The sequence below is a fragment of the Syngnathus acus genome, chromosome 9 (assembly GCF_901709675.1).
Source record: "Syngnathus acus chromosome 9, fSynAcu1.2, whole genome shotgun sequence".
NCBI lineage: Eukaryota > Metazoa > Chordata > Actinopteri > Syngnathiformes > Syngnathidae > Syngnathus > Syngnathus acus.
Genome location: NC_051094.1, coordinates 1 through 235,607, shown reverse-complemented (window position 1 = coordinate 235,607; position 235,607 = coordinate 1). Strand labels below are relative to the sequence as shown.

General features: G+C 53.3%; 37 protein-coding genes and 2 long non-coding RNA genes across 90 annotated transcripts; 29 read left to right on the top strand and 10 right to left on the bottom strand.

The window, feature by feature from the left end:
- Nucleotides 1-774: 774 nt before the first annotated feature.
- On the top strand, nucleotides 775-5,560 carry lipg (lipase, endothelial). Its single transcript, XM_037257980.1, has 10 exons — nucleotides 775-1,156; nucleotides 1,962-2,128; nucleotides 2,212-2,391; nucleotides 2,697-2,808; nucleotides 2,912-3,130; nucleotides 3,241-3,483; nucleotides 4,081-4,201; nucleotides 4,284-4,511; nucleotides 4,586-4,690; nucleotides 4,858-5,560. Exons 1-10 carry the CDS (start codon nucleotides 1,087-1,089, stop codon nucleotides 4,868-4,870), a joined length of 1,458 nt encoding a protein of 485 aa, XP_037113875.1. The 5' UTR covers nucleotides 775-1,086; the 3' UTR covers nucleotides 4,871-5,560.
- Nucleotides 5,561-26,238: 20,678 nt separating this feature from the next.
- si:dkey-193c22.1 (uncharacterized protein LOC567837 homolog) lies at nucleotides 26,239-27,987 on the top strand. The gene is given in 6 exon segments (XM_037259341.1): nucleotides 26,239-26,372; nucleotides 27,242-27,307; nucleotides 27,309-27,387; nucleotides 27,515-27,670; nucleotides 27,748-27,890; nucleotides 27,892-27,987. Coding segments are annotated over 6 exon segments (624 nt in total). The 5' UTR covers nucleotides 26,239-26,288.
- Nucleotides 27,988-28,774: 787 nt separating this feature from the next.
- Nucleotides 28,775-45,022, top strand: cspg4b (chondroitin sulfate proteoglycan 4b). Of its 2 annotated transcripts, none has more exons than XM_037257908.1 (10): nucleotides 28,775-29,070; nucleotides 32,110-32,273; nucleotides 33,194-36,733; nucleotides 36,827-37,300; nucleotides 37,404-37,580; nucleotides 40,262-40,460; nucleotides 40,705-40,836; nucleotides 41,627-41,742; nucleotides 41,892-42,075; nucleotides 42,157-45,022. In XM_037257908.1, the coding sequence occupies exons 1-10, from the start codon at nucleotides 28,974-28,976 to the stop codon at nucleotides 44,163-44,165; spliced, it is 7,092 nt and encodes a 2,363-aa protein (XP_037113803.1). In that variant the 5' UTR covers nucleotides 28,775-28,973; the 3' UTR covers nucleotides 44,166-45,022. The 2 variants fall into 2 exon arrangements, with proteins under 2 accessions (XP_037113803.1, XP_037113802.1); XM_037257907.1 differs by having other exon boundaries at nucleotides 41,627-41,799.
- A 1,028-nt stretch (nucleotides 45,023-46,050) lies between these two features.
- LOC119126690 (septin-5) lies at nucleotides 46,051-56,003 on the top strand. Of its 3 annotated transcripts, XM_037258006.1 has the most exons (13): nucleotides 46,051-46,166; nucleotides 46,298-46,311; nucleotides 50,626-50,716; nucleotides 50,789-50,875; nucleotides 50,966-51,089; nucleotides 51,165-51,299; nucleotides 51,525-51,642; nucleotides 51,749-51,850; nucleotides 52,101-52,197; nucleotides 52,273-52,408; nucleotides 52,561-52,663; nucleotides 52,797-53,127; nucleotides 55,969-56,003. In XM_037258006.1, exons 1-12 carry the CDS (start codon nucleotides 46,121-46,123, stop codon nucleotides 52,854-52,856), a joined length of 1,113 nt encoding a protein of 370 aa, XP_037113901.1. In that variant the 5' UTR covers nucleotides 46,051-46,120; the 3' UTR covers nucleotides 52,857-53,127; nucleotides 55,969-56,003. The 3 variants fall into 3 exon arrangements, with proteins under 3 accessions (XP_037113901.1, XP_037113899.1, XP_037113900.1); XM_037258004.1 differs by lacking the exons at nucleotides 46,051-46,166; nucleotides 46,298-46,311 and adding an exon at nucleotides 49,867-50,189; XM_037258005.1 differs by lacking the exons at nucleotides 46,051-46,166; nucleotides 46,298-46,311; nucleotides 55,969-56,003 and adding an exon at nucleotides 49,957-50,189 and having other exon boundaries at nucleotides 52,797-53,577.
- On the top strand, nucleotides 49,353-63,064 carry suds3 (SDS3 homolog, SIN3A corepressor complex component). 6 transcript variants are annotated; one of them, XM_037258020.1, is made up of 13 exons: nucleotides 49,353-49,367; nucleotides 60,030-60,149; nucleotides 60,945-61,014; nucleotides 61,116-61,171; nucleotides 61,278-61,349; nucleotides 61,694-61,713; nucleotides 61,781-61,937; nucleotides 61,996-62,091; nucleotides 62,180-62,241; nucleotides 62,325-62,346; nucleotides 62,515-62,620; nucleotides 62,683-62,767; nucleotides 62,839-63,064. In XM_037258020.1, exons 2-13 carry the CDS (start codon nucleotides 60,134-60,136, stop codon nucleotides 62,935-62,937), a joined length of 861 nt encoding a protein of 286 aa, XP_037113915.1. In that variant the 5' UTR covers nucleotides 49,353-49,367; nucleotides 60,030-60,133; the 3' UTR covers nucleotides 62,938-63,064. The 6 variants fall into 6 exon arrangements, with proteins under 6 accessions (XP_037113915.1, XP_037113912.1, XP_037113916.1 ...); XM_037258022.1 differs by lacking the exons at nucleotides 49,353-49,367; nucleotides 60,030-60,149 and adding exons at nucleotides 59,426-59,567; nucleotides 59,658-59,815; XM_037258017.1 differs by lacking the exons at nucleotides 49,353-49,367; nucleotides 60,030-60,149 and adding an exon at nucleotides 59,312-59,567.
- Nucleotides 53,857-58,870, bottom strand: LOC119126676 (hippocampus abundant transcript 1 protein-like). Of its 2 annotated transcripts, XM_037257975.1 has the most exons (12): nucleotides 58,519-58,867; nucleotides 57,589-57,681; nucleotides 57,438-57,500; nucleotides 57,232-57,359; nucleotides 55,662-55,776; nucleotides 55,382-55,600; nucleotides 55,176-55,289; nucleotides 55,030-55,101; nucleotides 54,842-54,954; nucleotides 54,668-54,765; nucleotides 54,449-54,591; nucleotides 53,857-54,304 (listed from the first exon to the last, which is right to left on the bottom strand). In XM_037257975.1, the coding sequence occupies exons 1-12, from the start codon at nucleotides 58,681-58,683 to the stop codon at nucleotides 54,092-54,094; spliced, it is 1,536 nt and encodes a 511-aa protein (XP_037113870.1). In that variant the 5' UTR covers nucleotides 58,684-58,867; the 3' UTR covers nucleotides 53,857-54,091. The 2 variants fall into 2 exon arrangements, with proteins under 2 accessions (XP_037113870.1, XP_037113871.1); XM_037257976.1 differs by lacking the exons at nucleotides 57,438-57,500; nucleotides 57,589-57,681 and having other exon boundaries at nucleotides 58,519-58,870.
- Nucleotides 63,065-64,092: 1,028 nt separating the features above from the next.
- On the top strand, nucleotides 64,093-67,299 carry hspb8 (heat shock protein b8). 2 transcript variants are annotated; one of them, XM_037258044.1, is made up of 5 exons: nucleotides 64,094-64,367; nucleotides 64,494-64,587; nucleotides 65,766-65,829; nucleotides 66,697-66,906; nucleotides 67,089-67,299. In XM_037258044.1, exons 1-4 carry the CDS (start codon nucleotides 64,203-64,205, stop codon nucleotides 66,863-66,865), a joined length of 492 nt encoding a protein of 163 aa, XP_037113939.1. In that variant the 5' UTR covers nucleotides 64,094-64,202; the 3' UTR covers nucleotides 66,866-66,906; nucleotides 67,089-67,299. The 2 variants fall into 2 exon arrangements, with proteins under 2 accessions (XP_037113938.1, XP_037113939.1); XM_037258043.1 differs by having other exon boundaries at nucleotides 64,093-64,587.
- Nucleotides 67,300-68,209: 910 nt separating this feature from the next.
- nudt18 (nudix (nucleoside diphosphate linked moiety X)-type motif 18) lies at nucleotides 68,210-70,699 on the bottom strand. Of its 2 annotated transcripts, XM_037258000.1 has the most exons (8): nucleotides 70,517-70,699; nucleotides 70,355-70,416; nucleotides 69,918-70,144; nucleotides 69,737-69,847; nucleotides 69,568-69,670; nucleotides 69,245-69,368; nucleotides 68,997-69,118; nucleotides 68,210-68,916 (listed from the first exon to the last, which is right to left on the bottom strand). In XM_037258000.1, exons 1-8 carry the CDS (start codon nucleotides 70,567-70,569, stop codon nucleotides 68,531-68,533), a joined length of 1,188 nt encoding a protein of 395 aa, XP_037113895.1. In that variant the 5' UTR covers nucleotides 70,570-70,699; the 3' UTR covers nucleotides 68,210-68,530. The 2 variants fall into 2 exon arrangements, with proteins under 2 accessions (XP_037113895.1, XP_037113896.1); XM_037258001.1 differs by lacking the exon at nucleotides 70,355-70,416 and having other exon boundaries at nucleotides 70,517-70,648.
- An 18-nt stretch (nucleotides 70,700-70,717) lies between these two features.
- On the top strand, nucleotides 70,718-72,116 carry sdhaf1 (succinate dehydrogenase complex assembly factor 1). Its single transcript, XM_037258051.1, has 2 exons — nucleotides 70,718-70,931; nucleotides 71,408-72,116. The coding sequence occupies exon 2, from the start codon at nucleotides 71,553-71,555 to the stop codon at nucleotides 71,799-71,801; it is 249 nt and encodes an 82-aa protein (XP_037113946.1). The 5' UTR covers nucleotides 70,718-70,931; nucleotides 71,408-71,552; the 3' UTR covers nucleotides 71,802-72,116.
- A 4,978-nt stretch (nucleotides 72,117-77,094) lies between these two features.
- Nucleotides 77,095-80,371, bottom strand: LOC119126670 (bile salt-activated lipase-like). The gene is given in 13 exon segments (XM_037257961.1): nucleotides 77,095-77,308; nucleotides 77,388-77,495; nucleotides 77,596-77,793; nucleotides 77,860-78,025; nucleotides 78,028-78,062; nucleotides 78,136-78,322; nucleotides 78,406-78,529; nucleotides 78,593-78,700; nucleotides 78,801-78,931; nucleotides 79,035-79,232; nucleotides 79,731-79,850; nucleotides 79,988-80,135; nucleotides 80,204-80,371. Coding segments are annotated over 13 exon segments (1,686 nt in total). The 5' UTR covers nucleotides 80,291-80,371; the 3' UTR covers nucleotides 77,095-77,232.
- Nucleotides 80,372-81,100: 729 nt separating this feature from the next.
- Nucleotides 81,101-87,074, top strand: LOC119126659 (hamartin-like). Of its 4 annotated transcripts, XM_037257932.1 has the most exons (22): nucleotides 81,101-81,200; nucleotides 81,685-81,794; nucleotides 81,999-82,105; nucleotides 82,194-82,346; nucleotides 82,580-82,724; nucleotides 82,809-82,963; nucleotides 83,038-83,111; nucleotides 83,189-83,325; nucleotides 83,388-83,470; nucleotides 83,550-83,658; nucleotides 83,734-83,813; nucleotides 83,878-83,938; nucleotides 84,153-84,367; nucleotides 84,433-84,584; nucleotides 84,647-84,690; nucleotides 84,788-84,966; nucleotides 85,038-85,220; nucleotides 85,280-85,390; nucleotides 85,456-85,556; nucleotides 85,638-85,853; nucleotides 86,012-86,119; nucleotides 86,285-87,074. In XM_037257932.1, exons 2-22 carry the CDS (start codon nucleotides 81,686-81,688, stop codon nucleotides 86,745-86,747), a joined length of 2,985 nt encoding a protein of 994 aa, XP_037113827.1. In that variant the 5' UTR covers nucleotides 81,101-81,200; nucleotide 81,685; the 3' UTR covers nucleotides 86,748-87,074. The 4 variants fall into 4 exon arrangements, with proteins under 4 accessions (XP_037113827.1, XP_037113825.1, XP_037113826.1 ...); XM_037257930.1 differs by lacking the exons at nucleotides 86,012-86,119; nucleotides 86,285-87,074 and having other exon boundaries at nucleotides 84,156-84,367; nucleotides 85,456-85,589; nucleotides 85,666-85,815; XM_037257931.1 differs by lacking the exons at nucleotides 86,012-86,119; nucleotides 86,285-87,074 and having other exon boundaries at nucleotides 84,797-84,966; nucleotides 85,456-85,589; nucleotides 85,666-85,815.
- Nucleotides 87,075-87,316: 242 nt separating this feature from the next.
- On the top strand, nucleotides 87,317-90,470 carry ak8 (adenylate kinase 8). Of its 6 annotated transcripts, none has more exons than XR_005098680.1 (15): nucleotides 87,317-87,414; nucleotides 87,790-87,914; nucleotides 88,005-88,089; nucleotides 88,190-88,239; nucleotides 88,295-88,405; nucleotides 88,483-88,551; nucleotides 88,627-88,708; nucleotides 88,798-88,869; nucleotides 88,935-89,132; nucleotides 89,225-89,347; nucleotides 89,412-89,501; nucleotides 89,567-89,708; nucleotides 89,843-89,963; nucleotides 90,061-90,160; nucleotides 90,241-90,470. XR_005098680.1 is itself a non-coding variant. In XM_037257985.1 (15 exons), exons 2-15 carry the CDS (start codon nucleotides 87,810-87,812, stop codon nucleotides 90,340-90,342), a joined length of 1,332 nt encoding a protein of 443 aa, XP_037113880.1. In that variant the 5' UTR covers nucleotides 87,317-87,414; nucleotides 87,790-87,809; the 3' UTR covers nucleotides 90,343-90,470. The 6 variants fall into 6 exon arrangements, 4 of the variants coding, with proteins under 4 accessions (XP_037113880.1, XP_037113879.1, XP_037113882.1 ...); XM_037257985.1 differs by having other exon boundaries at nucleotides 89,268-89,347; nucleotides 89,412-89,478; nucleotides 89,843-89,911; XM_037257984.1 differs by having other exon boundaries at nucleotides 89,843-89,911.
- Nucleotides 90,471-90,857: 387 nt separating this feature from the next.
- Nucleotides 90,858-94,464, top strand: tti2 (TELO2 interacting protein 2). 7 transcript variants are annotated; one of them, XM_037257973.1, is made up of 10 exons: nucleotides 90,858-91,236; nucleotides 91,659-92,105; nucleotides 92,187-92,359; nucleotides 92,430-92,496; nucleotides 92,579-92,707; nucleotides 92,790-92,882; nucleotides 92,956-93,137; nucleotides 93,206-93,349; nucleotides 93,760-93,936; nucleotides 94,031-94,464. In XM_037257973.1, the coding sequence occupies exons 1-10, from the start codon at nucleotides 91,225-91,227 to the stop codon at nucleotides 94,086-94,088; spliced, it is 1,482 nt and encodes a 493-aa protein (XP_037113868.1). In that variant the 5' UTR covers nucleotides 90,858-91,224; the 3' UTR covers nucleotides 94,089-94,464. The 7 variants fall into 7 exon arrangements, with proteins under 7 accessions (XP_037113868.1, XP_037113867.1, XP_037113864.1 ...); XM_037257972.1 differs by having other exon boundaries at nucleotides 90,860-91,124; nucleotides 93,768-93,936; XM_037257969.1 differs by having other exon boundaries at nucleotides 90,860-91,124; nucleotides 91,499-92,105; nucleotides 93,768-93,936.
- Nucleotide 94,465: 1 nt separating this feature from the next.
- Nucleotides 94,466-105,373, bottom strand: c5 (complement component 5). 2 transcript variants are annotated; one of them, XM_037257912.1, is made up of 42 exons: nucleotides 105,175-105,373; nucleotides 103,023-103,152; nucleotides 102,882-102,947; nucleotides 102,596-102,749; nucleotides 102,427-102,497; nucleotides 102,248-102,345; nucleotides 102,100-102,182; nucleotides 101,838-101,928; nucleotides 101,653-101,761; nucleotides 101,441-101,573; nucleotides 101,258-101,373; nucleotides 100,991-101,179; nucleotides 100,713-100,910; nucleotides 100,427-100,642; nucleotides 100,137-100,286; nucleotides 99,952-100,078; nucleotides 99,806-99,871; nucleotides 99,544-99,744; nucleotides 99,379-99,463; nucleotides 99,096-99,318; nucleotides 98,741-98,977; nucleotides 98,610-98,670; nucleotides 98,457-98,546; nucleotides 98,116-98,328; nucleotides 97,959-98,034; nucleotides 97,714-97,873; nucleotides 97,523-97,627; nucleotides 97,263-97,434; nucleotides 97,046-97,170; nucleotides 96,882-96,962; nucleotides 96,667-96,819; nucleotides 96,523-96,585; nucleotides 96,384-96,468; nucleotides 96,269-96,308; nucleotides 96,060-96,162; nucleotides 95,915-95,989; nucleotides 95,736-95,841; nucleotides 95,455-95,538; nucleotides 95,283-95,372; nucleotides 95,051-95,143; nucleotides 94,748-94,886; nucleotides 94,466-94,691 (listed from the first exon to the last, which is right to left on the bottom strand). In XM_037257912.1, the coding sequence occupies exons 1-42, from the start codon at nucleotides 105,243-105,245 to the stop codon at nucleotides 94,553-94,555; spliced, it is 5,067 nt and encodes a 1,688-aa protein (XP_037113807.1). In that variant the 5' UTR covers nucleotides 105,246-105,373; the 3' UTR covers nucleotides 94,466-94,552. The 2 variants fall into 2 exon arrangements, with proteins under 2 accessions (XP_037113807.1, XP_037113808.1); XM_037257913.1 differs by having other exon boundaries at nucleotides 99,955-100,078.
- Nucleotides 105,374-107,114: 1,741 nt separating this feature from the next.
- Nucleotides 107,115-107,870, top strand: LOC119126709 (myosin light polypeptide 6-like). The gene has a single exon (XM_037258045.1). The coding sequence runs from the start codon at nucleotides 107,166-107,168 to the stop codon at nucleotides 107,775-107,777; it is 612 nt and encodes a 203-aa protein (XP_037113940.1). The 5' UTR covers nucleotides 107,115-107,165; the 3' UTR covers nucleotides 107,778-107,870.
- On the bottom strand, nucleotides 107,851-109,945 carry LOC119127406 (regulator of G-protein signaling 4-like). The gene is made up of 7 exons (XM_037259338.1): nucleotides 109,903-109,945; nucleotides 109,542-109,733; nucleotides 109,280-109,467; nucleotides 108,929-109,128; nucleotides 108,703-108,764; nucleotides 108,460-108,626; nucleotides 107,851-108,363 (listed from the first exon to the last, which is right to left on the bottom strand). Exons 1-7 carry the CDS (start codon nucleotides 109,943-109,945, stop codon nucleotides 108,130-108,132), a joined length of 1,086 nt encoding a protein of 361 aa, XP_037115233.1. The 3' UTR covers nucleotides 107,851-108,129.
- Nucleotides 109,946-110,017: 72 nt separating this feature from the next.
- On the bottom strand, nucleotides 110,018-113,451 carry LOC119126683 (regulator of G-protein signaling 3-like). 2 transcript variants are annotated; one of them, XM_037257990.1, is made up of 7 exons: nucleotides 113,097-113,451; nucleotides 111,696-111,777; nucleotides 111,529-111,634; nucleotides 111,298-111,394; nucleotides 110,990-111,217; nucleotides 110,428-110,467; nucleotides 110,018-110,361 (listed from the first exon to the last, which is right to left on the bottom strand). In XM_037257990.1, exons 1-7 carry the CDS (start codon nucleotides 113,442-113,444, stop codon nucleotides 110,060-110,062), a joined length of 1,203 nt encoding a protein of 400 aa, XP_037113885.1. In that variant the 5' UTR covers nucleotides 113,445-113,451; the 3' UTR covers nucleotides 110,018-110,059. The 2 variants fall into 2 exon arrangements, with proteins under 2 accessions (XP_037113885.1, XP_037113884.1); XM_037257989.1 differs by having other exon boundaries at nucleotides 110,018-110,467.
- Nucleotides 113,452-114,051: 600 nt separating this feature from the next.
- LOC119126680 (fibrinogen C domain containing 1) lies at nucleotides 114,052-117,643 on the top strand. The gene is made up of 9 exons (XM_037257981.1): nucleotides 114,052-114,178; nucleotides 114,343-114,421; nucleotides 114,900-115,012; nucleotides 115,197-115,566; nucleotides 115,930-116,047; nucleotides 116,145-116,281; nucleotides 116,448-116,544; nucleotides 116,779-116,958; nucleotides 117,063-117,643. The coding sequence occupies exons 1-9, from the start codon at nucleotides 114,102-114,104 to the stop codon at nucleotides 117,323-117,325; spliced, it is 1,434 nt and encodes a 477-aa protein (XP_037113876.1). The 5' UTR covers nucleotides 114,052-114,101; the 3' UTR covers nucleotides 117,326-117,643.
- A 437-nt stretch (nucleotides 117,644-118,080) lies between these two features.
- phf19 (PHD finger protein 19) lies at nucleotides 118,081-122,042 on the top strand. Of its 2 annotated transcripts, none has more exons than XM_037257963.1 (14): nucleotides 118,081-118,225; nucleotides 118,593-118,880; nucleotides 119,075-119,156; nucleotides 119,270-119,362; nucleotides 119,444-119,538; nucleotides 119,623-119,771; nucleotides 119,849-119,944; nucleotides 120,116-120,305; nucleotides 120,387-120,454; nucleotides 120,774-120,920; nucleotides 121,011-121,071; nucleotides 121,148-121,212; nucleotides 121,286-121,369; nucleotides 121,471-122,042. In XM_037257963.1, exons 2-14 carry the CDS (start codon nucleotides 118,599-118,601, stop codon nucleotides 121,736-121,738), a joined length of 1,680 nt encoding a protein of 559 aa, XP_037113858.1. In that variant the 5' UTR covers nucleotides 118,081-118,225; nucleotides 118,593-118,598; the 3' UTR covers nucleotides 121,739-122,042. The 2 variants fall into 2 exon arrangements, with proteins under 2 accessions (XP_037113858.1, XP_037113857.1); XM_037257962.1 differs by having other exon boundaries at nucleotides 118,581-118,880.
- A 1,494-nt stretch (nucleotides 122,043-123,536) lies between these two features.
- On the top strand, nucleotides 123,537-131,026 carry LOC119126654 (disabled homolog 2-interacting protein-like). The gene is made up of 18 exons (XM_037257923.1): nucleotides 123,537-123,829; nucleotides 124,611-124,755; nucleotides 124,835-125,007; nucleotides 125,311-125,582; nucleotides 125,685-125,893; nucleotides 125,959-126,103; nucleotides 126,323-126,467; nucleotides 126,622-126,858; nucleotides 126,936-127,128; nucleotides 127,414-127,643; nucleotides 128,026-128,117; nucleotides 128,191-128,637; nucleotides 128,740-128,984; nucleotides 129,061-129,174; nucleotides 129,386-129,508; nucleotides 129,713-129,792; nucleotides 129,870-129,957; nucleotides 130,070-131,026. The coding sequence occupies exons 2-18, from the start codon at nucleotides 124,618-124,620 to the stop codon at nucleotides 130,238-130,240; spliced, it is 3,102 nt and encodes a 1,033-aa protein (XP_037113818.1). The 5' UTR covers nucleotides 123,537-123,829; nucleotides 124,611-124,617; the 3' UTR covers nucleotides 130,241-131,026.
- A 385-nt stretch (nucleotides 131,027-131,411) lies between these two features.
- LOC119126703 (cip1-interacting zinc finger protein-like) lies at nucleotides 131,412-133,869 on the top strand. Of its 4 annotated transcripts, none has more exons than XM_037258034.1 (7): nucleotides 131,412-132,001; nucleotides 132,086-132,214; nucleotides 132,289-132,383; nucleotides 132,450-132,528; nucleotides 132,583-132,681; nucleotides 132,756-132,907; nucleotides 133,001-133,869. In XM_037258034.1, exons 1-7 carry the CDS (start codon nucleotides 131,816-131,818, stop codon nucleotides 133,011-133,013), a joined length of 753 nt encoding a protein of 250 aa, XP_037113929.1. In that variant the 5' UTR covers nucleotides 131,412-131,815; the 3' UTR covers nucleotides 133,014-133,869. The 4 variants fall into 4 exon arrangements, with proteins under 4 accessions (XP_037113929.1, XP_037113928.1, XP_037113927.1 ...); XM_037258033.1 differs by having other exon boundaries at nucleotides 132,753-132,907; XM_037258032.1 differs by having other exon boundaries at nucleotides 132,583-132,687.
- A 1,879-nt stretch (nucleotides 133,870-135,748) lies between these two features.
- On the top strand, nucleotides 135,749-144,610 carry LOC119126714. The gene is made up of 2 exons (XR_005098686.1): nucleotides 135,749-136,817; nucleotides 143,890-144,610. It is a non-coding gene; the product is annotated as an uncharacterized LOC119126714 (long non-coding RNA).
- Nucleotides 138,209-144,610, top strand: LOC119126672 (far upstream element-binding protein 3-like). 2 transcript variants are annotated; one of them, XM_037257966.1, is made up of 18 exons: nucleotides 138,209-138,687; nucleotides 139,742-139,832; nucleotides 139,964-139,994; nucleotides 140,058-140,104; nucleotides 140,183-140,254; nucleotides 140,397-140,454; nucleotides 140,584-140,746; nucleotides 140,813-140,911; nucleotides 140,991-141,092; nucleotides 141,183-141,285; nucleotides 141,352-141,452; nucleotides 141,576-141,714; nucleotides 141,771-141,931; nucleotides 142,002-142,069; nucleotides 142,146-142,231; nucleotides 142,300-142,371; nucleotides 142,488-142,585; nucleotides 142,845-144,610. In XM_037257966.1, exons 1-18 carry the CDS (start codon nucleotides 138,592-138,594, stop codon nucleotides 142,851-142,853), a joined length of 1,596 nt encoding a protein of 531 aa, XP_037113861.1. In that variant the 5' UTR covers nucleotides 138,209-138,591; the 3' UTR covers nucleotides 142,854-144,610. The 2 variants fall into 2 exon arrangements, with proteins under 2 accessions (XP_037113861.1, XP_037113860.1); XM_037257965.1 differs by having other exon boundaries at nucleotides 138,213-138,687; nucleotides 140,991-141,107.
- Nucleotides 144,611-146,394: 1,784 nt separating this feature from the next.
- On the top strand, nucleotides 146,395-151,099 carry LOC119126689 (PR domain zinc finger protein 12-like). The gene is made up of 6 exons (XM_037258002.1): nucleotides 146,395-146,900; nucleotides 147,917-147,982; nucleotides 149,441-149,565; nucleotides 149,655-149,810; nucleotides 149,925-150,039; nucleotides 150,190-151,099. The coding sequence occupies exons 1-6, from the start codon at nucleotides 146,666-146,668 to the stop codon at nucleotides 150,645-150,647; spliced, it is 1,155 nt and encodes a 384-aa protein (XP_037113897.1). The 5' UTR covers nucleotides 146,395-146,665; the 3' UTR covers nucleotides 150,648-151,099.
- Nucleotides 151,100-152,227: 1,128 nt separating this feature from the next.
- On the top strand, nucleotides 152,228-155,559 carry LOC119127084 (transcription termination factor 1-like). 2 transcript variants are annotated; one of them, XM_037258800.1, is made up of 11 exons: nucleotides 152,228-152,449; nucleotides 152,701-153,278; nucleotides 153,374-153,498; nucleotides 153,595-153,780; nucleotides 153,944-154,019; nucleotides 154,090-154,214; nucleotides 154,303-154,498; nucleotides 154,619-154,709; nucleotides 154,786-154,851; nucleotides 154,926-155,011; nucleotides 155,085-155,559. In XM_037258800.1, exons 2-11 carry the CDS (start codon nucleotides 152,845-152,847, stop codon nucleotides 155,257-155,259), a joined length of 1,560 nt encoding a protein of 519 aa, XP_037114695.1. In that variant the 5' UTR covers nucleotides 152,228-152,449; nucleotides 152,701-152,844; the 3' UTR covers nucleotides 155,260-155,559. The 2 variants fall into 2 exon arrangements, with proteins under 2 accessions (XP_037114695.1, XP_037114694.1); XM_037258799.1 differs by having other exon boundaries at nucleotides 152,229-152,449; nucleotides 154,619-154,705.
- A 154-nt stretch (nucleotides 155,560-155,713) lies between these two features.
- On the bottom strand, nucleotides 155,714-157,804 carry endog (endonuclease G). Of its 2 annotated transcripts, none has more exons than XM_037258801.1 (6): nucleotides 157,626-157,804; nucleotides 157,072-157,265; nucleotides 156,860-157,001; nucleotides 156,670-156,779; nucleotides 156,496-156,577; nucleotides 155,714-156,277 (listed from the first exon to the last, which is right to left on the bottom strand). In XM_037258801.1, exons 1-6 carry the CDS (start codon nucleotides 157,779-157,781, stop codon nucleotides 155,792-155,794), a joined length of 1,170 nt encoding a protein of 389 aa, XP_037114696.1. In that variant the 5' UTR covers nucleotides 157,782-157,804; the 3' UTR covers nucleotides 155,714-155,791. The 2 variants fall into 2 exon arrangements, with proteins under 2 accessions (XP_037114696.1, XP_037114697.1); XM_037258802.1 differs by having other exon boundaries at nucleotides 155,714-155,983.
- Nucleotides 157,805-157,932: 128 nt separating this feature from the next.
- Nucleotides 157,933-165,311, bottom strand: ntng2a (netrin g2a). Of its 2 annotated transcripts, XM_037258797.1 has the most exons (14): nucleotides 165,009-165,311; nucleotides 164,359-164,668; nucleotides 163,998-164,256; nucleotides 163,752-163,897; nucleotides 163,342-163,580; nucleotides 163,085-163,257; nucleotides 162,951-162,971; nucleotides 160,876-162,825; nucleotides 160,686-160,802; nucleotides 160,507-160,581; nucleotides 160,027-160,194; nucleotides 159,777-159,920; nucleotides 159,621-159,707; nucleotides 157,933-158,294 (listed from the first exon to the last, which is right to left on the bottom strand). In XM_037258797.1, exons 2-14 carry the CDS (start codon nucleotides 164,563-164,565, stop codon nucleotides 158,161-158,163), a joined length of 3,720 nt encoding a protein of 1,239 aa, XP_037114692.1. In that variant the 5' UTR covers nucleotides 164,566-164,668; nucleotides 165,009-165,311; the 3' UTR covers nucleotides 157,933-158,160. The 2 variants fall into 2 exon arrangements, with proteins under 2 accessions (XP_037114692.1, XP_037114693.1); XM_037258798.1 differs by lacking the exons at nucleotides 160,507-160,581; nucleotides 160,686-160,802; nucleotides 160,876-162,825.
- A 430-nt stretch (nucleotides 165,312-165,741) lies between these two features.
- med27 (mediator complex subunit 27) lies at nucleotides 165,742-167,824 on the top strand. The gene is made up of 8 exons (XM_037259729.1): nucleotides 165,742-165,984; nucleotides 166,517-166,661; nucleotides 166,819-166,949; nucleotides 167,039-167,132; nucleotides 167,201-167,308; nucleotides 167,410-167,451; nucleotides 167,528-167,605; nucleotides 167,684-167,824. Exons 1-8 carry the CDS (start codon nucleotides 165,782-165,784, stop codon nucleotides 167,816-167,818), a joined length of 936 nt encoding a protein of 311 aa, XP_037115624.1. The 5' UTR covers nucleotides 165,742-165,781; the 3' UTR covers nucleotides 167,819-167,824.
- Nucleotides 167,825-168,678: 854 nt separating this feature from the next.
- Nucleotides 168,679-175,233, top strand: LOC119127688 (formin-binding protein 1-like). 3 transcript variants are annotated; one of them, XM_037259723.1, is made up of 17 exons: nucleotides 168,680-168,904; nucleotides 169,318-169,433; nucleotides 169,520-169,570; nucleotides 169,633-169,780; nucleotides 169,870-169,932; nucleotides 170,011-170,106; nucleotides 170,252-170,266; nucleotides 170,350-170,478; nucleotides 170,620-170,766; nucleotides 170,940-171,122; nucleotides 171,204-171,614; nucleotides 171,695-171,804; nucleotides 172,078-172,210; nucleotides 174,163-174,275; nucleotides 174,382-174,521; nucleotides 174,601-174,753; nucleotides 174,826-175,233. In XM_037259723.1, the coding sequence occupies exons 1-17, from the start codon at nucleotides 168,875-168,877 to the stop codon at nucleotides 174,852-174,854; spliced, it is 2,067 nt and encodes a 688-aa protein (XP_037115618.1). In that variant the 5' UTR covers nucleotides 168,680-168,874; the 3' UTR covers nucleotides 174,855-175,233. The 3 variants fall into 3 exon arrangements, with proteins under 3 accessions (XP_037115617.1, XP_037115618.1, XP_037115619.1); XM_037259724.1 differs by having other exon boundaries at nucleotides 168,681-168,904; nucleotides 171,204-171,395; nucleotides 171,600-171,614; nucleotides 174,601-175,233; XM_037259722.1 differs by having other exon boundaries at nucleotides 168,679-168,904; nucleotides 174,601-175,233.
- A 133-nt stretch (nucleotides 175,234-175,366) lies between these two features.
- Nucleotides 175,367-178,700, top strand: LOC119127690 (noelin-like). The gene is made up of 6 exons (XM_037259728.1): nucleotides 175,367-176,408; nucleotides 176,645-176,821; nucleotides 176,905-177,060; nucleotides 177,187-177,406; nucleotides 177,502-177,608; nucleotides 177,678-178,700. Exons 1-6 carry the CDS (start codon nucleotides 176,340-176,342, stop codon nucleotides 178,338-178,340), a joined length of 1,392 nt encoding a protein of 463 aa, XP_037115623.1. The 5' UTR covers nucleotides 175,367-176,339; the 3' UTR covers nucleotides 178,341-178,700.
- On the top strand, nucleotides 178,557-183,574 carry ddx31 (DEAD (Asp-Glu-Ala-Asp) box polypeptide 31). 2 transcript variants are annotated; one of them, XM_037259726.1, is made up of 20 exons: nucleotides 178,558-179,202; nucleotides 179,952-180,026; nucleotides 180,124-180,281; nucleotides 180,388-180,463; nucleotides 180,531-180,574; nucleotides 180,656-180,726; nucleotides 180,793-180,902; nucleotides 180,980-181,021; nucleotides 181,092-181,156; nucleotides 181,247-181,366; nucleotides 181,436-181,542; nucleotides 181,606-181,829; nucleotides 181,899-182,030; nucleotides 182,098-182,157; nucleotides 182,229-182,279; nucleotides 182,351-182,490; nucleotides 182,563-182,647; nucleotides 182,732-182,843; nucleotides 182,904-183,096; nucleotides 183,244-183,574. In XM_037259726.1, exons 1-20 carry the CDS (start codon nucleotides 179,068-179,070, stop codon nucleotides 183,353-183,355), a joined length of 2,112 nt encoding a protein of 703 aa, XP_037115621.1. In that variant the 5' UTR covers nucleotides 178,558-179,067; the 3' UTR covers nucleotides 183,356-183,574. The 2 variants fall into 2 exon arrangements, with proteins under 2 accessions (XP_037115622.1, XP_037115621.1); XM_037259727.1 differs by lacking the exon at nucleotides 179,952-180,026 and having other exon boundaries at nucleotides 178,557-179,202.
- Nucleotides 183,575-183,810: 236 nt separating this feature from the next.
- On the bottom strand, nucleotides 183,811-186,268 carry cfap77 (cilia and flagella associated protein 77). 2 transcript variants are annotated; one of them, XM_037259720.1, is made up of 7 exons: nucleotides 186,134-186,268; nucleotides 184,985-185,058; nucleotides 184,782-184,836; nucleotides 184,450-184,690; nucleotides 184,208-184,307; nucleotides 184,035-184,139; nucleotides 183,811-183,979 (listed from the first exon to the last, which is right to left on the bottom strand). In XM_037259720.1, exons 2-7 carry the CDS (start codon nucleotides 185,042-185,044, stop codon nucleotides 183,908-183,910), a joined length of 633 nt encoding a protein of 210 aa, XP_037115615.1. In that variant the 5' UTR covers nucleotides 185,045-185,058; nucleotides 186,134-186,268; the 3' UTR covers nucleotides 183,811-183,907. The 2 variants fall into 2 exon arrangements, with proteins under 2 accessions (XP_037115615.1, XP_037115614.1); XM_037259719.1 differs by lacking the exon at nucleotides 186,134-186,268 and adding an exon at nucleotides 185,593-185,873.
- On the top strand, nucleotides 186,262-190,665 carry LOC119127685 (nucleus accumbens-associated protein 2-like). Of its 5 annotated transcripts, none has more exons than XM_037259717.1 (9): nucleotides 186,510-187,418; nucleotides 188,103-188,198; nucleotides 188,286-188,603; nucleotides 188,796-188,980; nucleotides 189,096-189,310; nucleotides 189,401-189,565; nucleotides 189,695-189,800; nucleotides 189,878-189,975; nucleotides 190,103-190,665. In XM_037259717.1, the coding sequence occupies exons 2-9, from the start codon at nucleotides 188,172-188,174 to the stop codon at nucleotides 190,468-190,470; spliced, it is 1,482 nt and encodes a 493-aa protein (XP_037115612.1). In that variant the 5' UTR covers nucleotides 186,510-187,418; nucleotides 188,103-188,171; the 3' UTR covers nucleotides 190,471-190,665. The 5 variants fall into 5 exon arrangements, with proteins under 5 accessions (XP_037115609.1, XP_037115612.1, XP_037115610.1 ...); XM_037259715.1 differs by having other exon boundaries at nucleotides 188,103-188,392; nucleotides 188,480-188,603; XM_037259714.1 differs by lacking the exon at nucleotides 186,510-187,418 and adding an exon at nucleotides 186,262-186,350 and having other exon boundaries at nucleotides 188,103-188,603.
- An 815-nt stretch (nucleotides 190,666-191,480) lies between these two features.
- Nucleotides 191,481-197,676, top strand: LOC119127684 (bromodomain-containing protein 3-like). Its single transcript, XM_037259712.1, is given in 12 exon segments — nucleotides 191,481-191,628; nucleotides 193,041-193,317; nucleotides 193,503-193,614; nucleotides 193,825-193,962; nucleotides 194,056-194,206; nucleotides 194,372-194,526; nucleotides 194,613-195,002; nucleotides 195,084-195,212; nucleotides 195,430-195,660; nucleotides 195,662-195,948; nucleotides 196,292-196,602; nucleotides 196,771-197,676. Coding segments are annotated over 11 exon segments (2,115 nt in total). The 5' UTR covers nucleotides 191,481-191,628; nucleotides 193,041-193,225; the 3' UTR covers nucleotides 196,890-197,676.
- Nucleotides 197,677-198,011: 335 nt separating this feature from the next.
- On the bottom strand, nucleotides 198,012-199,018 carry LOC119127687 (putative uncharacterized protein BRD3OS). Its single transcript, XM_037259721.1, has one exon. It carries the CDS (start codon nucleotides 198,481-198,483, stop codon nucleotides 198,178-198,180), a length of 306 nt encoding a protein of 101 aa, XP_037115616.1. The 5' UTR covers nucleotides 198,484-199,018; the 3' UTR covers nucleotides 198,012-198,177.
- Nucleotides 199,019-201,715: 2,697 nt separating this feature from the next.
- grin1b (glutamate receptor, ionotropic, N-methyl D-aspartate 1b) lies at nucleotides 201,716-212,972 on the top strand. 2 transcript variants are annotated; one of them, XM_037258495.1, is made up of 21 exons: nucleotides 201,716-202,148; nucleotides 203,160-203,416; nucleotides 203,477-203,611; nucleotides 203,672-203,848; nucleotides 205,670-205,732; nucleotides 206,278-206,375; nucleotides 207,177-207,298; nucleotides 209,678-209,852; nucleotides 210,031-210,181; nucleotides 210,257-210,343; nucleotides 210,454-210,589; nucleotides 210,663-210,790; nucleotides 210,873-211,037; nucleotides 211,153-211,271; nucleotides 211,345-211,457; nucleotides 211,531-211,679; nucleotides 211,847-212,004; nucleotides 212,086-212,247; nucleotides 212,313-212,422; nucleotides 212,488-212,633; nucleotides 212,735-212,972. In XM_037258495.1, coding segments are annotated over exons 1-21 (2,718 nt in total). In that variant the 5' UTR covers nucleotides 201,716-202,147; the 3' UTR covers nucleotides 212,801-212,972. The 2 variants fall into 2 exon arrangements, with proteins under 2 accessions (XP_037114390.1, XP_037114391.1); XM_037258496.1 differs by lacking the exon at nucleotides 205,670-205,732 and having other exon boundaries at nucleotides 201,717-202,148.
- chek2 (checkpoint kinase 2) lies at nucleotides 206,054-227,324 on the top strand. Of its 8 annotated transcripts, XM_037258502.1 has the most exons (16): nucleotides 223,492-223,608; nucleotides 223,760-223,804; nucleotides 224,318-224,591; nucleotides 224,773-224,897; nucleotides 224,994-225,126; nucleotides 225,225-225,315; nucleotides 225,532-225,628; nucleotides 225,709-225,762; nucleotides 225,857-225,921; nucleotides 225,980-226,079; nucleotides 226,151-226,237; nucleotides 226,312-226,475; nucleotides 226,545-226,710; nucleotides 226,784-226,930; nucleotides 227,012-227,062; nucleotides 227,204-227,324. In XM_037258502.1, exons 3-16 carry the CDS (start codon nucleotides 224,324-224,326, stop codon nucleotides 227,297-227,299), a joined length of 1,644 nt encoding a protein of 547 aa, XP_037114397.1. In that variant the 5' UTR covers nucleotides 223,492-223,608; nucleotides 223,760-223,804; nucleotides 224,318-224,323; the 3' UTR covers nucleotides 227,300-227,324. The 8 variants fall into 8 exon arrangements, 6 of the variants coding, with proteins under 6 accessions (XP_037114396.1, XP_037114395.1, XP_037114393.1 ...); XM_037258501.1 differs by lacking the exons at nucleotides 223,492-223,608; nucleotides 223,760-223,804 and adding an exon at nucleotides 206,054-206,066 and having other exon boundaries at nucleotides 224,179-224,591; XR_005098729.1 differs by lacking the exon at nucleotides 223,760-223,804 and having other exon boundaries at nucleotides 223,216-223,608; nucleotides 226,072-226,079; nucleotides 226,545-226,660; nucleotides 226,845-226,930; nucleotides 227,204-227,293.
- LOC119126935 (coiled-coil domain-containing protein 180-like) lies at nucleotides 213,249-222,997 on the top strand. Its single transcript, XM_037258504.1, is given in 37 exon segments — nucleotides 213,249-215,333; nucleotides 215,833-215,930; nucleotides 216,060-216,148; nucleotides 216,212-216,321; nucleotides 216,559-216,678; nucleotides 216,749-216,859; nucleotides 216,943-217,038; nucleotides 217,101-217,264; nucleotides 217,358-217,477; nucleotides 217,543-217,622; nucleotides 217,695-217,783; nucleotides 217,856-217,975; nucleotides 218,071-218,244; nucleotides 218,304-218,419; nucleotides 218,484-218,559; nucleotides 218,561-218,611; nucleotides 218,693-218,753; nucleotides 218,840-218,934; nucleotides 218,998-219,185; nucleotides 219,254-219,423; nucleotides 219,498-219,678; nucleotides 219,740-219,886; nucleotides 219,987-220,131; nucleotides 220,246-220,362; nucleotides 220,428-220,505; nucleotides 220,587-220,804; nucleotides 220,867-220,877; nucleotides 221,013-221,067; nucleotides 221,137-221,202; nucleotides 221,273-221,339; nucleotides 221,431-221,566; nucleotides 221,640-221,800; nucleotides 222,103-222,228; nucleotides 222,294-222,387; nucleotides 222,480-222,546; nucleotides 222,609-222,750; nucleotides 222,812-222,997. Coding segments are annotated over 37 exon segments (4,122 nt in total). The 5' UTR covers nucleotides 213,249-215,273; the 3' UTR covers nucleotides 222,935-222,997.
- A 2,507-nt stretch (nucleotides 227,325-229,831) lies between the features above and the next one.
- On the top strand, nucleotides 229,832-233,756 carry LOC119127692. Its single transcript, XR_005098894.1, has 2 exons — nucleotides 229,832-229,983; nucleotides 233,721-233,756. It is a non-coding gene; the product is annotated as an uncharacterized LOC119127692 (long non-coding RNA).
- Nucleotides 233,757-235,607: the final 1,851 nt, after the last annotated feature.

Here is a 235,607-nt window from a genome sequence, read left to right as displayed (position 1 = left end):
GATCCTCACTTGGCCCACTACAAATTGGATGAACAATTAGGCTGTATTAAGAAGCGTGGGCCGCCATGGTGGCAGGTGACACTTCCTGGCTGGTGACTGATGATGCCTGCACACACACACACACACACACACACACACACACACACACTCAAAGAGTACTATTGTTATTGTAGCGCCCATTCTGGGCTTCATCACTTGAAAGTGCACTAAGCTGATGGTTTGGCGGAGAGCCAAGCAAAGAAAGGAGCAAGATGGTGGTGGAGAAGGGAGGGGGCGCTTTCATGGGAGGGGTGCCTGCCCCAGGATGCACACCCCATCCCCATCCCATCCACAAGCTCCAGCAGCAGCAGCAGCAGCAGCAGCAGTAGTCAGTCCCCCCTTTGCTTCCACATGAGTCTTTGAAGACATTCCAGTGAAGGTGCACGCTCCTGTTGTAGGCATTTTGACGCAAGTCATTTGATCATTGTACACATTGTGTGAATTTGACAATGACGAGACGAAGTTTGCCTCATCGCGCTTGCCCCTCCCTTTCTCCCTTCGTGTTTGTGTGTGCGCGCGTGTTATGGTTGTACACACTTACTTTGTGTGTGTGTGTGTGTGTGTGTGTGTGTGTGTGTGTGTGTGTGTGTGTGTGCGTGTGTGTGTGAGAAGCACGTCTTTTTCTTTTTCTTTTCTTTTTCTTTTACTACGGCTTCATTGAATATAGGCCACGCCCCCCAACGTAAACAAACGGGGGCTTGACCAATCAGACGCGCGGCAGATCAGCCCATGATCAGATGACTGAAGGACCGGAGGAAACCATTTAAAACGCTAATGAGCGAGCGAGCGAGTTCATACATTTTTTGGGGCACCGGAGTGACTTGGGGAGGGAGTAAGTGAGTGAGTGAGTGAGTTAGGGAGCACCGCGGCGACGTACCGAGCGAGCGAGCGAGCGAGCGAGCCACCAGCACCACCGACCGACTGACTGAACGCGCAACCCGCACCAGAGCTGGCCGGCTTTACGTGCTCTTTTGTCACTCCAGAACGCCGGACCGGACCGACACACAAAAGGCACTTTTAAAACAACAATCCAGAATCCTCCTTCAGATGAATCCTAAAACACACTTGCTGTGGATTCTTCTGCTGTGCGCGGCTGCCTTTACGCACGGACAAAATGGTAAGAAATCTTCGCTTTCTTTGGCGCAAAGCGCACTTCCATTCATTTGAGTGCGTGCATTTGATGTCGCTATTAAGCGTGCTGCGCGTCACAACAGCTCGTTTCCTTCCGCCTTTGTTAAGGTTGAATCATCCCTTCAAAGCGGAGCAAGTGCGCTGAGCAGAGTCAAATGAGAATAGATTCATTTACACGCAAAGAGAGAGAGAGAGAGAGAGAGATGTGTGCCACGTTTGATCCACCACAAGAGGAAATAAGATGAACTCACGTTTTACCTTGAGCTCACTTTCTCTTTTTTTATGGCCCATTTCCAGGAGCCGGGCCGTCGGGTTCATTCGTCCAATTTCAAGCACACAAATATACAAATAAGCTTCAAATGGCATCATCCAGCCAGCAGCCTGTAATACTTATTTGCACAACATTTGAATTGAATGTATTTGAATAGTGAGTGACTCATTTCTTTGTTTTTCCGTTGCTTCTATTTTGCCTTTCTCTATCATGCACACTCCCATTGGAGTTATGTTGTGCAGATATGCGCATGTCATAATGATGCCCAAAATATGGCTCCTGCAGCTGTGTGGAAGACAGGAACCCTAAGAAATAGGATTCATTCCAAGTGGCTTTGGAGTCATGGGTGGGAAACGTAGACAGCCTAGCCTGCTCACGGACGGGGCATTTGATCGCGCAAAGCAGTGGGCTACTCCTTGAAATCGCCGTCCAACTTCCCCACGTGATGCTCTGGACCAAATTAGACGCTGTATGAGAAACCGAAAAGATCCGGTCTTAACGTTGAGCTTCTTCCGCTCAGGTGGAGACGAGCTGTCGACTGTCGACGTCTCCGTCAAGTACAACATGAGGAAGAGTTTGGATCTGGACCAGAAGGGCTGCTATCTGAATGCTGGTAACAAGGATTGTCTCCAGCGGTGCGGCTTCAACGCCACGGCCAAGACCATCTTCATCATCCACGGCTGGACGGTGCGTTGTTGTGCTTAACGTGTGTGTGTGTGTGTGTGTGAGACGGAGGGCAGTGGATGAAAGGCAGCTATTTGTTCATCTAGATGAGTGGCATGTTTGAAAGCTGGATGCAAAAGCTGGTGGCCGCCGTCATGAGGCGTGAGAGCGAGGCCAACGTGGTTGTGGTGGACTGGATCTCCATGGCCCAGCAGCTGTACCCGGACGCCGTCAACTACACGCACGCCGTCGGCCGGGACATCGCCGCCATGCTGGACTGGCTTCAGGTACTTGGAGAAGCTCTCCCAAATGCCCATCTGGCAAATATGTGCTCGCCTGATGGACTGGAACCTTCCATCATATCAGTGGCCTGAAATGTCTGCTTTGTTGCCGTCATGGGACCGGCCGGACAAAGAGTCTTGGGCTTAGACAGATGGCCCAGGCGGGCGGGCGGACGGACGGACGGCCTAGCGTGGGAGGAAAGCCTTATCCCAGTCAACCGAGCGTGGCCAGCTCACAACCGCCATTTGTTCCTGTAGCAGCTGCCGATGTCGTCATTTTTTTCCCTCTCTCTCTCTCTCTCTCGCAACAGGATGAGCTGAATTTGCCTCTGGAGAAGGTGCACCTGATCGGCTACAGCTTAGGGGCTCACGTCGCGGGCTACGCGGGGACGCACGTGCGCGGAACCCTCGGGAGAATCACCGGTACGTCGCTCCTCTCTTAAAGCCCACAATCGACTGTAGCGCCATCGTAAATATTGAACGGCGTTTGCCATCGTCACGGGTACGATGCGGTCCCTCCCGCTAGGCTTGGACCCGGCGGGGCCGATGTTTGAGGGTGTGGAGGAGGAGAGGCGCCTTTCTCCCGACGACGCCGACTTTGTGGACGTCCTCCACACGTACACGCGGGAAGCCTTAGGAGTGAGCATCGGGATCCAACAGCCCATCGGCGACGTGGACATCTACCCCAACGGAGGCGAAATCCAACCCGGGTGCTCGCTGGGCGACGTGCTGGCCGTGGCCGGAAGTAAGTGGCGCCGCCCCCTGGTGGAGCCTGCCGCTTTGAACGACGTCGTCCGTCCTCCCTGGCGCAGCCGCTTGGAATGACGCTGTCCGTCCGTCCGCCTTTTGCTCCAGACTTTATGGAGGTGATGAAGTGCGAGCACGAGCGAGCCGTGCACCTGTTTGTGGACTCGCTGATGAACCGGGAGCACGTGAGCTTCGCCTACCAGTGCAGCGACCCGGAGCGCTTCAAGAAAGGCATCTGTCTGAGCTGCCGCAAAAACCGCTGCAACAACATCGGCTACGAGGCCCGCAAGATGCGCAAGAGACGCAACAGCAAGATGTACCTGAAGACGCGGGCCGACACTCCCTTTGGAGGTGAGGGAGGGAGGGAGGGAGGTGAGGGAGGGTGGGAGGGAGGTGAGGGAGGGAAGTCACCGCCTGCTGAAGATACCGTGTTGGAACTCGATTGCTTCTCGCTCAAACGGACTGGGGTTGCTTCCACTTCCTCCTCCTTTTTTAAAAAGCATTCTATTCTTTTTGCAACTTAGCTTTGATGTCTTTTTTTCTAACAGACTCAACTTGTCTTTGAGACAGACGACTCAAATTTCCTCTCTTTCTCTTTCTTTTTTTTTTTTTGTAACTTGGCTTTGAATTGTTTTGCTAGCAAAGACTTGACTTTGACATTGCTTCAACGTAGCTTTGACTTTATTGCTTCTAACCTAATCTGGCCAGGTTAGCGTGTCAGCATCTGCTTCTTTTGCCAACATTGCCGATTTCTGTCTTAGCAGTATAGCTTCTATGTCCTGCTTTGGCTGCTTCAAAGGAGTGGAAGCTTTCTCCAAAATTTCCATCAACATCCTGAGACTTGGCGTCGCCCCGCATCTGCTTTATTGCTTCTTGTTGTTGTTAATTAACCTCAAGTCTCGTGATGACTCACAAATGAATCATTAAGCCAACGTTGTTATGTTCAAGGTTACCACTACCAGATGAAGATGCACGTGTTCGACAGAAAGCAGGCGGACAACGCAGACCCGACCTTCCACGTCAAGCTGAGCGGAGAGCATAACGACACGGAGGACATCTTCGTCGACGTGTGAGTACCACGTCGGACGTATTTGAAAAAGTTGCTCGCTAGCGGACCCGGTCCAATCTGCTCCTGTCTTTTCATGGCGTAGGCACGAAAACTCCATCGGCCTGAACCTGACCAACACCTTCTTGGTGTTCACTGAGGAAGACATTGGCGACCTGCTGAGGATCCAACTGAGTTGGGAAGGTGACGGCGAGTCGTTATATTCCGTGTGGAAGAACATCAAGAAGAGTTTCTGGGCCTGGAACGCCCAGCCTTCCGTACCTGTGCTGCAAATCCGACGGATTCGCGTGAAAGCCGGAGAAACGCAGAAGAAGTGAGTGGTGACGGATGAAAAGACACCTGGTGGTAAATATGTTTGCTAAATGCTAACGGAGTCCTGTTTTACAGGTTCACCTTCTGTGCCCAAGACCCGTCTAAAACGGAAATTTCTCCCGGCGAATCGCTAACGTTTGTCAAGTGTCGCGATGGCTGGGAAGTGAAAGCAAGAAAACGGTACGAAGCCGATGAGCACGAGCCTTAGCCAAAAGCAGGTTTTGAATGAAAGATTAGCTTCTGCTTCTCTAGCGTTGATTCTTGTTAGTCTTTTGCTAACAGTACTTGGGATTTCTAGCAAATATTGATTGTAAAAAGATTGGACTACTCCACTCCTTCATCCACAGGCTGCCCATGTAAAGCCCTGACCACTTGATGCACCACCACCACCACCACGGGGACCCAACACGGCTAAAGCGAAGGAGCACCGCCTTCGCGTTAACTGAGCACTTTTTCAGAAGGAAGGAAGGAAGGAAGGAAGGAAGGAAGGAACAACGCACAGCGGGCGGAGTTTGAGGTGTCGGACATTTGAAAGTTCACCCCAATGGTTGGTTCCCGGAAACTCCGAGCGCTTGCTCGCTCCTGCGCTGAGAGGCCGGCCGGCCGAGCTGGGACTGAGGTCAAGGGCGGGCGGGCGGTCTTAAAAGATCACTCGAGAGAGTTACGGAGGAATGTGAGCTTGAATATCAGTGGGTGGAAATACACCGGCTATTGTAGTCTCTGTACTGTATATTTTAAACATTTTGTTTTTTAATTTATGGAGAACAAAATTGAAGCACTGCAAGACCAATGTTATTTATCATAGCACATCCCATAATAGTGTCTGTCGTCGACTGGATTCCTGGATGCAGTAATTGTGTGTGATTGCGAGTGTGCCTTTCTGCTGCTGAGTGAGATTAGCCATACACTGTACATTTGGAAGAGATCCCCATCTCATTGCACACGGTGGCGACTTTGTGCAATGCTTTGTGTTACTGTACGTTCTGTGGGCTGGTGCCTTGATGTACAAAATGTAAATAACCTTTTGAAAAATAAAACCAATTCACCCATTATTTCGATTAGATTGCCTCCTCTTGAGATGGAGAGATTAGGGTTGCAAGCGTTTTGAAAGTTGGGAAGGTTCTACGGCAGGGGTCTCAAACTCCGGTCCTGGGGGGAATCAATGGAAATGATCCAGCAGCAATCATTCAATTCAATGAACCCGACAATTGTGTTTTTGAAATAGGCTAGGAAAGCCTCTGGGAAACCCAAATAAGCACTGCTGCGGATCATGTAACCATGTTTACACAGGAAGGCCAAATTTGAGTAGCTCTCAGAAGTGCGAGGCAGAGACATTAACCACTGCACGCTCTTCCGAGCATATTTGGTGAATAAGCTCAGCTGACAGACAAAATGACAACACCATTTCCCAATAAAGCAAATCAAGTCAATCAAGTGAACCAACATAAAACGTTCCATCTGAACTGTGACGATGCACAGTCCAAGTTGCACACTATCATGGGTTCTGACCAAAATTCAAATGTATTCAATCATGTACGGACAAAAAGAAATCAAGTAGTGTCCCGCCCGACTCCTCCAAATCAGCTTTGTAGCAAGCGGCAAGGCCATTCCCAGTAATTGGATGCCTTGCATGTTTGCGCTTGTGTGGTGGCCGGCCGCCGCCATTGTAATTCAACACGCACGCGCGCACACATAAATATAAACAAAGCGCTGTGATGGACTTTGCGTGCTAATTAACAACATTCCTGCGTGCTTGTAACGCATTTTTCAGTGCCAGAAAATTTGCCTCATAATCCCCCCCCCCCGACCTTTAACAACACTATCCTTTGACCTGTCAAACAGTGCTAAAATAGTGAAAAGGACAGGATGCTTCACATTATGCAACACTTAGTATATCAACAGATGTCCATTCCTGCTTCTTGTGTACATACTGTTTGGATTGGCACAGCAAAATGATGTGGTTTTTTGGGGGGGGGGTTTCCCTGTGTGTTCTGATTTCTACGGAAGAGGATTAGGGCCAGTGAAGAAAAAAAAAACGAGGGGTGACAGGATTCTGACTTTTTTCTCCGAATTCTCAGAATTCTGACTTTATTCTCCGAATTCTGACTTTAAAGTCAGAATTCCCCATTTCTGACTTTATTCTCAGAATTCTGACTTTATTCTCAGAATTCTGACTTTAAAGTGAGAATAAAGTCAGAAATGGGGAATTCCCACTTTAAAGTCAGAATTCTGAGAATAAAGTCAGAATTCTGACTTTAAAGTCAGAAATGGGGAATTCTGACTTTAAAGTCAGAATTCTGAGAATAAAGTCAGAATTCTGAGAATTCGGAGAAAAAAGTCAGAATCCTGTCACCCCTCGTTTTTTTTTTCTTCACTGGCCCTAATCCTCTTCCGTAGGATTTCTCTATTCGGGTCAGTTAAGTTTTGAATGTGCGAGGCCTTGAAATCAGGCCGGTATCGATACCGGGTATCGGTACCGCTGCTCAGCCATCCCTAAAAAGAAGGTCCATTGGACTCTTGAGTTTTGAATCAAGTAAGTGTGAAATGAAAGCAAAGCAATCGGATGAGTTCTCGATCCTTTCCGATGCGTATTTCATTCTCCTTCGATTAAGTCCATCCCATTGACGGCGCAGCTAGGGCAGCAGAGTCGTCCATTTCTTTTTTCCAAGACTGCTATGCATGCGTCTGTTAACAGTGCAAGCTCAAAACAAAAGGTGCCAATCAAAGGAAGGAAGAAGAAACCTTTGAAAAGCTTCCAAAAACATTTGATTTGACTCGTGCTCAATTATAAAGGGGGTTGTCGAGAAGAGAAATGTCATTGTCTTCAATCCGGAATATAAATTCCAAAGAAATGGCAACATTTGCGCTGGCTGACGCGCTTTGCGTCAGTCAGTCGTCACATGAAGTCCAGCGCTAATTCCTCCTTGCTATTCTGGTGTCCAGACTACTTGAGGGACACCGGCCGGGCCTTTCCACAAACGCTATTATTAAGGCTGTCTTTATCCCCTCACCACTCACCATGTGACCCATTTTCACTAAGCTGGAGCAACCTCAAGTCGTGGAAGCGAGGACACAGACGTTTGATGTTGCGCCTCGTTGCGATGGTGATTTGGTAGGCCGTCTGCCTCTCGCACGCGCCGACTCAGCGACTGCATTTGAAATGGAAATGGTCTTTCAAATGCGTCACGCTTTTTGTCAATAGACATAGCGCTGCTTTGACCCACTCGGATAACAATGTGGCGTGCTTTGTTGTGATTTTCAGTTTTGCGGCGTAGTCGTTTCCCATACACAATTTCTTGGATTTATTTTCATTGCGAGGGAGGTTGGCAGGCGGTTAGGGTTAGCAGCAGATGTATCACCAATCTTGCACTTCATTTATTTGGGTACTTGAAATAAGATAACGTGTCATGTTTTCAGAACATCCCCTGACTGGATATCACGTAACAATCTTTTCAGATCCAGCGGATGACATTGGATGGATCAAAACATGCATGCCACACAATGATAGCAGGGGAAGGAACGTGCGTCATTGCTGAACGGCAGATTGCTGGTCCCAACTGAGACGACAACAACAAATCTCTCTCAGCCAACACCATGTACATTTGGGAGCATTAGCCCGCTGGGCAGATTTTGGCACATGTTGGATGAGACCAGCTGCTGCCTGCCACCTGGGTGGCAGCGGCACCATGCACACGCTCATGGAAGTCCTCCATGTCGGTGAGAGGCCGCTCGGAGCAGCTTCCCCAAATAGTTCTTAACGTGACAACGGCGGTGGAAAGTGCCTGGATGACCTCAAAGGACCCACCTGAGCGAGCGGTCCTGGTATGCCAGAGCGTCGGAAGCCAGAGTTGAAAACTCGGCTCACGTGGATTGTCTGGCTGGCTGGCTGGCTGGCTTTCCGAGTAAGAGGTCCTGCACATTTTCTAGGAAAATCAAGGTGAAAAAGGGGGCTGCCGTGTCTTGAACAAACAAACCATCCGATGTGAAATTGTGAAGATGTCTGGCCGCCTTTGCACCGACCGGTCAAGCTTGAGCAAGCAAACGCCTAGTTTGTACTCACAGTATGTCATCTTGACATGGCAGTCCTTAATGATGAGGATGATGATAACTAAGTGACAGCTTGGTAGTCAACATATCGATAGCATCTACGACTGGCAGTCCTTCGTTTGCGATCATCCTAGTTTACCAATGTCAAGCTTTCATGCTGTATGTGCTACGTATCCATACTATGACGTGAACCAGCGAGCTTTCTGGACAGTGGAGGCCTTGAAAATCAACGTGGGAGATGTGGACAGTGACCATCAAAAAACAATGTTGTGTGCAATTTTTCCTTGTCACCAAGCCATTGTCTGGCATCCTAAACATCAAGTCAACAATTGCTCGGTTTTACTTTTGCCTCCAAATGCATCACATGTGAAATTGACGACATTAGAACATGACCTGAAGCTTTGCCACGATGTCACCTCAGTCACATTGTTTACTGGAAACAGTCAGTGCTCACGTGCTCGTCATATTCAACGCGATGATGCCCTTGCTCCTCACGACCTGAGAGCCGCGACGCTACGAGAACACAGAACAGCACCGAGTGTGACTATTATTACGAAGCAATAATCGAGCGGTCCAATCAGGAGGTCCGGCGGCCTTAGCGTTTCAGGCTTGTTTGTTTACGGGGGGGCGGGGGGGGCTCATGTTACACCCGTGACATTGACGTCAGTGTTACAGTGTCACCGTGTCACGTTGATTTGCTTTTGTTTTTATGGCTACCGCTCCAAGTGCAGTCAATAGAAAGGGCTGAGCAGCCACGTCTTAGCCCCCTATGGAAATAAACAGCGTTATGTATTTGACTACATGACATAAGAGGAGTTACTGCTATTTTAGAATCACTGAAGCATTTCCTTTTTTGCTACTTTCAAGAAAACAAAAATAGAATAGAATAGAATAGAGCTTTATTGTCATTGTCACATATGTACAACGGACATTTAACTTGACAACATTGGGCTTTGACAATAATGCCATGACAGCAGATTGCAATCCAGAATGATTTGAAGCAGTTTACATTTGATGAAACAAATATTAGGCCCGGCCCGTATCTACCTGTAATGATTGTAATGGCCGTCACCTGCCCCTCGTTACCCGTCTTGTATTTAAGTCCTGTCCGTGTGTCACTCCCTGTCGGATGGTCTTGTTAGTCAGTCCTGTTGTTAGTCACTACTCGGCTTGTTTGTTAGTCCTGCTATGCCTGCTTGTTCCCCTCATCCTCTCCTCTAGCACCCTTTTCCCTGGTCCAAGCTGCATTTGGTGGCCCTGCTCCACTCCGCACGTGGAGCTATTAGGTATTTTGCAAAAAAAGGTCATGGGTGTGCAGCCAAGTGCTTTCGCACATCCGCCATCTTGATGACTCGGAGAGACTTTTGTAGTCCAAACAACTCAAGAATGCCGATCAAAATGTTCCGTTGTCGGATGCAACTCATGACCGCCGCATCAAAACCTCAAAGAAGTGCCCGGTTAAATCTCATTTTTCAGGACACCCTGCTCGTCTGAATCTCTTGTCAGCGTTTGGCGAAATACTTGGTTTCATTGAGGCTTCCTTCAACCGATGGAAACGACGGACACAGTAAAGTGGTAAGCTTGAGATGACGTCAAAATAATCAACTCTTTTTACTTTCATTTTATTCGACGATGCCCTCGTTCTCATAGCATTAGCGGGAGTCTTTCTGCTGATTTTAGCTTTGTGCGCGCGATGTTTTCACTTCTTGTGAGTCATTTTATCAGATGAATTTTCTTCTCCTTTTTTATTCTTGGGGAACATAATCATGTGTTAAATGCATTTGTTAGCTTCTCGCTAATGCTGGCATTAGTTTACTGCTTAACTTGACTGCAGTGCAGCGCTTGTTTGCAAGATGTGTTCATAAATATTGTGAGGGGAGGGTGTGAAGTATCTCGTTTGCATTTCGAGAGACGGCACCAAAACGGCTTGCACCTCAGAACAAGTGGGACCTGTGATGCCATCAAAACAAGGAATTCAGGCAAAAGCATTGCTCTTCTCACTTACGTATACATAGACCGCAAGTGAATGAATCAAATGTAAAAAGGAAGGATTTACAAGCATATGTCCACTTTGAAGATTAAAATACTACTAGCATGGCCTACTTTCACAACACCAATTTGTGGCTGAACACTGCAATTTGAAATCTGTTATATCGGATTTATTTTCACAGTATACGACCGTGTCTTTTTTTCCGCCCGCTGACACTTCCCTGACTCCAACCCTTGAGTCAGCTTTGACAGACAGACAGACAGACAGACAGACAGACAGACAGACAGACAGACAGACAGACAGACAGACAGACAGACAGACAGACAGACAGACAGACAGACAGACAGACAGACAGACAGACAGACAGACAGACAGACAGACAGACAGACAGACAGACAGACAGACAGACAGACAGACAGACAGACAGACAGACAGACAGACAGACAGACAGACAGACAGACAGACAGACAGACAGACAGACAGACAGACAGACAGACAGACAGACAGACAGACAGACAGACAGACAGACAGACAGACAGACAGACAGACAGACAGACAGACAGACAGACAGACAGACAGACAGACAGACAGACAGACAGACAGACAGACAGACAGACAGACAGACAGACAGACAGACAGACAGACAGACAGACAGACAGACAGACAGACAGACAGACAGACAGACAGACAGACAGACAGACAGACAGACAGACAGACAGACAGACAGACAGACAGACAGACAGACAGACAGACAGACAGACAGACAGACAGACAGACAGACAGACAGACAGACAGACAGACAGACAGACAGACAGACAGACAGACAGACAGACAGACAGACAGACAGACAGACAGACAGACAGACAGACAGACAGACAGACAGACAGACAGACAGACAGACAGACAGACAGACAGACAGACAGACAGACAGACAGACAGACAGACAGACAGACAGACAGACAGACAGACAGACAGACAGACAGACAGACAGACAGACAGACAGACAGACAGACAGACAGACAGACAGACAGACAGACAGACAGACAGACAGACAGACAGACAGACAGACAGACAGACAGACAGACAGACAGACAGACAGACAGACAGACAGACAGACAGACAGACAGACAGACAGACAGACAGACAGACAGACAGACAGACAGACAGACAGACAGACAGACAGACAGACAGACAGACAGACAGACAGACAGACAGACAGACAGACAGACAGACAGACAGACAGACAGACAGACAGACAGACAGACAGACAGACAGACAGACAGACAGACAGACAGACAGACAGACAGACAGACAGACAGACAGACAGACAGACAGACAGACAGACAGACAGACAGACAGACAGACAGACAGACAGACAGACAGACAGACAGACAGACAGACAGACAGACAGACAGACAGACAGACAGACAGACAGACAGACAGACAGACAGCAGCAGCAGCATACAAGAAGGAATGAAAAGTGTTTCAAATGAATTTCTAGAATGTCCTTATTCACTGGAGATTGATCACCTTTCCATTCGCTGCTCTGAGTCAGTCGCATCTCAACTCACATTTGTTTCCAAATGGTAGCTAATGTGAAAGAAATCACTTTGTTTCTGCGCTTTAGCTGAGGAGGAAAAAAAATGTTCATTTGAGCTGAGTTATTCGAATAGAATTGAAGGTGATTCACACAGCCACTTGATCTGCACACAAAAGAAGCAAAAGGGCAACTCTGGCAAATGCTTGGACTCCCTCCCCACTCACTTGTCTTGGATTACGCCAACTATCCAGTCATGTGGTACAGTGCACACTGCGCAGACATTTTTGGGCTGAGAAATGGCAACCAAAAAAAAAGGAATAACAAGCCAATAAATGAAATCTCTTGTTCACATGAGCAGAACACAACTAAATCCTTACTGATAAGAGGGTGTGCAACTAACTACATTGTCTCGGTTCTATAGTTTACTTTCCCAGTTTCAAATGTTTTATTTCATGCCTCTCCAGTATCTCGGCATCCAAATAAAAAAGAAACGAGGCACATTTTCATGTATTTTCACACATTTTGACGGACGTCATTTATTTAAATTTAGGGTTAGGCTTAGGGTTAGTCAATGAAACAATGCTTTATTCAAAGAGGCATGCGCACGCGCACGCACACACACACACTGATGCTGGCTGCAGCATTACCTTTTTGCAACATTTTGGTTCTGAGAAGAGAAGGCTGGGACTTTCTCATGGGAACAAATGAGGAATGCAAAGAAAAGTGGGAAGGAGGGGGGGATAAAAACGCTCTCATTCATGTACAGTAATTCTCATTTGACAAGGAGGTGTGTTGAAATGGTTTTGTTTTTGTCGGCTTGAAATGAGCTTAAAGTCACAGCTAGAAACGAGAACCTTTGGGTACAGGAATGCGGTTGGCTTTATGAATTGAAATACTTTTGGGAATTGGAAGCCTTAATCTAAACAATAAGGGTTCATCTGATGCTAGAAATGAGCTCCCCCTGCAGCAGCGTGTTTCTAATTGAATCTCCGCCCGCTTAATTGTTGACTGCTTCTGTCAACAGGGCCGCTGGGCATTTTAATGGTGTGGATTCAGGTCAGGCCAGGCCAGGCCAGGCCAGGTCAGGCCAGGCCAGGCCAGGCCAGGCCAGGCCAGGCCAGGCCAGGCCAGGCCAGGCCAGGCCAGGCCAGGCCAGCGCCACGCTGTGCGATTTTCCCATCCCATCTATACTACAGTAGAAGAGATTTGAGCTGCAAAGTCACATGGGCGATGTGAAGATCAAAAACACGGTAGCGTGTCAGCGGAGGACAGATCCCACCTCAAAGCAAACATCATCCCTCATCAGGACTACAGTGCCTCGAGGATTTGCTGTTAATCTCTTAATGCCAACACATGTTGCGCGTGAGCGAGACAGCGGCCGGCCGGCCGGCCGGCTCAAGTGCAGCCAGGTCACTCAATGACCGATGATGACCTTTACAGTGGTGTGGCAGCGACAACGGACCACTGTTCATATTTGGAAAGTCATGGAAACAGGATCGTCAGAGGCAAAGTGAATGGTGCCATTTTATGCCTCATTAGGCTCTTTGCTTGGAAGACTTTAGTCAAGTCCAGTTGATTTGTATAGCCCTAAATCACAAGCAGTCTCAAAGGGCTTCACATAGACAAAAATGGACAATTATTCTCAAAGCATCCCCTGATCTTAAGCTCCCAAAACTTTGAAGTTCTCCATCAATCACACGGTGTGGTTTCATTCGTTTTCAAGTGTTCCTAGTTGTTGGCAAAGACATCTTAACAGTGAGACGAGACGCACGTACCTGCTAAGCAGCAGTCGACTGACGTCGGAGCGAGCGTGCAGCAACAGGCTTTGTGAGACACAACAACAAAAAGAAAGAAAGAAAGAAAGAGAAAGAACGAACGAACGAACGAACGCCATTGAGTCTAAGTCATTACATTAACCACCAATGAAAGACTCACTGTCCTCTGATTTTGCCCAGTTCCTCAAAACATTCTTTGGTTTGGATTAAAAGAGTGAAGAAGCAATGGTTTTCTGGAGAAGGAGCATCACAACTTGCCGTGCGAGGAAAGTGGCGGATGGAGAAGTGGAACAGATGTTTTGTCTGTTCAATGTGGCCTTCTTCTCCTGCTTTTCTGGATGAGATACAGGAAAAGCTGGAGCGCTATTATCGTTGACAGGTCATGGCAGGTGAAAAGCTGCAACGGTATTATCATTGCAGCAGCAGGTTTGGCTGCTGCTTCACTTCTGCTCTTCTCTTCTCTTCTCTTGTATTTGACCTTGTTGATTCGGAGCAACTCATAACCAAAAATGTTGCCTTTCCGAACGGTTGAAAGGCCACAACCTTGACACTGTGAGAGCAACGTGCTAAGCCCGAGCTGAGTGTGCCTTGGCCTACCGTCAAGTCAAACCAATTGGAATCACCTCTGCTTTCCTTCCCATCACCACCTTTGTTAGGATGAACAAGGCACTGTCGTTTTCTGTTACGTTCCTGCTCGCCCGCCCGCAAAAGACTCCAAATCAAACAATGAATGTTTTGACGAGCTGATCTCTCAACCTTTCCATCTCGCTCACGTATGGGAACGGACGGACGGACGGACAGACGGACAGACGGACCACCTGAGTCCTGACCCCGTGTTATGGGATTCTGTGGGAATGCGAGTCGAGGACCAAACAGAGACGGTCGGTCCTGTCTTAGCTTGACGCCGATTATGCAAGCTTCGTCCGCAGATGTTAGCGTTCCCAACCTCAAATTACACTGCGCTCATGCGCCATCTAAGTATACATGTCGGCGGCATGCGACGACTGTTTTTTCCGACGTGCTCATGAATGGCCTTTGGTGCTAAAGCGCACGCACGCACGCACGCACATAGGGAATGGCGTGGGAGAGCAGCTTCGAAGAGATACAAGGACAAAAGACAAGTGGGTGCGACGTCACGCCAACAGTAACCTCACTTCCGCCCGCCTGCCTGCCTGGCTGCGGGCGGAGAATGTGAGAGCGGATTTCGTAAAGCAGCCGCAAAAACTGAAAAAAGGGCAAGGGAGCAAGGGGGAAAAAAATGACAAGGGAGGTGATTGGCTCTGAGCGTACTGCCTGATTCTTGCTCCGTTGTGATTGGTTGAGAGATATGGCCTCACCTTAACTGAGGGTTACTACGGTTCAGTGACGTGGAGATTTCCTTCTCGGTAAGCGTGCGTGCGTGAGTGACTCGGTTACTCGTGTGTGTTTTTCAAATTAGCGACAGACAAGTCAGCATGTTCAGACACTCTGCACATTCCACGTCTTTCAGTCACTCGCTTCCCTCCCTCCCTCACTGTCGTATCGCTACCACTGATCTGCTTCCGGTGGGCAGAATGTGCAGGTTCCGGCCAGATGATTCCGGGATATGAAAAGAAAATATGAATCATGGCTTGAGTTATATTCGTAGCGTGCCAACCAATGTATTACTGTTCTCTGCCAAAGTGAAAATCATAGGGTGACTCGAACCCTAACCTAAACCGTTGGCCAAACCTGAAGCCCCTTTTTGAAAGGGGAGGATTATCATGTCCAACGTGCATCCGTCCGTCTTCCATGGGAATTGGTCTCACCCATGAAAAAAGGTTAGTCGGGATTTTCCGCGCATCTTGGTTCCTTGAAGTTAGCCTGCATCCATCCATCCATCCATCCATCCATCCATCCGTCCATCCATCCACCCACCCATTCATCCACCCACCCATCCATCCATCCATCCATCCATCCATCCATCCATCCATCCATCCATCCATCCATCCATCCATCCATCCATCCATCCATCCATCCAATCCGTCTTCACAGTCATTGAATTGAATGATTCAATCGAGCCTAATTTGAAGTCATTGCCTCACCAACCTTAACCCTGACCCCCCTGGTCCTCAATTTTCCCCAACGCGGGTGACCCTAATCCCTGTGTGGTGACCCCCCCCCGTGCTCCCTTTGAATATCAGCCAATGAATGCGTGGCACCGGGCCAAACAAAAGGGACTTTGTCTCACATCGGTGGGAACGTGCTCATGATGAGTTACTTGAAGCTGAGCGTGCTTTCGTTTGATTTTCTTTTTTTTTTTTTTTTTTTTTCTCTTTCCAACTGCTGTATCACAGCTTCCTGTTGAAGCTGATAGTTGAGGACATGAATTTAAGGTTGCCTTAAATTCCATTCAGGGATTGAAATGGATCAAAGCCACCAAAAACGGAGTTTTATTGTACAAAACAAAACATTTTAATGGCGTTAGGATTTGTGGTATAACCTTAGCACTCCTCTACTTTTAGGACTCGCTGTTTTCAACTGTGCCCTGATTTTTTGGGGAAGAAGTTGAAAAGGAATATGAGCAATTTCAAAACTGCATGATGTTGAAATGTAACTGTCGCAAAGAACTGTTGTCTAGACTGCTAGACTGCTGCTTTGCCCATTAGCTGTTCCAATAATTCCTGATGGTGCTGTGCTCTCCCCCCTTGTTTTAATCGTTGATCAATTCACACTAGGCTAATAGAAGTACTTCGATACATGTTCAATAAATCTGATATCATATCTTTGAATGCACAAATTGTGCTGTCATTGAATCCAATTGATTCCGCTCTCAAAATAAGCGCCATATGTGGCGGTGACGCCTACCCGGCAAGTCAAAATGGCGTGCCGGCACCTTGGCAACAATGTCAAGTAAAGGTCGTTAACATTCCTTGCTCGTAGTGGACAAAAGAAGCTCGAAAGGACAATGGCAAGCAACGGCTTGCCACAACGGCTTGCCAGAACGGCAGGCAAGCCCTTCCGATGGAAAAATGAACGTCAGCTAGTTTCATGCTAACGCTGGAGACAGGCTTTCGCTGCACTCTTGACATTTTGCTGGCAATTTTTGCGCGTATTCACTTCAGTTTGGCGCGGCGGCGGCGGCAGCGGCGGCCGGGCGGCGGCTGGCGACGGGCGGCTGGGCAGCTGGGCAGCGGCTGGGCCGTCATGAGTCAGAGACACATTTACCAAAATGACTACATAGCAAGCAACTTCTCGTCGTAAAGGAGCAACGTCAGTGCTGGATGATGGGAGGGAGAAATCCAGTCCCTTTAGCTCAGACATCAAATTTCCTTGTCTTTTCCTGCCGAGACACAGCACAAACAACATACGAAGAGAAAAGCCAAGCGACCACGAAACCTGTTTGGTGCCACTATGGGGCAATGGAAGAAAGGGGATCTGATCTTTCAATACGGAGAGATTTGATGGGTGTCAGTAGAGTTTGCAACTTGCATTGAGTGCAGCAGTAACAAGTGCCTTATTTTGGTGCTTATATAACAAAGGAAACATGTGCAGCGGAAGGAAGGGAATGTTCTCATCGCATCACGCAAAAATTTGTGGCAGGCCCAAAGGCTTTGGCTACAGAAAGAAGTTCCCATCACTTGTTAATGTGTGCAGCCATCTGCAAGACACACTCGCTTCATCTGGGCACCGCTTCATTTTGCACACCCCAACAACCACACGGATTTGCCCGACGAGACCGTATTATTTGTGACGAGCTTTGAAAATAATGGAACTAGGTTTTGCACACATCCATCGATAGATACACTGGGCGGTGTCCACGTTTTCAGTCGATTTTTAGTACACAAATGACGACTGATAGAATCGGCCTTCGAAAAAGTATCAGTGTCAATGTCAATTTCCCAATTTCACTCACGCTAACGTCAATGTAATACTGAACGTTTGACGTTTCCCTCCCTGAAGGACATTTACACCTCCCATCTCACCCGCAAGGCGACCACGATTGTGAGTGATGTGAGTCACCCCGCTCACTCTTTGTTCGATCTTCTGCCCTCTGGGAAGAGGTACAGGAGCCTGCGCTCCCTCCCGCACCACCACACTCACCAACAGCTTCATTCTCCAGGCTGTTCGGATCCTGAACTCTCCCCCCCCTCGGCTGCGTAGCGTCCTGTACTTTTGCGCTCTATTCTGACTGTCTGCTGTATGCACACTTGCTCCGTTTTTGCTCCTCTTATTTATTGTGTTATTTGTTTATTTATTATTTATTCACCGCTCTTATTTATTCATTGTTTGTGCCTTCTTGGTTTTATTTTTTTGTGTTGTTTACTTGTATGTGTATTGTGTACTATGTCTTGTCACCGTGGGATAGTGGGAACGTTATTTCAATTTCTTTGTGTGTCTTGGCATGTGAAGAAATTGACAATAAAGCAGACTTTGGCTTTGAACACATAAAAGAGAAGCGGCAGCGAGCCAGTTGACTCAAAGTCAAAGTGCCCGTGCCATTGCACCCGCCGCCGCCGCCGCCGCCGCACGTTGACACAAACACATAGAGTGAGTGACACAAACTCCAGTCACCTCTTGCACATCCCACCATTTCTCACCAATCAGACGTCTGGTTAGGAGTAAACCACATGCATGGCTAGACAAATGGAATAGCAGACGGACGGACGGACGGACGGACGGACGGACGGACGGACGGACCGACCGACAGACCGACAGACAGACAGAGTTGTTATTGCGAATATAGCCAATATTGAAAGTTTTTGAGTCCCAAGTCAACATCAGGCAGGAAAGGGTGTGGTGTGTGTGTGTGTGTGTGTGTGTGTGGGTGTGTGTGTGTGTGTGTGTGTGCGCGTGTCCGTTGTGGTGTGTGTGGTGTGTGTCACTCCTCTTAAAAGTCTTTTTAATTCCACGGATCTCGCTCACAAATACGAACGTTCCAAGTGAACGTTTACATTGCTTGAGTCAATGTTGAACACGTACATAAGCGAGCGAGTGTCATGTTGGCAATGTGACAGAAAGCGGATAGCGGAATGTCATACCTGCGTCAGAAAGAAAGAAAGAAAGAAAGAAAGAAAGAAAGAAAGAAAGAAAGAAAGAAAGAAACGCTGCTGATATCAAGTCCCCACTCTGAACAAAAGTGTTATGCTTCCACTAAGTGGACATATAATTAACAGTGAGCGGCCAGGCCAGGGTAAATACGGATAATGGAAGGTCACGGCGGCCACAAGTATATTTAACTGCCCCCCCAACCCCGCAATGTTTTGTTGAAAGAAACACAATTGCTCTAATTCAACACACGTGCGTCTTGTGCCTGTAGGATACAATTACACATATTTGAGATTGTTTTATAAAGGAATCCAGATTGTAATTATTGTGTAAAGGGGGGAAAAAGTCTTCTGTACATGACATTGCCAATCATCCTTTTTTCTGTAGGACTCTATCCCAGATGACTTTGGATGGGAGTGCTCGCAAATTGCAGGGTCGATATAAACCACCTATTCACATTGATAAACCTAATATGCATGTTTTTGGTTTTGATTCTGTCTGATCAAATCATGGAACTGGATGTGGACAAAACGTTGTACAAATAATCTGGATTTAGTATCATTTAACCACAAATGACAGTTAGCAGAACTGCACAGCAAATGAAAAAAGAAAGAAATACATAAATCTGACCCGGTACTTTTGTGTTATCATGCAAACATGATAGAACCTGTAACCTCCTTGGCAAAGGGAATCATTACGCAACATTGTTTGTTCAATAGTGGAACGTAAACAGAGATGCAGAGGCGTAGCCAGGAATTTTTCCAGTAGGGGCGCACGCCCACAGGAAAAAAAATCGAACATCAACCACGCCGTTCGCTCATCGCTAAAACAACATCCGGGTCCGGGAGGCAAACGGTGAATGGATAACATCGCGCACATAGAATAGCGCAAGCACATTCGCGCAAGACCGAAAGAAAAAAACGGCATGAAAATGAAGAATCGAAAAAGCTCGATTTTCTTTTTTTTTTTTTTTTTCAACCGGGGCGCAGGGAGTCCTAACCGGGGCGCCGCCCCGGCTCGCCCCGGCTTGGCTACGCCTCTGCAGAGATGGTAACTTCAGGTCCAGAAATTGAAAAACATTTGCCACAGATGCAGGAGCTCCAGCATGGTACCTGCTGCTCGAGTAAAAGTGAAAGTAGAACAAATCACATCAAACGTCTGGCCGGCCAGCCGTGGAGATACGTCGAATGTTGGGGTTTCTATCCAATTACAAAGAATGTTGCATGAGACCCGAGGCGTTTGTGTCATGAGGGCATTTGGCTGATGAAACAGGTGCCGTGCGTCTTCCCCATCAAGGTGTGCAGGGAGCAACAAGGAACCCGAGTGCACCCCGAGGTTGCTGGACATGTAACCATTCATGTTTTGGAAATGTGAAAACCCAAAGCTTCAAATTCCGGATTGTGCAGGTGCAACCACTGTTGTGGTAAGTGAGCGAGCGGTGCATGTTTGGCTTGTTCATAATGTCACAAGTGGTCCCCCCACCCACTTGCTATCTGATCTGACATTTGACACCTGTGCCACAGCACACCAGTAGCATGAGACTTTTTGAAAATGGGTGGTGGTCTTTCAAATAGAAAGCCACGTCTTTCTGTCTCAGCCCCATGAGTTCAAGGTCTTCCATTGAAAGGCATGGCCCACAGCCGCCACCTCCGATGAATAAAGTTAAGCTCTTCAAGTCGGATTTTGCACTAATGCTGACTGGTATTTGGAGCTCTTGCGTGATTTGAACTGTGATCAAACCAAAGTGTGTTTTGTGCTCCATTCAATTCTTGAAAATGAATTTGTAGCCTTCTCCTGAGTGGCACCTTTGAACAATGATGCCGTGCTAGCTCTCCGCTAACGGTAAAATGTGAGCGCAAAAGTGTCAGGATAAGCCTCCTAGAACATCTGAACTTTGCTTGGGCTGAAAATTTGAATACGGATCACGACACTTTTGCACTTTCCGTCTCCACGGCTCCGTATGGTTGCTACCGTTAGATTAGTACGCAGTCAGGTGATGTGACGACTGTACAATGGTCTTGTGCAAACGTGTTGATGACATTCCAAAGCAGTGAGGGGAAATGATGCGTCATAATGAGCTGGATCGGAAGCTTTTGCAACATTCTTACACTGGATTGTGTTCATCCGAGGCATACTGGCGCTCAGCATTTATCAAAAATGACGGCTGAGGTTGCTAAGCATAAAAATAAGTACATTTTTCGGATTGAAAATGCAATGAGTAAAAGGGCCAAGCACGCCCACTCGACTCTTGGAGCTAACGTGCTCTGTCGCTAAAACGAACATTTTGGACATGGACATCAATCGTTGAAACGAATGTTTTTGCCTTTGAATGTCGTGTCCTTATGGTATATGTCACCTGAGCTTGACACCCAATGGGGTGCACACCTGTTTACACGCTAGCCCGGCCTCTTTCTGACCCCTCCAACTCACCCTGATGTCTCTAAATCAGACCTGTTCCAGCAGCCCCCTGAACAAAAAAAAAACAACACCTACTTGTAAATGTCATCGGAGGCACAACCAAAGCCCCCCCCCCCATTGTTTGCCTTTTCAGCGTATATCAAAGTGCGCAGTGCGGGAATCGTGATCACTCACTCCTGTCTCTTCACCAAGTAGCCATGGAGTGTTGTGAAGAATCTGGGCAGCGGACAAAGTTAAGAGTCAGCAAAGAAGTCCAAGCCAGACTAGTTAGGTGAACATTTTGGGAGAAAAAAAAAGAATGAACGTTTATGTAAGCTAGATATAGAGCATTTGAACTGTGGAAAGAATGTTAGCTGTGGACACTGCACGCTCAGAGCTACAAAAGGGTGCTGAATTGAAAAAAAAGCACTGGAGTGTAACAGTGGTGAGGAAGCGTGCCATGCCTTTCCAAATATATTCGGTTGCTTTGGGATGGACAGATGTGTTCTTGAATTCATTTTCTCAACCTTCATTTGAGTGTGTTGGTCACACATCATGTGGTCGGTCCAAAACATCAAAAGCTATCATGCGTGTTTTTTTGGGATGTCCCAGAAAAGCGACACATTGCAAAAGGCTAACATGCAAATTGAAAGTTTGACTTGAAAATACTTTTACTTTTAAATGGTAACTCTCAGTGGAAAGCCCTAATTTGAAATCCTGTAACTGAATTGCGAGCGAGCGAGCTTCCGATCAGTGTGAAACTCAAAAGCCGGCAGACCTAATGTGATTGCTCATCTTGCTGCTGCTGCTGCTGCTGCTGCTGTTTCACTGCAATGAATTGATGTTCCGCTTTGGTGCCACGAGAGCACATTTCCAGACGGATATTAAATGATGCCAATTTGTTGCGGGGCCTTCCTTTTACAGCTGCCGCATCTTCATCAAATCTGCCGTCCCATCTGCTTATTATGCCTTGGCCTCAAAGTGAATGAACAAATAGAAAGTTCAAGGGGATGTGTCCATTTTCTTGATGTCTGTATTTCCATCATGACTAACAAGGATATTTCCAGCGTGGCTCCCCAACAAGGATGGAGGCCTCTTGTGTTGAACATTCATAGACATACCAACTCGTTCCTCTATGTCAGAGTAAAGTCAAGTGTTCTGCTGAGGTAACCAGTGGTGATCTTGGACACGTGATATCCACAGAAGAAGCCTCACTTTTATTCTATTAATACACTCTTACATGAGGCTAGGCTCTCCGTGCCAAAAAAGGTGCAACAAGCTGAGGACAAGGGCTTGTTGCACCTTTTTTTTTTTTTTAATGCATGGCCAGTATGTTTGAATTGTGTGGCACAGCTGTTATCTTGCTCCATCTATGTTTTTTTTTTTTTTTTTTGAAAGGACGGCAGCCCATTGGGCAGAAAACGTGTGTTGAGTCACTGGAAAGAGAAATGACGCACTGCAACTCGACGCCTCGCTTCACGCAAAAGAGCTCAGACTAAATTAAGACTGGCGGCGGCAGCGGCGGTGGCGGCAGCGGCGGTGGCGGCAGCGGCGGTGGCGGCAGCGGCGGGGCAGCAGAGGGTGCGAGGGCATCACCCCACCTCTGACGGTGGCGGCGAGCACCGCATTATTTTCCTTGAATAACAATCATGGAAAAAAAAAGCTTTCTTTCTAATGTGCATGACAACTCACTCAGGTGTCAAAGTGCCGCAGTGTAGCACCAACTACTGGCGAGGAAGACTTATTTGATATCTGTTTATTTTTTTGTTCCAATTCTTAGCGCTGCTAGCAGAAGCCTTCCCGATCCATTGAAAGAAGGCCAGTATCATGATTTTTTTTTTTTTTTCATTTTTCATTCATCTGTGTTGTCTGGTCTCCTGACATATTTGCAGCCTATGAACTCTTTTAGCTAGCTCCTCTTCAATGCTCAAGGTGGGTGGCGCATTTTAACAGTCGGCGCCAGCCGACGTCTCATCTTGGCTCGGGAACTCCGGCCGAACCCGGGGGAGCCGTGAGCAACAGCCAACTTTGATAATATTTACTTGCGACTCTCAAGAGTATCTACATTTGCCCCGTCCCCGTCCTCTCCTGCATGCTTGAATGGATTTCCATCCATCCATCCATCCATCCATCCATCCATCCATCCATCCATCCATCCATCCATCCATCCATCCATCCATCCATCCATGCATGCATCCATGCATCCATGCATGCATCCATCCATCCATCCATCCATCCATCCATCCATCCATGCATCCATTCATGCATCCATCCATCCATCCATCCATCCATCCATCCATCCATCCATCCATCCATCCATCCATCCATCCATCCATCCATCCATCCATCCATCCATCCATCCATCCATCCATCCATCCATCCACACTGGCTTGTTGGTATTCCTGCAGTATATCTCAATGGCATCTCTGTGTTGTTGGAATCAATCTCAGGGCCCCCCATGAAAAAGCGCATTACCCTCCGAACTCCTCGGTTTGGGTGTGATTCTGGACATTGGGATGCCTAGAAAGCGGGCCAATGCCAGTTTCCATGGTACCCCCCCCGAATCAAAGGGAGTCTTCTCTGAGCCCGGTGTGTGTTTGTGAAGCCGGTGTGAAAAGATGGCTCTGTACGCCGGAGGTCCCGGCCAGGTCCGGGAAAGACAGAAGCCACGTTTCCCAGTGCTGGCGAGGCGCCACACACTGTTGGGGTTTACAAGAGGAAGTAAACAGAGCATTGTGCACGGTCATCAAAGCTTCATGACATGAGCAGGCCTCAGAAATGGTCATATTTTTGCATAACATGGGAGAACATATTTGATAGTAGAGCTGTCTTACTCACAGAATACATTTCTTCTGCAAATGTTGACAAATGACTCACGTCTTTGCAACTGGCACGCCTTATCATTTCTTTGCCTGGACGTATCTGACGGCTCTTGGTGGAAGCTTCTGTTCAACGCCCACGGGGACTCACCGGCTGGTAAAGAGGAGCTCACGCCTGGAGACATCCTGAAAGGATTCCCCAAGAATGCGAGTTGACCGATAAGACGCTTGAGTCTGACTTGGGAAACAAAAGGTTCACCAAAGTCGAGTCGTTCCTCCTTTTTAGATGGCTTGTCTTCATCAAGGTCATGGATGAGATGGAGCCTGATTGTTAGATGCAGACAAAGCTGAGTGTTTGCTGACCTGACATTTTGAAGCTTCAAATGGCAGCACACTCGAAGGGGATATTTCGGTACAACCGGTACCACCAGCCTTTCCGGTTATCTCGAATCGAGTTCTCGGACGCCTCGAGAATGTCAAGTTAAAGTTCAAGGAGTTCCCGTCAGTGTCGAATTGATGCACCCGCCATGATTGAACTCTCTCCCCCCTTGGCTGCGTGGCGTCCTGTACTTTTGCGCTTTGTTCTGACTGTCTGCTGGGCACTCTTGCTCCGTTTTGCTCCTCTTAGTTACTGTGTTATTTGTTTATTTATTATTTATTCATCACTCTTATTGTTCATTGTTTGTGCCTTCTTGTTTTTTATTTTGCGTTGTTTACTTGTATGTTTATCGTGTACTGTGTCTCGTCACCGTGGGATAGGGGAAACGTCATTTCGATTTCTTTGTGTGTCTTGGCATGAAGAGATTGACAATAAAGCAGACTTTGACTTTGACAATTGACACTACCAACTGTGTTGTGATGTGTTATTGAACGTTTTCCACTATTTCATGTTTCAAGGGCTCCCCGTGTAGCGACACACAAGGTAGGTTTGTTCACAGTTATTATCTTAGCACCACTGTGAATACAATAATTCCGCTAAGGATCATATCATTCCTAAACAAGCACGGGGCAACTTTTACCACGGAATTGAAAAGGGGCTGACTCGGCTTCGAAGCTGTCAGACCAAAGCCTGACTTTGCACTCTACATATATACATAGCAGCTTCATTTCTATTGTGGCATGTGAAAAAAGCACCTGGGACTCCCCACATCGTGGCAGATGGAAGAGCAACCACACACCCACTCAGGTTTGGAGGCTTCGCTCCAAGGGGCCAAACATAATAATAACCTTTGGATCGTCAATCTGCACGCAGAGGTTCCATGTTACACGGCCAACGAAAGCAGAACATAACCACATTATGAATGGTGGAAGTTGAGAGAGTCATTTGTTCATCATCTAATTCGAGGGGGGGGGTCAAAGAAATGTGACCCAGTCGTACATTGACTTTTGATTGACAACTTGCCGCTCTGTTCTCAACACACGTAAAACAAAGCGCAAACCGCATTCTGAAGTCAGCATTCTTTATCTTCACACCTTGAATCACTATTTCTTTTTTTTTTTTTTCCATTTGTTGTGCCAATACACACAGCTCATTCCTTGTCAAATAGTAAGGGGCACGGTCAAATACAACCTTTTGGCTCTCTCTGCTGGATATAGTGCTCCACTGCAGCTTTTTGTGTCAAAGATATTACAATGTCATTTTTGGGACGTGGCGTAGTGCAGTTAGAATCAACCACATGTATTTTCACCCCCCGAAAAAATGCAACGTTTGAAATATGAATAATACGATGACAAATGTAGTTTGTGTAATTCTAGCACTTCCGGGTTATTTCCAAAGCAAATACATCGGAACAAGATGGTAATCCTCGTCACAGTTCATTTATTAAAAATGGCAAATGTGCCAATATGATGACTTTAATAAGATAACTATAATTCATGAACTGATAGAAAAAACTCCGCATTGTCAAGTTCTTCGAAATGTGGCGTTCCAATGTTAAACCCGGAAATGTCTTGCTCTCGTCTCATCACGCTTATCTTTGTTCATGTCTACGACTGACTACCCGAATGGGATGGGATGGCAGCCATCTCGAGGACAAAGCTATCGCTACATAGCAACCTGCTTAATTAACTCAGCGCTTTTACGTTCATTCGGAGGTTGACTGGGAAACTGTAAATGTACGTTCTCGATTTGTTGTCTTTCACGTTTTTTTGTTTTTTTTTTACTATTGACCGTGACTGACGACCGATATTTTCTGATTGCCAGATGAACGTTTTAGGGATGGTACAAGATATCGCAGACTGCCTGATTTGGGCTCAAGAGAATGCACCACAATTCAACTTTGACAAAGTAAGGAATTTTCTTGTTCCCTGTCACGATAAGCAGATTGACCTTTTTTTTTTTTTTTTTTTAACTCCGTGAGTTTACTTCTGCAGCTACGGTACGTTTTGCCTAGCTCTAGACAGCCATCAGGGGACACTGCAGTTCTATTGAAAGCGCATGAAAGTACAATAAGCACTGTTGCGCCACCGAGCGTTGAAGTTGATAAATGACCTTTTTGAAGAAAAAAAACCCCAGACCATGACAAATGACTGTTTTGTCAACATTTTTGAAGACAAAACCCCAGACCATGCTTTCCCCCAGGAAATCATGCAATTAAGTCCCGTATTAAGTGTACAACCATGAACACCATGTCTGACATGCTTCCAAAATGCCCTTCGGATGGAGATGTATAAGATACTTTACGTGCCCTATTTCTTCGAATGCGTGCGTCTGACAATACTTCATGAAGCTTTACTTCCCTTTTGCCTACACCCATGGGGGACCGAGACAGGACGGGACGGGGGTCTTCTTGCACTTGTAAGTGGCTCTGAATCTTCAAGCTGCGTTCCAAAATGTCGCAAAGGAAACTGGAGCTTGCGTTGTGCACACAAAATCCAAGACATTCCACAATGCAGCAATGCATTTTGTATTCATGGCGGTTGTTAATGAATGTCTCAAGGGGGTTCCCAGTTGCCGTCTCATCCAACTCTATTAGTTGTACACTTGTGACTCGCCCATCCACTGTCAAAGCAAATCAACATGAGCTTGCTAAATTGGGCTGCTTTTCAGACTTGCTTTTAGCATAACTCGTTTCTCCAAAGAAGGAGCATTATTAAGGCTGTGTTTTGTTTATGATTGACATTTGTTGAAGAAGCCCATCTTTAGTTCTTTTGCAGGACAATATCGTTTTAATCGGGCATTCGGCGGGTGCGCATTTGTGCGCGCCGACCACGCTTTTTCCTCATCGATGCGAGGGAAGAAGAGCTTTTCATTGAGGCCAGCAAGCAGCGGGACCTCGCGTCCACCATCAAAGGAGTCGTCGGTAAGCTCTCGTCGCCTTGTTGTTCAAAATGTCTTCAATGTGTACGTATTTTCAACATTGGAAAAGATGCCATTTGGTCATCACCGTTGAATACTCTGAAGCAAACTGTGAGGGAATTTTTCAACAGGTCTCAGTGAGGTGTATAACATCATGGAGCATGATGAGCACGAGCAGAAGCGAGGAGTGGAATATGTCTCGGCCGTGCACAAAGCCATGAACGGAGTGGAGAACTTCACGTATTTACTCGCCCACGCACTTGCTGGGCACCTTCGACCGGGAAAAAGTGTGCAGGTAAGATGCCAAGGAACAGCAGCAAATACGTCCTTCCCATGTGGCAACCCTGGGTTCTCGTCTTTTCAGAGTGCCGGCCGCCGGCCGGTTACTTTGATCCACGGGACACGGTGGTTCGGGCGCAAGCTTCCGCCAAGTTCTCGGAGCTCCTCACCTCGCTGTCCGTGAAGACGTCGCTCTATTTGTTGCCCGCTGTGGACCACACGGAGATAGATGATGGCTGACCTCACGGTGGCCGAGCGACGCTTCTACCACGCCATCTTCAGCTGTATTTAACACGAGTACAGGAAACTTGTCAAAGTCAGCTGACCTCCCTCCCCTCAGAAGACTGAAAGAAAGTTTATTTTTGTCAAATTCTATATTACCTCTTGTGATTTGTGGCTTTTTAATCTGGATTTCAATCAAATATAAACTTACTATGCGTGTTGAGCTATTCAAATATGGTGATTTTATGTGCCTTCATTTAATTGAGGCGGTCTTGCTCTTACTCGAATGTTACATTGCAGTTTCTGTGATGATGGACTAAAACATAATGGTTCTGTTTGTAGAGCTACTGTAATTTGTAATAGATTGATCTGTAAATTATTGATCATTGACAAGTGCTGCAGTCTTTTTTTTTTTCTTACAGAATGTGAAATTAGTGTAGGTAAATAACATCAATGTGTCATTTGTTGAATTTCTTCCGTTTATTTATTCTCCTCAGGATTGTGAGTGCTGTGACCAAGCCGGCCTGCCTGAATGGGCAATTTTAAATGCACTGTCACTTATTATTGTTCGAGTTATTAACCATTGTAGCCTAATGGGAAGTTTAGTGCTTGTCTAACTATCTTCTTTTTATGTCCTGTTTTATAGAATTGGCTATGGGGCACATATAATTGAGCCCGCTAAATTCTGCCTGACAACAGGTGACCATGCAGTGAACGTGCCGAGAGCAATCAATTGGAGTCCTTTTTTTTTTATTATGACTGTTGTATTATATCAAAAGCCGCTGTTCGTTATTCGAACTGGTTAAATGGAGAAATAAATCACCTGGCAGTGGCAGGCACCACGCGTGTCTTGTGCTGTTATTTTGGAACGCGCGTTCACGAGAGCACCCGCTCGCTCGCTCGCTCACGAGGCGGAGTTTCTCGAGTCGTGTGTCGCGAGCCGGTTGGTGGGGTCGGCGCTCCGGTCCACTCTTTTCTCGTGCAGAACCCAATCACATTGCCAAGGCGTCTCGTCTCGGACTACGCGCCTAAGAAGACAAAAAAGAGAAAAGTGTCTGCCGTGTGCGAGCGAGCATGTGAAATGTGAAGATGTTCTCCTCTGGGAAAAAAGCCCCGAAGAAGTTGCTGTTGCTGTGGATCTGCGGACTGCTTTGGGGCTCGCTCCCGGTCGATCGAGCGTCGGCAGGTAAGTGCTACTTTCCAACTTTTCGACACAAATGACGATCGATCGATCGAACGAACGAACGAACGAACGAACTTCTCCTAAAGCTGCACGTGTGCTTTGTAAAGCCACTTTTGGTCCGAGGGAGAAGGCAGGCAGGCAGGCAGGCAGGCGACCCCGACCAATAAAAGTGTTGTTAGCTGTTGCTAGCTGTTCTTTCCAATTGCTGAAATGCTGTCACTCCAATGCCGTGATTTGTCATCATGTCCGCGTCTCGACCATCTTCCATTCGGGGCAGCTCCACATGACTGTCTGTTGGCATCCAATGCAAAAGGTGCAACAATAAAAATGCGTTCTTTTTCACCGTGATAATGCACCTACAACACAGTGGGACTCGCTCGCTCGCTCGGGCGGGCGGGCGTTGCAGTCCAATTGAATAGGCGCGCGTGTGCGCAGATTATCTATTCAACGTATTTTGAATCTAGAATTATAATCCCCCAAAGTGGACTCTTTCTTTATGTTGTTGACTTTCATTAGCGTCATACCAAAGTCATTTTGCACTCACTGTCTCAGTATAAAATCATGCTAATGTACTTTCTAGATTTCGTTGAAGCTCATTCAGAAGAGTCTGGTGATGACAAGAACACACTCAAGCGACCACAGGCTCTTTTCAAGACGAAGGGCTCAGGCTGCGTGCGTGCGTGCGCATGTGTTCTTTTGATGGTTATATACATTGTTTACACTCGTATGCCTTTTCATTAGCCTGGTGTGCTTGATTTCATCCCCCCGTGTAGGGCTGTGCCAGTGGGCATAATCAGGAATCATTTCACTCTGACTCACTCCATCATACATTGAAAATATCAGCAGCAGTGGACTCGATGTGTTTTGTGACAATAGCCCTCAAGCTACAATCCCCCCCTCCACACACAATCACACACATATCCTCTGTTGACATGTCTCACCATGTGTCCGATGTATTTTGTGATTGGTATCGGCAGCATCCGCGAGTATATGATAAATGTCCCAAATGATCTCCCAATCTTACGAGCATTCTGTTAGCGGCATCCTTTTGTGCCCAGTGATGAGTGGAGTCTTCCCTAAGAAGCCGTGTAGGGCTTTGACAAACAAAAAGAGACACTTGAGTCAAGTTGCATTTGTTGGCTAAGCTTTGGCACACAAGCAGTGACAAGCTCTGGTCTTGACTCTCTAATTAACACTAAAGACTGACTGGCTTTGCTGTGCGCTCAAGTGACAGAACATGCTTCCTTGGACTCGTGGCTATCGCACCTCTCCTCTCTCTCTCTCTCTCTCTCTCTCATTGCGGCTGTTCCCAAAATGTCCGTCCATCCGTGTTTGTTTGGAGAATTTCTGTGACAAAACGGCTTCTTGGTGTCTTTGTTTTGACCCTGCACTCTTGAAGAATGCAGCTCTGCACAGCCAAGTGCATTTGGAGGGGAGACCGGTGGTTTAAAGCTAACATGACAGTCAGTCAGTCAGTCTGACATCATCGTGGCAGCAAAATGAATCCGAGAGTGCATGTTCATCCTTGTCACGACAGTAAAGGGCAAAAATGTCACTGTCTTATTTGAAATTGTCTCCACTGAGAGCGGGCAACGAAATCAAAGCAAAGAATTCTGAATTTGCCGTCAATGATGTCACTGACTGACTGACTGACTGACTGACTGACTGACTGACTGACTGACTGACTGACTGACTGACTGACTGACTGACTGACTGACTGACTGACCGGGAGTTTGAATCCGGGACAGTCAGGTAATAAGTGCGAATTAAACGTCACCACCACAAATAGGAGCAACGCAGAAGAAACTGCAATGGAGCCAGTGGAGCAAACACACCAAGGCTGAACAATCGAACCTAGTTTGCGTGACTAACAAATTGTTAACTTTCATAGCTACTCATTATGGATTTTTTTCTCTATTGTGAAGACTCAAATAGTCCCACTGGTCAGTCACACGTGTTGAAGGTCCTAGCCTCATTCACTGTGGATGACTGAATAGCATCATTGCCGTAGGCTCAATTCACACGCTTGATTGCGTTGGTTTGCCTTGAGAGACAAAAGGGTAAGAAATCATCGACTGTCATTCATTTTTAGATGATCTTTGCTCCAGCTTTACCATCGTCTTTACCACAACCGAAGCAAAGAGACGACGGAAAAGCACGCTGCCTCGGACGGCTCGACTTCAGAGCGAATCGGTCCAGATTACAGGCTGGCAAGGAAACCGGCGAGAAGAAACAGATGGATCCGTGCGGCTGTGGGAACCTTTTATGTTCGGCTTGAAGGACGGGTCCAAACTTGCCCACCTCTCTTTCTTCACTGGCATTCAAATCAAATCTTTGCTAAATTCACACGGCCTGCTGAAATTTAAAAGCCGCTTTTCTTCAAGCCTGTCTGCTATAACTTTTTAAAGGCACTAGTGTGACTGTGCTGCTGCTGCTGCTGCTGCTGTTGTTGTGGTGGTTGAGTGTAAATATTTTGGGACAGCCGGTCCATGCGCCGTAAAGCAAAATGATCATGTTCGCTGTCAGCAGGCTTGCTTTCCTTTGGTGCATGTAAAGCGACTCTGCATAATGTTAAATGTTTTCAGGCAAAAGCTTGCTGAAGGTTCAGGAAAGTTTAGGTGAAGGTTACTTTAAGAGCCTCTGGAAACAAATGTAATGCGTTGTGAAGTGTGTGTGTGTGTGCGTGTGTGTGTGTTCGTGCGTGCGTGCGTGGACGCTACCCTGGTAAGAACAAGCAGAATGCTAATTAGCCGGGTGCTTTTCTAGCTAAATGTCAGATGTGTGCTATATTAAGAAGAGCACAATACTTTACTGGCTCTTGTTTTATCTGTATTGTTTTTTTCCTTGCCATTGCCATACTTTGTTGTCAAAACTGCAAAAAGAGTCATATATATATATATATATATATATATATATATGTAAAAGTATATATATATATATATATATATATATATATATATATATATATATATACACTTTTTTTTTTTTTTTGGTCCTTTTTTACAAATGTGCCTCTTTGCCCTTTTGGCTATTTTTCTCCAGCGTCCTTTTATGGCGATGGCTTTGTACAGCTGAAGGCTACAGAATCGTCCGACCATAACAGGCTCCGCTTTCGCTTCCGAACTTCCAGTACCGACGGGCTGCTGTTTCTGGCCGCCGGCCAGAGCGTCTACTTTCTGCTGGAGCTCAACGCCGGTCGCCTGCAGGTGGGTACATCCAGCATATGTGCTCAAGCATACATTGCACGCATGGCTAGAAAAAAAAAGTCCCACTCGCAACATGGCTGAGCGTCCCGAAGCCATGACTCCGGCTCCCCTGACGGTCGGTGTCAGTCTCTCCGGCCGGTAACGCAAGCGGACAAGTTTGCGCGCCGCCAGTTGAGTGCCAACGCCATACCAGTGACTTCATGTCACAGCTGCGTACGTATTCCGAAGGCTTTGGTCCTCATCGGGATTCATATTAAAAACAGCCGCTTGTTTAACACACTCGTTGGACTTGTTTGTGACTTTACTGACTGAAATGCTTTTTGTGTTTCCAACCTCAATGGCAAGTAAGTTCCATGCTAAAAAAAACAACAACAAATTGACATGGTAACGTCTGACATAGTTGGCAGGTTGGCCTTTTTTTTGCTGGAAGTGAAATGTGTTTGTACCTTTCTGATTGCTGACTGGAATCAGCTCTGCCAGACTAAACCTGCATAAAAAACAAACATACAGTATGCGCTGAGAGGAATACGTATGTACGAGGACGTCAAACTCGAGTATTGCGTTGAGCACAGAGTGAGTCATTGTGTTTCATGGCACGACGACGGGGGGGGGGGGGGGGGGCTGGCTCACCCCCTTCTTCCTTCAACAGGCTACCAAATAATTGTGCTCACTGGCACAAGTGAACAATTGTGAGTCAGGCTCCAGCGTGTCTCGCTGGAAGCCGGCGCTCGCTTAGCGGCCACTCCACAGCGGCCTTTGACAAGCACGTCACGACAATTATTTTGACAAGGTGACACGATGCGCTCGCTCGGGGTATGGCTCAAGGCGGAGAGCTAACGGTGCTCTTCCAACGCCACCGTTGTAACCACAGGTGACGGACGTCCTTTAACGTGAGGCCTCTCGTGTGTTCTTTTCCCCAGCTGAAAGTCGACTTGGGATCTGGGGAGCAACTACTGCGATCCGAGAGAGGCGCGCAGCTCAATGACCTGGCCTGGCATTTTGTGGAGGTCGACCATTCCAAGGGCAATGTCACTCTGACAGTAAACAAGAACTCTCACACGAGCGCCAAGATTCCCGGGCCCCGTCATGTTCTCCACATTTCCGACGGTATCTACGTAGGAGGCTCCTTTGGCCTGGACAGATTTTACCTCCCCAGAGACCTCGTGGGCTTTCGAGGCTGCGTGGAGGATGCGGTCTTCAACCGACACGACTTGCTGTCGTCGCTGAGGCCGTATACCGGATTCAAGATGGTCCACGAGGTGTCGCTGGGTTGCAGTCCCCAGTTTTTTGCCACGGAAGAGGACCCCGTTAGCTTCTTTAGCTCCAGGGCCTACGTTTCTCTCCCCCCCTGGTATGGCCAGCAAGAAGCCGTCTTGGAGTGTGCTGCGCGTACTTCGGCCCGAGATGGCCTACTCGCGTACATCTCGGCCAAAGAGGGGGGCTTTGCGGCGCTGGAGCTCCGACAAGGCCGGCTCGCAGCCACGGTCGGCAAAGGCGGCAGCAAAACGGAGCTTCGTTCGCTTACTTTGATCAATGACGGGAAATGGCACGCTATCAAGATGCGCTTGGATTCTCAGACGCTCCAATTAGCCGTTGATGGGCAAATGGTGAAAAGCAGTTTGGGCTCTCGCCCAAAGGGGCTGCACTTCAAAGGCTCCCTTTTCATCGGCGGCGTCGACGCCGCCGCCAGAGCGGAAGTGCGAAAGGCCGACTTGACGTCCGTGTCAGGAAAAGCGATGCGCGGAGGCTCCTTCAAAGGCTGCCTGAAGAATATCCAAGTGAACAGAGTCAAGACGGGGCTCGCTCACGCGCTCGTCACCAAGGATATCTCGGTCGGCTGCCAACCCGAGAAAGAACCGGCGCCGTCGACCGGTCCCACCGGTGCGCCGGAGTCGCTGTTCTTCTTGGTGACCCCGACGCCGACCCTCGCAAGAGGTTTGGACAGAAGGTACGGTGCTAATTTTGTGCAGCTGAAGCCTCTGATCGTCGACGAAGGCGGCCGAGCCTCTCTGGAAGCCAAGCACATCAAAGTTCTGTTGGATTTCAAGATGCTCGGCATTCGGCAGTCTCAAATCGTATTTGAAATTCGAGAGCAGCCCACGCGCGGTCAGATCAGGCTGGATGTCGATCAGGACCGAGCCGAGAATACCTTCGGCATGTTGGACCTTTGGCACCAACGGGTAATGTACATCCACGGAGGTTCCGAGGATCCCGACGACTTCTTCTTGTTTTCGATCGCTTCCAGCAGTCGCAAAGAAGTTCCCCGTTATCTTGGAGCGGACCGATTGTATCGCTTCAACATCACAGTCACAGCCACCAATGACGCTCCAGAGTTGAGTCTCCCCGAAGGAAATCTTTTTGTCTTGTTGGAAAACTCCAAGAAACGTCTGAGCGCGGATGTTCTGAAAGCCACCGACGTCGACAGCGACGCCGCCCGTCTTGTTTTTAGCGTGCTGGGGAACCTGAATGCAGACGCAGGCTATTTGGAAATTGAGAAGGACCCGGGAACGGCGGTGAGCTCATTCACTCACTCGGACTTGCGAGAATCGCGAGTGTATTACGTTCACGTAGGTGTTCCAAACTCCAGGATCGTGCTTCGGGTCAGCGACGGGGAGAAGGTCAGCAACACCGTCGTGCTGAGGGTGATGGCTGTCCAACTTGAGTTTGAAATTGCCAACAACACGGGTCTGAATGTCAATCAAGGAGAAACGGCTGCAATCGGTTCGCCGCAACTGTCGGTAGAAACCAACGCCGTCGACCAAGCGGTCGACATCCGATACGATGTCGTGGAAGGACCGCGGTACGGCGCGCTCCAGAGACTTCACTCCAGCGGCGAATGGAGGCCCGCCGACTCCTTTTCCCAAAGGCTTTTGGAAAAAGGGCGCCTGAGGTATGTCAGCACCTACCGCGAGATTCAGACGTCCAACGCCAGCGATTCTTTTAAATGTCAAGTCGTCGTGGCCGCGAGGGCGAGCGCCGAATTGCTTTTCCCCATCACCGTCAAATGGGTGGCGTACAACTTGGTCAGGAACCGAACGATCCGCTTGGATAAAGTCAGGAAAGTAACACTGAACTCTGAATATCTGTTTGCCGAAGCCACGGGCGTCGTCGTCTCTGAGGAGAATCTTTATTTTCGAGTTCTCACCACCCCAAAGAAAGGAAACCTGCTTCTCCGCACGACGGTCCTGACAAAGAACTCCACTTTTAGTCAAAGAAACGTCACGGATCTTCATGTCCACTATCAACTCGTCGAGCGGCCTCACGAGGACACTCATGACAGATTCAAGTTCCACCTGTTCTCCAAGCACGCTCAGTCCCAGAACTACGATTTTCAGTTTGCCATCAAAGCAGACGTGAATCATGTTTTCATCCAAAATACCGGACTGGTTCTTCGGGAGGGCCAAAGTAAGCTGATCACAAAAAAGGAGCTGTTTGCAGAAACGTTACTTACGCAGGATATGCACTACACGGTGATAAGTGGTCCCAAACACGGAAGGCTGGCTCGTATCACGCGCTCCAGCGACGACAGCATCCTCACCTTCAGCAATCGGGATCTCTCGGACCGACGCGTGGTCTACGTTCACGACGACAGCGAAACGAGTCACGACGACTTCACCTTCGTCGTTTCCACCGCCCGAGGTTTCAAATCGTTGGTTGCGGATGAGGAAATTGGCTCCGAAGAAGGAACGTTCAACATATCCGTTCAACTCGTCAACGATCAGAAACCGCTGCGCCTCATCGATCGAGTTTTCCACGTGGTGAGAGAAGGACAGAGGCTGCTCACCCTCGACGATTTACGTTACCACGATCCCGATTCGGATTTTGACGACGGCCAGTTGATTTATAGCCGTCGCGGCATTCCCGTGGGAGAGTTGGTGCTGGCCAACGACACCGCTCGTCCGCTGTTTGAGTTCCGACAAAAGGATTTAGACGACAAGAAAGTCTTGTTCGTTCATAAAGGCCCAAGCCTCGGCAGGTTTGTGCTCTTTGTCTCGGACGGCAAGAACTTTGTATCCGGTCTTTTAGACGTCAGCGCGCAGGAGCCTTTCCTGAACGTTGTCAATAACACCGGCCTGCTGGTACGGAAGGGACACTCGGCGACGTTGTCCACCGCTAATTTCAGCACGGCGTCCAATCTGGATATTCGCCATGACGGAGAAGTGGCCTTGGAGTTGAACGCCGCGCCTCGGCACGGACGACTCTACCGAGAAGAAATAGCGGCCGAGTCCTTCACGCTGTCGGACCTCAAGAGCGGATTCATCTCTTATCGACACGACGATAGCAAACATCTGGCAGATCATTTCAACTTGACCGTAAGGGCGAAGGACGTCCGGCTGGCGGTGAGGATCGACGTCAAGGTTTACCTGGAAAGTCATCAGAGGCCGCCCATTTTGCAGCATCACAAACATTTACTGGTCGAGGAGGGCGAATCGGTCGAGATTGACCAGACTGGACTCCAGGTGAGCGAGCGAGCGAGCGCCGCACATGTTTTATTTGTCTCGTCGTCTTGAAAATGTAACTGCAGGCGTGGTTTCCGACTGGCACGCGCGCAGGTCACGCACGAGGACAACGTGCCATCTGAGATCGTCTTCACCGTCAAGGCGGGTCCCCGCCACGGCTTCCTGCGACATTCTGCCCAAGCGGACCCACGTCGCGTGGGAAGCCGGGACTCTCCTGTCCGGACGTTCACTCAAAAGGACGTCAACGGCGGAAAGGTCCAGTACGTGCAGGTGGAGCCCAATAAAGTCAACGACACCTTTGTGCTGGAGGCCACCAATGGCGTCAGCCGCGTCGCTGACATTCGCATGTGGGTGGATATCGTACCCCGCCTCATCCCGCTTGGGGTCTCCAATTTCACCGTGGAAGAGGGCGGCTACAAGGCCCTGAGCAATCAGCAACTGCGAGTCGACAACGGACACTTTGCCGGAACCGACCTCTTGTTTCACCTGAGCGAGCCCCCGCGTCACGGCCACGTCGAGCACTCCCGCCAGCCCGGCGTGCCCCTGACGGCGTTCAGCAGGAGGCAGGTACGATGCGAGCGCTGACAACTTGTATTCATTTCAATGCGCCCGCTAATCTCTTCAAGGAGTCGGCGTACGAGCGAGCTGATGGTTTCCAAACGTTGACCAGGTGGAGCATGAATTCATCTACTACGTCCACGACGGCAGCGAAACCTCAGCGGACAATTTCACGGTGGTCGCCAACGACACGGGCCAGAGGAAGCGGAGCGAGGCTCGCACGCTCTTCGTCCGAGTCACGGCCGTCAACGACGAGCCCCCCGTTATCACCGCCAACAGGGTCCTCAGGGTGAGTGAGGCAGTGAGTGAGTGAGGCAGTGAGTGAGTGAGGCAGTGAGGCAGTGAGTGAGTGAGTGAGTGAGTGAGTGAGTGAGTGAGTGAGTGAGTGAGTGAGTGAGTGAGTGAGTGAGTGAGTCTGCTACCCTGCTGCTTTGATTTTCAACGCTTCGTCTAGCACGGCTCTTCTTGATGCATCCTTGTTCCTGGCTCTTTTTCTATCTGGGCAGACATAGAAGTGATGATGGATCATTGCATTTTGGACAGTCTCAAGAGATGTGCGCAAGACTTTGCCGTCCTCTGTTGGACGTCAATTGTTTGGGCAATGGAAACAAAATATTTGAAACAATCAGGAGCTTTGACAATATTATTTAACCTATTTGCTCAAACTGCAAAATAAACATTTGAGCTCTAACCATGCAAATTCACAATCAACACTTCTTGTCTAAATTCAGTACATATCGGGGCAAATGTATATTTAACTGAGAATGATTACAGCAAATGAAAAGCCACAATTCACATCTCAAGTAGTTCCAATGACATTTATATTGAAATGAGGTTGACCTTTCTTAATCTTCTAGAAATGATTGGATTCTTTATTTCATGAGTTTCATACTTTCATTTACTGCAGCCCCTGAAATGGATTTGGCGCTGACACAAAATGTACAGTCCTGTGGTCGTGTGCGTGTGTTCTGTATACGAGGGTGAAAAGTGTCGCTCCGGCGCTAAACCTTAACGACCTGTCGGAACTCTGTTGAGATCCTGAGATTTGACGCGGGCTTAATTGATCTCGTGTGTCTTTGAATTTGGTGACGCCGCTTGTCGGTCGGGCCGAACCCCGCTGCGCTGCCGCTTGCTGCGCTGCCGCTTGCTGCGCTGCCGCTTGCTGCGCTGCCGCTTGCTGCGCTGCCGCTTGCTGCGCTGCCGCTTGCTGCGCTGCCGCTTGCTGCGCTGCCGCTTGCTGCGCTGCCGCTTGCTGCGCTGCCGCTTGCTGCTAAGTTGGCTGGCTGCTGCTAATTGAGAAAGAACCCACAGTCATTTGAGCGCCGTTTCATCTCCCCAAATCACGAGGATCCGGGAGGAAAAAAAATAAAAATCAATAAAATGCCACTTAGTTGCGAGAATGACAAGATGAGTCTTCCCCTTGATTTGGAGCGAGGTGACAACCATTCCGTGCCCCTCGTAATGTCCAACGAGACCTAACCGACACTGGCAAAGTACTGTACTGTCTGTCCTAGTCTGGATCTGCCTTTGGGAATGACGACCTGCGTTACGCAAGAGCTGCTCTGGCGCAGCGCCGTAGACGCTCATCCTTTGTTGTCAACTCACGAGGGAATCAAAGTTGCTGGACTGGTGGCCAGCCAATCACCGGGCAAGAAAAGCACGTCAATGAAATTAGGAGGTGAAATTTGACATTTTGACGTTGAAAAGAGAGTGAGTGGGAGGGAGGGCAGATTGAAATGGTTTCAGTCATTTCTTTCAATCAAATCAAGCTATATTTGATTGTAAATGCCTCACCATCTAAAATGTCACTCATGCTGTCCTTTCGTGCTTCATCCGGAAGACTTTTTTTTCTTTTTATACACACACATCAGTTCTGCTCCATCGGATGATGTGCAATGGAAAACGGCTAAAGGAGATAAAAGAGCAGTATGAGAAAATCGCCTTGGAGCTGCACTATTGCAGCTCGCGTCCGTCCACTGTGTGTCATTTGGAAGTAAAGGGCGCGCGCGCGCACACACACACACACACACACACACACACACAGCTGCCTCCCTCCACTGGCCTTCAGCTGCGTAACAGCCTCCTCCGTGTTATTCAGAGTCAGAGTCAGCTTTATTGTCAATTCCTTCATGCTAAGACACACAAAGAAACCGAAATTTCGTTCCCCCTATCCCACGGTGACGAGACACAGCACACGATCAACACACAAGTAAAACAACGGGGGAGAGAGTTCAGGACCCCAACAGCCTGGAGATCACAAACTTCGCCAGTGCTGCAGTGCTGGCATCCCACAACAGAGTCCCGGCACCATTCGTCACGGACGTAGACGCACAGTCCACCTCCTCGCGATGTTCCCCCTCGTACAATGGCCCGGTCCGCCCGATAGCACGCCATCCGCTCCAGATGCACAGCAGTCACGCACTGTCCGGTCCGTAGAACTCAGCAGGCATGTTGATGTCCAGCGATCGAACGTTCGCCAGAAGAATGGAAGGCACGGCCGGGGCGAGCTGGGTTGGCCGCCAGCCTGGCCCGGACGCCCAACCGGGGGAGGAATAGCAGGCGAGTCCGGCGACGCTCCAGGACGGAGCAGACCGAGCGCCTTTAACGTCCCCGCTTCAAAGTCCAGATCGCCACAAAACTCGCTTTCGCCGATGTCGAGCAGAACCAGCCCGCCGCACATGTAGCACAACCCGGTACGACGAGACGAACACACAAACCCACATTAAACGACAAAACAAAACACCGTTCGGGACAGAGAGAGGCCGCAGCGTGTTATTGCAGCAGTTTTTTGTGCTACTTAGCATTTATCCTTTTCTGTCATTGAATCTTACTTCCCAGTCAAAATGGGTTGATTGTAAAGTGCTTTTTTGAAAGGAATGTACTCTTCAAAGGTGCAATAAAGACATTTAGATGGTGAGAAAATGAGGACCAGTTTTAGTCTGGCTCTTGCCTTATTTTGTCTATGTCCAGGTTTGGGTGTCGTCAGTGACAGAGATCAGCGTGGAGGACTTGAGGGCGCAGGACCTGGACACCCCCCCGGAGGAGCTCCGCTTCACGGTGACCCCAGCCAGCAACGGCCACCTGGCGCTAAAGAGTGCCCCCACCACAGCCGTGCTCAACTTCACTCAGGCCCACATCGACCACGGACACTTGCTCTTTGTGCATAAAGGTAGAAAGTCCATTGGGAAGCGGCGGGAAGTAGCTGTTTCTTTTGCATCGGCTAGGAGGCGCTGCGCTGTTGACGTCAACACAACCCGTGCAGTTGAACCCAAATTGGTTTCAGTTCCAATATGTGTTTCATTTGTAATCGTGTCACTGAACAAAACATATTTGCACAAGTTTCATGTAGCTGTCATGAGCCATCCAATTGTTCATGGTTTTGTTTTGGAATGCGTTTCTTCTCTTTCTTTCAGGCCCCATGTCTGGTGGCTTGAACTTCCAAGTCAACGACGGCGTGCATTTTACTCCCCGGCAGATCTTTAGCATCACCGCAAGATCCTTGGTCCTCAGTTTGGCGCAGAATCGCCCCCTAAAGGTCTTTCCAGGTAAATCGAACCGTGACGTAAGCCGCCGCCGCTAATAATTAGCCGCTAATAATTAGCCGCTAATTCATCTCGATGACGCAATGTCGAATCGATGCTTTTCGTAACCAAGAGAAAACAATTTTCAACGATTTGGACTGTGGTCTTCCCAATGTGCACTCCATTTTTCCTCAATCATTTTCCCCCAACTGATGTGAGGTCAAAGCCCAAGTCATCCGAGTTGCCGTTCATGATGTTTTATGGTAGCGACCTCTGCTATTTTGATACACTTGAGCTCCAAGTAGGCTGCTCCTGCTGTTGCTGCTGCTGCTGCAGCTGCAAGCTTTTCTGGGATTTCCAGCCGTCTGGATTGCCAGGCAAAGGAGATTAGCAACCATTTGGCGTACTGGGCTCACTTTCCAGAGTATTTGAAGCGCTCGACACGGTCTTGTCTGAGGAAGCAGGCTGTGTTTTTTTTGCAAACGGCAATTAACGGACACCTAAAGATGCTAGGAGGGGTACAATGATTCACTGTCACGAGTGCCTTTTCATCTTTGCCAATGCCTTGGCTCGCCCGGCCGGCCTCTTTGCTAAATGCTTGCATGTGCCTCACATTGGTGGGCTCGTGGAATGGCTTCACAATGTTTCCGACAAAGACCAGGACACTGCTACTCCAAAAAGTTGTCATCCATCAAGTGTATGTGTTATTGACTCTTCGAAAGACAAAGGGCTTTTGGTCGAGATTTGGACGCACCTAAAAAGGTTTTCGTTCCAGCTAGTCAGAAAAACGAAGCGGTCGTTTTCCTTTGCGCAGGATCTTGGAGGGCAATTTCAAATGCGGAATTGCAAGTGGTAACCAACGACGTCAGCGATACCTCCAAGCGCACCGTTACGTTCGACGTCATCCGACATCCCGCACTGGGGCGCCTGGTGAGGAAGCAGGCGGATAATTCCTCCGTTGACATTTCCACCTTCACGCAAGATATGGTTAGCCGGCAGGAGACGATTTCAATGCCCACGGTGGGCTCCGGAGCCAGACCCGTTCAGACGGCGCCGTGCCTTTGTTCTTTGTGCGTCAGGTGGATCGGAAAGAGGTCCTATACGTCCAAAGCGCCATCGAGTCGGTGGGTTGGGAAGCGGCGGACCGGCTGACTTTCTCTGTGAGCTCACCGCCTTCGTCTCTGGAGAATGTGACCTTCGAGATCCATATCTCCTATGAGAACCGACGACCCGATGGCAACACGGTCCTTCTGGCCAACACGGGTAACAACGAGAGTTGATTGCGAAGACGCACGCAGCCAATGTTCCAATGGTACGAATGAACCGTACTTTTCCTTACGTCAGGTGCTGAAGTCACAGAAGGAGGGAGCGTCATGATTGACAAGTCCAAGCTGGACGCCACCAACCTGATGTCCAAGCTGCCGACGCCCGAGCGAAGCGCCCACCAAGTCTGGTTCCAGGTGACCTCGTTGCCGCAGCACGGCGTGCTGGTGGTGGGCGAGAGAAACCTCACCAAAGAGAAACCCAACTTCTCTCAATTCATCATCGACAAATACGGCATCACGTACGCGCACGACAACTCCGAGAGCAGGCGCGATGCCTTCGCCTTCAGCGCCTGGGTCAACCCCAAAGGCAAAGCGGCTCAAAGGCCTTTCGATGACACCGACGTGGTCGAGGAGTCGTTCCGCATTACCGTCTCTGCCGTCAACGACCAGCCACCCGTGTTGAAGACTCGAGCGCCCGGTCTGACGCTGGTGCAAGGAGACACGGTCGCCATTAAGCCGGAGAACCTCAACGTTGAAGATTTGGACAACCCCCCCGATGAGATTGCCTTCTCTGTGATTAGCAAGCCCAATAACGGATACCTGGCTCTTGGCGGAAGATTAAACCGATCGATCGAAACCTTCACCCAAGCCCAGATCAATGACGGACGTGTTCATTTTGTCCATGACGGGAGCCCCGCTTCAGGGGTGTTTTACTTCAGCGTGACGGACGGCCACCATAAGCCCATTTACAAACTCTTCAACCTGGACGTGACAAACATCACCATCTCTCTGGTCAACCATACGGGCTTGACACTCCAGCAAGGTGGCGCTGTGGTTTTTCTCAACGGAGACAACCTCGGCGCCAAGACCAACGGCAGGAACGCCACCGTTCGCTACCGGGTTTCCAGACCGCCAAAGTTTGGCAAACTTCTACTGGACACCCGGGAGGTGTCCGACTTTGATCAGGAAGACGTGCAGGCGGGACGGCTGGCTTACCGCATGAGCGATCTTTCGTCCGCCCAAGATAGCTTCGAGTTCACAGCCTTCACCTCGGAGGCCAATCTGAGCGCGCAAGTGCTAAACGTCACCGTGGCTCCTCTGATCCGGGTTGGCCAAAGTGTGAAGGCTCCCAGCGGGAGTGTCCTCAAACTGAGCCCGGCCTACCTGGATGCTTCCGAACTGGCTGAAATGTGTAGCTGCGACCCGGTCTTTGAAATCGTCTCACACCCCAATCACGGGAAAGTGGTTCGGCCAAAGCCGCAAACGTGGCGGCAATCGGAAGCGCTGGAGTCTTTCACCTTCCGGGATGTTACGCAAGAGAAAGTAGCCTTGGAAGTCAACGCCAACATGAGCGGCGCAGTTCAACAATTCAACGACTCTGTGGGCTTCTTACTAAAAGCCGATAACGTCCAACCCGCCAAAGGGGACTTCCATTTCACCGTCGTGCCATCGGACGCTCCGACCACCAAAGATCCCGCTGCTGTGACATCTCATTCTCAGACAACAATCCAGACTCCGAGAAAGGCGGCGACTTCCACAGCTGTCGTCGACACCCGGCAGTCGAGCGAAAACCAACACGAGTTCAAAGGACGCCAGCGCTGGGGGAAGGGAACCAGCATTTTCGGGACGACTCCGGGGAAGCCGACCACAGGAACGGATCGTTTTCCATCCTTCATGAACACGTCCTACCCGCAAAAAAGCTCCGGTCCTCTTCTGGTCGTCTTGCCTCTGCTCGCTCTGCTTCTGCTGGTGATCATTTTGGTGGTGCTGGTTGTTTTTCTTCGACACCACCACCACCGACGACGGAAGCGCAGGACCGACGCGCCAAAGGAGCCGCCGCCGGGCCCGTCATACCAGAGCCAGAGGAGCGCCGCCGTCCCTACGGTCACCGTCACCCCATTAAGCCCCGCCGGCACGGGTAGCCCCGCTCTCAGTCACCTCCTGGTACGGAACCAGCGGCGGTACAATCGTGACACGGTTGAGGCCAACGTTCTTGTAAGCTCTTGGAGTCGTGATTCTTCCACCGCGTTGTCGCAAACGATCCGGACTGCCACTCCTTCGCTTCAGAGGAATCAGTATTGGGTTTGACTTGTTGTCATGGGGAAATGAATCTTCAAGCGCAGCAAAGGGATTTAGACCAACAGTTTTTTCTTTTTTTTTCTTTTTTATTAACAGAGATCGCTCAAGACCTTTTGTCCATATTAAGTCAAGGTAGCGACACTGATTTTGATTCAACTCTGTAAGATTCTGTTCAAAAGATCATACGGAAACTTTTCAGATAGATCTAGCTAAAAATGGCCGTCATGTATCTCACATTAAGATGGGACGAGAAGACGTAACCATTGTGCCATCAAAGAGGTGCCGTCACAGAAAACCCATCTAATTGGGTCAAGTCCATCCTGCTACCGCCACCGCAACTGTGAAGACCACCAGAGGGTGCTGTTGCTAAACGTTACATACGGAGTGACACCACTGTCATGACTGATGTAAATTAAAAAAAAAAAAAAAGAAAAACTGTCAAATCATTCAACGCAGGATACAAGTTTTGATGACTGGACAATGGAAATTTCTGCCATTGATACTGCCCAAGATTTCACCACATGCTTTTCTCAATAGATTACTGATTAGATTTTTTCCCCCTAAACTCAGGTTTATATATTTTATTCATTTGTTTATTTGTATGTGTTGCAAGTTGGCTGCTCTGGAATGCAATGTTTGTAAGTCCAATCACTGATTAAAAACGGTTTATTTCAATGAATACATATATTTTATTGCCTAATGTTAATACTACGAGCATGCGTAAACAACAAATGCTGTTTTTAAAGTTAACACTGTATAATGCTCGTTTTTTGTGATAAGAATGCTACGTTAACATTTGTTGCCATCACTTAAGCAGGGGAAAAAAAGGACTGAAATCTTTCTTTGTATTTATGATATGGAATGTTGAAAAAAAAAAAGTAGATGGGTTAAATGCAGAGGACAACTTTCACCACACCCAGGTGTGTGTGTGTGTGTGTGTGTGTGTGTGTGTGTGTGTGTGTGTGTGTGTGTGTGTGTGTGTGTGTGTGTGTGTGTGTGTGTGTGTGTGTGTGTGTGTGTGTGTGTGTGTGTGTGTGTGTGTGTGTGTGTGTGTGTGTGTGTGTGTGTGTGTGTGTGTGTGTGTGTGTGTGTGTGTGTGTGTGTGTGTGTGTGTGTGTGTGACGATCATTGGGACTTGAACTGGAAACATTATTTTATTCTGAACTGATCAGGATCCAATGTACATGATTCAAATCTCTAAATGATGTAACCTACATGATGTAGAATGCCATATTTTATTCATCACACGTTTTTATTAAACCACTTTAAATTATTGTATGGTCTCCCCAACGGGCTTAAAAGTTTCCTTGAATTCTTCTTTGGAAGGTTTTAGGCTCACGCTCATAACAAGAAGTACTATTTGATATCCTTTGTACTAAAATGACATTACAACTAAAAGTTAGAAGCGTATTCATGACTACGTATTATTACTGTTCTTATCTAAGACAATTTAATGATGCCTGCCCCTTGATGGCACCTGCTCAGCACTACTCGCTATTAGCTTAGCTTGCTCTTCGCGCTGGATACAGTTTGATAGCTCACAGTCTTGACTTTGCTTTGGTGGTGAAGTGGGACAAACAGCAAGATGGACATATTCTCGGAGGTTAGAGCGTGCGTGCGTGCGTGCGTGCGTGCGTGCGTGCACGGAGCAAGCCCCGATGTTGTGTCCATGTATTATGTTTGAGGCAGTCCAACGCAATCCCGGACGATTTTTGTAACGAGATAACGATTCTATTTGTTGTCTTTCAGTCTGTAAAAAGCGTCAGTGTCGGTGAATAAGCTCTCGCTACACTTTCTGCTTGCGAGCTGATTGGCTGAGCCTTAATGGGCGTGGCTTGCATCCTTCGCGGCTCGGTTCGGCTCAGCTCGGCCTCTTTTTTTTTTCTTCTTCTTCTTCCTCCTGCCTCTTGCTGCTTGTGAGCGTGTGTGGCAGCCGAGCGAGGCGCATCGCATCGCATCTCAACATGACGGCCAGCATCCGATACAAAAGCCGGATTCCGGTCAAGACGGGTGAGCCAGCCTCATTTGTCGTTTCTTGTCTTGTTTGGAAGCCCTTTGATTCAATCGAAGCGCTTGGTTTCGTTGTGTGTGTCCTTGCACCTGCTCCTCCTGCTCCTCCTGTTTCATCCTCGAATCCACAGAGGAAACCGCCGAGGTAAGATGTCTTTTTTTCCATTCTTTCGATGGAATTTAATCTCTGTTTTTGAGAATCATTTTCATTATGAATGCATTGTGAAGGATGCTGGAGGGAGGGAGCGAGCGAGCGAGCGAGCGAGCGAGGGGGCATTGTGCTGGTAGATTCGGTTTCATTTTTAGAAGTGGAGCAGCATCCATTATGGCCAGCCATCCTCTCCTCCTTCAGCCATTATCATTTACCCTACATCCATTTTGAAAAGAAAGCTACATGGCCTTCAGGACCCCCATCCCCCTCATCTCACCTCTGCCCCATGTTTGCATGTGCTGGGTCCTGAATGGCTGATCCTGCATTCATAATATGCCTTTATTCGGTTGCACTGTGAGCCCAAGAGTGGCACATTTGTAACAGGATGTATTCATTGTCAAAATGGGTCAAGTCAAAAAAAAAATGGAAAGAAAAATGATATAATTGGATTGTCAATGATGTTGGATAGTTGTGGTATATTTTTAAATTTTATATTTCTATTATTCATCCTTTTAATTTTTAGTATTTCATTTTGTGTTTTGTGTCATTATATCCCTCATTTTCGTTTCGTTTCGCTTATTTCAAACGTGGAAAAAATAAGACTACTGTACACAAATGAAAAGACAAGACAAAATACATGCATATACATATATACACATACAGACATATATACATATACACATACACATACATATTCACACATACATACACACAAACTAAGAGTAGCAATGAAGATATAACCACAAAGAAACCATAAATCATATTCACATGCCTGAAAAGTTTTATTATGTTTTTATTTCTTATTTCATACTTGACATTTTTTTATTTTACAGTTTGTATTTTTAATGATTTATTATTGTGCTTTATTTTATTTAAAATTGGATGGATGGACGGACTGATGGACGGACTGATGGACGGACGTGGATGGACGGACGTGGATGGATGGATGGATGGATGGATGGATGGATGGATGGATGGATGGATGGATGGATGGATGGATGGATGGATGGATGGATGGATGGATGGATGGATGGATGGATGGATCACGAGTCACAATTGACGCTAATGTGGTGTTAGTGCATTGAGCTCATGTGACTCTCGCAAAGAGCCTCAACTTTTTGCATTACAAATCGTATCAAAGATGTCATTTTCTAATATTGCACTTGAATTAAATAATGTTGAAAGTTCAAATCAATGTAATTTCTTGAAAACATAAATTTGATGTTCCCAGATATCAATGTTATTATTGTAGTTTGTAGTGCTATACTTCTGTATCTTTTTCCTGAAACAAGTGTGACTTTGCTTCTGCTTATGAGAATAAGCAACATGAAGCTGCTGTGTGTACAGATGATCACGAGATTATGGGGGTGGACGGCTAAGAAGGGTGATGTAAGGCCACAATGCTATTAAGCGTTTAATGACCCTCTCACAGTGGCAATTTACTCCAGTCCGCACTCATTTAAATACTCAAAAATGTGGATTTCTAAAACTATTGTTGTACTTACACATCTGATAAGATATTACATTTAGGGAAAAAAATCATTATTGGATTATACATATCCACATATATATATATATATATATATATATATACGTATATATATATGAATGCACTTTGTGGATTGGAATCATGTGCTTCTACTGCCTTATAGGCATCTCCGCTACCTGAAGGTACCACTTGTTCTTGCCTTCCAAACACCACAAGCCACATCCACAATGTGCACTCTCATGTGTAGGTCATGTGACCAGAGGGGTTTGCAATGATGTGAAAATGGGACATATCACAGTAATGCCATATGTGGGGGCGGGCAGGCGTGGTGATTAGTGCATCAGAGTGCAAGGTGACTTCCCATTTAATCTGGAAGCATGCAATGTCCATAGCCAAAGGTCTTCTTGATGCTTCTTCAGTATCTTCAGAGCCCAGGTGTGAGTTCCCATCCTGTTGTTTGTTGGCTTCTGTTTAGTCTTCGGATTGAATGATGACCTCCTGTAAGGCCTTTCCTGGCAGATAAGCCGGACAGACACATTTTCTCTCTCACACAAACTCACTTGGAGCAAATCCGGTTCATACACAAATCATTTTGCAGTCACATGCTATCAGCTCACACACACAAGCTTATGACTTTTGCTGGAAAACTGGGATTAGGATGACGGCTACAAGCATTAAACTCCCGCTTCATGCGGTAACGTGTTGCCAGGCAACAGTGTGTGTGTGTGGGGGGGGGTTCTGACGATTTGAAATATTGCGGTGACCCGTCCACAAGCTTGTGCGTGGGTTCCTGGGCTCATTGGTTGGATTGGATTTTGATGTTGGACTACTCAAGTGGGCTTTTGAAGAGATGGGCGTGTGTGCGCGCGTGCGTGTGCGTGCGCGTGCGTGTGCGTGCGCGTGCGTGTGCGTGCGCGTGCGTGTGTATGACAGCTGGCCTCTGAGACAAAGGCGCTTGAGGCTTTGTCTGCTGTGCTGTGCTGTGCATCTGCTTTTTTTCTTTAATGAAGACGAAATATACACGAGCACACATGTTACACTCCCTCCACCATCACCTAAACCAGAAATAATTCAAGCAACAAAGAACACAATTAACTTGTGCTGATTGAACTGTATGAACTATTTTGGTCCAACTCGGTTATAATGTGTGTGAGTCAACTATCGACCACGAGATGGCAGCACACTTATTTAGTTTTGAGAACGTTTGAAAAGTCACTAAATCGGACGTCGTGTATTTCTTCTGCACAACCTAATTATTGATAAATGGTTGGTGGAAATGGTTCAAACGGTTGGCTAGGGCGGAAAAAACAATGACAACTTTTGTCCAACATCTCATCTCCTTGTGGCGTGTGCAACTCACTGGACTTAACAGGGTGCGCCTGCCTAGCTGCTACTTGCATGGTGGGAAAGAAAAAGATCGAGCTCATTTCTTCAAAGACGCTGCCCACATGATATGTGCCACGGACACGCCACACACACACACACACACACACACACACACACACACACACACACACACACACACACACACACACACACACACACACACACACACACACACATGCCCACGACTCTGTCACATCTGGAAAAAATCGCCTGCAACTCTCGTTGGCGCAAAAAGCCCCTCCTCAATCCATAGATTGAAAACAGTGCTTTAGCCTCAAATTGAATGTGTTTTGTTCGAATGATAACGGCAGCTGCTTGGCTGGCTGGTGCTAAAGCTAAGCGAGCTATTTCAGATGAAATTGCGACACCGATGAGCATGTGGACGGACTGACTGACTGACGGGTTGGCTTTCCTTATAGCTTAATCATTGTTGTGAGAGCAGGTCCACACTTGCCGTTTTAGTGGCCTCACGTGTTGTTTCTACGAGGGCCTCTGTGCCCCGCCTCCTGCTCAGACAGGTTCTGCGTGCGTGCGTGCGTGCGTGCGTGCGTCTCTCTCGCTGGAGCTCAGGAAAGCGAAGACTCTTTCTGAAGGGGGGGGAGTGAGCACGCGTCAAATGAATGAATTTCTATGAGGCCTTCCTTCCTTTCCCTGGTTTCCTCCCTCCCAGCCAGCCAGCCACCGCTTCGCCTGGCTTTCCGTTTTCCTCGGCTCGGCTCGGCTCGACTCGACGCGACTCGACGCGGCGCGATGTGAATTCCTGCGTACCTGTCTGAACAAGGGCGGACGCCGCGGCTGGCGGCCGGCGGGCGGGCGGGCAAGGAAAAAACGTTGCTTTTGTGGCTGTGCGTGTGTTGAAGCGTTCCGTCTCTTCTGTCCCGATCCCGTTGGATTCTTCTTTGACTGGGTGGACACTTGTAGCATGGATGCCATCATGCTACAGGAGAAACTCGTGGAACGACTCCTGTGCCCGCGTGTGAGAACGGCTAGACAGAAGGTAAAATGGAAGATACTGTATTGGGTGGCTTTTTGGATGGAAACGATTGAGGTTACGCATCAGAATAGTACAGTAAGCACTCGCAGCGGAAATTTGGATGGAACAGTACTGGTACGGCGCCATTTTTCGACCCTTTTCTTATTATTTTTTCAAATTCTTATTGTCACTATGCAGTATTCTTTTATTTGGCAGAAGGGGGGGGGGGGTCTCAAGTCACGTGACTTGGAGTCGAGTCGACTGTATTGGGTCATTGGCTCCACGCTTTGAACTGTTAAATAGAGTGCCGAGAAATCTAGCGCAGTACGGTGGGTGAGATGTTTGCTCCTCCATCCGTTTGCGAGTGCTTGAAATGCATCCAAACGAGTCGTCTTCTCTTGTCCTCCCTGCTGCTTTCTACCCGTCTACCTGTGTTTCCATGCACACGTGTGTTTTCTAGGAGAAGCAGTATGTGGGCTTTGCCACCCTTCCCAACCAAGTCCACCGGAAGTCGGTGAAGAAAGGCTTTGATTTCACTCTTATGGTGGCAGGTGTGTTTGCTTTCTCTGTCGCTTCTCAAAGGTCAAATGAGAACCGTGGGGGGTTTGTTGGGATCTGATCAGGTGAATCTGGAATGGGCAAGTCCACTCTGGTCAACAGCTTGTTCCTCACCGACCTCTACAAGGACAGGAAGCTGCTGAACGCCGAGGGTGAGTGGCGTCGCCATGTCGCCATGCGCTGCTATTTATCTCACGGGCATTTTCTGCTCTTCTATTTTTTCATGTGGTCACGGTGACCAGAACGCATCAATCAGACAGTGGAGATCATCAAACACACCGTGGACATCGAGGAGAAAGGAGTCAAGCTGAAGCTCACCATCGTCGACACGCCGGGCTTCGGAGACGCCGTCAACAACAACGAATGGTGAGCTGGCCGCTTGCTTGCTTGCCTGCTTGCTTGGAAGAAGCTCGCACTCAATGTGCTGACCTGCATGCGCAGCTGGAAGGCCATCACAGACTACATCGAGCAGCAGTTTGAGCAGTACTTCCGAGACGAGAGCGGGCTCAATAGGAAGAACATCCAGGACAACAGGGTCCACTGCTGCCTCTACTTCATCCCTCCCTTTGGTCATGGGTAATAACATACACTACATGCCCACACACCAGAGGTTGGCCATCAAGGTGGACAAGGGCCTTCCTTCTCTGACACGGTTTGGCGCAGTTGTGTATTTGTAAAGCCGCGATGCTTTGAAATATTGTGGTAGCAAACGCACAGCAGCCAGCCCGCCAGCCAGCCAGCCAGCCAGCCAGCCAGCCAGCCCATTGACACACATACGTACGCACGCACGTCTGGGCTCAGGTTGCGCCCGGTGGACGTGGAGTTCATGAAAGCTCTGCACGAAAAGGTCAACATCATCCCGCTCATCGCCAAAGCCGACTGCCTCACCCCCAGCGAGATCAAGAAGTTGAAGGACCGAGTGAGTGCGAGCGAGCGAGCATTTCTGTCTTCCTGCTGCCACGCACACGTATACAGTATATACGTACACACGTATTCTGATAGAAATGTCGCTCGCGTGTGCGCAGATACGAGAAGAAATTGACAAGTTTGCCATCAAAGTCTACCAGTTCCCCGAATGTGACTCGGATGAGGACGAGGAGTTCAAGCAATTGGATAAAGAGCTGAAGGTGTGACTTTCCTTTCCTTTCCTTTCCATTTCCGTCTGTGTGTGCAGCTTGGAAAACAGCAGCGGCTAGCTGGCTGGCTGGCTGGCTGGCTGGCTGGCCGGCTGGCTGGCTGGCTGGCTGGCTGGCTGGCTGGCTGGCCGGCCGGCTGGCTGGCCGGCTGGCTGGCCGGCTGGCTGGCTGGCTGGCTGGCCGGCCGGCTGGATGGATGTGGCTATTCTCTGGAGAGAGAACATGCTATTGCTAATTGCAGGAGTGCACGCCATTCGCCGTGATTGGCAGTAACACGGTGGTGGAAGCTCGAGGCCAGCGAGTGCGAGGGCGACTGTACCCCTGGGGAATCGTGGAAGGTGATGATGTCATCATTGTCAACGTGCTACTTTTCAAAGGCCAATTGAGGAACGTAAAGCGTTTGCTCCGTGCAGTGGAAAACCAATCGCACTGCGACTTTGTGAAGCTGAGGAACATGCTGATCCGCTCGCACATGCACGACCTGAAAGACGTCACCTGCGATGTCCACTATGAGAACTACAGAGCGCAGTGCATACAGGAGATGACCAGGTGAAGTCCGCTCATAGGGAGGAATTATGATCAAAAAGATGTATGGTGTGAGAGCTCGGCTGCGTTCCCCTCGTCCAGGTGCATCTTTTGAATTGTGTTGATGTGTGCCCGTCCGCCCGCCCGCCCGCTTCACCTCTTTCTTCTTCTCCCAGTAAACTGACACAAGATAACCATATGGAGAGTCCCATCCCCATCCTGCCGCTGGCCACCCCCGATGCGGACACAGAAAAGCTGATTAAAATGAAAGATGAGGAGGTAAGAGGACAAGCTAACGTTTGTTAGCTGCTAGCATGTTCAGAATGTTTTCCCAATCTTGCGGTGGAATGAAATCATGATGTGATGTGATGGGCTTGATTTGCTGCTGAAAGCTTCCTTCTTCCTTGTTCAGCTGAAGAGGATGCAAGAGATGCTGACAAAAATGCAACAGCAGATGCACGACAAAGACTAGCAACACCAATAAGGCCGCATTTGCTTTTGTGCTTGAGTGGCGGCGGCAGTACATTGCCGTTGGTTCAGTGTGGTGGTGCTTTTGTAAAGTTGCTTCTTGAGTCCAAGTCACCCAAACTATGAGTCCCTCCCCCAAGTGTGATTCAACAATAGAAAAGCCTTCTTGAAATCAGTGCACCTAATTTATAAACACAGTGCTTTGGGGCTATTTTGTCAGGGCATGACAATGTGTGGCATTTCCATTGGAATGCTCTTTTTTATTCCGTGTGTGTGTGAATCCTCTCCTATTGGTCTTTGCGCAGTTGCTTCCCGTTGATCTCAATTCATCTGACGAGCGAGGAATGCATTATTTATAGTGGTTGAGGATCCAGAGTAGATCCTTTTGATTTGTTGTCATTGGTCGGCTGCACTTCTTGTTGACGTCAAATGTTAAGTGTGAACGCGCACCTACTGCTAGTCATGATGATCTGACAGGGTTCTCGCCGCGTAAGCATACTGCAGCTACTCGTAGAATCTGCTTGACACTCTCCGCTGCTTCACAGCTGACACTTGTGTCCAAACCTGTTGGGACATTTTTTCTTGCTTTTGTGGAGGAGCAAATACTGCAAAGTTGACACCTGTTGTTGGTTTTTTTGGGAAAGTCTGAATTGTGCCAATGAAGATGAGCAGTGTGTGTGTGTGAGAATGAACCCCAGTAGAAGGAAAAGTGTATCTTCCTTCTGTCCAACTTGACAAATAATAAATGTGGTTTCTTGCCATTCTGTTCATAGTTGTCCGCTTGTTCAAGTGGGACCATTTTCTCCATCATTTCTCGCAAGCAAGCCATTCTTCCTTTGTCCCGACACATTACATTGGCATCTGTAATATCTGGAAGCATTTCGCTTTCAATCGAAACACATACTACATTGGCGACCTCCACTATTGATTTCATTTATGATCCTAGGAGAGACAGAAAATATTAGTATTGTATTTAGATCAGTGGTAAAAGAATTACTCTTGGGAAAAAAACGGTTTGTTGTTTTATTATTTTCACTATATTACAAATGTTAGTTGTGCATTTTGCAGTTTTGTGCCAGCCTTATATTTTCATTTTAAGGCATTAGAATAAACAGAGTTGCCAACGGTAACCACGATGCTCAGATCTCTCAGACGTGTAAAAAAAAAACAACAACATTGCTGATAAAGAGAATTGGCACATTTTGGTCAGCTCCCGACTGGCCGAGGGCGGCCTGTCAATCACACGCCGCTGTCCCGCAAGAGCGGCTCGATGTCGTCGGCGTGGCCGGGAGGCGTGGCGGGGGGGCCGGCGGCGGGCCCGCCCGCGCTGCCGTCCGTGCACGTCCGGATGGCGGCGGCCGGCGCCCGCTCCTCGATGAAGGCGGCCACAATCAGCGCCAGGACCACGGCGCAGGCGCCAAACAGGAAGGGGGGCCCCGGAACGCTGGACTTCTGCAGACGCAGCAAAATCTTTGCATTTGTCAACATCATCTGCCAATCGACCAATTTGGCGACTTGATGGCCTTTCGGATTCCTTGATTGGCCGGAGGTATGCGAGCGCTATGTGTGTCGCACGTCTGGTCCGTGCATGCGTACCTTAATGTGTTGCGCGTCCCGTCCTTCTGCAGTCTGCATGTCGCTGAGCTCCACATTGAAGAGGAAGAAGATGAATCCGTACAGAGCGGGCCCCAAACCGTTGCACAGACCCCGGATGCCTGTGATCATGCCCTGGACCACGCCTGTGCATACACGCATGTAGGTTACAAACACCCACACACACACACACATATACCCCCTAACCCACGCCACAGAGACCTTGCCGGTCCGGGGCGGCGCTGTGCGAGACCAACGCCGAGACGGCCGGGAAAGTGATGGAGGACATGGCGGCCACCGTGCCCGCCGCCCACACCATCCTGGAAGATGAAAAGGTCTGGCACGGTTACCACGGCGACACTGCAACATGGTGGACCCATTCCCCAAATGACTCACCAGGGCTCTGAGCCAAATGCGTACCAGGCCAGCTGCAGGAGCTGGAAGGTCAGACCCAGCAAAACCGTCTTCTTGTTGCCCAACGTACGCATCAGCACGCCCAGGAGAAGCGTCTTCAACAAACACACACACACACACTTGCGGTTGCCTTTCAACTTCCGGTTCCAACAATGTGAACGGGGACACACCTGCGCAATGATGGACAAGATGCCCACCATGGCGATGAAGGCGGCGATGGCGGCGGGGGAAAAGTCGATGACCTGCAAAGGTGCGTTACTCATGAGAAGCGCACGTCGTCCTCGTGTTTTGTGGAGTAGCGCGTGCGTCTTTGGACCTGTCTGAGGTAGAGGAAGAAGCTGGAGTACTGGCCGGCCTCCGGCAGGTACGACAGGAAGACGGCCACGCAGATGAGCATGACGGTGGAGTCTTTGCCCACGCGGCGCAGCGACTAGACAAAGGACAACGGCAGCTCCCAGTCAAGGTCCCGCAAGGAGAGAGAGAACGCTGCTGCCGCCGCCGCCATCGCTGCCGCCGACTCACGGCAAAGGGGTCCGCCTGCTCCCAGGAGAGCGGGAAGCCCCAGGTGGCCGGCCGCATCTTGTCGGGCAGCGACTCAGGCACCGCCAAGAAGACAAAGGCGATGTCGGCCACCGAGATCACCGTGGCGATCAGGACCACCAGGCTGTCGCCGTAGCGCGCCGAGAGGTAGGCCCCGATGGCGGGGCTCGTCACCAGGCTGGCGGCGAACGTCGCCGACACCTGAGAGCCGGGCACACGCGTGAGGGTGGGTCCGGCCGGGCCCAGGCGGAGGATGCCTTACCAGGCCGTACGCTGTGCTCCTCTGACGCTCGTCGGTGATGTCGGCCACGTAGGCGAAGATGACGGAGAAGGTCACGGCGAAGACTCCCGACACGGCGATCAGGGCAAAGTACCACCTGGGGACACGCAAGGACGACTTTGTCACGCCGACGTGGACGGCTTATGTGGAACCGGGGTTCCAATCCCCCAATTTGGCCTGACTGGTGGTTTTTTTCCCCCCACACTTCCAGCGGTACCTGAAGGCACCGAATTCCAATCACCCATTGGAACCTCAGCTGGCCGCTATATAAGCCGCCTTGGCTCTTTAGTTGTGTGTGTGTGTGTGTGTGTGTGTGTGTGTGTGTGTGTGTGTGTGTGTGTGTGTGTGTGTGTGTGTGTGTGTGTGTGTGTGTGTGTGTGTGTGTGTGTGTGTGTGTGTGTGTGTGTGTGTGTGTGTGTGTGTGTGTGTGTGTGTGTGTGTGTGTGTGTGTGTGTGTGTGTGTGTGTGTGTGCGTGTGTGCGTGTGTGCGTGTGTGCGTGTGTGCGTGTGTGCGTGTGTGCGTGTGTGCGTGTGTGCGTGTGTGCGTGTGTGCGTGTGTGCGTGTGTGCGTGTGTGCGTGTGTGCGTGTGTGCGTGTGTGCGTGTGTGCGTGTGTGCGTGTGTGCGTGTGTGCGTGTGTGCGTGTGTGCGTGTGTGCGTGTGCGTGTGTGTGCGTGTGTGTGCGTGTGTGTGCGTGTGTGTGCGTGTGTGTGTGTGCGTGTGTGTGCGTGCGCGTGTGTGCGCGCGCGCGCGCGCGCGCGCGCAGACAAAGAGCAGCCGCGGCCCCGTTTGGTCAAGTCCGGTTTCAAATGGCAACTGGCCAGTCCAAGTGTTTGAGCTACTCTTTGGCAAGCAGACCTTTCTCTTTGCAGGAGACCTCTTGGCTGCATTTGTTTGTCCAAAATCCACCAAACTGCTAAGTTTGAAATCACTTGTTAGTCAAACTGCTAACTTCTGCTAATACTTAGTGTCGAGGGCTTTGAGTTTGTCATGTATTCAATTGCTAGCATGCTAACATGATCTTGTGCTTTAAAGGGGAAAATCTGAAGGTTATGGATGTGAATGTTGCGATGCTAATGCTAGCCTATTGCTTGAGATTGATGGTGCTGCAGTATTTTTGGTGCAGGCAGGCAGGCAGTGCAGGTGCCTGGCGTTGGGACAGCCAGCCAGCCGGTCGGTCGGTCCACTGTTGAACCCGAGCCCATGATTCGGTAAGAGACTCGGCAGGCCCTTCTCTCCTGCTTCCGCACACGTGAGAAGAACGAGTGACTTTTTGCTGCACCACTGTGGATGGGCTCTTCTCGTTTCTCTCGTTGTAGCTCCTCCAGTTGCATGCTAGCACATTCCCTTCAGGAGCGAGGGGGGGTCCAAATGTTTTGGGGCAATCAAACGATGGGAGACTCCACTAAGCACGACGTTGCAAATTCCAAGCACCCGCTTGCTTTTTTTTCTACTGGCGCCCGCCGCCGCCCGGGGATCAGGCTCCCACATGATGGCCGCGTGAGGATCACGTGACCCTCTGCAGACTGGGCTCGCCGGCCCGGCAAACTCACCGGGGGCTGATCCTCATGAAGGGGATGGGCGCGCACGTGAAGAACACCGTCATCAGGAGGAAACGCTTCCTGCCCCAGACGTCGGACAGGGCGCCGATCACGGGAGCCGACAGGAATGACAGAAAGCCCTGAGATAGGCACAAATACTTGCGTCAACGCACGCACGCACGCACGAGTTCATCTCAGCAAACCGGACCGGCGCTCACTTTGACACCTTGCACCAGTCCGTTCATGAGGAACGTGTGCTGCGGGAAGGTTTCATGAAGAACCTGAAAGCATAAGCGCCAGCAGCAACATCGAGTTACCACCATAGCCTAGCCTAGCCTAGACGCTGCCACGAGTAGGAGAGTGTCTCACAGTCAGCATGGGCGTGGTCAGCAGTCCCCAGGCAAAGAACTCCAAGAAGATGACAATGACGGCGTGCGTCACCTTGGCTCGGCCTCGCCCGTGCTGCCACCCGAAAAACAAGACAAATCCTTTCACTTCCTCCCCATTGTTGTGAACCACTTCCCATTGACATCTATCATCTCTCCTGGTGGGACAATATTTGTTTTTGCTACTAGCGGTCTATGGGCAGTCAGTTCAATGCGCTTCCAACACAAAGAGAATCGTTTCAAACAACCACAGGACCTTCTGCGAGCGACATGCCAACGCACAGAACAAAATGCCGGAAGCGGAAAGCATCAATAGTTGCTATGTTTTCAGGCATTTTTGGAAGAATAACAGTGCAGCAGCGGCCCTGACCACACATAGCAACAACCTGAATAATTGATGCTGAATCACTGTTTTTTTTTTTGTTTTTGGTTTTAAACCTCCTTGAAAAACGTTAATAAACACATGATTGGGTCCAAAAACGGGGGGGGGGGGGGGGGGGGGGGGGGGGGCTCACTAAGCTGGAGTTTTGCCGAATAGGTCCCAACCAGCCCCAAATGCAGCAATAGGTATGCCGAATCAATAGGACAGCTCTCGTCACGACAATGACGTATGCGGTTAGCTTCACCTTGCGCAACTTTACAATGACGTAGGAAAAAAAAAAAGAAAAAAAAAAAAACTTTGCAATGACGTCACCGACGACGGAAAAGACAGGAAGTTGGTTTGTTTACATTGTTGGCGTCCCAAATGTGTCAAAGATGCTCGCAGGTCGCCCTTTGACGCAAACGAGAGAGGAAACCCTCAACTTGATGTATTTTCCTGTAGTCGGCTTGATTAGCCGCCATTGTTGCTGGCCCCTTCCCGCCCGCCCGCCGACATAAAGGTTAGCCGTCGAAATTGAGCTAAAGGGTTTACCGAGCTCCGGACCAGCATGACGTCGATATGGTTCGACTCGTCGGCAGCGACCTTGCCCGCGATCATCTCACATGTTGGAGCATCGCCGCCTCGGGGTGTCCGCGTCTCTTCCAGCGCGTCAGCTCGTCGGAGGTTTTGCGTGGCGTGCCGTCCGTTCCATTCCATCAACCAATCGCTGCCCCTACCGACCGAGTGCAGCGTGCCACCGGAAGTGCGGTGCCAGTTGCCCCGCGAGACTCTGCTCGAGCTAATCACGCGTTGAGGCTTAACGCCGACCACGCTCGGAAGAATTACGATCAACTTTCCTTGTGTGACTTAACAATACAAGACGACGTTGATACGACGCTCTCGCTCCCGCCAGCCTGTCAGACGTTAGCCGTCGTCGCGTCATCACGAGCAACAAAACGAACGCACTTTCCAACTGGTCCCAGATCAGCCCGTGCTGTTTGTTGCCGGAGCGGCCGGGCACATCGAAATCACCAGCGTCGAGAAAGAAAATAGAATCCATATTTTTAAATGGTCTTTATTTTGTTCTCTTCTGATTTTGTCATCAATGGCAACGCCAGTAACGCGAGCGAAATCAACATGTTTTGAGGGTGTCCAAAGATACGCCTGTTTTAATGTTGAGTTGCGAAAGTGAAACCATGTCTTTTGAATGCGATCATACCAACGAAAATGGCTTACTCAACACAAAATAACGAGTTTCTATTGAAAGCAATATCACATTTTCCACGTCTGCCACAAAAGGGCTCCGTTTTCAAACAGGCTTTTAAGTGAACCGCTCGTCGCTTGAGGGTCCGCTCTGCTTCGGAGGCGCTGAACGGCGTCGCACACAAGTCATCAGCGCCTAAAACGCGAGTTTGCTTTTGAAGGCGTTCTTCTTTTGTTTACGTTCAGACGCACAGCTAGGGGGTCAAAGGAGCCATTTCCCATGGCTTCTACCGCCGCTTTGCTCTCGACCGCGGTGGATTACTACAACGACGAAGAGGAGCTCGACAGCGTTGACGACGACGACGAGCGCAGCTTTCGAGGGAGAGACTCCGAAGAAGGTAAAAAAAAGAAAAAAAGAAAACGGACTGACATATTGGGAGGAAAACGACAGCAACGACAACGGCACCCTTCTCTGTCTCGCTCGCCAGGATCACACGCTTTGCCCCATTTGCTGCTCAACTATTGCCCCCTCGACTCCGATTCATGGTTTAAGCAATGCCGATGACGGTGTGTGTTTGGAAATGTATTGGACGGCGGGATTCCTGTCGAGGTGTAGCGCCATCAGCTGGCTTATGCTAACAGTCGGGTATGCCTTTCATTTCTAATTGTGGTGATTAGGCCAAAGTGGCTAGCTAACCTTGTTACATAACATCGCGTCCGCGTGTCTTGTTTTAATTCTGTTTATTGATAACATAACAATTGCTCAATGATCCGTGAAGTCAAACTAAAGTAGGCGTTAGCGGTTAGCCCCACAACCGGCTAGTAGAGTACCCCCCCCCCCTCCCCACACAGCTATATACACTCACTACCCACCCACTTACACCACAACACTCATTGATTCCAAAGAGACGCGAGGACATTGCGGTGAAAGGCAAACTAAAGAGACGGGACGACGTCAAGGACGATGAGCGCCAAGCCAGGTTCGCTCTCACAACTTCACGCACACACACTTTTGCTTTGGGTGGCCCGTCGAGCCGCTTTCGTGTTGAAATGGAAATGCTATGCCACCCCCACAGCCGTCCTTAAAACAGCTGACCGAGCTAACTCGAGCTAGCACTACGAAGCACTACGAGCTCGTGTCATCTTCAGGCGTCATTAAAATGTCGTGCAAAGCGAGTGCAAAATTGTTTTGTCGAACTTGACTGATATCAGTTGGCTTTCGTAGACAGACAGGCGAAAAAGAAAAAGCCGGCCGACCGACCGACCGACCGGCCGGCCGGCCGGCCTGCCTGCCTGCCTGCCTGCCTGCCTCTCCTTGCTTGCGGCAAAAACACGGAGCTTCCTTGTCACTTGCCATTTCAAATGACGGCCGAACCGAGCCGCAAACCCCCTAGCTCCGTGACTGGACTCCCGTTTGGTTTCGAGTGCCAGGCGCAAGCCTTCTTGTCTGCAGACATGAAAGTAACGATTGATTCTGCACAAGGGGTGTCAAATTAATTTGAATTTGGCCGTGGTTGAATTTGGCGCTCAAGCTTGCAGGGGGGGGGGGAAGCAAAGAATGCCGGCCGTGGCTTGTTAAAACACATACAGTTAAGTGGCATTTGTAGCACGTGTCAAAATAGCATCGGAGCTAACGTAAATTTCCAGCCATTGTCAAGGCTTAGCTTTGGGACAACCATCTGTTTTTTGCGCTCAATTCCTAGCAATTAGTCCGCTGCGAGCCACCTTCACAAGATTCCCCCCTCTTCTTCTCCTCTTGTCGACGTCCGTCGCAGACACAGAAGACGCCAGCGAAACGGACCTCGCCAAGCACGACGAAGACGACTATGTGGAAATCAAAGAGCAGTACGTCTTGGGCCGGAGCTCCTGGCAAGGTGTTTGCGTTGGACGGGTTAGAGGTCCTCCCTCACCTGCTGTGTGTGTGCGTGTCCGTCCATCCTCTACAGAATGTATCAGGACAAGCTGGCTTCTCTGAAAAGACAACTGCAGCAATTGCAAGAAGGTGCTTGTTTGTCCAGCCTCTTTTAAATGTTGATTACTAACTGAAGCAGACAAAACCACTGCTAAAAAAATCACCTATCCTTTTTTTTTTTTTTTTTTTTTTGCAGGCACTTTGCAGGAGTATCAGAAGAGAATGAAGAAGTTAGATCAGCAATACAAAGAGAGGCTGCGCAATGCAGGTGAGCCACGAGCCGTTCCGAGGGAGGCCTCCTCGCTGATTCTTCGTTTTGTTTTCAATGTCCCTTGGCCATCCGCTACCAAAAATACTCTAGTATCCAGTCGTATATTTTCCAAATTCGACAGCCTTAAAATGCCACCCACACTTAAGCACAGGTGTCAAACTCACGGGCTGGGAGTCAAATCCGGCCCCTGACATAATTTCATGCGGCCCGTGAGGGAGAATCACCTGCGTCGACGTCACATTTCTTGCAAATTGCCTTGACTTTTAACAGCACCGAGCTGAGATATTGGGAGATTTTTTGGGGGGGTCATGACAACGACGTTGCTGTTTTGTGCTTTGCAGATCTCTTTCTGCAGCTGGAGGTGAGTTTGCCCGCTCATAGGTCAAGGCCCTTTGTACCCCGTGGTGACCCACCCGCATGGCGTTCAGACGGACCAGGTGGAGCGAAACTACATCAAAGAGAAGGAGGCGGCCGTGAAGGAGTTTGATGACAAGAAGGTGGAGCTGAAGGAGAACCTCGTGGCCGAGCTGGAGGAGAAGAAGAAGTTGATTGAGAACGAGAAGTTAACCATGGAGCTGACTGGCGGTGAGGTGAAGATTTCCAGCTGGTCTTTGCAGCATTTCATCTTCATCTCCTCCTTCAGATTCCATGGAGGTCAAGCCTATCATGACGCGCAAGCTGAGGAGAAGACCCAACGACCCCGTGCCCATTCCGGACAAGAGACGCAAGCCGGCGCCTGATATCCTTTGCCTGCCTCGTGCGGCGGACTCGCGCCACTACAGTTAGCCTTTTTTCAGCTCGGCTCAGCTCACCTTAACTGTCGCCACCGCAGCTCAATTATTTGCTCACAGACGACCAGATCATGGAAGATCTCCGAACATTGAATAAGGTGGTCGTCATCCCCGAGCTACGTAACCCTTTTGGCCTTTGGCCTTCATAGCTCAACGTCTCGCCGCCGTTTTTGTCTTGCAGCTCAAGTCGCCGAAACGAGCAGGTACGGGCCGACTCGCAGCGGGACCCGCGTCAGCTTGGGGGGAGGGGCAGCATCGGGCAATTTTCACTTGAAACCATTTTGATACCAGTAGAAAGCCCAAATCTCCGCGAGTGAGCCACCCACCCCATTCCACTTCTCTCTCTCTCTCTCTCTCTCTCTGCCATGCAGCGTCGCCGTCGTCTCCGGAGCGCATGCCCTCGGCGCCCGCCGAGTACCCGGCGCAGCGCTTCGAGGCTCGCATCGAGGACGGCAAACTGTACTACGACAAAAGATGGTGAGTCCGCTGCCCGGAACATCCCCCGGAGGCTCAACAGTCTTTGCGTTTGCTTTCCCCAGGTACCACAAGAGCCAGGCCATCTACCTGGAGTCCAAAGACAACACCAAGATCAGTTGTGTCATTAGCTCAGTGGCCACCAATGAGGTGGGTGCTCCCTTCTATTTAAAAAAAAAAATAATAATTACGCTCATGTGTATTTTTGTGGTTGTGTGTAGATTTGGGTGAGGAAGACCAGCGACAGCACAAAGATGAGGATCTACCTTGGACAGCTGCAGAGGGGAGCCTTCGTCATCCGGCGGCGGTCGGCAGCTTGAAAAGAGCCCCCCCCCCCCCCCAACCAAGTGTCAATTGTACATTCGCCCAAACAAACGTTGGTTGTGTTTATGTAGGCCGTCCATCTGATTTTTATTCCCTTTTGACAAATAAACGAGCTCAAGCCAAGCAGCGTTTTCCTCATTGAAGGCTTAGGGTTGTTCTGGGATTTCTCCATTCAATTGCAATGGCGTCACCTTTTTTTAGTCGATTTTTTTCAAATCAAAAAATGTCAAATGTTTTTACACCTTTAAGAACATCAATTGAGAACGATATTTTGATGTCATTTTTTTCCAAATTCATTTTGATGCTGTAAAAAGGGGAAAAATTGTCGAAACAAAACAACGGCCTGAGTTGATCAAAAATACGTTCAAACCCTGAAAGAACCTGTTAGGAGAAAACGAATGTTTTGAAAAGTCCTAGAGGGAATTATTGCTAGAAATTGTAGTAGTAGTAAAGAGAAAAACCTCAAAACAAAAATGATGCTAAAATAGAACACAACTTGATTTCACATGAGCTGCAACTGTAGCAAGGCACCTTAAACAGCTCGTATTCAAAAGAACTGTACTGGCCAAATCGTGGTGCTCTAGGTGCGGAGCTGCGGGCAAGTGGGGCTCCAGTGTATTGGGCACCATCCATCCACCCATCCATCCATCCATCCATTTTCTGTACCGCTTAGTCCCCACAGGGGTTGCGGGTGTGCTGGAGCCTATCCCAGCCGTTGTTTTTTAAATCCACCCAAAGAAGTTTTGTGGTACGCCAAGAAAAGGTGCTTCTTTTCTTTCATTTCACCAAAGTAAATTTCGAGTTTTGCAAAGAAAATGGATGATGGGGGTTTTTGACGGTGACCCTGATTTTCTTGTATTCGTTCCGCTGACGTGAAATGGGCGTGCGTCACCCGCCAAGATGCGCGCTGACTTGATCGTCTTGACATGGTCTTCTATTCTGGCCGGCGTGACTCATTTCCGCCAAAGGGCCAACGCTGTAAAAACCAGCTTGTTGCCCGCATGGCTGATCTGAGATCGGCGTCGAAGGGGATGGGAGGGTGAGCGCAAGTGGGCCAAGTTGACGGCCAAGGCGTTCTCGGCGAGGTTCGAGGGCTTTGGAGAACGCCTGCTGGGTGGGTGGAGCGGAGCCCCTATAAAAATGGCGCAGCCAGCGGGGCTGGCCATTGGCTCCTCCTTTTTGTCGGCTTCTCCGGACTTGGATGGCGATGCGCCCGCAAGCGCTCGACAAGTCGCCGAACTTCTCTTGACTTGCATCGGACATGTCGGAGGGAGACTTTTACGCCGTGGGCGGGCGCCAGAGGTTTCCGCGCGACCCTTTCGGAGACGCGATGACCTCGCGCTTCCTGGCGGAGGACGACTTCGGCATGCCGCCCTTCCCGGACGACCTGTCCATGGACTGGCCAGACTGGGCCAGGCCGGGCCGGCTGGGCTCCCGCCTGGGCGGCGGTGGCGGCGGCGGCTTGCGGGCGGCCTTCCCCGAACGCCGTCGGCCCCAGTCCGGGCCGTCGCTCTTCGAGCCCTCGTCCGCCGCCGCCGCCGCCGCTGCCGCCGCGGGGGACCCGTGGAAAGTGTGCGTGAACGTGCACAGCTTCAAGTCGCACGAGCTCAACATCAAAACTAGGGAGGGATTCGTCGAAGTGTCAGGTGAGCAACATCTTAGTCCGTAGTTGTTGCTTTTGCTGGACTTTGGCCACGCCTTTCTCGTCAAAGTGCACCATGGCTGCGCTGCGTCATCATCCGTCTACAAGTGTATTCTTTTTGTCTTTCTTTTTTTTTTTTTTTTTACATTCGCTCTCATCGGAAACCATTTTTAACTCGTGAAGAAGAAAAAATCGTGCCTTATTGGCTTGACCTTTTTGGAAGTTTTACGAACGACGAAAGAAGTCATTTAAGGGAATTTTCCCATTTATTCTTGCCGTCTTTTCTACATCATCAGTTAGAGTTTTGTCATTTGACTTTCCAGATTGTCATACATTTTCTCGTTCTCACAACATATTGTCATTTTCGCTCATTTGTTGGACTTGCCATTTCATTGAATGAATAGTTTGTGTGAGTTTGGTTCCACGGGCCTGCCTGCGGCGGGCGGGCGGGCCGGCACCACGTGAGATGACTCATTGCAAGCTGGCATTGTTTTGCACGACTACAATTTCGCAACCGGTCACAGCGAGCATGTCGGCTCGCCGAACGACTTCTCGGTGGCGGCGGTGACTGCATGTCCAGCGTTCTCTTCGGCTGGAACTCGGACACCTGTTGCGTTGCATTCCTCGAGCGTTGATGTCGCTCCCCCGGCGGCGAGCCGGATTTAGCTCCGAGCTGAGCCGAGCCGAGTCGAGTCAGACAAACAGCCCGCTGCCATCAAAGCGCCGGACAGAATGTTCCGGAAGTTACCAGTCGTTGACGTTGCGCTCATGGAGTTCAGGCGCACGGCGGTTAGAAATGGGCAAAGTTGAATGCTTTGGCCAATTCCAGGGACCGTGTCATATCCAAGACCCGCCCCGCCCCCTTCCATGATTGTGCGAGCGGTCGGCTGGGTCAGTCAGCAGCTGTCGCTTGGGTGGGGGGTGGGGGGGGAGTGCATGGCAGCCCGCTTAGAAACGGAAGGCCCGATCGATCCTGATCGATTGGAGCAGCATCGGTCAGGAAACCTTAGCCTAGTCTGTGATTCTACTTGATTCAGGTCAAGTCATGCCTGAAAAGAAAGTCAGCCATTTTGTCTTTCCAGGGCTCCTTCCAAAACAAAACAAAATACGGACCCCATCCTGAAATTTGCACCTTCAGTGTTCTGTGTTCTCTGAGCACTGCGCTTGTCTTTTTCCCTGCAGGAAAACATGAAGAGAAGCAGGAGGAAGGCGGCATCGTCACCAAGAATTTCACCAAGAAGATCCAGTGAGTCGCGTTTTGTGTGGGTGCATGGCGTCAAACACATGCAGCTGAGTAGCGCGCGCATAAGACCAAACAAACAAACAAACAAACAAACAAACAAACAAACAAACAGCTATGTGTCAATAGGGCCTGCCTGGACGGGCTGCTAAAATTCCCCTTTGTCACTCGTGGCAGCGTCAACAAACGACTTTCAACCGCGCAATTGTTGACTTTTGTCCCCAAGTGGCTCGCCTGATGTGCAATGCGCACAATGTGCACGTCGCAACGCTGGAACCCGCGTTGGCACGTTCGCCTTGCCAAGTGAGAAACGGCTCATTGTGCCATTTGGCTTTCAACTCGAGGCGCGTACAAAGCGCTCGCTCGCTCGCTCGCGTGGAGAAAATGAAAAGAAAAAGAGCAAAGACAGCAAACAAATTGTTGCGCTTGGAGGTTGTGCCATTTTCCATGTGTTCTGTTCGGCTTGGCGGTCAAGCCCATCTCAGGGAAGATTCATCCAGCCTCAGCTGTCGCTTGAATGGCCCCCAATTCGCGACTATAAATAGGCGAGTGAGGTGATGTTCCCAGCGGAGCGTCTGGCGCCCCTTTCTCCGTCCTCTCCACTCCTCTGCTCTCCTCACTCTCGTGATGGCCTTATTTGGCAAAACCTTTTGCGCGGATCTCCCGCTCTAACTTTTTCAAGCCCGTTTTGGGAATGCGGACAACTTTGTCGCCATACAATCAAAGCGCCGCCAGGTGCTCAAGTTTGGAGTAGATGAGAAACAAAGTCCATTTTAGAAGGACAACAACATTTTGCGATGTTTCCGTGCTAAACTCAAGCGCGTTCTGTGTGTGTGTGTGCGCGCGTGCCCCCCCCCCCCCCCACACACACAGGATCCCGACGGACGTGGACCCCCTAACGGTGTTCGCCTCGCTGTCGCCCGAGGGCGTGCTCATCATCGAAGCGCGCCAGACGCCGCCCTACTCCCTCTTCAGCGACAACGCGCCGCCTGAGGAGGACGCAGACTCGGCCCTTACGCTCCAGGAGGCGTCGGTGCACTAACGCCAAATTGACGCACCCCGCGCGACCTTCTTCACCTTCAGCCGATTTGAGCGTATATAGCAGATTTTTGTTGTTGTTGTCGTTGTTTTTTTAATGTTGTTTGCATGCGATGATAAACGTGTGAGGTCCCGGTGGTGCGCAATACCGGACATGGCATCACGCAACGGATGAAGTCACACGTGATTGCGCAATATCGTGACATCACGCAACAGATGAAGTCACACGTGGTTGCGCAATACCGTAACGTATCTCTTGACGCGCTGATCAGGGGCAGCTTTTCAACCAAAACGAGAACTTAGTATATTTTGGTTGTCGTTTGACCGGCGCTCCACCCAAGCAGTCGGACACGTTGGCAAATCGTCATGAATGCTCTCTGTTCACATTATATATATATATTTTTTTTTTTCAATAAAAGTGGATGTATTAAAAGTATACTCGAGGTATCTGCCATCATCATCGCTCAGTACTGAAAAGGAAAATAGAGCGTGAAGAAGCCACGCCCAGAATCGAGCAGGAAGTCAGCACACGGGCAGCGCAGGTGAACTTTTTGTTGTTGTTTTTTAAGTCACAAACATGCACACCGTCATATGTGGGAATCGAACTCATGGTGCCTGCACACAAGACAGGCAGGCGCGTGTCGCCATCCCCACAGCGCAGGTGAGTTCATTCCTTCATCTGCCTTTTTTCCCCCCCCCGCTCCTTTACCATGCGGCGCAAACGGAACGTAAGTAGCCGTGCTCGATGGGACAAACAAGGCAGTTGTGTTTGAGGAAAGCTTCCTCTGTTTTCAAGCAAAAGTGCCCTCAAGAAGTCGTCCGTCACGCTTGTCACGTGTTGTGAAAAACCAACACAAACCAGCTCAGTGGCCTAGTGGTAGAGTGTCCACCCTGAGACTGGAAGGTTGTGGGTTCAAACCCCGGCCGGCCGGGTCATACCAAAGACTATAAAAATGGGACCCATTGCCTCCCTGCTTGGCACTCAGCATTAAGGGTTGGAATTGGGGTTAGGGTTAGATCACCAAATGATTCCCGAGCGCGGCACCGCTGCTGCTCACTGCTCCCCTCTCCCCCAGGGGATGGGTTAAATGCAGAGGACAAATTGCACCACACCCAGATGTGTATGTGACGATCATTGGGACTTTGACTTTGAAACTAAAAGAAGCAAATTTGTGGTCTCGCTTTTATGGCCCCAGTGATGCGTCGAAAATGGAGTTTGTTGCGGTAAACTGTAAGAGTCGATGTGACCAGCAGAGGTTCCATTCTTTTCACTAATGTTGGAAGTCAGCCATACGGATATTTCCGGTTAATGGCGTTGTGTGAAAAATAAAGTTAGAGCGCAAGCTCGTTCGTTGTTCGAGACAAAGTTTAGTCATTGTGAAAGATGAACAACACATTTTTCCCCTCAACGTGAGCAAGAAGACAAGCGAGGAAACGTGATCACAAAGCTTGCACGCACGCACACACTCATTTTTCCAAGACTGTCTTCACATTTTTGTCTGTGAACATGCAAAGTTGCTGTATTGACTTGCTGTATTGATTGGAATGAATGGTGCTTGAAACATGCAGAGACGTCAAGTGGACATTTATTAGGCCCGCCGGCAGCAACGGCGGGAGGGACATCAGCTTTGGCGCTGGACGGCGGCCTTCACGTGGCGACTGGCGGTCATCAGTAAAGGCTGTGCATGGGCAGAATGGCGGCCGTGGCGCTCTTCTCCAGCAATTTGTCCCTGAGCCCGGGCGACAGGACCCGGTGCCAGACGTAGCGCGGGTTCTCCACGGGCGGCGGCCCCCGGGCAGGCGGCGCCGGCGGGATCCCGGTGCCGTCCTCCCGGCGTGCCACGCCGTCGGGCTGCAGGGCCACCAGCGTGTTGAAGCACACGCCGTCCGTCTTTCCGTGTTGCCGTCCGTCATGCTGCAGGCTCAACACTCCTAGCGTGTTGACGTTGTGCTCGTAGTACGCCGACGGCACGGCGTCCCGCGCCACCGTGTCGGCCGCCCACGTGACGGCGTGAGTCTTCAAAGCCGCCGCCGTGGGGAGGTGGGGCCGGGGGCCTGAGGGACACGGCATTGACACGCCTCAATGGCGGCGAACAGGGCTTCCCGATCCGCAGGCGGGGGGGGGGGGGGTCTACCTTTGACCAGCAGGAGCCAGACGTTGGAGTCGGCGCTGAAAATCAGCACCAGCCTCTGGACCACGTGGCGGCAGCCGGTGTCCAGAGGCAGAGTGACGGGATGCCAGGCGTCGCGGCGGTACCTGAATGGATGCCGAAACCGGCCCGAGAGAGAGAAGAGTCAAAAGACGACGAGCGCCAGGCCGCGAAGGGTCCGAGGCCAAACGAGTCCAAAAGCACGACGACTCGTAAACGCAAGCGGGTCTCACTTGAGCCCCAAGTCGATGAGCCGCAGGATGTCCCGGCCCCTCAGCGGGAGAGGGGCGCGTCGGTCCCACCAGGTGGCCTGGAGAGAGTCCCGATCCGCCGACAGCAAAGTCTTGATGCTCCCACCTGGAAAGGCAGACGGGGGAAAAGGCAAGGCGAGCGTTGGCGGAAAAGGCAAGGCGAGCGTTGGCGGCGCGACTGGGGCGGCGCGACTGGGGCGGCGCGACTGGGGCGGCGCGACTGGGGCGGCGCGACTCGGGCGGCGCGACTCGGGCGGCGCGACTCGGGCGGCGCGACTGGGGCGGCGCGACTCGGGACGGCTCACCCGTGATCTCGGCCAGGAAGATAAAGCGGATCCACTGAGGTCCCTGCTCCTGGATCAGCAGCAAGGTGATTGGCCGGCACTCAAAGCCCGCCTCCTCCTTCACCTGCAAAGGGAGCTGATTGGCTGGAGTCGGCGCCTGGCTGGCGGCGGTGGCGACGTTTGCACTCGCCTCTCTCCGCAGCGCCTCTTGCAGACTCTCGCCGACCTCCACCCTCCCCGCCGGCAGGTACCACTTCTTGTAACAGTCCTGCTTGGCCTCCTGGACCATCAGAATCTCCTCCTGTCGCACACAAACATTTGGGTAACGACAGCGAGCGGCGTTGGCCTTTTTGCCGGCGTGCGTCAGCCACCGTGTCGTTGAAGATGACGGCGCACACGATGTAGGTGACGTTGTTCCCGAGCGACGCCGGCTTGCTCTGCTCCAGGCCGACGTCGCACGGCGCCACCTCGCAGCCGAGGCCGCCCAGCAGACGCTCCACCTGCGCCTCCACCTGCTCCGCCGCCATCGCCTCCATGTGACGCACGCACGCACGCCCGCCCGCCTCACGGGCCTCCCGTCGGCGGCTGCCGCGCGCCTCTGATGGAGAGCAGCAGTTTGAATAAAACCTTCCCTGACCAGTTTGTGGTCGTTTGCAAAGCCGCAGAACGCAAAGTAAAAAGTCTCATCATTTTTAGTTCGTTGCGATAAAAAAAAAGAATGATACTGTAAATATCATAATAAGCTCAATGCTATTCATGCGTATGCAAACAATCATTTCATAAGCTACAACATGTACTCGTCAGTGGCCTTGTCTTCTTTTCAATCCTCTTACTAGCTGAAGTGCGCGCCGGCCGCAAAGGGTCAGCGAACTGAAAAGTCAATCATGACTTATCAGATGAGATGATCGGCCGGCCGCCGGCATTTAGCGAACGCAACATTTCAGTAAAGAGTAGAAAGACTTCCACGGACCTGATTTTCCGCTTGATGTCAAATGTGCGCTGTTTTGACATTTGAGACGTCATCACGCTACCGGACGTACATTGGCTTTCACCTTCAAGTTTTACAAAACAACAACTTGGATATGCTCATGTTAAAGAATCGGAGACAAATGTGTGTGTGTGTGTGTGTGTGTAGGAGGGGAAGCCGTGGAAATTGGATATCACGTTGTTTCGACGCATGTCCCCGTCTTTGTTCAGCGAATTCGAAGCTAGTGGCATTTTATTTTGAAAGAAGGAATCAGAAGTACGTACGTGTGCTCTCATTCTCAACATGCCAACTTGGCTAGGCTAACGAGTGAGCTAATGACGAGAAGGCCGTCTGTCCTTTGGACGCCAACTCAATGACGTCGTCAAACTGCTGACTGACAATCAAGCGGTGAGTTAAAGTAAGTCGTTGGTGTGCCTGACGTCTGTTTTGTTTCTTTCAACAAGTCAATTCGTTTTCTTGAGGCTTTTTGTGATTGTATTTACGTGTGTGTGTACGATTGTATTTACGTGTGTGTGTACGTGTGTGTGCGTGCGCGCGCGCGCGCGTCTGACACCTTCTCCTTCCCGACACTCTTAATCCGTCGCTCATTTGTACTGTCTGTTCTTCTCGAACTACATAATGTACAAACACACGAATCATGTCAACCTGACATCCGCTGATTCGTCATCACGCGATTAGTTTGGCGCCTATTGCTTTTCAGGATGGGTCCCCATGTCATTGAAAAGAAAGACGAAGCATTGAGTCATGATTAAAACGATTGACTTAAATCTTGTCCAGACTGGCCGTTGACTTGGCAGACTCAGTTACCATGGTTACCCAGTGAGCATCCTCACCGCTTTCTAGCATCCGAAATTGTTTTGTACTTCCTGTCAGCCGGCCGGCCAGCCAGCCCGAGCTCACCTGGGTCGACTGAGGAAGCGTTCTGGGTCGAAGCTTCGCCGGACATTTGAGACGTTTGCCCTCACGCCCGGTGGCCGCGCCCGGAAGCTCCTTCTGGCGTCTTCCGCGGGCATCGCAGATGGCGCGGCACAGCAAGCTGCAAACGCAGGTCTTGGCCCTGTACCGACAGTTCCTGCGGGCTGGGCGGGACAAGCCGGGCTTCCTGCCCCGCATCCGAGACGAGTTCCGTGAGAACGCTGGCATCAAGAAGACCGACGTGATGCATATCGAGTATTTGTTCCGGCGAGCTCAGCGGCAGCTGGAGCAGCTTAAGGACGTCAACACCAAACAGCTGGGAACCTTCGCCAAAAGCAAAGAGCGCAGCTGACACCCACCGGTGGGCTATGCCAGAGCCAGCACCTTTGACGTTGCCGCAACGTCTCAACGCACCACGGTCTGCCTTCAATCTGCATGTGAACGAACGTACGTACGTCTCCACGGACACGCAACTTGTATATGCGTGACGTCGACATGACGTGACAAAATGAGAATAGACACGCCGACATCCTGCGTGCTGTGCTTGTTCAGCTGCGTCGTGAGCACTTTTCCAGACCAAGTTCACCATCATGTTGTAATGGGACGAATTTTAGATTGTGATGTCACGTGAAAATGGCCACATTAAAACGTGGAATACTGAAGAGGAGCTTTGTTGTTCTCCCTTGTGTTGATTTATTTTGAATTTGGGGGGGTTTTGAAGACAAACTCGTGAAATATTTTTTTCCCAGTTTCTATGTGAAAGTTAAAATCGTACTCATCTTTGACAAATCCAAATCGGATCGAGTTTTGAAAACGTGCTCCACGGCAATCCCTCCCATCATGGCAGTGAGACCGCGCGGACGCCAGATGGCGGCAGAGCTTTAGCTTACAGCTAATGAGCGCCAGCAAGACGACGACGAAGAAGAAGGCGGAAAAGGGGGAACAGGAAATCAATATCGCCGTGACTCACCTGCGTGAAGCTGGCCCCACCCCACCCCACGCAAAATTTAAGGAAAATAGTTTGTTTCGTTTGTGCTGGTTTGTGCCGTCCCGTAAAAAGTTTCGTTTGTGCTGCAACGGTTTTTCAGTTAGGAAAGATTATTTTATAGGTCATCCAGAGTTCACCCAGCCCCCCCCCCCCCCCCCCCCATCTGCACCAAATGAACCCAAAATGATACCGTTCGTTTGTGCTGCAAAAAGTTTCGTTTGTGCTGCGACGGTTTCGAAGATATTACACATTTAATTTATAGCGATGACGTCACTCAACATCTGCAATGAGAAAATGGGATTTTTGTCACCTAATGCCGAATCATTTTTCTCTTGATTGTGCCTTGCGCAGGCAGGGTGGCCAAATTTGGCAGGTGGCTTGGCTCAGAATCTCCGAGTTTATTTGCCTGTGATGCTCGCTCGCCATACATGTGGTTCCATCCTGCCCTCACAAAGTTCCTTGGCTACCTGCACACGCAACTGTCCAGATAGAAACCGCTTTGAGCTACCTGGGAGTCATCACTGTTCTTAATGAAACTGTGCAATATGATTGGGCTGTTCATTTCGGGCTCTCGGCCACAATTCATGTTGAGAAGGCCATGGACATATTTCAAAACGTTGTGCAAGGAATTTGAACTGTTTTCTAGATTTGTTCATGTATGATATGGGTCCAGGTGCCAGGCTTCAAAATGGTCTATTCTCGTCCTCTTCTTGCCGGACATGTCCTACTTTTGAGAGCTAAAAAGATGTCTGGGGGCAATTTCAAAATCTTCCGGGATTTTTTCGGACTGCCTCAAACTTAATACATGTACAGTACATTGTCAATAGAATTGCCACTCTGTTCCATTTCACTCATTTCCAGGTTTCTCTGTATGGTTCGTAAATAAGTCACGCCTTTCTCCTCAAATGTATCACTTTGCTGATTGTCACTCTGGGTGCGTGCGTGTGAATGTGGATGTAGGGTGGGCTAGCCAGCTTACACCGAGTGTTTACAAGCAATGCCGAAAGGAAACTGCACGTTCACGGAGGAGCTGAATGAGAAATTCAATCCAAATAATATGAGACTTTTGCTTATTATATTGATATGATGAATAAATAGTATTTTACATAGGTTTTGTGCTATTCGAACCAATCAATGCAATTGCTATTCAGTCACCATGTCATTTGTGTCATAACATACACAGACACACCCATGACAACAACAACAACAACAACAAAAAAAGTGTCCTCCTTTTCAAAAACCCAAATCTGGTCACCCTATGTAAGTGCCTGAAAATGTGTACAAGATAACAATCCCACCGAAGAGTAGTCTGAGTCATCAAGCAAGCGTTTGCTTCCCCCAAAGAGCCACAAGATCCCCCTCGCATGGTGTGCAACCCTTTGCACTCAAGGCTCAATTGGAGACGTTTCCCCCTCATTTCTCTCAGATTCATTTGCTCCCCTCGCATGGTGTGCAACCCTTTGCACTCAAGGCTCAATTGGAGACGTTTCCCCCTCATTTCTCTCAGATTCATTTGCTCGTCGTCTCCTCGTTCCTTTTCATTCACAAGTACGTCCGCTAAATGTATTTGCTCGTGTTCTCTGAAAATCAACACGAATTCTGAGAGGCGTGAATGGAAAAGGTTTCTGCATTCTCGTCTATACTTGAAGACAAATGCAGTTACACCTCATTTGATTCCCGCTTTCATACTTGGAATGAATGAGTTCGGTTTACTGTTAAATGAATCCATTGAATTACACCTCATTTCATTCCCACTTTCATACTTGGATTGAATGATTTCGATTTACTGTTAAATGAATCCATTGAATTACACCTCATTTCATTCCCACTTTCATACTTGGATTGAATGATTTCGATTTACTGAATCCATTGAGTTACACCTCATTTCATTCCCACTTTCATACTTGGATTGAATGATTTCGATGTACTGTTAAATGAGTTGACTGCTTTGATGATGTCCCTCTTTTTCGAGATGAGCACAATTGCTTCCTTCATACCGTTGCCAATCTTGTTCTTTCCATTCCTTTCTCGTTCGTTCAAATGTTATCGTAGCTTTTTCACGTGCGTTTATCCTTTTCGTTGATGTTGGCTGCTGGTCTGTCAGAATAGACGAACAACTTGACTTTGAAATAAATACAAAGGGCCTCGTTCAAAGGCCACTCAGTCAAACGGACGAGCGCATCTCGGTGGTCTGGGGAGACCTCTAGTGGTTGATGTGAGAAATATGAATGGCGGACGACCGACGGACGGACGGACGGCAGCAACACGTTTCAAACGTCCGCGATTTCTCCACGCCACATAACGATACAAAGTAACACGAAAACAACCAATCTACAATCTACGTAGAATGCAACAACAAACATTCCTTGTTGGCCACGAACCCTGGCGAACTTGCTCAACTTCACATGAACTTGTAAAGCACTACTTTACGAACCTGCGCTCTTCCTAACTGAACTGCTCATGCACAGCTCCGAACACACACACATACACAGACAGCGTCAGCACATTCTGCACGTAACACTCCCAATATTCATCATCATTAGGAACAATCATTTCTTACAGCCCTATATGCAATAGATCATGACTTATATGATCTAATCGTCATTCATCAGAATGAAGACAACAGATATTTCTTATCATTAATATTTAATCATTATTCATACTATTGATACATATGAATAATTATTTCTTACAGCCCTTTATACAATAGATAGTTCTTAGCGCCTCTATTATAAAAATATTTCTCGTTTTTTTATCTAAATATAATTCATAAAAATAAAATGATATGCATTGTAATGAAATTATAAATGATAATCATTATAATTTAACAATAATAATTTCTTACAGCCCTTTCTACAATAACTATTTCTTTATGAACAAAAATGTCTCATGAATAATAGGATCAAAAACCTCATCAAAGAGACATCAATAAACACGAAAATCCATATGATGATTTATTTATACAAGACCTACTTACAATCAAAGATGATTTGTCTTTGCTATTTATTTTGCCAGCCTTATCTTTCACAATCGGGACAATATTGACTTGATTAAATTGGCTCGAATCGAAAACCCAGAAAAACAAATGGCTGGTATTGTTTTCCCATTGAAAATTGTCAGTGCTCAGCAGATAACTTGTGGGCACCACATGCCTTATTTCTTAGGCTTGATAACAATATGGTTGACTTCCTGTACAGAAAATAATCACCCCTTCCTGTTTGTTCTGTTATCGCACACAAAAAGAACTTGTGACACAGTTCCTAATATTTCTGCCATGAGTGTTCCATTTACATCATCTAAATGTCTTTTCAAAGAATTCACTTTGTAGTAATTCATTTCTTTTTTTCAATGGATTTCTCTCCCGAAAATTCATTTCTTCTTCTCAATGAAATTCTTTGCAAAATTCAGCCGGACTTTTACGAGAGACTCTGAATTTCAGTGCGTGTTCATCTGAATATTGCATTTGCCCCTCAGAGTCCATTCGAGGCCCGTGCTTATTAGGTTTACCTGACTGAGCCCGCAGTTTAAAAGCCCTTCTTCCCCATGAAACTCCTGCACTGCGCACACTCATCTCATCTCAGCCCAGCCCAGCTCAGCTCAGCCCAGCCCAGCCCAGCCCAGCCCAGCCTGGCTTTGTACTTTGTCATTTGATTCAAGGACACGGGCTTCTTGAGATAAGAAGAGTGGAGAGGGGTCCAACTGTTGCAATGTTACAGTCAATTGAGTTGCCTTGTGCTTTAGCACCCCCCAGTGGTGAAATGTGCGATGACCTGATTTGGGCTTACGTCATTGGTCATCGATATGCCACACGTGCGTAACTGGTGGGTGGGGATCGCTGATGGTGAAGATGAAATGCTAACACTGTGAGTTTGAGTTCGATTCCGACCACAACAGCGGCCGTGCATTTTTTTTCTTCTTCTCATTTGTCCCACCTCGCTCGAGCGACTGACTCACTCGCAGTTTGGCTGCTAACGCCGAGCATGACCCCTGCGCATCTGCCGCCCGCAGGTGACGCTGCTAAGGTGGCTGAGCTCGGACAGCCCGGAGAACCGCAACCTGCTGGCGGCGGCCACCCGCCCCCGCCTGGCTAACCGGCTGGACGCCTACAAGGTACGGCCACACGCCTAACTGCGCTATTTTAGATTATCACTAATTATCATGATTTTTTTTCTCGTCAAATTTCCGCCCGATTCTTGGAAAATGACATTGATTGATGAGCTTGGGTAGTCTGAAAAGTTGAAGGTCCCAAGAATTTCTCTGTCTGTCTGTGTGTGTGTGCGCGCGCGCGCGCGCAGAGAGAGTGCATCCTGAGCGTGGCTCAATTTGCACGCGAGAACCCACGCGCGACCCCGGTCGGCGGCGTTGAGCACCCAGGCGGAGCAAAGCGTGGCCATCTTCGCCGCCGCCCGTGTGGCAGCTCTAGTCTAGAGGCCACGCCGCTTTTCTGAGGCCAAGTCGTCTTTTCTTTTCGTCTTTTGAAAACAGTCACTAAAAGAAGAATGGAGACTGACTCGAGTTTTGTCTCGTGCCACCGCCTGCGTTCGCCAAGGACACATGGGCCAAAAGAGAGCGCTCGGGGTCCTTGAAGGTGCCAGTCAAGAGTTCAATTTCTCTACTACTGATGAATTGATGGGTTGACGCGGACATCCTTGAAAAGTGGCGTCACTCCTTTCACTTCAAGGGATTTTATTGGATTTGCTGGAGCGATCAAAGTTTGATCGGGCAACATAGCGCCTCGTAGCTCGTCGTCTCGCTAGCCGCTCAAAAGGCGGTCGTAGTCACGGGTGCATCGGGGTCACGCTGGCCGCGCTGACGGCAGGGCGCCGTACGTCTCGGTCCAATAGGCGACGTAGCTCTGCCTCAGGTCGTAGCTGGCGAGACAGAGAAGAGAGCACGTTAGCGGCCGCGATCGACGGGAACTCGGCGAGTGAACGGCGAGTGAACAGAGACCCGACGGACGACTTGCTCATCTTGTGGTTGATGGTCAGGAAGGGACGACGGGTTTTGCCAAAGGCGGGCCACGGGACCGGAACCTTAGTGTTTCCTTGACTGGGATCGCTGGACACCGACCGGGGAGACACAAAGACAAAGAAGGAGAGACTTGACTTGACTTGAAATGGGAGCGTCTCAACCACTCTGAGGTCGGCTACCACCCTACCCGGTCTTGGCGAAGTTGGTCCAGTATGCAATCATGTATCGGGACAGGTCGCGATGTCGCGGGAAGTAGATGAGCGGCGTCGCAAAAGGCTTGCCAAAGACATACTGTAGGTCCTCGCTATGCTCCGCCTCCACCCAGCGGGGGAAGCCCGGAATGCGCGTCTTCATATTGAACAGGTAGGAGAAGGTGCGGCCAGCGCTGAGGGACAAAAACGGGCTCAACTCGGGCAACTTTTCAGCCTCTGAAAGCCCCTTGGGGACTGACCCGCTTTGGTTGGCGTGGAGCTGAAGCGCCGTCTGGGTCGGCACCAGGAACAGGAAGTCGGTCTCGATGTCAGCCACCGTCTTCTTCACCGCCGCCGGATCCGGGGCCGAGCCCCAGTGGGCGGAGTACACGCGGAATGCCGATTCCACGGCCGCCGTACCTTTTCTTTGGTCAGGCCCATCAGGAGCCCCCTCACGTCCTCCCTGACGGGGACGACCAAGATTTGGCTTAAGGTTTCATCTTGACCGACGTCGGTCGGTACGGCATGGGGCTCACACGGTGGTGTTTGCCTTCCTGCGGTTGATGGAGGGCACGTCGACGCCCGCAAAGATGTGCCCGTCCATGGAGTTGACGCCGGCCATGTAGTCCACGTCGGCGGCGTTGTGAAAAAGGCGAGCGGGCTGGTCGGGGAGAAAGTCACCGTCCACCACGGGGGCGTGTTCCAAGAGATCCATGACCACGCCTACAAAGGCCGCGGAGGAGCTTTAACCTCGCTGGGGGGGGGGTTGCGCCCGTCCGTCCGTCCGTCCGTCCTCCCGTCCTCACCGTTGCCCAGCAGTTGCAGGATGTCAATTTTTCCCGCCATGGTGAGACCCACCGGGTCAGTCATCTTAAGACACGTCAACATCAGGTCCTCATCGCTCCGGTAACAGCCGACCTTACGGGCGATCTGCAGCAAACGGCCATTGTGTGATCGCTGATGAGGACAAAGAGGAAGTGATGCGTTGGCTACCTTCTTGGTGATTGCCATGGGTTCCCTCTGCAGAGCCCAAGGACTCAAGGCCACGCCGCACTGAGTGATGGCTCGCCGGAACAAACCTTTACTGTACGGGGACAACATCTACACGCACCACCGCGGTCACTTAGCATGGCGGCTAACGATATCATCTCTCTTTTCCTGGCCCAACCAATTCAATTTGTCTAAGGGTTAGCGAGGCCACCTGGAAGCTGACGCTGGCGGCCCCTGCCGACTGTCCAAATATGGTGATGTTGTCCGGGTTTCCTCCAAATGCGGCGATGTTCCTTCGCACCCAGGAGATGGCGGCGTGCTGGTCCCACAGACCGTAGTTCCCTGAAGTACACACACACGCGCCAGTTACCTCGACCTGCCCAGGCTCCTCCTCCGCGGCTCTCCAGTGCATGCGTGAACGAACGATTTGCAACCATTTGCGCACCTGGCATGCGAGCGTCTCCGCTGCTGAGGAAGCCCAAGGTTCCAACGCGGTAGTTGGCCGACACCACGATGACCTTCCCGCGCTCGGCCATTTCCTTGCCGTCGTACAGCGAGTCTCCCAGGATGGCCAAGTCGTTGGACGCCCCCAGCAGGAAGGCCCCTCCGAACAGGTACACCATGATGGGCAGGTTGGACGACACTGACCCGCCGCACACGCAGGACCGTTGACTTGGGCAATGACCTTGCACGTGGGTGTGCGTGCGTGCAAGCGTGCGTGCGTGCGTGCAAGCGTGCAAGCGTGCGTGCGTGCAAGCGTGCAAGCGTGCTTTTATTAACCCGGTCCTCAGGATGTCACCAGATGTGAAGAGCTCTCGTGTTACATCACACGTGACCTGTGCTGTGAGTTCGATTCCCATATATGACGACGTACTTGTTCCTGTGTGCGCGCACGTGTTTGACCCCCCCCCCCCCCCCCCCCCCCCCCCACACACACACACACACAAAAAACATCTGGTGCGACGCCAGATGCGAGCTCTTGCGCGCGTGTCATCTGCTGGGACATCCCAGGTGGAAGCCGGCGCGATTTCTGAAATCAAATCTGGCGTCACACCAGATACGTGACACGGCGGCGTCCGACGTGACGAGGTGCAAGAGCTGATGTGACATCAGCCCTGACGTGATGTGAGTGGCTACGTACGTGTGCTCGCTTGAGGCACAAAAATGTTGAGGTAGAGACAATCCAGGCTGCCGCGAGTCTCGGTCTGCAACAGCGACACCTGCAGGCAGCGCTCGGCGTACTTGCTGGCCTTCAGCACCCCTACGCACACAAACGGCGAGCGTTTTGGGAGCGAAGCGCTTCAAGTTCTGCCGCGGTTCAGGCAAGAGGAGCAAACAAACATTTGTTTCCTCACGCTCGAAGACGAGGCGGGGCTCCGGAAAGGTCCCTTGACCTACCGTCCCATCCTGGATGGGGTTTCGGTTTCTCCCACAGTCCGGGACTGGCGGCGAAGGGGATCCCTTTGAACACGTCCACGGACGTGAACAGTCCCGTGCGTTTGTTGGTACCCTGAACGCTGCCGCTCTCCGTCTGCACCACCCTCAGCTGCGCGCGCACGCGCGTCGTGACACAGTCAACGCGAGCGGACTCGGAATTTCCAACCCTTTGCCAACCTTTGCGGACGACACCGACGAGAGGGAGATGCTCATCAGCGCCAGCGACAGCGACAGCGACAGCGACAGCGTGGTGGTCACACTCATCTTCAGCTTTGTCTTCTCTCACGCCCGCTCGGCGGCGGCTGCCTTATATAGCCGCCGCCGAGCTGGATGGGCAAGCAAGGCGTGCGCCTGGTTACGCGCGGGGGTGGGCACCCTGGGTTAAGGTGACAAAGCCGAACGCTCGCCCAAAGGCCAATTCCTTTGTAGAGTTCCGACTCACGGAAACAAGCTGCGCGTGGTGCCAAACATTAACCATGTGACGCGCCAGGCGGGATATATATATAAAAAAATAAAATAAATCTCTCTCTCTCTCTCTCTCTCTCTCTCTCTCTCTCTCTCTCTCTCTCTCTCTCTCTCTCTCTCTCTCTCTCTTGACGTCAAGTGCCGTGGGGACGAGCGCAGATGCTGCTACTTTATCGGTCTCCAGTCAATCATTACACGTGGTCGCACACTTCCATTGGATGCGTGCCGATATTGGTATCGCTGTCAAACAAAATGCATCGTGTGCACACGCAAATGTGGGTTTGCCCATGTCCAAGTGTCCTCGAGCAAGATGTTAAATCCTAATTTGCTCCCAGTGGACCTGGCAGCGCCTTGCGTGGCCGCAGTGTCCCGTTAGTGTATGTGAACGGGCCAACGTGAGGTTTTGTAACGCGAACATAAAGTGCGTCCACATGAAGCGCTATCGACTTCCATCCATCCATTTTCTGACCCGCTTCATCCTCAGGAGGGTCGCGGCCCACGGGCGAGCTGGAGCGTAACCCTTCATTTAGTTTGGGGGGGTTTTTTCACTTGAGAAAAACTCGAGCGTTGACTTTTCCACACTTTTTCTCCTTGCCGCGAACGCCGCTCGAAGCATTGATTGACAGGCGCAGGTGTCGGATTGCCCGTTGTGGGCGGGACATTAGATGCTCAACATGGCGGCGTCCCGCTCTGCTCAACGCGTCTGAAGGTAAAAAACCCCAACAACTAGACAAACTTTGAAATTTTTCAACCTTACGTCAACGAGCTCGCGTTCGCGTTGACGTCACCGCGAGTCGCCCGTGGAGCTGGTTGGCTCATCGAAAGCCATTTCGTAACAATAATGGCTTTGTGTTTGCGTGACAGCTGTTAGCATGTTAGCTCTGCGCAAGGCTAACCGAGTGGCTGCTGCGCAAGCCTGTTGCGCACGTGACGGAGCAAAGGTGGCTGCGCGTGATATTAGGAAGTGGCTAACTTGACAAATAAGTTGAAATGGATCGGTTACCATGGTGACGTGGGACCACCTAAACCTCCATTTGAAATGGCTGTTTCTGCCTCTATTGCATCATTCAAACTTTTGAGGGTTTAGTCAATGTTGTGATTATTATTTTTTCCTAACTATGCATAATCCATAAAAACTGTCTGTGTGTTGGGTGTTTGTGTTTATTTGTGAGTGTGTTTCTTGGTATGCGCAGGATGTCCAAGGAGCAGGTGAGCATTGGTGAGCTCCTGCTCTCATTGGACAGTTCAGACCTACAGGAGGCGGAGCAAGGCCGAGTGGCAATTAGCCACCAGCTGAGTTCAGGTGCGCTACCTGATCCGAGTGGCCTTGACAGTAGCCTCGCCCGCCCCTCGCTTGCATGCGCACGTGGGGGCCTGCCTGCCTGCCTGCCTGCCTGCCTGCCTTTGTGCGTCACTTTGTGCGTCACTTTGTGCGTCACTTTGTGCGTCACTTTGTGCGTCACTTTGTGCGGCTGTTGGCCGTGTTGACGGCAATGTGTCCTGGCAGACAAAGGAGGCGCTGTGCTCAGCAGTCTGGTGGATTTCTACTTGAACTCTTCTTCGTGTGCCTCGGCTTTGACGCTGCTCTCCTCCATCCGAGAACCTCTACACAAGGTTGCGCGCACACACGTTGTTTTCTGCACATTGGTGTAGCCTCCCTTTTAATATAGCATGGCCGTGTGCGTCGGCGTGCTCCTCTCAGGCCCTGCTGGACAAACTGAATGAGGCGGTGTCCAGGCCGGCGAGCCGGTTGGCCGCCGTCACTCTGCTCGGTCACGTGATCAGCGGGCAGCCGCCATGGATTCATCACGTCAGCCGATCACCTCTGCTCACCTCGCTGCTACGCTGCCTCAAGGTGAAACGCGCGCACGCTAAACTCATGCGCAGACACACTCGTGTGAAGAACATCTCCGGATTGAAGGCTGCTGGTGGGCTCCGAGCGGATGGGGAAGAAGCTTCTCAGCGCTTTTGTCTCCAGTAGACTCCATGAGGCCAAGAGCATGAAAGAGTCGCCCGCGGCTGCTTATTTACTTTTGTCTTGGAATGGCGTGTGAAATAGCAAGCAAGCTGCCACGTTGTGCCTTTTAGAGCGACGGCGATGTGATGATGCTGGTCCCTGGAGTGCTGGTGATCGTGACGCTCTTACCCATGATCCCTCAGGCCGCCAAGCAACACATCTATGACTTCTTTGACGTCTTTGGACGCCTGGCATCATGGAGCCTCAAAAACCCCGGTGATGCGTGCAGGCAGCAGTTAGCGTCTTAGCTGGTCCCTTTCATATTTGCGCTTGTAAACGTGAGTTGCGCCCGCCGCACAGGCCACGCCCCCGCATCCCACCTGGTCCACCTTCACGCCGGAGCGTACGCCTTATTCCACCGCTTGTACGGAATGTTCCCGTGTAACTTCCTGTCGTACTTGCGCCTGCACTACAGCATGAAGGAAAACCTGGACACCTTCCACCGTGTGGTCAAGGTATACGGTTGACGCCGCGACTTGACCCTGTGTGACCAATGTTGTTGATGTTGTTTTTTTGGGTCCCGTGTCAGCCAATGTTGGACCACGTGCGTGTTCATCCTGAGCTGGTGAGTGGGACTCCGGATTCGGAAGTGGATCCTTCCAGGTCAGTTGGTGCCCCCGCCCAAAGTCACCCTGCGGACTGATGAGAATTTTATTGAAATGTCCAATTTGTGGCATCAGGTGGCGTGGCTACGAGGTTCACGACATCATCGTGGAGTGCTCCCGAGTCTCCCTGGACCCTCTGGAGTCCTCCTGTGATGAGCGCACACTAGCCCCGCCCCTACCCACTCACCCTGACCAAACCTGCCTCGTCGGCGGTGAGTCACTTGCGCCCTTCACCTTGCCGTCTGTCCCTGACCGCTGCCGGTTGTCTCCTCAGCGTGCGGCAGCGAGGACGCCGCCCGGACGCACACTTGGTCCCTCTTGGAAAGTGTGCTCCACGTGGACCGCCCGGACGTGCGTGTGCGTAGCGTGTGAATGGCGTGGCAGATGTGACCATTTCTGTTGCACGTTTATGGTGATGATATGGTCACGTGTCCAGCTCGACGTCACATGGAGCCCCTCCTCTCAATGTGGTTTGTCGACCCCGCCTCCAGAAAAGGTGGCCGTAAGCCCCGACCACCCCCTGAATAGAAACAACTCGCTTTCAGGTGACACACACACACACACACACACACATCCAGCATATATGCGCATGCTTGTCTACATGCTTGGTGTGTGTTCAGGTGCAAAATGTGCATCGCCGTGCGCGGGCCCAGCCACAGGCGACGGTTCAGACAGCGCCCGGCGTGCAGACGTTTCCCAGGTGCCTCTTTTCCAGCCTTGTCTTTTGGAGGAGCAACAGGATGAGCTTCTGTCACTTCCCGCAGGTCCGAGAGCAGCCCATCAGGATGGAGGACGTGGGGCCAGCGCTTCGCCATGCCGTTGAAGGTGAGCTCAAGCGCCGGGCTCCGCCCGAAGCCACGCCCATCACCTTTGATTGGATGCTCCGCCCAAGCCATCCATCCATCGCACGCACTGTCAACACACCCCTTTGACTATCCCACTCTCCCTCTGCATCATTCGACCCGCCCACCCACCCAGCCAGCCAGCCAGCCAGCGCCGCGTGTCACCTCTCCCCTCTGACCTTTTCTTTTCTCTCCAGCAGGCCCGGCCTGCCCAGCGCGGCCCCGCCCTTCTTCCTCCCTGCCTTCCCTCCCCCTCACCTCCACGCCCGCCCGCCGCCAAATCCCACCCGTGTCCGACTTAGCCCCTCCTCCTCCCTGCCCCGATTCGCCGGGCCCCGCCCCCTCTTACGACTTCCTGTTTGAGTTGGCGCTTCCCCGCGCTGCCCTTTTGTTTGTGAAGAACAAGGCGCAGGTAACCGACCTCGGCCCCGTCGACGGCCGCATCGATGACCTCGGCGCCGCTTTTTGCCCGTGCAGGAGGCGCAGCGTAAGATGGCGGCCCAGCACCGTGAGAAGCGCGACAATGACGAGGAGGACGATCTGACCGCTGCGTCTCCTCTGGACTTGTTGGACTGCCTCATTGCCCACGGACACGACACGCACGCTGCTAGCGTTAGCCTTAGCCGGAGGTGACGCAAAATTAAAAGCAAGCTCATCACTGCCCAATAATTGAATTCATTTTTGTATGCAGGTCTTCGGCCTCGGGCAAGCTGTTGGATCGCAACCCTTGTGCAGGTAAACGTGAAAGCATGAAAGAAAAGCAAAGGCCTTGGCTGTTTGATTGATTTTTTTCATGGATTGATATGAACGTCCGAAATTCGCATGTGCACACGCGTGTCAGGAGGCTGCGCGCAGGCGGAGGACGCGGAGGTGCTGCGGCGAGGCCTGCAGCTGGCGCAGGCTCAGCTGCAGTACGAGCGCTTCAAACGTCAGCAGCACGCCATCAGGAACCGACGCCTCCTACGGCGGGTGGTCAGCGCCGCCGCACTGGAGGAGCGGACCGTCGCCATGGTACGGTTGGTATCGGCGCTCGCCCGTGGCTACTCCATGCCGGAGGTTGTGCTTTTCCGCCGCTCGGGCAGTACGCTCAGCTGGCGCTGCAGGACGAGGAGACGAGGGCGCTGACGAGCAGCCTGGAGGCCGAGCAGCGGCGCTGCGCTCGACTGCGGCTGGACGCCGGCAAGCACGGGCAACAGCTGCAGGCGCACGTGCAACACTTGCTCCGGCAGGAGCAGGAACACCGCGCGCAATGTCTGGCGCTGCAGGTGAGTGACGCTCACGCTCTCCTGCAATTGGTTGACAGTTGACTGATTGGCCGTTCCAGAGCGAGCTTCAGGAGTGTCAGGTGAAGATGAGGGATTTGGAGACGCAGCTTCAGAAGGCCAGGCACAGGGCTTCCGAGGCCGAGCGCCACTTGAGCCGGCTGTCGCTCAAGGTGAGTGGGCGAGGGCGGGTCCACCGTCAAATGCAGGCCATGACTGCGACGACGTCCCGTTTCAGTTGAGCGGCAGCGACGAGTTGCGCCGGCAGAGCTTCCTGCTCAACCGACAACTGATTGTGCTCACAGAAACCAACAAAGCTCTCACGCGCCGACTGGACGCGCTGCAGCCGCCGCCCACGCCACCCGCCGCACTGTCGGTACACGCGCGCGACATCCGACGGGACGTTTGAGCTCACCGTAGCGAGATGTGCACGCACTTTGTTCTCCAGGAGGCAAGCGAGCCGGGCGGCGGCGCCCGCCGAGAGTTCGGTCGTGCCAAGGAGGCGGAGCAGGAGCACAGGCAGAAGCTGGAAGCGGCCAATCACAGAGCGGCCGAGCTGGACAAGCAACTGGCCCACAAGGAGACGCTCGTAGAACTTCACAAGGAGCTGTTAGACGACCACAAGAGGCGCAGCAGGTTTGTCTTTGTCTGTCTGTCTGTCTGTCTGTCTGTCTGTCTGTCTGTCTGTCTGTCTGTCTGTCTGTCTGTCTGTCTGTCTGTCTGTCTGTCTGTCTGTCTGTGTGTGTGTGTGTGCCCTGAAATGCACGCACTTGCTCTCTCTTCTGTCTTGTCAGGGGGGAGCTGTCAGCATGCGAGGCCCAATGCGCAACGCTGCGGAAGACGGTGCAGAGTCTGCAGAGCGAGATGCTTCACCTCTACAGCGTCGTGGATGCTCTCAGCAGGTCAAACACACACACACACACACACACACATCTTCACATGATGATGTCAGCACGCAACCATTTCGACGTCATTCCGTTGTCACGGTAGTTGTGCAATGGTGAGGTCACAGGAAGCGGAGGCCTTCTCATGACAACAGCCTGATGTCATCATCTTTCGTCCCGCAGGCCCGCCCTGGAAGAGCCCGATCTCCGGACGTCCTCTTCCTCGGTCGTGAACGGCGCGTGCCGCCTGTCCACTTCGCCCCTCCTCTTCCCCGCCGGCGCTTCATCGTCGTCGCCCCTCTCGCCGTCCCCCAACGAGTCGCCGTTGGCGATTGGCTCCTTCCTGGAGCAGAGGGCATGGCAGCTCTTCAGACCGGCCAATCACAGTCCGGAGGAGGAGGCGGCGGCGGCGCAGCCAGAGAACAAGGATGATGAGGATGACCGAGACGACGGTGAAGATGAAAAGCTGAAGGAAGATGAGGAGGTCCGGACAGGAAGTCCGGGCGGGGACGGCGACCTCCTGGCAGGAAGTCCTCCGGTGCGGGCCCGCCTGTCGGCCCCGCCCTCCGGCCCATCACCGGCCATCGTGCCAAGACGGCGCGAGCTGAGCATCATGGACTACGACCACGTGACGGCGCACATGTGACGACGGCCGTTTTGATTCTCGTCAATGAGAAGGCGAGAAAATAAAGGGATTAAACCTCACGCCGACGTTTGGGCTTTTATTTCGGGTCACGTGCAACACAAGTGATGAAGTTCATTTTCTTAAAATGTTTTGATTTTATTCTTGTAAAATGTTTTCCTTTTTTATCCCCCAGGAGGGTTTTTGAGTTTTTCCTTACCCCCCTGGGAGTTTAAGATCAGGGTTGATGTTGAGAGTAATTGTCAATTATTGTGCACGTGAAGAAGCCCTTTGAGACTTGCTTGTGATTTAGGGCTATATAAATAAACTTGACTTGATCTGAATGGACAAATGTCATTGAAATACTTTAAAAAAAAAAAGGGGTTTAATTCGCAATTGTATTTTTATCCATCTCTTGTGGCTGTTCTGCCTTCAGTTTCTCTACAACTGCTGTATTTCTATCCATCCATCCATTCATTCATTTTCTATCCCGCTTGTCCCCACGGGGGTATTTGCGCTTGGAATTCTTCCCCCCACCACACTACGTCCGTTTGACGCGTTGACTTGTGTACGTCAACCACGTGACGTATGTTGGTGACGTCATGACGCTACGCAAACGCAGACAGCGTTGCCGGGACGACGATCAAGGCGTCCCACCGCGGCGGAAAGAGCAACGAGACTTTTCTTCCAGGTAAAAGGTGAAAAAATGGGTATTTTACGAGTACGGAGTCTATCCCTCAACTCTGAGTTGCCCTACTCTGAGATTCCAGAACAGCTGATGTTTTCAACAGTTGGGCTAACGCGAAGCTAAGCTAACTCTAAAGCTACGCTGCCAAGTCCGACTCCAGTCTTTTGTGGCACCTTTGGGCTTTTCAAAATGCGAGGCTCGTTTCAAGTCTTATGCCATAATCAAGTATCTGCCTGCCTGCCTGCCTGCCTGTCTGTCTGTCTGTGTCTGTCTGTTACTATTCCGCCCATTCTGTCTGTCTGTCACTGATACGCCCGCCCGCCCATCCATCCATCCATCCGTCCATCCAACCTTCCTTTTTTCCAACCGTCACCCAAGCCATCCATCTGGTCTTCCCGATGGAGGCCAAAGTGATGATGATGGAGGAGAGCGTTCAGCCCCTCCGAGTCCCCCCTCAGATGTCCATCTATGCCGACCAGCACAATATTATCCACCTGGTGCAGGTGAGGCACCGCAAAGGTTTGCCCGTGGCTGGCGCCGCTCGCTCAGAGGTCACTCACGAGCGGGTCACTTGACTTCCGCGTTGCTCTCAGACCATGGTATCTAGCCTGGCTGTGGACCAGCCCGAAGACCCCATCGCATACCTTCTGCTTCTGCTGCAGGACAGCAGCGTGCACGGTCAGCCACCTCGCCGTCCACGACTCGAACGAACAGCAGATGGCGCTGTCACTTAACACCTTGGTGCTCCTTGCATTCAATTTGCTCTGCCGCGTGTCAGTTCCCAGGGTGGTCCTGCTGGGTGCCCCCGCCGTGGGCAAAACCACTCTGGTGAGTCGAGCCATCGTGACGTCGGCGTCACGTGACCGAAACGTGTCTCCGTCAGGCCGGGCGACTGTGCGCCGACCTGGGAGCTGTGCACGTCACCATGGAGACGCTCCTGGACGACCCATCGCCTGCGGGCCAAGAGGCGCGCCGCCACGCGCTCAAGCAAGAGGTACGCGTATGCGCGCGCGCGCACATGCGCAACACCTCGCCGGCTCAACAGGCGCGTTTGTGCGTGCGCGTGCTCAGGAGGTGCCTGACGATCTTCTGGTGAGCTTGATTCAAGGCAGACTCAAAGAGTCTGACTGCTTCAACACGGTACGGGCACAGGATCATGTTTCCATTCGGGGGGGTTTTTCCGCCCGTTTGAGGGCGCCGTTCGGTGCCTTCCAGGGCTGGGTGCTGGACGGGCTCCCGCAAACTCGGCTGCAGGCTCGCAGTCTCCAGCAGGGCGGCGTCATTCCCAAACACGTGGGTAGGTTTCTTCTGTGCGAGGCACCCGCGCGCCTGTTTGGGCAGCTGTTTGCGTGTCTGGAAGTGACGTGAGGCGACGTGTCGCGGCAGTTCTGCTGGTGGCCGGTGAAGACGTTCTCCTGGAGCGCCACCGCGGCAGGCTGCTGGACCCGCTGACCAGAGGTAGCTGCTTGCGGCCCGGCAGGCGGAACTGCGCCGGCGTGACGCGGCTTCCTGTGCTCGCTCAGACGTGTACCACGAGACCTTCGCGCGACCCCGCGAGGAGGCGGCGCGGCGCGCCGAGAAGAGCGCCGACGCCCACGTCGGGGCTCTGAGAGCCCACCTGCAGCGCTATCGTTGCAAGGTCACCGGCTTGAGCTCCGCCTACCGACACATCCTCACCACAGTGGACGCCGACCAGCCGCCGCTCGACGTTTACCAGCAAGGTCAAAACCAAAACGTTTTCCGAGAAGCCATCGAACTTACTGAAAAATGTGCCCGCGCGCGCGTGCGTGCGTGCGTGCGTGCGTGCGTGCAGCCCTGGCCTTCCTGCGGACTCGGCGCTGTTCCCGAACTCCCAGGGTTCTCCTGTTGGGGCCGCCGGGCTCAGGGAAGAGACTTCAAGCCAAGATGCTGGCAGACAAATACAAGATGGTGGACGGTATGTGCGCGCACACTCCGAGGTGAACGCGCGCGCACTGATGCCTCGTCCGTCGCCTTGTCAGTCTGTTGCAGTGACCTCCTTCGTTGGGCCGAAGCCGACCCGTCTTCAGTGGGAGAAGAAGTTCGAACGTACGTGCAGCACAACCGGACAGGTGAGCGGAGTTTGCTCGCAATTCCGATGGCGAGGGCTTCTGAGGCATTTGTGTGTGTTTTCCAGTTCCAAAAAGTGTCTCTTGGAAAGTCTTTCAAGAGCGACTGGACGGTGCGGACTGCAGCCAGCGCGGTTGGATCCTTCACCACCTGCCGTGCGACCTGCAGCACGCCAAACACTTAACGGAGTCCCTCAACGCCCCCAACAGGTTACAAGTGCGCACTGCCGCACGCACACAACAACTCTCATTTTGTGACTTGTGTGTGTGTGTGTGTGTGTGTGTGTGTGTGTGTGTGTGTGTGTGTGTGTGTGTGTGTGTGTGTGTGTGTGTGTGCGCGGCAGAGTTTTCTTCCTGGAGTTGACTGATGACGTTTGTTTACAAAGAACCACAATCACCCCGGTTCATCCCAGGTCAGTTGCGACGCCAAATCAAATCTTCTCTAATCGAAGCAACGTTTCAATGGTGCGCCTCAAAACAAAAATCCTCCTATCCTCCGTTAAAGACAAGTACACGATTGCCAACGCAGCCATTTGGTCATGTGATGTCACTTTTTGTTCAGCGTCCACGCGGCACCTGGCGACGTCAGCCAATGTCTTGACAACACACGTAGTGTCACGCAAGCGCTCGGTGTGTACAGGACACACACCGCAGGCCTGCAGGTACGCGCACGCACACACACAGTGATCATCCATCTTCATTTGTGGCATTGACCTTTGTATGTGCGTGCACGTGTGTTTAGTGTGTGTTTCCAGATGGCGTGCACGTGGATGCAGATCAGGATCCCCAGTGTGTGTTTGAGGCTTTAGACAAACAACTCACCATACAAACACACGCACATTGACGCGCACACACACACACACACACACACACACGCAAAGTGCAGTTCAACGTTTGTCTGTCTCTCTCTCTCAATCTCTGGAGCTGTCCAATCAATGTGAATAAAATCAGTGCCCATGCCTGTCGATGTCACGACTCGTCCGTGGTTTCTGTCCGTCTGTGTACTCGCCCCTCCCTTCCTGTGTCAACTCACAGTCAATGTACTAATCCCAGTCACCTGCCACTTGTTACCTGTCTCGTATTTAAGTCCTGTCTGCGTGTCACTCCAGCCCCGGTCGGATCGTTGTTGTTGTGTTCATGTCATGATGTCTTTTGTTTCACGTCGTTGTCGGTCAGTCCTGTTGTTGGTTTTGTTAGTAAGTTATGTCAGTTTACCGAGTCTGTTAGTTTGATTGTTTGGGGGGGTGCGTGTGTTGATGAAGCGTGACTCTTTGAAGGCAAGTGGGGTGGGTTCAAAGTGTCGTGGCGCTTCAATAGCTCGATGGCGCCATCAAGCGGTAAACGATACCACCGAATGATTGTCGGCTCCACAGCAACAAGAAAGCCAATGGTAGCAATAATGTTTGCGTTTTAGCTGTAGGTGTGTAGCGCAAATAGGACATGCGTAAGAAACGGTGTCATAACATCGCTACTGAACAGTTTTGCGACTTTGAAGACGCAACTTCGACCCGAGGAACCTTTGGCGACGGACAGCCTGTTTGCCTTGTTTTTAGTTCCGGGGTACACTTTTGACTGACGGACGCTCCCGAGGCGGAGCTGTGCCTTGACGCCATTCTCTTTTTGGAGGTGTTTATATTCTTTTTGTCCTCATCCAAATGGTTCCTTCCAGCGTCTTCTTGTAAAAGGTCAACTCAACCGGAATGTATATATTTATTGCGCACCGCTGATGTGCTTAAACGTACGACTTTTAAACGCGTCTTATTTTTGTGTCGTGCGGTGTTTCCAATCTGAAATTCGTATCGAATTTAAAGATGGATTTTGGCCTTTCGGTGGTTAAAATGGTGAAGATCCAAATGATTCTGTAGAGGTGGAGCGCTTGATCCACAACTGCACGATTATCAACTTGTAGTCTTAGACCTTGGGACTCCATTTGTCCCAGAATCAAATATAGTTTTGGCATCGGGTGGACTTGCTCTACCTCCGAAATTCTCCCTTTCCAGGAGCATCTTCCCTCTTTTTGTTCGGTCGTCATCAAGAGCGCGCGAGGAAATTGTGAAATTTGGGGATCATGTTTCGAAAACTGTGAAAGCTGTCAATGAAGACAAGGAGTGAAACAACAGTATGGGTGTGACCCTCTAACTTTGTGTGCCAGCCAGCCAGCCAGCCATGACGGACTTTTCCCGGTTGTTTGATGAGCTTGAGCTGGATGACTATGAGAGGCCCCTCTCCTCCGCCTCGCTCCCACCCGTCGCCGCGCTCCTACCTGAGCTGCGGCGGCGTTTGGTCAGCCGACCCCCGGACCCAAGTCTGTCCATCCACGGAATGGGCCGGCTCCTCCGAGCGGCCGATCCCCTTTGGCTGCTGGGCCCGGCCGGCGGACCGGAGGCGCCGTACGTCTCGGTGGTCTGCGCTCTGATCGGCCGCGCCGCCCCGCCGCCCGATGACGTCCCCGCGCCGCATCCCTACGCGTCCAATGTGGCCGCCGTGGCGGCTGCCCTGCAAGCGCTGCTGGCAAAATTGCAAGCGGCGGGGCCTGACCGGCGCGTCCGGACCCTGACGCTGGCCCTGGCCCCGCACGTGTGTGTGTTTGCTGCCCCGCACATGGAGGTCAGTTTCACAATTAGACAAACAATGTCGCGTGCATGCGTGCGTGCCGATTTGTGTGCGAATTGTCGTCCACGCCCGCAGGAGCGAGCGTGGACCAGCCGTGCTTCCAGAGAGGCGTGTGGCCGTCTGGAATCGCAATTGTTGGCAGCGGGAGGTTGGCGAGACTCCGCCCACATGCTGACAGGGGGCGGGCCTGACGGCGAGGCCGGCATCCTGGGGGCGGTCCTGGATGTGGTGCGGCCAGCGCTCGAAAGGTGCGGGTGCCCGCCGTCGCACCACGTCGCTCCTTCGGGAGGTGTTAACCGACGAGCGCCCGCGTTTCAGGGAAGCGCGGCGGCAGTGCGACCGAGTCGATGAGGTGGACTCGGCGTTAGCGTGGACGCTCCTGCGGGTGGGTCACGCGGGCGGGCGGGCGAGCCGGCCGCCGGGCCCATCGTCCCGGCCTTGAGTGCTGTCGTTGTGAGCGCGCGCAGGTGCCGCGCCCCTTCCTGGCACCTGTGCTGCCCCGCCTCCTGGGCCCCGCCCTCCTCCTCAGCGACCACCAAGGCGGCGACAAGTGCATGCTGGGAATTCGCTGCCTGCACCATATTGTCAGCAACACGGTGGGAGCACACACTCAGCCAGCCGGCCGCATGTCTCGTACCTCGACTGACCGGCATTTTGTCACTCCCGCTCAATCGGCAGGCTGCCAGCGAACTGCGCGCGTTGAACCGGGCGGACGTCATGTACGAGGCGCTGTTCCGACATCTGCACGGCACCGACGCCGACGTCATGCAGGTAACGAGGTAACAAGGTAACGCCCGCGCTACCGTGCTCACCCTCTCTCACCTGGCCGGGCGGGCGGGCCTAGCTGCTCCTGCCTTGCCTGTTGGACCTGCTGGCCGTTTTGGAGAGTCCCCCTTCGGCGGCCCCCCGCGCGGCGGCCCCTCGCCACCACCGCGTGCTGCGCCTGCTGCTCACGCGAATGGAGGCCGAGCACAAGGTGGCGCTCAGGAGAGTCTACGCGCAGGCGCTGCCGGCCTACCTGCACAGGTGTGCGTGCGTGCGTGCGTGCGTGTGTGCGCGTCCAGCCCTTTCACCCCCCCCCCCTGTGACTTTAGGATGGGTGTGAGCGCGTGTCGCCACTTTGCCCGTCTGAGTCGCGTGGTGCCAGCCTACCTGGAGGTCGGCGACGGCCTCGAAGAGCTCAGCCGACTGTACGCCCTGGAAGCCCTCTGGCAAATCCTCACGGCGGCGTGGCCACGGTCAGACTCGCTTTGGCTGTTCTCTGCTGCTTCTGAAATGACTTTGTGAAGCAATTTGCTGAGCGCAAGCAAACGGAAAAAAGACGTTTTGATCGGGCGCCCGTCGGCAGCGTTAGCGCCCCCGAGCTATCTGTTGTTTGAAATCATTCATTCATTCCCGGTTGCCTGAGCCACTTTGAGCGTTTCCATCTAAAAAGAAAAAAAAAAAAAAAAAGTCCTTGCCTCGTTTTCAACTCGTTTTGAATGCAACTTTCGGAGCGACGCAAAGAGCGGCGAGCCTCCGCAGTCACGACAAACGTGTGCTTGTGGTGAGCCAAACTTGCAGCCACCATGCTTGCTTCAAAGTCCTTTTCAGAAAGTGTGAAAGAAACGCCAAAAGACTTCTTGTGAAAATTTTGACTGTGGAAAAGTGTGGCAGTTGCGGCTCAGCGCGCGCCATCGGCATGTGGCTCCCGTGTTTGCTGCGTCTGCTGGTGGACGCCGAGTGGCCCGAGCCCCGCCTCCGCCCCGACGTCTGCCGCCGGCTCGGCCGCCGGGCCGCCCGATGCGTGGCCCTGCTGGATGCCGCCGCCCGCGGACGCCTGCAGGTAGGTGAACACGACGCTGGTGCGTCTGCGTTTTCTGTTTGCCACACGTGTACGGCAGGCGCCGTTTCCAGCTAACACGAGCGTTTTGTGTCAGTGCGCGCTGGAGCAGGTGGACGCCGGCTGTTGTGCTCCCGAGGTGGCGAGTCTCCTAGCGACGGTAACCGCGGCAAGCGGCAAGAGCCCATCCTGTTGCCCCGTCTGCGCCGACGGCGCCTGGACCCGAGCGGAAGCGTCGGCACGTCGGTGCGCGTGCCCGAGCGCCACACCCGAGTGAGGCCTCCTCCCGACAAGCCCGGCCGCTCGGACTTTGACCTCCTCTGGCGCTGGTCGGCTCTTGACCTCCGCCGGCGCGAGCTCGTCAATTGAAATTCGATAAACCAAGGATATCGATCCAAAAATGAAAAATGTTATTTTTTTTTCTCCTCCATTGTTTTCACCCATTCCATTCTCCCGAGCATCCAGGTGCTACTATCAATCTCAAATTGTATAGTAAGGCTATTTTCAATAATTAAAAAAAAAAACCACAACGTCAAATGTCACAATATCAAATTCATTTCATGGTGTCGGTCCAGCAATTGTTATGTCACGATAGCGCCGCTGACATCGCGGGATGCCGTCAGGCCTTAGGACAGCTGAAGAGCTGGAGGTCCAGAGCGTACTCGTCCATGCTGGCTGTGTGCGCCGAGCAGGCCGGATCTTCACATCGGACGGGCCAGGGTTCCAGGATGGCGTCTGTGTCCAGGGGCAGGCGAAACCTGGAGACAGCATCGTGAGGGGGTGGGGGCGTTAAGTTTAGGGCGCGTTCACTCACCTGGACACGCGGCCCGCCCGCAGCTCGGACCCACTAGATCCCATCAGCAGGTACTGCTGGTCCAGCTCCACCTGGACCAGGTTGCACGTGACCTTTTTGATGAGCTCCACCTCCGAGCCAGATCCCAACGCCTCGAACCCTACCAAATAGCATGCGACACGCACACACAACACGGCCGCCGCGGTAACTTCATGACACAAAGACCACGGCCAAGTTTGACCTGGATCATGTCGGCAGACTTTTAGACAAGCCTGATGCGGGCCACTGAGTCCCCGCTCAGGCTCCCGTGGTCCCTTGAATTACCTGCGTCGGCGTTCTTGAGGACTTCGCGCACGCTGGCTGTGATGATCACAAAGTCTCCGTCTGTTTGCGAAGACTTGACTTGCAGCTTGTAAGCTGCAAAGGACGTAGACACCACGTCACGCCAGTGTCGGGGCGCAGAGCGGGACACTGCTGCTGCCGGGGCGCAGAGCGGGACACTGCTGCTGCCGGGGCGCAGAGCGGGCAGCCGCCGCTGGCGCTGCTGCGTTCTCACCATATTTGATGTGAGGCTGACACGTTTCTTGGAGGCGTTGGGCGGCAGTCAACGTCGGGTCGGGCTTGGCTCGGTAGGTCGCGCAAGCAGCTAAAGAAACAACGTGACACGGTCGTAAACGCTGGACTGGCGAGCCATCTCGTGCGGCCGGTCGGCGAGGGCAGTCACCGACCTGTCATGCACTGGCACTGGTCAGCCACACAGAGGCGCTGCAGCTTCTGCTCCTTGTAGGAGAAGCTTTTGCTACACAAACTTCCTGCACGGGAGCAACATGACAAGGAGAAGAGGGCGAGAAGTGACTTTCAGGGGACGGGTGGGGAGATGACAGTCATTGTGTGTGTGTGTGTGTGTGTGTGTGTGTGTGTGTGTGTGTGTGTGCTGTCCTTCAACAGCAAGAGCCAGGAAGCTGCCTTCACAGAACTCCAAGCCTTCTCCAACCTCGGATGTTCTCACCTTTGTCCTGGGGCTCAGAAACAGTCAGCAGGGAGTCGCCGGCTCCGCCCACCACAAAGCCAGCGCGGATCCGAAAGCCCACGCACAGAAAGACATCGGACGGAACCTGGACGGTAGACGGCCAAAGAGTTGGCGCAGGGGTGACGGGGATCTGCTAGGCAAGCCGTTTGGATGCTCACCGAGTCCATCTGGATGACCACCGTGTTGCCCTGAAGCTCGTAGTGCGAGACGACGGGCTCCAGGGCGTCTCGGAACTGGAAGGTTCGGAAGCAGGGTAGGGATTTTGGCTCTTTTTATTTTTCTGGGGGAAAGGGGGGGACTCACCTGTCTCAGGTCCTCCAGGTACGCCTCCACGCCGGTCGGCAGCTGGATCTTCATCACCGTCATGGCCGACTCAGTCACCAGCTCGTTAGGAGGAGGCTTGTACCTGCAAGTGAAAAAAAAAAAAAAAATCTTGAGTATATTAAGCAAATCTCGGCTCCAGCACGCTAGCGGGCTTGTAAGCACAAAGGCTAATGACCCATTTGTCTTACTTGGCACATGCGGACAGGTGAGGTTCACGCAAGCTTGAGCCTGAAGAGGAGGACAAGAGGCAACGTTAACGATTAACAGCCAGGGCGGAGGCGGCGGCCATTTTCTACAGCTTACCGTCATCCACGCCGACAATTTCGACGCTCAGCTCAAAGTTGCAGTTGCGAGAGGGCGCCGTCATCTGGTAGTAGGCCGTCTTCATCTGACAAGCAACATTTCAGCCCAAGCGGGAAAACTTGGGCAAAGTCGGACCCACCTTGACGCTGGACACGCCCCTCCCGAATCCCGTGGAAACGATGATGTCGTCGTTCCCCGACACCTGACGACAAAGAGCGCTCACAAAAAAGTCTCTGGGCGATTCCCCTTTGGTGACTCGAGCCCCTCCCTCCCTCCCTCTCACCTGGATGGGTGTAGCCACCGGCCGCCCAGGGCTGAGGTGGACCCGAGTCAGCGTTCCCGTTCGTCCGTAGCGGACGTGGATGTCCTGATCGAGGACGGCGCGAGGGACCACCCGGCTGTACTCGGTCAAAGCCTCCAGAGTCAAGACCGTGTCCTGTTGGAAGCGCCAGGGTCAAAGTGGACCGTCTGGAGACGGGCATTGCGTGGAGGAGGTACCTGCAGTGAGTAGAATCCCTCCCCGTAGTGCTGATCCTGGGTCAGCCAGGACACGATGGGGTTGGCGTACGGAATCCGGCCCTTCAAACAGGAACGAGTGGCGTGCGCGTCAATCGACACGGCCAGAGGGAAAGAGGAACGAACGGACGCCGGCCGGCCGGCACCTTCAGCAGCGCGCTGAGCAGCCCGTAGGCTGTCGTCTCCACCGTCAGGCCACTGGCTCGGTCGGGTCTGAGCCACTCCGATGCGGTGCCGGACTCCTGCCAGTACCTGAGCACAACCGGATGTCCTGCGCACACACGCACACGCTGAGACGTGCGCGCGCGAGCCGAGACACGCGCGCATACAGGCAGGCAGGCAGGCAGGCAGGTAGGTAGGCACCTTTCTGCCTGGCCAGCGTCTCCAGGCTGTTGAAGAGTGTGACGCCGGCGGCGCCGTTGGGGTCGTGAAGCGTCAGGGCGTAGGTGGCCAGCGCCCGCACGTACACGCTCTTGACCGTCACGGCGTGGCGGGAAATGTAGCCGGCGGCGGAGTGCATGCTGTCGTCGTGGAACTGAAGCGGGAAGGTGCAGAGAGCCGCCGCTGCTATTGGCTGCCGTCCGTCCGTCCATCCATTGGAAAAGGGAGGGCAGGTCGCTCACCTTGAGTTGCAGGACGCGCTCCTGGATGGCGCTCGCCCGACATAGCGCTATGAGGACCAGTGACGTCAGGTAGAGCGAGCGCTCCACCGGCTCCGCACCCTCCGCCTGCAGCCAATCACAGAAGGAGCGCACGTTGGCCAAAGCACGCCCGGCAGGCCGGCTTTGTTGGTCGTCTGCCGGGCGGGACTTCCCATGAATTTGTTGGCTCTGTAGGCCGACGCGTCTGAGAAGGAGCCGTCCGGGTTCTGAGCGTTGCGGATCAGCCAGGACACCGATTCGGACAGAGCTTGGCGGTCTACCCGGAGCACGGGGTCCACGGAGGCCAAGGTCCGAACCGCCGCCGCCGTTAGCCTGACAGAGCGTGCACGGCCAGGTGACCTGCCTGCGCGTGCATGCGTGAGCGAGAGTGCGTGCGCCTCAATGTGCGGGTTCTGACCAGGTGCTGGCTTCCCTCTTGGTCCACATGCCGTAACTGGCATCTCGGTGCCGGAACGAAGAGATGCTGACCAGTCCTAAAATACACATGCCGATTTTTTTCCCCCAGCCTTTCCTTCCTTCCCGTCCAGCTCACTTCAAGCAAACGGCACAGAAACCTTCTTTGATTCTCTGTCTCAGGTGAGCCGAGTTCTTCCGGATGTCTCCGCCCAGGCTAAGCCAGCTGCCGGTGGTTTCCAAGTACTGGTACGTCAGGGCCACGGGGAGAACCCTGCCCAGCTCGGCCTCCAGCGAGCCACCGGGAAGGTTGATCAGCTGTCGGAGGCCTTCGGGGTCCAGGACCACCGCCAAGACATCTCCCAGAAGTTCACCTGGGACACGCACGCACACACGCAACGCACTCTGGTGACCCGTTTGGATTGTTGACAGCAACAGAAACCAAATGTGGGCACGCTGAGGGAGGCTGGACTCTCTGATCAGAAAAACATCTCAATCTCACCGTTGATGCTCAGAGATCTTTCCACAGCCGTGTTGGGAACCGTGTTGGCCGGCGGCAGGTTCTTTAGCACCACCGTCGTCTTCTCGGAACCTGCGAGCGTGCGTGACGACGGTATCAAGCGGCCTGGATGGAAAACCAGCGCGTTGAGCCTACCGTAAAGCCCCTGCGGGTCCAAAACGCCGCCGGAATAATCTTCCATCTTCACCCCCTCGGGCTACCGACAAGAAACGGGCCGTCATTGGCGGCGTGGGCCGGGCGCCTTGGCGGCGTTGGCGAGCGCCTACCACCACTCGCAGTTTCTTCTCCAGCACATCCTGGGTTCCCTGGTTCTGGGTCTCCAGGGCGAAGGTCAACGTGTGTTCTCCGGCCTCCAGCCCCATGACGGTGAACGACACCTTGGTCACGGCCTTGGCCGGCAGCGGGCTCCACTGGCAGACGGTGGAGCGAAGCCCCGCCCCGCCGGCAGCCGGCTGGGACCGGAGCAGGCACACCTGCGGCCCAACCGTCAGCGTGACGCAGAACTGAGGGAGGGAGGGAGGGAGGAAGGGAGGAGAGAGAGAGAGAGAGAGAGAGAGGCAACCATTGCGGCAGCGGCCTGGAGCCCGACGGTACCGGCCAAGGCCGCTCGCTCTCCGGTACCGTGACGCTCTCCGCCCGCCGGTTGTACACGGAGCCGCTCAGCTCCAGCTGCTCGCCGCGGACCGCCTGGTAAGGGAGCGGCACGTCCACGCTGAGCGGCAGCTGCGCCGACACCCGCAGCGGCTCCGACACGCAGATGCCGTCGCCGAACATCCCCACAGCCTTCAAGTGCCACGTGCTCAGCGAGTCGGGAAGTGCCCGGGTGACGGACATCTGGCCTCCTCTGTGCAAACGGGGCCGGTTGCCAGTCAAAGACCGCTTTTGGGCCGAGACCTTTGCTCACCTGCTGGGCTGGACCTCCCACAGCCAGCTCTCGGGGAAGAAACTCCTGACCAGAGAGGGCGCCGCGTCAAAGTCGGCCCCCATGTCTAAACACAGGTACGCGCTACGTTAGCTTTAGGCGGGCTCTCGCCCAAAGCGACAAAAGCCAGCCGACGAGCCCACCGACCGTGGCGGCCCAGGATCAGCCTCTGCTCTCGGTCCAGGTGCTGCTGGACAAACTCGCAGCACTTTGTGAAGACCAGGCGACAGGAAGCGTGATGCGGCGTCCGGCGGATGCTCTGCTGGGCAAAATGCTGGCAGGTCACGCTCTTGGGGATGTACTTCATGCCGGCCTGGCAGCAGGGCTTCAGCGCTCCGAAAGAAGCCGCTGCGCACACAGGTGATCAACAAACAGGCTCCGCCTACACCGCCGCCACGCCGCCTCTTGCCTTTGTCGCGCTTCATCTCTTCCGTCAGCGTTCGTTTGCTCCGCACGGCAGCCGTGCACGCCGCACCTGCGTCGGACGCACGCACGCACGCACACACTGTGGCACGGGCGCTCGACGATTGACTGGCCGGTCGGCGACTGACTGACCCCCGGGTGTCGGCTTGGCGTCGGCATTGGTGATGAAGGTGAGGCCGGCCAAGCGGAAGACGTCGGACGCGTCTTTGCCGCCGCCCCCTCCGCAGCCTCGGTCGCTTTGCTCGATGTGACGCAGCACCTGAGAGGATGCCGTCAGTCCCGGCCCGCCGCTTCCTCCTGGGCCGCGGCGCGCTTACCGTGGAAACGGGGTCTCTATAGTTGGGGTACAGGTGATAGAGGGCGGAGTCCACAGCGGAGAACGCCACCAGCCCCTCCCGATTGGTGCGGACGTCCAGCTGCAGGTCTTCCTTTGGCCTGTAGTCCTGCTTCCTCGAGGACAGTTCGGTCTGTCGGCGCACACACGCATGTACGCACACACATACACAGTCTTCAAGACCACGTCGGTCTTTGAATGACGCCAGCACAACACGAGCACACTCCCGGACAAGAATGCGGACCGGCACTCGGCAGGCGCCGGGGTTCCCACCCGAAGTCCGCCGACGCAGACGCCGCCGACTTTGAGCCAGACCGAGTCGGCCACCAGCTCGGACGCGCCCCCGCCGCTGTGCAGGATGTAGTAAACCAGCAGGCGGACGGACGGAACCATGGCGTCCGTCACCGGGAAGCTGAGCGTTTGCTGGTAGTCGTTGCCGGCGACCGAGGCGCGGCTGCCGAAATGGACCGTCTTGCCTTTGGACAGCACCTGAGAGGCACGGGACGTGGGTAAAAGGGAGGGTGCCGAGCGAGCGAGCGACTGGGCGTGCCGTCCTCACCAGGAAGCTGAGCGCGTCGACGGGCACGTGGGCAGAAGAGTACACCTTGATGTTGGCCAAGCGGCCCACCTGAAGGTCCCGGCCGGACAGCGGTGGGTCGATGTAAAGGTAGCGGCGGTTGGGAGACTCGTACGCCGCCGCCGTGACAACCAGACGGGCCTGACTGGCGGCAGGTAGGGACGGCTCCGACGTCTCCAACTGGGGGGGGGGGGGGGGGGGGGGGGGGGGTTGGAAATGCTTAAAGTCCACTCCCGTGGGAGCGAGTTAGGGTGGCTTACCGTGAGCGAGACCTTGGCGGCCGTGGCGGGCGTGTTGCAAACAAAGATGGCCAGACCTTCCGCTTGGCTGCGCCCGTGCTCGGGGCACACTTTGACGTCCACTTCTCCGTCACGACTCCACACGCGTTGCTCGGACACACGCACCGCAACCTGGCTCACCGGCTGCTCCAGGTGGTCCTTCACCAGAACCTGAGCGGGCGGGCGGGCGGGGGGGCGGGTGAGCCAACGTGCACTCCCGGGCCCGGTAATGAGTCAAGCAGGCATCACCTGGATGTTGTAAGGAAGTCCGGGTTTGATGAAAGGGGGCGTGGACACCAGAGTCAGACTGAAAGGTGATTTGACAAACTTCACAGCTGAAAATTCCGCCTCCTGGCTGATACCACCTGAGTCGTGGGGGCGGAGCAAAGCGTCAGCATGCGTGCGTGCGTGCGTGCGTGCGTGCGTGCATACCGTTTTCCTCCTGGAGCAGCACAGCAATATACAGGAACTTCCCAACGAGAGCGTGAAGGTCTTTGGCTCCATCGTGTTTGGACAAAACCTCATCCATGTTCACGCACACGTCCACCTCACCGGATGGCGACAACTGAACACATTTTTTGCCTTCAGCAAAAGTCAACACAAGCGCGAGAGCAACTCAAAGAAGAAAAACAAGAAGGTCTGACTCTCTCCCTGGTCACGGAGTTTGGGATGATAACCGGACGTTCCTTCTGGCTCACATAGCCGAAGCGCAGGAAGAGCTCGCCCAAAGAAACCGGACCGCCGTGAAGATACCTGAGAGCGGGACCGCGGGTCAAGGTGGTCAACATAGTCCAGATGAGGCTGGCGGGCTGGCTGGCTGGCTCCTCACCTGGCCTCCACTTTGAAGCAGAAACGTTGAAAGTTCCCAAAGCTAATGTAGTTGACTTCAGACTGGACCACGATGGAGAAACTGGGAAGAACTGACAACACACAAACGTCTTCAAAGACACGGACCCGACCCATACGGCTGGACCGGGTCTGCAGACCTGGACCTGAACCAGAGACCTGGACCCATGTCATAGACCAGAGACTACGGACCCGGACCTCAACCCAGATGACAATCGGAGAGCACCAAGCGGAGCCTGTCTCACCGTATTCTCTGATCTCAAAATACGTGGTGGCTCTGGTGCTGAAGAGGTCCGAATACGACGCTTCGATGGACCAGATTCCCAACCTGGAATGACATCGCAAGATCAGGCCTGAGAATCCTTGGAAAGGTTCTGGTTCCTAGCTCAGTACTTTGGTCTGATGGGGATCTTAAAGGGGTTCTGCATGGATGGGATCCCGTTGTTCAGGTCCAACAGCTCCTGCACGTCCACCGTCTGACGATCGGGATCCTGCTTGGGCGGTTGGAGGCTGAGTGAGTGAGTGAGCGAGCGAGCGAGCGAGTGAGTGAGCGAGCGAGCGAGCGAGCCCACCTTGAAGGTGAGGAAGACGCTGCGATTGGCCGGATGAAGCTCCTGGTTTAGCGAAAAGGCACGCACCTTCACTACAGTGCGAGCCCAGAACAAAGAAGTGATGTCACCGAGGCTCCGCCCACAGCGCAAGACGTGACGAGCTACTTGCTCTCATCCGCTCGTGCCTCACCGCTCTGAGTGGGTGTGTACAGAGGTTTGTCGGTCTGAACGAACAAAAAGCCGTTTTTCCGGCTGACGGGAAGCGACACGTGCTGGTTGATCTGCACCGATTGGACGTGGAGGGTCACATGATCCACAGCCTTGTCCAGCTGCCCCGACGAGATCTGAAGACAAGAAGAACCGAGCGAGCGATTGCGCTCAAGCGTCCGGCACTAAATGGCGAGCGACTGACAAATGCCTCCGATTTGGTCCGACAATTGCGAGTCATTCCGAGGAGCCGAGCCAACTTCGCTCACCCTCACTGAGGCGATGGCCTGGTGCTGGTTCTGGGTGTTGAGGGTCACCGCCTGACGGGACAGAACCTGCGAGAGGGAGTTCAAGCCGGCGCCGGTGAGTGAGTGAGTGAGCGAGCGAGCGTTTTGAGCGAGCGAGTGAACCTGGTGGTCTGGCGCCATGGAGGTCTTGATGAAGACGTAGACCCTGACCTCCTCGGAGAAGCCAAACATCTGCACCAGGACCGTCTCCAGCGCGTCCACGCGCAAAACCGTGGGGGCGCTTACCAGGTACCTGAGGAAAAATGGCAGAGACTAGACTCCACGCCGCCATTGGCTCACGGTCTGATGATGTCATCAAAAGGAACACAAGGTGTGAGAAAAGCCTTCCAATTGAATTGCGACGAGCAATTCTATGCCAGGTGTAACCCAGGTTAACATAGTCTTGTAAAATAAGAGCCTGTTAATAAAAACAGTCATAAAGAAAGTACATTGTAAATATCTTCTAAACAAACCAACACAGATTAAAAGCATGTAAATGATTAAAACAATACAAATTCATTATTTTATTAATGTTTTGTATTTGATAAAATGACAAAAGTGTGAACATTCACTTTTATTTTGAAGGAGACATGATGACGTAAGAAAAGACCCATGTGACCAAAAATCGAACTTTACTTTTTTTTTTCTCTTTCCCGCCGTTCCTTTTGGGATGACGGCGAAGCTACACTAGATACGGGAGTAAGTACGTTAAACTAAAGGGAAGAGAGAGCGTGAAACAGGATTATATAAAGTTTTGTATTTGATGGACTATTTTTCTGTTTTCAAACTTCTTTTCACCTTGGTGATGCACTAAGTGCGAAACGGGACTTGATTCACGAGAGTTGGTTCAGAAACATCTGAACTAATAACGAAGCTGATTTCATGTGCGAGTCGCAAGATGGCGAGCCACCAAAGAGGCCTTTGAATTGTCTCTCACGCAGGAGCGGAGAGCACTTGCTGGACGTTGTTCATCGAACCTGGTAGGATCTATCCATTTTTTTCCCACTGCTACACCGAAGTGGATTCGGAAAGGATTGATTGACTATTCAGGAACAAAGCAGGAGAAACCCACTGAAGGGATATAGAGACATTTGGATATCGAAAGTCGTTCAGTCTTTTGCTGAATTGTTTTGAGTTTTGTACATTTTGTCACTTTTGTTTTTGTGAACTATATCAAAGTCAAAGTCAAAGTCAGCTTTATTGTCAATCCCTTCATATGTCAAGACACACAAAGAAACCGAAATTCCGTTTCCTCCATCCCACGGTGACGAGACATACAAGTAGGCGACACAAAACAAAAACAAGAATGCCCAAACCATAAATAACAAATTTATATATACATATATGTGATGATGCTGTAATGGTGTTGTTGAAATATTGATTGGTTTGAACAAAATCAGTGATATGGTGGGAATTTAAAAGTGGCTTTAACTGAACTCAAATTAGATTTACTATTACTTTCGAATTACTTACCTGTACTGAATGTTATTCAACAACACAAAGTGAGGTAACTAAACAGATTGATCCTTAGAATTAATAAAACAACCCGGGTTGAAATTGAAATTCCTTAAACTGAAAAGTTTAACTGAAAGGGAAATTATTTTCTTCAACTAACGTTGAGTTTAAATGCAAATTGTATGTCTATTGTTTGTAAATTGTATGTCAACTATTTTCTCTTCTAAAATAAGCCGGCAGTTCAATTCAAACCTTGGTCTGTGGCCATTTAATTTTCTTATTCTATCACCACTACAAATATAGCCGAACTTAGTACTGGTCCATTATCTAAATTACTGTAAGCACTGTCAAAAACAAAGAAGGTGTTACACATGCAGTCACCATTGTTGGGGGCCAATGTTCATTGATCAAAATAAAAGCCACGATTTGAGAACAAACAAGCTCCTTGCTTGCTTGGGAGACTCAAAAGCTTCAAACGGATCAACTTTTCCAGGCAGTCTTGTCGTAATGGCGTGCAGTGCCAAGCTGTTCCTCCTTCTCCGCTTCAAGAGCAGAACCGCGGTTAGCTTACAGTCAAATCTCAAACTTCGAGTCGTCACTCACTTTTCTCAAACGGGGGACGGACACCGGAGTCGAAAAAAGAAAAGAAAATGCCAGTGACTCTGATCTTTACTGTTATTGGTTGAATGAGCCACATCTATTTTTCAAAGAAGAAATCCATTCAATTCACAAACTCAAGCGTTGAAAAGCAACAACAACAACAACAAAGAAAAGGTTCCATTTGAGCTGAAGAAATGGAAAGAGAAGCAAATCGACTCACGTTCCGGCCTGCTGAGCGCTCACCGTCCACCACACGCAACACGCACACCAACACAGCACACACGCTTTCATGCCGCACACATGTACACTCTGGAATGAAGAAGTCGTCGAATAGCAAGACAAAGATCAAGAGTGAGGCTCTTGATGCACACGCACCACTTTTAACACGGCACAAACGCACGCACAGTGGAACTTCCCGCATGTGTTCACTCAGGGTCTAAAGGTCCACTTGGTCTTTTCGGACACTGTGCAAACATATCGATCGCGGCTCGCGGGCGGGAACGTGAGTAGTCCGGCCAAAGGTGACTTGGTCCACTTGCTCTTTTCGGACACTGCACAAACATATCGATCGGGATTGTGGCCGGCTCGCTTGATTGCGAAGAGCAGAGGAGGCGGAAGGCGAATGAGCGAGCGTCCAATGGAAACGGTCAACTCGATTGAGTCCACGTGCACGAGCCCGAAGGAAGCATTCCGAGCAATATCGAGAATCCAATAAGAGCGCCGCTCTCCCGATGTCCATTGAGAGAGAGAGGGGGAGAGAGAGAGGGAGACAGACAGAGAGAGAGAGAGAGTGACGTGGCCTTGGGCTTCGGTCCGGGCGGGCGGGCATCAAAATCTACATCTTTAGTCAAAGTCTGCTTTATTGTCAATTTCTTCTCTTCACATGTCAAGACACACAAAGAGATCGAAATGACGTTTCCCACTATCCCACGGTGACAAGACATAGTACACAATATACACACAAGTAAACAACACAAAAAAGTAAAAACAAGAAGGCACAAACAATGAATAAATAAGAGCGATGACTAATTAATAAATAAACAAATAACATAATCAATAAGAGGAGCAAGTGTGCATACAGCAGAATAGAGCGCAAAAGTACAGGAGGTGACGCAGCCGAGGGGGGAGAGAGTTCAGGATCCGAACAGCCTGGAGCTGTTGGTGAGTGTGGTGGTGCGGGAGCCCTGGTCCACCAACACCGCATCACTGGCGAAGAAGGCCCAGCGCCGCCTGTACTTCCTGCGGAAACTCAGGCGAGCAAGTGCTCCTCCGGCCGTCATGACTACATTCTACCGTGGCACCATTGAGAGCGTCCTCTCCAGTTGTATCGCTGTTTGGGGTGGTAGCTGCACTGAATACAACACGAAGGCCCTGCAGCGCAGAGTGAACACGGCTGGTAAGATGATTGGTGCTTTGCTCCCCTCCCTGAAGGACATTTACACCTCCCATCTCACCCGCAAGGCGACCACGATTGTGAGTGATGTGAGTCACCCCGCTCACTCTTTGTTCGATCTTCTGCCCTCTGGGAAGAGGTACAGGAGCCTGCGCTCCCTCCCGCACCACCACACTCACCAACAGCTTCATACTCCAGGCTGTTAGGATCCTGAACTCTCTCCCCCCTCGGCTGCGTAGCGTCCTGTACTTTTGCGCTATATTCTGACTCTCTGCTGTTTGCACACTTGCTCCATTTTTGCTCCTTCTTATTTATTATGTTATTTGTTTATTTATTATTCATTCATCACTCTTATTTATTCTTTGTTTGTGCCTTCTTGTTTTTATTTTTTGTGTTGTTTACTTGTATGTATATTGTGTATTATGTCTTGTCACCGTGGGATAGTGGGAACGTCATTTCGATTTCTTTGTGTCTTGGCATGTGAAGAAATTGACAATAAAGCAGCCTTTGACTTGGACTTTTTGACTTTGATTCCAAACCCCACGACAAGGTCACATTCCGCCAATGACTGGTTAGCTCACTGACGCACCCAGACACACACACACACAGGTTTATTTAAAGATTGATGCGTGCGAGTGTGCGCTGTCATGATTATCAGCCCAAAGGTCACCAAGGTCACGCGTTATCTTGGCCGAGTGTTTCCATTCCAGTCGTTGTCCATCTTTGGTCACGGCGGTCGGCCCGGCCGGCACCGCTTATAAGAAGACGGCCCGTCCTCGGAGCGCCACTTGCCCGGCCCCCGCCCGCCGCTCGAAAACATGGCCCCCAAGAAAGTGGAAGCCAAGAAGCCCGCAGAAGCCAAGAAGGCAGCAGAGGCTAAGAAGGACGAGACCGCTGTCGCGGTGGCGCCGGCCAAAGCTCCGGAAGTCGAAGGCGGCGGCACATGCCAGGCGGACCCGAAGAGCGTGGTGCTGGAGTTCAGCACCGAGCAGCTGGAGGAGTTCCGCGATGCCTTCGCGCTGTTCGACGAGACGCCGGCGGGCGAGATGAAGATCACCTACGCTCAATGCGGCGACGTGATGCGAGCGCTGGGACACAACCCGACCAACGATGACGTCCTGAAGCTGCTGGGTCGGCCCAAAGCCGAGGAGATGCGTGCCAAGCTGCTGGACTTTGACGCCTTCCTGCCCTTGCTGCAGCACGTGGCCGGCGCCAAGGACCAGGGACACTTTGAGGACTTCGTGGAAGGGCTGCGGGTGTTCGACAAGGAGGGCAACGGCACCGTCATGGGGGCCGAGCTGCGCCACGTCCTCTCCACCCTGGGCGAGAAGATGACGGAGGACGAGGTGGACCGGCTCATGGCCGGACAGGAAGACGCAAACGGCCACGTCAACTACACGGACTTTGTCAAACACATCATGGCCGGATGAAGACGGCTTCTTGTCGCCTCTCGGTGTGTCTGTGCGTGAATGTCACGTTGAAAGAATGACGCCAATAAAGACCTTCTTGGTCTGTCTCTTTTATTTGTCTTTGACGCTTTGCTCTGTGCTTCTCGCATGCACACAAAAAGCAGGCGGGCGGGCTCAGGCAGCCAGGCAGGCAGGCGGCCGGCCGGCCGGCCGGCCCTCAGAAAGGCTTTGATCCATCAATCAATGTGCCTGAAATGGCAAGAGCCTGGATTCATCAAGATCTTTGACCTACTTCTCGCTCAAGCCCTTTTGCCATCGGTCGGAAGCCGGCGGGTCTCCGACATATCGAGCGAGCGCGTACGCCAACCCTCCCTCACAAGATGGCGACCTCGCCGAACCGCTTCGGACCGGGCGCTCGGGCAGAATCCAGTCGGCCGGGATGGGCCAGCCCCGCGTCCTGATTGGCCAGCTGGGCGTAGAGGCGGGACCTGAGAAATCGCGGGTAACTGTCGGCCTCCATCAGGCTGAAGATCCCATCCTGAAGATCCTCGATGCCCAGACGCAGGCTGCGACGGGTCAACTCCCGGACCTTTGAATCCACCTTGACCTGTGAGTCAGGGAGTCACATGTGCGGGCCAGACGTCATCAGTGGTCCTCAGACGGGCCTTCCGTCGGAGTTTGCACGTCGGACGTCGTCATCTACCTGTCTGGAAGCCGCGCGTGAGACAAACTCCTCGTAGATGTGAGCGGCCCTGTCCGCCATCTGGCCGAGGGGACGTGTTGCCTTGAATTTCTCCACGGCCAACCAGAAGTCCAGATTCTCCTCGCTGTACTCTGACCTCAGGAAGTGGCGGAATAGCGCCAGGCCGTCTGACCGACAAGAAGAAAAACACAATATGGCCGGGCCCTCGTCTGGCTTTGAATCCAACAGGAATGGAAGGCTTACATGGGTGGGCCAAGAGCGTTTGGAGACTCTGGGCCCACGTCTGCACCTCCCGCGCCGATGGCCTGCGGGAGAAAAGATGGCGGATAAAAAGCACAGAGAACCTGAGTCGAGCGGATCCTGCTCCTCTGGCCTGGACGGTGGCTGGCTTCTCGTGGCCCAGGGACCGCGAGGAGCCGGCCGCCTCGGTTGCCTGCCGCAAATATAAATCCATTTTTGAAAAACAAACCTGGTGTTCCTCAGAGCCCTCTCCAGACTGTCACTTTGGAGCCAACGCTCGCGCCTGCTGCCCAGCAGCGACAGGCCAGCGCTCACCTCTGAAGAGCTGCGACGACATCCGCAACGCCACTTCACTTCGTTTGTGTCTGTGAGTGTGTGTTCATACAAACTCTTGCTTTTCTTCCTGAGCTCCTTTCCAATTTCAACATCCTAAAAAATAAAACACATTTTCTGTCAACTCGCACGTTTGGTGCACGAGCCGCACTCTCTCTCTCTCTCTCTCTCTCTCTCTCTCTCTCTCTCTCTCTCTCTCTCTCGTGTGTCTTTTAAGCGCGGTGCTGTCCAACGCGCCAGTGTGCACCTGGGCCCCTCGGAGCCACGTGAGCGTCTGCTTCGGCGCCGCTCCCTCTGAGCTCGGCTCGTTCTTGAGGCTCCGAGCGGAAGGGCGGAGGGCGTGGAGGTCAAGGGTTAGACGGCGGATGTCTGAGAGCGAGCGGGTCCGCTCCGGTCGCGCTCGCAAGGAACCTTCGGACAAGCAACGCCTGAGGCCTGAAGGCAGCGACACAAAAGGTCCAACAAAACAGAAGCGATGTGAACTCCAGGAAGTGATTGAGGCTGCTGACCTTGCGATCTGGAGGCGGAGCCTAACTCCTCTCCAAGGCATCTTTTCTCCTTCCACACGGGACTGAGGGTTGGATCGGAGGGCAGCCAGGCAATCGCGGCAGGGGGGGAGGAGGCACGGGAGGGCTGAGGGAGGAAGAGCCCCAACTCCGAGGGGGAGGCCGACAACTGGATGGGGCAGAGGAAGTGCAAAACTCCATCATTGACACATGCTATGCTGAAAATATGTGTGTGTGTGTGTGTGTGTGTGTGTGTGTGTGTGTGTGTGTGTGTGTGTGTGTGTGTGTGTGTGTGTGTGTGTGTGTGTGTGTGTGTGTGTGTGTGTGTGTGTGTTGATTGGAAGCGTGACGGCCTTCGGGTTGCGTGTGAGCAGCAGAAAAGTGTTCACCAGCGTGCGGGAGAGCATGTCCAGTGTGTTGTTTCCGTGTCAGGTGCGAAAGGAGACCAAAAGTTAGCGACGCTCGGCACCTTGCGGGGCCGGTGGTGAAGCGTTTCTTTTGACATCAGTGGCGTCGTCGTGTCAGGGCCGCGCGGGTCCACGGGCTGGCGCATGGCAACATTGGCACCGCGTCATCAGACCGGTCCCGAGGTCAACGGGATCCCGACTGCTGCCACTGACCTCAGCGCAGATGGGCAAGATGAGCGCTTTGGGCGCTTCTCCGGCGCCTCCGCAGGAAGGCCCGTGTGACCAGATGCTGGTTGCTTGATTGTTGCGGTAGCCGTGCAGCGTCGAGGAGACGGCCGAGGACGGCCGGGGACCCGCCGAGTCCGTTGGCTCGTAAGCGAGCGCTCGTCCGGGGTGGTGGCTCTGGTATGGTCGCCCTGGAAGATGCAAACACGTGTGCGTGCCAAGAAGCCGTATTGAGATGGAGGAGACGGGAGCCATACTCAGGGTCGTGCTTCTGTCCTCAAATACCGGATGGGTGAGCTAAAGACAAGACAAAATGACATAATTAGTGACTTACTCCTTATTGTTATAGCCTAGCATAGCATAGTATAGCACAGCATAGCATAGCATAGCCATAGCATATGTCAAGTCATCCGAATTGAATGCGGTCGTAGCTTATTGATTTTTTTGGTGGGGGGGGTGATGAGATGAAACTGAACAAACAGAGACATGCATAGCATAGCACAGCATAGCATAGCATAGCATAGCTCAACGGGCATCAACTTGTCCAGGGCTTTGCCACTTTTTGTGTTGCAAGAGGCGAAGCATGCGCCCTCTCAATGCGCTGCGCCGACTGACCCGAGGGGGCTCCTATCCAGGCTGTTTTAGGTTACGCCCAACAACAAAACACCAGATTCAAACCATCAGTAGGGGCCCTTGAGGACTCCTGGTCTAAAGGGCTTGCTTAGGGTCCGTGGCACAAGCTTACAGCCAGCATAGCACAACATAGACACAAGCTGGCGGAGGGTAGTTTAGCAGTGTAGCCCCGCCCCCAAGACGCACCTGCTCCAGGATAATGTAATTGTCACCCTGTGATGACGTCACACGGGTGCCCTTCAGCGTGGAGGTGCACGGTGGTTCTTCTCCTCCTTTTTCTTCTTCTTTGTCTTCCTTGCGATCTCTCCAGAGAGACCCCAGAACCCCCAGACCGGACGACACCAACGACCCCCGATGGCGTCTGCGGCGGCCGTGTTTACCGGGGGCGGGCTGGTGCGGCGGCGCGGCGGCGCTCTACGAAGAGCGCCGTAGGAAGCTCACGGGGTAGCGCTCGCAAAAATCGTCAACACAAAACACGCGTGATGATGACTCACCTCGTCGGCTGCCGTGAGACGAAGCAAAGTCTCGCAGCACGTCCTGACCTCAGGTGAGCCTCTCCGCACCACCAAGATGATACGACTGGGACAACTCCTGAGACAGTAGGGCGTACGTACACGTACGAATGTGCGCGCGCACACACGCGCGCGCACGCACACACACACACACACGCTTTTTTATTGACACGATTCCATGTTGGCCGCTGCGGTGAAGAAGCGAGCAGTCACCTGATGGCGTGAGCCAGCTCGCCACACTTCCACATTTCCACAGGAAGTCCGTTGAGCTGCAAAAGCGCATCGCCTCGGCGGAGGCCCGAGCGATGAGCGGGACCGCCTATGGCCGGGGGGAACCCAATGTTTTGTCGTTTTGTCGTCCAACTTTTTGTGGTTCTTACCGGTGTCGACGGCCTGAACTCGCACGGGACCGTCGCAGCAGATAGTGAATCCGAAGCCGTCCAGTCCTCGCGTGACGCTGACCTGAGGACGAAGAGCGCACGGTCGCTGCACATTTGCTCATCATTACGGTCGTCATCATCGTGGCCATCAGTGTTCGCCGTCGATCTCGCCTCCGTCGTCGGCGTGAATCGGAGGCCGATCGCTCGACGGGCGCAAACGTCCGTTTCCGTGACGACGCCAACCGTCCGACCGACCGAGTGGAGCCGCCATCCTCGAAGTCGTCCGTCAGACCGACGCACGCAATTAGCTGTCCCGCCTGGGAAGTCCCGCCGGGCGACCTTTCCGTCGGCGCATTCTTTGTGCTGTTCCGCAGAGACGGATGACCTTCACCGTGAACTCAGACGACGGAGCGTGTGAATTTGGTCCGGTGGAGGACGGACTCCCGAGCGAGTGAGCCCACAAAACTTGGATTTGCAAACATTTGTCAAGGGAAGCACACAAAAGGGCAGGCAGCCAGGCAGGCAGCCACGCAGGCAGGCAGGCAGGCAGGCAGGAAGGCAGACAGGCAGACAGACAGGCAGGCAGGCAGCCACGCAGGCAGCCACGCAGGCAGCCACGCAGGCAGGCAGCCACGCAGGCAGGCAGCCACGCAGGCAGCCACGCAGGCAGCCACGCAGGCAGCCACGCAGGCAGCCACGCAGGCAGCCACGCAGGCAGGCAGACAGGCAGGCAGCCACGCAGGCAGGCAAGACAGGCAGCCACGCAGGCAGCCACGCAGGCAGCCACGCAGGCAGGCAGGCAGGCAGGCAACAGCCGTCACCGCAAACGGAGGAAGCCCAGCGCCAAATGAACAATCACGTTACCTCAAAAACTTCAAATAGAAGGCAAGAACGTCAGATGAAGAAACCTTTTAGCCAGAACAAGAACGTCCTGCCTGGTAGCGACACGCTAGTGAATCAATAGCCACACCTGCGGTGCCAGGAGAAAACCCTTTTTATGTGTGTGTACATTTTTTATGACACTGTCTAACACACGCACACACATGCGCACGCACACACATGCGCACCCACACACATGCGCTCTCAGGCACTCATGCACAAACAGGTGCATCAACTGCCTGCGGGTCATGAAAGATTGAAAAAGTCCATAAAAGATGGCCCCCGTCCAACAGAGGGCCCGCCGGCACCTACCTGAGGCGGGTTCTGCTGAATGCACAAGTGACACAGGCGGGAGATGGTGCGCGTGCCTGATGCGCAGCTCCTCACCGAGCCCGTCCCACCCTCCAGCGCCTTCATCGGAGTACCGAGGCCCGAGTCGCTCGGCGCAAAGCATTGTGCAGTGTTCAAGTGCGCGTGCGTGTGGGCTGGAAAAGTCCTGGCAGTCGGAGAGCTCAAACTCACCCTCTGTCGAGTTGCGGCATCTCGCTCGCCGTCTCGGTCGACGCTCCGTTCGGGCCTCTGACGGGTGTCCCGGTCACCGACCCGTTTGGTATGGCGGCAGGCATCGGCGTCTCTGCCGAGCGTCCCCGACGATGGGGCGGTCCCGGCCGCCGAGTCAGCGGGGCGCTTTGGGTCTGGTAGAGTGACGATCGCACGAGTGTCGTCGCAATGGCGGCAATCGAGCGGCTCGCCGCGGTTCTCTCCGTGATGCCGATCGTCGCCCCCGTCATCGTGCCAGGACCAGGAGGTGTGCTTCCAGAACATGGCCACCGCCGACGACACAATTGTAGAGTGACAGTGTGACCCCATCCACCTCTGGTGAGAGCGGTGGCGGCTTGCCGCGGCGGCAACCAGAGCCCACCGACGGCCGTCCTTTTCTTGTTTGTCCCGAGATGCTCACTGTTGACCGCTTCCACGTCTTGTCAGGATGGGATGGCACCAGAGGAGTGGGAGGCGCTTTGACTCTGTGCGTGTGTGTGTGCGTGTGTGTGTGTTAAATAGGACAGAGGTGTGCTGAGGGTCACATGGCTCCTGAGCAGCTTGTGGTCCCCATGGCGACCGCGGTGAGCACTTCAAATCTATTTCTATCACTGCACTGGCATCTCTTCTGGCTCTTTGGCGAGGGCTGGCGTGGCTAAAGTAGCCGCGAGCCGTGCGTTTCTTTTTCAAAGCATCACGGTAGCGGCCGAAAAGGTCCCAGCAGGCCAAAACTCCGATAATTCAGCCTCACGGGATTGCCCAATGATTGCTGTTGACGATTGACTTGCCATTCGTGCCATGCTGTGGTGGCCATCAAGTGAAAATGCTGTGTGAGTGCGTTTGCATGTGTGACAAATAAGTGTGCAGGGTGACACATTGCTCTTGTTAATCCGCACAGATTGGGAGCTAATCTGCGCAGATTGATTTGAGAGCGGCACTTTGTCTCTCTCGCTCTCTCTCTCTATCTGTCTGTCGGCGTCTGTTGTCATGACGATGCGACACTTTGCAGTGGGCGACGTGTCGGATCGATCATCTTTGTCCGGGGTCGTCGGCGAGGCAGACAAGTAAGTCGGTTCGTCAATACTCTGTCCACGGAAGGACCTTCGGGAAAGTTTGGGCTGGAATCGGATGAAATCATGCGCACCTGAAATTGTGACTGGTCTTCTTTCAATGTTACAACACTTTGCTTTGGCCTTCTCTTCTTGTCTTTCCATTTCTTGTCTTTCAGGACCATGCTGAACGACAGCTGGACCGTCATGAACAACAGCAGCTCCGAGCTGGACGGCAGACGAGCCAGCAAGCGCAAGGTACCAAAGAGAGAAAGAGAGAGAGAAAAAGAGAGAAAAAAGTGAGAGAGAAAGAAAGAAAGCCTGACTGAGTGCGTGAGTGAGGCACCAAAGTGAAGAAGCTCTGCCGATTGTCGTCACAGAGAGAGCAAAGTGCACGGAAATTGAACAGCAGCTCAAAATACGCTCCACAAAAAAGTCCCCAAAAGATCCTAAATCGAGGTCAAAGTGGAAGCAGCAAAAAGCTGCTTTGTGTTAATCTGCAGTCAAGTAAGCCAGAGCGGCTGGCGCTCTGCGTGCGTGCGTGCGTGCGTGGCGACGTGACCGACCGACTTAATGCCCGCAGAAGAGAGCGGCACGGGCCAATCCCGATCGACAAATTGGACGAGGCTGCCACGTTTATATCCAAACAGCCTCGGAAACGCTGTCTGTTCGTCGGTCGGTCGGGAAAGAGCGCTCGCTTGGCACCACGTCATTTGCGAACCCTTTTTTGGCTCAGAAATGCTGCGGCTTCCTTCTGCCGGCGCTCCTGCTGGCGCTCGTGGTAGCGGTCGTCACGGCGACGCTCACCGTCCTCTACGGGAAGCACTTGGCTCTACCCTTCATCAACAGGTACGCACGCACAAAAACGCTTTTCACCGAAAAGATCCAGGGATTTGTTTTTTTCTTGGAAGCAAGCCAAAGTTGGGTCAAATTGACCCATCTTACCGGTCCGATTTTTCAGCACTTCGAAGGGTGAACGGCAACTCGAGGCTCCGTTTTTATTCAATGTACGCACGCCATTGTTCTCCTCCAGAGACCGAGCGTCGGCGTCCTCTTCCCCCGTCATCACCACCAACCCCAAAGAGTCGGGCGCGCTGGTGACCGTGTCGCAGGCGGGCGCGGGCGAACCCATCAGCATCTTCCTGGAGCCCGACTGTCCCGACCCCGCCCGCCACTTTGAGCGCTGGGAGGCGCTGCACGCGTCGCTCATACGGGCGTTGAGCGCGCGCAACACCGAAGACTGGCAGGAGATGAGCCGCGTCGGCGCGCTGGCCGAGGAGCTCCGGGCGGCCGCGGAACACGCGCGCGACCTCCGACGGGACGCGCAGAGCTTGAAAAGCGGACAAGGGCTACTGGAGCAGAGACTGGAGCGCCTGCAGAACCAGCAGAACCGCATGGCTCAGGTGGGATGCGCCGGCCGTGGCTTTGGTGAGCCAACAAATCTGACCGCATTCCCATTGATGACTCCCGTCGGAGCCGCATCCATCCGTCCGTCCGTCCGTCCGTCCGTCCGTCCATCCATCCATTTAGTTTTTAGTTTAGTTAGTTACATTCATTCACACATACACACACACATTTACATACATGACATTTACATACATTTAACATGCTGCGTGTAACGCAACGGACATTTAACATAACCTAACATAACATGACACTAACATGACAACGTACACTTCACATAACATAACAACATAACAATCCATCCATGCATTTTTTTCATTCATCATCCATCATTTCAGTTTTTCGAAAATATCGCTGCGCAGGTGCTGTCAGGCGAGCACGCGGGGTTCCTCGGGCTCACTTCGGCTTTGACGGATTCCTTGTCCAGCCTGCAGAGGGAGACAGAGAGTCTGAGCAGACTTCACCGGGACAAACGCCAAGGTAACGCGGTGTGGGGTTTGCAGCGAGCGCGTCGAGTTTGAAGCCCGTCGGCTTTGTGCCCTCCCTCCCTCCCTCTCACGCGCTTTTTCCTCATCAGCTCTCACGCCCAGAGACTGCAGTGAGGTCATGGCGGCGGGAAATTCCCAAGATGGAGTCTATTCCATCTTTCCCGTCCACGTGCCCGATGGCTTCATGGTTTACTGCGACTTGAGCACGGATGCCGGAGGCTGGACCGTACGTGCCCAAAAGTTCTACTTGCATTGCATTCCATTCCTTTAGCTTGACGTTGTCACCGAGCTCCACGCTGCGAGCTCATTAGCCGCTCACCTCGGTGCACATTGTCGCCAGACAGCTAATCGTGCTCATTTGCTGAGTGGGAAAATGCTGCGCGTGCATGCAGGTGATCCAGAGGAGACAGGACGGCTCTGTCAATTTCTTTCGTGGTTGGGATGCATATCGAGACGGCTTTGGAACGACAACGGGAGAGCACTGGCTAGGTTTGAAAGACACGCACGAGCACACCGTCACCTGCTTTCTCTGGCATTCAATGAAGTACAAATTGCCCAGCAATTCAAAGGTCATTCGGTTAAAAATGATGAACTTGGTCTTGAACTTGGGCCTGACTTTTTGAGCCGTACAGCTCCAAAAGTTGCACTTCCACATGTTGAGGCGAGCTGCTGAGATGAAAGGTGAATATTTGCTCCAAGTGTCTTCGCGTCGCGTGTCTTCAGGCCTGCGGAGGATCTACGCTCTGACGCGTTCAGGCGGTTACCAGTTGCGGATCGACATGGCCGACTTTGACAACGCCACAGCCTTCGCTCACTACGCCGACTTCTCGGTGGGCCGAGACTCGGTCAACCCCGAGGAGGACGGCTACCCGCTGGCCGTGGACGGCTACTCGGGAACCGCAGGTAGCGACTCTGACCGGCGCCGGCCGGAGAGCCGAGCCCGGAGGGAGGGCCGAGCCCTTTCCGGAGCGTGTCGGAAGACAAACGCAAGTTTGTGTGCGCCGCAGGCGATTCGCTCCTGAAGCATTCCGGGATGCAGTTCACCACCAAAGACCGCGACCGGGACCAGTCTGAGAACAACTGCGCCGCGTACTACCAGGGCGCTTGGTGGTACCGCAACTGTCACACATCCAACCTGAACGGGCAGTACCTGGGAGGAGGCCACGCCTCTTACGCCGACGGTGTGGAGTGGTCCAGCTGGACCGGCTGGCAGTACTCCCTGAGATTCACCGAGATGAAGATACGGCCCGCGCCTAACACCGACGACTGAGCTTTCGGGCTCCCCCGTCGCCAAAGACACTTGTGGAGATCCGAGCGCTCGTCCACTTCCGCCACGCGAAGCGCTTCGCCGAAGGACGGTTTGTTCCGTTAGCCGCGAGCCTGTTCCTGCGTCGGAAGGTCTTTTGGCATCGCTTCAAAACTTGTCGTCTTGAATGTGTCGAACGTAGAGCCGACGGATTTCTCACAAAAGACTTTTTGGGGTGTTAACTTTTGCATTTGTCTTCATTCTTTGATTTAACCGGACGGCCATTGCATGGGCTCACCGGGGGACGGCCAGTAAAAACAAGATCGCAACGTTCAAAGCGGACAAGGCTCGTCTCGGTTCACTCCAAATTTCAACGATGACCCTCGAAATGGTCAACACAGTCCAAATAGACAAAGCGAGACGTTTGAAAATCGGTTGCGTTGATCAATCTACATGTTATTTTCAAATCGGTGCTCCATTGACTCTAACGTTATGAGCGAGCGACCAGCTCTGACCCAAGATGGCCGCCCTGTGGCGACGCCGCCGCTTCATAGCGCGTTATCTGGTGTATGATACTGCCCATTTAGTAGTTCTTTACCAATTTGATTGCTCGATGAACAGTCATAAAAGAAATGCCCTCCATTTTCACATTTACTTTTACAGAAGGTACATTTGTTCTGGGAAATCTGGGGAAATGAAGTAATCGGTGGTCGACTCTGACGACTGTTGATGGCGTAGGTCGTGACGTCTCGTATGTAAATAAGGGACAACCCAGGGTGTGTTTGGCGGGAAAAGCAAAAACGGGGGGGGGGAAAATGGCGATGGTGGACGTTCGAAGCGGACGCCTGACAGCGGCGTAAGCACACCGACAAGAAAACGGGACCAAAGCACAGGAGAGAGAGAAGGCAGCGACGCGTCTACACGGTAACGTGTTTTTCTTTTCGAACAAAATGTTCACTTGTGTGTCGTTATTAAAAACCGCCCACGTCACGCAAGTTCCGTAAAGTAAGTTGAGGCGGTAAACCATGTGGCGTTCGACGGAAGGCGAAACACTGCAAGCATCACGTCAGTTGCCAGATGAATCTTAACTTTTGAATTTGTTTGAACTGCTTTCAATTTCAAATACGTAGATCTCGTAGTGTCACTTCAGGCGTACAGTGAACCAATTCAGCAGGTCATGAAGATTAGGAGCGCGCGCGAGGCCGACACAATGACTAGTTGCCACACGGTCCCGGTGTAACTGTAGTTCCTCGTTGATGAGCTCATGTGACGTGTTTAGGATGTCAAACAGGTCGGCATGTTTGAGGACGTGTTTGAAGTGGAGCCTGTGGCACCTGTGCGCTGGGAGGAGAGCGAAGATGAGGACGACGAGGCCGGGCCGGAGGACGGCGGGGCCGGGCCGGAGGACGGCGGGGCCGGGCCGGAGGACGACGGGGCCGGGCCGGAGGACGACGGGGCCGGGCCGGTGGACGCCGGGCCGGAGGACGACGGGGCCGGGCCAGACTCCGGCCTCAGCGTGGGCCAGTTTGTGCTCTGTCATTGGTCGGACGGCCTTTACTACCTGGGCAAGATTCTCAGGGTAACCTGCCTGCCTGCCTTCCTTCCTGCCAGCATATTGAACATGTTTCATCCTGGCACGGGCTGTGTCATTTTGTGCGATGCGAACGTCATTTGGCCTGGCTCGCACGTGGGCAGCTCCCCTCTTGCCTGGGCCTTTGCGACGCGCTCCTTTTTTTGCCGCGTGCACGCAACTCTGCTCTGATTTGCGCGCAGCTCAGCCCATCGAGACCTAGCTGCTTCGTCACCTTTGAGGACAACTCCAAATTTTGGGTCCTGTGGAAGGACATTCAGCACGGTGAGACGTGCGCCGGCGGAGAGACTGACGGACCGACCGACCGACCGACTGACTGGTTGGAAAAAGTTTGCCGTCTGTAAGTGCAACTAAGGATCGATCCGATGGCATTGCAGCCGGCGTGCCTGGGAAGGAGACCCGCTGCTCGGTGTGTCTGAAGGTGGCGCCAAGATCCGAGCCGATCCTCATTTGCGGAAAGTGCGGCATAGGTGAGCACGGATGTTTGCGTCCGAAAGGCGCGGCGCGGCTCCCGACCCATCGCCTCGCCTCTCTGTTGGTCTGTCTGTCAGGTTTCCACCGCAAGTGTCACGATCCTCCCGTAGAGGACAGCGGTGATGCGAGTCCCTGGTTCTGTCGACGTTGCGTCTTTGCCCTGGCCGTCAGGGTACTGGACCGCTTGCCCTGCGCCTGCCTTGGTGAAGGCCCTGGTGCGATGAGGAATGACGTCACTTTCCTTGCCCTCCCACAGAAAGGGGGTGCTTTGAAGAAGGGGCCCCTGGCCAAAGCTCTGCTCGCCATGAAGCAGGTGCTGTCCTACGACCCGGATGCGCTCCAGTGGGACTCTCTGCACCGCACCAATCAGCAGCAGTCTTACTGCTACTGCGGAGGCCCTGGAGAGTAAGAGCCGCGTGCGTGCTGGTGACATGGCTGCTGGTGTGGCGGGCGGTGACCTGGCCGCTGGTGTGTGCACACAGGTGGTATCTGAAGATGCTCCAGTGCTTCCAGTGTCGGCAGTGGTTCCACGAGGCGTGCACGCAGTGCTTGCAAGAGAGCATGATGTTTGGAGACAGGTGAGTTGAGCACACAACAACAACAACAATGTCCTTTGCGCAAAAGGGACCCAGCCGTGCCATGCCGTGAAGGCCGGACTGCCGACTCTGCGGCACGGACTCTGACCCGCGGTCTGCCTCGTAACTGGGTCCTCTCTTTCTCTCGCTCGCTCGCTCCCTCCCTCCATCCAGGTTCTACTTGTTCGTGTGTTGTGTCTGCAACAAAGGTTCGGAGCACGTGCGCCGTTTGTCTCTTCGCTGGGTGGACGCGGTGCACCTGGTTCTCTACAATCTGTCGCTGAGCAACAAGAAGAAGTACTTTGAACTGGAGGAAATCGTGACCTTTGTCAACACGCACTGGCAACACTTGCAGCTGGGAAAGGTAGCCGAGGATAGCGAGCGTTGGCGGGCCGCGGCGCAGCGCCAGCCCAGCCCGGCCTTGACCTTCTGCTTGCGTGTCTAGTTGTCGAGCACTCCTCCGGCAGACAGGGGGCAGCACCTGCTCGACGCCCTCAACAAGTACAAGAGCAAGTAAGCCGGCGCTCTGCTCGCACTCGATTTTGTCCGCAAAGCTCCTGCGCCCGCCGCTCAAGGTTTGCTGTCATTGGCACCTTCCCATCAACGACACCTTCCCATCTCTGACGTGTTCTGCAAACACAAAACGTTTGAAGGCCATTCCCCGACCAATCCACGCCTAACGGATGGCTTTGCCACAGCCCTAAGTCAGCTGACCATACTTTAGCCATCCATCTGTGTTGCTGCGGCGCAATGCACGATGGGGTTTCCCTCCACTCGGCTTGTTCGACATTTTCCTTCTTTTCTTTCCCCCCTTTTTTTTTTTCATGTGTAGGTTCCTGTGCGGGAAAGAGATTAAAAAGAGGAAGTGCATCTTTCGTCTAAGGGCGCGCGTTCCTCCCACGCCGCCCTCCAAACTTTTCCCCGAGCGTGCTCACGGCGAGGGCGCTCCGGGCTGCAAGAAGGCCGTGGGTCGCAACAGGTAACCGCCGCGACCTTCTCCGAGCCTAACGTGGGCACCTCAACACGCCCCCCCCCCACCTCCCCCCCCCGTGTGTGTGTGCGTGTGCAGCACTTCATCAGAGAGGAGAAAGAGGAAGTCCAAGTGGTTGTTGGAAGACGCCATCCCTGATGTTAGGACACTTGCTTACTTTCAAGCGCTCTTCTTGGTTTGCTCTTGAAACCAAGCGTCTATGTTTGCGTCCGTAGAATGATCATCACCGCATGGCCGCCATATTTGACTTCACCCTGGACCAACTGCACAAGCTTAGCAGGTGGCACGCACCAGCGCATGAGCGCGAGCAAGCGAGCCGTGTAGACGACGCTGACCAGAATGTCATGTTGTAGACGAACGTCGGGTGCGGATGGAGACTCGGCAGACGTTTCCACGTCGGGTTCCGTCAGTGCCGGCGGCTCCTTTGGGCCAGCCAGGTACGAGCCTCAAAGGGAGGCGGGCGTCAGCCACTGGAAATGCCCGTTGAACTGGCCCGGCCAGCGCGGCCTCGTTCTCAACTTTTGACCTGTGTCTTCAGACCAAAGGTAGGCAGCAGCAAGAGGAAGTTGCCGAGCTCCGCCTACAAGCATTTGGCCGAGGAGGCTCCCGTAAGCGCCGAGGAAGGCCCGTATCCCGCCGAGCCGTATCCCACCGAGCCGTCTCCCGCCAACCCGTATCCCGCCGAGCCGTCCCGCTACATGTCTCGCCTGCACTCGCGTTCCCGCGTGCTGGCGCGCCGTGTCACCGCAGATGGCGCCCTGCAGTACCTGCTGCAGTGGGAGTGGGAGGGCTCGGCACCTTACTAGCGATTTGAGGACCAACCAGAGAAAAACAGCTCAAGCAAACCGGGATAATCATTCTGCCAGCTTCTAATGTGTAACGGGCCAATTTGCTTGAGTGATCCAAGCAGTGGCGGCTGATCATCAGAGGCCGCTACGTATAAAATGTACATAGAAAATATATAGAACTAATATAATGTGTGTGTGCAGCACGTGTAGACGCGTATAAAATGTGCTGATGTGTATATATAATATAGCGGCGCTTCATCCAAAATGTTTGCTATCCGAAACAATGAAAGCTAAGAAAACGGACGTAGCGTTTTGACTCGGATGTGATAAAAAAAAGTTCAAGTCCCAATGATCGTCACACACACATCTGGGTGTGGTGAAATTTGTCCTCTGCATTTGACCCATCCCCGTGTGATTTTGATCCATCCCCTGGGGGAGAGGGGAGCAGTGAGCAGCAGCGGCGCCGCGCTCGGGAATCATTTGGTGATCTAACCCGAATTCCAACCCTTAATGTGATGGCCTGAGCGCTGTGGGTGGAAGGAATGACTGCCATTGACAATCAATAGACAGTGTCCATTTGGTCATTTCTCATTTGAAGTGTTGCGAATGCGACTTGTGTTGCTATGGTAACCGCACTCTTGGGCCTGTTGAACTGTCAGCAGCAATAAACCCGTTGCCCTTTGACCTATGGCTCGTCTTTCCTCATCTGCTCCAAAGTCAATATTTATTTGTGTGAGTTATTGAGTACATCTCAAGTTCAGAAGAGTCATTCGTGCGAGTGAGGAGCATGCACGCGTGCGGTGAGAAGAATAGGAAGTCATCTGCTTCAGGTGCTTCCAAGTGTCAAGTGAGCGCGACTGTCCAAGAGGAAGTCATCTGCTTCAGGTACTTTCAAGTCAAGTGAGTCTGTCCAGACGTTCTTTTTCTTCTGACCTGACCGATTGACAGGCGTGTCATTTGTGTCCTTCCCCTGTCTGCAGAAGCGGCTCCCGCTCCAAAGTCTTTGGCACGGATGACGGCAGGCGAGAGCAATCCACCCACATAATGAGCGTCGCAGGTGCGGGTGGCGTCAACTCCAGTTCCCGTTGCTCGCGTTTTTTGTTTTGTGCATTTGACTCGGCCCTTTGTTTTGGGTGTCGTCCCACTGTCGACGGCTAGGTGGGGGCGGGCGCCAGATTTTGCCGCCGGACACAAAAATGGGACGTTTTTGCTCGAGATGATCAAATCCCGATGATCAACGAAGCTTTCCACGCCCTCAGAAAGTGGCAGCTTCTAGTTTCATCTTATAATGCACTGGGAAAAAGAGCATTTGGAAACAGGATTGACACACTGTACAATATATTGGCGTTATCCATTGCTCTCGCTCTCTCTCTCTCAAATCATCAAGGCTCGAAATAAGCAGTTTGGCTTCGCAGTCAGTCCCGTGACATGAACAGATAGATGTTTGATTGACGTCCATTTGCGGCATCGGGATAGTAAGTCCGAAAGTAGAATTTGGACTCACTTCACTGGTTCTTTTATCTCAAACCAAATATTTTAGGTTGCATTACCTGACATGTTTCGGCTTGTACTTCCGCCTTCATCAGAGTGAACCAGTGAAGTGTCAAGTCAAGTTGATTTGTATAGCCCTAAATCACAAGCAGTCTCAAAGGGCTTCACATAGACAAAAATTGACAATTATTCTCAAAGCATCCCCTGATCTTAAGCTCCCAAGTGATTAACAAGTAAAACCAAAATGAACTTAGTACAACTAGAATTTGGACTCAGCCGAATATTGACTGACTGACTGACTGACTGACTGACTGACTGACTGTCAACGTCGTCGCTGGATGATGCCCTTGCGCAGCAGCTGCAGTCTTTCAAAGATGGAGGGAGGGAGAGAGAGAGAGGAAGTAGGGCAGCATCCGTGATGGGAGGGGCCGCGCGCGCGCGGCTGGAGCCCCCAGCATCAGCAGCTAGGAGACGCGTGCGCGCGCACGCACAGACAGACAGACAGACAGGATCAGCAGGTTTGTCTTTCTTGGGGTCCTGTTTGCTTGAGAATAGCGCGGGTGTGTAAACCTTCTCCATCTCTTTCTCCTCCTCCTCTTCACCTGCACAGAATGCTTTGTGAGTACTTCTCTTTTGTCCTCTCGATCGACACGCTATCTGCAGTGCGTGCGCGCGCGCACGCGCGTGCATCGAGCGCGCTGCCTGCCGTGTTAGCATGCGGCTAGGCTAGGCCCCCCGCTTTTAAGCAACGCCAAGGCAAAAGTCAACCTGTGCGTTGCTGCTCGATCGGCATGCCTCCAAACCTCCACGACTGTAGGCGTGCGCGTGCGCTCGCTCGCTCGCGTGTAAGAAATACTGTCCCTGCCCGGGTGCCCCCCCCCCCCCCCCGCCCCTACGCCCGCCTGCCCGTTCGCCTTCCTCCTCTTCAATACGACCTTTAGAAATGCAAGCGTTCAACTCAACTTTACGTTTGAGGTAACCTGAGATGGGCAACTCATTTTCCGACATCCCATAATGTTCATATTCGATCGAATCAATGGTATTATGTAACTTGAGAGTACCCTAATAGCATTTACGCTGTGGCATGTTTACATGACTTAATTGTAACCCTTTCCACGGCATAAAAGAAACATTTTGATGTTCTATTGAATGTCAATGTATATCCCATCCATTTCTAATTCATGCAATACATTGACTTGCAACGGGCCCTTTGACGCCAATTGTCAGAAGTAGCTGGCTCTAAAAATAATGCCGTCAGAATTGCTTCCGGAGGCCTTTTGGGTGCTCATCCCGCGTCTGCCCCCTGATCACGTTTCCGCCGTCAGACACAAATGGGTCAAGGCGGGCCGGGCTGGAGCCATCCGGACGCGCCATGTCCAGACGCTTGTTTTGTGCGCAGGCGTGTGATGCGTCGGCCGCGCTGCGCTCGTCAGGAGTCGGTGTTAAGCGGCGGAGGGGTGACCTCTCTGGAGCTGAAAATGGACCAATCGGTGATCATCAAACCCGTTCACTCGTCGCTTCTGGGCCAGGACTACTGCTTTGAGGTCAGAGGCACGGCGGGGGTGGGCGGGCTGGCCATCGGCGGGTAGGCCACTCTCACCCTGCGCCGCGACCCGTCGGCAGGTGACCACCGCGGCGGGGACCAAGTGCTTCTCGTGCCGCTCAGCGGCCGAGCGGGACAAGTGGATGGAGAACCTGCGGCGAGCTGTGCAACCCAACAAAGACAACAGCCGACGCCTGGAGAACCTTCTGACCTTGTGGGTCATCGAAGCCAAGGACCTGCCCGCCAAGAAGAGGTGACCGTTGGCCGGTGGCGGCGGCCGCTCACTCGGCTCAGCTCGGACTTTGCTCGGTCCTGGAGGATGCGTGGCGGCACGTGTGTTTTGTGGACTCGGAGAAGGCGTTGGTCCCGACCGTGTCCCTTATGTGTGTGTGTGTGTGTGTGTGTGTGTGTGTGTGTGTGTGTGTGTGTGTGTGTGTGTGTGTGTGTGTGTGTGTGTGCGCTTCAAGCTCTAACTTTGTTGTGGAGACCACTCACACCGACTCCCTCCCTCCCTCCCTCCCTCCCTCCCTCCCTCCCTCCGGCCTGCTGTGCGCAGGTACTTCTGTGAACTTTGTCTAGATGACAGCCTGTACGCACGCACGTCCTGCAAGATGAAAACGGACAACATCTTTTGGGGCGAGCGCTTCGACTTCAGCAGTCTGCCGTGCGTCAACGCCGTGACGCTGCACATCTACAAAGACACAGACAGGAAACGCAAGAAGGACAAGAGCAGCTACGTGGGTCTGGTCAACATCCCTGTCGTCGCGGTGACGGGCAGACAGCTGGTGGAGAAGTGGTACACGGTCAGCATGCCCAGCACCATCAGGGGTGAGATATGTATATTTGGGCACGCTGGCCCGCCAGCGGCCTTTGCGGCAGGATCCGGAACGTGACGCGCCGCTGCATCGGTTTCCGCGCCCGGGTCAACAGGCAAGTCGAGCGTGCCGACGGTGCGGGTGAAGGCGCGCTACCAGAGCGTAGCCATCCTGCCCATGGAGCAGTACAAAGAGTTTGCCGAGTTCATCAGCGCCAACTACTTGCTGCTGTGCAACACGCTGGAATCTTCCATCGGCCTGCGAGCCAAAGAGGAAGTGGCGGCGGCGCTGGTTCACATCCTGCACAGCACCGGCAAAGCCAAGGTAGGAGCCCCGCCCGCCTGCCGGCCTGCCCCCGGCACGCACCCCCTGACGCTCGCCGTCGACAGGACTTCCTGACGGACTTGATGATGTCGGAGGTGGACCGTTACCGGGACAACGATCAGCTGATCTTCAGAGAGAACACCCTGGCCACTAAAAGCATTGAGGAATACTTGAAGCTGATTGGACAAAAGTACCTGCAGGACGCGCTGGGTACGCCGTGGATGGGTGGGCGGGTGCAGGCCGGCTGCTCGGTTGGCTGGTTGGCTGGCTGGTTGGCTGGCTGGCTGGCTGGCTGGCTGGCTGGCTGGCTGGCTGGCTGGCTGGCTGGCTGGCTGGCTGGCTGGCTGGCTGGCTGGCTGGCCGGCTGGCTGGCTGGCAGCACGCACTCCGACACCAAGCGAGGCTGACGCGTACGTTGCCTGTGTTCAGGCGAGTTCATCAAAGCTCTGTGCGAGTCGGACGAGAACTGCGAGGTGGACGCGTCTCGCTGCGCCGGCTCTGAGCTGGCCGAGCATCAGGCCAACCTGAGAATGTGCTGTGAGCTGGCCTTCTGCAAGATACTCGACTCCTACAGGTCTGGCCCGCACGCACGTACCCGGGACACTCAGACAACCACAGCGGCGGCGCATCCGTGCGCCTCCGTGCGCTCAGACCCAGCCATTCAGCCATTCACTCACTCAGCCGCGCCTCCACGCCAAGTGACTGACGGCGCGGCGCGCCCCCTACAGGGTGTTTCCTCGGGAGCTGAAGGAGGTTTTTGCCTCGTGGCGTCAGGAGTGCAGCAACCGCGGGAGAACAGACATCAGTGAGCGCCTGATCAGCGCCTCGCTGTTCCTGCGCTTCCTGTGTCCGGCGGTGATGTCGCCCTCGCTCTTCGACCTGACGCAAGGATACCCCGACGAGCGCACGGCTCGCACGCTGACGCTCATCGCCAAAGTCATCCAGACGCTGGCCAACTTCAGCAAGTGAGTCCGTCTGTCCGATCGTTCGCCGGCCGGCTGGCCAGCCAGCCCGGCGTAACGCCTGCCCGCGCCGCTTTTAGGTTCGGCACTAAAGAAGAATACATGCTCTTCATGAACGACTTTGTGGAGCTCCAGTGGAGCAACATGCAGCGATTCCTGCAGGAGATCTCCAACCCCGATGGACTCAACCACACCGGCGCCGGCTTTGACGGATACGTCGACCTGGGCCGGGAGCTGTCCTGCCTGCACACCTTGCTCGCTGAGCTGGACCAGGTGACCGACCGAGCGTTCGGAGGAGGGAGGGGGGGTTCCAAACAGGTACCAGGGGTGACAGGGGTGGGTGACACGCAGGAGAAGCTTTCGCTCGTGCTCAGCGTACATGACAGACTGTACACGCGACAAAAGCGGCCGGACGCTGGCCAGACGTTCAGTCGGCTGATGTGCGTGGCGCAGCTGCAAATTTGCTCAGGTGTTAGGCATGACCTTCTCGATGCAGGAGGAGCCTTCGGCCGGGTGGCACCCAGGTGACACGTCCGCCTTTCCCTGTGTCCTCCTCAGTCCTGCCTGTCCAAGCTGAGTCCGCTTCCTCGGATCCTACGGGACGTGACGGCGGCTCTGGCCAACCCCGGGGGCGGGCCTTATCCCGGGAAAGCCTCCTCGCCCGAGCAGCAATTGTCGTCCCCGCCACCGCCGCCGCCGCCGCCTCTGTCGCCGCCGCCCCTCTCGCCTCCTCTGGCAGCATGCAATCCCTCGCTCGGCCAGCAGTGCGGCGTTGGACCGGACGGAGGGTTAGTCCCCATACCTGTGTCAGCAACCGCCTCACCAGCGCAACGACACAGCCCAGATGGGAAGGGCCGAGCCGAGCCAGCTGCCGGCAGCTGGTCACCAGCCGGTGAGCAGCTATCGGCAGCTGCCGGCAGCTGATGACCGACTGGCTGTCGGTCTCGGCTGCGGCTGGGGTGGCGGAGTGGGTTGCGCGGTACCGAAGGTTCGCGGGATTGAATCTGGGCTGGGTTGTTTTGTTTCGTCCTGATTACGTAACAGTGCCACGCGTATTCCATTCGCGCTCGATTGACCTCTTTGCTATGGGAAACACGTGCGAAGCCATCGCAGCACCGCCGTTAGCAGAATGGCCGAGCTTTCCGTAAATAACGACGGAATTTGTCGCAGGTTGGTGGATTTCACCAGGCTACCGTCGCCCACGCCTGAAAACAAAGATTTGTTCTTTGTCACAAAAGGTTCCAGCCTTCAGCCTGCGTCAGGTGACCTTTCATCTTTGGCCCGAGCCTCGTCCGTCCGTGACAGCTGAACTCGCGTGTCTGTCGCTTGTCGTAGGCCCGCGCGGCTCTCCGGCCCCGAGCTCCTCCTACTCGGAGCCCAACGACGACGCGGCGTTCGCCAGAGCGGGCCAGGAAATGAGCAGTGCGGAGGGCCGGAGCCTGTCTCTGGTGGACCTGCAGGATTCCTTCCCCGGTGACGCGGCGGATGACAGCCAATGGCAGCGCAGGGCGGGGCTGCTGCCGTTGTCCTTCCAGAACCCCGTCTATCACATGTCGTCGCGGCAACCCCGCCGGGCCGAGGCCGCGCCCTCCGACGGCTGCTCTGCGACTTTGCAAGGCGGGGATGAGCGCAACTCGGCCGCTGCGCCCAGATCCGCCTTCCTCACCCAGATGCAAGTGGGCGCGGCCTCCGGGGGCGAGCGAGGAGAGCGTCTGTCGGCCGTGTCCAGCAGCAGCAGCGGAGAAGAGCAAAACAGAAGAGCGCTCTCGGAGAACATCACAAGTAACATTTTTCTTTCCTTGTCACCAATGCGACGAATGCTGCCGACCTACCTACCTTTGAATGTCCGTGCGAGCGAGGGTTGACGCCCCGCTCTCGCCCAAGGTGGCGCCGCGCCCCCCCGCCAGAGCTGCACGGGTCCTCAGCGTCGCATCGACCAACCGCCGCCGCCCTCGGCGGCGCCGCCGCCGCGGGGCCGCACGCCGCCCAGCATGCTCCCCCCTCGCCCCGCCTCTGGGAGCATGATGTCGTCCAGTCCCGATTGGCCCAGCAGCGGACACTCGCGACTGCGCCAGGCCTCGTCTTCGTCGAAAGGAGACAGTCCCGAAAAAGTGCGGCCTGCCACCAAGGTCAGTAGCGTGGCAACCTGGCCGGCCCGTACCGCGCACGCTGAACCTCGACACGGTGGCGCGTGCGTTTGCCCAGGCGCCGTCTCCATGCGCGTTGGACCGTACGGCCGCCTGGCTTCTCAACATGAATTCTGCCTCTTCCTACGCCGAGACGGAAGACGACCGTCATGACGATGCCCTCATCGACAAGGTAACCAAGCGCCTGCCAACCTGCCACTGAACACCTTAACCGAGACACACCTAATTCATGGTTGTGTGTGTGTGTGTGTGTGTGTGTGTGTGTGTGTGTGTGTGTGTGTGCGTGTGCGTGTGCGTGTGCGTGTGCGTGTGCGTGTGCGTGTGCGCGTGCGTGCGTGCGTGTGTGTGTGTGTGTGTGTGCGCGCGTGTGTGCGCCTGGACAGTACCAGCAGGACATTGCATTGCTGCAGGAGAAACTTCGTGTGGCGGCCCTGCGTCAGGAGGAGTGTGAGGCCCGGCTCCTGGTTCAGGACCAGCAAAACCAGCGTCTGCTGCAGGAATATCAGGTAGGTGCAGCCCATCTTCTATTTGGCTTCCGGCCGCCGCCACCGCACAGGACACTGGCTTCATTTCTTCACTTCCAATACACACAAAAGCACAGCATGCATGTACTATGTTGAACTTTTTTTTTTCTTCAATCAATCAATCAATCAATCAATCAATCAATCAAGCCGTCAAAGCTTTTTGAGCCACGTGTTCATGCGCTTCAGGCTCGACTGGAGGATACAGAGAGTCGGCTGAGGAGGCTGCAGGATGACAAAGATCTCCAGATGAACAGCATCATCAGCAGGTTCACTACTCGTGTCTACGTGCCTGCGTGCCTGCGTGCCTGCCTAGGAAGTGACACACACCCTTTGACCCGAGCAGGTTAATGGCAGTGGAAGAGGAGCTGAAGAAAGATCATTCCGAAATGCAGGCTGTGGTTGACTCCAAACAAAAGATCATTGAGGCACAGGTCTGTCTGTTTAATACGAGGGTGAGCGAATGGCACGCTCCCTTTGTCAAAACAAACAAAACACATTTGCCATTCTGACAATATGTCGTCATGATACCAATGTGTCGATCAGGAGAAGCGGATGGCAAATCTGGACGCTACCAACAGTCGCCTGATGGCGGCGCTGGCTCAGCTGAAAGAGCGCTACGGCGTGACATCACAGAGGAACGGTTTGTCTCCTAGCAACACATCATCGCTGCAGATCACAGAAAACGGCGAGTTTCGCAATTCGGATCATCGCTGAGCCGGCCGGCTACAGGCCGGCGGCAGCGACAACTGCAAGTGGGAGGTTCCCTAGCAAGTTGGTACGCACGCACGCACGCACAAGCACACACCAAGAAGAACGTTAACCACTCCACATCAGCGTCTGACATTTCCCGTTTGCACGAGCGCTCGCTCGCTTGCCTTCCTGTGGCGCTCCACCAGATGCTTCAAGGAAGGCAGGATTCAACATTTGCGTTCAGATGCAGCAGTGAAACAAATCAGTCAGGCAGCCAGCCAGCCAATCACATCGCATTGACCATTTGAAAAAAACCCACATTGTTTTGGTTGTGTCATAGCACTCGCGGCAAGCATCCCTGTTGCAAGAGGCTCTGCCGATCTGACGGAATTTAGCCGCCTGGTCTTTGTGTCTTTGTCAAAGCTTTTCATTGTGCAAGTCGCCATCAACACCAGAGAGACTTGAATAAAGTATGGCAGCCAGCCAGCCAGCCAGCCAGCCTGCCAGCCAGCCAGCAGCATCGGTCAGTGTGCTTTCTTGCTCTTGGTAAAGCCAGGCACAAGTCACCAAACGGTGGTGGCTTTTTATTCAAGGCAGGAAGTGACGTGTATATAATATAATAATAATATATATATATTATAATATGTAAATAAATACCATCAATGTCTATTAAGACACTAAAAGTTGCCGGAGCACATTTTGTTTTGAAGGGCTGCTGTGTTTTAACAAGGAAAGACCGATGTGCTTATGGATGAAGATGACTTGTACTTGTGCTTGTGAACAGTAAAGAGGAGTGAGTGCTTGTGCAACTGAGGTTATTGCTTTTTATTCAAAAACAATAGACTGGCACATGGGTCCTTGACCGGGCGTCGACCCCAAGCCTCGCGCGGTGAAAGCGCCGCAGCCTAACCACCGGAGGGAGCATCAGGACACTTTAGAAGAGAATGCAACACATCACTTCAAACTTCCATCCAAAAGAACACCTTATTTGGGGGAATGAGATGAAAATGTTCCCACACTGAGGAATGTTTCCTTCCCTTTTCTCGCAGGCTCCATGAAAACGGTTCGTTTGCAAAGAATCTCGTACTGGAGCACAGAAACTCGAAATGCGCGGGCAAGACGCTTTTACGTGTCAGCCAATCACGGCACCCGTCGAGCAGACGAAGCCTTGTCTGTGTGTCAGCCAATCACGAAGTCATCGATGACGTCACCGCTCCACAACCATACATGCTTCGATGCGCGCGCCACTAAACACTTCCTGGATTACTCGATACACGCTCCGAAGCATCGGAACCCCGCGACCCAACAATACCGATGAGCCCCCGACGGGCTCACTTCTAAGGGCTTCAGAAGCCGCTTTGGGATTCATTGAAGACGAGGCGAAAAGGTTTTCGCTCGCCAAGCGTCTTTCGTCAAAACCCGGAAGCGAGTCGCTGCCGCACTCCCTCCCGAGCACTCGCGACGTCAGGGGATGACGTCTACTGGTCCAAAAACCGCCCTCCCTCCCTCGCGACACCTTCAACAGGGCTGAGCAATTGAAGGACGATGGACGTTGTCGCCTGAAGTGCGTTTCAATGTGGAGCCGAGGAGACCGCCGCCATGTTGACCGCCGGTGACGAGGGCGCGGACTCGCGGGTGGACTCGCGTGTCGGAGCGGCGCGCCAGAGCGCTGCTCCGGAACGTCCGCCTCTTTTCCCCTCCGATGACAGCAGCGATGGAGTTTGTCCTCCGGAGCCAGCAGCAGCAGCAGCAGCAGGGAGTCGCCACGGCTACCAAACTTGCCCGGTGAGTCAAACTTGTCGTCGCCCCCGCGCCGACCGCGTTGTCGCAGCAGCGCCGAAACACTTGCCGTGTTCGCGCCTTCTCCAGAGCGCGTCTTCGCTGAAGGTGACTATCCAGCGGCGCGGCGACGGTCGCGCCTTCAAGATGGCCGGCGAGCGGCGGGCGGCTCCGGGGCTTCGCTGTCACCTGTGCGGGGTCGCCTGCTCCACCATGCAGGTGCGGACGGCGGGAGGCCGGCCGAGCGCCAGACTTTCGCAGCCATCATCTTTGACCTGCGTGCGTGTGTTTAGATGTTTGTGGAGCACATGAGCAGCTCAGATCACGTGAGCAAATGGGAGGAGATGGCGCATTCGGTCAGTGTCGTCACGCGCGCGCTCACCAACAGGTAGGAACCTACGAATTCCGCGCAAACACAGGCGCCGGCTCTGCTGTGACCTGCTTTGTCCGCCAGGAGACGCCGTTGGTGCGACACTTGTCAGAGTGACTTTAGCCATGATGTCATCAGCCATCGCCAGACCAAACGACACAAAGTGAGTTGATGGATGGCGTGTGCGCGTTTCCCAGCCTCATTTGTTTTCTGACAGGCGCTTAAGCGTGTGGCGCGGCCGTTCTGTGCAGCGTGCCGTCGTCGTTTCAAGACGCCCCGGAAGTTTGTGGAGCACATGAAGTCGGACAAGCACAAGGTGCAGGTGAGAGTTTGTCTGTCCGTCCGTCCGTCCGTCGGCACCCTCTGACGAGCGTGCGCCCCTCTCAGAAGGTGCGCGCCCAGAAGGCTCAGGGGCAGGAGCTCATCACCGTGGATGCCATTGGCTGTTTTGAAGAGGAGGGGGGCGGGGCAAAGCAGGAAGTGGTGTCAGAACCGGCCGAAGACGAGGCGGCCGCTCGCTCGCTCGCTCGCTCGCTCGACAGGTGAGCCGGCCCCTTTTTGACTCTTGGTGGCTGGCTGGCTGGCCATTGGGCAGCCTGCCCGCAATAACTGCTCTTATCCTTCTGCCCGCGCAGGTGGCCGGCCTAAAAGCCCATGACGGGTGGAAGGGGAAGTGACCTCACTTGACAGCTAGTTGTAGCTGATTTGGGATAATATTTGCAGAAATCACGGTTTCAAAAAAAAAGGATTAGCGAGATGCTGACAAGAACATCCAATGGGCGCTTTTGTGTACTAACGCCCCGGCTGAAGCTGCACCCTTCCTTCCTTCCTTCCTTCCTTCCTTCCTTCCTTCCTTCCTTCCTTCCTTCCTTCCTTCCTTCCTTCCTTCCTTCCTTCCTTCCTTCCTTCCTTCCTTCCTCCCTCCCTTGCTTGCTTGCTTTTTTTCTTGCTTCCTTCTCTCCTTTCTTCCCTTCCTTTCTCCCTCCTTTCCCTCCATCCTTCCTTCCTTGCCTTTGAGCGGTGATGAGGCAATGCCGCCAGCAGATGGCGACGGAGAGGCAGCCTTTTACGGCGGGCTTGGAAAGGCGCCCGCCCGCCCACCTGCCTCCACAAATCGCTGACAGATGATCCGAGGAGCAAAATAATGGTCATCATCTTTGATCTTTGTCAAAGTGTGTCGGTAAATGTTTGCCGTGTATTCTCAATGCATTGGGTGGCAGAATGATTTTTTTTCGCACGGGTTCTTTCGCAATCTGAATCCAGTACAAGAGGGTCGTCTACAGATCATGCTTTATATGTATTTGTGAACAAATGCGGGACTGATTGATTTTTATTTTTGAAACTTTGACGCAATTGCTGACGACGCACGCTCAAATCGGAATTGTCCAAAAACAGCCAACATTTGACTGATGTCACTTTTAGGAAGACAAAACTCTGCGAGTTTGCAAATGTCATGATTCTGCCTAGCAACTATGAAATGAAATTGTGCACGGGGGCAAATATCTGTTTTGGTTGTGGCTGCTTTTCTTTCTCCATGCAGCTCTGCATGTCTCACTTGCTGGATGTATTTGAATAGAGGCAATGGCGCGCGCGTGCGCGAGTTTTATTTGTTTTTTGCGCTTCCGCGTCAGGTGGAAATAAACGCGCGCGTGCGTCTGCCTGTTTGGGCATGCGAGCGGCGCTTGATCAAACGGGCTCGCCCGCCAAGGACGCTCAAGAAAAAGACCGTGCACGTGCATGGTGGCATGATGACTTATTGATTGGCCCCCAAAGAAAGCAGACGGCTGCATGCATGGTGCGCCTGTGCCATGCAGTGTAACCTTGGCGTCGCAAACACCGCGTGTTCGTTCAATCTGGACCTAACGCCTAATCATTTAGCCTTAGCCTCCCTATCGAGTTGTCTTGCCGCTTTCTCGCGCAAAGCGAAGCAAAATGGTGTGAGGGCATACGGCCGCTTCTCCTCTCCGGACTCGCGGGCCGCCGCAGAACCGCGCCGTGCGCTCTCAAACTCATTTTTCAACACATCAGCAATACTCTTGGAATTGCGACGCTTAGACGAAGAGCAAATTCCCAAAGCTTTAGTAACGGCAATAGCAAGCAATTGATCGATGGATAAATCAAACAATTGGGATGTGAGGATTTGAATTGTGATCGGCCCTTGACTCTCATCGGGCCGCCTGAATGAAAATCGTCATTGGAACATGCAACGAAATAGTTTGAAAATGCTTTTCAGAGATGGGTTTTTTCTCTTCCCTGTCCTCCATAAAAGCTCAGCTGCCGCGAGGTCACAAAAGTGCCTCGAATGAGCTCCTGACGAGCTTTTTCTTTCTCTTAAACTCCATTTGCAAGCAAGCGCGCGTCTTTTGTCATTGACAAGCCATTAAGTCCAAGGACGCGCGTCCCTCTTCTGCGCGCGCGCGCTCTTTCCTTTCGAACGAACACGCGCGTGACTTGACGCCATCGTCGCGCTGCTTGACTTTTTTCACTTGCTCAGATTTGCAATTGCTCCTCCACGCGAACGACAAGTGTGTGCGCGCGCGCGCGCGCTCGTCGGAGAGTGTTCATCAAGGTGCGTGCGCGCGTGTGTTCCCCGCTCTTGCGTGCGCTCAAGTGACGTGTGAGTGACGGGCGGACTACCCCCAGCCCCCCCGGTGATCAAGCGTCCTTGGCGGCTAACCTGCAATTAAGGTGCAATTAGCGCGCCGCGCTCCCATGACGACAAACTGTAAAGCTGCATTCGTGGAAAATGGAAAGTAGGAAAAATCCCACTAAAACCCGAGCCCCATGCGCAACAACCCTTTGAACCGGGAGGTCCGACTTTAGATGTCGTACCACAATGTGACGTCACTCGACAATGGTCGCCATCGTCAATTGGGATTGCGATCAAATGGGAGGAACCGCGCAAAACTTGACATAGATCAGAAACTTTATTTATGAATAATGGAGATTTTAACGTAGCACAGCGTGATTTGTACTGACTGCGTGAAATGATTTGATATTTCTTTCTTTAAATGAAAGAAATCGTGATGAAGGTTTACTCTCGCCCCAATGCAGCCGCAAAGATGCGCATGCGTGTCACTCACGGTGAGAAGGCAGGCGGAGCTCTGCTGAGCTCGATTGCTGCTCGCTTGCCTCTCAACTTGTATTTTTCAGGAAGCAGACATGCGCCCAGTGCGCGCATACACAATCGGTGTGTGTGCGTAATGATGTGATAGACGTGAAATGGAGATTGACGTTATTATTATATTTTTAGGATATTGCGTCTAGATGTGTGTGTGTGGGTGTGTGTGTGTGTATTTATATATTTGTTATATTGTGTGTGTGTGTGTGTATGTATAATATATATATATATGTGTGTGTGTGTGTGTAATTTGTGTGTGTGTCCAGATACCTTTTGTCACGTTTTGGTGCGTCAAAAGTGAATATTTTGTAAAGATTATCAATTGATAGACGTTTTGTGGTTTGTGATGGATGTCCCGCGACGAGTCGGTCACCTGTTCGAAGTCATTCAAATCTTCCATTTGCATTCCAGTCCAATCCAATCTTTTCACTCCCATGCACCCACCACACTGATAAGAGTTTTAGCTTCCTTTGTTTTGGATTTCTCTGGCCCGCCGTCAAGAACTTTTCAATGCAAGTCTGCAAATTGACTTCATTGTAGACGCGCGCGGTGCTAATGAATTGAAGCAGTCGTAATGGACATGAAGACAATAAGCACTCATTAGTACCCCCACCCGTCGCGCCCGCCCGCCCGCACCTCCGAGGACACATGCAGATAGATGTAGAGACAATTGAAGCGTGTGTCACCGCACAGCACAGGGAAGCTGATGTCGGTGACGGTGGCTCCATGCAGCACCTGCCCGACACAAGCACCCTTTCTTTTTCACGCGCAAGCGGCTCCGTCCGCTGAGGCGTGTCGACGGGATTCGACGCTTTCCCGACCCGAATTCGGACCTTTACCCGCAATCGGCGCAAATTGACTTCATTGTAGACGCATTCGTGGACGTGCATGGTCGCCGAAAGCGCGCCGATGGGCGTTATGCGCACGCACCCACGCACGCGTACGTGCGTGCTTGCGAGTGCGGGTGGGGCGAGGGGTGAGAGGTCAAGTACTTTGCGTCCCCATGAGATGATGAAAAGGTCAAAATGGTGAAAAGGGACCACAAAAGAACATTTGCCTCGGACACAATGGCGCGCCAACCGAGGTGAGCGTGGATTGGCTGCAGGCTCGATTCCTTTCAGCGGCACCAGCTGCGCAAGGTCGCGGGGAGGGAGGGGGTCTACGGCACATTTTGGGGGAGGACCATTGAGGGGGACTGTGCGTGTACTTGTGGCTCTCTATCTGTTTGTGTGTCTCGTCATACTGTGTCGTCTTTGTAGGGGGTGGTGAAGGTTGGTCTGTGTGTGTGTGTGTGTGTGTGTGTGTGTGTGTGTGTGTGTGTGTGTGTGTGTGTGTGTGTGTGTGTGTGTGTGTGTGTGTGTGTGTGTGTGTGTGTGTGTGTGTGTGTGTGTGTGTGTGTGTATATGTGTGTGTGTGTATATGTGTGTGTGTGTATATGTGTATATGTGTGTTTGTGTATACGTGTGTTTGTGTATTGTTTGTCTATTTGTGAACGGGACATAATTGTAAAAAAAAACCGCACACGCAGTCACTGTAAAGCGTTTTGATGGAATTCAGTGACATTTTGTAAGATTTGACATGAGTGGTGGTGGTGGGGGGGTTGTCAATGAATCTAAGCTGCACGTAGGCCTAAACAAGAGCAGCCAAACGCCGGCTCTCCTCTTCCGCTCCTCTTCGTCTCCTCGGCTAGAAAGGAAGTGACGAATGCGGACAGACGGACGCATGGCCTTGAGAATTTTGTGAGGGCGCGTTTGCCAACATGACTCACTTGACTGAGTGGAAATTGAGGGGGGGGGGGGGAGAAGCCAACGGGCCAACCAAAATGGATCCCTCCGACATGATTGACTCCCTTTCTCCGTGTTTTCTTGCATGCCTGACTAAGCAATGCGACTCCAAGAATGGTATTGGTCCACCCTGGCTCGACACCCAATCTATTTGGCCATTTTGCATGGAAATGTCATTTCAATGGTAGTATTGCATCTTCACTTGAATAAACATTTGACAGTTGGGCTCAACGTTTTTGAAACGAACACGCTTCCTTCAACTAGAAACCAAGGTGCACATCCTTTCAACATGCATCAACGTCATTCGCTTTACTAAGGCACAGAGCGAAAAACACGCCTTGAAAATGGAACGCGTCTAATCCGGACCTTTGTCTTTTATCGGCAGTAGCGTCATTACACACAAAAAAACAACAGCCTTTTCAATATTTCTTGAAAAATTTGGGGCGAGGGAGGAGGATGACCACCAAGGTCACGCGGACCAGAGTCAGGACGGCGAAGAAGCCGCTTCTTGACTTGTGCGCGTGCATCGAGTGAAGGGGAAGACGTCACGAGTTTGTTGGACGTCGACGGGAAACATCCGAGCGTGCATATGCATGATGCGGATTGCAACATAAGTGAAAAACAGGTCAATTGTGAATTATGCAGATTGCATTATGAGTGAAAACGTCTAAAAGCATCAAATTGCAAGTAAACAATGTTAACCTAGTTATCCTTTCTTTTTTTTCTTCTTCAATTTAATGGTGTAATGTGGGCCCTAAAGCCATGCACAAATCAATGATTGATGGTACACTGGGGAGTAAGGGGCCGTACATAATCCAGACTACGTGCGCGCGTATCCTACAGTATATGCAACGGGACAAGAGTTGGAAACGAGGCGGCGTGTTTGCACTCGTTGTCAAGAGTCCTTGCCGTCGGGGAACCTTTCGGGCACCGTTTTGGGAACTTTAGTCTGCCACCTGTGGCGCCCGCGGGACCACGTGATTCGACGCGGAAGCGGAAGCGACAGCCAGCTGAGACAGCCGCGCGCGGCACAGATCGTCTCCTCAGCGCGACAGGACGCGCTCGACGAGTTGGAAAGGGCGCGACGCTTCTTCAAAAGCCTTCTTCCGTCACCTTCCGCTCCTTCCTTGCCGCACGAGCGCAATGGCGCCGGCTCGCCACCTCCTCTCCTACTCGCGTCTCGCCCCGGAATTGTGAGTGCGGGTGGGCCGGCCGACAGGCCGGTCGAGTGAGCCCTCTGTGCCCTAAGAGAGCATCTGCGCCTGGCCGAGAGCTGAGCTAGCGCTAGCAAGCTAACGGCTAGCGAGCTAGTGGCGCTGTAATGGCGGAGCTGGTGCAGGCTGGAGGACAGGCCTCGATCGGCCAGCCGGCGCTCAAGTCGGACGGCCTGGCCGACGCGCTGCAGCGGGCCCGCCAGGTAACCTCCGCCGAGGGGCCGCCGGCCACAGACTCCCGCAGCCCCCGCGGTCCCCCAACGCGCCTCTTCCGTCGAGTCCCCACACTTTTTTTGCCTGCTTTCGGACCGCCGACCGCTCGCAACTTGGACGAGACGCGCGCGAGTGCAGCGCGCACGCACGCCAACTAGCAGGCTAAGCTAGTTGAGCCACTTTGGACGACTTTTACGCTACTGACACAAGGCCCCCCAATCCTCCCGCCCCCGCCGGGAGAGACTTTTGGGGGGAGACTTTGACGAGCTGTCACGCCAAAGTTGGGGGGGGTGAGACGACGACGACGACGCGTTGGGGGAGGTTGTTGGCGTCCACACGTGTCACTCGGCCTGCCAACTTGTTGAACTCGCCAACAAACAAACTTAACAATCAACGACTTGTTTAGTGTACTAAGTAACACACACATGTTTGTAGACTAACTCAGTAAACTGAAGGGCTGCGAGTGAAAACACACACACACGTGTGGGGTCCAAATTATGAAGTTTTGTCATGTGGACCCCAATTTCCAGATTGACTCGAGTCAAACGCAAACACGATGTGTTGAACTCTCAAACAAACAAGCAAGCCTTCAACAGCACCTTTTGGTGCACTAATTCAGGTCAACTTTGACTTTCTCTGGCATGCATCACATATCCTATGCGAACACGGTGATCTCTAAACAGCGGTCCCCGGGCCAGTAGCTGGGCCGGGCTGGGCCGGGCCGGGCCAGGCCTGGCCGCACAGCCCCGAGTCAACAAACTTGCTGGTACTTGCAAATGATTTGACATGTCTCTGTCAACATGAACGCTGCGTGCCCTGACTCGGGGAACTCCCCTGCCCCGCCCTGCCCCTCCCCTCCCCATGGACATGTCAATGATCATCCATTTGTCCACTTCGCAGCTAACAAGCTAACGGACAAAAAGGTTTAGTGCAGCGACTGGCGCACAAGTGCTCCATTTGCCTCTCGGCGGGCGTTCACGGTTACGAGCACGCAAACTTGTTGTGTTAGTGTGGCCCAATGAGCACACTTTCTGCGCTCCCCAGATGGTGGGAAAGATGGGCGAGGCGGTGCCGCACATGGACGGCTCGCCGGCGAGCGCTGAGCCGTCGCTCTATTACAAGCGAGACGACGCAGGTGAGAGCTGCGGCCGACCCACGATGTCCTCGGTGCTCTTTTGGATCGTATGCCGTGATGTTGTCTCACTTAGCGTGTTAGCTTGCTGACTGACATCGTCTCTGTTTGTGCGCCTGTATGTTTGCGTTTAGGTAGCCAAGTGTCAGCAGGGGGCCACCAAAGGTATGAGCGGTGCACTTGCGCTGCAGCCCAGTGCGGCATCTTGAGCGGCTGTGCGTGTTTCAGGGTGCTGACGGAGGACTACAAGGTCCCCGACAGGATGGTGGGCTTCAGTAAGTGGCTGTCCTCCGCCCGCCCGCTTGCTCACCCGCCCGCGCCTTCTCACACTCCTGTGCGCGCGTGCGTGGCAGTCATTGGCCGGGGCGGCGAGCAGATCACCAGGATCCAGCTGGAGTCGGGATGCAAGATCCAGATCGCCGCCGGTGAGTCCCCGCCGCTGGCAACGGGTCCGTGACTGGCGCCTCTGCTGATGGCGTGCGTGCGTGCGTGTGTATGTATGTGTTTGTGTGTGTGTGTGTGTGTGTGTGTGTCTATGTGTGGGCGCGCGCGTGTGACCCTGCCTAGATAGCGGCGGTCTGCTGGAGCGGCCCTGTTCCCTGACCGGGACGCCCGAGTGCATCGAGTGAGTGGCCGACGTGCCGCTGCTATGCTCGCTTTGCGTTTGTGTCTTTGCGTCAGTACGAGCGCACGTGTCTTTGCGTGTTTGCATATCAATGAAGCTTTGAGGTGGTTGTGCGTGTGCGCGGCGTAGGCAGGCCAAGCGTCTCCTGGTTCAAATCGTGGAGCGCTGCAGGAACGGCCCCGGCTTCCCCGGCGACTTGGAGGGCGGCGCCCTGGTGCAGGAGATGCTGATCCCGGCCAGCAAGGTGGGGCTGGTGATCGGCCGGGGGGGCGAAACCATCAAGCAGCTGCAGGTAAGGGAGTCTTCTGCTCGCTCTGGCCGCGCGCGCGCGTTGACCTCGGCCCGGTGTGCACGTCAGGAGCGCGCCGGCGTGAAGATGATGATGATCCAAGACGGTCCCATGCCCACGGGAGCAGATAAACCTCTCCGCATCTCCGGCGACCCGTACAAGGTTCAGGTGCCCAAAGCCTCCCGGATCCACGTTGATTCACTCTCCGGCCCGAGCGCGAGCTTTCTCTGAAGCGTGTCCGTTGCAGGCGGCCAAGGAGCTGGTGCTGGAGGTGATCCGGGAGAAGGACGGCGACTTCCGGGGGGGACGCGGCGACTTCTCTGCCCGGCCGGGAGGAGCCGGCCTTGACGTACGCGCGGCTGAAGTAAAAGGCGCTCGATCCGCCTCGCCGGGCCTGGACGGGCCTGACGCCGCCGCCTCTCCTTCCCTCTTTTGGCAGGTTCCCGTTCCGAGGTTTGCGGTGGGCATCGTCATCGGCCGCAACGGCGAAATGATCAAGAAGATTCAGAATGACGCTGGAGTGCGCGTCCAGTTTAAAACAGGTAGCGCCCGCTCGCGCCCCGTCGGTTTCGGGGGGAACCTTAGCGTGGCCCTCGTCTCCTCCGCAGACGACGGCGTCAGTCCGGAGCGCGTTGCCATGGTGATGGGCCAGCCGGAACGCTGTCAGCACGCGCTGCATCTCATCAACGAGCTCATCCGGACGGCGCAGGTAAGCCCCAGATCCATTTAGCCTTTGAAAGCAGGCAGCGTGGTTCGCTTTGTCTTGGTCTCAAATGCTTTGGCCTTCCTTCCTCCCTCCCTCCCTCCCTCCCTCCCTCCCTCCGCCATTCAGGAGCGCGACGGCTTTGGCTCGGCGCTGAGGGCCAACCGGGCCAGAGGCCGCGGGGATTGGACCATGGGTTCCCCCGGACCCCTACAGGAGGTCACCTACACCATCCCGGCGGACAAGTGCGGCCTGGTCATCGGCAAAGGCAAGCCGTTGCCGCCGCCGTGATGCTAAGCGCTAAGCTAACGGCTGAGCTCGCAGGTGGCGAAAGCATCAAGAGCATCAACCAGCAGTCTGGCGCCCACGTGGAGCTCCAGAGAAACCCGCCGCCCTCTACCGACCCCAACGCCCGCGTCTTCACCATCCGGGGCTCGGCGCAGCAGATGGAGCACGCGCGGCAGCTCATCGACGACAAAATCGGGGTGGGTGAGACGCGTTTGGGGCCGGGATGCCCACGCGCCCTCTCGCCCCTGCGCCTTCTTTTGTCTGCAGGGTTCCGGCATCGTGAGTAACGGAGGATTCGGCTTCGGCCCCTTTGCGCAAGGGCCCGCCCACCAGAAGTAGGTCCCCGCCCGCCATCACAGTGGCGTGCGTGCGCGCTCCTCTCCGCAAGGCATTGATGTGGCGCTTTTGCAGCTGCGGCACTGCTCAGACCTTCTTGACGGGCGTGTGGGGGAACACCTACCAGACGGGCTGGCAGAACGCCACGCAGCAGGACCCTGGTAACGCGCGCGCGCACCCCCCGCCGTCTCCGTGGCAACTCCTCATCTCCGTGCCCCCGTGCGTGCAGGTCCGCAGGGCCAGCCCGCCGGCGTGATGAGTGACTATGGCAAAGCGTGGGAGGACTACTACAAGAAACAAAGTACGCCAAAACACTTTTTACTCGACTCGATGGCTGCTTGTGACGTTGCCGGGGTCTCTTTGTGTGTGTGCGTGTTTCTCGTTTGTGCGTGCGTGCGTGCGTGCGCACTCGCTCAGGTCAGTCGTCCCAGCAGAGTTCGCTGCCCGACTACACGGCGGCGCTGGCTGAGTATTACCGCCAGCAGCCCTACTTGTGGAACCCCGCCCAGATCCAGGTAGAGCACGGGTAGCGATGTCATCACACACACATCCGGCCGCTTCGTTCCGCTCGTGCCGAAGCCCGCTGCGACCGGCCAGTAGGGGGCGGCAAAGCGGTTTCGCTGGGCTCGGTCAAGCCTTTGGGCCCTGCACGGGCCGGCTCACTAACAGTGCCCAATAGCTGGGTTCATATTTGCACTTTGCCTTTAATTGCCTTTTGCGTTGTTTTTGACACGGCCTATTTGATGTTGACGATGTCATTTCCTGTCTCTGTAGGATCACTAGGAGGCCCCTCCCTCCATCCCTCGGACGCCACGCCTCCCTCCCTCCCTTCGAAGAGCAAATTAACAGCAGACACAGGAAGTGCTCTTTTGGTTTTAACCTCCGAATTGTTGGACTTCCTGTTTGGCCTTTTTTTTGGGTGTAATCCAATCCCACCGTGGACAAGTTTGAACAAAGTTCACACCGCCTTTTGTTTTTTTTCTTTGTCTTTTCACCACGTGATGCCTCGCAGTCTTGAGGAAGACGACGACAATATAGTTTTAAGCATGCTGCAGATTGTTATGCCTTTTTTTTTTTTCTCTCTGTGGATGATTTCATGGCGTCGGACAAAAAGGTGACTTTGTGTTTCTCGTTTGAAACCATTAGGAGTCCGCAATTTGGATATGCTAGCAATAGTGACTAAGTTTGTTTTTCTTTGGGTTCTTAACTCTTGTCTATTGTGGGGTCGGACTCAGGACGGCGCGGTGGAACTTTTGGTCGGCGCTCGTAATATGCGTGCGCAGCTGTCGGTGGCTAAAGTGCTTGCGGCCTGTCACGAGGATGAGTTTGAAGGAATGGCAAATTCCATCAAATGAGCACTTTAGCTCCCCGTTTCTTGTGTGTCAGCCAGCCTTAAGGAAAGAAAGCCACGAGCGTGCTTCTTTACACTCGGACGGATGGACGGACGTCACTTTTTCAATGGAGCCAGCCGTCAATCTCGCCATGACTCGGATGGCCACGTGCTAGTGAGGCCGTGCGATTTTGTTCCTCTTCCTGGTTTCGCGAGAGTTTTTAATCTTGTTTACCGCATAAGGTGATCCTCTCTTTGTTTTCTCTGTGGGCGGTGCCAAACTAGCACATTAGCGCTTAAGTTTCCTGTTTGTGGCTAAAGTCAGAGCGGTCCTTTTTTCATGAGTTTGCATTCATTCACGTTCCCACTCTGTTTGTTGTTTTATCACTTTATTCACCACCGTCTTTCCGTTTTCACTTGGCCTCAGCAAAAGGAGGGTGCTAGCTTGGCGCTAGCATAGCGTGTGTCGGACCACAGATGTTTTGTCAGGTGTGTGTGTGTGTGCGTGTGTGTGTGTGACCATGATGATGAGGAGTTGGGTTCAGGGCTCTATTTAAATGTTTATGAATATTTGGTTTGATCATGAGCTAATATGCTACATGTACATGTCACATCGGAATAAATTTTGTTTTGTTTGCTTTATAATGATTAATGATAAATCAGATTCATGGTTTTCATAGAGGAGGCCCCTAACCCAGCCACAGAGTCAATGGTATCGTCTGATCTATAAAAATGCTGCGGTAGTGATTCGGAACGGGAATTCCCCATCTCTTGAATCACTCCAAATTTTGAGCAATATTGGCTTTGATAATGTACTACAATTGCTAATGCTACGTGAACATGTCATTGCTTCCCAAGGATTTATTTTCTTTTTTTTCCGTCGTCACCTGCCAACAAGGAAAAGCTCTTCTCAAGACTCCTATGCTAAATGCTAAAGCTAACATCTGGCGAGCCCGAGAGCGGCCGATTAGCCAATTAGCTCGTTGGCCCGGAAGGCGACTCCAAGGTCGGGAAACGAATGGCTGGGGACGTCCCCGTTTCCTTTATTCGCGGCTCCGCCAAACTTGATTTTTTTTGTTTTGTTCTGCTTTTCTAATGGACGTTTGTCCAAATGTAACCTTGGACTTTTTATGGACTGATGGGTGAGGAAGACGAAGGTGAACATGATGATTTAACCATGAGGGCTAATAAAGAAGCTCCTTCTTTCTGACTTCCTGTGTCTTTATGAACACGTCCTGCGGCGGCCATCTTTTTCGTTCCATTAATAATGGATCCATTTATTTATTTATTTATTCTTGGTCCAGATGGCCTGATTGATGATGTCATACCCGGTCGTGTGCGCCTCCCTCCAACGCGTGTGGTTGTAACGTGATGAGTGTAGGCCAGTTATTAGTGTGCTTGCCGTGTGTCTTTGTGGTTGTGAGTCTCAGTACGTGTTGGGCTTGCTTTCTGCGACTTTTGGGTCGTCATGTGCCCAGTGGGCATCTGACCTGATGTCAACTGACCATCGCAAAGACATCAAACCTCAGTGTTTGTTGTGATCTTGATGTTGAATTGACATCAGAATGCCCACTGGGTGCGCAAGTGTGCTTGTAACGGCGTCGTGTTTGCGCAAACGCACGCACGCGCGCGATGATGCCCCAGTGTCCCGTCCAAATCAAATGCTGCCGATTAGAATTTCGGCGGTGTGTGTGTGGGGGGGGCGTGGTGTTGCCGAGCGAGGCGGTGAAGTCAGTAGCCTCTGCGGTTGAAATGATCTGCCTCCGCTCTCCTGGGCAGCTTTTAACGGTGAGTGCGCGCGCGCGTTAAGTACAGCAAAGTGCTCTGTAAGTACAGTTGAACTTGATGTGCGTGCGATGAATATTTCATAAGTTGTGAGCGTGTCTGTCCTCATGAAATGTCCGTCTGTCTCCGCCCCAGGAAGTTACGTGACCTGCGATCTCACACGCACGGGGCCCATCCGTCCGTCCGTCCGTCCGTCCATCCGTCATCCCAAAACGATTCGGGCTGAAGGCGTCATCAGAGGACGAGGCGTCTCGTCCAATCGGCGCAGTGAGTGGCGCACGCGTGCGCCCTATACTCCCGATTAAAGTTAAAGTCCCAATGATCATCGTCACACACACATCTGGGTGTGGTGAAATTTAACCCATCCCCATTTGTCCACGTACCGGCACAGAATTTATTCACCTTCTTTGACGTCGTCACTAGCTCATTCGGAAATTCGGTCTCTGTTCAGATTTTCATTGGAGCGCACGTGATATTCTTGCTTGGTTCAGAGTCACACACACACACACACACTCACACACGTGTGAGTCCTGCGTCCACTCGAAGTTTCATGTTGACTAAACGAGGATCGACTTGACTCGTGTTGCGCGGCGCATGCGCAGAACCCGCAGCCAGCTCCACTCACTCCAGCCCTCTTCTGACTTTTCAAGAAGATTCCGGCCACATGGATGTCTGCAAGATTGCCACCATTTATCGCCTTGAATTTTGACTTAAATGGCAAGAAAGGGAACAGTCGCCACCTTCATGGGGGTTCTTCCTAATTGGTTTACCCACCTGTCATTCTCGCTGCTGCTCCCTTTCTCCTCCTCCTCCTCCTCGTCATGAGCGCGATCCTTTTCCACTTGACTCCTACATGGTCATTTCCAACACCCCCAATTAGGCTACATCATTGCCACGCTATTTCACACATAATTCTTCCAATTCCACACACACACACACACACACACACACACACACACACACACACACACACACACACACACACACACACACACACACACGCGCACGCACACGCACTTACTTTGCTATATACACCAAGCACGCATACAAATACAGACAATGAAACACACCACACCCTTTTAGACACACACACGCACACGCACACACACAGTGAGATACACTCAAGTGTGTGTATACACATTTTTAGACACAGCCACACTGACTTTTGAAGACACACGTATACATTGAAACACCGCCCTCCTTTCAGACACGCACACACACACACACACACACGCACACTTTTCCCTCCCCCTCCTGCCAGTCACTCGTGCACGCGCGCGCACACGTATAAAAGGTAGCGCGCGTCTGGCTCGGGCTTCATTTGCTTCTTTTCATCTTCAACTTGTAGACTTTGCAATTCGCCAAAACAAGCGCAAATCGTTGTTCTTTTTATTTTTTTCGCTGGGGTGCCAGCAAGGGAGGTCGAGGGTGTTTTTGCATTGAATTTCTATTTGACCTCTCTCCCGCCTCGTTACCCGCCATGGGCTCGTCGCTTCCCGCCTACTCGCCGGGGCCAGGGCGCAAGTTCTGTCTGCCCAGGCCTCCCGCTGGCGCGCCGCTGTCGGAAGTGATCACGTCGGACGTGGTGCACAGCTTCCTGTACGGGCGATGGAGGCGCGTGCACGGCGAGCAGCAGTTGACGCACGAGGCCGCCGCAGGCGCGAGCCCCAAAACCGCCTTCACCGCCGAGGTGCTGGCGCAGTCCTTCTCCGGAGGTCGGTCGATCGCAAATCACCTTCCTGATCATTTTCCTTTCGTTCATGGCAGGCAATTAAGGGAACGTTGTGTCATATATAAGGGGATGGATGAAAAACTAAAAAAAAAAACATTCGTTCGTTGAGCATCTTTTGGAAAAGGGTTTCTCATTTCATATGAAGTAGAAATGTAAATGTTACAAATTTGGAATTTAGTGTTATCACTGAGAGACGAAGATTGGTTTTTGTTTGGATCCGTTTTTGAGGATGAAGATAGATAGAGTACCAATGTGGTTTATGGGAAATAAAAATGTCCCTGAATTTTCCAAATGTTTTCATTTATCTTGAAACGTTGAAATGAACATTTAAAATTCCAAATGAACACGCGAAGACAGAAAGACTAGTTTGCAATACTATTATTGTCATTGTTATTATTACTATTATTATTAATTTAATGATGATAATATTTATATCATTAAAAAGATCAATTATTACTATTATTATTAATGAATATATTCGTAAATGTTTGCCCACAGAAACATATTTCGTGTATTTGTTGAAAGACTCGAAAGTCGTTCATTCTTGAATGCAGATCAAAATATTGTGCATGGTCATTAATTCCATTTCGCTTGAGTTGAAGATCAAGTCAGAAGTCTTGGGTTTGTTCAGATTTTTTTTTCACAGACAATATTTTTTCTTTTCTTTTTGTAAGGCCAAAAACTGTTGGCGTCATGATTGCTGGGCCGCCCGCGCAAACATTTTTAATTGGATTTTTTTGTGTGTGTGAAATTCGTTTGATTATTTTCCATATTTCATTCCTTTCGATGCGAGCGACTTTTCCGTTCCGATGTTTTTTTATTATTATTATTTGAAACGTGCCATTCGAAAGCCAAATAGTTTTACTGAAAATGTGTGCGCGCGTGCGTGCGTGTGTGTGTGCGTGCGTGCGTGCGTGCGTGCGTGCGTGTGTGTGTGTGTGTGTGTGTGTGTGTGTGTGTGTGTGTGTGTGTGTGTGTGTGTGTGTGTGTGTCCCACAGAGGTTCAGAAGTTGTCCAGTTTGGTTCTTCCCAGCGAGGTGGTCATTGCGCAAAGCTCTGTCCCAGGTAAGGGTCACGCATGCACCGCAAACCTTCCTTAATTCGCTCATCTGCCGACTCGATATACGTTGAAGGGAAAAGCAGTTAACGTTCTGATGCGGTCAAGTGACGTTCATTCTTTTTCGTCTTGTTCCCCCTCAAAGTATCCAAATGAAACTGCGTGTTGGTTTCACACGTCCCCCGATTTTTTGGATTGGTTTTTGTTTTGTCTTTTTTTGCCATATACTGTCATGCTGTGTGTGTGTGTGTGTGTGTGTGTGTGTGTGTGTGTGTGTGTGTGTGCGTGCGTGCGTGTGCGCGGGTGTGTGTGCGTGTGTGTGTGTGTGTGTGTGTGTGTGGTGAAATTCGACACAGGACCGTGCATGTTCCTGCACTGATGAACTTGTTGAGGCCCAGTCGTGCTAATGGATTTGGCGCTCTGCATGAGAGGCAGCCGGCCCGGCTCAAATGAGTTCGAAACTCTTGATTGGATTTCCCAACCCTTTCGGAACTCAACGGCATGCAGCAAATCGGCCGTAGCAAAAGTTGTAAACCAAAATGTCTTGCAAGTAAAATGCAACCGTGCTAAAAAAAGAACAAAGTTTGATCTTTGAAAGATGAAACGGGGCTGACCGACCGGAGCGTATACCGGACCGGAACGCCATGGCCCAAATGAGCAAAAAAAAAAGAAAAACCCATATAAAAGACCTTGAATAAAATGAAGCGTGGATTTGACTCGATTAGTTTATTTCGGCAAGTACATAATCAACATTGATTACAATTTCATTTTACATTGTGACTTGACGAAAAGGGAGGGAGCGAGGGAGGCGGGTTGAAAGCATTTTGCTGATCTCGTCCCCGTCCCGATTTCAAACCATGGATTAACAATGCCAGACGCACAAGTACTCAGAGAATATTAAAAATGATTTATTCTGATATGTATATTATAATTGACATTATGTTGATAAAATGGAGTAAGTGTAGCAGATTTATTTCGTTCAATAATAATCTCATTTTTTCAGTTGCATCTACTTGAAATATTAATTGTTAAATCAGTGTAGCATGCATGCAGCAGCAGCAGCAGCCTCCCATTGGTGTATGAATGTGTGTGTGTGAATGGGCGAATGTGAGGCCTTGGAAAGCGCTTTGGGCACCAAGCGTGGTGGAATTTGTTTTCTTTTTTTTGAACTGCTCAATTTTTTGGAGCGGTTTGAATTTAGGGTTACTAATACAGAGAAAATTTGAATTAAATCAACTCCATTTTATATTTCATGGTACTCCATGTATCTAAGTATACTATCTGCTTAAAATCAATGTAAATGAAATGCCGCACCGCGTGCACTATGCCGCCGCCATGCATTTTGAAAAGAGCATTTTGGATGGCATTTGTTTTCATGAGCCTTTAAGACGTTTGCGAGCTCGTCGTCTCGTTGGCAGGCATTCACCGTTTGAGTTGTGCTTGTGGGTGTGTGCGCGCGCGTGCAGGAGAAGGTCTGGGAATCTTCTCCAAGACTTGGATCAAGGCAGGTACCGAGATGGGTCCGTTTACGGGGCGCCTGGTTTCTCCGCAACACGTCGACTTTTACAAGAACAACAACCTCATGTGGGAGGTAAGCACGCATGCACGCACGCACGCACGCACGCAAGCTCTTTTCCAGCTACAAACGCATGCACAAAGCGCCTCTCGTCTGGATTGTAGGTGTTCAACGGCGACGGCGGCGTGCGTTTCTTCGTGGACGCCAGTCAGGAGGAGCAACGCAGCTGGATGACGTACATCAAATGCGCTCGCAACGAGCACGAGCAGAACCTGGAGGTGGTGCAGTTGGGAAGCGCCATCTTCTACAAGGCGCTGCAGGTAAGTGAGCGCGTGGCCGGCCGGCCGGCTGGCCAGCCGGCCTCATTGGCACCCGGCGCAACCCAGGTTCGCCGTCCCCGTAACGTCACCCGCTCGCTCCCGCTCGCTCCCCAGACCATCCCGCCTGACCAGGAGCTGCTCGTTTGGTACGGAAATTCCCACAACACCTTCCTGGGGATTCCTGGAATTCCAGGAGGCGACGACGAGCAAGCAAAGAAAAGCAAGAGCGGTAAGTAAGTTAGCATTAGCAGCCTAGCGGCCGGCCGAGGCCAGCGTAGCGGACTCAATTGCAATAGATAGAACTGCGGGCCAGCCAGCCATGTCACTAGCATGCATGCATGCATGCATACATGCATGCACGCCTTTTCTTCTCGTTTAGACGAGTCGCTCGGCTGCGAAGTCTCCACCTCGGGCTCGGGGGGTCTGGGCCGCATGCGCTGCGTCATTTGCCACCGCGGCTTCAACTCTCGCAGCAACCTGCGCTCGCACATGCGCATCCACACGCTGGACAAGCCCTTCGTGTGCCGCTTCTGCAACCGCCGCTTCAGCCAGTCGTCCACGCTGCGCAACCACGTGCGCCTGCACACGGGCGAGCGGCCGTACAAGTGCCACGTGTGCCAGTCGGCCTACTCGCAGCTGGCCGGTCTGCGCGCCCATCAGAAGAGCGCCAGGCACCGCCCTGCCACCGGAGCCGGGGTCACCGGCAATGGAGCCGGTGCCGGAGCCGCTGCCGCCGCTGCCGCCGGACGGGCGCTGCTGATGGTGCGCGACCAGCGCTCGCCTCCTCCACATTCTGCTTCCTTGGTCCACCACATTCCCGCCGCTATGGTGCTGTAGACCAGACGGCAAGGCGCGAGTTGCTCACCTTAAAGTAAAGGCAGTGAGTTAGCTTTTGCAGCGTTAGTGTAAGCGTAGCAGCGGCTACAATGAATACTCTGGATGTTAGCCTAGCATGCTATTGTTTTTTAAATGTTTTTCCCCGCCACGGTGCTTGAGACGAGATGGTGGCACCAAAGTGTTGCCATGAAGCTGCCATTCGCAACTAAAAGGCTCACAATGGAACCTTGGTGTAACCTCAAGGATCAAAACGGAATTGATTCCTAAATGAAAGAATACTTGACCTGACACCTCAAATTGAGAGAGAGAGAGAGACTTCACCCTGCTGACGCATGACTGCACTGCGACTTACAGCAGCAACCGCGTGCTGAAATATGCCGACAACACGACTCTGGTGGTCTCATCACCGAGGGCGACGAGACTCGATACAGGTCGGAGGTCGACCTTCTGGCCACGTGGTGCAGGGACAACAACCTCCTGCTGAACGTCAACAAGAGCAAGGAGATTGTTGTTGACTTCCGGAAGGGTCACACCCAACACCTGCCACTGACCGTCGACGGTGCTGTGGTGGAGAGAGTGAGCAGCACCAGATTCCTGGGGGTGCACATCAGTGAGGACCTCTCCTGGACCACCAACACTGCATCACTGGCGAAGAAAGCTCAGCGCCGCCTGTACTTCCTGCGGAAACTCAGGCGAGCAAGTGCTCCTCCGGCCATCATGACCACATTCTACCGTGGCACCATTGAGAGCGTCCTCTCCAGTTGTATCGCTGTGTGGGGTGGTAGCTGCACTGAATACAACAGGAATGCCCTGCAGCGCATAGTGAACACAGCTGCTAAGATGATTGGTACTTCGCTCCCCTCACTGAAGGACATTTACACCTCCCATCTCACCCGCAAGGCGACCACGATTGTGTGTGATGTGAGTCACCCCGCTCACCCTTTGTTTGATCTTCTGCCCTCTGGGAAGAGGTACGGGAGCCTGCGCTCCCTCCCGCACCACCACACTCACCAACAGCTTCATACTCCAGGCTGTTAGGATCCTGAACTCTCTCCCCCCTTGGCTGCGTCACCTCCTGTACTTTTGTGCTATATTCTGCTGTATGCACACTTGCTCCATTTTTGCTCCTCTTATTTATTATGTTATTTGTTTATTTATTAATTAGTCATCACTCTTATTTATTCATTGTTTGTGCCTTCTTGTTTTTACTTTTTTGTGTTGTTTACTTGTGTGTATATTGTGTACTATGTCTTGTCACCGTGGGATAGTGGGAAACGTCATTTCGATCTCTTTGTGTGTCTTGACGTGAAGAAATTGACAATAAAGCAGACTTTGACTTTTTTTTTTTTTTTTTTTTAAATAACTGTAATACTGTAAGATGCAATGAAAAACAAATGAGTCCTTTCATGGTCCACTTTTTTCATTTTCATTTTGTTCATTTCCGTCTGTCCAGCGTCCGCCCGTGCCTTCTCCTCCCTAGCTTAAGCGCGGCCTTGCCCCGACAAATATGGCGTCTGCGTTGACGTAGCTTTGCGACGCGGATGGATGACGCGAGAGGCTTCTGCATACCGGAAGCAGTCGACCCGAGACTCGGAAGGAAACGCAAAGTTGCCGACCGCGGATCGCGGGCGTTGTTCCCCGCTAGACACGTGTTCGCTCACTACAAACGTGGAAGGAATTGTTTTCTTTTCCCTCCTCCAGCATCGTCACGCATCAAACTTGAGCTTTTTCAACGTGACAGCAAACAATTTGACGTCGGAGTTTGCTCGTCGAGTTACTTTCGTCAGTCGAGTCAACTTCAGGTAGCTAAGTGCATTTCCTGCACACTTCATTTTCACATTTCACGTTAGTCACAAGTTAATGTTCAATGTTGAGGGAGACTCGTCTCACCGGAACAATCAATCAGTCAGTTCATTTGATCTTTTAGGTCGTTAAACGTGGCTTTGGTGGTGTTTTACTTTTGCTTTTTATGGTGCAGTTTTCTATTGGTTGACAAGAATTGTAAGCCCGGACCAGATGACTTGAACTCATGAGTGAATTTCTTCTTCTACGAAGGAAGAAGACGACGACAACAGAATTGTGTCTCCTTGTTTGGCTGATCAATGGAGGCGCGTTGGGCTCATGTGGCTCGCCGCCGTCGTTTCCCGTCCGCCGCCGCTCGCCGGTGCCCAGCCTCGGTCGATGTCCCTACGCCCGAATGAAGAGGAAGAAGAAAAAAAGTACACAAGAGGACCACGGCCTTCTTCCGGCTCACAAACGCACAAAGAAGAGGAAAGAGACGGGAGAAGGAAGAGACCAAGAGGACGGGATTCCTGCCGCCGGAAAGCCGAGGAAGAAAAAGCGAGACAAACGAGACCCGGTCGCTGGGGCTGTGGAGAAGGCCGAAGAAGAACGAGAGGACCAAAAAGAGGACGACGGCGTCCTTCCCGCCGAGGCGCTCGCCCGCAAAGCCAAGAAACGAAGAAAAGAGAAAATCCGAGAAGCGGACAAAGACGACGACCGTGTTCCTCCTGCCGACGTGCGCAAAAAGAAGCGCAAGAGAGCAGAAGAAAGCCTCCTTGTCGCTGACGGCGAGACGGAGGAGAGCGTTGCCGTGGCCGCCGACGGACACCAGCTTGACCGAGCTGACTGGTGAGTGGAGCGGGCGCGCTAAAACAAAGGCCGGATGGACTCCTGACGTGATCTGGCAAATATCAAAGGAGGCCGGCCGCGTGCGTGTCTTGCAGCTTGGACTCCCGTTTGGTGGCTGAGTTGGAAGAGTTTGTTCCCAACGTGAGGAAGAGAGCCGAGTCCGAGATCAAGACCCTTCTGCGTCACGACCTGGAGCGCTTCCGAGTCTTCAAAGAGCAAGGTCGCTCGCCGTGCGGAAAGAACCCACGGGGCTCTTTCCAGAAGATTCCCGGGTTCCTCACCAATGTTGCACCTCAAACCCGTCCTCTCCGTGCAGGCCTGCGCGTGCGTTGGGGCCGCTTCACGCACGAGGAGAATGTGCGGATCCGAGAAAACGTGGCGCGCTTCCTGGCGGTGACGGGCATCGCCTCCGCCGACCAGCTTCTCTTCCCGCATCGCTACGAGGAGCTGCGGGCCGACATCAAGAGGCTGAAAAAGCAACATGGCTTCTTGGAGGCCATCGGTGAGATGAATGGGAGGCGCCTGAACGTCTGCCTGCCTGCCTGCCTGCCTGCCTGCCTGCCTGCCTGCCTGCCTGCCTGCCTGCCTGCCTGCCCGCCCGCCCGCCCGCCCGCCCGCCCGCCCGCCCGCCGTAACCCACTGCCCGCTGTCGTCGTGTCTTGCAGCCGAGGGAATCCCCAGACCGTGCAAGCAGGTGGTGACCCGGGCCGTCAAGCTGGACCGCATGAACCACATGGGAGAGTGAGAGCTGCCGCCGCCGTCGACACACAAAGCGCTGCCGAGGCACGCTAACCTTGCCGTGGCCTTTGAGGTTCACCGAGGAGGAGCTGGATCGTCTGGTCAAGTTGCACACGCTCCACGGCAACGACTGGAGCACCATCGCCAGGAAGATGGGACGCAGCAAATTCGCCTTGCAGAAGCGCTTCGTCAGCATCGGTGGGTTGGTTCTCTTTTATCGGCCGGGGCGAGGACGCGGCCCCCGCTAACTCGCTCACTCGCCCTGCAAACGCTTTGTCTCGCTCAGCGACGGGGCGAGGCCTGTGGACGTCGGAGGAGGAGAACAGGCTGGAGGAGGTGGTCAAGGCTCACCTGGAGGCGCTGGTTCAAGGAGCCGCCGGAGACCCCCGTTTGACGCTGCGTCAGCTTTGCGCGCGTTTGCCCTGGACGGAGATCAGCCAGCACGTGCGCACCCGATGCTGGACCCAGTGTCGCGTCAAGTGGTCAGTGCGCATGAACAGCGCCGGTGCCACCCACTGCCTTTCTCGACCGACCGCATGTCTCCGTGCGGCTTGGAGGCTTTTGGAGAAAGAAAAGCCAACCGGTTCCGTCTTGCCTTTCAGGTTCTGTATCCTGCAGGCCCGTCTGTCGCAGAAGAACCCCAGGAAACCCCCGGAGGGACTGAGGACCAGGCTCCACCTGATCAACACGTACGTACGTACGGTCGAGCGATCGATTGACGGACGGCAAGGCTGACCGCTCCCGACTCGTTTGTGTCCCTGGACCGCAGGCTGTACGCTTTGAACATCGAGGACGCTTGCGACATCGATTGGGATACGGTTTCCAGCATCCTGGGGTGAGTTGCGAGTCGCGGCGACAGCTTCTGACGCCTCGGCGACAGATTCTGACGCCTCGGCGCTGCGCTTTCAGCGGCGTGACTCCGCTCTGCGTTCAGAAGCTTTTCCGAAGCCTCAAAGTCCGCAACGTTCCCGACTGGCCTCGGCTCTCCTACGGAGGTGGGTGCGGTTGGCGGCGGCCTCTTCCTGCCACTTTGCGCCCTCTTTTGGTGACCCTCTGGCCGCCCCGCAGAGATCATCGACTTCCTGCAGGAGCACGTGACGCCGCGTCTGGAGGAGCGGCTACGGCGCTACGACAAATGGCGGCAGGAGGACGAGGCGGAGCGCCCGGCGCCCCCCGACGACTCGTACTCTCTGTCGGACATCTTCGTGGACGAAGAAGATGGCCATTTGCTGGAAGTGGATAACACTCGGCCGAGCAGAGGCCGATCCAAGTGCGGGAGGGAGTGGCCCGAAGCGCAGCCCACGCTTGAGCCCACGGCGACGCCGCAACCATCATCGTCCCGAGCGGGTCGCTGACTCGGTTGCATCTGCTGCTCGTCCCCTCCCATTGCAAAATGCTGATATCAGAATTGGCTCAGACAGTGTGTTCCCGCGTCACCTCTCCTGGCTTTCCGTGAGACAGTCGCGCTCGCTCTGTGTTTTATTGGCGGTCGGCCATTGTTACCGCCGCCGTGCTCTCTGAATACAGCTATTTTTCAAAGCAAGCCTGTTTCTCAGCTGTTCAGCCGGCCGAGACTGGCTGGCTGGCCGGCCGGCGCGCATGAAATGAACACACGGTTGTCGGATGACAAAAACAACAAAAGTGTGCAAACACACTGCTTGGCGCTACCAAAACGCCTGAGGAGGAGACAAACAAACAGTCTTTTGCCTTGCTTTTATTTTTGCAGAGTTGGCCACGCCACGGACAAAACTCCCGCCGTGTCTTCGTCGCTCGGGCTACTTGGCGGCAATGGTGTCGCTGGCCCGCACGATGTTGGGGACAAACAGGAGGCCTGACGCCCTCTCAATGGTTTCTATGGGAACCAGGAAGCGCTCCAGAGGGATCTTCTGGTCCACAGCCTCGTTGGGAAGGACGTATGAGCGCAGTTCCACGCCCTCCTGAGCGCCGCCGCGCTCCAAGATCAACACCTGGGACGGCGACACGCATGTGACATGAGAATTGACGACTACGCAAAGGAGAACCATGTCACTGCGGCCGCCATGTTGAATGTGTCGTAACAGCCTTGACAAAATGTCCTGCCTCATCATTAAGACGTGAGCATTGGCCGCCATCTTTGTGGAATGACCAAAATAAGAAAAGACGCCATGAGCACTTGAAACGCCCTCAAAGTCCTCCGCAACGAAAACATTGCTGACAGATGGATGAGCACCCTGGTGTCCGATTGTGTTGCATTGCGAACGATTGCAAACGCAGTACCGAGCCTGCAAAAAAAAAAAAAAGTGTCTTATCGCAGTTTACGGAGTGTTGAGCGTCATAATCTAGGCTTGGTGTCTACTGCTCCCTGGTGGTCGAGGGACGCACACCGGAAGTAACAGCAGACCAATTCTTTGGGTCGGTCCTATGGCCTCTTCAGACAATTCCCACATTCAAAATGGCGTGTGCGCAGCAGACGTTCCTTTTGGATCGGACGCTGGCTGACCTTAAAGAAGTGCGTCGGCACGGCGACGTGGTTCCGACCCACAACTTGGTAGCGCACGTATAGTTTGCCGTCAGCTTCCTGCCTGCACAACGGGTGAGCGCGGTGGCGCCTTGAGTTTCCTTGTCGATCGCAGTCGTTACTTGGCGAACCGCCGTGACGAGAGGTCGTGCTCACCTGGGCAGATAGAGTGGGCCGGTGCACACGTAGACGTTGGCGTAACGTTTGGTCAGCGAGCGACACAGCTTCTCCAGGTTGTTCCACGCGTTCTGGTTCAAGTGGGGGTTCTGCGCACGCACGAACGTGTGTGTGAGTGAGTGTGCAGCACAAATGCGCAAGTGAGAAAAGCGCGCCCACGGGCGGGCACCTGGGGGGCCACGTTGCTCAGGTAGAAAGTGTCGTCCATGGCCTTTTGGCTCCACTTGTGATTAGCCGCCGCTGCCATGTGACCTCTGTCGAGGCCGCTCCCCTTGTAGTCGGCGTTGGTGGCGCGGTGGAAGAAGTGGACACTGCGGGCACGCACGCTGACGCTTATGCACAAATGTCAGAGCGGCACGCACGAGCGCCGGGCCCACCCACCTGTCGTCCTCCTTGAAGTCGCAGCACGTCCTGTCCGCCGCCCCGCCGAGCGTGTCGCCGCTGAGCCTCTCAATGACCCACGCGGGCGTCCGGGTGCGCGGGTCGTACGAGCTCACGTAGGAGTCTCTCGTGCGGATGTTGGATAGCGAGGGGAAGCCGTATTTCATGACGGCGCCCCCCGAAGACCTGCTCAACTGCAACAATTAAGACACTTGATCTTCCATTTGAGTTCAGATTCGCCGATTGTTTTTGAGCTAGTAGCGTAAGTGGGCGGGCGTTTTGACGGCGAAGCGCTGCCTCCACGAGTGGAAACGCAATCGACACCAAAAAGTGTCTCAAGACAGTGTCGAGGAGCCTTGCGTTTTGTATTGCAGTTCGACATCTTGGTGCTGAAGAGCTAATTGAGCCTGCTCCTTAGGTCACCAACAGCGCCGGAAAAAGTGGTTTTGTTTGATGGGGAAACACTGACAAATTGGTCCGTATTTCAAAACTAGAGGTCTTAGCATGTGCTTGAAATATTTAACAGGAGAACGTGAGCAACTCTCTCCACGCACCGTCAATTCGGAGGCGGCGTGGACACTCGGGACCGGACCCAGCGGAAAGACCGGCTGCAGACCCTCCTCGCCACCCGAAGGCCTCCACAGGTGGCTCGCCGAGGCGCCGACGGCCGCTCCGAACGACAAGGTCGCTAAGGTCCGCCATTTACGCATCGCGCCGGTCGCGCTCTAATGACGTCGCGTGCGGGCGCGCGTGCAGCCGCTGGAAATGGGGCGTGCGCTGGTGCTCTCGAACAAGCTGCTTTGTGCGTTGCCAACTTTTCCTTCAATCAACTTGCCTTCATCGGACAAGTGGCAACAAGGCTAAATAGGTCATTTTATTGGCATACTCTTGGGTTTGGTCAACAAATGTAATAGTGAAAAGCGAAATATGCAGCGTTTCCCTACCAGGGCTGCGTGTAATCTTTTGCAAACATTGCTTTCCGAGATGATAGCAGTCCTTTCAATCAAATGTTCTCGGCACAGAGGCTTGGTGACGTCGCGTGCGTCGCCGGATGATGACGTCGCCGAGCCTTTCCTCGATTTGATGGTTTCAAAAGGCGGCAGCGGCGATCAGGCTGAAGATGAATGGGAGGCGGAGTTGCGAAGTCATCAGCGGCGAAGCGGCGCTTGCGTCGTCAAGGCAACCGCTCTTCTTCAGACACGCGCGCCGCTCACAGTAAACGCCTGCGTGCACACGGCCGCGACGTGGTCAGTGCACGCGTACGCGCGCGCGCGCGCGTGCGGGCCATCTGACATGATGGGGAAAGTCAAGCTGCAAAAGCGTTCCAACCAAGGCCGGCTCTACGCAGGGGCAAGAGGGGGCGTTGCCCCCTCAAACAGATGTCCTGCCCCCTCTAATCAAACTTTTAGAAGTGAAAAATCCGCTGATAGAAACACACGTTAATCAGCCCCCTCTCTTCTCTCATGTCGGTGCAGTGTGTGTCCTCCCTCACACAGCCTGCTGTCAGGACTCCCCGCCCCTCCGCAAACATCCAATCACTGTGAGTATGCAAATGAGGCAAGACGCAGCCAGAGAGTGTCAGGTTAGTGTCAGCGCGGTAGGAGTTGGAAGAAGCAGTAAAAACTCCACCAAACTCGTCGTAATGACCCGTGATATAACTAATGATTAACGACAACTCAAATAATAGTTAATATAACATTCATATTATATGTCCCCCCCCCTGAGAGATTGCCACCTTATTGTGGTCAGGGGGTTTGCGTGCCTCAGTGACCCTAAGAGCAATACCAGCAGAAGCTTTAATCTTCAGGTGGGACACCCAAGCTGGACAGGTCTTAGTGTAGAGGCCTGACAGAGTGTAATCCACTTCTCCAGGTGGAGATCTGGACACACAGCTAACAACTGCCGTGAAGAAAACACTAACGGTGTTAAAAATGTGTAAAAAAAAAAAGAAGAACATTCCCCCTTCACATTTCTGACTGCCCCCTCTTACGTGCATTCCTAGAACCGGCCCTGGTTCCAACACGCACGTTTGACGAAAATAAACAAAGCTGTTGAAATTGTTTCATACAGCAGATCACCCAAACGTTCTTCACATCATTAAAAGTGCAAAAGCAAACATTTAGAAGAAATAAAAAGGTGCTCCCTAAAAGTACTGAGAGAATGTCCAGCTTGTGAAGAAGCACACGATCTTGGAAAATGGATGCTTTCAAAGACCATCATTGGCATTGTTTTAAACCTTTGCGTAGGGGGGGGGGGGGGCGATGTTGCAATATCTTATCATAGCGCCCTCTGTTGGAATAAATAATCGCAAATATCGAAATTCTCCTATACCACACTTAACACCTGATTCAAACGATCAGGGTCCTTCTCAAACTCGGACGGAGCTTGCCGATGAGCTGATTGTTTGGATCAGGTTTGTTGCAGCAGGGAGAAGCGGACAGCAGGCAGGGCAGGGCAGGGCAGGGCAGCCGCTCCCGAGGACCCAACTTGGCAGGGCCTCACCGTTTGAGCGAGAAAAAAAAAGTGCGTGCCACGATGGCGTGCCTCACCTGTAAAGCCGTCGGCACACTGGCAGCGCTGGAAGTCCACGCATGTGCCGCCGTTGAGACAGGGGCGAGCCTCGTGGCACACAATGACTGGACCGAGGTGAAGCTTGTTAGTTACTCGTCCGCCGAGCGTCCGGCCCCTCCCCCGGCGGCGCGTACCTGTGCAGCCGGCCCCGCTGCTTCTCCTCGTGTATCCGGGCAGACATTGGTCGCAGCGCCTCCCAGCGGCGCCCTCCTTGCACTGGCACTCCCCCGAGGCGCCGCAGTGCCGAGAGCGGCTGCCGGTTTCGTTGCACTCGCACGCTGACATGCGCACGAGAACAGGATCAGGATCCGGTCCGAGTCCTGTCGGCTTTTTTTCGTGTGCCTGTGCCTGCATGTGCCCATGTGTGTGCCTGCACTGACTGACCCTCGCAAACGTCCTGGTGATGGAGCGGCAGGGTGTCGTTCCTGTAGTAACCGAGACGGCAGTGTTGGCAGCGATGTCCCCTGGTGTTGTGTTTGCAGCTGACGCACGTCACCACGTTCAGGAAGTCCATGAAGCTGCAGCGGTTGGAGTGGCTGTTGCACTCGCACTCTGACACAGAGAGAGCAGAAAAGCTACGCTAACATAGGCTAACGCGGCAAATTACCCTTGACGGATCACAGGGTGGCGGCCGTCTCGCCGTGATCCTGACCGATGAGGTTTTGAAATGGGAGAGGGGCCAGAGTCACCCACCGGGCCGGGGCCAACTAGGGGCAGCTAGGGAGGAGCTAGGGAGGAGCTAGAGGTCAACTCTGAGGCGAGGTGAGGCGTCTTACCCTGGAAAGTGACATGCCAACGAGGGACAGCTAGGGAGGAGCTAGAGGTCAACTCTGAGGCGAGGCGAGGCGAGGCGAGCCGTCTTACCCTGGAAAGTGACATAGGCGATTTTGGAGAGCTGGCTGCTCGTCCCACTGCCGGGAATCAAAATCTTCTGAGTTGCTTGGCGGGCAAAAGCAAGAAAGGAAACAAGAACGAATGTGCAGCTGTGGCAAGGTGTCAGGGATGCTCTTGGTGCTAAAAGTACCATCATGCTCCTTTGTTACCTTTTCTCTCATAGCCTTTTTCCTCTTTTTGCTCTTCTTTCAATGCCGTCCGCGCATTCTCTTCTTCCATCTGTTTCTTCTCAGGTTGCTTCAGCCCTTCTTCTTTGGACTCGGCAGCTGTCAACCAAATACATAGTTTTTCCGCTTCAATTGGATTCCAACGGATGGCTCGCTCGTTCTCGCTCTTCACCTTTTTGATTGCTTTGGCCCTCTTTCCTCCTGGCGTCAGCCTCTCGATCCTCTTTCTCCATCGCGGCAGAAGCATCCCGTCTCGGTTCGTCGACTCGATCAGGAGAACCGGGTCGGGACGTCCGCTCGGGAATTTTGGGGTTGGAATCCAAAGACTCCGGTTCAGGTTCCCGAGGACTCGTCCGGCCTGTTTGGGAATCCAAACGACGCTCGACCCATTCCGGATTGGAACTTTCTGCCTCAGGAGGTGTTATAGGACCAATCGAATCCTGATCAATTAAATTCATTGCAGAATCTCGTTTGGGATCTTCTGTTCTAGGACCAGTGGAGTCCGGATCTGTTGAATCCGATCCAGAAGCACGATCTTCTGGTCCAGGTCCAGTGGAATCCTGCTCAGTTAAATCTAATCCAGATTCAGGATTTAGATCTTCGGGGCCAGCTGAGTCTTGAGCTACTGAAACCGATCCAAAATCTGGACTCCAATCTTCTGTTCCAGGAGGACTGGAATCCTGAGCGCTTAAATCCAATCCAGAATTGAGACTTAATGGACTTGAATCTTCTGTTCCAGAAGGAGTTCCAGGTCCAGTGGAATCCCGGTTCACTGAATCCAATCCAAAATCCAAATTGGAACTTGGATCAACAGAATCCAGACCCAAGACTTCTCTTCCTAGCCCGGTGGGATCCTGATCTGGAAAAGGGAAGGTGAAGTCCACTGGGGCCAAGTCCCCGGCAGGCTCTGACCAATCTGATGCCGTTGACTCTTTGTCCTGTGCGATCTCGCCGACTTCTGTAGGAGGAGCAGCAGCAGCAGCAGAAGAAGGAGGAAGTAATTTAGGAGCGCCGCCGTCAGGAGGAAGTCCGTCGGAAGAAGTTGCATCAGGAAGTGACTTTGGGCCGAGTCTGTCGGCCTGCGTTGTCCCGTCAGTCGGCGGTCCGTCCGCAGGAGCTTCTCGGGCAAAAGTCGCGTCCGGAGGTAAGCCGTCGGGAAGGATTTTCGCCAGAGGCGCTGCATCCGTGGACGGCCGATCGGACGTTCTGCCAGGAGCGAGTCCATAGGGAGGCAGTGCTACTTTCTCAAGAGAAAAATCAGGGAGAAGATTGTCGGACGCCGGGCTGGGGAGCGGGCCATCGGGGGGAGATCCTACGGCGAGAGGTCGGTTAGACCTTCCCGTCGTCAAATCGGGATCTTTGGCGAGGAAAGACGTCGGAGGAGGCGGAGCATCTCCAGAGGGGACCGTGCCGTCGAGAGCCATCGCGTCCGACGACCGGGAACTTGAGCTCCGAGGGGAGGAGCTGCCACCGGATGTCGGCCACCAGAGGTCAAAGTCTGTGCTGTCAGGGGGCGGATTCACAGACACCTGAGCGTTAGCGCCGACGTCTGAGGTCTCCCTAGCGCCGCCGGGCACCGTCGGAGCGCCGAGGTCCAAACGCTGACCGAGGGAGTTGTCGACAGCGGGAACCGGCGGGGGGCCTTCCGCTGATGCCGAGTCAGCGCTTTGCCGCTTTGGAACAGCTGAAGACCTCACGCCTTTGTCCTCTGGTGCAATCGTCACAGCGTCGGGTGCCGAAGCGTCTGTCGTCAAAGTGTAAGTCGTGGAGCCGTCGGAGCCGGAAACGCCAACGGCGCCCGCCGTCCCAGAACCACCCCAGGAAGGAGACGAGCTATCGGATGTTTCCGTCCGAGTCGTCGTCGTCGTGGCAAAAGCGGGAGTCGTGTCAGTAGAAGTGTCCGTAAAAGTCGTGAAGCTAGTAGAAGCGTCCGTCGAAAAAGTCCTATCGCCCGAGGAAGCCGTCGTCACAGGTGTGGAAATAGTGCGAGCGCCGCTCTTGCTGTCGGGAGAAGAACCCAAAGTGGCAAAAGGAGAAAGGGAAAAAGGCTCGACGGTGGAAGTCGAGTCAGTGTCAGTGATTCCACGCGTTGAAGCAGAACTTCTGTCAGAGTCATCGGCCGCTGTCAGAGAAGAACATTGACGGCGGTGTTTGTGCTTAGCAAACTGTGCCAGAGATGGGAATAGTTTTCCAAATTGGGCCACCCACGAGAGTCCCAAATGTAAAGAGAGGTAGACAGACACTCACCGCTCATTTCTGCTGCTTCACCTAAAAGGCAAACAGGTTGGATTAAAAACAGGTCAGAGGCCTATTGATGGAAATTGAGCAAGGAGAAAAATCAGAACGCACGCACGCACGCACGACTCATCAAAAATACGTACACGCATTGGCAGTCCCGCCGGGAAGGGGCAGAAAGCTGCCCGCCATCCATTTGCGGGACCGGAAGCCGGCGCCGCAGCGTTGGCAGTCCTGCCCGCTGGTGTTGTGCTGACAGTCGCACGTCAAGGTGGCGTCCCGCAACCCGCACGCCGACGCGTGCAGGTTACATTGACACCTAGAAGGCGGCAAGCGCACGTCCGTGAGCCCCTCCCTATCCGTAGATTAGGACAAAGCTGCCCGCCCGCGCTCGGCGGCTCACCTGGCGGGGACGTCGATGTTGGATATGGCGTAGAAGTACTTGAGCAGGTTGTCTCTCTGGACGTAGGTCCCGCCCAGGGCCGGTCGCAGCAGTCGGAGGCGAAGGTCGGTGAAGGTAAAGAAGTCCCGCAGAGCTTTGCTGCTCTGCAGCCGCGTGAACAAGGCGTCCGTGTCCAGGAGCTTCGGGCCCGCCAGCGCTCGCAAGCGGGCTCCCACCTCAAACACCACCGTCTTCTCCTCCTGGCCAGGTGGGAGTTAGGGTTAGTGCTAGTGTGCTAGCGTGCCAGCGTGCTAGCTAGCTAGCGCGCTAGCATGCTAGCTAGCCATCTTCCCCTCCCGTCAGCGTTAGCACGTCGGCATTTGCGCTCTCCGGACCGGATCTAATGGTCGGACGGACGGACGGACAGTCACCTTGGCGCCCAGCCATCCGGAGTACCGCTCGGTGCAGATGACCCTGGTCACGTTGCTGGGCGCCAAGTCGGACACTCGCTTGGGCGGCATGCCGAACGTCTCCATGCAGTCGTCGGCGTAGAACTGGTAGGGCCGCCACGTCAGCCCTGTTGCGGGAGCGAAGCGCCCCGAGTGCGTGACTCGGGCGCGACTCGGGCGCGACTCGGGCGCAACTCGGGCACGACCTCCCCACGCGGGACCTCTCACCTTTGTCCGTGGACTTGTCCAGCACCATGCTGGTGGGGCGCCCGTATTCGAAGCTGACCACCAGGTCGTCCACCACCTCCAGACTTTTGTTCCAGGACAGCGTGACGTTGGCCAACAGCGGCTCGGGATACTTGGACCACGGGACCGTCTGCCAGTAGGTGATGAGCCCGCCCCTTTCCCGGTCTCCCATCAGCTGAGGCGGGTGGGACAGGTCCGGACTGGAGGCGTCGCACTCGTCGCTGCAGAGGTATGGGTTTTCCTAAAGGGTGACGCAAAGGTCCAGATGATAGTCTGGGTCGGACCGAGCCAACTTACGAGCCATTGGGATGGAAACAGCACCAAAAAATGGGAACACACTGACCAGAGTGCAGAATCGCTCGGGCGGGTCGCCGCAGGTGACTCCCGGCGGCTCCACTCGTATCTGCATGGCTTCTTTCATGTTGGCGGCTGGCGGCTGGCAGGCGGAGTCCTCCCATCCGGTGCCCGCCCCCCGGCGACAGGCGTCAAATTGGCATCGAGCCGACGTGGCCAAGAGGAGCAGGAGCGGCAGGCGCTTGAGGCCGTCCATGAGGAGGTCCTCGGGGTGTCGCTTCGAGGTCACGGGCTGCTCGGAGCTGTGGGGCGTCGCTGGCTGGCTGGCATGCCGCAGGTGGGCCGCTTACCGTGGCAGCCTGTCACGTATAAAAAGACGTGCTGACACCATCTACCCCGATACTGCATATACGGTGCACTTTTTGGGCGAGTACAAATTGTTCAGTGCAAGTTTCGCCCGCCCGCCCGCCCGCCCAAAGTGGACTTGCAGTCCTGTACGCGTACAAATTGTTAAGTGCAAGTCCCTAACGAAGTGGACTTGCAGTCAGTCGCATGGCCGTTTGCAGAATGTCAGCTCGCACATTTGCACTCGCCGAGTAGAGCAATTGAGCCAGTGCTCAAATGGACGTCGTTGTTGACGGTTAGGGGAAATGGCCACGAAGTGGCGCTGCACTCATCCACTCGCAACAGCTCACGTACCTTTCTCTCGTTTCCTCTTGCGTGAATGAGCTGATGGAGCGCAAAAGCTGGGCTACTTTCTTATTTCCTTTTCTGCTTTCTCGATCTTTCTCTTCTTGCTGTCTTGCAGCTGTCGTTTTCTTTCACACCTCCTCTTCCTCCTTCTCGTCTTCTCCTAATCTCCTTCTGTCTCATCCTCTTTAGACTGGTTCGTCTTCTTCTGATGCTTCACTCCCTCCAGCCCCGCCTACTTTTACTTCATCGTTATAATCAATATCGTCACCATCATCATCAGCATCATCATCATCATCAGCAGCAGCAGCAGCAGCAGCCCTGTCACTTTATTAGGAACATTTTACTTCATTCATCTGTGGCTCTTTCCTTTTTTTTTTTCTTCAAATAGACTTCTCACTCACGCACACATTCACACACGCGCGCACACACGCGCGCAAAAGCTCTTTACATTAAGCTCCCTTCTTAGCCCTCGGCTGAAGTTTTCCAGCCACTTTTTTGATTCGACAGACCACAGCTATAGCATATCAGAGCATTTATTTATATTGAGAATGCAATTATTAGAGAATTTTTCATGCGTTTTGTCCACGCATGGTTTAGTTGACTATTGTGTGAGCCGCCGCTTATCCTTTTCAAACGTTCTATCTTCCTAATCCATGAAGAAGTCCAGAAACGTTGGAAAGTACTGTCGTTTCCTCATGTTGGACAAAAGCGTGAACGCAGCATCGGCGATTTCCGTGTGCTGACGTCATCGGCGAGCGACAGCGTAGGACGACTACAAGATGGCGGACGCGGTGAGCGTTGGCGTTAATCTGGACGCCTTTTCTCACGCCATTAGCGGCATTCAGGCGCTGCGCTCCAGCGTCAGCCGCGTCTTCGAGTCCCTGAAGGACGGTATGAAGAACCGCGAGACACTGGAAGGCCGCGAGAAGCAATTTATCGCCGCCTTCCAGGAGAACCTGCAGGCGGTCAACAGGGACCTCAAGTCAGTAACTCGCCTCGCCTCGCCTCCCGTCGCGTCGCACCTCACACGTTGAGCATTTCTTTTCGAGCGGATTGCAGAAGCAACGCTTTTCCTGTCATGCGGCGAGGAGATGATCTGGACAACCGGCCGGTCTCCTTGAGTGCCAAACGGAACTTTGGACAGGATGCTACTTTCACATGAAATTGTCCAAGGATTGCAAAGCAATTGATCACGATGGTCATGATTGAAGCTAGCAATTACAGTGATTCTCTGATTTGCCCTTTGACTAGATTTTTGGAGCGAGCCAAGCAAGCCCTGTTTCTCAGGACAAGCGCTTGTTGGCGGGCGGTACATCCCAGCCTATTCATTAAGTCAAGCTCAGCCATCATTTCAGAGTTTTCAATGGGTCTTTGGCGGCTCCAAGTGTCCAAAATCAATAGAACCGGGAAAAGCCACGGAGGCGACGACCATGTGGCCGAGGTCGTCGGGCCCCGTCTCGCCCGTGGCTCGGTGAGGTCTAGCCCGCTTGTCTCTTTGTGTTTGCCGTCGCCAGCGAGTTGGAGCGCCTGAGTGGCCTGGTGGGCCGCCCGTCCGAGTCGCATCCCCTGCACAACAGTGGCCTCCTCAGTCTGGATCCGGTCCAGGACAAGACGCCGCTCTACTCGCAGCTGCTGCAGGCCTACAAGTGGTCCAACAAGGTGAGGCCCTCCCTCGGGCTCGGCCCTCCCTCGGGCTCGGCCCTCCCTCGGGCTCGGCCCTCCCTCGGGCTCGGCCCTCCCTCGGGCTCGGCCCTCCCTCGGGCTCGGCCCTCCCTCTCGGGCCGGCTCACCGGCGCTTTGCTTTGCGCCTCGGCAGCTGCAGTACCACGCCGGCCTGGCCTCCAGTCTGCTGAACCAGCAGTCGCTCAAGCGCTCGGCCAATCAGATGGGAGCCTCGGCCAAGCGACGGCCCAAAGTCCAGCCCAGCACCCTGGTTCTCCCCCCGCAGTGAGTAGATCAAACGAGTCCGGCCTCCCCACATTTGACGTCACGGGAGGAAAGCCCGGTCATTTGCGTGCGCTCCTTATTTTTTCCAGGTACGTGGACGACGTGATTTCTCGGATCGGCCGCCTGTTTCCCGACATGAGCATCGAACTTTTCCGACCGAACGGAACGTCCGCCGTGCTGCTGGTACGAGGCCGCTCGCCCACCCACCTCTAGCGTGCTAACCAGCTGAGGCGTAACTTCCTGTTGGTCAGGTGACGCTGGGCAAAGTGCTGAAGGCTATCGTGGTGATGCGCTCACTCTTCATCGACCGAACGTTGGTGCGGGGCTTCAACGAGAACGTTTACGACCACGGCGGCAAGGTGAGAGCCCGCACGTTACCCCCTGTTCCTTAGCCGCGCTTGTGTGTGTGTGTGCGTGTGCGTGTGCATGCGTGTGTCTTTTCACTTTCCCTCCTCTGCAGCTGGACATCTGGACCAAGTCGCAGCATCAGGTCTTTCAGAAGGTGAGTGAGGCCAGGGCAGGGCAGGGCAGGGCCGGGGTCAACGGCGGCACCTGCTGATCGGCGCTGTGCTCACTAGGTAACGGACCACGCCACCACCGCCCTGCTGCACTACCAACTGCCGCAGATGCCCGACGTAGTGGTGCGCTCCTTCATGGTCAGGAAAAAAGCGTCAGGCAGGCAGGCGCCGGGTGTCCACGCGTGCTCTCGTTCATGTGTGCCGATGTGTGCGCAGACTTGGCTGAGGAGCTACATCAAGCTCTTCCAGTCTCCGTGTCAGCGATGCGGTCACTTCCTGCAGGACGGCCTACCTCCAACGTGGAGGGACTTCAGGACCTTAGAAGCCTTCCATGACACCTGCCGCATGTGAAAGAGGGGGGGGGGGGGGGAAAAAAGCACAGGCACACGCAGTTCATTTCAGGCTCGAGTGGTGTTTGCGTTGAACCTTGGCCATCTCCTGGTGGGCTGCAATCTTCATCATCTTCATCTCCCCCTTCTGGAAAATGTTAAATGCTCCCCAAAGGATTTGCACCAGCGCTAATGAGGAGCGCATCGGTGTGCCCTTCATGACTCATTGATGAAGGTCAATTAGGCGGTGGCGGCGTGCTGTCGTGGATGTCGCACCTGAACGCCACCTGCCGGTCACAATCCCACCCCCACCCGAGACCCACCGCCGCTTTTTCTTTTGCAGCCTCTGGTTCACCGCTCCGGCCGGGATCTCCGACTTTTGGCTCCAGACGCAAGCCGAGCATAAGCTCAAAGTTGACGTCAATGGATAATTAACGAGAAAAGGAAATAAAGTTGTGTTCCACCAAGTTGGAAGCTATGTTTTACTTGTATTTTTCTCCACCTGTTGAGAGCTAGTGGAGCTGCAAATTTGGAAGCAATGGTTTTCTTGTATTTGTCTCCACCTGTTGAGGGCTACGCTGTGCTGCGCTGCACCGGCGCGCGCATGCGCACAGCCCGCAGATTTAACAATACATTTCCGAGTATTTCTGATTTACTCAATCATGTAAGATCAGCACAACACAATACAAAGGGGACACGGAGGTTCAGGGTTAATTGTACATTTCGATGAAGTGTTTTGCAAGGAACCTCTTTGTTTCTAATGCAATGTTTTCGAGGCAAAAAGTCGTCCGAGGTGAAAGCTGCTGATGTAGCCACCTCTGTACAATGAAGCGGACTCTGCACAATGAAGCGGCCACTGCGCATGCTCGGGCGCGTGCGCGCGCTGCCTGCCTGGCGCCCTCTCTGAGACAACAAAGGCTAGGCGCGTGACCGCGTCGGTTGCGGCTTGGGTTCTCGCCACTGCGCACGCGCAGGTACGGACAGACTCACGGCGGTCGGGCGGCTGCGGCGAGAAGGAAGACGAAGAAGAGGAGGTGGTGGAGGAGAAAGAGGAGGAGGAGGAGGAGGAGGAGGCGACATGAGCGTCAACTGGGGCGCGGAGCTGTGGGTACGTACCGCGGGAGGCACCTGCGGCGCGTGCTCGTGCATACGTGTGTGTCCCGCTGCCGGGCGGCGGCTCGTGTCCGCTGTCAGCACGTTGGAATCGCGAGGTAGGGAGGCCTCGATGGATGGATGGATGGATGGATGGATGGATGGGCGGACGGACGGACGGACGGACGGGCTCACTCAACCTGCCCAGTGGTGCGTGCACTGTTTCAAGTCAAAGCGTGCAGCTAACTGCATATCAGTCTTAGGTGCAGGTCCTCGGGTCCTTGTCTCTAGACCCGGTCTAGTTTGGAAGATGCGCCACAGGCCCAGTCTGGTGCGTGAGAGCCTGAGCTCTCTGTGCTGCGCTGCAAGCGTTTTCTCGGGTCCCAGCGTTGGCCCTGTGGTCCAGCTTTTGTCTTCTTACTGAACCAGGACCAGTTTGACAATCTGGAGAAACACACCAGCTGGGGCATCGACTTCCTGGAGAAGTACACCAAGTTTGTCAAAGAGCGAGCCGACATCGAACTCAACTACGCCAAACAGATGAGGTGAGCCTCGTTGGATGCGTGCGGCGTGACATGCGCGGCGGCCGTGACATGCACGGCGGCCGTGACATAACGCTGCACATTTTCAGGAGCCTGTCAAAGAAGTATCTTCCCAAGAGGAGCAGAGAAGATGACGGCAGGTCAGTCCACCGTGGGCTCTTTTCAAACGGGTTCTTCACGTGTTTCTAACCCTAACCCGCAGGTACACGTGGTGCGCCGCCTTCGGCGCCACCCTGGCGCAGCTGGCTGAGCTGGCGGCGCAGAGAGAGGAAGTGGCCGACAGGCTGGGCTCGCACGTCGCCGCCGACCTCGGCAGGTTCACGCAGGAGCTCAAGGCCGAGAGGAAGTCGGTCAGATTGCGCGAGCGAGCGAGCCGCCGCCGGCCAGCCAGCTCTAAGCGGGACGACTCGCAAACTCCTTCCTACTTTTCCCTCCCCAGCATTTCCAAGATGGCCGCCGTGCCCAGCAGCACATTGAAAATTCCTGGAAGCAACTGGAGTCTGTGAGTTGAGGCGACTCGGCGGACGCCGTCAGGCCCGGCGGGCCTTTGTGTTTTGAACGACGACTTGTGGCGTTGCAGGCCAAACGGCGTTTTGAGCGCGACAGCAAGGAGGCCGAGCGAGCGCGGCACACGTGCGACAGGATGGACGCGGACGACGACGTGGACGCCGAGAAGGTGGGCCACAAACAACACGGCCTTTGCTCCGTTGCTACTCCGGTCCAGTCGTCTATCGCCCGTCCTTTCGGATTGTTGACGTGACGCGCTGAAGAATAACGAGTAACTGTGTCAACTGTGTCTTGTGTGTGTTTGCCGGTGTCAGCGCTGCTCCCTGAAGGTCAGATTTGGCCCTTTTTCAAATCCCAAGCACAAGAAGGTGTGCGTGCGTGCGCCGCAAGTCTGGCTGGCTTTTATCTTCAGGCCCGTCAGGCGGCGCAACAAAAGCAGCTAACGGCCCGAGAGTCCGAGAAGGAATATTTGAACGCTTTGAGCCAGTTTAACCGGGACCAGCACCAGCACTACCGCACCATGGTTCCTGTCATCTACCAGGTGAGAGCGGCTGACCCTGGGCTGCGCTGGGCTGGGCTGGGCTGGGCTGGGCTGGGCTGGGCTGGGCTGGGCTAGGCTGGGCTGGGCTGGGCTGGGCCGGGCTGGGCTTTTCCATTGCTCGAACGCCTTTGCGTGTGTCAGCGCATCCAGGAAATGGAGGAGCGGCGCATCGAGCGCGTGGGCGCGGCCATGCGCTCGTCGGCCGAGGCGGAGAAGAAATCGCTTCCCGTCGTAAGCCGTTGTCTGGACGCCATGATGGAGGCCGCCCAGAGTATCCACGCCCGCACGGTGAGCGCGCCCTTCCTTCCTTCCTTCCTTCCTTCCTTCCTTCCTTCCTTCCTTCCTTCCTTCCTTCCTTCCTTCCTTCCTTCCTTCCTTCCTTCCTTCCTTCCTTCCTTCCTTCCTTCCCTCCCTCCCTCCCTCGGCCGGGCCCACGCTGACGAGAGCCGACGGCTCCTCAGGATACGCTGGCGGTGGTGCACGCGTACAAGTCGGGCTTCGAGCCGCCGGGCGACGTGGACGTGGAGGAGCATGCCGCCGCCGCCGCAATGAGGCGGAGCGTGTCCGAGTCCAGCTACCTGGACGGCCACGTGGAGGGACGCAGGCGGGGCAGGAAGCTGTGGCCTTTCCTCCGCAGGAACAAGGTAGGCTCGTCTGTGCGCGCCCCGCCCATCTGTGCGCTTCCGTGACCCCTGAGCTCTCCGCCTGCCCGACCTCTCTCTCAGTTGCTGAATCTGCTGCCGTCACCTCGCCAGCCCCCGCCGCCGCCGCCTGCCTCGCCTTCTCCGGGGGGCGCGGCCGGCAGCCCACAGTCCCCTCCCCCAGCCGCCAGGGAGCCAATCGCGCGGCGCCTCAACGACCTCATGACCTCCGGCTCCCGGAGCAGGAAGCAGTGCCTGCGCAGCATCAAGAGAGGAGTAGGCCCCACAAATTTCACGTTGGCGTACGCTCGCAAACACGCATGCAAGACTCATTTTCAGAAGGAGGGGGGGAAAAAAACAACAACATTTGAACGACAACGTGGTATTTTCCAACAATCGTTTACATTTCGTGCACACATGAAAGCTTTTGATGGACTTCCTAACTCCAAATGTCCTTCCTTCAACGCTCCCTTTGGACAGCTGTCACTCAAGCTGGTGAGTAGCACAGGCGCGGCGGGTGGGCGGGCCCGCCCGGCCGGCCGTGATGTGGTCATCGACGTGTGCCGTGGTTTCAGGGCTCCTCCCCTGCGGACTGCAGCCACCTTCCCGTCGAGCAACGACGGAATAAGCTTCAGAACCGAATTCGCCGCATTGGACAAGAGATCCTGCGAGAGCGAGAGCAAAGGTGACGCTCGTTAGCTTGGCGTTAGCTTAGCTTCAGCCAGAATAGCCTCCAAGAGCCCGAGCTTAGCATATGCCAGAAGACCAAACGAGGGCGCGAGCTAGTAGCACAGGTCCCATTAGCATAGCATTAGCTTTGCACCAGCCGGGATGCAGTCTCTCGCCACTCCTTAGCGTTCGCCCCGCATGAGGTCCAAGCGCGCATCGTTAGATTAGGCAGAAGAGCGAGAGAGAGCGCGGGTGATGTCACTTCCTTCTCTGCTGTGTTTGTTTCCAGGGAGGCGCTGGTGAAGATGAAGGCGGTGTACAACCAGAACCCCACGCTGGGAGACGGCGCCGCCCTGGAGCCACGATTGGACGAGGTCAGGCAGAGCCTGCACAGTCTGGAGGAGGAGCTTCGGAACAACCAGGTGGGCGCGCCAAGATCGACTGACCGCTGTCCGTCCGTCTTGTGTGTGTGTTTGCTTTTGTGTGTGTGTTTGCTTTTGTGTGGTGTGTGTGTGGGCGCGTGGGTGGCGACCCCGCACGCGCCCGCGGGCGTTCACGGTCGGTTGGTCCTGGCCACGGCGAGGGGCGGGGCCAGTTGCCGAAGTTGATGCGTGACGTCGTTTAGCTCCGCCTTGACCTTGGCGATCTCCAGCCGCTGCTCGTTGATGATCTTGATGAGGTCTCCTCGGCAACGGTCCAGCTTCTGGAGCCTCTTCTGGGTCTCTGTGTCTTTCTGCTCCAGCTGGCGCCGCAGACTCTGGATGGTCTTCTCAAACTGGTCCGACTGCAGCTTGTTGGACTCCAAGAACTTTGCGATCTTTTCCTCGATGGTGTCCACGCAGACGTCCTGGTCGCCCGTGATGTACTTCCTCTTGAGGCTGGCGATGGCTTTGGTGAAGGTCTTTGGCCTGTTGATGAGCGAGATGGAGGTCTCCAGGTCCTCGCGGAACCTGCGTATGTAGGTGTCTTTGGTGAGCAGCACGCACTCCAGACTCTTGACGCTGGCCTGGTGGGCCTTGACGCGACCCTCGTGGAACTTGATCTTCTCGGCCAGGTCGTCGGCCTTCATCTTGGCCAGGGCCAGGTCCTTCTTGGTGACCTTGTGGGCAGCCTGCTCGCCCGTGTACTCGACCCTCAGGGCCTCTATGTCGCTCTCCATGTGCCGGAGCGATTCCCTCAGGGTGGCGGCTCCTCGCTCCTCGCGTTGGAGCTGCGCGTTGACCACCTCCTTGTGCGTCTGCAATTCGCTGATGTCGGCCAGCTTGGCCTTGAGCTCTTTGCTCTTCTGCTCCTCGGACTTCTTGAGGGCTTCCTTCTTCTCCATCAGGTCATCGGTGGTGTTGGTGAGCGCCGTCACCTTGTTGGAGAGCGCGTTCTTCTGCATCTGGATGAGTCTCATCTCCACGCCGTGGTCGTACTGCAGTTTGTCGCGAATGCTCTTTTGGGCCTCCAGCTCCTCCTGCCGCTCGCTCAGCGCTGCCTGGAGCTTGCGTTTGTCCTCGGCCAGCTCCTCCGCCTGTTTGCCCATCTTGTCCGTCTGGGCCTGGAGCGCGGCCGCCTGCTTGGCAAAGGCCTCGTCCTTCTCGCGCAGCTTCTCCTTCCACCCGTCGTCCACCTTCCGCAGTTGCTCGCTGTGCCTCCGGGCCTGGGCTTCCTGGTTCTTCTGCCAGGCGACCAGTGCCGCCTCCAGCTCGCCAATCTTCTCCTCCAGCTGAGCCCGCAGCGCCTTCAGGTCTCTGGCCTCGGATTCGATCAGGCACTTCCTCTGCTCCAGCGAGAAGATCTGGGCTTTGTGGACTCTCACCTGGGTCATCAGCTCTTCCTCGTCTTTGCCGGCCGCGTCCAGTTTCTCCCGCAGCGCCCGGTTCTGGGACTCCAGAGCCTCCACCTTGACATCGTGGCTCAGTCGATCGCTCTGCCACAGCTTTTTGAACTCGTCCTGCTTCTGGACCAGCCTCCTGATCTTCCAGTTCACCTCCTTCCTGGAGTCCGGGCTTTGGTTGGGGTTGGACATGGCGGGCGGGCGGCCCAGATTCGCGTCCGATTTGATTCGATTGGCTCGTCGGCGGGCAAAATGCGCTAAGGAGTCGGCTGCTCCGACCCGACTTTGCGCCTGAGGCGGTGGCCGAGGCTCAAGGGGTTGTCGGCGTGGCTCGTCTGATGGCCCCTCATCCGATGGTCCCCCCCCCCCACCCCCAGCGGCGCTCCGACAAAGGGTGGCCATCTTTGATGACGCGGCCGGTCTGTGATGACGTCGCTGTGATGAGGTCATTGCGCGGCGAAGCGCGCCGGCTCGTCTGTCTGTGATGTCGCTGGAGTGACGATGTCGCCGCTTTTTTGGTTGTCCTCTTCAAGCGCCCGCCGTGTGTTCCAGGCGTGGCTGGCGGAGGCCGAGCAGGGCGTGAGCGCGCGTCTCCCGCCTGACCCGACATGCACACCGGGAACTGGGAAACGGATGGAGGCCACCGGTCCGGACAGCAGAGAAAGGTGCACGCACGCACGCACGCACACGCACGCACACGCTTCTTCCTCCTCGCTCTTGCGGTCTTGCTGGCTTGCCTTTTGAGATGGCGCTCGCTTGTTGCGGTTGCAGTCCCGACGGCAGCTACACGGAAGAGCCCGGCGCCGAGCTCCACTTCTCCAAGTCCCGGAGCTCCGACTTTGATGACGACTTTGACGACGAGCCGCCGCCGCCCAGCATCGGAACCTGCAAGTCGCTCTACCCGTTCCGAGGTAGCCCAAGCTCGACCTGCGCGCGTTTGTGATCTTCATGATGATGACGATGATGCCGGCGGCGGCGGTGGCATCTCAGGTCAAAACGAGGGCACGCTGTCCATGGGTGAGGGGGAACTTTTGAGCGTGGTGGAGGAGGACAAAGGTGACGGGTGGACGCGCGTGCGCAGGAACGCAGATGAAGAAGGATACGTGCCCACCTCCTACATCAAAGTCTTCATTGAGGCCAAAGGTCAACGCCCCAAAACGCAGACAATAATGGTGTTCATAGCGTGCGCAACTCTTTATTTGCATGTGTGTGCAGGCTTTGTGCAGGCGGGTCGTCTGGTGTGAGGAGACAGCAGATGGCGGCAGCGACATCCTCACAGTCACACCTTTGGTAACCATGGTCACGGCGGTCTCCGTGGTAACTGCACTAAGCTAAATTCTGTCTCAGTGCGACTACACGCAGACGCCCACCCTACAGTCAAGGAAAGTTCTAAAGTGGTGTTCGGGCTTTCCGTTTGGCGCCACTCGGGATGGAAAACCTTCAAATCAAAAAGCTCCATTTTGAAGTCGTAATGTAGGAAGAGCTTAGTGTGTGAAATTGGACTCCCATGCAAGCCCACTGTCGTCGTCGTCGTGTCTTATTTTCTACGTGGTTTTTTTTTTTTTTTTACCCCTTCCTGTATGTGCCCCGTTTCAAAGTAAAAGAACTCGACTCAGCCTGTGATTTGACGTGTGCCTTTATTGTGAAGGTTTGTCCTCGTCACTGACAACTTAAAGGTATTACAGAGGATCTCATTTGCAGTTTATTCGGTAATATTTCTCAAATTTCTCCCCACATACCACTGATGGATTGTTAAATAGGTCGTCTTTAAATAATATATATAAAGCGCGCTCTGTGGGACCAGAAAAACCTCAACCAATCATTGTCGGCGTGAATGATGGCCGCATTGGTCAGTTAACTTGTCAATCAATTTGTTTTCCGTGTTTTAGTTCCTCGTTGACATCCACACGCGCTCAGGTCCCTGCGCCAAGTGCTGCGCATGCGCGTAATTTGTGGCTCAAACCCCGCGAACTTTGGACACTGGTTTAGTTGTTGCGTTCCCTGCTTGACTTCTGAGTGAAAATGGCTGATGAACGTCGTGACGATGAAGGTTCTCGTAAAAGAAAGCCTGTTTGTGACGTATTTGAGAAATATGGCGCTCGTGCACGCGAGTGCGGAGGCGTGAAGGGTGGGGAGGAGAGACCTGCGCATGCGCATTCTCCAAAAACTGACTGGCTCTGGTTTCTGAGCTGTCTGTCGGAAAGATAGTCTGCACGTATTGCCATTAAGTTCCACAATTGCTAGAGCTGACAATGCTAATGCTAAGCTCTCCATTCCAACAATCAACGCTGTGATTGGATCCGTGGTAACCAGCCAGAGGCTGCCTTTGTTTTACGGGACGTCAAGAACTCATTTCCAGCTCGTGTAGGCCCAACGCTGCGCGCGTCTACGTGTTTGTGTCTGCGCGCGCGTGCGTGGACATCCCTGCGTGTGCCTCGTCCATCTGCTTGAATGCGTGCATCTTTTTCTAAGTCGGCGGTTGCCATGGAGACAGTCTCCTCACTGCGAAGAGACATGTCACTGCTGCAGGCGACAGCGACATAGTTGTCGGTACCGAGTGCGCGCGCAGTCCTCAGCGGCCATGGACGCTGCCACACGACATGCAGTGACATCATCACTCGCACATACGCCCACGGCTTGTGCGTGCGGCGTATTGGCAGTGGGCTGGCCGCGGCAGCGGAGCTGCAAGAAGACGAAAGAAGAGAAGAAAGAAGGACAAGACGGGAGGGATGGAGTCCGAAGAGAACGCGGTCAAGTCGTTTCTGCTCATCCTTCTCCTCGCTGCCTCCTGCACGCCGGTACGCTACGTCCGTCCTTTCTCGTTTTCACATCAGATCCGCACACGTCGTTCATTCTCTCTCACACTGACGCACGTCTCAGCCTCACCCACGTTACGAAACTCAACTACGTTCGCTCGCTCGCTGTGAATTTTCGCTGTGAATTTTCACACACGCGCAGCACAAACGTGACATCTCTCGACGTCTTTATTTTGATGAGAGTGAACCTTCTTTCACCTTGACGCGCGCACACGCAGGTGGGTCCGGCGGCCCCACGGGTCCGGGACCGGGGTCAAGAGCGGGACGGCTGGCAGGTGTTCAGCTCAGCCCAGAGCTCGGGAGGCGGCTGCGTGTGCACGGTGTTGACCCCCTTCGATGATGCCGTTTGCTCCCGAGACGCTCGCAGCAAGCAAGTGCGACACCTGCTGGACAAGGTGAGAAACATACAGGCGAGCGTAGCGCCGCCCCAACCCCCCCCCCCCCCCCCTCGCTAGCTACCACGGCTTTAATTTTGCAGGTGCACAACATAAGCCGCTCCATCGAGGATTTGGAGCGGCGCAGCCGTCAGGACATGGGCGTGGTGGAGAAGATGGAGGCGGAGCTCAGAGGCTTGGAAAACAAGTTCAAAGAGGTGGAGGTGGGGCATGAGGGCAACAAGGCCAGGCACTACCAGGTAAGCGCGCATTGACTTTTGCTAGAGGATCTCGTCTCGCTCGCGTTTCTCAAAACCTGTGGAGGGAGGCTACACAAATTAGCCACCGGGAACTTGTTAGCCTTTGACGAGCGCGTTTGGCTGCAGGCCATGAAGGCCAAAATGGAGGAGCTGCGTCCGCTCATCCCGCGGCTGGAGGCGTACAAGGCCGACGCCCTCCTGGTGCGACGCTTCAAGGAGGAGGCGGCCGACGTGACGGCGGCGCTCGCCGAACTGCACGACCGCGCCTCCCCGGCGGACTCCCGAGACCTGCACGCTCGCGTGGCCGGCCTGGAGGAGCGTCTGCGCGCTTGTATGCGGCGGCTCGGTGAGCGAGCGAGCGGCCAGCCGTGCGAGCGTAGCCCACGCCTGAGTGTACGTATTTGTTCAACGCCTCTGACCGGCTTCCCGCTCGCCTCGCAGCTTGCGGGAAGCTGACGAGAATAGCCCAGCCCGTCACCGTCAAGACCTCCGGGTCCAGGTTCGGCTCCTGGATGACGGACCCCGCGGCGCCCGTCGGAGACAACAGAGTGAGTCGGCGACGTGGCCGTGGACGAGTTTGTTTTGAAATGGCAAAAATGCATTTTGTCTTGTGGCAGGTGTGGTACATGGACGGCTACCACAACAACCGCTTTGTGCGCGAGTACGCGTCGCTGCTGGCCTTCATGACCACGGACAACTTCACCTCGCACCGCCTGCCTCACCCGTGGTCCGGGACGGGCCAGGTGGTCTTGAACGGCTCGCTGTACTTCAACAAGTTCCAGAGTCACACGCTGATCAAGTTTGACCTGAAGTCGTCGCTCATCAGCCGCTCCCGCCAGCTGGACTTTGCCGGCTACGGCAACACGTACCACTACTCGTGGGGCGGCCACTCGGACATCGACCTGATGGTGGACGAGGGCGGGCTGTGGGCCGTCTACGCCACCGACCGCGACGCCGGCAACATGGCGCTGAGCCGGCTGGACCCCGACAGCCTGCGGGTGCTGCGCAGCTGGACCACCCAGCACCCCAAGCGCGGCGCCGGCGAGGCCTTCATGCTCTGCGGCACGCTCTACGTCACCGACGGCCACTCGGGCGCCACCAGGGTCTACTACGCCTTCGCCACCGACTCCTCCACCTACGAGTACGTGGACGTGCCCCTGGCCAACGTCTACGGCCACATCTCCATGCTGGACTACAACCCGCGCGACAGGGCCCTCTACGCCTGGAACAACGGCCGCCAGCTGCTCTACAACGTGACGCTCCACCACATCGTACGCTGACCCTAGCGCGCCACCGCCGAGGTGGTGGCGTCGTCGGCCCGAGCGCGTCCTGCTGCGTCACCGATGCCGCGGCCTGAGTCGACGTCACGGCCGCGCGGTGACGTTGGCCACAGATTGTTATCTTATTTTTTATTTTGCGTGTCATCTCGCTGCCATTCCGTGACATCGTCGTGACATCATCATGACATCATCGTGACGTCATTGTGACATTGTCATGACATGGTAGTGACATCACAGTAACATCATCGTGACTTTGTGACCTCTCCTTCCTTTTTGAACTGACTTGTGTTCCTTTTCACTCGATTGCTTTGATTGATTGATTGATTGATTGATTGGCAAACATTGCGTTTTGCTGCTTAAGAGCAATTTCTCTGCCGTTAGCCCGTCATCCTTTATCTCGCACTCTGCACGGGGAATGCTTTTCTTCGTTTTCTTTCTTAGCCATGTTAGCACGCCTGTTTTCTACCAACTCTGCTCAATGGAACGTGCGCGTGTGCAAACGCTCTCTTGAAGACGCATGCGCACGCCGCGCGTGACATCATATTGGCACACATTTCACGTCGGCACTGTGGACGGACTTGTTGTAACACGCAGGAACCAAAACCAATCAACAAGCAATCTACTGATTGAACAACAAACAATCTACTCGTTGGACTTTTTCTTCGAAGCGACAAGAGCAGCTGAATGAAAACGACAGGTGGCGGCAAGGCAAAGGCAAAGGCAAGCAATGCCCACTGGCAAGGCAACGAAGAAGAACACAAAGACGCCGAAGAAGAAGAGACGAAAGAGGCGCGGCCTCGCCTCTTCACGTGAGAGGAAGCCTTTCCACGCGTTCTCTCTCGCTCAGCGTGCGTGCCTAGCGGTGAGTTTTTGGTCTTTGGGCTTCGCGTCTGCGTTCATGTTTCCACTGGGTTATGTTGGCCGTCCTTTACGTGCGCCATTTTGGAGCCAAGGTGTCTGCTTGTTGGCTGCCGGCTCGCGCGTAAACGTTGCTAGCATTAGCCTGATGGTGAAACGCCGCAAAATACACGCGAGTCTAAAATGCTGGCTGAGGTCCAAGTCCGGCTTGGAAGTCACGTCGAGGCGGGCGGACTCGCTTGAGAAACGGGTCGATTGCTCCCAAGTCGAATGGGTGTCCTGAAGGTTCTTGATTATATCGCTAGAGGGCGCCCCAAGTCAGCAATCTTGCCACTAACAACTTTTATTAGTTCCTAGTAGTATCAGTATTATTAGTATAAACGTCATCAGACTTAATATCGGTAGCAGAATTGTTTGTTATGACTTTGACTGTAAACATTGTGATTGGAAAGAAAGCATTGGCGTGGCATGGTGCACATCTGTCAGCAAGGTTTCTATTTTGGCTGGATTTTCATAAAGCTGAAGAAATGACACGAGCCCGTCAGGAATAAATAATAATACCCCCCAAAAAAATCCATTCACAAGTGCATATTGCATCCATGCAACATACAGACCTCCGCTTTCAGACTACATCATGAGGTTATTCGTATGATTAGATGATTGAAATATGTAGAAATACGCCGTCTGGACCGCTTCCGTCTAAGCGTCCGGCTGCGCCTTCAATCGGGCTTGTCGTGTGGCTCATTTGCTCAGGACCGGGCGAGGATGTCGTCATCGGACGGGCAGTTGTGTATCAACATCACTTCCTGTTCACCTTCTACTTTACCGGTGAGCCTACTTTGACCTGACTCGCTCTATCAGAGCGACACGCACGACCAGGCATTGGCGAGTGAATGCGCCAACCGATTTTGTGTCTGCCCTTCAGGCGGCCAAGAGGAAGCGGCCTCCCTTCAAAGAGCGTTGTGCCAAACGGGCAAGGCCGCAAGAGGCCCCGCCTCCAGCGCAGGTCGGGCGGCGCCTCAAGGCAGACATCAAGACCTCGTCGCTGTTCAGGCACAACCCGGAGATACCGCAAGTGCGCAGGTGAGGCCTCATCTGGAAAGACTTTAGTTGGGTCCTTTTGAGGAGAACTTTTGATTTCTTTTGCCTTTTCTGCCCATGGCGTGTTGACGTTCTCCCATTTGCTAAGGGCCGACGTGTGTCCGCTTACAGAGAAGATTTTTACCTCGGAGTCCTTCTCAGACTTGGACCTTCACCCTCACCTGGTAATGCGCACGCACGCACGTGCACGCTGTCAGCTCCTTGGCCTGATGGACTCTTTTCCTGCACCAGGTGGCAACGCTGAACAAAGTCCTCAATGTCTCCACGCTAACCAGGTAAGACGCAGGCAGGCAGGCAGGTAGGCAGGTTTCCATCTCCACTCCACTCCAGCTTGACGACATCTTGTTGCGGTCCAGCGTTCAGAAGCAGAGCATCCCGGCGCTTCTGTCGGGGAGAGACGCCGTGGTGCGATCCCAGACGGGCTCAGGTCAGTGCACGCGCAGTGAGGGATTGACGGACCTGACTGACGTGTGTGTGTTGTTGCGCGTGGCAGGTAAGACGCTGTCTTTTGCCGTCCCGCTGGTGCAGAGCCTGCAGGGTCTCCCCACCAAAGTCCGGCGCAGCGACGGCCCTCTGGCCCTTGTGGTGGTGCCCACCAGGGAGGTTAGCCTTATTTGCAGGAAGCGTCCGGGTCGGCGCTGAACGCTAACCCTCATTTCCGCCGTCTTGTCGTTGTCCAGCTGGCCCAGCAGACCTTCGGCACCTTCCAGAGTCTTCTCAAGGTAACCGGCGCGCTCGCACGTATGGCGAAAGGACGGGAAGCGCTGACCCCGTTCCTCCCTCGGACGGCAGCCGTTCACCTGGATCGTTCCCGGCGTTCTGATGGGCGGCGAAAAGAGGAAGTCGGAGAAGGCCAGGTACGTACTACGTACGTACGTATGCACGCATGCACGCAAAGTGGCCCGCCCGCCCACCCCTAAGCACAGCGTTTGGCCTGGTGTCGGCAGATTGCGCAAAGGCATCAACATCCTGGTGGCCACGCCGGGACGTCTGGTGGATCACATCCAACACACCGCCAGCATCGCCTTTGGTGCCGTACGCTGGCTGGTTCTGGACGAGGCCGACCGGTACCGCACGCACACGCACGATGGCAAATGCGACAGCGCGCGGGCCCAAACCGCTGCCTTCTTTTGCAGAACGCTGGACCTGGGTTTTGAGAAGGACCTCTCAATCATCTTAAATTCTTTGAACGCCACCGGATCAGAGCGACAAAATGTTCTCTTGTCGGCAACACTCACCCAGGGTAAATGCTCACCGGGCCCAAAGCCGTTGCCCTAACCCTTGACAGTCACGTGTGGGTTGGAAGGTGTGACGCGTTTGGCAGACATTTGTCTGAAGGACCCGATCAGCGTTCAGGTGCACGAGCCCGCCTCCCCCCCAGACCGGCCTGGCCCCAGCGCCACCCCCGGCGCCGCCGAGGGCCAATGGGAAAACTTTGCGCTGCCGACGGGCCTCCGACACTTTGCGGTGGTGGTGCCCAGTAAAGTCCGACTGGTTTGCCTGGCCACCTTCCTCCTCCATGCCTGCCGGGTATGTGCGTCCTCTAAGCGTGTCTCCGTCACCTGCGCACTCACGTGTGGCTGCGTGTGTGCGTGGTAGGGCAAGAAGGCCATGGTGTTTGTGTCCAGTTGCGAGGAGGTGGACTTCCTGCACTCGCTCTTCTGCGGCGTGTTGTCAGCCAAGCTGGGGGGCCCGCTCTTCCTGCGCCTCCACGGCAGCATGTGTCAGGAGGTGAGGCCGGCTCCGGGCTCTAGGCTCCGCCTCCGGAGCGTCGGATGACCTTTGCTTTGTCCACCAGGAGCGCTCTGAGGCCTTTGGCGACTTCTTAGCTTCTGAGCACAGAGTTCTGCTGTGTACGGTCCGTTCAGACGCACTTGACGTGACGGCCAATGGGGTCATACGCTCCAAACACTTTTGTCGTGGTTTCAGGATGTCGCCGCTCGTGGGCTACACTTACCTGAGGTCACGTGGATAATACAGGTGACACACGGGGCGCACCGGTTTGACTTTTCCTCCCTTCTGACCTGCATGTTGTCATCCCCTGCTGGCAGTACACGCCTCCGTGCAGCGTGGCGGAGTACGTCCACCGTGCAGGGCGCACGGCGCGCATGGGTTTGGCGGGCAGCAGCCTCCTCTTCCTCACGCCCGGTGAGTCGGCGTTCGTGGACGAATTGGCCCGCGGCGGCATCAGGTGAGGCGCCGCCCCGGTTTGGCTCGAGGTCCGGCCGGCGTTGACCGGATGGGCGGGGCCGTCTGCTCGCAGCTTGTCGGAGATGAAGCTGCCCGACATCCTGGCCCATCTCATGAAGGACGACGCCTTCAAGGGGCGGGGCAAGTACCGCAGCCAGGTATCGCTCGCACCTTTCGTATGTAAGCTTCCGAGCCGGTCGGCGTCCGCTCGATGGCAACTCGTGCGATTTGACGTCCGGCAGACGAGTCACGGCGCTCTGGAGATGGAGACGCGCGAGCGCGCCACCGTCCTGCAGACGCACTTTGAGGACTTTGTCCACGCCGATGCCACATCGCTGCGCAACGCCAAGAAAGGTAAGAGCTCAGCCCGGCCCACCTTGCCTCGCCCCAGCTGACGCTCTGCCGTGCGGTCAGCGCTGGCCTCGTACCTGCGCTCGTACGCCACCTACCCGGCCCGTCTCAAGCACGTTTTCCACATCCGCGCCCTCCACCTGGGCCACGCCGCCAAGAGCTTTGGCCTGAGAGACGCGCCGCGAGACCTCGCCGACGGAGCCCGAGGAGGGGGTGGCCCGCGGGGAGCCCCGAGCGCCGCAAAGGCACGCCACAAGTGAGAGCACGCAAGCATATTAAAACACTTTGCGAGGTTACAGCAATTACGGAGATTGGCTATTTCCGGCAGCATATCCAATTGCGGATGGTCTGCGTGACAATCCAACCAATGCCAAATCCCTCCGTCCCTCGATCCCTCACCCAGGTTGCATCGACTGCAGCAGCAGAGCGCCAAGGCCGCCGCCGACGAGTTCTCCGCCGGTCTCCAATTCACCACCAAGAAAAAGAAGCGGGAGGAGCCACAAGAGACGGACTGACCACGCGGCACTCGCGTGAAAAATACCTTGTCCCGCCGCACACTTTGCATTTTCACATGAAACATGGCGGCTTGTCACGTCAAGCTAAAGCAGAGGTGTCAAACCGATTTTTTTGTCGCAGGCCGCACCGTCGTCGTACAGGAGGCCGTTATGACTGTCAGCTTCTTGTACTGTTCGTTCTTTAAAATAAAAGAGTGCTAATAAAAATGGTTCGCAATATCTCCATTATCTTAAAAGCGAAGACAATTTGTATTGACACATGAAGTCGATGCGCAATGTGTCTTTGCGGGCCACATAAAATTATGTGGCGGGCCATATCTGGCCCCCGGGCCTTGAGGTTGACACCACCTATGAGGGACCAAAACCATGCGTGTCCTATGAGGGACCAAAACCATGCGCGTTATTTTGAAATGTTGCGCGCATGCGCTTGACAGAAGGCAGGATGCCTTGACGGGGTAGCTTCACCTCCAACTTTTATTGATTGCCATCACGCACATGACGGCATTGTTGAGTTGGTGCTGCGGCCGCCCGCCGACCTCGCCACTCGTTGCCTTAACCGGCTGCCTTGTTGACTGTGGGCTTTGCATGGCGACGTTTGCTGAAAGTGTCCAGAGCGGGGCCCACCTGACACACAGTTGGTAAGTGCTCGCGCACACATTGGCGTGTGTGTCTGTACTACCTGTGCATAGCGTGCACACGTGTGTGTGCGCGTCTTCATGTGAGGAAGCGCAGGGTTAGTGCGTAGCAAAGAAGTGCGCGTGTGTGTAAAGGGCACACATTTCACCTGCAAACAGAAAAAGTAGGTGAGTGATTTTGCGCGCGTGCGCCGCGCTTGCGCGCACGTGCTCTGACCGCATGGCGTCGTTGGTGCTCGTTACGGCTTTTCACGTTGTCCTCCAGCCAGCGCCGACCGTACTCATGAGACAAAAGGTCGAAGAGCGGGGATCTCGGCCTGAGGAATGCCATCGTCAGTTTGTCAAAATTCCTCGGTTCGGGAACGAGCAAACGATGCAGAGCACGGCGAGCGCGTTCGGTGTCGTTCGCAGGCAATCGCTGCATAGTCCCTTCAAAACAAAACGCCGGGCACGTCGCACCTCGTCTTGACCCCAAAGGTGATGTCCGGGACTTGCGGGCGTTGCGGAGCTCGGCCTCTGTGCGCTTTGGAGGCGGCGCTGTGCTTGACCACACCCATCTGTGCTCTGTACTCCCTCAGCTGTTTGGCCGTCACGCAACCGGACTTGATGGCTTCCTGGTTGAGGGTCACAAAGTCAGGGACGGGGGGGTTACGCGGGGGCGGGACTTGCTGTCGGCACTGGACGCTCCAACGGGACAAGGCTGCACACACAACAGAACAGAGCAGAGCAGAGCACAGGTACGTGTGCCGTCGTTCTCACCTGACAGCAAAGTGGACAAGACTGTTCGTTACCTTGGGCCACGTCTGCAGGGAACCTGCTGCTGGCTCCCCCAGTCAAAGGTGGAGCCTAAAACACGGCCGTAGACAAACACTCACACATTTGGCATCCAATCAAGGAATACACAAGCATGCATGCATGCGCGCACGTTATATTGCGACGTCATCGCCGACACATAGACGTCTCGCCTTAGTTTAACCGATTAGCGTTTATTTACCCTCGGCAATGAGTCGTCCCTCATGGACTCTCGGGTCACGCCCTCCGCGGGTGACGTCATGTTAAGGCGGTATACTGTGAGAAGGAGGGGAAGAAAGGCCTCAAAATGACCAATCAAATACAAACATTTTCTTTCTTCGTTTAGGGTCTCTATGGTCCAATTAGGATCATACATTTGAAATCTGTGACGTCACAGCAAAAACTACTATTTTTTTGATGAGCTTTACTCCAAGATTAATCGAGTTACGAACGAAAACGAGCTGTCGAGGGGTGGGGGAAATGATGCAAACATGAAAAGAAGGCATCTCATTGTTTTTGGGGGGTTTGCGCACAACACTCGTGTACTGTCTGATTTCCTTCCCCCAAAGTTTTACAAAACCAACATTGGATTTGTGGATATGAAATTTGGCAAAACTTGATGAGTGAAGAAACCAAACGGCACGTTATTCCAATCAAATTAATATTAGTCAAATTCCTTGTTTGGGATGCACAAATTTAGCCAATAAAGCTGTTTCTGATTATCAAGAATGTGTCGGGAAAAATGTGTTCGTAGGCCATTGGCGGAACAATGACCATGTTTGAGGGGACATTTCTCAAAAGAAAGAATACCTCAGACGTCGTCTTGAACTTCACAAGCGAACCTGCGGCAGGCAGCCCGATCTAACCAAGAGAATTCTTGTTGCAATACTTGTGACTGACCGACCGACCATCCATATGACGACGGCAGCAACTCGCGCCTGAGTGGTGCGGTGACTCGTTGCTATGGTTACCGGACAACAAACGCCGACACGATATTAAGTTTACTTATTTATTTGTATATGCATGTAAGTCTAATGAAATAATTTGATCAGAACATATGTTCCATGTGGAGTAATGTAATGTGATCGCTCCGTCACTAAAGAAACAATGAAACAGCACCGTCGCGTGGACAGAATTGTCACATTTTTTTTCCCCCTCCGGCTGAATTCTCGCGGTATCACACCAAAAAACGAGACACTTGTACGGAAGCCGCCGATTGTCTCCGAGAGCGTATGTGGCTGCGATGAAAACAAGAATCGCTGAGGCGGAAACAGATTTGGCGACACCGGTGGACGAATGCGCAGACGGGCGGACGCCACGCCATTCATTCTGTTCTCGCAGAGTCACTCACAGTATCCTTTTGGAAGAAGAGCAGCGAGGCGCTTTTTGCGTTTTTAGCGGATGCTTCTTCGTTGCCGTGATTGGTCAAAAACAAGTTTGGTAGGCTGCACAAGTGGCCACATCAGCCAATCACCTTCGAGTACTCAATGCTCCCTCCTTTCCCGAACTGAAGGCAGTGTTGTGCTCCGCGATGCAACGAGTCCCCGTATCGATCTGGCTCTTGCCGGGTTAGTACTCTTCCGTCATGTTCTCGATGATCATGTGCGTAAAAAAGTGAACGACAAATCAGCGCGATGAACACTTTGGACAGAAGCCTTTTCTCATTTGACGTTCTTTGTGGCGTTCTTCCTCGTAATCTTGTCAACGTGCCCGGATGTTGTTTTGGTGACGTCAAGTGTTTGTTGCGGCCACCTCGCGGCGGGGAGACGAAGCGCACTGCTTTCATTTTGCTTTCGACGCTGAAAGGATGTCTGACAATAGTTGCCTTTTCAAAATCTCTTTCTAAATCTAAATGCTACAGGGTGTTCTATTTTGCTTTTTGTCATCTGAGTTTGAATGTGCCTTTTTCGGGGGGGGGGGGGGGAATTTATTGTTTGATTTTGATGTCAAAGAAAATCAACACAACAACACAAGCTTTTAGAAGCGAGAAAATGTCAAATGAAAGGGGCACAGACAGTGGAAGGAACTTGACGCCTGCTGCTATCTTTGTTGCCAAGTAATCATTTTGGCAACAGTGACACCATATGCTGAAATTTTGAAATGGTTTTATTCTTGTGATTAAAACGTGAAAGTCTGTCAGGTCAAATACATTCCAAACGAGAATATGACCCAGCAGTTTTGTCATCTTTTCTCTGACCTCATCATTTATGACAGCTCCAGTGAGTGAGTGAGTGCCCGCCCGCCCTCACTCCCTCACCTGGAGTTGTGAGCCACCCAATCCACTCGCAGCAACACATCTGTAGCGCGTGTGAGCGAGCTTGCGCAGTCGGCATGCCAAGCGCCTCTACTGCAATGCAGTGCTGTGAGTTGAGCTCAGTCATGCCACACGCGCTGGCATGTGTGTGCGTGTGTCCGTGCGCACGCGCGCCCGTGCCCCCTCCCTTGTCGTCCTCCGCAGGGCAGTTAGTTGCTTTAGCAGTTAGCTGCATTTGCGCCCTAGCTGTCCTCAGATGACTCCCCCCACCCCACCCCACCCCCTCCTCTCTGTCTGCAACCCCCCGATGCTTTCTGCGCGTGTATGTGTGTGCGTTTGTGTGTTTGCGTGCTGCCGCCGTCAGAAGAGGAGCAGAGAGGAGGTGAGCAACCAAACAAGCGCAAGACCAAAGTGAACGAAAAACTGCACTTCGTAGCGGACTTGATTGGACTCCCCCAAAATGTACGGGACTCCTACTTTTGAAATGGGTCACGGTGGCCGGGAGCACGATGACACAGATGGACTCAAAACTCTGGTAGACTCTACTGGACTGTCGCAGACTTGACAATGGGTACTATTATGACTGGCTACTATTATGAGAGGCGCTCAGCAATAAGTTGAGGTTCTGGATGCAGGCTGAGGGGGCGCTCTGAAAGCCTCGTATGCGGATGTCGGGTGTCTCGGTACTGACCGATGGTAGGCAGGTCTGCTCCGAGGGAGCCGCCGTCCTGCTTGTTTTGTCCCTCCCATTGAAATGATCAGCGAGCTCTGCAGAAGTTGGTTCACGACGCTGATCATTTCAATCAGGTGTGTGGAGGAGGGACAGTTCCAAAAGGGGCCGGACAGCGACTCGCCTGGCCCCAGCCGATATCTAATGACATGCTCGTGGTAGGCAGGACGGACTTTTTCCCAAAATATTGTGGACTCCCCCTGACACGTTGGCCTCGACCTGACCCTTCTGGTGTCTGTCAGACTGAAACGTACTCTCAAGTGGACTCTTGTGGACTCTGCTTTTCTTCAAATTCCTTCATTTCCTTGGACCCCCCTCTCCCCTCCCCTCCACCAGCACGACATGGACGCTACACCTTCCGGCAGCATCAGGAGCAACCCTCCCTAAGCCCGCCTCCATTCCATCATGGCGGAGTCCGGTCTTCAGGTTTCGGTCAGTGATTTCGGAAGCAGCGTTCTGAGCAGCCTGAACCAGCAAAGACTCCTGGGACTCCACTGTGACGTCTCCATCCTGGTCCAGGGTCAGCTCTTCAAAGCCCACCGTGCCGTCCTGGCCGCCTCCTCGCTCTACTTCCGGGACCTGTTCAGCGCCGAGTCCTCCGACCCGTCGGAGTGGTCCCGCTCGACGTACGAGCTCCCGTCCTCTGTGACGCCGTCCTGTTTCCGGCAAATCCTGACCTTCTGCTACACGGGCCGTCTCGACATGGTTTCCAGCGAGCAGCTGGTGCTCATGTACACGGCCGGGTACCTGCAGGTCCAGAACATTGTGGAGAGGAGTCGAGAGCTTATGAAGACAAAGAGCACATCGTCCTCATCGCCGGATCGCTGCGACTCGCAGGTGAGTTTCAGTCGAGCGTCCGGCGTGGCCCGGTAGACCCTCGGCCATGAGCTTATTGTCGGTCCGCTTGTTCCAAATACTATGGTCAACTCGGTCCAGCGAGACCAAAAAGCAGGAAGCACCTAGTCCAAAAGAATGGTCCACAATGGCTGCTCTTTAGTGTGATCCTTTCTTTGTGATGGTGGTTCACAGACCATCTCAGCGGATGAGCTGGGACCTTTGGACCAGTCTGTGGGCCACCTGCAGGATTCCAGTCCAGATCCGTCGCGCATGACTCCAGAGGACCTGATTGTGGCCGAGAGCCGGATCAAACAGGAGAGGCGAGAGACGCCTCCTGAGGAGCATGCAGGAACAACTCCAGAAGAACCAAATGGCAGGTCAGAAGTTCGCGCAAGACCGGTGTGGCCTGTCCGGCTTTGACCGGATCCAAAAGTTGGTAGCGCCTTAGTCCCAGCCCTGCTTTCTGACTAGTCCTCCTCCCTTTGTCCTCAGAGTGGACTTTTCGAGGAAGCTGCAGAGCACCAGAGGGGGCGCTGTTTATTACTTGGGTGCATCCAGGAGCCTGGTCCTGGGCCTGCAGTCCTACCTCCCAACTACTTCAGAAGACTCCCCCGCCCCCTCGGAAGTCTGGACGGAAGTCAAGCCGGATGACGGTTACTACGGCGATGCACACTCTGGAATCTACCGAGACGCGATGCAACACCGGGGTAAGAGCGGTCGGCCAGTCACGTGACTCGTCTGCGTGTCTTTTGATGACTCGCCTCCTGGTGTCCCGCCCGCCGCCGGTCTCTAAACAGAGATGCCGCCGCGCCTGCCGTCGGCCAGCGAGCGGCGTGCGTGTGTGTCGGTGGGAGGAGACAGCGTGGCGCTCCCCGCAAGTCTGATCAGTCAGATTGGCTATCGATGCCACCCTGCGCTCTACGCTGAGGGCGAGCCCGGACACAAGCTGGAACTGGTGGCAGGTCATGTCAAATTCAAAAGGAAAAAAAAAAATGGCGCTGTTGCCAGGGGTGGAATAGTTTAGTGGGATTGTGTGTGTGGGTGTGTGCCTGCGTGCGTGCATGCGTGTACGCTCATTTGCGCCCGCGTAGGTTCGGGCGTGTTGATGACACGGGGCCAGCTGATGAACTGTCACCTTTGTGCGGGGGTGAAACACAAAGTTCTGCTCAGGAGGCTGCTGGCGACCTTCTTTGACAGGTTAGCATAGCCTAGCTTAAATGATCTTTTCTTGCTAACACGAGCGTACTCGTGTTCCAATGTTGCGCTATCCGTAGAAACACCCTAGCCAACAGCTGCGGGACGGGGATCCGCTCCTCCACCAACGACCCGAGCCGAAAGCCGCTGGACAACCGGGTGTTAAACACCGTCAAACGTAAGGCGCGTCCCACGCTCGCTCTGGCTGTGTTCCCAATCATCCATTTTGACGAAATGAGTGATTCCCAACACAGCCCATGCCCGATGATAATCGTGCCGTGACTAACGATGCCGGTCCTGCTCAGTGTACTGTCAGAACTTTGCTCCGAGCTTCAAGGAGAGCGAGATGAACGTGATCGCGGCCGACATGTGCACCAACGCTCGCAGGGTTCGCAAGAGATGGCTCCCAAAGATACGGTCCCTGCTGCCCTGCGGTGGCGGGAAGGCGGTCCGCAGGGGAGCCACGGGACCGGGAGGCGGCGGCGAGAGCTCGGAAGCGCGCCGGCTCGGCGTCACCCCCTACCCGTGTCCGGAGATGGCCGGGGAAGTCACGCCACATCGGGATCGGCACCGCCGCCTTCTCCTCTGCGTGGGCTCCTCCTCCTCCTCCTCTTCCTCGCCACACCCCCCGGATGCTGACGGCAAGGAGGCGGAGGCTCCAGACAGTCAATAAGCATTGGGCTGCGTCTGTCCAACTTCCCGTCTGTCCCCTAACTTATCGCCCGTCATTCTACCTCACGGCCCGTCTACCCTATGGCACTTCTTGTCCTTTTGCTCAGCCGCTCTGCTGCATGTTAACCAGCTTCTTGGCCGCCAGCAACGCGGGACTGATCATGCTGATGACAGTAAAGCTTCTCTGGAAATCACATACATGCTCTTTGACCTTTTACTTGTAGCCAAATTCCATTCTCCTTTCATTTTGAATCAATCCATTGATCGCCCCTCACAACTGAACATAGCTTATGATTAATATTTACAGCGTTACTGCATTTGCTTGAGAAGCCCCCCCCCCCCACACACACAGAACCGTCATTTAAACGGAAACATCGTTAAGTGATAATAATCGGCGTCTTATACTGTACTATAACATCTGATGGTGGCAGGTGCTGAAATGTGTTTCTTGAGCTTTTGGCAAGCCTTATTTCTTAACATCGCAAAAGATAGATGATAGAATTTTAACAAATACACAACAAAAAGAACAATCAGGCAAGGCGAAGATGAACAAATACGGAGGCAAGCAAAATAATGGAGGAAATAGTCAAAACAAAGATGGCAAAAGGTCTTGCCGCAACATAGTGGGGACACGATAGCTGAGGCGGTTGAACGTTGACATCGGTGTCAAACACAGCAGTTAACGTCACAGCGGAACGCAATGTACACAGGGAAATGAAGTTCGTCACTTGAGCGCCAAACTGAATATTTGGCCAATCACAGCAGCGTGCTGTTCCCTTCGACCAATCGCAGCACTCCGCCAATTTTGCCCTGGTCGTCCAATCACAAATGCAAAGATCGTGCAACGCGCTCGGCCCAATTATTTCAATTTATTAGAGTTTTTGTATTTCTGTATGTACAACACATTCATTACAACTTCATTTGCCATTTTGTTTTACACGACTTGTCGAAAAGGGAAGCGGGTTGAAGCAATGGCAACGCCTCGACTACGCGGCCAGCCAATCGGGGCACAACAACAGCGATGACGCGCCTAGTCACTACGGCTGCGCGTAGGGGAGACAGCTGATAACTCATCTATTATGCTACTCGGCTAAATCCAAATCATCCCGGAACGTGAGCCGAGGCCGCCGTTGGACTCGCCGGAGGACCGAAGCCCAAAGTAAAGACGTGCGCGCGCGCTGTGGCATTGGTCTCGGGGCCGGCTCGGGCTTGGCCCGGCCGCAAAGTGACGCCGCTCGTCGGGAGCAATCCCGGCCGCTCGGCGCCTTCAGACAAAGCTCAGCTAACATGCTAACGTGCTAATTAACCCTGCCAGCGCGAGCCAGCGGGCGAGCGAGCGTCGATGTTGCTTCAACTTTGACGAGCAACTCGATCGGCGTGCCCCCTTCCGTCCACGGACGGGCGTACGCCCGCGCGCGCGCTTCTTCCTTGTGGTGGCGACGTGCTGAACGTTGTGTAGCTAGCTCGCGTAGTCGCTCTTGTGCGTCGGCTTGCCCGCCATCTTTTTCCAGCTAGCGAGCGAGCATCGCGAGCGTCGCGCTGGGCCGTGAGAAAATGGCCAAGCCCGCGAGCGCCTTTCATCGCGGGGCTACGTTTGTGCCCACGTCGGCGGACAAAAACGGGCTGCGTGTGTGCCAAAAAGCGGCTGGCGGGCTCATCGCGGGGATTCGCCCAGGAGCCGCCGCTGTCGGCCGTTAGCTTGTGCGCTAGCCGCCGCTGCAAGCATCTGCAAGCCGCCAAGCCAGGCGAGTTCACGTTTGCTTTGGCTTTATCCGATGCAGTCGGTGGAGCTTGCAAACGGATGCTTAGCTCCCTTCGAAGGCAACGTTTCTTCTTAAGTCATCTTTACCAATTTTGTCAAAAAACAAAAACAAAAAAATCTACAGCAGTTAACGTGAGGCTCAGGCGAAAATCCGAGTTGCGAGCAAAATGCAAGCTTGAAATGCCACACGTTGGTTTTGCTACCTCACCTGGGGAAACAAGTTAAGTTCATCAGCAGCCTTTCGCTGAGCTCATTTTCACGTTGTGACGTCATGAGCTACACGTTTTGACACGCAAAACGGGAGACATTTGACCATTTACATTTGACTTGCCGTTTTTTTGTGTCAAGAAGAATGGCCTTTCTGGGGGAATATTTGAGTGTGATATTGCATCCAGAAATGTTGCCGCCTTCAATTTTCAAACGGGCAGTCGAACTTTCTTCTTTGTCAACAGAATTCCCCAACTTTCTTGCTCCGTTCGTGTCGCGAGCCCTTCGGCGATTGGCTGACAAGTTTCATTTGAAAATATGCACACGAAGCGTCCAAAATGAGAGTGACGCTTCAAGTCCTGACACTTGAATTGTGCAAACTGAAGGTTGCTGTCAGTGGTATATATATTTTTTTGTTCTGGTGGATTGACCAGGCCTTTGAAGTGCTCTTTCTGTGTTTTTGAGAGTTCCGCAATTGCTCTTTCTGTGTTTTTGAGAGTTCCGCATGATGACGGCCGCTTGTGTCGTTGCTCGCCGTTCCCCCCCCCCTCATCTTCTTCACCCTGTCGGCTTGCTGACAACTAACGCTGTGCCTTTGTCAGGTCGTACGATGGGAGTTTGTCTCCTGGAGGGAAAGGTCCAGCTGAAGGCGCAACGCGATTGAGCCAAAGGCACCTGCTCGCCCGCTGTCCCGTCCACCCCTTCGGGACCACCTTCTGCCGTTTCCCCACCCCTCCTGCGGTCAGACGCTGCATCCCCACGCCGCGCCAGCGCGCCGCCGTCCACCATGTCGGACGCCCCCGAGGCCGCCCCTGCGAGCCCCCCGGCCCTCAGCAACCCGCCGCCACCGGAGGTCACCAACCCCACCAAGCCCGGCAGGTGAGGCTCTGCCACAGCTTCATTAATGGCTAGCCAACAGGGAGCTGCGGTAGCTCAGTGTCCTCTTTCTGTGGCAACAACTGGCCAGTCGCCAGCAACGTGGCGGCTGCGCCATGGCGACCGACCCATCCAAAGCGTTACTCGTGTGTGTGCGTGTGCGCGTGCGTGTGTGTGCGCTCGCGCAGGAAGACAAACCAGCTGCAGTACATGCAGAACGTGGTGGTGAAGACGCTGTGGAAGCATCAGTTTGCGTGGCCTTTCTACCAGCCCGTGGACGCCATCAAGCTGTGCCTGGCGGTGAGCAGCCGGCGCCCACCCTGCTGGTACCAGGCTGTGGGGAGGGGAGTGGCTGAGCCTGTCCCTGTGTGTGTGTGTGTGTCTGTGTGTCTGTGTGTCTGTGTGTCTGTGTGTCTGTGTGTCTGTGTGTCTGTGTGTCTGTGTGTGTCTGTGTGTGTGTGTGTCTGTGTGTGTGTGTGTCTGTGTGTGTGTCTGTGTGTGTGTGTGTAGGACTACCACAAGGTGATCAAGAACCCGATGGACATGGGCACCATCAAGAAGCGTCTGGAGAACAACTACTACTGGAGCGCCAGTGAGGCCATGCAGGACTTCAACACCATGTTCACCAACTGCTACATCTACAACAAAGTACGCCCCCGGGCCGGCCCGGCTTTGCAAATTCTTTCCGTACTTGTACTTGAGTTGCCGGCTTTGTGTGTGTGTGCGTGTGCGCGCGCGCAGCCAACAGACGACATCGTGCTAATGGCGCAGGCGCTGGAGAAGATATTTCTGCAGAAGGTGGCTCAGATGCCTCAGGAGGAAGTGGCGCTGCTGCCGCCCGCCCCCAAAGGCAAGAACAAGAGCAAGCAGGTTCCTGGTGCCGCCGCCCTAGGTAGGTACGCACGCACGCACGTACGCACCCCAAAACAAACAAATGAATGGACAGACGGATGGAAAGCATTTTCCCAAAAATTGGAACCAGCTAGATCGCAAAGGACCGTTGTTAGCCCGGCGCCAGACGGCCGCTCGCTCACGGTCCACCTCCTTTGCGTGTCAGTGAGTCAGCAGGCGGAGTCGTCGGCGTCGCCGCCGTCCTCCTACCCCTCGCCCTCCCAGACGGCCGTCATTTCCGCCACGCCCACAAACGTCCAGCCGCCGCCGCCCGTGCCGCCGCCCGCCGCCATGATGCCGTCCGCTCAGCCCGTTGTCAAGGTTAGCGCCGGGCTGGGGCCTCAACATTTCCTCGGTGGCTTTTGCTAGACGTCACCCACCGTGCGTGGTGCGCGCTGTGCCGACAGAAGAAGGGCGTGAAGAGGAAAGCGGACACCACCACGCCCACCACGTCAGCCATCTCAGCCAGCCGCGCCGACTCGCCCACCGCGCAGGACGCCAAACCCGCCAAGCTGGTCTCGGCCCGCCGGGAGGCTGCCGCCCGCCCCGCCAAAGCGCGCCGGGAGGCGGGCGAGGAGCCGGAGACGGGCGACGCGGGCGGGGCGCCCGCCGGTGGCCGCAAGGGAGGCAAGCCTGGAGAGCAGATGAAACACTGCGACGCCATCTTGAAGGAGATGCTGTCCAAAAAGCATGCCGCCTACGCCTGGCCCTTCTACAAGCCCGTCGACGCCGAGGCCCTGGAGCTGCACGACTACCACGACATCATCAAGCACCCCATGGACCTCAGCACCGTCAGGGTAAGCGTTGGGCCAGGCCGCCGGGCCATCGGGCCGGGCGGGGGGACCGGCCTGTAACCCGCCTGCGCTTTTTTTTTGCAGAAAAAGATGGACAAAGGCGAGTACGGCGACCCTCAGAGCTTCGCCACCGACGTCAGGTTAATGTTCTCCAACTGCTACAAGTACAACCCCCCCGACCACGAAGTGGTGGCCATGGCGCGCAAGCTGCAGGTACCATCGCCCGCCCGCCTGCCCGCGTTGCGACACATTAGGAGGCCAAGCGTGCTTGCTCCACCTCACCTTTGACTTTTCCCCAGTCAGCAATCAGAGCAAGCGTTAGGAATGAGCTCTTTTGAGCAAAGTTTGTTCCAGATGGCAAAGTATTAAAGTAAAGGCGGGAGAGCGACCAAGGCTCGTAGGCTGACGGCCGCCGTCCGTCTTCCGGCAGGACGTGTTCGAGATGCGCTTCGCCAAGATCCCGGACGAAGGCGTGGAGGCGTCGGCGCCGTCCACGACGCCATTGGTTAGTAAAAGCACGGCCTCGTCCGACAGCAGCAACAACTCCTCCTCAGACGAGTCGTCCGACTCGGAGGAGGAGCGCGCCACGCGCTTGGCTGAGCTACAGGAGCAGGTTGGTGCTGCCGGCCAATCCCAGGTCCAGAACATTCTACTCGTCTCCTCCTCCGGCTAGCGCTAACGGGTTTAACCGGACGCTAACGAGCTTTTCCCTCCAGCTGAAGGCTGTGCACGAGCAGCTGGCCGTCCTGTCGCAGGCGCCCGTCAGCAAGCCCAAGAAGAAGAAGGAGAAGAAGGACAAGGACAAGAAGAAAGACAAGGCTGACAAAAGCGCCGCCAAGGCCAAGCCTGACGACGACAAGAAGCCCAAGGCCCAAGCTCAGCAGCCCAACAAGGCCAATCAGAAGAAGGCGCCAGCGCGTAAAGCCAACAGCACCGTCACTGCCGCCAGGTAAGCTCCCTTCCTTCCTTCCTTCCTTCCTTCCTTCCTTCCTTCCTTCCTTCCTTCCTTCCTTCCTTCTTTCCTTCTTTCTTTCTTTCTTTCTTTCTTTCTTTCTTTCTTTCTTTCTTTCTTTCTTTCTTTCTTTCTTTCTTTCTTTCTTTCTTTCTTTCTTTCTTCCTTCCTTCCTTCACTCCTTCCTACCTTTCATCTGCAACAGCTTGTCCCACAGAATTTCAGCTTCTCAACAGTAAAACTTGTCCGATTGGGCCGGGTTGAGGTTCTTGCTGAGCGAGCGGCGGCCTCTCGGGGGCCCAAACGTTGCGAAACTGTCGTGTGCCGCTCCGTCTCCCAGACAAGCCAAGAAGGGCGCCAAGGCGGCCGGGGGTGGCTCGGCCAACGGCGACGACGGCGGCGGCGCCGAGGAGTCGTCTTCTCTGCCCATGTCGTATGACGAGAAACGCCAGCTGAGTCTGGACATCAACCGGCTGCCCGGAGAGAAGCTGGGCCGCGTGGTGCACATCATCCAATCCAGGGAACCTTCCCTGAGGGACTCCAACCCCGACGAGATCGAGATCGACTTTGAGACCCTCAAGCCGTCCACGCTCCGAGAACTGGAGCGCTACGTCAAGTCTTGCCTGCAGAAGAAGCAGAGGAAGCTCTTGCGTGAGTCACACACACACACACACACACACACACAGAGCAGAAGAACTTCAAGGAAGGACGAACGTAGCCGTAGCCGCGCGTGTCAATTCTGCACGCTGACTCGGCGTCGAGTCTCCAAACGTCTGCACCGAGGAGGCGCTCATCGTTTGTTGTTTGTTTTCTTTCCAGAGAAGCAAGCTGGAGGCGGAGCATCGGGGGGCGGGGCCAGTCGTTTGAGTGGCAGCTCATCTTCCTCGTCTGATGACAGCTCCTCGACGGGAACGTCCTCTTCGTCAGACACAGACTGAACTCTCCGGACTTGTTCCCCCCCCCCCACACACACACACACACACGCACACACACACACACACACACACAAATATATAAATATAGACACTCAAGTACACACACAGATGTATGTACATAAGCTGAGCTGTTTTTTAGCATCTATCTAGTCTTTGTTTTTGAATTTTGTTCTTTGTGGAGGAAAAGAAAGCCGACACGTTTGCCGTCAGAAGAATGGCCTGGGGGGCGGGGGGCACGCCACGTTGGGGGAGGCATGGCAGCGAGTTTCCGTGACAGACACTTTTGAGTGAATGAAAAGCCTTTGTGACGTCGCCACCTGCCCCTGCCCCCCCCCCCCCCCCCCCCCCACTAACACTACCGCCAAACATCGCTGCGAGGGGGGAACAAGTTTTTAATCTTTCAAATTTTACGTTCTTAATCATCATCAATGTCCTCATCCCATCGGTCAGGTCACGCCAGCCGGCCACGTGCGACGGGCGGGTGGGCAGGGGCGGGTTTGTTTTTAGTTGCTCTAGTTAATTTTGTATTTTACTAAGAAAAAGGAAAAGAGTGATTTGATGTGTTTGCATGCACTCCGTCGGGCCGTACGTCAGCACTGTATAGTAGCTTCCTGTATAGTCACTTCTCGTCAAGTAGCTTCCCGTGTAGTCGCCGTGCTACATGCGTGTGCTACGCGCCAACACGCGAGAAGCTAGAAGAAAAAGAAAAAAAAATCATTTGGTGTAATTACTGATATGGGATCCTTATTTTCTGACTTCCTTTCTTTTCATAAATAAACACGTAACGTGAGCTTGGCCTGGCTGACTCTGCCGTGAGCGCAAGCACACTAACATGGGCAAACGGCGGGAATAGCTCGGCTTTGTGGGATACTTTTCCAGGGCACCTCATTGGTTCTGATATTGAGTAGGATGGGGCGTGTAAGCGATTTGAAATGTTCATGATGGTTGGACAGCGTCCAACGTGCTGCTGTTTGTTGACGTGCGTTCTTTTTTCTCCCAAGGAAGCGGCCCAAACAGATCCAAACTCCACACACACACACACACCAAAAAAACACCATTTCATTCAAAGTATTGAATAAAACAGAGCAAACCGATGAGTCACAAAACCTTACGGGTAGAACCATAGATGTTGGGCAACATAATTTATTTACTTTACGTAACGGCTATAGTATAATTATACTGCTTGCGTCGAAGCTACATTGTGATGAGGGGCTATGAGCTGGAATCTCAACTTTGTATCCAACACCCCCTGGTCTGGTGAAAGTGGCTCCTTGCGAGTCTGTCCGTCGCGCTACATGAGCGTGCAAACCCTGGAGCGTCCTTGCTGCTCGTCCAGGCGGCTCTTGTCGGGGACCACCACGGCGCTGTTCCCGTAGCTGCTGTACCAGCCCGACTGGCTACGACTGAGGTAAGAGGACGGAGGCGGGGGGGCCGCCGCCGCCACCTGCTGCTGCCTCCACACCAGCAATGACGTGTCCAGGTAGCGCAGGCGAGCGAACGACTCTGACAGGGCTTTAGAGGCCAAGGGCGCGCGGCCGCCAGGGGGCGCGGTGGCGGCGGGAGCGTCTCCGAGCGCGGGTCCACCTGAGGACGCCATGCGGACGCCTTGGCCTGGAGGAGGAGAACAAGGAGCAGCAGCTTCCCCGGTGTTCAGCTTCGGCTCAACTCCACGTGATGCTTGCGCGGGTGGGCGGCGCCTCCGCAGCGTCCGTTACCATGGCGACGCAACTGACGGCGCTCCACTTGACTACCTTTGAGCGTTCCGGAGAGTCCGGCCAGTGGCTGGCGGCCACAGTCCAATACGCGCCTCAGCTCGCCGCCCAGCTAACGGCTGATGCTAACCATCGCAGAAACCGAAATTTTCAAGCACACGCTCGTTAGCTGCGTTAGCGAGCCATTGTGTGGTGCTTTTCAAGCCCAGGTAATGTGCTTGATTCAAATGCAACAAATGTTATTTGTGTCACGCTTGAGCGGCGCCTCTTTGTTAGGCGTGAGTCGGCGAGAGCGCCTCAGTTTTGTGGTCCGGGTAGGAACAGACGACACGAGCCTGCATCAAGTGTTCCTCTACCGAACGGCGCGCACTGCGCTGCGCTACACACTTGTTTTTTTTCCTACTGATTTAATTCCTCGTCGTTAATTCGAGGTATTGTTTGTTTAAATAAATTCATCCGAACCGCTTTTCCTCACCAGCGGGGTACACCCTGAATCGCAGATTGCAATGTGCAGATTGACGAGATATGCCGAAAATCGACGTTAAAGAAGTGGCCGTAGCGATTTCCGTCTCAAAACATCGCTCCGTCCATTCCTACTTGAAACTTTGGCGCTATTTCTCATTTGCACCGTTACACCAAGTTCACACTTCCTAATGGGGCTGGAGGCCAGCTCTTTCGCCCGCCATTTATTTGGCTCGCTCGCCCTCCGGAAAAAACAAACGCGTACGCGGAGTCGCTGACGTCACATCTTTCAACCGCGCTAAACGGATTATCAATCGACACAAACCGCCCCTCTCGTTCGGAATAAAAACTTGATCGGGATGGGCTTGACCGAGGATTCTAAATAATTTGACACGCAGGTGTGATGTCATCAGATTGACTTTTGTGTGTGTGCGCGCGCGTGTGTGTAAGTGTGTGTGTATGAAGCGTTTTTATTCCGATCGGTGTGTCCATGTTATAAGTGTAGCCAATGATGAAGCTCAAGGTGGTGATCATGATGATGAGGAAGGTGATGACAAAGATACTGATGATGTTGATGAAGACAATTTGAACGATAACAAAGATGACGACAGCGAATGCGAAGACGATGAGAAGGATGGCGATGAGTTCACTCCTCTCATTTCTGGTACACTTTCGGAACCCTCCCCCTTGCGCACTCCACACGCACACGCGTGCACGGGACAGAGCGCATTTGTGAGCGCGTGCAGCCAGCCGCCAGCCGAGATTCGCAAGCAGCGCCTCTGCCATGCATTGGACGTGCTCGCTAATGATGTCAGACGCGGTCCACGCCCACCGTCTAGCGGATTAGCGCTCCCTCATGTCAAATCGAGTGACACGTCAAAGTGGCCTCCCGAGCGAGCGGTCTCTTGTTACCACGGTAACCGCAGTCGGCATCGCCGTGGTAACGCGCGCATTCTTTCGCACATTTATGACTTGCTGAGCAGTAAGGCCGTATGTGCAGAGTGACATGATTGCCCCTCGCATGTGTACGGGACGTACGTGCTCTTAAATACGTGGCCGTGGTGGTGAAGATGCGAACACTTTGAATCCAAAAGGAGCGCACGGGGTACGCATATGAACGTGTGTATAGGCATGCAGCAATTAGGTGACGTCTGCATGCTGCCTTAATTTGACCATCGCCTAATTTGCCTCGTCGCACGTGTGTTCGAAATGACATTTCGGTTTTGTTTTCTTTCCTCCACCCTATCCCCCGTTTTTCTTGGAAAGCACTACCAAAATAAGTAAGGATATCTGGCCAATATCTGATACGTATGGAAAACTGGGCCCCCTATTAAAAGCTTTGCTTGGGGTGACCTTTCACGCATCCGACTGTGTAATACTGTTTGTTGTATCATGTATGTCAGTGGTTCCCAAAGTGGGCGGTACCGCCCCCCTGGGGGCGGTGGAAAGATCTGGGGGGGCGGTGAGGAAGAAAGGGGCGGTAGGGGGGCGGTAGGGGGGCGGCAGTCGATTTGTACACAACACGCCGCTCTGGCCCAGTCAGATCCGACAGCATAGACTACAAAAGCAAAAGCTCAGGTTTGTAATTTCAAGCTTGTAATGTTCAGAATTTTATCTTATAATAAAAACCGCATTCTGGCGGTCAACATCATCTTGAGTTCAAGTCAACATGAAATTGGGGACTCGCCAGAACGCGCCGTGTTGTGTTGTGTTGAGCTGGTTAGGGCAGTGGTCCCCAACCACTGGGCCGCGGACCGGTACCGGTCCCTGGGTCACTTGGTACCGGGCCGCCAAGCCGCACAGAATTTTTTTTTTATCGACGATCAATTAATTCAGGTCAAGACACTCGTCCCGGTCACGTGACCTGTTTCCCCAGTCGAGCCCGCAAAGCTAATATGTGGCGACAGGCTAACTAACCAGGCAGTGAAGCATTCAAAACTGCTTCAACACATGGAGACCAAGCATCCTGCAATAAAAAACAAACCTTAAATCACTTCGGGTGTCATTGTCTCCGATTACGTCTAGATGGGACCGGCTCGTTTCTGAGAAACAAACTCAGTGCTCCCACTAATTCAACGTAATGGTAATGATATTATAAATGTATTATTTATTTATTTATATAAATGTATTATTTATTTATATAAATGCCGGTCCTTGGGGGGGGGGGGGGGGCGCTAGGAATTCACTGGGGAGCCAAAGGGGGCGCCAGCCTGCAAAAGTTTGGGAACCACTGATGTATGTCTTGGATATTGCGCGAATAAACTAAAACTTAACTTGAAGAAAAAAAAAAGAGATAAACTTTCAAGTGTATGGGGTGTTGTGTGTAAGATTATGAGGTTCGATTTATTTTATTTTGGGACGAGGCCGCAACAACAGAATATGTCAACAGTGACAGAGAGCTACAAATGGCTTCCTTGCCCACCTGGGCGGATTCTCCTTCTGAGCTGTTGCCGTTAGTGTTTTTCATACCTTCAATGGTGTGGATTCATTCAGTTGCTCTGAGCAATCCGCTGCGTCCCACTTTGCATGCCCGCCCTCGAGCTCGCTACAACGATAACAGAGATTTGCGCGCGACTTGCGCTGCGCTGCGTGCGTGCGTGCGTGCGTCCACCCGATTAAACCCCAGCAAGGAAGCTCGTGCGCGCTCGTTGCTGCCGCGGCGGCCGCGTGCATCCCTTTCGTTGTCATCGCTGGGAGCGCGCGCACGAGCGAGCATCGAGGACAGTTGACGCGCGAGCGAGCATCCTCCGTCTTCATCATCGTCGACATCATCATCATCATGGTCGTCGTCATTGTGGCGGCGGCGGCGGTGAGGTCATTCGGACGGCAAGAAGGAAAGGTGCGCGTGCAATAATTGACGTGTTGCGCGTGCGTGAGCGCGGGAATCACAGGACGGAGCGCCAGAGAAAAAGACACGGAGGGAGCGAGTGAGTCGACGTTCGTGACATCGAGGCAAACCGCGAACCGAACCGCGCATACGCCGAACCCTCGGACGCGCCAAGGAGACCGGAAGCAGCTGTGCTCATTGAGCCAAGGGCGGGAATCGCGCTTGCTGTTATTCTGAAAAGAAAAAAAAGCGTCTCGCACAGTAAGTGCTTTTATTTTGGAATTCTACTGCTACTTCCTCCTGTGCCTGGTGACGTCATTATTGCGCGAACACCTTTTGGCTAATGTGCAAAGATTCCCCCCCGCTGTGTCGTGTGCTTGTGTGTCTGCTTTTGCGTTCGGGGTTTTTGTGTTGTGTGTAAATTGTACGGAAGAGGATTAGGGCCAGTGAAGAAAAAAAAAACGAGGGGTGACAGGATTCTGACACTTATCTCAGAATTCTGACTTTAAAGTCAGAATTCTGAGAATAAAGTCAGAATTCTGAGAAAAAAAGTCAGAATCCTGTCACCCCTCGGTTTTTTTTCTTCACTGGCCCTAATCCTCTTCCGTAAAAATTGGGCTGTTGCTGTGTGCGCATTTGTTATTGTGGTTAAAGGGTTGTCATATAGTAGTGTTTTCTTGGGTGGGTCGGAGTTGGGTGTAAAATGTGAGCTTTGTGTGGCAAGTGTGTTGGGTATTGTTTTGTCGAGAGTTGTGCATGTGTGCATGGTTGTCTGAAGCGTTCAGTGTTGATTGGAAACACGTGTGTATTATTGGCTTTTGTGTTGCGTAAGGTATGTTCATGGCGTAGCTGTGGCTCAGGCAGTAGTGCGGGTCGGTTAGTAACTGGAGGGTTGGCGGTTCGACTCCAGCTCTGTCACAGTCACATGTTGTTGTGTCCTTAGGCAAGACACTTCACACACCTTGCCTCCAGGTTGCCATTGTAAATGAGAAAGTGTTCTCAATTGGCTTGCCTGGTAAAACAATGAGGAAAAAAAAAAAAAAAGGCTCTTTGTTGTGTGCTGTTGAATTTGTTGTGGCTTTTAAGTGTTGCTGTGTGCTGTGTTTCGGTATGTTGTCGTGAATGTGTAGTGTTGTTTGTGTGTGTGTTGTTGCCTTTTATGTTGTGTAAATAGAAAATATACAACAACACACGATTGTAATTTGCGTGCGTCGATTTTGGCCGATCGGTTAAGCGCCGCCCCTGTGATCCCCCCTTGCCCCCCGCCTTCAGTGGAGGTGCGCGCGTCGCTGCTGCTGCTGGCGCTGCACTGCGGCGCGGTGGCGCTGTGCGGCTGCGAGCCGCGTGTGGTCAACGTGGGCGCCGTCTTGAGCCAGAAGCGCTACGAGCAGGTGTTCCGCGAGGCAGTGGCGCATGCCAACGCCGCTTACGGCCGCGACCGCTTCAAGATGAACGCCATCGCCGTCACGCACAAGGCCAACGCCATCCAAATGGCGCTCTCTGTCTGCGAGGACCTCATCTCCAACCAGGTTAGTCCCTCCCACGCTGGCGTGCGGCCTCCCTCACAGAGGCGTGGCGTGGCGTTTCAGGTGTACGCCATCTTGGTGAGCCACCCGCCTCAGTCTAACGACCACCTGACGCCGACGCCCGTGTCCTACACTGCTGGCTTCTACCGCATCCCCGTGGTGGGCCTGACCACGCGCATGTCCATCTACTCCGACAAGGTGAGCCAGGAGCGCTCGGCCGCCCGCCCGCTGTTCGCCAACTGTTGACGCCCCGTGCAGAGCATCCACCTGTCCTTCCTGCGGACGGTGCCCCCGTACTCGCACCAGGCCAGCGTCTGGTTCGACCTGATGCGAGAGTTCCGCTGGAACCACATCATCCTCATCGTCAGCGACGACCACGAAGGACGGGCCGCACAGAAGAGGCTGGAAACGCTCCTGGAGGAGAAGGAGACCAAGGTGACTCAGCTGACGGGGGGTTTGCGCGCTGGCCTCACGCACGCACACACAAACCAACAAGGGGCCAACAATGGCGATGCACACGCATGCCGTGGCTATGAGCTGACACACATAACACATTCACATAAGCGCGCACACACCCAAACAGTGAGAGAAGTATAGATGGCTCATGCGCGCTGTGAGCACACACACAAGGCGGCCGGTGCCGGCCATCTTGGGACTGAGCCGCTCGATCGCTCCTACAACGTTACGGTCGACCGACTTTGAAGTAACCTCTCGATTGCTCAACGCCACCGAATTTGGGACGGCCCGCTTTGCCGGTCGGGTCGATGTCAGAGAGCTACTTATTGACACAAACGCAAGCTTTTCCGTTTTCTTTGAAATGTGCGATTGTAAACATTCAGTCTCAAGGATAGGCACGTTATTGGGGTCTGTAATCAATTCATAGCGCTACTTTCTAAAACGGCCGACAGGTGGCGCCGCCGCCATAAGCCATCTAGCCTTTCCTATACAAATCTATGGGGAGAAGTAGCTACAATACACACGTGCGCGCACGCGTCTTCCTCGTGTGTCTTTGTGAGGACGTTCTCATGGCGACAGCGCATCCCACGGTTCAATGTGTGACGTCGTTGCCACGGCAACACTTTTGAACATTGGGGGGGCGGCGGGCGGGCGTCCTCACAAACGCACCGGCGGGACTTGCTGCGTCACCCTCCTGGTCATCTTCCTGCTTCTTCTTCGCTTCCTCCTCGTGGGGTCATGTGATAGGTGAAGCGGGGTCACGTGACTGGGGCTCAGGTAGCTCGCCCAATGATGACAGTGCTTCAACTTTTCTTTTTGCTCCCAAGTCAGCGTCTTACAGCACTGAGCTCGATAATGGAGTCAGTCGCTCAAGTGGCTTTGTTCACAATGAAGCGCTCCCATTCATCGTCATACTTCATCCAGCCACTCACACGGCTCAGATGGTGTCCCGACCCGAAGCTTGCGGCCCGGTGAGCGCGTGGAAGCTACTGCCCCCCCCCACCCCTCCTGATGCTCCATCCCCAGTGAAAGCAACGACAAGGATGAGGATGAGACAAGATGGAGCATTTGCGCCCCTGCTAATGCTCCTTCTTGTTCCATTTGTCGTCACGGAAGCCATTCCAGTTGTCTACGCCTTAGACTTGGTTGAGGAATTCTCCAGTTTGGGTCCTTCTCGGTATCTCGTTCCCGTCGTGCTCCGCCTGTCTGTCCACTCGGGTTCATTTCATCTTCACGCTTGGGAACGTTGCCCCCACCGACGTGGGGCACGCTGGCGTAGCGCCGCTGTGCTAGCTGAGCCATCAGCACTAACAACGATGTCGCCAATTTTGCCTGAATGACCCATTTGAGGATTGCGCAGAGCTGAGTTGACGGTTTCATTCAAACATTGTTTGCCACTTTTGTGCCAAACGGCTCAGTGAGATTCGTTCGGCCTCCCCGGTCTGCGCCAACTTGACTTAAATTTGTCTCCCAATGTCAGCTCATTTGGATATCAAACTAATGACACAAAGCGGACACACAGATGTCACCGTTTGACACGAAAAAACAAAAGCAACCAAAAGAAAAATAGAAAACACACGCACACACACACACACGCGCACGCGCGCGTGCACACACACACATACACACACACGCACACACACGTCAATCTGATGACATCACACCTGCGTGTCCAATCACGTCGGCAGATTTCACGTGTCCGTTCTCGGCGTGTGTGTTTCGGTCCTGTTGTGTGAGTGCGTGTTGTTTTGCGGTGGGTGTGTGTGTGTGACGTTCTCTCTGTTGTCGCATGACCATCAGACTAAAATCAGGAACTATGAAAACATGGAGCATCACGGCTTTGACTTCCGGAGAACGCCTAAGGTAGAAGATTGTCTAAGGTAGAACGCTTGCATGGTCCAAACGCTGCACGCCGAACGACCCACCCACCCACTCACCGATCTTGTCCACCGGCCGAAGCCCCGCCCACCCGATCCAGAGATAGCCCTTATCCTGGAGGCAGCCATCTTTCTTTTGGTTTGTCATGACTTTGGGAATGCAGGACAGATACACCCTTGCACCCCCCCACCCCCCCCACCCCATGTGAGGGATGCATGCGGGGTCTGACGGACACCGCCCACCTTGGGCCCTAGCACTTCTCTGCAAACACCCCCTCTCTCTCAAGTCTTTGGTTTGATTTGCGCTCGCTAACATGCACGTCCCTGATTGGTTGGTCTTGCATGTCTATCAGCTTTCACTTTCCGCTCCCCATTGGATGCCCTTCCTACCCCCGGCCGGCCCCTGCACAAATGATTCTTATTCCTACTGGTACAGGACGAGTGGGAGCATGGTCGCAGAATGGGAGGGCGGCCAATGTGCTAACCTAGTCTGTGCTATGATGTGTTGTGACGTGTCTGTGTGGACTTCAGGCTGAGAAGGTTCTGCTGTTTGGTCCTGACACCAACCTCACTGCCCTGCTCATGGACGCCAAAGACCTGGAGGCTCGCGTCATCATCCTCTCTGCCAGGTCAGTGAGCTAACCTGTGCACACCATCTACTAGCTGCTTGCGGCTTACATAATGTTGAGCTCTTGCTCACAACGAGCTAGGATAAGCGGTAGAGGACGGACGGACGGCACTTGTTAATTTGCTGTAGATGCTAACAACAGGGTAATTGGGGACGTTGATAAATAGAGCTGCGTGTCATCTGCATCGCCATGAGCATTTCACCCAAAGGTAGCAGATACAGACTGAAAAAAAAGTTGTCTGAGGAGTGACCCTTGAGGGAATCCTCATCATCATCGGTTCTCTTGCTCAGCGACGGGGGTGCCGCCATGCGTAGAGCCAATCAGTTGAGTTAGTCTTCGCCAGTTGGTTTGGTCCAGTGCTAGGGGCTCAGCGTCAGGTAGCGACAGGCCCAGGTGATGTAGGTCCATGGTGACGGCATCGATCCATCGAGTGCGGGGGGCACCGAGGGGTCGTTTCCAGCCGGCACTTTTTGGTTGGAAATTGAGGATAGCGTGAGTCGGGTGTTCAGGGGGGAGTCTTTTGACATGGCCATACCAGCGCAGCTGACGTTGTGCAGGTCCTCACAATCCTCAGATCAAGGCCATTCGATCAGACTCCAAATGCAGTGAATCCAAATTTAGAACGGGTCACGTGAGGTCAATGATTTATAGAGACCCGTAACTTATTTTTGTTTGGAGCGAGTCACGTGAGAGCCAGCTACTCACTAACTGCCGGATAGCAACAGGATAAGCTAACAAGGCTCCCGTTTGTTTTGCCTGTTTGTGACGTGCGTGTGTGTGTTTGTACCCGGCCGGCGGCAGCGAGGACGAAGCGGCGGGCGTTTACAAGGCGGCCCGTCAACTCAACATGACCGGTTCCGGTTACGTCTGGATCGTCGGAGAGAGAGAAATGAGCGGAAAAGCTTTGAATGAGGCACCGGACGGTATGGAACACGTGGTCCTTGTCTTCTGCTTCCTGTCTTTGTTTTGCTTCCTGTCTTCAACTTGTTCTCTTGGAGTTGTCCCCGCAGACTCGGCGAGATAGCATCGAGCTACATTAGCATGAATTGATTTACATGGGCGTACACAGCCTTTTCTACATGGTTCCAGTGGCATCGTTTTCCTGACAAGTATTGGAAAAACAAAACGTTCTTTGAAAATTGATCATTTTTCCAAACCAAAAAGTTCTTAGAAAATGCAAACGTCTTCAAGTCAAGTCAGATTTGACGTGGGGGCATTGGAAAGCTTGCCAAAGACACCGAGATGAAATTCCAATTGTTGCGAAAAACGATACAGTGGGTCAATGTCGGGATAAGGAAATGGTCATCTGAAAAATGTGGATCCACTGAAAATGGAAATGTTCAACGTCAATGTGAGTGGGTTGCAGCTAGGCAAGGCTAGTGTGTAGCTTCATTAGTTTAATCATTGGATTGGAAGATGACAGCTGTGACGCCGATGGCTTCTTTTTGGTGCCGCCCGATCTCGCCGCTTCTGTTTTTTGCCTGTTGAAGGTTCAAATGTGCCAATCACGTTTGAACGCGTCAACCATGTTGTGCGCGTGCGTGCGTGCGTGTGCCTTTCACTGTACTAACATCTTTTGTTTGTGTCATCTTTAGCTTCTTTCTTCTCACCGCCGCTGCCGCCGCCTGTCTGCCTGCCTGTTGTCGTATTTGGCCGGCGGGGGCTTGAATTCAGTGACCCCCCCGTGCATCGGGGGGAGGGGTGGGGTGGGGTATGTGGGGTTACGCAGGAAATGGGCAATGCCAAAAAAAAACAAAAAAACAAGCCAAAGCCTCACACGTACTGGACAAAGTAGGAGGCACCCGACTTTGGAGTTTCTCCAGATAGCCGGTCATCTATTGAAACTTTGACCTGTTCGCCAAAGTTTGCCTTCAGAGGGCCACGCACACTGTGGCGGTGGCCAAGGCAACACAACTCGCTTCACGACAAGTAACTGGTAACCCCGTTCTGGCTCACCTGTTGAGCAGCTTTGGTCCATAGACAGGGCTAATGGGAATTAGCACATGTCAAACTGCAGTGGAAGCTAAGTCAGTTAGCTTAATGCTAACATAACACGTGAGACACCATAGACGGGCTAATGGGAATTAGCATCGGTCTTAAACGGGGGGGGGGGGGGTGTGACTGTAATAATATTGTTTGCCGGTGGGGGCCGTACGGCAGACGACCTCTCGTGTTGCCACGGTAACCATGACTGTTTTGATGTCATTGTCTGAACAAACGGCGGTAAGACAACGGCAACGTCGTAGTCCGAGTGGATGAGTCGTGCTGTGTTGGAGAGCGGTGTCGTTGATGCGTGGTCACGTGACAGGCGTTGCGGAGACATGCCAAATGAAGGAGTGTCGGCTTGTGTGTTTGATTGTGCTGAAAGCATCTTGACAAAGAAGGCCTGGCTTGTATTGCCACGTGACCATCAGCCCCGCTAAACTGAGAAGGCGCCATCACAAAACGGATGCCGGTCAACAAGAACGCATGTCACACACACTCGACCTTCTTTGGGAGACACACGATGAAGAAGACGGACCGTAATAAAGATAGCTTAGCTTTGCCTGTTAGCATTCCAGTCAAAATGAAAGCCTTTGTTGTACAATGCTAATTGCACTGGTAGCCACTTTTAGGTGGTGTTTCCAGTGAGCTAGCTAGCTAGCTAGCCAGCGGTATGAGCCACTCTTGGAGGTAATTGTAATGGCAAATGCTAATGTGGTAGCTAGTGTTTCCAGTGAGCTAGCTAGCTAGCTAGCTAGCAGGCAGAATGAGCCACTTTTGGAGGCGATTGCAATAGCAAATGCTAATGGCAATAGCTAGTGTTTCCAGTGAGCTAGCTGGCTAGCCGGCGGTATGAGCCACTTTTGGAGGTAATTGTAATACCAAATGCTAATGGTGGTAGTTCGTGTTAACCACGTGTTCTGCGGCGAACGCTGCTGTTAGCGAGTAGTTTTAGCCGGTAGGACACGCTAACCACTTGTTAGCCGCGGGTCACATATCATTGGCCAGTGCTAACAGCACAAATGTACTTTGCACTCTATGTGACTGGTGAAGATAAATCTGTTGAGCATTTTAATTAACAAGCGGCTCTCACCTCCCAGTGTGCATTTTGGTGCCTGGAGTGTGTGTCAAACTGTAATTAAGGACATGGGTGTAATTAGCATGCGCAGTTATGAGGACACAGCGCTCCGCGTGTGTGCGTGTATGTGTGTAACCCGTCAGTGTCTGTGTGTGCGTGTGTGTGTGTGTGTGTGTGTGTGTGTGTGTGTGTGTGTGTGTGTGTGAGTGCGTGCGTGCGTGCGTGCGTGCGTGCCGGCTAGGCCTGCTGGGTCTGCAGCTGATTAACGGTAAGAACGAGTCGGCGCACATCACGGACGCCGTGGGAGTGGTGGCGCAGTCCCTGCAGGAGCTTCTGGACAAGGAGAACATCACGGAACCTCCGCGTGGGTGCGTGGGCAACACCAATATCTGGAGGACCGGACCCCTGTTCAAAAGGTGCGCCGCTCGCTCGCTCACTCGCTAGCTCGCTCGCTACACGGGTCGGCAGCAAAGCCGCCAGCCTTGACCCAAACGAGTCAAACGAACATTGAAAGTGCAGTTGCGTGAAGAAAATAAACAAAGCAAGCGCTTGAAAAGAAAAGGACGAATGAGGCGACGCTTTCGACCGGACCAGGGTGCTGATGTCCTCAAAGTACGCCGAGGGCCTGACCGGTCGCATCGAGTTCAACGACGACGGCGACCGACGCTTCGCCACTTACAACATCCTCAACTATCAGCAGAAGCCCAGCAGATTGGTGCAGGTCGGCATCTTCAACGGATCGCAGGTGGGAGGCAATCTGCACGCACGTGGGGTGTGATCGTGTCGGTGACGTGCGCACGCACGTGCGCGCTTGTGGCAGGTGGTGATGAATCCACAAAGGAAGATCATCTGGCCCGGCGGTGAAACGGAAAAGCCGGTCGGCTACCAGATGTCGACCAAACTCAAGGTTTGCCACGTGGATGGCAATGAAGGCTCTCTCTCTCTCTCTCTCTCTCTCTCTCTCTCTCTCCACCCCCCCTCTCCCTAATTTTTCAGAATCTTGTCACATGCTTGCAGATCGTGACCATCCACCAGGAGCCCTTTGTCTACGTGAAGCCCACAAAAGCGGATGGAACGTGTACGGAGGAATACACAGTCAACGGAGTCCTCATCAAAAAGGTTATCTGCACTGGACCCAACGGCACCATCCCAGGTCTGGTGCACGCACGCATGCACACACGAGGTCCGTCCGTCCACACGTGCCACACGCGCGTCTGGTGTTTCAGGTCAGCCGACGGTTCCTCAGTGTTGTTACGGCTTCTGCATCGACCTCCTCATCAAGTTGGCCATGAGTATGAACTTCACGTATGAGGTTCACCTGGTGGCGGACGGGAAATTTGGAACGCAGGAGAGGGTAAGAAGCAGCGGCCTCCGCCACGCAAGCACGTAACAAGAGCCAAGGAGCGAGCGAGTGGGCGGCTTTTGGCATGGTTTAGGTGAACAACAGCAACAAGAAGGAGTGGAACGGCATGATGGGCGAGCTGCTGGGCGGGTTGGCTGACATGATCGTGGCCCCCCTCACCATCAACAACGAGCGCGCTCAGTACATCGAGTTCTCCAAGCCCTTCAAGTACCAGGGCCTCACCATTCTAGTCAAGAAGGTAGGAGGAGGCCAAGCCGAGCGAGAGCGGCCGTCCGCCTTTGGCTGTGGCCGGCAACCATTGGCTGTGGCTTGCGGCCCGCCGCCATTGGCTGTGGCTCATGTGCACCATGCAGGAAATCCCTCGCAGCACGCTGGACTCCTTCATGCAGCCTTTCCAGAGCACCTTGTGGCTCCTTGTCGGCCTGTCGGTCCACGTGGTGGCAGTGATGCTCTACCTATTAGACCGATTCAGGTAGACGTCTATGACGCTAACGGTGTCCAGAGCTAGCGGGCGCTAACGTGTCTGCGTGCGTGTGGGCGGGCAGCCCTTTTGGAAGGTTCAAAGTCAACAGCGAAGAAGAAGAAGAAGACGCCCTCACCTTGTCGTCGGCCATGTGGTTCTCCTGGGGAGTCCTTCTCAATTCCGGGATTGGTGAAGGTGAGCCCGAGGCGGTGGCGTGACTGCCGCCGGCCCTGTCTGCCTCTGGCTCTGACCCCCCGACCTCCCGTAGGAGCCCCGAGGAGTTTTTCGGCCAGGATCCTGGGAATGGTGTGGGCGGGCTTCGCCATGATCATCGTGGCGTCGTACACGGCCAATCTGGCCGCCTTCCTGGTGCTGGACCGGCCTGAGGAGCGCATCACTGGCATCAACGACCCCAGGGTCAGCACGCCACCGACCCTTTGACGTCGTCATCGTGCCACCGAGCCTTCGACCTCATCGTGCCACCGAGCCTTCGACGTGGTCATCCTCATCCTCATCATCATCACGCTCCCCATGCTCTGCGTGACGGTCCCACCAGGGTAACGTTCCATTTTTGCCCGGCTCAGCTGCGGAACCCGTCGGACAAGTTCATCTACGCGACGGTGAAACAGAGTTCTGTGGACATTTACTTCCGGCGCCAAGTGGAGCTGAGCACCATGTACCGGCACATGGAGAAGCACAACTACGAGAGCGCCGCCGAGGCCATCCAGGCTGTTCGAGACAAGTGAGAAGCGTTTGGGGGGGGGGGGGGGGGGTTGTCACGGTATCAGGATCAGCAGAGCGTTTTGTGTCTTGCGCCCGCTAGCAAGCTGCACGCCTTCATCTGGGATAGCGCCGTGCTGGAGTTCGAGGCCTCACAGAAGTGCGACCTGGTGACCACCGGAGAGCTTTTCTTCCGCTCGGGCTTCGGCATCGGGATGAGGAAGGATAGCCCCTGGAAGCAGAACGTGTCGCTCGCCATCCTTAGGTGAGGGTCGCCGCCTACTTGCCGCCGCCGCCGCTAGTCTAAGCCAGCGGCTCTGCGGCTCCCAGTTCTCACGAGAACGGCTTCATGGAGGACCTGGACAAGACGTGGGTTCGCTACCAGGAGTGCGACTCCAGGAGCAACGCGCCCGCCACGCTCACCTTTGAAAATATGGCAGGTGAGTGGCAGTGGCCGGTGGTGCCTCTTTGCCCTCACTTCCCTTGTGCTTCTTCTCACCGCCAGGCGTATTCATGCTGGTGGCGGGGGGCATCGTGGCAGGCATCTTTCTCATCTTCATCGAGATCGCCTACAAGCGCCACAAGGACGCCCGTCGCAAGCAGATGCAGTTGGCGTTTGCCGCCGTCAACGTCTGGAGGAAGAACCTGCAGGTGAGGACCGCCCGCCGTCGCCCCCTGTTGGCCACTGTGATCGTGACAATGACTCCTCCTTTGGTGCGTGTGTGCGTGTTCGTTCTTTCTGCCCCGTGCAGCCGTACCCGACCGACATCACTGGACAGATCAACCTGTCGGATCCGTCCGTCAGCACCGTGGTCTGAAAAACCCAAACCCGCATATGTACACGGCACGCGCGAGCACTGGCCCCAGAGATGATTTGATTTTTGCTGTCAGAAGCTTTCCTGGTCATTTATCGGGCGGGTGGGCGGTTCCACAAGCGCTTTCTCTTCACCATAAAACGCGCGCGAGTTTGTAGGCACGCTGGCTGGGAAATGAAATGCACAAACAGGAAGTGGCATTTGAAAATGGGTTCCACCGATTCTTTGAGCTATACAGCAAAAGATGGAGCGCCTTTAGCGCATTAGCTTCATCTCACCGGGCCGACGCACCCACCAAGCTCCGCCGGGATTGATGATCTCATCAGACTGGCATTATGATGTCACTCCGTCGACCACCGCCAGCCAGTTAGTTTTTATTAGCTTGGCGTCGCTTTGATTGGCTTTTTTTTCTTTTTTCTTGGGGTTCCGGCTCACTTTGGCTTTCATTTCATTTGGCAAAGCATGATGGCCGACGATGTCGTCTGGCCGTTTGTTTCAACGTACTTTGCACACGCCGGTCTTGTGCCCCGGCGATGGCGTTTGTCCTTAGCCGCCGCCCCGCTTGCGGTCGCGAGTGGACTCGTTTCATTTCTCATACAGTACTGCGGAAAAGTCTCAGGCCATCGCCGGGTTGGTTCGTCTTCTCGAATTGTCAAACGTGAACTCGTAGGACGCACAAAACCTTGGAGAGGGATGGACCGAGAAGGGGGAAAAAAAAAACATTCAACGGACAACTAAGATTTCTCATTACTCTTTGGCAATGATGGGGTTTATTGTTACAAGTCAATCATTGGAGTCCGAATCCTTTTGGCACCTGTTTCGCATCCTCCGTGAACCAGACGCCAACTTGCTGACTAACAAGTAGACGGAGCAACGGACGCAAATGCAAAGCTGTGCAAATTGTGTTTTGCAGCCCATCCTTGCCTGAGTTCTGCAATTTTTTTGGACCCCAACCGTTATGGCACTGGCAAGACAACAAATGGAAATGGCGGCCTAAAACTTTTGCACAGCACTGTATAAGATGTCCACGGGCGCATATTTTTTTCCTCGGCAAAAAAAAAACAAAGCCTGAAGTCTTTCATCAAATGTCCGCGCTTCATCAGCATGTGCGCGCCGCACTGTTCCTTGGCGGCCAAGGCCAGCACAAGACAATACCGTAGCTTCTTGCAATCAGAGGAGCTCTGAAAATGCTAGGGCAGAAATCGAGTGGCGTCGGTGCGTCCCATCCAGGCAGTAAGGAGCTTGGACCTGCTCTGACTTTCTAGCCGGCCGGCCTCCCTCCCTCCTTAAGATGAGCCGATCCACTCGGAGCTACGCGTGGTTTTCGCCTTTTCAAACATAAACGGGAAAGCGTTCTGACGTATGCATGTAGTATAGGATTCCAATGATGTGTTTTGCACTGTCTACATAAAAATGTGAAAAAAATGTATATGCTAGCTAGCTAACCTTTGCCTGCTAACATTTTTATATTTTGTGAAAACTAACTATTGTAGCAAGGCGCTAGCCTTTAGCTCTGCGAGTGGCGTCATCGTGATTGACCGACCTCAAGGGAAAAGCGCCAGTGTTGTTAGCACTGACACGCTAATGCCACGCGTGCCGTCCGTCTTTGAGTGATGTCACGTATGAATCGTCTTGTTTTTGTTTTTACATTTCCCGTCTTGAAACGTGTGCACAGTGACTGTAAACGACTTGTGCTGACGTGAGAATTGCAACCTTCTGACCGTATCAATCGTTTTCCTGCCCAAATAAAAGTTTGTGACCGTGAGAAAAGCCACGTGAACCTGTGCGATGACGCTTGTTTTGGCGTGCAAAGCAATGAAGTTAGCTATTTTTGACTTGTTTTCCCCACAGCGACTGCATATTGCCTTTCTCTTTCTTATCCAATGTCATGACTTGCCCTGTTAAGGTGTTGAAGTTTCATATTTGCAGTGTAAAATCTTCAAATGAATGGGACCAACCAATTTGTTGCTCTGTTTCAATCATTCTTGTTTGGTCTGGATGACGGAAGTTCTTTGAACCCCGACGACGTTCGAACGACAAGACTGCAAAGACCTTTTGAGGAAATCACCTCGAGACCACATCTTCCCGATTTCCTTGATTCCATTTTATAAATGTGAACTGAGCAACGTTGCACCTTATGACACGTCTAAAAAAATCCTTTCGCCCTCCAATGCCTTGACGTCACGCCTACGTGACATCCCCCTGGCCAGCGCGCGGGCGACGGAGCGCGTTCCAAGCCGACGACACTCGCGCGCGTCTGTGCGTGCGCGCCCTCTGTTGGTCAAACACCTGTTGTTTCTATGGAGACGGTAACAAACGCACCCATGTCGAAGGCGCGTTTGAGGTCGTCCACGCAGCAAGTTCGGGTCCGAATTGGTTGTGTGTAAAAAAAAAAAAAAAAGAAATTTGTATTTTTTTGGGGCTCACGCAGATGACGTCACTCAAGCGGCAGCGTTTGCAGCAGGCTGGCGTTAGCATGTCGGAGAGCCGCGTGGTTCCGAGCGGCAATGTTTACCAGCAGCTCTTTGGTGATCAGGTGCGTTGGGCCTATGCAAATGCTAATGCGAGCGCTGCTAATCACGATGATGACGTCACTTACCCAAAATGCTAATGTCGCTCATTATCCATCTACATTCGAGAGAATTCAAAGAAAGCATTTGTTTGACAACGACCAAGATAGCCAAACACGTGCTAATCCCATTTTCAAATGCATGCAAACGACTACTCGAACAAGGGCTAATCCCGCAAATGCTAATTGATGCTAACGTCAATTTTGTCGTTTACAAAAGCTGAGGATAAAACACATTCAGGGCGAGTCTACTAATAGTCATAACGTGTTTTTCTATTCATTATATCATATTGTTTGTGTTATTAAAAACAATAATCGAGTATTTGTAAAGGTGCTCGAGCAGCTGCTTATGTTAAAATTGCTAACTCTAATGACGTGTGCTAATGTTGTTGGCGTCGACTGCGTGTGTTAAAAGTTGAAGAAGATACACGTGCTAAAGCTAATGCTAATGTTGCTTTGCTTCAAGGTTCGTCTGTCCAAAAGTTTGTTGGCTGCGCGCAAACACACGGCGACGACGCGTGTGCGTGCTGCCGACTGTGACACACCGTGCAGCGCTAAAAGCAGGTGCGCGCGGACACACACACACACACACACACACACACACACACACACACACACACACACACACACACACACACACACACACACACACCTGTACAGACAGGCAGAGACACGGCCGCCGACTTTGAGCAGGGAGCATCCCGGCGCCGAGGATAACGCTGGCCGAGAGGATGACGGTGAAGGCGACGCGGAGGCGGTGGTCAGGCTTCCCGACGCCGTGGGTGGGTATGACGACTTCGCCGTGATGCGCTGACGCCGACCGACGGGAAGCACTCTGTGTCCAGAGGCCCGGCACCAGTCGTGCGACATCCTGCAGCGCGTCCACCAGAACAAGAAGATCCAACACCAGGAAGCTGTGCGCCATGTGCACGCGCAACTCACACACCTGGCGCAGGTAACGCGCGCACGCGGCCCTTGCACACAAGCACACACACACACACACACACACACACACATGTCAAAGTCAGCTTTATTGTCAATCCCTTCATATGTCAAGACACACAAAGAAACCGAAATTCCGTTTCCTCCATCCCACGGTGACGAGACATACAAGTAGGCGACACAAAACAAAAACAAGAAGGCACAAACCATAAATAATAAATAAAAAACAATAACATGCGTGCGCATGTAGTTGTGCGAGGAGCAAGTGAGGACCCACAGCGTGCAACTGAGGACCAAGCTGCAAAGGATCGATGCCTCTTTGCACAAGCTGGCGCAGGACATGACGCACGTGCAGCAACGCAGCCTGCAGGTACACGGCGCCGCCGCCGCCACCACCATTACACGTCAAACGTACATGGGTACCTTGCGTGTGCGCTCAGGAGGTGTTGTGCGTGTGGAGCTCGGTGGAGGCTCACATGAAGGAGAAAAAGTCCAGCGTGTTGACCTTTGAACTGCAAGTCAACCAGTGTGAGCGACTGCGAGTCAACAAGGTGATGATCTGGCTTGTGCTTCACGCCGCAGGGTGGACGCAGTCGCCGTGGTGACCGATGACGCTCTTCTCGCTTGTGTGTAGATCAGACCTGTTCTGCGGAGGTACTGCCACCTGCTGGAGAAGATCAACTTCCTGCCTTGCACCAACACGCATATGCACATCCACAGCCAGGCCACGGTAAGCCGCTGAGCGACTTCTGAACCTTGAATGTGAGGCCACTGTGTGCATGCGTGTTTCAGATGCTGAATCAGTGCCTGCTGGCCAACCGGCGCAGCGCGGCACGCCTCCTGCTGCTGCTGCACGAGGAGGCCCTCCAGCAGGAGGCGCTCTTGCGCTTGCAGTGGGAGGAGTCGGTCAGCCAGTGGAGGCGGAGTCAGGCCGGCCACATGCTCCAAGAGTTCAGGTGGGTGATCGGTCTGGCGTCGCGCCACGTCGACTTGCTCGCTCGGGTCAGGCGGCGAGCCCAAACTCAGTCGGACAGCGGCGGCGGCAGCAGGTTGTCGGTGGCAAGCGTGGACGTGTGGCGTCTGCTGTCGGAGCAGCAGACCTTCCGCGAAGCGGACCAGAACCTGCGGCGGTTGTCCCAGCGACGCTGCGACATCGTCAAGGGCCTTGGGTAACGGACGCCGCCCAAGGGGCTGGGGCCGGGCGCCCGGGTCTAATCGCGCACGTCTCTTTCAGTTCCCTGGCCCCGCCCTCCCTCTCGGCTGCGATGGTCTCCGATTGGCTGGCGCAACTGACGGCGGTCAATCAACAGATCGGTAACGCCCCTCCCCGCCCGCGCTCCTACCTCCCTCCGTGCCCTCTCGAGCATTGACGCGTGTGTCCGTCAGACACGTGTCACGCCGACTTCCTTCATCAGCTGCGTTGTCATTACGAGCTGATGTGGCAGGATCGCGTGTCCCAAGTCAAGCGTTGCCAGGTCAGGGGCTAAGCCGCTGCCGCCGCCGCCGCTGCGCTCCAACGAGCTGGCTTGACGCCTTTCTGCCCGCAGGAGGCACTGTCTGCGCTGGAGCTGCCGGAGGAGGAGGTGAGCGATGTGGTCAAGTCTCAACTCATCTCTCTGATCGGACAACACCAGAGACAAGACGAAACGCAGCTGGCCGCCATCGACGTCAGTGTTGGCCCGCCTGGAGCGGCCGCGCGTCCTTCTCCCGTCTGCGTCGTCTGCGTCATGCTCGCTCGCTCGGGCGCGTGTGCTGTGCGCAGACGTGTTCCGACAGCCTGTACCGCGCGTCGGCGCGTCTCAGCAGACGTGTCTTTGTGGTCATGAGGGCCCTGGCGTCGCTGTGGGAAAAGCACTTCAGCGTCCTGCGGGGGCGAGAGGAGGACGTCCAGCGGCGCTTGGACCAACTGCAACTAACGCACGAGCGACACGTGCAGGTGAGTGAGCCGGCGCCCGGCGGCCGGCCAGACGCTAACGGCGAGCCTCGGCCGAAAAGAGGAAGAAGGTGTTCCTGGACGAGCTCCTGGCCGCGCTTCGTCAGGAGAGCAGCGAAGTGGCCTTGAAGTCGTCGCTGGAGCAAACCATCATCTACCTGCGCGACATCAGGAACAGGTCAGCCGGCGCCCAGGAACGCGGCCGGCCCGTCAGACGACTTTTGACGTGTGTTTGGACGCAGCTGCTGCGAGTGTGTGACGGACCAGTGCGCCGTGTTGGACCGCCTCCCCCGCACTGTCGCCGATGAGCTTCTGGAGTTCGGCCGACTCCCTTGGCAACTTCTTCCGCCTCTTCGCCTCCTTTGCTCCTGTGACTGAGCCGCGCACGCGCGCGCACACACGCCACGAGCGCGTGGGTGCCCGATGGTGATGATGTCACTGCCCCCTGCAGAGTGCAGAAGACCTGAAGAAGCTGCCGCCAGTCAGTGACGTCATCGCCAGCGACACTCAAGGTCTGCTGGCGTGGATGACGATGATGTCATCAGGTTGTCTAGTGCGTTTGTCCACTTTGTCTTTTTGCGCACTTGCGTATTTGTAGAGGGTCGTCAAGAGGGCGGGACGAGAGAGGAGGAAGAGCCAATCGGCTGTCGGGATGACGCGGCACACGAGGAGATTTCCGATTCGCTGGCCGAGGTCGCCTCGCGATCGGCCGGCCGCAAAGAGGCTGGAATAACATTTTTGCACGTACTCGTCCAGGCTGAGTCGTCTCTTCTGGAGCTGTACGACCTCAGCGGCAAGGTCACCTTCATGTCGTCTGGGGGCGTGTCCTACTCTGGCCCCGCCTTCAGATGCCCCGGCTCCGACCTGCCCGGCAACATGAGCAAGCAACAGGAAACGCACCTGAGCGTATTTCCTGTCGAGCTTCTCATGCACGCGCTCAACAGGTGTTAGCCTTTAGCGTCGTCGGGCTTGACATCAGCCAGATCTGTGTGACCCGCGCGTGCGTGTGCAGGATGCGCATTTTGTTCCTGGATTACGTGGAGCGGCGTTTTCAGGACGTCCTGACGTCGGCTGTGGCCACGGTGACGGACAGGAAGGAGGCGGTGCGCGCCTACCACGACTTGCAAATGCAGCCGCTCGATCCGCTACACATCAAGGCGTGCATCTACATCCCGCGCATGGGTACGTACGGCGCTTTCTGTCGGTGAAACTTTGTAAATGCAGTTCCAGTCGGTTGACTCGCACGGCCATTGTAGCCGAGCTGCAGCTGCACAAGCAGCGTGTGGACGCTCACTGCCAGGAAGTGTCGGACGTGCTGGCCTCGTGCACGGCAGCCTTGCAGGAGCTGCGGACGGCCATCAACGAGAAAAACCGGAAGCTGACCGCCACGCTCGGCGAGATGGAGGACGGCGTCCTCAAAACGGACGGCAGCCAACGGTAAGCGGTGGTGGTCACTCCGGTTGGCCGTTTCCTCTGACTGTATGTGTGCGTGGCCCAGTCTGGAGGCCCTTAGCGCCACTCTGCAGGACCGTCTGGACGAGCACATCAAGCACACTCAGCGCTCGCACTCGTCCTTCCGGGCGGCGCTTCAGCTGCAGATGGACGAGCTCCGAAACCGGACGGCGCGCCTCCTCAAATCGTTCAGGTGCCTGCTTCCGCCTTTCCCGCCAGCCGCTGTGGCCACGTTACCTTTCTCGTAAACGTCGCGTATTTGATTTGCTCCACTCGGCATGCGTGCGGCGTAGGCTTTTCAGTGAAGGGGGCGACTACACGCGTCAGGAGGTGAAAACCTTCCAGCGGCGTCTGAAGGAGGAGAGCAAACGCATCAGTGTCACGGAGGAGAACGTCTACACGGACCTGCACAACCTGCAGACCAAGACCTTGCAGCAGGTGTGGTACACACACACACACACACGCACGCACACACTTACACACACACACACTTACACGCACACACAAACAAAAAAAATGGTCGGGCTGACCCAAGATGGTGTTTGCGTTCAGGTGAAGGCGGCGTCCGGGCGTCTGGAGGAGAAGCTGTGCGTGCTGCAGGCCGAGGTCAAGTTCATCGAGTTGATCGAGAGGATCCTCAGCAGCACTCAAGTGGAGGTCAAAGCCGAGGTAGCCGCTTTTTCCGCCTCGGCCGACCGGCGCGAGGCTGGAGCTGAGTGTGTGTGTGCGCCCAGGCAGCTAGCAGCAACCAGCAGGAGGCGGTCATCGGCGCGCGGCTGGAGCAACTCAGGAAAACCCTGGAAGAAGAGCAGGTCCCTTTGCCCCGGCCGGCTGGCAACGCCCGCCGTGCGCCGACAAATGCTCATTTTGTGTGTGACTGCCCGCGCGCGCAGGTGAGCGTGGAGCAGGTGTTCGCCTTGTTGTCGGCCATCGGCGAGGACCTGAGGAGGCGGAGACAATACTTGAACGAGGAGAGCGCAGCTCCTCCCGCCGTGTCCAAATCCAGAAAGCAGGTGTGGTCGGCCCCGCCCCTGGCCTTGCTGCAGCCCTGCCGCTCGGGCGGGAACATCATGGAAGACCCCATAGTGGGCGTGGTCAAGTCACTCAACAGGTGCGTATGCAAGGAGGAGGCCCCGCCCCACCCCGCTTTGACCTTTTCCATATGTCCGCCAGGTTCTCTGAAGGTACTGACTCCGCCTCCTCCGCAATGGCACGTCGGCTGCCGTCTTGAAGATCTCCGGCCCGATGGATGCGGTCGGTCGCCGCTACGGCCGCGCGCCCACATCTCTGCGTTTGTTTGTGTGTTGGCTGGCGTGTAGGTCAAAGCCCCGCCCAGCAGTCATCGAGACGCAGCGAATCTGCCGGCGTCGCGAGGTTTGCGCGCCTTGTGTGCCCCGAGGTTGCGCCCGAGGCTTCGTTGAGTGCATGTGCGTGCGTTGTTAGGTCGTTCAGGACTGACAAAAGGCTCCAGATCTTTGGCACCAAGTCAGAAGCAGATCCCAATCCAGAGTGAGTCCACATTAGTCACGTCACACATGCGAGAGACGTCACCTAGGGCCTGCTTCCTTTGCGTGTGTAGTTGCTACATCTCCATCGTGAACGCCATACTAAGGAGGACTCATCAGACCCTTCTGCTGGTTGCCAAGGTAACACACACGGTTGGGTGTTGCCATGCTGGCGCCACTCTGCGCGCATGCGGCTTTAGCATCACCCGACGGCATCGGCCTGCCTCCTCAGGACTTCTACCAGAGTCAACGCTGCGGCGGCTTCCATCGACTTCCTGCCGGGCTGGACCAGTGGGTGGAAAACACGCAGCAAAGGCTTCTGGGACATCACGAAAACTCCCGCTCGCTGCTCAGCGCCAGCAGGGAAGGTGCCGGCCGTCGCCGCTGCTGCCTCCTCTGACGACATCGTCCTTGACGCTGTGCGTGCGTGTTCACGGGCAGCGCTGGAGCAGCAGCAGTGCGTGTTGGCCGACATGATGCATTTGCTGCCCGCCACCTTGATCCGTACGCACGAGAAACGGCTGGGGGCGGAGCTGAGGGAAGAGGCGGGGCGAGTCCGCCGCTCCTTTGAGGAAACCATGGCCGCCAGCGAGGAGGAGAAGGTAACGCTTTTGCCGCGACGACCCAGATGCCGTAGCCTGAGACGACATCGTCGTGACGACCGCCTCTAGCGTTAGCGGCCCGACGTATTAAGCAGGGACGTGCGGTCAAGGGAGGTCATCATGATGAGTAAAAAAATATATTATTTGTCCACTGATCTTTATGTATGACTAATTTTGAAAAATCTTAAAAAAACACTGACGGCATGACTGACGTTAGCGCAATGTTATCGATGGGTCCCGCGCGGCCTTTCGTTAGCATCGGCACGCTGTCAATTAACGAGCGCTTGCCCGCGTGTCATCAGATGGCAAACGTGGCCGGTCTCCGCGTGTCGCTCTCCACCAATGAGATGGAAGCACTGAGGCGTGGCGAGGAGGCCCGACAACAGAGACTCCACGACGCTATCTTGGGCTCGCATCGGGAACTGCAGGTAGGCAGCGAGCCACCCTGTCCGTGCTGTCCGTCCGCGCGTGACCTCACCCGCTCCGCCCGCAGGAGTGCATGAGACGCAGAGCCGAGGAGTTTGTGACGTCACTGGCTTCTCTGACGGAGCACCTCCTCCATCAGATGGACCGACTTCCTCTACCAGGTCAGGTTTTGTGTACATCTGCTCGAGTGTAATTAGCGGGTAGTCGGCGTCACGTGACCGTCGTGAATCCGTGCGCCTGATCTCGCTCGCAGAAGTGACCTCGCAGCAGATGTCGGAGGACAGAGATGTTGCCATGGAGACCACGCAGCAATCCTGCAGGTAGCCTCCCACGCGCCCGTCCCGGCGGAGCTAAAGAGCCGCCGGTTGTGTGCGTTTCTCAGGATGTGGCCGGGCATTCCTCACATGTCGCTCCCCGCCAACGCCGCATCCGCCCTGAGCGCCGCAACCACCGTGGCCGTGGCCACCACCAAGTGCACCCTGGGACATCTGGCAGTCATCCAGCACAGGGACGCAGCCGCCAAGGTACACGCACAAATTCGACACTCACACATTTGGCTAACAAACCTTTGTGTGTGTGTGTTAGCGCTTTCAGCAGGTGTTCTCGTCACAATTGTCGCATTCCGACGCAGACAAACGAAGACGACTTAACGAACTTCAAAGCTGGAAGACGCACTGGAGGCTACAGTTACACACGCTGACACACTGAACACGGACACACTACATACACACTGTTGGCTGGAATAAAGCACAAGATGGAGCCAAAAACGCAGAGAGCAGACTGTGAGTGGGCCACGCCCCCATGACATCGTGAACGTGCAGGTGGCGTGTTTGTTGCCATGTTTGTCGTCCGTCCATTATTGACCGCTGATCCGTGGCAGCGCGGCAGCCCACATAAACGGGTACCCTCCTGATGGATGCGTGCGTGGCCGTCTTGTCCAGGTAGTCTGACGCCATGTTGGCGTTGTGCTTCATGGCTGCCATGACGGCGCACTCGACTTCAGCTTGAGCATGTGGCCTCCTGAACGAGACATTGCGTCAAAAATGACACGAAAAATAATTCAAATATCTTCAGTGAAGATTAAGGTCTTCCCGCGACCCCTGCGTGCAGACATGGTGACGTCACATCGAGCACCGCTGCTCGCTCGTCCGTCCTGCGCAAACCCGGAAGTCAACAACGAGCGCCGGAATTCCGAACAAGCTAGGGCGGCAGCACGTGGCGTAGTGCCTAACGTCCCATTGGTCGGCTGGGTCTGTGACGCAAGAGGACAACGAAGCCTGTCGCACTTCCCGCGAGGCTCTCGCTCAAACTCGCTTGGCGCGCACGTCGGGTGCGTGCTGCAACGGAAAACGTGGACGACACCTGCAAGCGCGCAAAGCAAGGTAAGAAGAAACGCGCTTGATCCTCGCACTCCTTGCCTGCACGCGCGCCAAGCAAGGTAAGAAGAAACGCGCTTGGTCCTCGCTCGTGAGAGATTTGGAGCCGCTCTGCATTGCCGTCGACTTGACCCCCCCCCCAACTCCCGCCCTCCAGGCTTAGTGGGCGGAGTCAGGGGCGAGCTGCTCTCAGGTCAGATTTGCTTGCCCGTTTTTTTATTTTATTTTTCAGACATTTGACAGCTTTTGTATTCAGAACAGTGGTTCTTAATCTTGTTGTAGGTACCGAACCCCACCAGTTTAATACGCGCGTTCATCGAACACCTCTTTAGCGGAAAAAAAAAAATAAAAATCAAATTCAAGACATGTTTTTTACTAGTGCAGAAAATGAGCCGTGCATGATCATCACTTTGTTCAACGGACAAAACCAACACAGTGCATGAATTCAACATATACATACCTGCAAATCAGTGTGCCTCTGCAAGACCGGTTCAGATATGCGTTATCACGAATTTACACGATAAATCAGGTGTGTTCGGACCTCCCAGTGGAGGCTTCGCTCGAACCCAGGTTAAGAACCACTGACATAGAATATGTGACACCGTGTCGAGTGTAATAATTCGACATACTACGGTCCAATCGTGTCGGCGCTAAATGCACAACCCTGAAAACTTCATCGATGTCATTTTGCCGCCTTTGTACGTCCCGTTCGTAGGCTCCAATGTCCCGAGAAACCCCACAAGAGGGGGACGGGGCCCAGTGCTCGTCGCAGGCCCTGTCCACTCTGTCCCCCTCACAGGCCCAGTCCAAGTCCCAGGGCAGCTCCAGTTCTTCCAGTGGCCCGGCATCAGGCAGCCAGTCGTCCAGCGGCTCGGGGACGCTGAGCAGCGCCGACACGCTTCCCGTCACCTTGCCGTCTGTCCCCGAGGAGCCCGAAAGTCAACCTTGGGGACGTCTGCTGCCCATGCAGCCGGGCTTTGGCTCTCACGGCAAGTCAGCCTCTTTGGTCTTGGTCCCGGGCCTGGTCAGGCCACTGGCAGTTGTGCCACTTCTCCAAGCACAGTTGAAGGCACGCGGGTTCCCCCTGCTGGTTCCCAAAAGTAGCAACGCACACTGAGCACATTTCAAACACGGAATGCGATTGTGCGTGCGTGTGCGCTCTTTTTTCAGATTGCGTAGAAGACGAGTATTTGTTTGGCCGAGACTCCAAATGTCATTATGTCCTGGACGATCCCGACCACAGAGGATCCTTGCGATTCCGAATTTACAGCAAGCGACACTTCAGGATCTACAGGGTAGCTGAGCCTCCTCCTCTTCCTCTTCAACCTCCTCAACACACACACACTTGCCTGAGCTTTGCATGATGTTTTCCTTTCGCGACCTAATCCCAGGAGGGCACCGAGGTGTTTGTTCAGGACCTGAGCAACAACGGGACCTTTGTCGACGGGAACAAAATCGGAAGCAACAAGATACTTCCTCTGGTCAACAACGCAGTGCTGGCGCTGTCGGAGCAGCGCAATAAAGGTGAAGACCGGAAGTGCCGCGGCGACCGGCCGGAGGAGGCGGCCCTGATGCGGCGGCCCTGATGCGGCCGCCAGCGTAACGTCGCTGTCTTTGCTCAGTGTTTGTCTTCATCGACCTGATGTCTGGCCAAGAGTCCACGTTGCCCAAGGAGCTTCGCGACAAGTATCTGCTGACCCGTCGCATCGGGACGTGAGTGCGCCCGGCACGCCCCGCCCCGGCCCAGCCCAGCCCAGCCCAGCCCAGCCCGGCCCGGCCGGGCTCCTCGTCGCACGCTCCTGAGAGTTTAAGATCAGGGGATGTTTGAGAATAATTTTCAATTTTTTGTACATGTGAAGCCCTTTGAGACTTGCTTGTGATTTAGGGCCATATAGTAAAGAAACTTGATGTCACTTGGCTGTCTTTCAGAGGCGTGTGCGGCGAGGTGAAGCTGGCGTTCCAACGCTCCACCTGTAAAAAGTTTGCCGTCAAAGTCATCAACAAGAACAACTTCAAGTCCGAAGGAGCGAGTATCTGTCCTCTCATCGGCCGGCCGGTGCCCGGTCGACCCCGCGGCTGACCTTTGCGCCGCCGCTCCGTTTGCAGACGGCCGCCAGAAACGCTCAAACGGAGATCGAAATCCTGCAGCGCATCGATCACGTGAGCTCGTCGAGCGCTCCCGCCTCGCCCGTGGAGGGGGGGAGGGAGGGAGGCAGGCCTCCCCGCCCACTGCGCCGCTGTGCTTTGATTTCAGCCGTGCCTCATCAGGACCGAGGACTTCTACCAGACGGACGACACCTTCTTCATCGTGTTGGAGCTGTGAGTGCATGCGCGTGCGGTGCGCATTTGCTAACGTGCTAACGGCCTCGCCCGACAGGATGGAGGGCGGCGAGCTCTTTGGTCGACTCAAATCTCAGCAGCAACTTAGCGAGGCCACGGCCAAGCTTTACTTCTACCAAATGTTGAAAGCCGTGCAGGTGAGGCGCCGCTCGAAACCTCGGCCGGATGTCGGGCGCGATCGCTGAACGCGCCCGATGCGTGCACGCAGTACCTGCACAGCCGGGGCATCATCCACCGGGACCTGAAACCGGAGAACATCCTCCTGTCGTCGCAGGAAGACGACTGCCTCGTCAAGGTTAGCCCGCCGGCGGCGCAACTTTTTCTGCAAAGCGGCGTGACCCCGTGCGTGCGTGTGCGTCCACACATCAGGTGACGGACTTCAACCAGTCACGCATCCTAGAGGAGGCGGCCCTGATGCGGACGCTGTGCGGGACGCCGTCCTACCTGGCGCCCGAGGTGCTGACGCACGCCGCCACCGGCGGATACGGCCTGCCCGTCGACGCCTGGAGCCTCGGCGTCCTCCTGTTTGTCTGGTAATTGAGCGTCTCGTATAGACGTCGATACAAGAGCCACATTCTACCGGCGTCGTTCTGCGTGCGCAGCCTGTGCGGGTACCCGCCGTTCCACGAGAGCTTCTCGGACCTGTCGGTGAGCGAGCAGATCGTGCAAGGCCGCTTCACCATGGTGCCGTCCAAGTGGCGCCAGGTGTCCGACCAGGGTGAGCTCGTCGTCTTTATTGTCGTCACCTTCACCGCGGTGGTCTCATGCATGTGTTTGTGTGTGTGTGTTTGTGTGTGTGTGTTGTGTGTGTGTGTTTGTGTGTGTGTGTGTGTGTGTGTGTGTGTGTGTGTGTGTGTGTGTGTGTGTGTGTGTGTGTGTGTGTGCGCGCGCGGGCGTGACAGCCAAGGACATGGTTAGGAAGCTTCTGGTGGTGGCGCCCGCCGACAGGATGACCATCGACGAGGCGCTCCGGCACGCCTGGCTGCAGGTGCTCTTTGTCGCTCGTCATCAACGGAAGCGGCAGCAGCGCGATGGAGATTCAAACAGGATTGTGTGTGTGTATGTGTAGGACCCCGTGATGTTGGAGAAAGCCCACCGGCTGATGTATCCAGCTGCCATGGTACCCCCAACACACACACGCACACACATACACGCTTAACAGCAGCAAGGAGCGACTCGGATTGAGATGCAAACTCGCCAAATTGGAATTTTTCCGATTGGGATCGGAAGACTGACCAATGTCCATTGTTTGTGATGGCAGGAGGCGGGGCCAGCGAGGAAACGACAGCGAGAGGACCAGGATGAGGATGAGGAGCGTTCTGCCAAACAAGCCCCGCCCACAAATGTTTTGCAATAAAGTCTTTGCTCTCGTCCGCTCACTGCTTTGCGTTATCGCTTCCTGTTGTCGTCACGGCATCGAGAAGAGTGCAGACAGCCCGTCCGGCTATCTCAATTGGCCCCCGGTGGCCGCCATCTTGCGTGGCCACTGTTGATGACAGACGCTTCCGTCGGATGATTCTTGCTGAAAACAGCGTCTGTTAGGAATTCTTCGTTGTTATTCAGCAGTGCTTTTATTTTGAAGGCTGTTTTCGCGCCAGACCTCTTCCTGTGTTTCACGTTCGAGTTACAGTGGTGAAGCAGTCATTGACGACGTAAGTTTGGGCTCCTAACAAAAGGAAAGAACCCTTTAGGACAATGTACTGTTACTCCAAATGTTTGTTTTCACCCGATAAAAGAACCAGTGAAGTGATTAAAAAGGAAAAACAAAATGAACTTAGTGCAACTAGTTTTCTGAAGCTGATCCCATTATCAGCAATATTAAAATAATCAAAGGCTTGCAATATTTCAGTTGATTTTCAATGAATCCAGAATGTATGAAATTTTTGTTTTTTTAATTGCATTACAGAAAATGAAGAACTTTATCACAATATTCTAATTTTCTGAGACAGTCCTGTACATACAGACAAGGGAGAAAAGAAAAAGTGCTAAATCGGGTGACAAACCCGCATCTTCATCCTTACGAGACGGATGTGCTAACCGGTCGCTATATTACGTCTACCACGTCGCAGTCACGTGACGCGCACATGACGTTAATGGGCGGAACTTCCACCGAAATTCAAATCCGTGGGCAGAGTTAACTTGTTTAAAAGGGAGTGGGAAGAAGACTTATTTAATTTATTTAAATCTATTTTGAGTGTGCGCCATTATGTCAATGCATAACAATTGTAAGTCTACTAAACAAAACAGCGGTTGCGACATGATGTCTGCCACGTCGTGGTCACGTGACGCGGACGTGACGTCGATGGGCGGAACTTCCGCCGAAATTGAGAAATTCACTTGTTTAATAGGAGTGGGAAGAAGACTTATATAATTTATTTGAATCTATTTTGAGTGTGCGCACCATTATGTCAATGCATAACAACTGTAATTCTACTAAACAAAACAGCGGTTGCGACATGACGTCTGCCACGTCGTGGTCACGTGACGCGGACGTGACGTCGATGGGCGGAACTTCCGCCGAAATTGAGAAATTCACTTGTTTAATAGGAGTGGGAAGAAGACTTATATAATTTATTTGAATCTATTTTGAGTGCGCACCATTATGTCAATGCATAACAACTGTAATTCTACTAAACAAAACAGCGGTTGCGACATGACGTCTGCCACGTCGTGGTCACGTGACGCGGACGTGACGTCGACGGGAGGAACTTCCGCCGAAATTGAGTAATTCACTTGTTTAATAGGAGTGGGAAGAAGACTTATATAATTTATTTGAATCTATTTTGAGTGCGCACCATTATGTCAATGCATAACAACTGTAATTCTACTAAACAAAACAGCGGTTGCGACATGACGTCTGCCACGTCGTGGTCACGTGACGCGGACGTGACGTCGATGGGCGGAACTTCCGCCGAAATTGAGAAATTCACTTGTCTAATAGGAGTGGGAAGAAGACTTATATAATTTATTTGAATCTATTTTGAGTGCGCACCATTATGTCAATGCATAACAACTGTAATTCTACTAAACAAAACGGCGATATGACGTCTGCAACGTCGCAGTCATGTGACGCGGAAATGACGCCAATGGGCGGAACTTCCGCCAAAATGTAAATTCTTGTGCGTGGCTTTCAACAGTTAGTAGGAAACCAGCAATGGCGGCAAACGAGACACAGCGGATAGTAACACGACGACTAACAAGAGAAATATTTTTATTTTCTGCTTGCAACTGGACCGTCTAGAGCGTACACGGTAAATACAACTCATTGTTTTTAAAAAGAAGTACTTTTGTAGCCCTGAAAAGCGAGTGAGTGTGGCGTTTGGGGGGGGGACGTCGAACTCGGCGTCTGCTTCCAGCCACAGACGCCGAATTTCGACGATTCTTTCTGGTCAACGGTTGTAAATTATTGCGTTGATTAAAAAAGAAAACTTTATTTAACTCTACTTTTAACTTTACCGTTTCAGATAAGCGGGTATTACGTCGCAGTCACGTGCCGCGGGAATGACGTCAATTGGCGGAAATCCCGCCAAGATTCAAATCTGTGGGCGCGGATTGCCGTGAGCGAGACAGCGGATACAAACACGACGATTATCAACAGAAATATCTTTATTTTCTGCTTGCAACTGGACCGTCTAGAGCGTACACGGTAAATACAACTCATTGTTTTTAAAAAGAAGTACTTTTGTAGCCCTGAAAAGCGAGTGAGTGTGGCGTTTGGGGGGGGGACGTCGAACTCGGCGTCTGCTTCCAGCCACAGACACCGAATTTCGACGATTCTTTCTGGTCAACGGTTGTAAATTATTGCGTTGATTAAAAAAGAAAACTTTATTTAACTCTACTTTTAACTTTACCGTTTCAGATAAGCGAGTATTACGTCGCAGTCACGTGCCGCGGGAATGACGTCAATTGGCGGAAATCCCGCCAAGATTCAAATCTGTGGGCGCGGATTGCCGTGAGCGAGACAGCGGATACAAACACGACGATTATCAACAGAAATATCTTTATTTTCTGCTTGCAACTGGACCGTCTAGAGCGTACACGGTAAATACAACTCATTGTGTTTAGAGATTTACGTTTGTGTAGTTTGACTAAAGTTGTCGATGTAGCTAGCGTTCACTGTGTAATAGCAATGTGTAGCTGAGTAGCTAACCCTAGCTCAGGGGTGGCCAACCAGTCAGACTAAGAGCCACATTTTTTTTTACTGTGTACCGTTGTTGTGCTTGATTTGGGTCCCCCGTGAGATTTTGTTCCCCCTGCCGCGGGAGCGCGAACGCCTTATTTGGAAAGCGAAAAACCGATGTCGTACGGCGTCAGCACTACGTTGTTTTCAATAAAAACATGAAAAACTCACGTTTGCGTCAGTCAATTTTAATTTTTATAAAGGATATTCTCATTTGATGTCTTTAAATTTCATCCGCGTTGTGCCATTGAAGCGGGGTGCATTCAAAGACCAGTCGTACAGTCGGAACACTCATTCCCTTCACCAAAAAGCAACAATATAATTAAGTGAGCTCTTTGCATAAACCTCGATGCAAAGAAACTCCTCTTTTGGGTACAGGCTACAAGGAGTATATATTACAAAGGAGACTTTATACTTAATTGTGATCATCATTCATCCATCCATCCATCCATTTTATTCCTCAGGTATTTTCAAAGCAAATTAATATTGTTGCATTTATTAATTTGCTTTAAAATGACAGCGCAATATAATTAAAAGCTGACACTATAGCAATGTCAAACGTGTTCATTTAAGAAAAAGCCACACGTTTGTGATCAAATCTTTCATAACGAGAATGATTTGAGTGAATTGATTTGAATGAATAATTGAGAAGAGATTTCAGTTCTGAAGGCTCCTTTTGTCCCAAGCAAAGTGACAGATGGTGGGGAGGGGGGATAAAAATTGTAACAGGAATTCTATAAAAATGTCAAGCCGTGAGGATATGCCCCCCCCCCTTATTTTGAGAACGGTGAATGCTGGACTCCAGATGTTTTTTTTCTGTCTTCCTTAGACTTAGACAGAACTTTATTGTCATTTTGTCAACACTAGGTGTGTACAAAACGAAATTTCGTTGCATACGGCTTTCAACAATGGGGGTCTGTTCAAGTTGTGTGAAAAATTTGAACAGGCTCCCTCATTCCTAGGCCAAATTACAGGGGGGGACACATCCTCACAGCTGCCCGGTGAGGATATGTCCCCCACCCCTTATTTTGAGAACGGTGAGTGCTGGACTCCAGCGTTTTTTTCACTCACCGTCACTCACCGTTCTCAAAATAAGGGGGGGGGAACTATCCTCACGGGCAGCTGTGAGGATTTGTTCCAGCCCTGTAATTTGGCCTAGGAATGAGGGAACCTGTTCAAAATTTTCACACAACCTGAAACAGGACCCCCAGGAAGACAGAAAAAAAAAACTGCTGCAGTCCAGCACTCACCGTTCTCAAAATAAAGGGGGGGGACTCTCCTCACGGCCTTGACATTTTTTATAGAATTCCTTACAATTTTTATCCCCCCTCCCCACCGTCTGTCACTTTGCTTGGGACAAAAGGAGCCTTCAGAACTGAATCTCTTCTCAATTATTCATTCAATCAATTCACTCATCATTCTCGTTCTGAAAGATTTGATCACAAAACGTGTGTGGCTTTTCTTAAATGAACACGTTTGACATTGCTACAGTGTCAGCTTTAATTATATTGCGCTGTCATTTTAAAGCAATTAATAAATGCAACAATATTAATTTGCTTTGAAAATACCTGAGGAATAAAATGGATGGATGGATGGATGAATGATGATCACAATTAAGTATTTGTAATATACTCCTTGTAGCCTGTACCCAAAAAGAGGAGTTTCTTTGCATCGAGGTTTATGCAAAGAGATCACTTAATTATATTGTTGCTTTTTGGTGAAGGGAATGAGTGTTCCGACTGTACGACTGGTCTTTGAATGCACCCCGCTTCAATGGCACAACGCGGATGAATTTAAAGACATCAAATGAGAATAATCCTTTATGAAAATTAAAATTGACTGATGCAAACGTGAGGTCTTCATGTTTTTATTGAAAACAACGTAGTGCTGACGCCGTACGACATCGGTTTTTCGCTTTCCAAATAAGGCGTGCGCGCTCCCGCGGCAGGGGGAACAAAATCTCACGGGGGGACCAAATCAAGCACAACACCGTAAAGAGGGAGGAGGGCAGCCAATGATCTTCTGTGCTGGTTGATGACCTCTGGAGCTTTTTCCTCTGAGCAGCAGTGCAGCTGGAGTACCAAACACGTATACAGTACGTTAAAGTGCTTTCTATGGAGCAGCGATAGAAGGACACCAGCAGTCTCTGTGTAATGCTGTGCCTCCTCAGCACCCTTAAAAAGTAGAGTCTCTGCTGGGCCTTTTTAAGCAGCTCAGAGGTGTTCACGCCCCAGGTGAAGTCCTCCTCGATGTGGACTCCCAGGTAGCGGAAGGAGGGCACCCTCTTCACACGGACCCCGTCGATGATAAGTGGTGGAATGTCCGTTTTATTTTTCCTCCTAAAATCAATGACCAGTTCTTGGGTTTTAGCCGTGTTTAGGAGCAGATTGTTCTCTCCACACCACTCCGATAGCTGGACCACTTGGTCCCTGTAGGCAGACTCATCCCCCTTTGAGATATTCAAAAGCATATTCAAACTGTCTAATTACGAACATTCATGTTATTCCACTCGGTCTTATTACCAACTTCTATCAATTCAACTAAGTGTTTAATATGTCCTATCAGGGCTGAAGTCAAAATTTGGCACCATCATGTGGTGAAATATGGAATTGCAGCACATCCAATTTTGCCTGGGAACAAACAAAAGTTTTGAAAAGAAGGCCATTAGAATTATAAACAAATCTGATTACCTTGAAAATAATAACAAGCTATTTCTTAAATAACAAATTCTTCAATTCAAAGATTTGGTAGATTATCAGACTGCTCAAATGATGCTCAAAGTGAAGCAAAACTGTTTACCTAAAAATATTCAAAAGCATATTCAAACTATGTCTAATTCAGAACATTCATGTTATTCCACTCGGTCTTATTACGAACTTCTATCAATTCAAGTAAGTGTTTAATATTTCCTATCATGGCTCAAGTCAAAATTTGGCACCATCATGTGGTGAAATTTGGAATTGCATCACATCCAATTTTGCCTGGGAACAAACAGATTAAATAAGTCTTACTTCTTGCCACTCCTTCTCAAACAAGTAAACTCTGCCCATTTTGCGCAGTAGATGTTCTGTTAATACCTAGTATTTATACAAAGTCATAATTTAAATTACTTTCAACATTTATTCATCCATTCAACCACCGTTACTCCACTCGCTCTTATTACCAACTTCTGTCGATTTAACTAAGCGTTTAATACATCCTATCAGGTCTCAAGTCAAGATTTGGCACCATACATCCAATTTTGCCAGGGAACAAAAATAGATTAAATAAACTAAATAAGTCTTCTTATTAAATGAGTTTAATACGTCCTATCAGGTCCCAAGTCAAGATTTTGGCACCGTACTTTGTTGAAATTTGCAATTGCAGCAAATCCAATTTTGCCTGGGAACAAAAATAGATTAAATAAACTAAATAAGTCTTACGTGTTCCCATTAAATAAATTAAATAAGTCTTGCTTGTTCCCACTCCTTTTCAAAAAAAGTAGTTTAAAACGAGGGCCCCTCCCTCAACCTTTAACCCTAACCCCGCACGTCACATTGTGTTGTATCTGCGAATATTGGTTGAGGCCAAATGATAAAGTTTTCTTTCATTCCTTTAGGTTCCACGGTGTTCTTTGGCTGTATGTTTTCCACTGTAAGAAGGATAAAAATACAAAGTACAACAGTTGCACGTTGGCGAAGACGTCTCCGGTGAGTCCTTCCTTCCTTTTTATTCATGGGAAAGTCACAGACAACAATAGCTAAAGTAACACATTGTTAGAGGTTACAAACTACATTTGTCTTAAATTGGATAGATGACTTGTTCCCACACCTTTTCAAACAAGTAAACTGGCCATTTTGTGCAGGAGATTTTCTGTTTATACCTAGTATTTATAGTCATAATTTAAATGAACAAATGAGATTCATTCACTCACTCATTCATTCAAAATATCCAAAGTTGTGTGTGCTATTTGTAATTGAGAATAGATGTCATGTTACTCCACTCGCTCATACGACCAACTTCTATCAATTTAACTAGGCGTTTAATACGTCCTATCAGGTCTCAAGTCAAGATTTGGCACTGTGCTTTGTTGAAATTTGCAATTGCAGCAAATCCAATTTTGCCTGGGAACAAAAATAGATTAAACAAACTAAATAAGTCTGACTTCTTCCCATTAAATAAATGAAATAAGTCTCTTCTTCAGTCCTTTTCAAACAAGTAAACTGGCCATTTTGTGCAGTAGTTTTTGTGTTCACACCTAGTATTTATCCCAAATCATAATTGAAATGACTTCATTCATTAATTTTGGAAATTTGAAATTCCAGCAAATCCATTCTTTCCGATAAATAAATAAGTCTTACTTCTTCCCTTTAAATGAATGAAATAAGTCTTACTTCCCACTCCTTTTCAAACAAGTAAAGTCTGCCCATTTTGTGTAGTATATTTTCTGTTTATACCTAGTATTTATACAAAACCATAATTAAAATGACAATTAGCAAATAAATTAATTAATTTACTCCAAAGTCTTTAATATGTCCTATTAAGTATGATATTAAGATTTGTCACCATCCTTAGGTATAATTTGGATTTGCTGCAGATCAAATAGACAAATGCATTGGCCAAGTTATTTTAAGAGCATGTGGGGTGATGTGATTTCCTTTGTGAGATGTTTTGCATTTGTGATGTCATACTCTGTTTTTTGTGATGTCATACTCTGTAATTGTGCTAAGAGGCTAGGTGCTAAGAGGCTAGGTGCTAAGAGGCTAGGTGCTAAGAGGCTAGGTGCTGAGGTCTGATGTGGTTAGGTGCTAAAGGTGACCTTTGCTATGTGCTAAAGGTGACATTTGCTATGTGCTAAAGGTGACATTTGCTATGTGCTAAAGGTGACATTTGCTATGTGCTAAAGGTGACATTTGCAATGTGCTAAAGGTGACATTTGCTATGTGCTAAAGGTGACATTTGCTATGTGCTAAAGGTGACATTTGCTATGTGCTAAAGGTGACATTTGCTATGTGCTAAAGGTGACATTTGCTATGTGCTAAAGGTGACATTTGCAATGTGCTAAAGGTGACATTTGCAATGTGCTAAAGGTGACATTTGCAATGTGCTAAAGGTGACATTTGCAATGTGCTAAAGGTGACATTTGCAATGTGCTAAAGGTGACATTTGCTATGTGCTAAAGGTGACATTTGCTATGTGCTAAAGGTGACATTTGCTATGTGCTAAAGGTGACATTTGCTATGTGCTAAAGGTGACATTTGCTATGTGCTAAAGGTGACATTTGCATGTGCTAAAGGTGACATTTGTATGTGCTAAAGGTGACATTTGCTATGTGCTAAAGGTGCCTTGCTATGTGCTAAAGGTGACATTTGCTATGTGCTAAAGGTGACTTGCTATGTGCTAAGGTGACTTTGCTATGTGCTAAAGGTGACATTTGCCTGTGCTAAGGTGACATTTGCTATGTGCAGGTGACATTTGCTATGTGCTAAACGGTGACATTTGCTAT

Bases quoted from the DNA above. Each gene is read 5' to 3' on its own strand.
- lipg (XM_037257980.1), top strand. From the start codon at position 1,087: ATGAATCCTAAAACACACTTGCTGTGGATTCTTCTGCTGTGCGCGGCT. The intron at 1,157-1,961 runs GTAAGAAATCTT...TCTTCCGCTCAG, and splicing joins CTTTACGCACGGACAAAATG to GTGGAGACGAGCTGTCGACT. The intron at 4,202-4,283 runs GTGAGTACCACG...TTCATGGCGTAG, and splicing joins GAGGACATCTTCGTCGACGT to GCACGAAAACTCCATCGGCC.
- cspg4b (XM_037257907.1), top strand. From the start codon at position 28,974: ATGTTCTCCTCTGGGAAAAAAGCCCCGAAGAAGTTGCTGTTGCTGTGG. The intron at 29,071-32,109 runs GTAAGTGCTACT...ATTTTTCTCCAG, and splicing joins GGTCGATCGAGCGTCGGCAG to CGTCCTTTTATGGCGATGGC. The intron at 40,837-41,626 runs GTAAATCGAACC...TCCTTTGCGCAG, and splicing joins CCCCCTAAAGGTCTTTCCAG to GATCTTGGAGGGCAATTTCA.
- LOC119126690 (XM_037258004.1), top strand. From the start codon at position 50,115: ATGGATGCCATCATGCTACAGGAGAAACTCGTGGAACGACTCCTGTGC. The intron at 50,190-50,625 runs GTAAAATGGAAG...TGTGTTTTCTAG, and splicing joins TGAGAACGGCTAGACAGAAG to GAGAAGCAGTATGTGGGCTT. The intron at 51,090-51,164 runs GTGAGCTGGCCG...CTGCATGCGCAG, and splicing joins GCCGTCAACAACAACGAATG to CTGGAAGGCCATCACAGACT.
- LOC119126676 (XM_037257975.1), bottom strand. From the start codon at position 58,683: ATGGAATGGAACGGACGGCACGCCACGCAAAACCTCCGACGAGCTGAC. The intron at 57,682-58,518 runs GTAAACCCTTTA...TTCGGGTGGCAG, and splicing joins TCATGCTGGTCCGGAGCTCG to CACGGGCGAGGCCGAGCCAA. The intron at 57,360-57,437 runs GTGAGCGCCGGT...TGCCTATCTCAG, and splicing joins GACTGGTGCAAGGTGTCAAA to GGCTTTCTGTCATTCCTGTC.
- suds3 (XM_037258017.1), top strand. From the start codon at position 59,450: ATGGCTTCTACCGCCGCTTTGCTCTCGACCGCGGTGGATTACTACAAC. The intron at 59,568-60,944 runs GTAAAAAAAAGA...CGTCCGTCGCAG, and splicing joins AGGGAGAGACTCCGAAGAAG to ACACAGAAGACGCCAGCGAA. The intron at 61,172-61,277 runs GTGCTTGTTTGT...TTTTTTTTGCAG, and splicing joins ACTGCAGCAATTGCAAGAAG to GCACTTTGCAGGAGTATCAG.
- hspb8 (XM_037258043.1), top strand. From the start codon at position 64,203: ATGTCGGAGGGAGACTTTTACGCCGTGGGCGGGCGCCAGAGGTTTCCG. The intron at 64,588-65,765 runs GTGAGCAACATC...TTTTCCCTGCAG, and splicing joins GGGATTCGTCGAAGTGTCAG to GAAAACATGAAGAGAAGCAG. The intron at 65,830-66,696 runs GTGAGTCGCGTT...CCACACACACAG, and splicing joins AATTTCACCAAGAAGATCCA to GATCCCGACGGACGTGGACC.
- nudt18 (XM_037258000.1), bottom strand. From the start codon at position 70,569: ATGACGTCTCAAATGTCAAAACAGCGCACATTTGACATCAAGCGGAAA. The intron at 70,417-70,516 runs GTCCGTGGAAGT...TTGACTTTTCAG, and splicing joins GACATCAAGCGGAAAATCAG to TTCGCTGACCCTTTGCGGCC. The intron at 69,671-69,736 runs GCGAGTGCAAAC...CTCCCTTTGCAG, and splicing joins AAGAGGCGCTGCGGAGAGAG to GTGAAGGAGGAGGCGGGCTT.
- sdhaf1 (XM_037258051.1), top strand. From the start codon at position 71,553: ATGGCGCGGCACAGCAAGCTGCAAACGCAGGTCTTGGCCCTGTACCGA.
- LOC119126659 (XM_037257932.1), top strand. From the start codon at position 81,686: ATGTCCAAGGAGCAGGTGAGCATTGGTGAGCTCCTGCTCTCATTGGAC. The intron at 85,854-86,011 runs GTTTGTCTTTGT...CTGTCTTGTCAG, and splicing joins GACCACAAGAGGCGCAGCAG to GGGGGAGCTGTCAGCATGCG. The intron at 86,120-86,284 runs GTCAAACACACA...TTCGTCCCGCAG, and splicing joins GTCGTGGATGCTCTCAGCAG to GCCCGCCCTGGAAGAGCCCG.
- ak8 (XM_037257984.1), top strand. From the start codon at position 87,810: ATGGAGGCCAAAGTGATGATGATGGAGGAGAGCGTTCAGCCCCTCCGA. The intron at 88,090-88,189 runs GTCAGCCACCTC...GCCGCGTGTCAG, and splicing joins GCAGGACAGCAGCGTGCACG to TTCCCAGGGTGGTCCTGCTG. The intron at 89,709-89,842 runs GTTACAAGTGCG...TGTGCGCGGCAG, and splicing joins TCCCTCAACGCCCCCAACAG to AGTTTTCTTCCTGGAGTTGA.
- tti2 (XM_037257967.1), top strand. The intron at 92,708-92,789 runs GTGGGAGCACAC...CTCAATCGGCAG, and splicing joins ACCATATTGTCAGCAACACG to GCTGCCAGCGAACTGCGCGC. The intron at 92,883-92,955 runs GTAACGAGGTAA...GGGCGGGCCTAG, and splicing joins CCGACGCCGACGTCATGCAG to CTGCTCCTGCCTTGCCTGTT.
- c5 (XM_037257912.1), bottom strand. From the start codon at position 105,245: ATGAAAGCGTGTGTGCTGTGTTGGTGTGCGTGTTGCGTGTGGTGGACG. The intron at 102,948-103,022 runs GTTCACTCGCTC...TCCCTCTCGCAG, and splicing joins CCATGGCGCCAGACCACCAG to GTTCTGTCCCGTCAGGCGGT. The intron at 102,346-102,426 runs GTGGGCTCGCTC...CCGCCCAAGCAG, and splicing joins GCGTCTTCCTCACCTTCAAG to GATCCCGATCGTCAGACGGT.
- LOC119126709 (XM_037258045.1), top strand. From the start codon at position 107,166: ATGGCCCCCAAGAAAGTGGAAGCCAAGAAGCCCGCAGAAGCCAAGAAG.
- LOC119127406 (XM_037259338.1), bottom strand. From the start codon at position 109,945: ATGCTCTCCCGCACGCTGGTGAACACTTTTCTGCTGCTCACAC. The intron at 108,765-108,928 runs GTTTGTTTTTCA...TTTCTCCCGCAG, and splicing joins AGGGCTCTGAGGAACACCAG to GCCATCGGCGCGGGAGGTGC. The intron at 108,364-108,459 runs GTAGATGACGAC...CCTGACTCACAG, and splicing joins CACGCGCGGCTTCCAGACAG to GTCAAGGTGGATTCAAAGGT.
- LOC119126683 (XM_037257989.1), bottom strand. From the start codon at position 113,444: ATGGGGTCACACTGTCACTCTACAATTGTGTCGTCGGCGGTGGCCATG. The intron at 111,218-111,297 runs GTGAGTCATCAT...CGCTCTTCGTAG, and splicing joins GTCTCACGGCAGCCGACGAG to AGCGCCGCCGCGCCGCCGCA. The intron at 110,468-110,989 runs GTGCGTCTTGGG...TCTTGTCTTTAG, and splicing joins ATTACATTATCCTGGAGCAG to CTCACCCATCCGGTATTTGA.
- LOC119126680 (XM_037257981.1), top strand. From the start codon at position 114,102: ATGACGATGCGACACTTTGCAGTGGGCGACGTGTCGGATCGATCATCT. The intron at 115,567-115,929 runs GTGGGATGCGCC...ATCGCTGCGCAG, and splicing joins AGCAGAACCGCATGGCTCAG to GTGCTGTCAGGCGAGCACGC. The intron at 116,959-117,062 runs GTAGCGACTCTG...TGTGCGCCGCAG, and splicing joins CGGCTACTCGGGAACCGCAG to GCGATTCGCTCCTGAAGCAT.
- phf19 (XM_037257963.1), top strand. From the start codon at position 118,599: ATGTTTGAGGACGTGTTTGAAGTGGAGCCTGTGGCACCTGTGCGCTGG. The intron at 121,072-121,147 runs GTTAGGACACTT...TTGCGTCCGTAG, and splicing joins TGGAAGACGCCATCCCTGAT to AATGATCATCACCGCATGGC. The intron at 121,370-121,470 runs GTACGAGCCTCA...CTGTGTCTTCAG, and splicing joins GGCTCCTTTGGGCCAGCCAG to ACCAAAGGTAGGCAGCAGCA.
- LOC119126654 (XM_037257923.1), top strand. From the start codon at position 124,618: ATGCGTCGGCCGCGCTGCGCTCGTCAGGAGTCGGTGTTAAGCGGCGGA. The intron at 128,985-129,060 runs GTCAGTAGCGTG...GCGTTTGCCCAG, and splicing joins AAGTGCGGCCTGCCACCAAG to GCGCCGTCTCCATGCGCGTT. The intron at 129,175-129,385 runs GTAACCAAGCGC...GCGCCTGGACAG, and splicing joins ACGATGCCCTCATCGACAAG to TACCAGCAGGACATTGCATT.
- LOC119126703 (XM_037258031.1), top strand. From the start codon at position 131,816: ATGTTGACCGCCGGTGACGAGGGCGCGGACTCGCGGGTGGACTCGCGT. The intron at 132,529-132,582 runs GTGAGTTGATGG...GTTTTCTGACAG, and splicing joins GCCAGACCAAACGACACAAA to GCGCTTAAGCGTGTGGCGCG. The intron at 132,688-132,752 runs GTGAGAGTTTGT...CGCCCCTCTCAG, and splicing joins CGGACAAGCACAAGGTGCAG to AAGGTGCGCGCCCAGAAGGC.
- LOC119126672 (XM_037257965.1), top strand. From the start codon at position 138,592: ATGGCGGAGCTGGTGCAGGCTGGAGGACAGGCCTCGATCGGCCAGCCG. The intron at 140,912-140,990 runs GTGCCCAAAGCC...TGTCCGTTGCAG, and splicing joins GCGACCCGTACAAGGTTCAG to GCGGCCAAGGAGCTGGTGCT. The intron at 141,286-141,351 runs GTAGCGCCCGCT...TCTCCTCCGCAG, and splicing joins GCGCGTCCAGTTTAAAACAG to ACGACGGCGTCAGTCCGGAG.
- LOC119126689 (XM_037258002.1), top strand. From the start codon at position 146,666: ATGGGCTCGTCGCTTCCCGCCTACTCGCCGGGGCCAGGGCGCAAGTTC. The intron at 147,983-149,440 runs GTAAGGGTCACG...GCGCGCGTGCAG, and splicing joins TGCGCAAAGCTCTGTCCCAG to GAGAAGGTCTGGGAATCTTC. The intron at 149,566-149,654 runs GTAAGCACGCAT...TCTGGATTGTAG, and splicing joins ACAACAACCTCATGTGGGAG to GTGTTCAACGGCGACGGCGG.
- LOC119127084 (XM_037258799.1), top strand. From the start codon at position 152,845: ATGAAGAGGAAGAAGAAAAAAAGTACACAAGAGGACCACGGCCTTCTT. The intron at 154,215-154,302 runs GTGGGTTGGTTC...TGTCTCGCTCAG, and splicing joins GAAGCGCTTCGTCAGCATCG to CGACGGGGCGAGGCCTGTGG. The intron at 154,706-154,785 runs GTACGTACGTAC...CCTGGACCGCAG, and splicing joins AGGCTCCACCTGATCAACAC to GCTGTACGCTTTGAACATCG.
- endog (XM_037258801.1), bottom strand. From the start codon at position 157,781: ATGCGTAAATGGCGGACCTTAGCGACCTTGTCGTTCGGAGCGGCCGTC. The intron at 156,780-156,859 runs GTGCCCGCCCGT...GTGCGTGCGCAG, and splicing joins TGAGCAACGTGGCCCCCCAG to AACCCCCACTTGAACCAGAA. The intron at 156,578-156,669 runs GTGAGCACGACC...CCCGTTGTGCAG, and splicing joins GGCCCACTCTATCTGCCCAG to GCAGGAAGCTGACGGCAAAC.
- ntng2a (XM_037258797.1), bottom strand. From the start codon at position 164,565: ATGGACGGCCTCAAGCGCCTGCCGCTCCTGCTCCTCTTGGCCACGTCG. The intron at 162,972-163,084 runs GTACGTATTTTT...TTTGCCTTTTAG, and splicing joins CGGCGGGACTGCCAATGCGT to GTGAAGCAGCAGAAATGAGC. The intron at 160,195-160,506 runs GTAAGACGGCTC...TCTCTGTGTCAG, and splicing joins CGCCTATGTCACTTTCCAGG to AGTGCGAGTGCAACAGCCAC.
- med27 (XM_037259729.1), top strand. From the start codon at position 165,782: ATGGCGGACGCGGTGAGCGTTGGCGTTAATCTGGACGCCTTTTCTCAC. The intron at 165,985-166,516 runs GTCAGTAACTCG...TGCCGTCGCCAG, and splicing joins GCGGTCAACAGGGACCTCAA to CGAGTTGGAGCGCCTGAGTG. The intron at 166,662-166,818 runs GTGAGGCCCTCC...GCGCCTCGGCAG, and splicing joins CCTACAAGTGGTCCAACAAG to CTGCAGTACCACGCCGGCCT.
- LOC119127688 (XM_037259722.1), top strand. From the start codon at position 168,875: ATGAGCGTCAACTGGGGCGCGGAGCTGTGG. The intron at 170,767-170,939 runs GTGAGCGCGCCC...ACGGCTCCTCAG, and splicing joins AGAGTATCCACGCCCGCACG to GATACGCTGGCGGTGGTGCA. The intron at 172,211-174,162 runs GTGGGCGCGCCA...CGTGTGTTCCAG, and splicing joins AGGAGCTTCGGAACAACCAG to GCGTGGCTGGCGGAGGCCGA.
- LOC119127690 (XM_037259728.1), top strand. From the start codon at position 176,340: ATGGAGTCCGAAGAGAACGCGGTCAAGTCGTTTCTGCTCATCCTTCTC. The intron at 176,409-176,644 runs GTACGCTACGTC...GCGCACACGCAG, and splicing joins TCGCTGCCTCCTGCACGCCG to GTGGGTCCGGCGGCCCCACG. The intron at 177,061-177,186 runs GTAAGCGCGCAT...GTTTGGCTGCAG, and splicing joins ACAAGGCCAGGCACTACCAG to GCCATGAAGGCCAAAATGGA.
- ddx31 (XM_037259726.1), top strand. From the start codon at position 179,068: ATGCCCACTGGCAAGGCAACGAAGAAGAACACAAAGACGCCGAAGAAG. The intron at 180,464-180,530 runs GTAATGCGCACG...TTCCTGCACCAG, and splicing joins TGGACCTTCACCCTCACCTG to GTGGCAACGCTGAACAAAGT. The intron at 180,727-180,792 runs GTCAGTGCACGC...TGCGCGTGGCAG, and splicing joins GCGATCCCAGACGGGCTCAG to GTAAGACGCTGTCTTTTGCC.
- cfap77 (XM_037259720.1), bottom strand. From the start codon at position 185,044: ATGACGTCACCCGCGGAGGGCGTGACCCGAGAGTCCATGAGGGACGAC. The intron at 184,691-184,781 runs GTAACGAACAGT...TTGTGTGTGCAG, and splicing joins CCCTGCAGACGTGGCCCAAG to CCTTGTCCCGTTGGAGCGTC. The intron at 183,980-184,034 runs GTAGTACAGACA...ACTGTGTGTCAG, and splicing joins CGTGTGCACGCTATGCACAG to GTGGGCCCCGCTCTGGACAC.
- LOC119127685 (XM_037259714.1), top strand. From the start codon at position 188,172: ATGGCGGAGTCCGGTCTTCAGGTTTCGGTCAGTGATTTCGGAAGCAGC. The intron at 188,604-188,795 runs GTGAGTTTCAGT...GGTGGTTCACAG, and splicing joins CGGATCGCTGCGACTCGCAG to ACCATCTCAGCGGATGAGCT. The intron at 189,801-189,877 runs GTTAGCATAGCC...CGCTATCCGTAG, and splicing joins CTGGCGACCTTCTTTGACAG to AAACACCCTAGCCAACAGCT.
- LOC119127687 (XM_037259721.1), bottom strand. From the start codon at position 198,483: ATGGCGTCCTCAGGTGGACCCGCGCTCGGAGACGCTCCCGCCGCCACC.
- grin1b (XM_037258495.1), top strand. The intron at 211,038-211,152 runs GTAGGAGGAGGC...TGCACCATGCAG, and splicing joins TCACCATTCTAGTCAAGAAG to GAAATCCCTCGCAGCACGCT. The intron at 212,423-212,487 runs GTGAGTGGCAGT...TCTCACCGCCAG, and splicing joins CACCTTTGAAAATATGGCAG to GCGTATTCATGCTGGTGGCG.
- chek2 (XM_037258498.1), top strand. From the start codon at position 223,237: ATGTGGCCTCCTGAACGAGACATTGCGTCAAAAATGACACGAAAAATA. The intron at 225,629-225,708 runs GCGAGTATCTGT...CTCCGTTTGCAG, and splicing joins ACAACTTCAAGTCCGAAGGA to ACGGCCGCCAGAAACGCTCA. The intron at 226,238-226,311 runs GTTAGCCCGCCG...TCCACACATCAG, and splicing joins AAGACGACTGCCTCGTCAAG to GTGACGGACTTCAACCAGTC.